This window comes from Muntiacus reevesi, chromosome 3 (genome assembly GCF_963930625.1).
Source record: "Muntiacus reevesi chromosome 3, mMunRee1.1, whole genome shotgun sequence".
Classification (NCBI taxonomy): Eukaryota; Metazoa; Chordata; class Mammalia; order Artiodactyla; family Cervidae; genus Muntiacus; species Muntiacus reevesi.
This window is the reverse complement of record NC_089251.1, coordinates 130,454,087-130,742,444: the sequence shown is the minus strand read 5'-3', so window position 1 is coordinate 130,742,444 and position 288,358 is coordinate 130,454,087. Positions and strand designations below refer to the sequence as shown.

Genomic DNA, 288,358 nt, shown 5'->3' with positions numbered 1-288,358 from the left:
TGGCAACTCTGTGCAAGTCTGCGCTCAATGACATAACTCTGAAATCTGCCGGGGTGGTAGTGCTGTCATCACAGAAATGAGCAGATCCTGCAGATCAGGGCTCTTTTTGTCCCAGGGAGCTAAACTTTCACGAGAATACAACTGGTCAGAGGCCAACTAGTTCAACCTCCTCATGAAATCAAAGCGGATGCGATTGTCTAAAGTCCCACCATTCCTAACGAGGGGCTTGTCATATCTGGGTCTGGGGTTTTAACGTGGAAAAGAGTCATTCCAGAGACCATTGGAAATCAAGGGCCAGAATCCTGGCAGATGTCCCTGTGCCGCACATGGTGCAGACTCTCTGGGATGCTCCAGGGTTTAACTGGGACTGATGGCGTCCTCCCTGAATTGTCCTGTCACCAGGCTGAAAGGGTAACCTTTGCTTATAAGTGCTGGGTCTCACTCCAGAACATGCCTCCCAGCCCGTAATTACCCTCAGAGCATGCTGTTTCCACTTAGGGAAACCTGAGCTTCCTTCCAAATGGCACCGGGCATGACCTGAAATTACACGTTTGCCTTCTGAAATGGGCACACTAGTCAAGCCCGCTGCCCTGGAGTCCCAGCAGACCAAGAGGCAGGAGGTCTGGAGGGGAGCTAGCTGGAGCTGGAGCAGCCACGGACTGGCTAAAGCCAAACTAGAAGCAGGGCCTCCTGTGGGTTCATCTGCAATGCAGAAGCCTGAGTTTGCTGTCCCTACCCAGGACTGAACCCGCCCAAAGCAAGGTTCTGCAGCCCTCTGGGGACTGATCAGTGTCACACTTTGCCTAAAGTCTTCATTCCTCAATGCAAAGCACATTTGCCAGTCGCCTATCTTGTGACAGGCATTGGAGATGCAACCCTGAATAAAATGTTTATCCTGTTCCTCCAGGGCTCACAGTCTGGTGAGCAAACCAGATGTGAAGCAAATGGTCACACTTTAAAGGAGACTGTGATGTGATCCTTGAGAGAAGGAGGAAACAGCCTGACTCTTCCTGGCCCCACAGACAAAGGTAGGGTCCAGGATGGTGGGGAAGAAGTGATATTTGACCTTGACAGTGAAGGATGGATTGATTGAACCCTTTATGATTTGAAGGTACTTGCATGAACATTCGTTAATTTGACTCTAAGAACCGTGCCATAAAATAGAATAAGAAAGCTAGTATTAGTCCACTTTGGAGAGGTAGAAATTAGGATTCAAGGTGACTTGCTCATGATCACATAACAGGGAAGGAAGAAAAGGGCTGAAAATAGAACAGCTGGGAAAGAAGGTTAGACATTAGTTCCTGTGTAATAGGAACAGAGCTGGTCTTAGAAAGTGATGTGGGAGAAGGCTGACTCTCCTTTGCCTAGATCCTGATGCAAGGGCAATCTCCATTCTCCTTCCCGAGGGGGTTACTGCTCCTGACCACTCTCCCACCCTGGCCTCTCTCTTCCCCACAAATGTCACCCAGCTTCTGTCCAGCAGCAGCCCCTGACTTCCGAGTCCCCTCAGCCCCCATTGCCCCCCGGCCCACCTCATCTCCTCAGGCCAAGGCACGCAGGTGTGTGGGTCTGGTCCCAGGGTGGAGAGTCTGGGGTCTCTCAGATAAGTCCCATCTCCATCCGGAGGTGTGCCCTATGCCTGTCAGCTACACAGAACCACCTGGAGAACTTTTGAAACAGAGAGACCTGAGGCTCACCTCTGGTGAGTCTGGTAGAGCAACTTGAGTTAGAGCTGAGGAATCTATGTGACTTTTAAAGTTGCCACGCTGACAAGGAGAAAAGTACGTTAGTGCTTTTCATTCTACCTGCACTGTTTCATCTAAGCTATACCTATAGGTGCAAAGATGTTCACTGTGGCATTTTGCATTTCATTAATGTAAAAGGGGGAAGAAAAAAATTAAAGGTCTCCAGGTAATCTGATGTTACCAGATTTGAGAATTAGTCTTCCAGGCCCCCAGGAATCATTTCATCAATTTTGTCTTCAAGTAGAACTGCCCTTAAGTCAAGCCTCAGAGATCGCGGCCCACTCCTTGTCCAGATTTCTGAGGAAGAAGTGGTGAATCCCCCTTCCCAACTGTCTCCATTGCCTTAGCTCCCTCCCTGACAGATGGCCCCTCCCAGTGGCTCCCTCCATCCCATTTGCTGTACTGGTTTCCCCATGGGGAACTGACCCTTGACACCAATGTAGAGCCATTTTCCTTTTATAGGCGGGGTGGCGGGGGGGTGGAAGCTTGCAGAGTTGAAGTCATATGTGTGATAATAAATTTTTTAGATGAAAATAATATGGAACTTGGAACAGAGCTTATTAGGGTGCTATAGGAGTAGGTGTGGGGAAGGAAAAGGGGAGCAGGGATTCCCCTGACACCTCCTTGGTGAGAAAAGGCAGAACGAAGAGTTTCACCTTGCTTGAGCTGGAAGTCTAAAGTCAAGATGTTGGCAGGTTCAAGTCCTTCTGAGGGCCTGGAGAGAAGGATCTGCTCCAGGCCTCTCCCTCGGGCTTGCAGATGGCCGGCTTAATATCATCTTCCGTCTACGTGTGTTTCTGTGTCCAGATTTCCCCCTTTTATCAGGATCCTGGTCATACTGGGTTAGGACCTCATGGCCTCACTTTCACTTCACTATCTCTGTAAAGATTCTACCTCCAAACAAGGCCATATTCTGAGATACCTGGGGGTTAGGACTTCAATATATAACACAATTCAACCCAAAATGTTGTCTTGTTATTGAGTCACTAAGTTGTGTCTGACTCTTTGCAACTCCGTGGACGGCAGCATGCCAGGCTCCTCTGTCCTCCACTATCTCCCAGAGTTTTCTCAGGTTCATGTCCATTGAGTCAGTGATGCTATCTAATCATCTCATCCTCTGCCTCCTTCTCCTTTTGCCTTCAATCTTATAATACCAAGTTAAATTTCATGTTTTCATGGCACCCGCTGGCCCCTCTGCCTGTTTCGCAGAAGGGCAAAACTGAGACCCAGGCAGCAAGCTGCCGGTCCACAGGAGCTCCAGTGAGTCATCAGTGGGAGCGAGAAGCTGACCCAGCAACCCGGACTCCCAGACCAAGTGGTCACCACAGGCTCCCGTAAAGCCAGAAGGCAGAGGCTTCCGAACTGGAATCTGAATCCATCCAACTCTGTGTGGTTTGCTCTGAGAGCCTTTTATTTACTTTAAAATATAGACGTATAGGGAGCTGTGTGCCCTCCAACATATGTGCAACACCCTCAGCTGAGATGATCTGTGAAACCCCAAATTGTCCCCATTAGATTCCCAGGAACCTCTTTGCTGAGCACAACCGGACCTCAAACCCCACTGCCTGGACAACCTCCAGTTCATCATTCCGGTCACTCTGGAGTCTGAAAATCCCTCACATGACCCCCGTCCTGGCCCCTCCTTTGCCACATCATCAGAATTCAATAAGTCCATACTTAGTTCAAATTCAAATATCTTGTTTTTTCCTTTTTTTCAATATCCTGAATTATTTTCTAGAATAGGGGTCCCCAGCCTCCAAGATCTCACGCCTGATGATCTGAGGTGGTGCTGATGTAAAAATAATAGGAATAAAGAGCACAATTGATGTAAAGTGCTTGAATCATCCGGAAACCATCCCTCCCCACATCCGTTCGCAGAAAAACTGTTTTCCATGAAACTGGTACCTGATGCCAGAGGTTGGGGACCACTGTTCTAGACCACAGAGGGCAGTCACTACCCAGGTCTTCCAAGGGTGATCTGAAAATACCGGGACAGGGACTTAGACTAAACATGAGAAAGAATTTGCTGATGCATTTGGCACAACTCAGCTCTGATCAGTCTCTGAGCTGGTATTCAGTAGAGTCTTACCATAACTGTGCTAGGACAGAGAGGCTGTAGAAATTCTGAAGGTACATCTGGTTCTCTCTGGGACTCAACCGAGTCCTAAAGAATGACCTCACTATCCTGTGGACTCCCCACATGGGTGTAAAGGCATTAAAACATATACAGGGATGATCAGTGTATTCCTCCAATGGAGCAGGACTTCTCAGGGATGGCCACGGTAATCGTTACCACCACCAGTGCCTCATGAGGAACTTTCGGGAAACAGCACAGTGCTCCTCCTGTAGATGAGAATTCTTGGCTCCCTGGGATTCACAGTCAAAAACACACACAGTGGAAAACTCTAATTCAAAAGGATACATGTACCCCAGTGTTCATAGTGGCACTATTTATAAAGGCCAAGACATTGGAGCAACCTAAATGTCCACTGATGGACAAATGGACAAAGAAAATGTGATGTGTGTGTACTGTACATATATATATACATACAAATATGAATATTAATCATTAAAAAAGCAAATAATGCCATGTGCAGCAATATGGATAGATCTAGAGATTATCATTTCATTTCTTTGAGATTATCAAAGCAATTGAGGAAAACAATAGAATGGGAAAGACTAGAGATCTGTCCAAGAAAATTAGAGATACCAAGGGAACATTTCATGCAAAGATAGGTTCAATAAAGGCCAGAAATGGTATGGACCTAACAGAAGCAGAAGATATTCAGAAGTGGTGGCAAGAATACACAGAAGAACTGTACAAAAAAGATCTTCACAACCTAGATAATCACGATGATGTGATCACTCACCTATAGCTAGACATCCTGGAATGTGAAGTCAAGTGGACCTTAGGAAGCATCACTGCGAACAAAGCTAGTGGATGTGATGGAATTCCAGTTGAACTATTTCAAATCCTAAAAGATGATGCTGTGAAAGTGCTGCACTCAATATGCCAACAAATTTGGAAAACTCAGCAGTGGCCACAGGACTGGAAAAAGGTCAGTTTTCATTCCAATCCCAAAGAAAGGCAATGCCAAAGAATGCTCAAACTACCGCACAATTGCACTCATCTCACACGCTAGTAAAGTAATGCTCAAAATTCTCCAAGCCAGGCTTCAGCAATACATAAACTGTGAACTTCCAGATGTCCAAGCTGGTTTTAGAAAAGGCAGAGGAACCAGAGATCAAATTGCCAACATCCGCTGGATCATTGAAAGAGCAAGAGAGTTCCAGAAAAACATCTATTTCTTCTTTACTGACTACGCCAAATCCTTTGACTGTGTGGATCACAACAAACTGCAGAAAATTCTAAAGAGATAGAAATACCAGACCACCTGACTCGCCTCTTGAGAAACCTGTATGCAGGTCAGGAAGCAACAGTTAGAACTGGACATGGAAAAACAGACTGGTTCCAAATAGGAAAAGGAGTAAGTCAAGTCTGTATATTGTCACTCTGCTTATTTAACTTATATGCAGAGTATGTCATGAGAAGTGCCGGACTGGATGAAGCACAAGCTGAAATCAAGATTGCTGGGAGGAATATCAATAACCTCAGATATGCAGATGATACCACCCTTATGGCAGAAAGTGAAGAAGAACTAAAGAGCTTCTTGATGGAAGTGAAAGAGGAGAGTGCAAAAGTTGGCTTATAACTCAGCATTCAGAAAACTAAGATCATGGCATCTGGTCTCTTTACTTCATGGCAAATAGATGGGGAACTAGTGAAAACAGTGGCTAACTGTTTTTTGGGGCTCCAAATTCACTGCAGTTGGTGATTGCAACCATGAAATTAAAAGACACTTGCTCCTTGGAAGGGAAGTTATGACCAATCTAGACAGCATATTAAAAAGCAGAGACATTACTTTGCCAACAAAGGTCCATCTAGTCAAGGCTATGGTTTTTCCAGTGGTCATGTATGGATGTGAGAGTTGGACTATAAAGAAAGCTGAGTGCCGAAGAATTGATGCTTTTGAACTGCGGTGTTAGAGAAGACTCTTGAGAGTCCCTTGGCCTGCAAGGAGATCCAACCAGTCCATCCTAAAGGAGATCAGTCCTGAGTGTTCATGTGAATGACAGATGTTGAAGTTGAAACTCCAATACTTTGGCCACCTGATGTGAAGAGCTGACTCATTTGAAAAGACCCTGAATCTGGGAAAGATTGAAGGCAGGAGGAGAAGGGGACAACAGAGGATGGATGGTTGGATGGCATCATCGACTCGATGGACATAAGTTTGGTAAACTCCAGGAATTGGTGATGAAGAGGGAGGCCTGGTGAGCTGCAGTCCATGGGGTTGCAAGGAGTCGGACATGACTAAGTGACTGAACTGAACTGAACTAAGAGATTATCATGCTAAGTGAAATAAGTCAGGCAGAGAGAACGACAAATATCAATAATATTGCTTATGTGAGGAACCTAAAAAATGATGCAAATGAATTTATTTGCAAAACTGAAAACAAACCAAAGGGGAAAGGGAGGAGAAGAAATAAATGAGGAATTTAGAATTAACAGATACATACTACTGTATACAAAACAGATAAACAACAAGGATGTACTGTATAGTGCAGGGAACTATATTCAATATCTTATAATAACCTATAATGGAAAAGAAATTGAAAAAGAATGCATGTATATATCTGTGTGTATTTTTGTGGTTGTTCAGTCACAGTCATGTCTGACTCTCTGCCACCCTATGTACTGCAGCATGCCAGGCTTCTCTGTCCTTCACCATCTCCCGGAATTTGCTCAAACTCACGTCCATTGAGTCAGTGATACCCTCCAACCATCTCATCCTCTGTCATCCTCTTCTCACCCTGCCCTCAATCTTTCCCAGCATCAGGATCTTTTCCAATGAGTCGGCTCTCTGCATCAGGTAGCCAAATATTGGAATTTCAGCTTCAGCATCAGTCCTTCCAACGAATATTCAGGACTGATTTCCTTTAGGATCGACTAGTTTGATCTTCTTGTTGTCCAGGGGATTCTCAAGAGTCTTCTCCGGCATCACAGTTCGAAAGCATCAATTCTTCAGCACCCAGCCTTCTTTACGGTCCAACTCTCACACCCATACATGACCACTGGAAAAACCATAGCTTTGACTAGACAGACCCCTGTCAACAAAGTGATATCTCTGCTTTGTAATATGCTGTCTAAGTTTGTCATAGCCTTTCTTTCAAGGAGTAAGTGTCTTAACTTCACGGCTGCAGTCACTGCCCACAGTAATTTTGGAACCCAAGAAAATGTGTATGTGTGTGTGTGTGTGTGTGTGTGTGTGTGTGTATAACTGAATCACTCTGCCCTACACCTGAAATTAATACAACGTTGTTAATCAGACAATGCCTCAAAAAAAAAAAAAATAAAAATGAGAGCTTCCCTAGTGGTCCAGTGGTTGAGAATCTACCTTGCAATGCAAGAGACACCAATTCGATCCCTGGTCCAGGAAAATCCCACAGGCTTTGAAGCAACTAAGTTCTTATGCCACAACCAAGTTCTAGAGCCCAAGCTCTGCAACTACTGAAGCCCATGTGCCTAGAGTCTGTGCTCGGCAACAAGAGAAACTGCTGCAATGAGAAGCTCACACAACACAACAAAGAGGACCCCCCACTCCTCACAACTAGAGAAAGCCCGCATGCAGCAATGAAGTCCCAAAAATAAAATAACACATAAAATACTCAAAAATAAAATAAATACATATTTTTAAAGAAATAAAAATGACAAGCACGCGCAGTGCTTCTTCACCCACCAGTGTGTCTGTCATTTGCCTGTCTGCTCCTCACCCTCTGTCCCCACTCTGTTCTCTCTAGGTAGTAGGAGATCACTTTCCCAGGGTCTCTTGTCCTCTGACTTGGGGACAACTTTCTGGGCTTCCCTGGTGGTTCAGACAGTAAAGAATCTGCCTGAAATGCAGGCAGGAGACCTGGGTTTGATCCCTGGGTTGGGAAGATCCCCTGGAGGAGGGCATGGCAACCCAGTCGAGTATTCTGGCATGGAGAATCCCATGGACAGAGGAGCCTGGCGGGCTACAGTCCATGGGGTCATAAAGAGTCAGACATGACCGAGAGACTTTCACTTTCACTTTTGACATGGAAGGCACGACAGAGGTTGAGGAGCAGATGGAAGGGGGGACCACACTATATCTGTCCCTTCCTCTCTGCTTTGGGTAGATTTCAAGCAGCCTCCACCCCGAGGCTCCAGCTCCCACCACACGGGCTGCCCATGGTTTCAACTTCTACCAGGAGACTCCCTGTCCTGGTTGCCAGTAATGCCACCCCCTGACCCCTCCAGCCCCAGGGGTGTGAAAACCTTCCTGGTGTCTTTAATTCCTGTTTGGTTTCTTGGTTCTCTCCTCTCTAGTGTAACCAACTCCCTATGCTCAACTCTCTATAAAATATCCAAAGTGGTTTCTGTGTTCTCTCTTTTCATTTGCTCAGTCGTGTCCAACTCTTTGCAATCCCATGGACTGCAGCACACCAGGCTTCCGTGTCCATCACCAACTCCTGGAGCATGCTCAAACTCATGTCCATGAAATTGGTGATGCCATCCAACCATCTCATCCTCTGTCACCCCCTTCTCCTCCCACCTTCAATCTTACCCAGCATTAGGGTCTTTTCCAATGAGTCAATTATTCGCATCAGGTGGCCAAAGTATTGGCGTTTCAGCTTCAGCATCCAATGAATATTTAGGGCTGATTTACTTTAGGATGGACTGATTGGATCTCCTTGCAGTCCAAAGGATTCTCAAGAGTCTTCTCCAACACCACAGATCAAAAGCATCAATTCTTCAGCGCTCAGCTTTCTTTATAGTCCAATCTCACATCCATACATGACTACTGGAAAAAAACCACAGCTTTGGCTAGGACCTTTGTGGGCAAAGGACTTTGTGTTCTCTGGCCCCTGACTAATACAGCAGATGACAGAAATTCAACCAAATTAGCCAGGAAAGTGGAGGAAGGCACAGCCTCCCAGAAGGAAGCTGCAGGCTGGTCAGGGATGCAGCGGGGTCTCAGGAGCCATGGGCTCTCACTGCCCACCCCACCAAACAGGTTTCCTCTGCATTCCCCGGGAATAGCCCCCAGCAGCGTCAGATTCACATCTTCAGATTCATTGCCAGAACACCTGTTGCTCCTTCAATCTGAATTGAAAAGACATCAGGGTAACCACTTCTATCAGCCCAACTAGGGGACACATGCCCCCTTCTGTGGCCAAGGGACCAGGAACTGGTGGACAAGGCCCACTAGAAGCCCATGAATGGAGCCACTTAAGAAAACGAAACCCAAGGCAGCCCTTATATGCTCAGGCCAGTTGGGACATGCGATCTCAATGCAATGAGAGGTCAGGAAAAGGAAGGTAAAGGAAACGGGCACAAGGAATGCATCACCAAGTGTCCAGAGCCTCACAAAGGCCACCTAGCCTCTCAGCACACAGGACCGCTTGACACACACAGGGCATCATCACCGCCTCTGAGAACAGTGATCAGATGGTGGGAGGGAGAGAAATACATCTGCTGGATCTCCCCTGTCTTGTGGGTCCACACTGTCTGTGTGGGGCATTACCTCCCCTACACGCACAGGTTGTTGCACCACTTGGCAACTTGGGAGAGCCCCTGGTGAAGCCAGATTCCATACTCTGCTATGTGACACTCCATCAGAGACCAGTATGGGGGGCGATAAGGGCCTCCGTGGATCAGGTCCACCATAATGGAAGCAACGGGGGCCACACCAGAGCCCAGACTCAACCCAGGGCAGGGGATCGCTGGCAGCACTGGCAGCTGAGGCTGCAGCAGGCAAGGATTTCCATGAGGAAGCAAATCTTAGGTGATGCAGACATTAAGGAGGAGGCATGGCAAGTAGGGACACATCCCAGCAGGAGGAATCACTGTCCCAAGAAGGAAAGGTCCTAAATGGACGAAACAATAGGTTAGGGGGTAGACGCTGCCAGGTGCAACTCCTGCAGGGTATTTCTATTCTGCTGTCATCAGGAAAAGAGCTTTTTTTATCACCCACACCTATCATCTGTGGGTGATGCAGACAGAGGTGCAGAGGCGTGCTTTCTAAGGCTATGACTGCCCTGCACTTCTCTCCAGGCTCTCAACCTCCCACAACGGTCCTCCTCTACTTGCCTTCCTTCCCAGAGCACCTGCTCTGTGCCAGATACTGTCTCCTGGACAGTCTATGCCCCACACAGGTATCCTGAGCACAAGCACTTCTCCCCTCCTCCACCCTGACCAAGTCAGCATCATCTCACCCAGGTCTCCTGCAGTCGCCTCTTCAATGGTCCCCCTCCTTCCTTTTCCCTCTTTGCTTCACCTCTGTCTCTTCTGTACACAGCAACCTGAAAGTGTTATTCTTTTTTTTTTTTTTTTTAATATTATTTTATTAGTTGGAGGCCAATCACTTCACAACATTTCAGTGGGTTTTGTCATACATTGACATGAATCAGCCATATAGTTACACGTATTCCCCATCCCGATCCCCCCTCCCACCTCCCTCTCCACCCGACTCCTCAGGGTCCTCCCAGTGCACCAGGCCCGAGCACTTGACTCATGCATCCCACCTGGGCTGGTGGTCTGTTTCACCATAGATAATATACATGCTGTTCTTTCAAAACATCCCACCCTCACGTTCTCCCCCAGAGTTCAAAAGTCTGTTCTGTACTTCTGTGTCTCTTTTTCTGTTTTGCATATAGGGTTATCGCTACCATCTATCTAAATTCCGTATATATGTGTTAGTATACTGTAATGTTCTTTATCTTTCTGGCTTATACAGAAGTAAGCCAGAAAGATGAAAGTGTTATTCATTCAGTCATGTCCAACTCTTTGCAACCCCATGGACTGTAGCCCACCAGGGTCTTCTGTCCACAGGATTTTCCAGGCAAGAACACTGGAGTGGGTAGCCATTTCCTCCCCCAGGGGATCTTCCTGACCCAAGGGAGTAAACCCAGGTCTCCTACATTGCAGGTGGATTCTTTATCATCTGAGCCACCAAGGAAGCAGCCTAGTGATCCTTTTAAAAACCAAATCATATCATATGTGTTTTGTCCTCTTCTTTAAATCCCTCGAAGGCTTCCCATCCCACTTCAAATAAAAGCCTACTCACTGGGCCTCCACGGGGCCTGACCTCTAGGCTTCTGGCCACCTGTGCAGCATCTCCCCTTCATCAGCCGGTTTCAGTCCCTCTGGCCATTTTGCTGTATCTGGAGTCCAGTCCGCATGCTCCCACCTCAGGCCTTCTGCTCTCACTGTGCCTCTCCAGGAACTACTCTCCCCAGACATCTCGGTCCATGCCTTTCCATCTTTAGGTCTCTCTGCTCAAAGTCACCTTCCAGAACATCCTCCCTGATCACCCAAGCTGAAATGGCACTTTTGCTTCGCACTCTGTCCCCTTAATCTGTTATACTAATTGTCACACACTTACCACTCACTGACATCACATTGTGTGTGTATGTTTCTTCCCCTTCCCCACCCTCCCGCATTAGAATGAAGCTCCATGCAGTGAAGGCCCTGTTTTACCCCCACTGTGGCTAAAACAATGCCCTGCACTATCAGGCTCTCAATAAATATTTATGCAATGAATTGATTAATCTAATGGGAAACATAGTGATCACTGCACCATGACAAGTAAAACAGATATAGGAACATCATGAAAGCCTTGGGTTTCGTTCTCTGACCAGAGGGGTCTGGGAAGTCCCAGAGGGAGGCCATGGGCAGCTGGGACCCATCCACCCTGCAATTTCCACAGTAGTTCAAGGATAAGAGAAGCCGCTGATGTAACAAAGACATCTGACAAGGAAAGATCTCTAGGGCAGGACAGTTCAAGGTGAGCATCACGGTGAGCACAGCGAAGTCCTCTGAGCCTGTGCTTAAAACACTGCTTCCTGTCTATTTGGAAAGTGTTTGTCAAGGTGGAGGGAAGAGTGGAGATCATCAAGTTCAGTTATCTTGAAGTATAAGTTAGGAGACTGCATCTCAGAGGAAGCAAACGTCTTTTCGCCAAGAGATACAGTGAGCTGGTGGCCAGGCCCACTGTGACAGATTTTTAGACACTCTTGAGCTCTCGATTTCTTAAAGGACTTGGTCCTAGTTCACACCTCCTCCTATCAGAAAAAAAGATAGTGAGAAATTTTCACACAAGTTATTATAAAGGTGATGCTTGGCTACTAAAAGAAGCTTCGTTGGATTTAAATGTATCAGTAAAGCAAGAGGACAACTTGAGCTTTTTTCTTACTCTTTTAAAAAGTAGGTTTTGTAAGAAAGAGACTCAGACTTAGAGAATGAACTTACAGTCACTGAGGGGAAGGATGGGGGGAAGGGATAGTTAGGGAGTTTGCGATGGACATGTACACACTGCTATATTTTAAATGGATAACCAACAAGGACCTACAGTATAGCACATGGGACTCTGCTCAGTGTTATGTGGCAGCCTGGATGGGAGGGGAGCTTGGGGGAAGGTGGATACATGTACATGTATGGCTGAGTCCCTTCGCTGTTCACCTGGAACTATCAGAACGTTGTTAATCAGCTATCAGTTCAGTTCAGTTGCTCAGTCATGTTTGACTCTCTGCGACCCCATGAACTGCAGCATGCCAGGCTTCCCTCTCCATCACCAACTCCCAGAGCTTGCTCAAATTCATGTCCATCAAATCAGTGATGCCATCCAACCATCTCATCCTCTGTCATCTCCTTCTCCTCCTGCTTTCAATCTTACCGCATCAGGGTCTTTTCCAATGAGTCAGTTCTTTGCATCAGGTAGCCATATTGGCTATACTCCAACACAAAATAAAAAGCTCTTTTTTTTAAAGTAGGTTTTGTAAACATCATGAGGGTCTGGACCACACTTGCATGAGTCTCCCTTGTGCTCCAAGAGTCAACCAGATGCCCCACACATGGTCAGTAATCATAGTTGATTTAATTGGTTAAGGACGCTGTAAAGTCATTGTTCTGGAAGAAAACAGCTAGGCACAAAGTTTGGTATTCTCTCCATTTTGCATCCATATGAGGAGAAGCTTCAGGGAGGCTGAAATTTCAGGCTGGTGTTGGGAGGGTTAGATGACAAACCAAGGGATTTCTTGATTCAAATAATTCAGTTACAGATCAAAAAGCAACAGTTTTCATCACTCAGCACTCATGATGTTTCTCTCGATTTAGGGAGTAAGAAGGGTTGGTGTGAAACTTGGGAGTCATTCATACCCTTATAGACTTTGACTGTATTGGATATGTCATGAAAATGTCCCATGAAAGCTTTAATTGTGAAATTATCAACATTTTCCAACAGCCATCAACATAAGGGAGAAAGCCACCCTAGTGTCCTAATGGGTTTGCCTTTTTCTCAACTTGCTTTGTAAGACTCCAATTTGCTCATAAATGGCTTTAGTAAAGAATTCTCTTAGCTTCCAGCACATGAAAGTCACACACAGGGCCACCACGATCACGTGCCAAGGTAGCAGTTTAGTCCTTTTAAAAGGAGAACAAATTTACAAGCTGAGTTAGCAAATCTAAATAGACACCCAGGCAGCAAGCATTCCTTGGAGGTGGGGAGCTGAGGACAGCACCACCCTCAGAGCTAGACACGAGGGGACCTTGCCCCAATACTCCCTACAGGGCAAGGATTGGGAGGCAAATTGATTATGCCAGCCCAGCACTCAGCACTTCCTTCTGAGTCACACTGTGGGTCTCTGCCAGGCCTCTGCCCAGGATTCCTCCTCCTGAGGCAGGACCAAGCCACTCCACTAGCACCCACACACCTGGGCTTGGAGGGTGGCCAAGCTTGGCTGCAGGAGCTGGAGCAACCCCACACATGCACACATAAGCTCCAGGGTGGGGCTGGAGCTGGTGGCAGGCAGAGCAAGGGCTGAGTGGGGTGGGCAGGACCAGTTCTCCCCCCTCCGGAATATTCTGGCACAGGACTCTGAAGGGTCTGAAGTCCCAAATTAGAAGCTGATCTTCTAGGTTGTTGTAAAGGGATTTTGTCAAGGAGAGAGCATACACGTTCATGGTTCTGTTTATAACTTTGGGATATTAGCCATTCGCTTGATGGACTGCCACCCTGGGCCCCACAAACAGTAGCACTAAGCCTGCCTGGGAAGGTGCTTCTCCCCATCGAGGCCCTGGGGCTCACTGCTTCGGGGTACAAAGCCCGCAAGTAGAAGGTATTGGAGGATCTAAATCCCAGAGCAGAAAACCCTTCCTCCCAGGCATTTCTGCAGGATTTGGCCTTGAATTTGAACTTCCACCTTCCTCTGACAGAAGGAAAAAGAGACTTTCCCAGATTATGCAGTGAGTTGCCGAGGTCACTGCTGTTAAGTCAGCTACTCCCAAAGCGGAATGAGGCAAAGCCAAAACCTGTGTGGGGAGAGGGGAGAGGGATTCAGGGGACTTTGGAAGGGCCTAGAAAGGTTGCTTTCTCTGGAGTGTGATTCCCTGCCAGGTTTGGAAGGCTGTCGAGAGGTGGAGATGAGGGGGAGGGAGGAGACAGAGGCCTTCCTGGTTTTCTGGATCCTTGGATCCAAGTAGCTAAAGGAATGGTGTTCACCCTTACCTCAGGTGGCAGCAGGGCCCAGGAGTGTTCTTGGAGCCCCAGAGCCGCAGACAAGGCTATCAGGTCTGCCCTGCCACTCACAGCGCTGCCCACGGGGCCAGCATCTCCATGAGCTTTGGGCCTAGGGCCTGCGGTGTTCTAACAGCCTGTCCGAACTGTTTATCTTGCTGTGCTGTGCCTTGCCACTCACTCATGTCCGACTCTTTGTGACCCCATGGACTGTGGCCCACCAGGCTCCTCTGTCCATGGGGATTCTCCAGGCAAGAGCACTGGAGTGGGTAGCCTTTCTCTCCTCCAGAGGATCTTCCCAACCCAGGGATGGAACCCAGATGTCCTGCATTGCAGGCAGATTCTTTACCAGATGAGCTACCAGGGAAACCCTTTTTTATCTTAGTTTCTTTAAAAATCATAAGGAAAAATGAGTATCATGAAAATGAACATATAACCATAAATCCAGCCTGAATTATATCTGTCTTCTTACCAAGGTAGTCATCCAGTATAATCTCTAAGATTTTTCTCTGGAGGATGGACCCACTAGAGTAGGGTGCCCCAGGTCCACAGACACCATACCGGGGCCTGACAGCACAGGCCCTGAGGGGGGTTCAGCCCCGCGGGGAGACAGGCCTGGGATCTGAGGACCCCCACAGCCAGGCACGGAGCAGCAGCTGATTGAATGTGGGGGTCTGGGTAAAGCCCTTGACAGCAGCCAGGGGCATAGCAGGAGGAGGTAGGTCCAAGAGGAAGGAAATATGTGTATGTGCGTGCGTGCTAAGTCACTTCAGTCGTGTCAGACTCTGTATGGACTGCAGCCTGCCAGGCTCCTCTGTCCATGGGATTCTCCAGGCAAGAATACTGGAGTGGGTTGCCATGCCCTCCTCCAGGGCATCTTCCCAACCCAGGGATGGAACCCAAGTCTCTTCCATCTAGCTGCACTGGCAGGTGGGTTCTTTACCACTAGCGCCCCCTGGGAAGCCCAGATATATGTATACACACAACTTATTCCCAGGTGGTGTTAGTGGTAAAGAACCTGCCTGCCAATGCAGGAAATGTTAAGAACCTGGCTCCTCTGTCCATAGGGTCACAAAGAGTCAGACAGGACTGAAGCTACAGTTCATAGGGTCACAAAGAGTGGGATGCAACTGAAGCAACTTAGCACACATAGCTTATTTACTTCATTGAACAGCAGAAACACAACCTTGTAAAGCAGCTATACCCCGATAAAAAAGTTAGCAAAGTCTCAGAATACAAGGTCACCTCACCAAAGGAAAAACAAGGTAGACAGGAATCCCAGGGACAAGTGGGACTGTGAGTGTAGAGGGAAATAGATGCGAGAAAAGTAACCACAGAGCCTCAAAAGGACTGAGTGAAGGTCTCCGAAATAATCTGAACAGATTTCCAGTCCAGGACAGCAAAGGACAGAGGAAAGAGGAAGAGATCTGAGCCCTGACCGGGGGAAAGACACAGGAGAAGGCTTGCACTCGAGTCAGCTGGGGGCTGTCTTCTGCATACTCACCAGAGAGGCTGATCCATCTCCCTGTTGCATCAGCACGCCCTCCAGAGGACATGTCATCCACCCCTCCGCCCCCAGCAGGGCTGCTAAGAAATGCCAGGGCCACCAGAGAAGGAACCTTCTTGTTTTCAAGGACTCAGGAAAGGCAGGGCTTTTCAGCCCCTTCCTCTCTCCCTGCATATTTCAGACAGTTTACTCATATGTCTCAGAGATGGTGTCAAAGTCATAGGACTTCCTGATGATCTGAAAATCCCTGTCTCTGCCTTTTCCTGCCATCCCCTCCCTGTCTGACACCTTCCAGCTCCCACCTGCAAAGGACCCTCTCGGCAGGAACTTAATTCACATAGACCATTTTACAAGTCTTTTTTTTTTTAATAGAATGGCTAATTTTTTAAACCATTTTTATGTTCAGAAATCAGCTAAAGCCAGACGAAAGACCTGTCTTTTTAAAAAATAATAATAATTTTATTGCACTAAAAATCAACTAAATATTTTGTTTTTCAATCCCAAGCCAAAAAGCATGTGGGGATCCAGGCTCTAAGTTTCATACCCTTCTCCCAACCAGCTCATCCCTGATGCAGAATGCAAGTCAAACCAAACAAACGGAGAGGAGGGGTGAGAAGAAAAGGCTAATTCCTTCCGGGCCAGCTGCCTGGTTTCCATCAGGCCCAGCCTGAGACTTCTGTGGTCGAGCCACATGGCTGATTACGATGCGGAGGCTGACAGGATTGCACAGGCGTCGGCAGAAGCTAGAACCTCCCGATAACTGCCCACACATGAAAGGAAGCAGGATTCATTTCAAAGGAAAAACATCCCATAAGGTTAAAGCATCGATCAGCCAGCATCAGGGCAGAACCTTAGAAATGATTTATTCAAAAGATTTGGCTTTAGAAATTAACAGACAGATTCAGAGAGAGAGAGCACCTTGACCAGTAAGGCAGCAAGGCGGGGCTGCAATCCAAGAGGTCCCAACCCCCCACCCTAAGATGTTTCCATGATACCATTTCCCCCAGCACCCCAGCTGAGACCCAAACAGCCAAGGGGGAAGTTCAGGGTCTCACGGGGCTTTCATCTGGAGGTATCAAAAATAAGCCAGATTGTCTCCCCCACCCACCTTCTCCCACTCAACAATAACTAAGTGAACTAAGCTGAAAGTTTCCAAAGAATTTCACTTTGGGGCCAAGCCCAGAGATGGAAACTTTTAGCCTGGGAAGGGAATTTAAGCAGGAAGCAGAGCGAGTGAAAACAGAAGGTGGAATTAGGAGGTAATGCAAGGGGCATCAGGGCTTCTGCGCATCTGGCCCACGTGGCCCAGCACCACGCGGGGTCCGGCCTGTGACTTTCACCCGAGTGGGGCATCCCGCTGCTGGTTTGCCGGTGTGCATGCAGTGCCCTGGCAGGCTGCCACGTGCTTCTACCCCAGGGCCAGAGTCAGGGGGCTGGGTGGGGAGGGGGGCCTCTGGCCTTTGTCCTCTGCACCCTTTCCATCAGTGATATGGCTGAGGGCTCCGAGCTGGGCCTCCTCTGGAGAGGCTAACCAGGCCTGACCTAACATGGAGGCCCCTGATGTCTGCAGGAGAGGGTGTCAACTGGTCTACAGGGCCTGTTCCTGGCACCAGAGGAATCACTAAAATGACTAAAATCATTCAGATAAGAAGTCCCTGTCTCAGTGGGAGGATGGAGACTGGAGGAGAATCATTACTGGGGCCTCCAAGCCTCCTTCTCACACCCCCAGAAAGACTTCGGCATTTTCTCGTTACAAAAAATGTTCCTTTACAGAAGGGTGAGCACCGAAGAATTGGTGATTTTGAACTGTGGTGTTTGGAGAAGACTCTTAAGAGTCCATTGGACTGCAAGGAGATCAAACCAGTCAATTCTAAAGGAAATCAACCCTGAATATTCACTGGAAGGACTGATGCTAAAGCTGAAGCTCCAATACTTTGGCCACCTGATGCGAAGAGCCACCTCACTGGAAAAGACCCTGATGCTGGGAAAGATTGAGGGCAGGAGGAGAAGGGGATGACAGAGGATGAGATGGTTGGATGGCATCCCCGATTCAATGGCAATAAGTATGAGCAAACTCTGGAAGATAGTGAAGGACAGGGAAGCCTGGTGTGCTGCAGTCCACGGGGTCGCAAAGAGTCGGACATGGCTGAGTGACTGAACAACAACAACAAAGAAGGATGAGAGCCCATCACTACCTGCTAAGGCTGCTGATGGCATTAAATGAAATAATGCAAAGGAAGATTTGAGCTTGGGGACTGGTGCTCAAAACTGACCACTGACCATTGGAATAAAAGCCCCTAGAAGCCAGGCACCATCTGGCCCTGTGGGTCTGTGTTCCCAGTGCCTGGCCTCTCCGTGGCACTCAGAGGTGCCAGTTAATGCAAGACGGGTGCACAGTCCCACATTAGGAGGAAGAGGAGCCCTGCAGGGACTGGGGAGGACCACACACGTCACCCGCGGCCAGGCCCCCGGTGCAGGCAGGAGGAGGAGACAGTGCATCTCCGTGACATGAGGCTGCTTCCTAGAATCTCTATGGACCCCAGAGAACACTCCAAGGGAAACTGGCCTGGGGAGAAAGTTAAAAGAGATAAGACGTACCAGTCACAACTCTCCAGCCCCATTCCAGAAGCTGAGCTGAGGTCAGGAGTTGCTCTTCCAGTCACTCTGGTTTCCATCAAGTTTCCCCAGACTTTTCCTTCGCCAGCGCCATTCCAGATACAACCCACTCAGTGGCCAAGAAATGGCTATGTAAGCACAAAGCATCATAACACAATGGGCAGGGATCATGGTCATCAGTACAACTGGCAGACAAAGGATGCTCCCCATTTCACAGGCAAAGAGACAGGCCCGGCACTCCATCACTTATCCAAGTTCTCCCAGCTACTGGGTAGCAGAGTTCAAATTCGAGCCCACTCAGCCCCTCTGGCCCAGAGTTTAGGCCCCTTATTACGACTTCTCCCTAATGAGGGCTTAACTTGATGATGAGGATGAGGGCTTAACTTGATGGGAGTTAGAGGGATTCAGTGCCATTGGTTTAGCCCAGGAGGGCATCCTGGAGGGAGAAGGCCCTGCTGAGTTCTGAGAAAGCAGAGAAGGGGTCTCTAAGGAAGCCAGGAAGGAATAGGCTTCATGAAGTAGGAGTCTCAGAGACAATGGCCAAGTGGGGAGCAGACAGCCCAAGAATACCTTTGGGGTGAGAGATAACGAAGACTTGGATATCCCCCAAACATCACCCCCAAGCTTGTCCTGGGACCTGGAATTATCCTGTGAAAAACAAAATTAACAAACAACAACAACAACAAACCTGCATTCTTTTAGGCCCAGGAGAGCAGTATCCTTGGATCTGAGGAGAGAGGAGGTTTTTGCACACCAGCCATCAGTCTGGTCCACAGAACTTCAGAGATATCAGTTGCTCTGGTGTGACCCCCAGAGGCCTCACCATCTGACCCCAGTCTCCTTTTCCAGTTTCATTTCCTCCACCTCCCCCAGCTTCCCACAGTCCAGTCACACAGATGTATTAATGTCCCTCAACCCTTTAACCGCCCACTCTCCAGACTTTTATCATCTGTCCCATCATCCTGAGCTGAAAATTCCTATTCATCCTTCAAAGCCCAGCTCCAACGTCACCATCCAGGCAGACTTTCTAACTTCCCCTGGGCTCCCACCAAAATAGTTCTCAGGACAACAATGGGTCCTGAATGCCTTGCACTATGGTTTGTTATCTATCCCTCTATCTCTGGCACCAAAGTCCCTCCAGGAAGACTATCTCACCTTCAGGCCCCCCGCAGGGATGAACTCCTTCTTATGAGTACCCCCTCACAGGGTCTTGAAAGGGAGATACCAATATTATTATTGATATGTATTTTTATTTCTGCCTTTTTTATTGTGGTAAAATCACTCAGTTCAGTTGCTTACTTGTGTCTGACTCTGCAACCCCATGGACCACAGCATACCAGGCTTCCCTGTCCATCACCAGCTCCCGGAGCTTGATCAAACTCATGTCCATGGAGTAGGTGATACCATCCAACCATCTCATCCTCTGTCATCCCCTTCTCCTCCCACCTTCAATCTTTCCCAGCATCAGGGTCTTTGCCAATGAGTCAGCTCTTCACATCAGGTGGTCAAAGTATTAGAGCTTCAGCCTCAGCATCAGTCCTTCCAAAGAATATTCAGAACCGATTTCCTTGAGAATTGACTGGTTTTATCTCCTTGCTGTCCATGAGACTCAAGAGTCTTCTCCAACATCACAGTTCAAAAGCATCAATTCTTCAGTGCTCAGCTTTTTTTATGGTTCAGCTCTCACATCCGTACATGACTACTGGAAAAACCACAGCTTTGACTAGACGGACCTTCGTCGGTAATGTCTCTGCTTGTTAATATGCTGCATCTATAGCATAAAATTTACCCTTTTAACCATTTATAAGCGTACTGTGCATGGGCATTAAGTACATTCTCACTGCTGTAAAACCATCACCACTATACCTGCCCAGAACTTTCTCATCATCCCCTATGAAACTCTACACAGTAAACCCACTGCTGCTCCCATTAGCCCCTGGGACCCTCCATTCACTTTGTGTCTCTGAATTTGACTGCCTTAGGCACCTCATATAAATGGAATCACACACCAATTTGTCTGTTTGTGTCTGGCTTTTTTAGCACAATATCTTCAAGGTTTATCCATATTGAACATGTAGTATGTGTCAGAATTTCATTCTTTTTTAAGGCTGAATAAGACTTCATTTGTATGGAATGTTAACTAAATACTACACCCTATAATACTTACAAGTATTGTAAATAAAATATCACATTTTCTGTGTCCATTCATTTGTTGACAAGAGTTGGGTTGTTTTCATTCTTGGTTATCGTGATCTGCTATGATCATGGGCATGCAAACAGAAAGGCAAGTTTCAAGGGGGTGAGAAAGAGCCCTGAGTCAGCAGGCCAAGCCAAGGAAAGAAGCCCACACTTTTCCCTTCCTGTCTCGAACTCCCATTGCCAGCTAAGAGGAATGGACTAGGAAGACAAGTAGGACGAAAAGCACTTGTCAGACACACGCCCATGGAAAGAAAAAGATATGCAACGCTTATTCCATCAGGTAACGCTTTAACCACGTGACATGTGTAACACATTAATCCTCACGGTAGCCTTGTAGACCACAGAGCACCAAGCTGACCTCCCCGTGTTACACACCAGCTTCCCACCAACTGTCTATTTTACACGTGGTACCATATGCATTAATATGTCAATGCTGCTCTCAGTTCATTCTGCCCTCTCCCTCCCCTACTGTGGACCAATACTCTTAACATGCCCCTTTATAGGGAGAACAAGCAAGGCAGAAGGGCGAGTGACCGCTCACAGCTCATCAGCCAGCAAGAGGCAGAGCCAAGATCAGAACTTAGAAATACGCTTCAAGTCCATGCTGCAGACCCTTACAGACACCTCCCCCGATCCAGATGAAGGCAAGGAAAGCATTTTCATGCCCCAATCTGCCTCAACATCACCAAACAGAGAGAAAGAGAGCCTGGGACTCAACGAATCAGGAAGAATCTGGTGGAGACCTATCTGGCCACTGGGGCTGAAGTCCTGTGGGACTTGAGAAGTTGAGGGGCCCAAGAGGGAACCAGAGAGGGTGGTTGGTGCCCAGAGGAGAAAGGGTGTAATTCTGAGGCCTAGAGGACTCCTGGATGGGGAGCCCTCTCGGCAGTCTAGGTTTCTGTGGGCCCCACCTCCCTCGGAAACCACAAAGCCAAAATGTAAAGGAATCTATTTTCTAAGGAAAACACATACTTATACATCCTGAGTAATTTCCCGTGGAACTAGGAAAAAATAAACACAACACCCCAAGTGGGTTTTTGCTTACAAATGGTTTCAAGCGAAGAGAAGTGGGAGAAGAAAATATAGGGTCGGGGGAAACACTCTGCAGATTCCAAACCTCAGAAACAGCCTGGAGGCTCAAGGGCACTGGAGGGCTGGGGGTGCCGGAGAGCCAGGTGGGGGTGGAGGAGGCACCCAGGCCCAGGGGCCTGCTGGCTCCTCTCAGGAATTCCTCACCCACCCTCCGAGGACTGGAAAGTCTCACATCACACGTGGAGGGGGTTTGCCAGCTAGAGGAGACCACATGCCATGAGCTTCAGACTGGGTTCAAGGGCCAAATGCATGGCGTCAATCAATCAACAGTGATGCAGGCAGGATTAAGGTAAAAGCAGGGGTTGTGTGCCCATAGCCTGGATGGTTAGGAAAGAAGGGGCTGTGGAGGGCCTGGGGACCATGAAAGAACAGTTAGATGGCATGGGGCAGTGGTGTGGGGGGACATTAAGATCGAGAACATCATTCCTAAGAAACCCTGAAAGAAGACATGGGTGGTAAGGGACATTGAAAGTGGAAGTGAAAGTCACTCAGTCGTGTCCGACTCTTTGCAACCTCATGGACTATGCAGTCCATGGAATTCTCCAGGCCAGAATACTGGAGTGGATAGCCTTTCCCTTCTCTAGGGGCTCTTCCCAACCCAGGGATCAAACCCAGGTCTCCCGCATTGCAGGTGTATTCTTTACCAGCTGAGCCACAAGGAAAGTCCAAGAATACTGGAGTGGGTAGCCTAGCCTTTCTCCAGCAGATCTTCCCAACCCAGGAATCAAACTGAGGAATCAAATCAAATGCAGGAATCAAATCTCCTGCATTGCAGGCGGATTCTTTACCAACTGAGCCATCAGGGAAGCCCCATAGAGGGCATTTAGTTCAGTTCAGTCACTCAGTCGTGTCCAACTCTTTGTGACCCCATAGACTGCAGCACTCCAGGCTTCTCTGTCCATCACTAACTCCTGGAGCTTACTCAAACTCATGTTCATCGAGTCGGTGATGCCATCCAACCATCTTATCCTCTGTATTCCCCTTCTCCTCCGACCTTCAATCATTCCCAGCATCATGTTCTTTTCCAATGAGCCAGTTCTCCACATCAGGTGGCCGAAGTAGAGGACATTAGTCATAGTCAAATGAAGTAGACAAATCACTTCACTTTCTTGAGCCTCAGTATCCCCTGTAAAACAGTGGGTATGCTCTGATTTCTATTAATAACATCTTTTCCATACAATTTACATGAGCCTGGCGTGCTGCAGCCCATGGGGTCGCAGAGTCAGACACAGCTTAGTGACTAAACAACAAAAACAACAATAAAGGGCAAAGATCTGTGGAACTGGAGTCATGGAGTGGGGGCTGGAGGATGAGTTCTCAAGAGTCTAAGAGAACTTAGAACAGCTAAGGGTCCATCTGCACCACAAACCCGACACAGGGGGATGCCTTGCCTAGCCAGGTCAGGTTGTGCAAAGTCTGGCAGCTCCCGCATTCTGAGACCCTGGCCTGGATCTGCTGTAACAGAGGAGTCATGTTACGTAAGGGTTTCCAGGTCTCCAGGGCCCCAAAGGCCCCATTCTGCCCAGGGAGAGTCCAAGAGCATGCGTTTCCCCAGACAGCAAGAACCTACCTGCTCCAGTCATATAGCACTGCACTGGGGACAGGTCCCGGGGCCTCTGCCACCTCATCTAACCCTCAGAGCAGCCTGGCAAGGAAGGGTGAATCCTCATTCCCATTTCACATGTGGGAACACTGAGGCTCTGACCAGCTACATGCCTAGCAGAGGCAGGAATGACGCCCACAACTCCTGCCCCCTCCCCGGAGGAAGTGCCACGTGGGTCCATGGGGGTGTCATTGCCCCCCTGGAGGGGGAGTGGGTATAATGCCAAGGGCAGGAACCCCTCTCACCCTCTGCACATCCCCCACCTCTCCCCTCCAGGGCCCATGGAAGGAGCAGGAAGCAGGGAGATTCAGAGGCAAGAACATTAGACAGGGGCCAGAGACTGACGTCCAAGGCTACCTGCCTTTGGGACAGGTCCCTCACCTGCCTGCCTGAACCTTAGTTTCATCATCTGTAAGAATAGAGATTGCACAGGTGAGCAGGTATTTTAGAGGCAGATCTCTGCTTTTCCCTGAATGGATCTTACTCTAAACTCCAATCTAAAAACAGGAAAAGCAGGGCCATTCCAAATGAATCAGACCAGAGGCCTGGCACGGCTAACAGTCCATCGAAGCTCCACCATCCCCCAAGGCTACTCCATAGACCAACACAGTGCAGAACACAAATGGAAAACCACTTTACGTTCTCCACAAGGCCACTGGGGGTCAGAACTCCTCAGAGCCCAAACTGGGCCTCTTTCTCTTCTAGTGTCTTCCTAAGTGCTCAGCCACCATCAAACTGCAGTCCACATCCACATTTTAATTTCAAATCATGATAAATGCTTACCCAATACTTACCCTTGGCTGTTGGTATCAGCTATTTATTGCTGCCTAACAAATTGCCCCAAAACTTATGGTTTAAAAACAACAAACATTATCTCACACAGTTTCTAAGAGTCAGACATTCAGGAGACGCACAACAGGGTGGTTCTGGCTCCAGGACCCTAATGAAGTGGGCTGGGGCTGCAGTCTTCTGAAGGCTTGACTGGGGCTGGAGGATCCACTTCCAAAATGACGCACACACACAGCTATTGGTTGGAGGCCTCAGCTCATTGCCACAAAGGTTTCTCATGATATGATGGTGAATTCCTCCACGGCGAGCGACCTAAGGGAAAGTACCCAGATGGAAGCCACAATACTTCTTATGCCCTAGTCTTAGAACATATACTGGCATTATCACCATATTCTGTTTATTAGAATTAAGTTACTAAACCCAGCCCGCAATAAGGAGAGGAGAATCAAGCCCTGTCGCTTGAAGAAAGGAATATCAGAGAACTCACAGACCTATTTTCAAACCACTACACTGTCCAAGATAAGACTTGTGAACTCCTCTCCCAAACCCAGCCCCATTCAGCTGGTGCCTATGAGAGCAACTGGTCCCCATGAAGCAAGCTGTGTGCATCTCTTATGCTAACTCTCCCTCGTATCTAATGGAACACTAAGTCTTCCCATGCTCACCTTCTAACATCCAAACCACTGAGTGGCAGAGAATGATGGTCAAGTTTGTGGGCTCCTGGCCTGAACCCTGTTTCCACCAGTTACCAAACTTGCATCTGCCTATTTCCCCATCTTTAAGTGGGGATATAGCACCTACCAGCTGGTGAGGATTAAACATTCCATGTAAAAGCTCTCAGAAGAGTGGCTGGCATGTAGTAAACACTAAATAAATACTTGCTATTATATTTCTTAGATTCGGATCTCCCTCCATCTGCACTGGTCTACCATCATCACCTCTCACCTGGATGATTTCCATGGCCTTCTATTTGTTCTCCTTAAATACACTCTGTTCTCAAATCTGGCCTCCATAGAGAAGCCAAAAGGAGCTTTGAAAAATGCATCTTCGATCACATTCTCTACCCCACACTCCACCACCACTGCATAAAAACCTTCAAAACTTCCCAGTGCACTCAGGACGAAGACAAAGCCTGACTCTGGCCTGCATGGTCCTGCACAGCCTGGGCCCTTTCTCAGGCAAGGTCTTCCATCTCTGCTCTTTAGATATTCCTTGAAAGCACCATTCTCCTGCCCACCGCAGGGCCTCTGCCCCTGAGCCATCCCCAGCAGGAAAACACACGCTCCCTCACATCACCATCCCTCCCCTAGGCAGAGTCCAGCATTTTTCCAATCTCAACTCAGGTGCCATTTTCCAAAGAAAGCCTCCCTTGCCTTCGAATTTTGTTAGAGCATATACCCTAGCCCACAATTACTCGATTAATCCCTCTCTCCCGCTTGACACGAAGCTCCATGGGAGCAGCAGACCACACCTGCCTTTACTCACCACTGTTTACACAACTCTTAAGCCAGTACCTGGCACAGGGCTGGTTTTCAGCAAGTGTTTATGGAATGAAAAACTGGAAATGTTCTCTCAGGTATTTGTAGCGAGGGTTCCAAGACCCAAGGATTGGCCAACAGAAAAGGATCCACCCTTATCCTTCCTCGCCCACCCTGAAGGTGCAGACTCACCAAGCGGTACCCTTAGCTGGACCACCTTTCATACCCCGCAGCCTGCACAAGCGTAAACAGACACCAGACCCCTCCTGAGAGCGCCAGGAGGGGGGCTTCCCGCCTCACACTCCAGCTGGCTGGCGTTCCCCCCACTTCTGAGAAAGTGATGGATCAGTTTCATCCATGGCTTTATTGAATTCCTGGGAAAGGCTCGGACGCGCCTTGCTTCCGCAAGGCTACATCTCCTCGCCGTCCAAATCCCTGACCTTCTCCTCAAATGCCCTCCCTGAAATCGGGCTCAGGAAACACAATCACTCTCCACTTGATGTCAGTTACAGAACTGCTTGATTTCAGCCCCACAGTAAGGACTCTCTTTCCCCAACTCTTCCAACCAGGCACTTGGAGAGGCAGCAGAGGGTGGCAGAAAAAGACTGTCACCCATGTTTCTTCCACCAACTTGCCCACGGCCTGGGAAACGTCACTTTTTAAGTCTGAAAATACACTATGACTCCTGCCTGCCCCCTCTCCATATTCAGTTGCCCCTCCTGCGAGTACTCATACCCAACATCTATAATTATCCCCCAAGGAACCTCCTGCAGGTCTTTCCCCAGCCACCCTCTGATACTGGGGACACTCTCCGCTCCTCCCTGGAAAGACTGTGCCCTCGTTCCAAGCCGAGCACCAAAATCCAAGTCTGACCCACAGAGCAATAGAATTCCCTTCTCATAATCACATAAAGACATTCAGGATTGCCCACAACCTCTGTCTGCAGTTGACCTCATTAGCCTTTCTTGTCCACATGACTCTCTTACTTATTTGGGGTCTCCACACCTGGAGTTGGTGATGGACAGGGAAGCCTGGCATGCTGCAGTCCATGGGGTCACGAAGAGTCGGACACGACCGAGCAACTGAACTGAACTGAACTGATACCTCCCCCACCCCACCTGAGGCTGATATGCCCCATGTTAGGATCCTGTCTGCTTCCTAAGCTCTGAGTCTCTCCTGTTCCCACCACTAGAGTCACATGACCCCCATCTGCAGCTCACCTTGTCCAAGTTCTAGAATGAATCCTAACAGGAAGCCAGGAGGGAGAAGGAGCTTCAGCCTTGCCCCTGGAGACACAGCTTTCTTACAGCCATCAGACCTGAGTCACGGGCCCAGGTCTGCGTGCTGCCTCCCTATTGCTTTGGACCTGTCCTGAGCCCCATCTTGGAATTCTGCTTTGAAACCGGTGCCAGTGGCCTAGAACCCGTGTCACTCTCACTCCTACTCTTGCTCCAAGGCTCTGCTGTTAGCTGGTAGACATCACTGGACCACCTGAACTTCCGAAAGTCGCCCATTGCAGCCTCAGGAGGGGAGTTGACCATCTGGTATGATATCTGACTCCCTTGCCTGGTCCTCTGCCCACTCATCCCAACCATGACCTTCTATCACTTGTCTTCCAGCCTGGGTTGCCTCCACAGCACCATGATCTTCAGTTTTCTCTCTGTTTTCTCCCTGCATAGTTCTCCCTCCATTTGCTCCCTACTGTGGGATGACCCAAAATATCCCTAAAATATCCCTTGCAAGCATTTCAAGGACCCCCATGTGAATTGGAAGAGACTTTTAGCTCAGTCCCTAAAATATAATGTTCTTATGCCCCTGTGCTCAAATTACTTATTTAGTCAACAAACTTCTTTTTCTTGAGAACCTGATCTGTGCTCATCTCTATTTTACACACTGGCATTGAAGTAATGAGCAAAAGAGACAGGAACCTCTGCCTTCAAGGGTTTGCATCCCAGTGAAAGGCTCTCAGAGCTGGAGTCCAAGTCCAAACAGGGAGTTCCCTCGGCCTGAACCTGAGGCCTCTCCACTTACCAAGTGGAGTCAACTTCTCTAGTACTGCCATCTTGAATCCCAAAGTATGGAGCCCATTATCATCTGCTTTCCGGCTCAACTCCTGTTCCAACTGTTGTTCTCCATGATTTCCCTTCCAAGATGGGACAACTGTGTCCGTGGGGCCTTTTTCAGTATCCCCACTGTTTTTCCTCCCCTCCTTCTGCCTCCTCCTTCCTTTCTTGGGTCAGACTCTATTTCTTGGGTCAGTCAGCATTTCTATCCCAGAGGAAGGCCTGTCTGTCCCCTCTTCAGGAACCCACCTCCCTCTTGTTTTGTCTCCTCAGCATGACTGCCCTGCCCTGCCCTCCATGAGGATTTTCTCCTCCCCAGAGGCTGCTGCTGGCGTCCACAATGACAGGGAAGCAGAGCATTTCCCAGTCAGCTGCCAGGCCTCAGTAGAGCTTGGCCTGGGGCCCAAGCAAGCATCTCAGGAGACAAAAATCAACTTTCCTGGACTCAACCCCTGGCTTTCCAGTGAGAACCCACAGGCTCCGCAAGCTGCTGGCACACCCGCTGGAAAGGACATATGGGATGGTACACAGGACCGTGTACATCCTGCCGCCTGCAGGCTCCGCGGGAGGAAGGCCTGGCCCTTTCCAGAGACGACTTGCACAGGTGCTCGACCTCTGGTTCCCACGCAAACTTGGTGCATTCACGACCTGGGCTGAGGCCTGGCCTTGGGACCCCTGACTCCCAGGGCCGCTGAAGGACTCCTGAGGGCACTGAGGTTCTGCCAAAGGCTGGGACCTGCAATGCCACGCACCACAATGCCACACGCATGTCATTAACTCTTCCCTCCCATACAGGGAACTGTCCTCCATGGCCTCTCAGGGTCATAAAGCCCCGGCACAGGCAATGAGAAACTGCACACATCTCCCCTCCCCCATCAAAACAAAAGGCATCTACCCTCACAGGCCAAGCAGCCAACCAGGTGCCAACGCCCAGGTGAGCCTCAGGTGGACTTTCTTAAGTCTCTGCACTATAATTGGGACCCTCCAGATCTAGTTCTGGACCATCACTAGCTTCTAGTCACCCACTTCAGGGGGCTGAGACCCTATGAGGGTGGAGAGGACAGTTAGGCTCAAAAAGATGGTTCTCCTAGCCAATCACAAGAACGCCCCACAAGGGAACAAGTTGGGTCAAGACAAAAGGGCAATGGAAATCTAAACGGACCTCCGATGTTGGGGTGATCAACTCAACCCCTGGGAAAGAAGGCCTGCAGGGGGGACTACATCGTCCCTCCCCAAGTGTCTCTTTCCCCCATTAGAAGAGTTCTGAACAAAAGAAGATGGGTTAGTTCTGGTGCAAACCAGTCCTGAGCTATAACCCAGGCTGACCCAGAAACAGATACTAAGGAAAGAACAGCGGCCTTAGAAGGCCAGCTGTACAGAGAGGAAAAAAGAGGCCAAGGAAATAGTGGTGATCCCACTGACCTTGCAAGTCTTGTACCAGCAAGACTCTGGGTCAAAGCTCCCAGAGCAGCGAGTACTGGTATTCAAAAATCACAAGCGACAGGATGGCAGCAAGAGCCCTGGAGGTGCTTCTCCTCGGGGAGACAGAGGGATGTAAGAAGGGCCAGCAAGCAGGCATCATCCTCCCTGGAGATCAAAGTCAAAGAAGTCACCATCCAGACCGAGGATCCAGATTCCAGAGCCGAAACCAAGTATCAACCAGTTCTCCCGTCAGCCAAGAAGGTTCCACCGTGGAGATGCTTGGAAGGAATGAAGACCAGCTCAGCCCCTTTGCTCTGCCTCCTGTGTGGCCCCCAACGTCCAGCAGACAGGCCCCTGGGGTACCTCCCGGGACAGGAGTCATTATACCAGGAGGACAGGCATTCGCAAAGGATCTGGACACACAGCTCTGAGTGACCGCCCTGTCCCACGGGTGGGGGGACAAGATCAGCACTTTCCAGACTTCCCCACAAATACCTCAACCAGAATGCTTGACTTTCATCTTCTTTTTGCATCTAGTGGGATTCCTTTTTAGCTTTCTTTTAAAGAAAAAAATCACATGGCTAATGAGAATCTCTGGACCCAGTGTTACCCATGGACCCTCCCATCTTCCACGTGTACCATCGCATCTCTGCTGCCCCGTCCGTTGCGTCCCCGGGTCCTAGAAGTAAGAACTGACCAGCTCAGCTCCTTCCAGGGTAAGAGCCCACTAGCCCACCCCCCAATATCCACTCTGACCAGCTGCCATCAGTCCACCTTTGAGTGTCTGTGCTGGACCCTGGCAGCAAATCATTTTTTCAAGGGGGGCACACCTCCAAGCCTGAAGGCCCTTGAAGAGCCCACGAAAGACAGTGACTGCCGAGGCCCCTGGGAGCACAGCCCATGCCCCTGGCACAGTTGTGGGGGACTGTTCCACTTGCTCCCCGTGCTGGATCAGATGCCCCCTGATCAGGAGCCCCAAGCTAGTCCCCAACCACTGGGAGAGGACACCTCCTCTTCTCTTTGGACTATAAAACTGAGGTTTTTTGATTAGCAATGTTTTTTAGGGCTTCCCTAGTGGCTCAGACAGTAAAGAATCCACCTGCAACGTGGGAGACCCAGGTTCGATCCTTATGTTGGGAAGATTGGGAATGGCAACCCACTCCAGTATTCTTGCCTGGAGAATCCCATGGATAGAACAGCCTGGCGGGCTATAGTCCATGGGGTTGCAAAGAGTCAGACATGACTGAGTGACTAAGCATGCTAGACGATCTGAGAAACTCCAATCCCATTATATGTGTCACAGAAACAGGTTTCTTTGGTCAAATAGTCCTGGAAAATGTTGCCACCATATGAAACCTTTTGGCGCCCTCTGGGTTCCCCTTAGCATATTAAAGGCGTTGAGGATGCTGCAGTGAGGCAGGGAGGCGTGGGAAAGTCTTTAACTTTGGGTGAGGTTTTATACACCCATCTGCTGTTCTAAACACTTTACGTCAAACTCTTTGGGTAAAGCAGTATTATTAACCCCACTTTACAGAGGAGGAGACAGGCACAGGATTTTCAGGGCAGTCTGGCTCCAGAGTGGGAATCCTCACCCCCTCACTGCCCTTAGACACACCAGTGCCCGAATTGCAAACGGGGAATGATCGCGGCCTCAGCACTGCCCCCTGGGCTCACAGTGTCTTTCCCCAAACTGGAGGGATTAGGGTTTCAAGGAGAAGGCTGAGTTCCTGCAGCTGTCCAAAGTCAAACTCTGATCCTAGGTTAGTGGTGGGGAAGGGATGTCAGACTCTGTGACAGGCTGCGTGGGAGGGAAGTTTGGGGACAGGTGGCCCCATTCATTACCTCTCAATTTAGGTCCAAGTGAGTGGCTGCTGCTTCCTCTTGCTTGCCACGTGGCTGTCACTGAGGCTGCACAGATATAGAGAGAAGATCCAAAATAAAAGTCCCTCCAAAGACAAATGGCCTGGACGGGAGAGGGCTGTGAATTCAAAGATGGAAAGAAAATGTCAACCTTCAGGGGCTACCAGCCATCTGCTCTTGGCTGGAGGTCTCTACAGCAGGCGACTAGGCACCAGGGGAGGGGGTCCCATAGGTGGGTGGGGGAAGGAGCACATTCACGGTCAGCCTGGGTCTCCTCCGTGAGCATGGGCTGCCTCTCCTCCCCCAGCCCCGGCCTAGTTCTACCTCTCCTGAACCTCCAAGTGCGGAAGCCTGTCCCCCCTGCCCCAGGCAAGGGGTAGAGACCTCCCAGGCTCCCCTGAAACCTCCTCCTCATCCAGGCCAAGCTGCCCCCTGAGGATCCAGAGGGCAATGATGAGCTCCTCTGTGTTCTCTAGGAGGACTCATCACTCCCTAGGCAAGGGCCGTGCCATCCTCAGCTTCTGGGCCAAAACACACATCCCAAGGGGCTTCTGGCCTCCCCCAGCCAGGCTGGAGAGCCCTCACACATGGTCTGTCTCTCTTCCTTCAAACCATGGCTTAAGTGATGAAATCTACCCGGGCTGGGTCGCCTTGGTAACGGGGGTGCTGACTCTCCGTCTCAGTGTCTCTGGGTACCTTTCTCTCCCAGTGCTGCGGGCAGGTGTATCTCTCTCCACCTCTCTGTCTCCCAACCTCTCTCTCAATCTCTCTCTCTACCTCTCCCTCATTTAATGGGCCTATCTCACAATGAGACAAGCAGCTAACTAGTCTCAGAGGCGCTCCTGCCCACAGTTGCTCAAGCTCTATCCCAGGGTGCTAAGATATGCTTCATGACAAGCATCCTAGGTTCAAACCCACTGTTCTGGGGACTCTGGGGAGGAGAGGGCAGAGTGCAAGGTGGGTCCATCTGGGGACCCTGCAGACAAATGGATGCACAGTGCTGGGCTGCCCACTTCCCTCCCCTGCACCTTTACACTCTTAACCCTGTAAAATGAAGATGGTAGTCAGAGCACTTACCTTGTAAGTTTGCTCTGCACATTAAATAAGATAAATGGGGGTGACTTAGCACATAGCACTCAAATGCTCACAGCTTTTATCATCCTTTCCACTTGAGGTTAGGGGAGGTCTCTCAGACCCCCAGAGAATGAGAGTTCTCTTGGCAGACACCACAGACTTTACGGCCTGGCCCAAAGGCAGTGGGGAATGGTGGAAGCTTTGGGAGGGTGAGAGAGAAGTGTGGCTCCATCACCATGCTGAGGGGAGACTGTCTGGGGCAGAGTCTTCACCATCCCATTTTGCAGATGAGGAGACTGAGGCCAAAGAACCAAGGCCCTCAACCTGCTAAGCTCTTCACCCCAAGCCCAGTGATCCTGCCCCTTCAACAAGTCAACTTGGAGTTTAGCAGAAATGATCAGGGGGTGCTGGGGAGCAGTGAGTGAAGAAGGAGGCAGGATTCTGAAACACCCCCTCCACCGACCCATCCCCGGGGTGGGGTGGGGTGTCCACCTGGGCAACAGGCCTCAACACTGACTAGTCTTGTAATTCCCCTGAGTTTCATGTTTTCCAAATTCTGCCTCTCCCCTCGTCCCTCCCCCTGGAAAGCCATCGTAGGCAGGCCTCTCCCAAGCCCCTGTTTACAAAATTATAAGCTTCCTTTGTCCCCAGCCTCCTCTGGTTACAATAATACTCATCAGCTCTCCGGCTCTCCAGAGTTTTCAGGGGCATGGAAAATGTGACTTCACTTCTCAAGGATTTTCCTTAACAAAGTAGTATTGGGGAAAGAAAAAGAAAAAGAATGATTTTGCCCATCCTTGAGAGAAAAGGTACCAGGGATCCCGCCTTTCAGCCCAGAGTTAGAACAAGAAGCTTCCAGCAGATCCATGAGAGACGGCCACGGGACCTCGCTTACCCCACAGGCTGAGCGGACTCTGAGGGAAGCAGGGAGGGAAAGGGTCCCTGAAGAGTTTCAAAAATGCAAGTAAACTCACCTGCCTTGATATTCACCAACTTGACTAATTTATGATTTCTGCACTTGGGTATTTGTTCAGCCCATCAGTCAACTACTTACTTGCACCAGATGCTTAGAGTGAGGGGCTCCAGAGTCGATGATCTGGGTGAGTGTCCTGCTCTGCCACCTGCTAGCTTCTTCACGTTGGTGATGGATGTCACCTCTCCAAGCCTCAGTTTTCTCATCTGTAAAGTGGAGATAATAGAGTACCGATTTCATAGGCTGTTGTGAGAACTCCTGAGATAACATATACAAAGGGCTTCTCCAAAGTATGACTGGCAGATCATAAGCACTCAATAAATGGTGGCTATTACTGTGGTCATCCACTCCAGCCAACCTTCCCCAAGAGGACCAACGTGTCCAATCCTTCTGGGGCTGCCAATCTCAAGGTGTCTGCCATCTAGAGACCCAGCCCTGAGCTGTCCCAGTCAAGCCCATCATTCAGGCCTTCCACAGCGGGGACACCTTGCCGGGTAGCCTGGCCCATAAGGAGAAGGGCTGCTGAGCCTGTGCGGTGGGCCAAGCTCGGTGCAGGAGCTACAGGAAACTCAGAAATAGCAACGCTACGTTGTCTCCACAATTTCAGGTGTGTGACAAACGTCATTTTTAAAAATGTCTTTGAATCAAGTTAAATATGTCTCTGAGCCCACGTCCCACCTGCAGGCAGGAAAGTCAGTCTCCATCGTTAATGAGATGCCCACCAACCTCTCTCTCACCAGCATGCATGGTGAAGGGAACACACGTGGTCACTGGCCACTTGTCCCCACTGGTCACTGTGGAGACACCCAGGCCAAAGCCACACAGTCCAGTCCTCGGGAGCCCAGAGGCTCTGCTGCCTCTGAGCCAAAGAAACCCAGCCCCAGACACATCACACAGTGTGCCATGGGCACGGCCAGGGGCGCAGGCCCTGGGCCTTCAGACTGTCCCTCAAAGGCACTCACGACTCAAAGAACTCAGGCTTCCAGGGGGAAAAATGCCAGGAGTTAGAATCTAAGCAATTCCTGCCCTCTACCCTGTAGCGCCAGCCTCCAAAGGCTGGGGTTAAAAACGAGTCAGCTGTCGACATGGGAGCAAGGGGTGGTGCAGAGAAAAACACGGGGAGAACAGAACATGGATCCCCCTCTCTCACAGAAGCGGATGACATGGCCCCGCCTGCAGAGAGATGACTTCCAGGGGACGTAACCGGACATTGCCACCTCCTCCCCTTACCCACAGATACAGGAGCAGTAAGCCACCGGTGGTTTCGCAGACATAGCAAAAAGCCCTGCAGGAGGCCCGTCTGTCCTCCCCTGAGTCTTCCTGATCGCCTGCCCTCTCATCGTCCCCTATGTACAGACACCCTGGAAAGGTCTCTGCCAACTGAGATCAGCTGACTTATCATGGTCAGGGGGACAGGACAAAGTTAAGTTTGGATCAGGAAGCCGTGCTGGTCCAGGAAAGAACTTGGAATTTATTTAGGACCTACTGTGTACTGGGTGGTTCTACAAATATCCTCCCTGTTCATTGCAACTGCACAAAATGATCACTGTTGCTCTCTGTTGATGAGGAGGAAACAACCGTCCTGCAGGGAGAAGGGTCAAGGTCACACACCACAGTAGGGAGAAGGGTCAAGGTCCACACCACAGTGGGAGGGAGCTGAGACAGACACTCCCCTGGTGTTCACTAACACAGTAACCATGCCATGACTTACGCTGCTGCGACTGTTCCCAAGTCCAACCTCGCTCTGCTTGCCGCACGACAGGCAGATGAATCCGAGTGAGGAGGTGTAGAGGCAAGGAATGCGACAAAGTCGGAAAGCCTGCTAACCTGACCAAGAAGATGGGAAACTAACATTTCAAAATAATCATCTTATCAGGTTCTGGATGCCAGGTTCCATTTAGAACAGAGATGGGGAGAGGTGAGGAAACATAGTTAAAAGGCCATTAATCTTGCAAATATCTCCTAGAATGGCAAGCCTCTTGGGGAGGGGATGTGTTAATTTCTTCCTTCCTGTAGCCATCTGCAGGTGGATAGGGTACAGAACAAAGGCACTTGGTTTAATGTTCAAGCAGAGGGGCTAGGTTGCCCAAGGCAGGCCATTATGTATAAAAAGTATCTATTTGGTGAACAAACGCAATGGGAGGCCAACAGGATCCTGGAGTCAGAATTGGTTCTTACCTGAAAAGACTATTCCCATTTTACAGATGCCACTGGGTCAGGCAGGCTGACCCTGATGCCTGAAGTCTTCGCCACTACATTTTTCTCCTCTGGGTGAGGGGCTCTTGGTAGGAAAGTCCCAGCAGCTCTGAGAACTAGGGCTTGGACCAGATTCCCAAAAATGACTGGAGCGCTATCCAAGGGCACTAGCGCTTTTGCAGAGGACTTAACAATGCACGTTATTTTGAAATAAAACTTTTATGAAAGTGAAAATACAGATTTTGTTTAATCGATTAAAGCATTGCTCTTGAGAGCAGAAGACAAAAGTTCTCCATTCTTCTTTCTCTCCTCCCCTCCCTGGCCCCCGACTCCAGTCAGTGGCCTGATATCCTTAACTCTTTTAATGAGCAAAGATTTTTAAAGATGTCACCTAAAGGTGCTGAGCGACAAAGGAACGCTGGCTGTCAGAGTGAAGGTCCCCCTTCCTTGAACAGATGAGAAAACGGGTCCAGTTGACAGGAGCAACGGGCCCAGGGTCAGGCACACAAGCGTGTGCACACGCACAGGTCATGCACACTCGAGCTGGGGCCTGCACAGCCAGCATGTGCCCTCCAGATCTTACACACCCACACTGCACACACCCCACACGCAGCAGCTCCCTCTCCTTGAGCCCACCCACCATCCTCTCTGGGACGCTCTGGGCTCACTCGTGGGTGACGACTGCCCCCTAGTGGACACCAGACCGCCACAACACCTGAGCTGTGATTAAGTCCACCTAACATAAACCCCAGGATGGAGGGTGCCCTGGGGACTGGACTGCTCTAGGTCAGGGATCTCGGGACCAGAGAAAAAGGCAGTGGAGACTTGGTGTTGCAGGTCACGTTCCACAGGAGGCTGACTCTGAGGAGAAGAGCAACAGGAAATGTATTGGGAGCTTTCCCAGGATCAACACCTGTGCTGGGAGGAGACACAGCTGAACCCGTGGGAGCACTAAAGTTGAGATGGCCCTTCAAGAGGGCTACCAGATTTAACAAAGGAAACTCCAGGATCCTCCGTTAAATTAGAATTTCAGATAATGTTCCATTCAAGGTGAAGAAGCATGCTAAGTCGCTTCAGTCATATCCAACTCTTTGTGACCCTATGAACTGCAGCCCACCAGGCTCCTCTGTCCATGGGATCCTCCAGGCAAGAATACTCAAGTGGATTGCCATGTCCTTCTCCAGGGAATCTTCTAGACACAGGGATCGAACCCGCTTTCCTTACATCCACCTGCGTTGGCAGGCAGGTTCGTTACCACTAGTGCTACCTGGGAAGCCTGACTTAAAGTATACAGGAGGTTATATGCAAAAATATGTGCTCAATCTCTCAGTCGTGTCAGACTCTTTACAACCCATGGACTGTAGCCCACCAGGCTCCTCTGTCCAAGGGGTTTTCCAGGCAAAAATACTGAAGTGGGTAGCCTTTCCCTTCTCCAGGGGATCTTCCTGACTCAGGGTTCAAACCCCGATCTCCTAATTGCAGATGGATTCTTTACTGTTTGAGTCACGCAGGGAAGCCTGTTATGTGCAATACTACGCCCTTATAGAGACTTGAGCATCCATAGATTTTGGTATCTGCAGGAGTCCCAGAATCTATCCCTCAAATATATGGAGGGATGACTCCTCAGGGTAATCGGAGGTGCTGAGGTCATGAGGGAGGAGCCCTTACGAATTAATGTTCCTCTAAGAGACCCCACGGAGCTCCCTTGCGCCTCTGGTGTGTGAGAACACAGCAAGAAAGCGCTGCCTATGAACTGGGAGAACAGCCCTCACTGGAACACAATCATGCTGGCACCTTGACCTTGAACTCTCAGCCTCCAGAACTGTGAGAAATAAGTTTCTGTTGTTTATCAACTACTCAGACTGTGGTACTTGGGGATAGCAGACCAAATGGACTGACGTGACTAAAACTGTCAAATGTAAAAGCAGAGGTTAGAAGAACAGGTTAAAAAAAAATGACCTAACACACCTTAAATATAAAGGTAGGGATACGTCGAAATTAATAAATAAATGAACTGAAAAGATATACCATACAGGACCATAAGAGGGCTGGAGTAGTTATACAAGTATCTCATAAAATAGACTTCAAGACAGGATATTACCAAAAGTAGAGATACTTTATAAGGACAGAAGGATCAATTTACTGGGAAGAGCAATAACCATACATGCGTATATAACTACCAGAAGGGCTTCAAAATACACAATGAAAAATTTGACAGAATTAAAAGTAAAAAGAAACAACTGCACAGTCATCACAGGAGATTTTAACATCCTTCTTTTGACAATCGATAGACTGACTAGACAAGATCATCAGTGAAGAGCTGTAAAGGTAAAGATGTTATTCAAGGATCTGAATGATAGTCTGAACCATGTTATCGTAACTGGTAGTTAGAGACACTATGCCCAACTATAGAAAGCACATTCACGGAAACTGCATGTTTTATGTCCACAAGATGGACCACAAAACAAGCATCAGTAGATTTAAAAGAATTGAAATCATACAGAATATCTCTCTAACACAACTAAATTAAATTTTAAAATCAAAAATTGTAGGATAGCCAGAAAAAAACAAAAGGCTCATGACAAGATTCTTTTTAAGTTTCTTTTTTTAATTAATTTATTTTAATTGGAGTCTAATTACTTTATAATTTTTTAGTGGTTTTTGCCAAACATCAACATGAATCAGCCACGGGCACACATGTGTTCCCCATCCAGAACCCCCCTCCCTCCTCCCTCCCCATCCCATCCCCCAGGGTCATCCCAGCGCACCAGCCCCGAGCACCCTGTCTCATGCATTGACCCTGGACTGGTGATCCACCTCACATATGATAATATACACGTTTCAACGATACCCTCTCAAATCATCCCACCCTCACCTTCTCCCACAGAGTCCAAAAGACTGTTCTTTACATCTGTGTCTCTTTTGCTATCTCTCATATAAGGTCATCATTACCATCTTTCTAAATTCCATATATATGCATTAGTATACTGTATTGGTGTTTTTCTTTCTGACTTACTTCACTCTCTATAATAGGCTCCAGTTTCATCCACCTTATTAGAACTGATTCAAATGCATTCTTTTTAACGGCTGAGTAATATTCCACGGTGTATATGTACCACAGCTTCCTTATCCATTCATCTGCTGATGGGCATCTAGGTTGCTTCCATGTCCTGGCTATTATAAACAGTGCTGCGATGAACATTGGGGTGCACGTGTCTCTTTCAGTTATGGTTTCCTCAGTGTGTATGCCCAGCAGTGGGATTTCTGGGTCGTATGGCAGTTCTATTTCCAGTTTTTTAAGGAATCTCCATACTGTTCTCCATAGCAGCTGTACTAGTTTGCATTCCCACCAACAGTGTAAGAGGGTTCCCGTTTCTCCACACCCTCTCCAGCATTTATTGTTTGTAGACTTTTTGATAGCAGCCATTCTGACTGGCATGAGATGGTACTTCATTGTGGTTTTGATTTGCATTTCTCTGATAATGAGTGATGTTGAGCATCTTTTCATGTGTTTGTCAGCCATTTGTATGTCCTCTTTGGAGAAATGTCTGTTTAGTTCTTTGGCCCATTTTTTGATTGGGTCATTTATTTTTCTGGAATTGAGCTGCAGGAGCTACTTGTATATTTTTGAGATTAATTCTTTGTCCATTGCTTCATTTGCTATTATTTTCTCCCATTCTGAAGACTGTCTTTTCACCTTGCTTATAGTTTCTTTCATTATGCAAAAGGTTTTTAAGTTTAATTAGGTCCCACTTGTTTATTTTTGCTTTTATTTCCATTACTCTGGGAGGTGGGTCATAAAGGATCCTGCTGTGATTTATGTCAGAGAGAGTTTTGCCTATGTTTTCTTCTAGGAGTTTTATAGTTTATGGCCTTATCTTTAGATCTTTAATCCATCTTGAGTTTACTTTTGTGCATGGTGTTAGAAAGTGTTCTAGTTTCGTTCTTTTACAAGTGGTTGACCAGTTTTCCCAGCACCACTTATTAAAGAGATTGTCTTTTCTCCATTGTATATTCTTGCCTCCTTTGTCAAAGATAAGGTGTCCATAGGTGTGTGGATTTATCTCTTCTTAGCACAAGAATTAGGAAGTTTAAAATGAGAAAGACTGACTCTACCAAATGTTGGTAAGGAAGTGGAGCAACTGGAACCCACATACATTACTGGAAGAAATATAAAATGATACAAATATTTCCAAAAACTGGTAGTTCATTAGAAAATTACAGATATTCTGACCATATGACCCAGCCACGCATCCCTTGGTATATACCTAAGAAAAATAAGAGCCTTAAGTCCACCGTAAGACTTGCACAGGCTCACATAGCTTTATTCTCATTTGCCAAATAAAGTGAAAACAACCTAAATAGCCATCATTTAAGTGAATGGATAAACAAAAATGGTGTATCTATATAAAAGAATACTGCTGCTGCTGCTAAGTCACTTCAATCATGTCCAACTCTGTGCGACCCCATAGACAGCAGTCCACCAGACTCCCCCGTCCCTGGGATTCTCCAGGCAAGAACACTGGAGTGGGTTGCCAGTTCCTTCTCCAATGCATGAAAGTGAAAAGTGAAACTGAAGTTGCTCAGTCGTGTCCGACTCAGCGACCCCATGGACCATAGCCTACCAGGCTCCTCCTTCCATAGGATTTTCCAGGCAAGACTACTGGAGTGGGCTGCCATTGCCTTCTCTGGCAAAAGAATACTACTTGGCAGTAAAAAGAAAAAGTAAAGGAACAGATTATTGATAAACACCAAAAAAGACTAAGTATCAAAATCAATATGCAGGGTGAAAGAAGCTAAAACTAAAAGAGTATATATGATATTCAGCTCAGTTCAATTCAATCGCTCAGTCGTGTCTGACTCTTTGTGACCCCAAAGACTGCAGCACACCAGGCCTCCCTGTCCATCACCAACTGCCGGAGTTTACTCAAACTCACATCCATTGAGTCAGGGATGCCATCCAACCATCTCATCCTCTGTCGTCCCCTTCTCCTGCCCTCAATCTTTCTCAGCATCAGGGTCTTTTCCAATGAATCAGCTCTTCATATCAGGTGGCCAAAGTATTGGTGTTTCAGCTTCAGCACCAGTGCTTCCAATGAACACCCAGGACTGACCTCCTTTAGGATGGACTGGTTGGATCTCCTTGCAGTCCAAGGGACTCTCAAGAGTCTTCTCCAATACCACAGTTCAAAAGCATCAATTCTTTGGTGCTCAGCTTTCTTTATAGCCGAACTCTCACATCCATACATGACTACTGGGAAAACCATAGCTTTGACTTGATGGACCTTTGTTGGCAAAGTTATGTCCCTGCTTTTTAATATACTGTCTATGTTGGTCATACATTTCCTTTCAAGGAGCAAGCATCTTTTAACTTCATGGCTGCAGTCACCATCTGAAGGGATTTTGGAGTCCCAAAAAATGAAGTCTGTCAAGGTTTCCACTGTTTCCCCATCTATTTGCCATGAAGTGATGGGACCAGATGCCATGATCTTAGTTTTCTGAATGTTGAGTTTTAAGCCATTTTCACTCTCCTCCTTCACTTTCATCAAGAGGCTCTTTAGTTCTTCTTCGCTTTCTGCCATAAGGGTGGTGTCATCTGCATATCTGAAGTTATTGATATTTCTCCCAGCAATCTTGATTCCAGATTGTGCTTCATCCAGCCCAGCGCTTCTCATGATGTACTCTGCATATAAGTTAAATAAGCAGAGTGACACTATACAGCCTTGATGTACTTCTTTTCCTGTTTGAAACCAGTTTGTTGTTCCATGTCCAGTTCTAACTGTTGCTTCCTGACCTGCATACAGGTTTCTCAAGAGGCAGGTCAGGTGGTCAGGTATTCCCATGTCTTTCAGAATTTCCTGTTTGTTGTGATCCATACAGTTAAAGGCTTTGGCATAGTCAATAAAGCAGAAGTAGATTTTTTCTGGAACTCTCTTGCTTTTTTGACAATCCAGCAGATATTGGCAATTTGATCTCTGGTTCCTCTGCCTTTTCTAAAACCAGCTTGAACATCTGGAAGTTCATGGTTCACATATTACTGAAGCCTGGCTTGGAGAATTTTGAGCATTACTTTACTAGCGTGTGAGATGAGTGCAATTGTGCAGTAGTTTGAGCATTCTTTGGCATTGCCTTTCTTTGGGATTGGAGTAAAAACTGACCTTTTCCAATCCTGTGGCTACTGCTGAGTTTTCCAAATTTGCTGCTATATTGAGTGCAGCACTTTCACAGCATCATCTTTTAGGATCTGAAATAGCTCAGCTGGAATTCCATCACCTCCACTAGCTTTGTTTGTAGTGATGCTTCCTAAGGCCCACTTGACTTCACATTCCAGGATGTCTGGCTCTAGGTGAGTGATCACACCACTGTGATTATCTGGGTTGTGAAGATCTTTTTTGTACAGTTCTTCTGTGTATTCTTGCCACCTCTTCTTAATATCTTCTGCTTCTGTGAGGTCCATACCATTTCTGTTTTTATTGTACCTATCTTTGCATGAAATGTTCCCATGGTATCTCTAGTTTTCTTGAAAAGGTCTCTAGTCTTTCCCATTCTATTGTTTTCCTCTATTTCTTTGCACTGATCACTGAGGAAAGCTTTCTTTTCTCTCCATGCTATTCTTTGGAACTCTGCATTCAAATGGGTATATCTTTCCTTTTCTCCTCTACCTTTTGCTTCTCTTCTTTTCACAGCTATTTGTAAGGCCTCCTCAGACAACCATTTTGCCTTTTTGCATTTCTTTTTCTTGGGGATGGTCTTGATCCCTGCCTCCTGTACAATGTCATATATGGTATTACTCCATTTATAAAAAAAATTCTAGGAAATTCAAACTAATATAGAGCAATAGAATTAATAGTTGCCAGAGACTAGGAGTAGAAGGAAGGACATACTATAAAGAAGGATGAGGACCCTTTGCAGTTACTCGAAAAGGACTTCATCTTAATTATGGTCATAGTTTCATGGCTATCTACAACTAACAAGAGTATACACTTCAAGGGGATTCAATCTATAGGATATTACTTATACCTTGAAGTTGCCTTTTGTAATTTCAGCATAAAAAATTAAAAACATGATCAACTGGGACCATTCTAGGAATACCAGGAAAACTCATTGTTAGAAAAACCATTAAAATGATCGATAATGCTGAGATGATTTAACAGATGGAATTATTTCCATAAATCCTGGAAAACATTTAACTAAACCCTGGATCTGCTCATGATACAAAAATTTAAACTAAGTAAATAGAAATATATGGATATTTCCTTTACATGTTAAAATACCTTTAACAGAGAGTCACAGAAGACATTCATGATTAAGTCAGCAATAAGGCAAGAATTACTATATTTGCTTCCTATTGCTTCTATAACGAATTACCGCAAACTTCATGGCTTAAACCAACACAAAGGTATTATCTTACAATTCTGAAATGGGTCACACTGAGCTAAAATCAAGGTGCTAGTGTGTCTCTGTTCCTTCTAAAGGCTCTATGAGAGAATGGATTCTTCCTTTTTCCAGCTTCTAAAGGCCACCTGTGCTCCTTGGCGCATATAATCACATCACTCTGATCTTGCTTTATGCTCACATCTCCTTCTCTGACCCTCATCCTCCCGCCCCTTCTTATCAGACCCCACCCAGATAATCCAGGATAGTCTAGCTCTTACCTTTAACTTAATTATATCAGCAAAGTCCCTTTTGACATGACTTTGCAAAGTCATATCACCAAAGTATTGGGGAAAAACATCAGGAAGTCATTCTGCCTACCAAAATTACCAAATGCACTCTCTGCAGACAAGACTTCTGGTGATTGAGTGAACAAGATGACCTACTCAATGGATACCAGCTGGTCTCTCTAGCCAGACGGCCCAGTGCTTATTCAATGGGTTCTTGAACAAAGCGGCCTTGATAGCAAGGGTGAGCTTCATACAAGAGCTCACATTTCCCTTCCCTGAGTTAGTCTGAGCACGCAATAGCAGAGACCAATATTGAGCACCCAGTGCAATAGTTCACCACCCAGTAAGACACCTTCCATCGTGAAAGGAGAAGTGATTTGTCCTCACTGGAGTAGACACTTCCTGGAATATGAATTTGGCTTCTCTGCCTATGGTTCCTCTGCCAGGAACATTGTTTCTCCTTCTCAACACTGCTACTGTCCAGGAAAATCATTTTAGAGCAATGGACAAAAGGCTTATTTCCACAGGGTACACTTGAATTATCATGGGTCTCATTACCCAAAGTAGCTGGAGTAACAGCACAGTGGACTAATCTGCTGAAGGTTTCAGCTTGGAGTCAACAACTTGTGAGTGTGGGAAGTCATCTGCAGATCACTGTATGTGCTCAGAACTGGGAGGTAAGATAGGGTGCTATTGTGCTTATAGCCAGAAATACACACATACAGGACTAAGGAATAGAAATAGAGATACCCCTTCTCTAATAACTCTAAAGGTCCCTTACAGACATTTTTTTTCCCATTCCTTGGGCTAAGTTGATGTGGAGGTCTAAGTACAAAAGGTAGAAAATTGTCCCCTAGGAAAACAAAAATGGATCCACTAAACACAGGAATACGAACTTGTTTCCTAGCCATGTGGTTCTTTTTTAAGCCATTAAATCAAAGGCATAAGAATCAGATAAAGGGAGAATAAAGTTGCTTCTGGTGACTCAGACAGTAAAGAATCTGCCTGCAGTGCAGGAGACACAGGAGACCTGGGTTCAATCCCTGGGTGGGGAAGATCCCCTGGAGAAGGAAATGGCAACCCATTCCAGTATTCTTGCCTGGAATTCCATGGACAGGGGATTCTGGAGGGCTGCAGTCCACGGGGTCACAAAGAGTTGGACACAACTGAGCAACACTTTCACTTTTTCACAGGAATAAAGTTCTGTGTGCGGCCTCAGGGACAATATGTTAAGAATCCAAGGGATCTTCTGAAGCGTCTCAGATGGCCATGTTCAGTGGCAAATAAATGGAACACCCTATCAACCCGATAGGTCTAACCCATCTCACATGCCAGTAAAGTAATGCTCAAAATTCTCCAAGTGAGGCTTCAACAGTACATGAACTGTGAACTTTCAGATGTTGAAGCTGGATTTAGAAAAGGCAGAATAACCAAAGAGCAAATTGCCAACATCCATTGGATTATCAAAAAAATGAGAGAGTTCCAGAAAAACATCTGCTTCTGCTTTATTGACTACTCCAAAGCCTTTGACCGTGTGGATCACAACAAACTGCAGAAAATTCTAAAGAGATGGAAATACCAGACCACCTGACCTGCCTCCTGAGAAATCTGTATGCAGGTCAAGAAGCAACAGTTAGAGCCGGACATGGAACAACAGACTGGTTCCAAATTGGGAAAGGAGTACGTCAAGGCTATATATTGTCACCCTGCTCATTTAACTTATATGCAGAGTACATCATGAGAAACGCTGGGCTGGATGAAGCACAAGCTGGAATCAAGACTGCCGGGAGAAATATCAATAACCTCAGATATGCAGGTGACACCACCCTTATGGCAGAAAGCAAAGAAGAACTAAAGAGCCTCTTGATGAAAGTGAAAGAAGAGAGTGAAAAACCTAAAAACTTTAAAAAGTTGGCTTAAAACTCAACATTCAGAAAACGAAGAACATGGCATCTGGTCCCATCACTTCATGGCAAATAGATGGGGAAACAGTGGAAACAGTGAGAGACTTTATTTTGAGGGGCTCCAAAATCACTTCAGATGGTGATTGCAGCCATGAAATTAAAAGACACTTTGCTCCTTGGAAGAAAATGTATGACCAACCTAGACAGTATACTAAAAAGCAGAGATATTACTTTGCCAACAAAGGTCCATCTAGTCAAAGCTATGGTTTTTCCAGTAGTCATGTATAGATGTGAGCGTTGAACTATAAAGAAAGCTGAGCACAAAAGAACTGATGCTTTTGAACTGTGGTGTTGGAGAAGACTCTTGAGAGTCCCTTGGACTGCAAGGAGATCCAACCAGTCCATCCTAAAGGAAACCAGTCCTGGGTGTTCATTGGAAGGACTGATGTTGAAGCTGAAACACCAATACTTTGGCCATCTGATGTGAAGAACTGACTCATTCAAAAAGACCCTGATGCTGGGAAAGATTGAGGGCAGGAGGAGCAGGGGACGACAGAGGATGAGATGGTTGCATGGCATCACTGACTCAATGGACATGAGTTTGAGCAAGCTCTGGGCATTGGTGATGGACAGGGAAGCCTGGCATGTTGCAGTCCATGAAGTCGCAAAGAGCTGGACACAACTGATAGACTGAACTGAACTGAACAACCCAATAGAGACAAGATTGTCAAAGACTCAGAGCCCTCAGGAATTGTTGTGGTTCACTTCACCAGGGAAATACCCAAACAACACTACAACCTCATGGTCAATGGCAGAAAGGAGGGCAGTGACAGCCACCTCTATTCTTGTACTTTCTTTGTTATTTAAAAATAATAATTTCTTCTTTCTCCCTTTTGCTTTTCCCTACCACTCTTTATGGAATATGTCTGGGTGGTTAATTACATCATTTAGTCCATGGGCTACAAAATATCAAGATGGCGTGGTAACTAAATAAGAGGAAGAAGGCTCATTACCCAGTGATGATTGAAATACATAATGCAACTTTAGGTGTCTCGTGGGTTTCAGAGGAGATCATGAATGTGATTTGATTTATACGAGATGATTGCACTGTATTCAGAGAGGGGATGTTGTTCCCATAGAGGTTGTTTATAGACGTGAGTATGGGTAAAAGACGGAGTTTGATGGATGGAGTGGGTTGGCGCTCTGCCTCCATCTCTCTCACCCCACCCTCTGTTGCGCTCTTCTGTTTGGCAGAGGCTGGGTGAGTGAGCACTACATTTCCCAGGCTCCCTTGCAGCTCAAGTTTTAGATGTGATTCATGCTCGTCCGTCAGAGGCACTCAAGGTGTCTGAAAGCAGTGGTGGGTTCTTTCCGCTTGTTTCCTGCTGGCACACACAGCCAGGGGGGTGCTGGTGTTTCTGTGACAGCATGAACAGAAGTCTAAGTGTCCAGCCAGCAGCTTTGAGAGTGTTGAGGCAGAGCTCAGAGTGACCATTCTGCTAGCCAAGTCGAAGCACCTCTACGTGAATCTACAGCCAGCACTGACGACTCCTTCATGAAGACAGCGTCCTGGTCACAGAACTGACAGGTGTGGCATCTCTGGAGATGGCAGCTCCCTCACTCCAGAAGAGTCACAGATCTCTTGGGGACTGTTTCCGAAGCAGTTCCTAAAATCTTAGGCTAGCATCTGTTTTGTTCAGCCCTCCTGATGGTGTTGAAACACATTGAATAAATTTCTTCCCAGTTAAGCGATCTAGAGTGGAATCTGTCCTGCACTAGAATCCTGAACACACAGTTGTTGCTCATGTAAACACAGGATGGTGATTTTCAGCTTTTAGATTCAATCTAGAAATAAACTTCCGAAGAGAAATGAAGACTATGAACTTTGACCATATACGAATAACAAAGACTGCTAGTTATTAATCAAAATGAATCATTCTACTTTCCTCTTCTTCCTGAGCACCTAAGTAGAATATCTTTCCCTTGCAATAAAGTGTGTCCATATGACAGAATTCCAGCCAATAAAATGTGCATGAAGAATCGCGTGCCACTTCCATGCCTGGTCCATAAACGTCCCCCATATACTATTGTCCACCTTCCTTATCCTTTCCAGCTGGCTGAAAAGCTGATTACTTCCATGGAAACCACATTGATTTGTCTTTGAATTTATAAGGCTTCCATCAGACTGAATCAATAAATGAACTGCCAACCTATTCATCTCCCAGTGCTGTTACATGAGCAGTAAGTAAGTTTTTATTGTCCTCGAGACATACTTGTTTCCTTCCTGTTTGTATCTAATATCACCCTAACAAGTACAGTAAGTAAAAGCACATGTGCAAAACGTTAAACGTAAATGGGGAGAAAATAGATGAAGGAAATGGGCCTGAATACCCTCAATTTACAAAATTGTGGACTCAAGATACATTTTTATAATTTATGTACCAACAGACAAACATGCATTTTATTTCTATAAAGTCTCAAAATAAACAAAAGAGGAGCTGAAAGGAGCTATTTGGTAGGAAGTGGGATTATATGAATTAGCAGTCATCTCTCATAGCAGAAGAAGACAGGATAATCTCTGAAGCTGGTCACTGAGAAACAGGGATATAGCATGGGAGAGGAAATCACAAACAAAACTCAAAAACAGAAAAGTTAAAGAACATGTTGTTGTTGTTCAGTGGTATCCGACTGCTTGTGATTGCACGGACTGCAGGGCGCCCCTGGCTTCCCTGGTGGCTCAGATGGTAAAGAACCTGCCTGCAGTGCAGGAGACCTGGGTTCAATCCCTGAGTCAGAAGGATCCCCTGGAGAAGGAAATGGCAACCCATTCCAGTGTTCTTGCCTGGAGAATCCCATGGACAGAGTAGCTTAGCCAGCTACAGTCCATGGGGTCAGAAGAATCCGACACAACTGAAATGACTTAGTACAGACGGCAGCATGCCAGTCTCCTCTGTCCTCCACTATCTCCTAGAGTTAGCTCAAATTTATGTCCATTGGCTATAGACCTAAAACTAACACAGTATCATAACTGTGTGCATGAGTGTGTGCTCCGTCATGTCTTATTCTTTTACAACCCCATGGACTGGAGCCCACCAGGCTCCTCTGTCCATGGAATTTTTCAGGCAAGAATACTGGAATGGGTTGCCATTTTCTTCTCCAAAGGATCTTCCCAACCCAGGGATCGAACCCACATCTCTTGCCTCTCCTGCACTGGCAGGCAATTCTTGGCCAGTTGAGCCACCAGGGAAGTCCAAATCAACTATACTTCGATTTAAAAAAAGAAAAAAAACAGAAAGTTAAAGCTCCATGTGGATGAAGGGCCAGGATAAGGAGGGATGGAGCAGAGCCGTGGGGTCAGCTTCAAGAGCATGTGATCCGTACATGCAAAGAGCCCTGCATTCAGAAGAGCCCCGTGCTTGTTTCAATGTTCTGCTGCCAATGTAATGCCATTCTCAATGAGTGTATCTGTGAATCTGTGTTTTGCAAGTCTAGTGAGATGCGCCCGTGGAGCATGTCCATAAGCAGAGAAGACTCGGCAACAAGACTGTCCCCAGTTCCCTACCTCCCACACACATACAGGTGTTGGCAAGGCCACCTGAGCACAGAATCCAGTGGATGCACTATGCGTGGGAATCCAGCAAGACCAAAAGTGAGGAGAGGTAAGCACCCAATGACTGGGTAAACAGGGCGCCGACAACCATGAGAGGCCACACCTTCGACTGAATGGGAACTTGCTTTGAACTCCGAACAAGGCAGTGGTATTCTAAGAAACACAAACCACCAAGGAACCAGCCACATGCTTTTCTTATTTGCGTCTCCTCTCACTATTGATGCTGAAAATAACAACACAGAAGGGAAGAAAGAGATGAGAGAGGAGTCCATCAAAGGCATTCTTCACCTTTTGAAGATTTTTTTTTTTTTACATTTTTTAAATTCAAGGATAGTTAACAATGCTGTGTTCATTTCTGGGGTGCAGCAAAGTGAAATATATACATTCTTTTTCATATTTTTCCCCTATAGGTTATCACAAGATACTGAATATATAGTTCCCTGTGCGATACAGTAGGACCTTGTCTATTTTAGGATGCATTTGTTAATCCCAAACTCTAATTTATCCCTCCTTCACCTTACCCCTTTGGTAACTAAAAGTTTGTTTTCTGCTTGTGGATTTGTTTCTGTTTTAGAAAAAAAAAATAAGTTCATCTGCCTCATAAATTATATTCCACATATAAGTGATATCATATGATATTCGTGTTTCTCCATTTGACTTAACTTCACTTAGTATAATAATCGCTATGTCCACCCATACTGCTGCAAATAGCATCATGTCGCCCTTATTACTATGATGGAATACTATTCCATTGTTTATATTTTTATCACGTTCTCTTTATCCATCCAACTGTCGATGGATATTTAGGTTGCTTCCATGTCTTGGTTATTGTGAACAGTATTGCTATGAAGTTGGGGTGCATGTATCCTTTTGAATTGGCGTTTTCTCCAGATATATGCCCAGGAGTGGAATTGCTGAATCATACGTTAACTTATTTTTAGTTTTTTAAGGAAAGTCTATACTGTTCTCCATAGTGACTGCACCAGTTTACATTCTCACCAACAGTGAAGGAGTTTCCTTTTTCTCCACACCTTCTCCAGCATTTGTTTGTGAACTTTTAAAAGATGGTCATTTTGACTGGTGAGGTGATGATACCTCTTTGTAGTTTTCATTTTCATTTCTCTGATAATTAGTGATGAAAGGCATTCTTCATTTCTGTTACTATATTTTCTATTTCTACCATTTTCATTTGATTTTTCCAAAGTTTCCACCTTGCTTATGTCAGATGAACCTCAAAAACATATTGTTAAATGAAAGATCACATAGTTTATGATCCCATTTACATAGCATTCCAGAAAAGGCACAACTATAACGACAGAAAACAGATCAGTGGTTTCTAGGGGCTGGGAGTGACAGGAGAGAACTGACCACAAAGAAAAGCAAGGGAACTTTGGGAGTGAGGAAATATTATTTATTTTCATCACAAAAGCACATGGGTTGGTGAAAATTCATAGGCCTGTACACCTAAATTAGTGAATTTGACTGTTATACAAACTATGTGTCAATAAATCTTATTTTTTTAAAAAATACATTGAAATGTCTGCCATTACACATACCCGAGAGGTGCTAGAATTTGAGAAACTGTCAACGTTAAGTGCCGATGGAGATGAAGAGCAATGGGGATCCTCTTACACTATCGGCAGGACTGCAAATTCCTACAAGAGCTTTGGAAAGTCATTTGACAATATCAGTTGAAGGTGAACATATTAGTACCCCCTTGGCCCTGCCATTCCATTTCTAGATTAATAGCCCTTGACCCAGCCATTCCATTTCTAGGTTCACATCCAGAAAGAAATTCCTAAGAGTGAACATCAACAGTGCAAAGATGTGCATAGAGCTTTATTCATGATAGTCCAAAACTGGAAACAATGCCATATACTTACTAATTCATTGAGCTCTACATTTATTATGCACTTGAGTTTGTGTTCTTTTCCGAATGTAGTCTATGTTCTTCTATATAAAAAACACACTCTATAGCCAAGTGTCCAAGGCCCTTCATGCTTGGCCCCACCCACCTCCACAGCCCAGGTTCCCTGTCCACAGCCCCTACCGCAGACACACTCATCCACAGACACCATGGCCTTTGACCCTCATGACTTTGCACACTCTTCCAGCTGCCTGGATATTCTTCCTCCAGTCCCACTGAACACTCTTCCTCTGCGTGGAAACCTTCAACTTCTACTTCAAAGCCAAATACTACCTCCTTTTCCCACTGCTTTTGTGGTCGACCTGGTAACTTTCATGGTGCCTCTGGGCGTGTCATTTAGCATGCTGGTGTGTTACAATGATCCCGTGCAGAGGTTCAAGGTCTGATGGAAGGTGACTCATCCACCATCTTGGACCTAGTAGGTTCTAATCAAGTTATGACGCGTCCCCGGACTATGTCATTGCCTTAAAGTTTGTACCCCGTCCCTTCCTGTCTCACTAGGAGCTCAGCGCACATCCTTCTGCGACTGTCCACGCTCTTGCCACTATTACAGTGCGCCTGGGACGCTCATAGCCCCAAAGTATCACCAGAGAAGACTACACTCACTGCACTGACTCTTGAAAGCCACCCTCTATTCCCCCATGCGCCCTGTTCCTGGGCATCTCTCACAAAGGGAGCCTGACCCTGGGAAGACCTCAAACATTTTTCAACTAGGATAATGTCTCTGGCTGCACTAGGCACTTCCTCTGGCCTTCTGGCCTCTGCTCGTGGTGCCACCACCATAGGCCACCAGGGGGCGACATCCCCTTTCAAAATGCCTCCACATAACCCATTCTTTTTTTTTTTTTTTTAATTGGAGGATACTTATTTTATAACATTGTGATGGCTCTGCCACACTCCAGCATGATCCAGCCACAGGCACACACATGTCCCCTTCCTCTTAAACCTCCCTCCCCACTCCACCCCTCTAGGTCATCACAGAGCACCGGCGTTGCATTCCCTGCATCATACAGAAAATTCCCACTGGTTATCTATTCTACATATGGTCAACCCTGAATATTCATTGGAAGCACTGATGCTGAAGCTGAAGCTCCAATAGTCTGGCAACCTGATGCGAAGAGCCGACTCACTGAAAAAGACCCTGATGCGGGGAAAGACTGAGGGCAGGGGGAAAAGGAGGCCACAGAGGGTGAGATAGTTGGATGGCATCACCAACTCGATGGACATGAGTTTGGGCAAACTCCGAGAGATGGTGAAGGACAGGGAAGCCTGGCATGATGCAGTCCATGGGGTCAAAAAGAGTTGGACCAAATCAAGAAACCAAACAACAATATATGTTTCAATACTATTCTCTCAAGTCATCCCACCCTCTCCCTCCCCGTCTGAAACCAAAAGTCTGTTTTTATGTCTGTGTCTCCTTTGCTGCCTGTAAATAGGATCATCAGAACCATCTTTCTTTAATCCATTTTGAATTTATGTTTGTGCGTGGTGTTCTACATCCTCCATTCTTAAAACCAACGTCTTCCCAGGACCAGGGCAGAGACTGCAGGGAGGCCAAATGTACACTTCCATCTTCTGAAAAAAAAAAAGAGAGAGAGAGAGAGGATTTCGGACAAGACAACTGGCCTCACTGCCCCCAACAGGATGCTGGGCTGATTCAGACATCAAATTGTGACATCCTTGGGCATGAGCTGCCTGCCTGTGACTTCACCTTCCCCGCTTCCCATGAGGGCAGTTCTCTCCTATCGAGTCCAGGAGCATCCCCAGCCCCTCTGGAGTCAGGAGAGGTGACCCCACCTCTCAGCGCTGTCTCGGGGCCCTCCTGGCTCGGGCTGGGTAGGAAGACCCCATACTGACCTTCTGGCACCCCCTCTTTGAGAATGACCCCACCCCCTCTGTAAGCCTGCTTCCCTGTGCCATGCCTAGTCAAGCCTGGATTCTTCCCAGATGCATCCTGGAGAGCATGTCAAGCCTTGCCGGCCTCTGTGACTGTTGCAGGGTCTCTATCACTGGCTGCTTGGACCAGCCAGGCTCAAAGAGCTCAAGTGACCTGTGGAAAGCCCCTTCCCCTCCTGAGCTTGGCCATCTTGCTTGCACAGGGCACGGTGAGATGAGACGGTCACCAGGTCACATGAGCCCTGAGTCTTCTTCTCTCCAAGGTCTATCCTTGCTCTCTCTCCTTTCCTCCTTCCCTCCCTCTGACTCTTCTCTGATTTCACAAGGGCTTCTGCCTTCTCAGGACCCTACCCTCAAAGGAATCCTGCCTCTACCCTATCTACACCTTTCTAGATATGCCCATAGTCTTTAGAAGCAGATACAGGTGAGTTTTAATTAATTCAGTTTTCACCTTCTTTAGCCTTGGTTTGCTTATCTGTGAAATGGGGGTGACAGGGACCACCTAGTTGGGGTTTTTGTACATGAGATCCTGTGCATCTCCCACAGGACTTGGCATAACATAGGCAGTCAATAAGTGCCACTTCACTCCCAATGTTCCCACATGAGCACAGTGCTAGACACTACATACAGAATCACTAATAATCATGCAACTTTGTCAGGGAGTCATTACTGTGTCTCTTTGTAGACAAGGAAACTGAGGCACAGAGAAGGTAAACTGGCCCAGGGCCCATGAGCTGAAACTCAGCTCCTAACTGCAAGGACCTAAAGGCTTGTCCTCCTCAACCCCTCACTTTGCCTCCCCGTTTCACGTGCCAGTGAAAGAAGGGTTTTCTCATCTTTGTTTCACACTTAGTTTATCAGAACTTTGACCCTGCCTGTGTAGAGGCACCTGCCACCCCTCCTTTTTAAGGAAAAGAGGTTTATTCACTTATTTATTTTTTCTTCTCCATCAGATTCAGCTTCTCTTTCATGAAGACCTGGGGCACTTTGGTGAGATCAGAGGCCTGAGAGTGCTGGAGAGAAATGTACATGTTTATTCTCACTCTCTTCATGGGGGTCACTAACTGTGAAGAAGAGGGAAGTAAACCAACCAAGTCCCAAGGGACGTCGATGCTTTGTTCCTGGTTCTCAGACCCAGACCCCCGGGGACTGGAAGCAGCTGTTTTCTGTCTTTGTAAGGGCTGGACTCTCCAGAAAAATGCTTGCACAGAAGGAGGAGGCATGAGGGTGAGCAGAAGAAAATTTCGAGAGTGTCAGATCCTTCTAAAGGGCCAAGGGAACAGAACATTGCATTGTTGGCCTGGGTGAGACACTCATCTGCTTGACAACTTGACGGAGAGGGTAAACTTCAGGCTGGCTGGAGGGGGATGAACTGATTGACCTTGCAGACCCAGGGAGTAAGAACACAGGGATGGGTCATGCAGGACTGTGTGAAGGCACCCAGAGATGTCATCTGTCCCGGGGGCCCACTTAAAGAAGAGGACATGGAGGATCTGAGAGGGGACTTCTCTTGGCTAGCCACTAGTCTAACCAAATCTCCTGGCTGCTTGTCCAGTGCCCTTTCCACTGAGCCACACTCTGGGGCCACACGTCACCAGCTCCTGCCACCACTGGCCACCTGCATGGTCTCCAGTCCCGCCACCTGGTAAGGTATGAAGAAGCTGGGGACCAGCTCCAATCTGCAGGGGTCGGAGGGTGACCGATGCTGAAAACAGAGGTCGCCAGCTATCCATCCCCACCACCTCCTGGAGCTTTCAATAAACAGCCTGCCTCTAAGTGCTAGATTACGCTCAGCTTTCAGCTCTCAACCCACCACATCCCTTAGGCCTTGGAAGTTGGCTCCCCGGACAGCCCACTGTGACCTCTTCCAGAAGGTGCTCCGAGTGCCTGCAGTGACTCTGCTGGCCACTAGAGGGAGCGCTAGGTCCGCGACCGCACTAAGAAGCCATTGCCCAGTGTGGACTATCGCAAGAATCCCAGCCCTGGCTGGACTTTCCAAACTCCTCCTTCAGCCCTCCCTGCCCCAAGCCTAAGCCACTCCTGACCCCCCACCAAGGTCCCTGGGAAGAGAGGTTCCCCTGGTCTCCACGCCCCGAGAGGGAGCACGGAAGGCGATAAGAGCCAAAGCCCTGTCTACCTCCTTGGGTGGGGGCTGGGAGGGATCGCTGGGAAACAGAGGAGGGGATGGGAAACGGGAGGAAGAGAGAACAGGCAGATAGGAAGGGATAGGTGAAGGAGCTAGACAGACAGGGCGAATCCAGATGAGGGCCCCCCAACCCCCTGTGGAGTCTGCGCCCCCTCCATCCCTGCCCGCTCACCTGGTCCAGCCAGTCTCCCCAACACCAATCCAGGACTTGGGGCTGGTAGAGGCTGGACCAGCCTCGGAGGAGGAAGCCGAGAAGAGGAAGTGGGTGAGATGGCTGTAACGCCACCCGAGCCCACACAAAGGCTAACACTGCCGCTCACCTGGTTCTCACCTCTCTTATCTCCACGTGGGATAGAGTTCACGGGCTTTAGTCACTGGAGGCCTGTCATTGAGAACAGGCTTCTCCTTCCCCCACTGACCCTGCTGATACCACTGCTTAGGTATCAGGAAGCCTCTCCTGAAAGGCTACCCCCAGGGGGCTTCAGATTTCCAGGACAAATCGCCTTCCTTCTCGTCTCTACCCGCCTCACCTCAACTTCTGATACAGGTGAAAGCCAGACCAGCTGGAAGCAGAGAGCAGCACTCAGGAAAAGAAGTTAGCAGTGGGTCAAAGTCAAGGTTTTTGCAAAGCCGTCCACACTTGCTGTTTTTCTCCTCTTCCTGGCCACCTGATGACAAGAACCGACTCATTAGAAAAGACCCTGATGCTGGGAAAGATTGAAGGCAGGAAGAGAAGAGGGCAACAGAGGATGAGATGGTTGGATGGCATCACTGACTCAATGGACATAAGTTTGAACAAACTCCAGGAGATGGTGAAAGGCAGGGAAGCCTGGCATGCTGCAGTCCATGGGGTCGCAAAGAGTCGGACACAACTGAGCGACTGAACAACATCACTAATCAAGTCACCAGTTCTACACCTGTTGTGAGCCTTTTTGAGCCAGGTGTCATGCTAAGCCTCCTCTTCAGCTCACAGCCCCAGTACCCTACTGTCAACTCTTTTCCCAAGGAAAAAAGGGACTTTCTCATCGTCAATCAATAACCTTCTCTGTGGCTCTTTCAACTTGATCCCAAGGGAGAATTGGACTGTTGACCAGCCATTTCCTCCTTCTAGAAGCTCTCACTCCTTTCACCTACTGAGACAGCAGTCCATCCACATTCACCACCTTCCTTCTGAGAACTCTTATCTTCTTCATAGCACCCTCTTCCCATAACCCTCTCCACTGAAAGGATGAGAAACTGTGAATTGTGTCCAATACCTGGGGCTTCGAGAGCACCCAGGCATTGAGACAGGTCCATCTGGACCTCAAGTCCCCAGTCCAGGGGCTCAGCCTGAGACGTCCATCATCTGGCCTGGGGGGCCTGTGAGTCAGGCTGCTCTCTCCACAGTAGTTCCTGGACCACACGTGGAGCACAGGGACCTCTATGCTGCTGTCCCAGTCCTAATCCTTCATGTCTTGTCCCTTCTGTAAGGACAATGTTGAGAAGTCCATGTAGCAAATTTCCCCTTGCCCCTAGGCTCTTTCTTTCTTTCTTTCTCCAGTCCAGGCAAGAACTTAAATGGTCCCCAGCCTGTGTCAGGCACCCACTGCAGCACAACCTGCTCCATCCTGGGAGGAAGCGGTCAAGTGTCTGAGTACACAGACGTGGCCGCTGAGGTCCAGTCCTGTAAGTCGGGCTCTTCTTGTGACAGAGGGGGTCCATTGGGCTGTGCAGACACTCCACCTGGAATCTGCTCCAACTTTGAATCTTTGCCTCCTGCCCTTCACGCCCATTGCCCAGTAAACATTCCCACCTGGAATTCTCAGAGCTGCTCTTCTCAACATGACCGACTTCCGACACTGCTGGGTGTGTCATCAAGGTGCAAGCAGCTGTTCTCAACCCTTCTCCTTCCATCACCCCTACACTTGACCACTGATTGAACTTTTCCATTTCTACCTGCTTAGCCTCCCCCAAGTGTGGTCCTAGAAAGAAACACGGAGTCACCCCTCACCTCCCGCCGCTGAAACAACAGAGGAACTCTGCTTCCCTCTGGCATCAGAAGGTGAGTCAGAAGAGCTGCTCCCCAAACCCACTCTCCTCTTCTTCCTTTAGTAATAAGTCCCTGGTTGGGCTCATGCCTGCACAGCTTAAAAGTGATATTTCCCAGCAGCTCCTTGAATCCATGTGACAGTGTTGGTCATGGCAACTGAGCAGAAACAATGTGTACAGTGGAAACAATGTATTATGTCTGTAAGAAGAAGGGCGTGCCCTTTCCTTCCTCTTTTCCTGCTTTCCACTGCTAGAATGCAGTTGCAATGGCAGGAGCCAGAGCGACCATAATGGACCATGTATTGAGGATGGCAGAGCAACAAAACTGAAGGACCTGGGATCCCTGGACAGCTCCATGGGGAGAGCTATAATACAAGCCAGAGCCTTCACTTGAGAGAGAAATAAATTTTTATCTCATGTAAGTGTTTGCTCATTTGAAATCTATTATAGAAGCTGAACCAATATGTTAAATGATACAGAACTAAAGAGATCTTAAGTCCATTTATGTAGAATTTTCCAGCTATGAGATCTTGAGCAAACCACTTAATCTTTCTAAGCTTTCATTTCCCTAGCTGTATACCTATTCCCTAGGGTCATTTTATCAACAAATAAATGAGATAACAGCTAATACAATAACTCAACCTATAGTTGGCATTCAACAGATGTTGAAACAGACAGCCCAGTCATCTTTGCAAAATGCCAACCTGATCCTACCACCCTGTTGGTTAAAAACCTTCAAGAAAACTTCCACTGCTTTTATGACAAACACCAAACACTTCACATAACCGAATAAGCCCCCCCCTCACCCATCCACCCTTCCTGGTCCAAGCTCCCCCTCACCTGCTCCAAGGGTTACTCTGACCCTGTCGTTACCTCACTCCTTCCACAAACACTGATAGAGGGCCTCCCGCATACCAGACACTGTGCTGGGCCTTTTTTTTTTTTTTTTTTTTTTTCATTTTCACTTGCTTTTATTTTTTTTTTCATTTATTTTTTATTAGTTGGAGGCTAATTACTTTACAATATTGTAGTGGGTTTTGTCATACATTGACATGAATCAGCCATGGATTTACATGTATTCCCCATCCCGATGCTGGGCCTTTAGATACAGACCTGGGTCCTTGCTCTTAGGGACTTAATAGTCTAGTGAGGGAGTGGGAAAATATTAAATACATGAATAATAAACCAGGCTAACATGGATGACCATTTGTTGGTTTCCAGCTGCTATTCCAAGCTGTTTCTACAAGTATAGACTCCTAGTTCTTACCACAACCTCCCACTATTACTATCCCACATTTACAAATTTGGGAACCGTAAGGTCAAGGAACCGGCCGAAGGTCGCAAGACTAGGAAAGCCAGAGCTAAAATTTGAACCCAGGCAGTCTGACACCACAGCCTGTGCAGAGAACTACTCTTCTCCCTGGCCTCCAAAGGAGTGGCAGGTGACACTGTCAAAGGTATTCCCCAGGGGAGGTACAAAGGTTCCGGCCCACACGCCCCTTCCCACCCCTGGACGTGCTCTGGGCACGAGCTATTCCCTCGCCTGAAACACCTTGCCCCCCTCATTGCCCAAGTTCACTCCTATTCACCCCTTGGACCTTAACATTCAGAAACTGTCACTTCCTAAGGGACACTTTCTTGGCCCTCCCAGACCATCTGCATCTGTTTACAAACTCTGACCTCATGATGTAACTTTCCTCCAGGGCATTTATCACACTGTGACGCTACATTTGCTGATGCTTTATAGGTGGCCCCTGCTCTCCCTTCCCCACTGCCCTTAGATTGGGATGCTACAATATGAAAGAAACACCCCAGGATTGCTCAGCGCCTCACATATAGATGCTCAATAAATATTTGGTGAATTAAGGAATTGGAGTAACTGACTTACCCAAGGTGGCCCTGAGGTCTCCACGGCTGTAAGGTTTTCTTCATCGCTCCTGGTGATCTCCTGCCCTCATCAAGGCCTCCCCACCACGTGTCCCTACTCCTGAAATCTCCAACCACCCGAGTCCCCGAGGGAGGGCCAGTGGCGCTGCCATCAGACTGTGCTCAGGCAGGATCTGGTGCTGGAGGAGGGTGGCGGAGCGGGGCTGGTGACCTTACGGACAGGTCACACTTTCCCAGGACCTAACCCTGGAATGTGAGGTTCCCAGGACCAAGCAGGAGTCAGGGGATGGAGCGGGGGCTGAGGGAAGGGGCCCAGAACCCGGACATCCTGTCTAGATGACCAGAGATGATCTCTAAAACCCCATAAAAGCTGGAGCCATGGAGGCGGCTGGACCACCATCCCCTAAGCACTGCGGTCTGAAGTCAGGAGCCAGTGAGATCGATATCGTTCAGGAGGCTTTCAGCTACAAGTCCTGTCTGCTGCCAAGTCTCCCCAGAGCCCTGAGAAAATGTGTGGAGGAGGCAAGAGGCAGGAGAAAAGGCGGGGGGAAAGCGCATATTCCTGAAGGGCCAGCACCCCAGTAGCAGACCCAGGAACATGCTCCACGTCACACACGGTCTCAGTCCTCACGCCTCCGAAGAAGGTCCTAGCCCATTTTACAGATGAGGAAACTGGGGCCCAGAGGAGGGGGAAAAACCTCCCTGAGATCCCAGCAAAGCTGGAACCAAACCCAGCCAAGCCTGACTCTGAGACCAGCAGGGGCTCGGCGGTTCTTCGCGGCTACAGGGCCCCGCCACATCTGCACCACCGGCCGGCTGGAAGAGAGGGCGCTCCCAGGCTAAGCCCGCAGCCAGGCCGGGGATGGAGACGGGGAGGGGGCCCCCTGCAGTCCTCACACTCGCAGGATCCCGGACCTCAGCCCCCCCAAATCATCCTTTCCCTTACCAGCAGCCCTCTCTCCCCTGACCTCCCTGCGACCCTCACCTATGACGCTGCGACGCCCAGAGAGGGCTGACCCTCTCCTCCAAGAGAGGTCATCGCACACTGGACAGCCAGCACCCCATCCTCCTCACGCTCCAAGCCGAGCTCTTCTCCTCGCCGGGTCCTTCTCCGCCTGCTGCAGCTCGCTCAGGGGCCATGTGCGGTGTGCACCCGGTCCTCCAGTGGGTCTGACCTGCAGAACTCCCACGGGGTGTTCTCTCCCCTCTCTGATTCTGCCACTCTGCTAATTAGCGCAGATAGGGGTGGGTTCACGGTGGGGGGGCCCTGGCCATCGCTGGCCTGGTACCCCTGGGCCTGAACGCTCACTAGAGAGTTGGAAAGAAGAAGGAAGGAACAGAGATGCCTTCCATGGAGACTCAGAACAGCCCAAGGGGCCAAGTCTATTAAGTGTGTGTGTGTGTGTTCCTACACTTACTGTCAGTGTTTTTAGAAGCAGTGTATCCTTTCCACAATTTGAACTACTTAGAAACTGTTGAGACTACTAGTCATTTTCACCAATTAATGAGGGAAATCTAGTTCTTGAAAAGAAGGCCAACTTTGATCTGGGCTTGCCCAGTGTCTCAGCGGCAAAGAATCCTCTTGCAATGCAGGAGCCACAAGAGATGCAGGTTTGATCCCTGGGCCAGGAAGATCCCCTGGAGGAGGGCATGACAACCCACTCCAGTATTCTTGCCTGAAGGATCTCCTGGACAGAGGAGCCTGGCGGGGTACCCGTGAGGAGGAACTCCAGAGCTCCTGGAGTTCGATTCTCCAGGCCTTCCCTCCCCATCCTTGTCTGTCCATGGGCCCTAGAGGGCACATCCCCTCCAGAGACCAGCCCAGCCTGGGTGCAGGGGAGGGACACTTGGATGGCATTCTTCCCCAAGGAGGAGGGATGTGGGGAAGGGCTGACCTTGGGAAGCCCACCTCCATCTAGGGGGGACTTCTCCCCACTCTGCTCTCCCCCCCACCCATCCCCGGTGCACACACACCTGCTGTAGAAGAGTCCACCTAAGGAGTGCTGCCTGTTGAATCCCTAGGGAGAGATGGAAGACCCCCAGCACCCCAGCTGGACCTCAGACCAATTGACTCACCCTCTGGGTGGCACCCAGGCTTTGCTCCTTTTCAGCCCAGTCTGACACTGACTCCTCACTTCCGCCCCCCAGCCCCACTCCCTGCCCCTCCTGCCCTCCCCTCAGCTGATATTTCTGCCCTTCCCAAGTCATACTCTGCTCACTCCCTACACTGTCTGCTGAAACAGGAGTTCCTGCTCTCCAGGGCCGGGCCTCACCCCTAAAAGGGCCCCGTCTCTTCAGGGACTCCAGAATCCCATCAGCAGAGCAGGCCCCAGGGTGAGGCCTAGGGTGACTCAGCCTTGTGGAGACCCAGACAGGAGCACTGCGGTCCTGACATTTCAGGAGGCGCCGAGGCAAAGCCTGGGCTCCCTGTCTCAGGCCCTGGGGTCGAGTCCCAGCTGTGTGATACCTGCCCAGACTGCTCAGACTTCAGTGGTTGTGCAGACTTCCTGGGAGTCTTGTTAGCAGGAAGATTCTGGTCTGCAGGTCTGAGGTGGGACTAAGAGCTCCCACCCTTCTAATAAGCTCCCGGATGATGCTTAGGCTGACAGAGCGTGGGCCACACTTTTTACAGGAAATGAGAAGATTTTTAGAATTCTGCTCCATGTTACGTGGCAGCCTGGATAGGAGGGGGGTGTGGGGGAGAATAGATACATGTATTTGTATGACAGAGTCCCTTGGCTGTTCACTTGAGACTATCACATGTTGTGAATCGACTATCCCCTGATACAAAATTAAAAGTTCAAAAAACATTAAAAATTAAAAAAAAAAAAAAGGTGAGAAAGTCCTTTAGGTTTTCTGTGTACTAAGGTGGGTCATAAGCAGTCACCTCCCCCGCCACCCGCAGCTGCAGCCCTTTTCCCTCCTCGGGGCCCCAGGAGCACCCTACTTCACTGTTTAGTTCCCTCCAAGCCAGGCTAGATCAGCCAGGTGCACAAGCCTGGTTCTTGTCCCCTGTACCAGGCCCAGCCTCGGGGACCCACACGGCTCCATAGCTGCGTAGCATCAGAAGGTGCCCTCCATCACACACCAGGAGCCCTGGACCACTCCCCAGGAAGCCGCCGCAACTGCCCAGCCCTTGACCTCCTCCTGCCTGAGCAATGCCATCGATTTACTCTCCTGCCTGCCTTTTGCTCATCAGTCGTGTTTTCTGTCTTTTCCTTCCGATGCGAACCCTGAGCAGAGGAAGAGGTGTGAGCTAGGAAGTCAGCTCCCCGGCTTCTTAACCTGGCTCTGCCACTTGGCAAAGTTGTGGTTTCTCTGAACCCCCATGAACCTGTTTCTTTCTCTGTAAAGTGAAGACAAGGACACAGCCCTTATCTCACTGGGTGCATGCCCGTGAGAAAATGCACACGATGCTCACACACTTCGCAGGTGTGCTAAATGCCGGCCGTCCCCAGCAGTGACAAGCATCAGCTCTGCCCAGTTAGAAGCTATGTGACCTCTCACAGCCTCAGTTTCCTTGTTTGGTGCTTGAGTGACAACCCCTGCCTCTTGGGTCCTTTGGGAAGATCAGACAGGACGAAGCCTAGCACGGGGTAGCGGTGCAGAACGTGTTAATCCCCCATCACGGGCGGGATGTCTGTGTGCCCACATGTCCTCGTCCCCGAGAGCGGCGGTTCTCGAAGTCTAGTCTGGGACCTCGGGGATCTCCTGAGACCCTTTCAGAGGTTTTGTAAAGTCAAAACTATCAAAGGTAATTTCTTAATAATACTGAGTTCTTACTTGTCTTTTTCACTGTCCTTTCCCACGAGTGTATGGTAGAGTTTTCCAGAGGTGCAACATGTGTAATATCACAACCCAGGGAGTACAGGAGTAGATAGGAGAGTCCAGCTGGCTTCTGCAAAGCCAGGCATGAAAGAGGCTTTTCAGAAATGCCAAACAGCATCTTCCTTCTCACTCAATCCATTTAGTTTTAGAGAATATCACTTTTCATAAAAATGTTGTTTATGTGAACATGTGGTGAGTTTAAAATTGCTGTGGAAGTGAATAGACATTTTTAAATGTTTTCAGTTTTAACTCATAATATGGCAACTATAGAAAGAGACAACCCATGTGAACAAAAGTTGAGGTCCTCAGTGATTTTTTTAAAAGTTGTTTATTTATTTATGGCCGCAGTGGGTCTTCACTGCTGCACACAGGCTTTCTCTAGTTGCAGCAAGCGGGAGCTACTTTCTAGCTGCAGTGCATGAGATTCTCATCGCAGTGGCTTCTCTTGTGGCAGAACACAGGCTCTAAGGCACATGGGCTCAGTAGTTGGGGCGTATGGGCTTAGTTATCCCACAGCTTGTGGAATCTTCCTGGGCCAGGGATCGAACCTGTGTCTCCTGCATTGGCAGGTGGATTCTTGACCAGTGGGCCACCAGGGAAGTCCTCCTCAGTAACTTTTTTAAATGTAAAGGAGTCCTTAGACCAAAGAGTTTGAGAAGGCTGCCGTGTGTCATGGTCCTCACCACGCTGGCCACGTGGGGGTCTCAGCACACACTCGCCCAAATCAGCTCATCCAAGCTCAAATCAACTCAACAGGCACCTGCAGCTGATGTTCTGTATGAGTCTCTGAGATCTCCCAAGGAACGCTGCACTGTGCTAGCATGCCTCACTGCAAACCTTATGAATTGCAGAGAATTTACCCAGCCCAGGATCACGAGGCTGGGTGTCCAAGTGAGATACACACCTGATGTCTAATTGGCAGCCAGAGGTGTCCCTAGCAGCCTCTGCTCCCCCATCCTCTGATAAACCTCGCCCCTTCAGGGACCAGCACTGACCCGTTCTCAGCCCCAGTGGTTCAGAAGGCTCCAAAGACAGTCACGTGACCCAGACCCAGCCGGAGAGGTTGGTTCAGAACTAGTTACGTGACCCAGTCAGGGTCTATCAGAGCCAGTGAGCATTTGTCCCCAGTTGTGGTTGAAAACACTGGGAGAAAAGAGCTCTCTTTTCACTGGCAGGATAAAAGCCTGGGGTCTCGAGGGGCTATATTCTAGAGCATCTGATGGTATCACCCCTGGGAGAGAGGTTGCCTGAAAATTAATCCAAATTTGGAAACAAATTCCTGCTTCTACCATTTGAGCCCCTGGATTCAGCTGTGCTTGGACTTCTTGGTCATGTGTGCCATTAAATACCTTATTTCCTTTAAATTAGTTTGAGTTGAGTTTCTCTTCTACCTAAGAGTCTGAAAAACTCATTGTAATCAGACCCAAGACCTGGCTGGTGGGGAAGTTCTGGGAGAGCTTGGGGTGAGTCATCCCCAGCAGCATTCCCGAAGCCCACCACAGTTCCGGAGCCTGGGTGGGACACTCTTTTGCCCACTGGAGACGCAACAGATCCCCTTTCCCAACAACAGAGCTAGTTAACGACACACGGATTTTTCTTTCACTTTATCATTTATAAAGCCATACAATGGATCGCAAAGAAATAGAGCATTGTACAGGAGTGGAACAGCTTCAGTGTACAATACATTCATATCCAGGATAAGTCGCGTACATCAGGGTTTATACAAGGTGACAGAGGTTACAGGCACAAAGATACAAAATAGAAAGTATATTTCCATCTATATAAATACACAGCCAGGGGAATGGGAGGATGCTGGGTTTTTCCTGCAGAGGGTCTGGGAGGCAGGGGCAGGAGTCGGGGTAAGGAATTCCTTACATTTGTTTTGAATGGCATGTCAGAGAGGAGAGAGGTGGGGAAACAGCATGCCCGCACACACGTGCTCTCTCTCACACAGACACGAACCACACGTGGGCACACAGAAGAGTCTCCAGCTGCTGAACACTGATTAGAAACAAAAGCGGGCTGTCTCTCTACAATTAACCTTGCCGCTGGGAAGCGGCCAGGTGTGGGAAGTAAACAGAGGCCCTCCAACATTTCGGCCATCTGAGGACAGGAGCACCGCTGTGTGGTTGACCCCCATTGCCACTGATACTGGGATTCCCCCGGTCGGGGGACCCTACAAGCCTCGCTTCCCTATTCCTTTCGCCACTGGGTGATAGTGAACTTGACATCCCATTGCCCACCACCTCCAACCCAACTCCTAAGTTCCCTAAAGAGACAAGCAAAATATGCGCACACACACACACCCACACTTGCACACGCGCGCACACACTTTCTGTGTTACCGCTGCCCAGGGCACTCCAGTCTCAGGATGCCGGGGCCTGGACCCGGGTGAGGAGTGGCCCCAGGATGCTGCCCGCCCCCCCCAGCCTCTCCCAGGACCCCAAGGGTGGGGAGATGTAGAGGCAGCAGGAAGCCCTTAGAAAAGACATTGGCCCCCTTGACTCCCCCAGATTCTGAAGCTGGAAAAGACCAAAGCAGGGGAGAAGGCCCAGGAGGCAGGACTGGTGACAACACAGGAAAAGGGAGCAGAGACACCGTTCTAGGCACAGACTTGTCCATAGACCCCTGGGTGGTGTGGGGGGTCTGCCCAACCTCTGCTCAGCCCATCTGAGTGGGCAGAAGAATGCCCAGCCCTTCTCCCTCCTGGGATCCCCTTTCAGAGAATCACATCTGTTCCACCAGCTCCCCCTTATAGTCACGCATCCACGGGGCCCCCACCCCTATCCTGTCTGACTCTGACACACCCAGGGACCCCTCCAAACCCTGCCGGGGGAGAAGGAATCCTGGCAGTCCACAAGCATCTGGAACTGCTGTGGGAGAACTTCCAATGAGGCCCTGGGTCGAAAGGCCTTTCCCAAATCTAGGACACAAAGTCTCTGTCCCTGGAACACCTGGCTGGCAGCCAGAACACCACAATCGATCAATCGCAGGGCAGGGGCATCGCTCACCCCTGGAGCTCCAGCCAGCAGCTCCCTTCCTCCCCACTTCCCCTCTGAGGTCACCTCTCCCCTGTTCCCACGCCCAGTCCTCCCCTCTGGCTCCATCTGGGAAGGGCCTCCTGAACCTGGCTGGGCCTCTGTCCCTGCTGAACGGGAGGGCTGTCACTTCCCTGCCCTCCCCCCTCCCCCGCCAGATACCATACAGGACAGCTACTGCCCCGACTGAGCCTGCCTGGGGTCTCCGTGCCTGCCTCCCAAGCTGACCGGGGCCTCCCAGCCCCTTTCCCATCCCCCGCTCCCCATCCCACTTTCAAGACCAGAAGGGGCACTCTCCTGGCTGACGAACAGATTCAACAATAAACAACAGCAAGGACGATTGAGGGGGAGGAGTGGGGAGAAAAAAGGATAAACATTTACACAACAATAACAATAATTATTAAAAGTGCTTCTTTCTTTTAAAGGAAATCTTTGGCAAGAACATACTGCAATGCTATGGTGTGGTGTGTGTGTGTGCGCGTGCGTGTCATGTGCACGGGTGCAGGGTGCACGGGCCTAACCTGCGAGACATGGAGGGTTGCGGTGTCTTCCCAGGCGCTGTCCGACCCCCAGGTGAGGCTGTGGTGGAGACTGGGGCAGCCCTTCCCCATCGTCCTTCTGGACAGGCCACAGGCTAGGAAACTGTCCCCCTCCAGAAGCATGTGGGGCAGGGGGTGGATCGGCTTTCCAGCATCTCCTGGGGCCTTCCCAGAGTCGCACACGGTCCAGGCCTGAGTGGGGTGGGGTCTGGCTGGTCGTTCCTGGTGGTGGGCTGCTGGTGGGCGGTGGAAAAGCACGTGTGAGGGGTCTGACGCTCTGCCCGGCCATCCAGACCAGGAGGAAAAGAGTCCCCGGGCAGTCCAGTGGGAGATTTACAAAGGAAGTAGGTGGGAATATCCTCTTCTGTCTGGGAAGACAGTTGGGGTTAGGTAGGGAATGAAAGAGGGGAAATCGGGGTGTCTGGCTTGAAGGCCTCAGAAGGAAGAGCCCCTGGGATGAACCTAGGTCACCAAGATCAAGGTTTCCATCTTTGGAAAGTGGGGTGGTGGGGGGGATGTTCCCCGCCACCTTCAGACGCTCTCCTTTTCAACTCCCTGAAACAGAACGTCCACACAGATACAGCTTCTTGGAAAAGAAAAACTACAAACGCACGCGTCACCCACGCCCACCAGGCGCACCCGTGTCCCTGCGGGCTCACGCACCTGCCCTTGCAGGGCCCGCAAGGAGGCGGGCAGCTCCCCGTCATCTCTGGGGTCTGACAGCCAGGCCTGGGCTTGCCAAAAATGAGAAGGGATGAAGGGGGTGAAACGCATGCACCCCCTCTCTGCTGAGCCCCCATCAGAGTCTAGGGAAGGCCAAGGCCTGCTCAAGGAGACCCCTGATAGCTCCAAGGATGAAGGCCCTGACCTTTTAGGCTTCGCTTGGAACACAGAGAGGGACAGGGATTGGATTATGCCAGGGAGGCAACAAAGCAGTATGGGAAAATAATAAATACTTCTTGTCAATTTGCCTATTCTTTTTTTTTTTAACCTTTTCTTATATTTTATTAGCTTACAGATTCTGTCAGTATGTCTCACATATATATTATATATATTTATATATCAGTACAGTGCCTCTCTCTAGGGAACCCAGAGGCTTAAGAATCTACTCAAGGATGGAGTCCTGGTGGATTCTTCCATCCGGCTTAGAGTGCTTGGGTGGTGGTCAGGGGGTTCCCAGTTGCCCAGCTGGACTCTCGGCCCTTCGACCTAAATGTGTGCCTTCTGTCCTCTGGTCCACGGCAGCTGGGCTTTGGGGGAGAAACAAGGGAGAAGGGTGGGGAGCAAGGCTTTGGTGTCAGAGCAGGCCATGTGGTGTGCAGCAAGCAGCCCCCAGAGCTCTGGCCAGCTCCCCTGGGCAGCCCAGCAAAATTAGACCCCCAAACCCTTACAGAGGGGACACAGGAACTACAGGGGTCTCCCCTGGGTCTCACCAAGCAGGGCTTCTAGAAGCAGGTCCCGGGATGAGCCCCAACACGGGGACCCTGCGGGACAGAACAGGGCGGGGCAGGAAGGCTCATTCCGCAGCACCCTAAAGGCATCCTGAACACGGGGCACATCTGAGAACAGCTGATCTGGGACACAAAAGCCAAGAAGGGGCTGAGGACTGGAAGTGAAGGGAGCCCCCTGCCTGCCCCGAGGTTGGGCCACACGCCTCGGAAAAGGCTCCCCGAGCTGGGCAGCAACCCTTCCTGAGGGGTCTCTCCCCTAAAGCCCCGGACACATCTGTCCTCATCTCCTCAAACCAATGTCCCAGCCTCCAGGTACCAGCAGGTCAGGGGGAACGCTGCAGCGTGGCCAGCCCCACTCCATGGGGGTCTCTGCTGAGGAGAAGGGGCTGGCGGCCCCGAAGGCTGTTAGAGCAGGTGCAGGGACCAGGAAAGTCCATTACCTACCATGCCGGGTGCCCCTGGGGAAGCAGACTTACGCCCCCTCCTTGCTGCCCTGTCACCCCATCCCCGACTCTTTCTTGCTTTGGACGGTGTGCACATGTGTGTGCAAACACAGGGGACAAGTATACCTGTTTATGATTCTAGCTGAGAGGCAAACAGAAATCAGTGAGTGAGGATGTGGGCGTGGCCATATATACACCCCAAAAACACACCCACAAACTGTACATCGGAGACAAAGCAAAGAGACCTTAGGTGCCGGGGGTCTGAGATACTTTCAGAAGCAAAAGTTCTGCCGCTGGACGTCCCATGCGGGCTCTTTTTGGTTTGGTGATCTACCCCAGAGGTGGCCAGAGAAAGATTCTCCATGGGATTTCTCCTTGCAAAGCAGTTGGGTTAGGGAGAAAGAGCTTTTCCATTTTCATTCAAAATGTGGGTCTCCAAGGAGATCAGTCCTGTCTCCCCCGAGGAGCTCCATCAGAGGGTGGAGGGGGACTTAGGTGGACCTGGTGAGTTTTGGAGGCTCTGGGGGTTTCGCAGTATCCATCTCCCCAGGGGAATCTGAGTTATTCTCCTCCATCTCTTTCTTTCTTCCTCTCTCTCTCCCCCTCCCCGCTCAATTCACTTTCCTCTCCCCACGTGACACTTTCTTCTCTCCTTCTCCAAAATGGCCCAAAGTCCTCCTTCTGGGTTCAAGGATGGTCAGGATTCATGGGTCCCCTCCCCACATGCCCCATCCCCACTGCCCTGGCCCTGGGCAAGGGGTGGCGGGGGCTCATCTCTTCTGGCCGGCACTCAGCATGACCTTGGAGACAAAGTTGACGATGGCGGAGGCCGGCTGGTTGGGGTCAAGCTCAGCAAAGAGGTGGCAGGCGTTGTCCGTGGTGCTGCCCTGCTTCCGGGCCACGAAACCGAAGAGCCTGCAGGGGCAGGAGACAGGTGTGAGTGGGGAGGAGGAGGAACCCCAGGCCTTGGAGAGGCACCCAGGAGAGCAGGCTCATCTTTGCTCCCTTTCCCGTCTCTCTCCACCTCCCCGAGCACTGGGCATTGAGAATGATGCCCACAAGAAACCCTCTCTTCCCTTCACCAGCAAGGAAACCCACACCTGGAGATGGCATGTCACTTGTTCAGGGTCAGCAGAAATTCCCCTTGGCGGGGGTAGGCGAGGAGGAGGAGGTGGTGGTGGAGGCGAATGAACGACAAGACCAGACAGCAAGAGGTGGGGATGACACCAAAAATAAAATGGAACATTCCTAAACGAGCTTCTCTCAGCCCGTCCCTGCCACACCCCTGGCCGAATGTCCTTACACACAACACATAAACAAAACGCCATCTGCCTGTCAAAGGGCTCGTCCTCAGACACCAGAGGGTCAGGGAGACCAAAGAACGGGGGGCCACTGTCCCCCACCGCATACACACACATGTACACACACACACACACACACACACTTCTCCTGTGCTCTAGAGAATGGGAGGGGGCAGGACCCCACACCTGTTCCCCCACCCCGACTCCCCACACTAGGACTGGAGTGACCGAGCATTCTCTTTGCAAAACAGAGTTAAAAATACGAGCGCAGAGAACAGAATGTGAGCTCAAGTCCCCTCCCAGTCGGCACGTTGCTAATTAGAGCTGGATGGGGAAATCGGGACAGCTGGGGATTCCAATGGAAACCCCTCGCCCAGGACTGGACACAGCAGCTAAAATTAGCCAGGCTGGGTCTGGCTTGCCATCCCGTGCACACATGCGTGTATACACACACACACATACACACACAGGGGGCTTCCCACAGCTTTGCTCTTCCCAAATGTGTTTCAGGGGCTGAATCGACCCAGTCAGCTCAGAGGCCTGGGGTGATCATCTGCCCAGGAGGTGGGGAAGGTTGGGGCTGTGGACCACTCCCCAAAGCCCCTTCTTCAGCCTTGCGGGGTGGAGGGTGCAGTGGAGGGAGCGGAGGGCAGAGAGGGAGGGAGCGGCTCCAAGCTGCCAGCATGACAGCGAGCCCACCCCAGCTCGCTTCTGCCAAGATGAGAGCCGGTCAACCTCTCAGGCCTGAACACTGCCCACCTGCCCTCCCCTGGTGTTTATTTCAGCTCCGTAGGTCCCAACTCAACCGTAGCCCAAGCTCTTTCTCGGCTTGGAGGAGTGGATGCAGGCAAGAAACCTCAGCCCCAAGGGCGGAGAGGAGCATGAGAAGCACCAGAGAGCAAGCACCTCCTTAAATGTGGGGCCCAGAGCATCTCGCTGGCCTCACCCTGGTCCAGCCCTGAGCTCTCCTGGGCCTCAGCAAGGGTGAGTCATAAGGAAGCTCACACAAAACCTGCTCTTAAACAAGGAATTTCCAGACCTGGGACCAACCTGCTTCAGTTCCTGACCCATTTCCCACTCGCAGGGCCCGGCGGTGAGGAAGAAGACCCTTCGAACAGAGAGTTCTTGCCTCCCGGCTGGCAGAAGGGACTCAGAGACCCTAATAACTCTGTGAGTCTCAGAGGCGGCTGAGACAGAGGGAGGCAAGCTTCGAGAGGGACCGGACACAGGGGCCTCCTTGCTGCTGTACATGACCGTGGGCCAGGAGACGTCTCCTCCATCCGTCACGGCCCCTCTGGACACCCCCAGAGGGAGACTCATCGTGCCAGTGCTGGTCAGTTCTACTCATCTGGACCATGGTGGCCTCACTGGGCCTCCTCCTCACTCTCCATCTCTCTGCCTCCATCTTTTCATTTCTTTCTTTATGCAGTAGACACAGTGCTGCCCTCAGGAGCTTGCAGTCTGGCGGCTTCCCTTTCCCATCCCCATGAAATCAGCTCTCTCTTACTCCCTGCGCCCACGTCTACCTGTCTTATAAGACCTCTTTTTAAACACAGGTTCTTTTCCCAGGTGGCGCTGGTGGTGAAAGAACCCATCTGCCAATACAGGAGGCAGGAGATGTAAAAGACATGGGTTCATCTCTGGGCTGGGAAGATCCCCTGGAGGAGGGCATGGCAACCCACTCCTATATACTTGCTGGAGAATCCCATGGACAGAGGAACCTGGCGGGGTATATAGTCCATAGGGTCTCACAGAGTCAGACATGACCAAGCTACTAACACTTTTCTCCAAATCTCTCCCTGCCTAGAAGCACTCTGCCTCATGATACCACAGATGTGAGCTGTCCCCTCCTGACATGCCTCATTCAGCAGTGGTTGTAATTTTCTTTTTTTAACAGTGAAAGTCTAAAGCCAATCTCATATGAAGTCTGGATATGTAAAGGTGACAGTATTTATGGCAATAAATGTAACAATTCAACAGCATAACATCGACCTATGATACAATCAATCAGAAAAAATGGGGCTGTCTGGATACGCCTGACGAAGTAGAAGGTGGAATTATAGACCTCAGTGAGTCTTATGTCGGCTTTATTAGCCAGCTTATTCCCATGCTTTGTTTTACTGAGAAAAACTCTGATTCATGCTGATAAATACCGTAAATCACAGCAGAGTTTTTCCTCCCCTCAAGCAGCCCAGTTACACCCAAGGAATCTAGGGCTCCTTAGAACACAATTTGAAAATCACTGCAGCACCTTAGCCCATTTATACACTTCTCTCATCTACTGCGCCAACATCAGGCACCCAAGGGCAGAGCCAGCCTCCTGGTTGGTCTGAATTTTCCAAGGGCTGAGTTCCCTGGAAGCACTTAAAAATGCTGAAATGGATGGAAAATTGACCAAAGGGCCACAAGGCAATCCCTGGAATTCTGGAAGGAATTCAGACCTCCCAGACTTGTGTGGTCCAATGAGGAGGCCTAGTCCACCAGGAAAGTGGGAAAGGGAGTCAAGGAAGCCAGGACTGTGGCAGAAAAGATCATTTAAACAACCCCTGCCCCACTGCCATCACCTCCCAATAAAACTCTGGGTTTTCTATTCCCTTCCTCAGCCTCTGATGGTCTGGTTCTGGGAGCAGGATGGGGATAAGGCAGGAGGCTAGGCCTTCAGCCCCAGGCAGGAGGTCACAGACCTGGCTGCCTGGGCCAGGTTTTCTCCAGAGCCACCTTTTGCTTGCCCCCTGGTCCTGGAGTTTAACCTGCTCCCTCACCCACCTCCCCCTGAGCCAACAACAACCAGCCAGCCGGGTGGGGGAGAAGGACACTTACTTAGCAGGGGCACCTCCCTCCGTCTTCGTCCACCTAGGGAGAGCGAGGACACAGCGTAAACCATCACTTCCCCTCAGAGCCCAGCCCCAGCGCCCAGACCCCTGGGGAAGACCCAGCCCCACTGCCAGGGCACCAGGGTCTCTAAAGACTACACGGGGCAGGGGGGGTGTCCACGGTGGACCAATGGAGCGAGCACCGCGGTCTGCTTCCCAGGGAGCTGTCCCTAGTGTGGAGAGGGAAGCAGCTGCAAGGTCAGAGGGGTGGAAGCAGGCATTTGAGTCCCCAGGAGGGGCTTCAAATCTGTGGGGGAAAACACAAAAAGATGCCAACACAGCCACGCCACTCACAGTCCCACAGACACAGGCAGATCCTCAAATTGAGCCAAGAATGCACACCCTTACTTGCAGCACACACATGAGTGCACACACACGTGCACACAATCACACATGGATGCACACACACAGACTTCCAGGGCTGGAGAGATGGCTGGGAGGGCAGGTGTCCCCAAGAGACTTACTTCCTCTCCTGTGGATCCAGGTCACAGAAGGTCACGGTGTTGAGGGGGTAGTGTCGCCTGAAGAAGAGCCTGTGGCACACCCATCAGATAAACAGTAAGCGCTGAAGCGACTACTCTTCCCCGCCCCCCACCACAGGCCAGGCCACCACCTGTGGCTGTCACAGGTCAACACAACCTCTCCCTGATGAGCACAATGGCCTGGGCTGCTCCCCTTGGGAACATCAAGCAATGCACAGGGACAGAGAGATGTGCCATAGAAACATGTCCCAAATGCTAGAGACTAGGGAAAGAAGGAAGAAATTGGCCTTGAGGAATGAGAAATGGGGGGACCCTGGAGGAGGAAGAAAAGGGCCTGGGGAGAGAACATGAGAGAAAGGGTCTCTGCTCCAGAATGCAGGGACTTCTACCAGCTGTATTTACAGCTACATAGCCAATGCAGGCATGTTTGTAGAAGGAAGGAAGAATGGATGAATGAGTGGATGAACAGATGAATGGATGGATGGATAGAGGGAGACATAAATGAATGAAGGGAAAAATGGGTGGGGAAGATGGATGGGGGATGAATAGATGCAGGAATGGATAGATCAATTAGTAAGTGGGTGAGCAAGTGGATGGATGGGTGGGTGGGTAGATGGATGGATGAATGAGTGGATGGGTGGGTGGATGGATGGGTGGTTAGATGGGCCGAAGGGATGAGTCAGCTGGTGAGTGGGTTGGGACATGTATGGACAGATGGGTCACAGGGCGGTGGGGTTGCCCAACACAGAAGCAAGTAGAAGAGTCTTACTTTCTCTGGTTGTCCGTCAGCGTAATTCCCTGGGCAGAAACTTTGAAGTGAACAATGGTGGCAGCTGGTGTGGGGTCAGCAGCCAGGGTCTCAGAAGTGGCTTTGGAGATGGCCTGCGGCCCAGTGAGTGACTCCATATCCACAGAGTTGACGAAGAGCACGTTGCAGGCTGGGGAAAAACCCACCCGAGGGGGAGTCATGGGGGCCGACGTGGGTGGGCACCATCCCCAGGTCCTCTTTTCAGGGAGAAGGCAGCAGCCTTGGACCAAGGCACCACACACAGAAATGTGGTCTCCCTGGGGACCTCTGCACCTGCAGGAGGGTCCAGGGCGGGGGGAGGAAAGGTCTGGGCAGGGACCCCGTCCGGGGTGCCCACTCACCTGCCCCGTGCTTCAGCAGGTCACTGGTTGAGTTGGCAGGGCCCGAGCTATCTCTCGATTCATCTGTGGGGTCTGAGACAAAAAGTTAATTCAGCTGGTAATTAAAACCCCAGAACTGGAAAGAAGCACAGGCTTGGCCGGGCCTCAGGCTAGCTCTGCAAATACTTCATGCAACAGATACTGCTTCTCATAACCAGCCCTGCCAGTCGGCACGTGTGGCCAGCTTGAACGTGCAGCGATTGCTCTAAGAATTCAGTATCCTGGCTGGGAGCTCTGGGGTCCCACAGAACCAGGTTCAGGCAATTATCAGCTATCTACAAAACGGAGGTGAAGATGAGAATACCCACTCCTTGGGTTTTTGAGATGCTCCATAAATGGTGTTAGTCCCTGATTAACAAAAAGCAAGCCTTCAAGTGGCCATTGGTGTGGTTGTTTTGCAACAACATGTCTTTGTGTAAACCAGTGAACACTCTAATCCATTAAACCATAAGGCAGCACAACTACAATTTCAACAGTAATAAGAATTGAGTACGGTGATGCTAGTAGTAAGGAACCTGCCTGCCAATGCAGGAGGCATAAGAGATGCAAGTTCAGTCCCTGGGTTGGGAAGATCCCCTGGAGGAGGGCATGGCAACCCACTCCAGTATTCTTGCCTGGAGAATCCCACACACAGAGGAGCCTGGTGGGCTACAGTCTATAGGGCTGCAAAGAGTCCAACACAACTGAAGCAACTTAGCATGCAATTTATGCCAGCATTTCCTAGACTTTGGTATACAGGTTTGTTAAAACATACATTTCTGAGCCCCACCCCAGAGTTTCTGATTAGCTGGGACTCGAGAATATCTACATTTTTAACTAGTTCCCAGGGGTGCTGATGCTGCTTCTCTGGGGACCATATTATGAGAACCACTGTTTTATACGATGTAAATAAATAGCAGTTATATAATTGTGAAGTTACTTTGGTAAATTCCTTAGAAATACAATTTAATTAGTGTCTAAATCATATGGTTAATGGGACTATTTAAATAGTATTTGAACTTTTAAGTTAATAGCAGTCAATTATCATTAATAATTCAATGAACTGGATTCGATACACAGAAATTGCCAAATAATATTGGAGATTTGAACTGTGGACATAACCCCAGCAGCTCCAAGAGAGACTGAAAGCAAGTCCCAGATACAATTCTGTATATTCCATTACTGGACAGAGAGCATGGGGTGAAGACACCCCAGTTCCCTGTTCCTGGAGCTCAAGTTCATGACCAGGCATATTCCTTTCCCCTCGTGGGAGCCCCATGTACCTGGGGCTGTATGAAGGAAGCCTGTGTCGTTGAAGAGTTTGGGGTGTCCATCAGCCCTCCTCTGAGGATGAGGCACCTCTCTCAGAGAAACTAAAAATCTCCTTTGCTGGTCCCAATGTCACTCAAATTCTCGCCCTGTATGTCCAGAGGCTCTTAGGGTCCACGCTTACTTCCCACAGTCAAGAGAGCTGGCTCCTCTCATCAGCCCCAGGTCCCTCCTGGCCATGCAAACCAGAAACTCCAGGGACATCTTAGGCTTCCTGTTTCCTTCCCAAACCACGCACAGTGCAGCCACCTCCTCCTCTAAGCGATCCCTTAAGTGTACTTTCCCGTCTCCATTAGACACCTGGACACCCCACGGCCTACCTCTGCCTTCCCCTCCCCCTTCCCTTGGCCCTGCCCACTGATGCCCATCTCCTCCGCCGGACACGGTCCTCCCCGCCATGGCTGTTTCCTGCTTCCAGCACCTCCCCTGGGATGAAGCTTACTTCTGAGGACACAGGGATGAATTCTTAAAACCTCCAGAGGAGTTTCCAGAACAATCTGGCAAATCAATTATGTATATTTCTGGAATTAAGCTTTTAAGTGAACTTTCTCTTCTTTTTTTATTAGAAAAAATAAAGCAGAGAGTGGTTTCGAGTTTCCCCAGATTGGCAGCATGACCCGTTTCCTCCAAGCCTGGACCACGTTCTGGAGCAGCTGGCTGGGGGCTGAGACACAGAGGAGGCCAGCTCAAGGGTGCGCTTGGAGGGCAAGGAGTCTCAGGTTCCTACCTCGGTTTGGAATGACCAGCTTGCAGGGCAGGGCCAGCGGGATGATGGAGTGCTGGTAGACCAGGGCAGACAGAGATCCTGCAGAGAGAGACAGCCCGGCAGCGGCAATGTTACTAGGAGTAGGCCACGGGCACTGAGGATCAGCCCACCCACCCCAGCCCCCATCCATAATCTTCCGCTTCTTTAACCTCTCCCTCATCCCACCCACAAAACTGAAACTTCAATCTCTCTTGGTTAGCAAGATCTAAGGGGGAAGATTCTAAAGGCTCACTCTGGGCATCAGAAGGGTACCCTACAGCTTTCCTTTATTGACAGTTACACCCAGCATCTCTCCTACATCCCTCCCGCTGCCGGGGACCCTCTCAGGAGAGTGTAGCAGAAGTGTCAGAGGATGGCGGGGTCAAATACACACTCAGGAACTTACAAGGTATGTGTCCCTGGTAAGTCTAACTCCTACGAACCTCAGTTTCCTCGTGTGTAAAATGGGACTGTGGCACCTACCACACAGGATGGTCAGGAGACCAGAAGTGATATAAAGTACCTAAGGTGGCTTTATATAATAAAGCTTTATATAATAAAGCTTCCAAGGTGGCACTAGTGGTAAAGAACCCGCCTGCCAATGCAGGAGACATAAGTGACGCAGGTTCGACCCCTGGGTCGGGAAGATCCCCTGGAGGAGGGCATGGCAGCCCACTCTAGTATTCTTGCCTGGAGAATCCCTTAGAGAGAAGAGCCTGAGAGGCTACAGTCCATGGGGTCGCAAAGAGTTGGACACAACTGAAGCGACTTAGCACACAGTGTGGCTTTCACATAGCAGCCTTTGTTAATAGTTGTTATTCCACCGATCACAGTAACAGGTCCCCGTGGGGCGGGACAAAAACAGAAAGGAATTTGGCCGAGTGAAGGTGCCACAGCACAGAGGAAGGGAGTCAGGGTGCATGTCCCTGCTGCGTCTATGACAAGGGTGACAAGACAGAAGCTGCAGCAGGGAAGCCGGGACAGGCCTGAGACTGTGGGGACGGAGGCAGGGGTAGCTCACCGAAGTTTGGCTCGTTGGGGCAGCCCTTGAGCTTGACTCCTCTGGGGCCGGTCTCTATCAGGAAATGCCTCACGAGCTCGTGGGTCATGTCCCCTGGGACGAAGAGAAAGAAATGTGGATGGGTCACTGCTCATGGCATCCCCACCACCACCTCCCAGCACCACTTCCCAACTTCTCCAATGAGTGAGGCTGTGATATAGAAAGGTTCACAGCGATAACATGGCCAGAACCCTGGGATGAATAGACCACCACTGCTAGCCACCTCTCATGGAAACTCAGTCACAGGGTTCCAGTCCTCTTGCTCCCCTGTTCTCTGACCCTGGTCATCACCAAGCTCAAGACCCATCTTTCTGAAGAGTCTGACTAGCAGGGACCAGCTCCCATGAGAACCAAGAGACCTGCACACCCCACCCTACCCTCCCACCCCCCGCATCCCTACCCCCAACCCTGGTCCTTCTAACAGATCAGGACCTAAACAGACTGCAGGGACCCCATGGTCCTGAGTCCTGCTGGACAAGCTGGTGTTACCTTTTTTATTCTGCTGCATAATGGTCGGAGGGGGCGAAGACACCTTCATAGCCAGCCCATAGGCTCCTCGGAAGGAGTGGCTGTCACGGATGATGAAAGCCCCTGGCTCCTGGTCCTTAAGGAGGGCAATAGCTGAATCAGGAGAGAAGAGGAAATGAGAAACTGATGCACTGGTTTCACCAATTCGGTGGACATGAACTTGGGCAAACTCTGGGAGATGGTGAGGGACAGGGAGGCCTGGTGTGCTGCAGTCCATGAGATTGCAAAGTGACTGAACAACAACTTCACTTAGGTCTTATCAGGCCTCAAATCTCACTCTTTCTCAGATGAGATGAGAGCCCCTAAAGTTAAAATGTAAACACTCCTAAGGGTCCTCCTACACTAGTCAGCAAAATTTTTCTGTAAAGAGCCAGACAGTCAATATTTCAGGCTTCAAAGGCCATGCAGTGTTGGCTGCAACTATTCATGGCTGCGATCACAGCACAGAAGCAGCCCAGACAGTGAGTAAACCGATAGATGGGGCTTCCCTAATGACTCAGCAGGTAAAGAATCCGCTTGCAACACAGGAGATGCAGGTTCGATCCCTGAGTCGGGAAGATCCTCTGGAGGAGGAAATGGCAACCCACTCCAGGATTCTGGCCTGGAAGATCCCATGAACAGAGGAGCCTAGTGGGCTACAGTCCATAGGGTGGCAAAGAGTCTGACATGACTGAGTGACTGAGCATAGGATGCTGCAAGAAAACTGTATTTATTTAAAACAAGCAGCAGCCGGGATCTGACCCGTGGCTGGAAGTCACCCTGCCCTACATCCACACAGACTTTTCATAGCCGATGCCTCTCATCTCCATCCCCACAGCCCCAACTATGTTTTTCTATAAAATGTGCAGAAACCTCCCACATCATGCAGATGGAGGGCTAAGGTTCCATATGATCTCAGCCAGCCTTTTCATTTTGCCCTGGAAAATCAAGACTTTGCAGCTTTTAAGGAACTGGCTACAACCACGGCTCCTGCTCCCTGCCCTCGGCTTTGGGAAGGTGCCTCCTACTGTCTAAGCTTGGGGCCAGTTCCTCTCTGTGACCACCACCACTGCAGAGAGGAGTGAGTCTGCTTACATCCCCTGCCCAGGGAAGACAAGGTGGACAGTGGCCAGTGTGACCTCGGAGGGACCCCGGGACCTTCAGTATCATCTAACACTCACCCTGTTCTCTGGAGATCTCAGGCTTGTACCAATATTTGGAAGTGTCTTGGACAAACTTCACTTTAGCCCGCGTCTCAGGACTGTTGTCTAAAGAAGGAAAGGACAGGAGGTGTTATGAGTCTCCATCTCTGTCCCCCCAAAAAGACATGTTAGAATTCTAACCCCCAGGACCTGTGAGTGGAACTTTATTTGGAAATAGTCTTTGCAGATGTAACCAAGTTAAGATGCAGTCGTGCCGGATTAGAGTGGACCCCAATCCAATATGACGTATGTCCTCATAAAAAAAGAGGAAGGGAGACAAAGGGGAGAGCATCATGGGAAGACGGAGGAAGAGACTGGGAAGACGTGTCTACAAGCCAAGGGACCCCAAGACTGCCAGCCACCACGAGGAGCAAAGAGAAAAGCCTGGAACGGAGTCTCCCTTAGGGTCTGCAGATGGAGCCAGTCCTGCCAACACCTTGACTTTAGACTTCCCAGCTCAGCTACAATGAGAGAAGCGACCTGTGCTGCCTTAAGTCACCAAGTTTGTGGTCCTCTGTCATGGCTGACCTAGGAAACTAACACAGGAAGAAGATCTGCTCAGACCTCATCAGAGCATTGCTGGAAGGGGCCTCGAGCTGCTTCCTCCCCCATCTCCCAACAACCACTGTGGGTCACACAGCTGTCCTGCTGAAGCACCTAAACAGCATCTTCCCCCAGCCAGCGAGAGTCGTACTCCAGCCCACCTCGCCCTTTTTCTAGAAGAGTCAGACTAAATCCTTCCTGAAGCTCTCTCCCACCTTCTAGTCCCTTTCTCCACGGGCTCAATTTCTCCACTTCATCATAACAACCTTGATGATGAGAGCAGAAAAACACATTTCTGTCCACTTTCCCCAAGCTCCTCCTCACTCCCCACATGGAAAATCTCATTTAGAACAAAATGATCGCTCCTGTTCTACCTGGGGTAAATAGGGGAAGGGTTGGCCTGGAACTAAGAAGCTGTCTACTGAGTGTCAAGCACTCCACTTCTCTGGTAGACACTCCCCACCCCAGACCCTTTGCAGACTACGGATGCTTCGATAGGATGTGTTCTGGAGGGAGAGCATCGTATTCAACTGCTTAACTTTACAAGTGAGGAATGTGAGGTTCCTGGAAGGGGAGCGACTTGCCCAAGTTACACAGATGGTCCACAAAAGGCTTTTGTTAGATGTTCCCAGGTAAGAAGATGCAATAGCCAGTTGAGGTCAGCTACATCGTATCTTCCTGGCTGGGAATAAGGACATGTGGGACTCACTCACCAACCTCTTCCTTCATTTTCTGACAGCAAAGGAAACAAAAGGGAGGATGGGGGAAGAGGGGAAAAAGGGAATATTCCAGATCTGTAGGCTTCCTCTGCTTTCTCTAGGGAGGGGCTGAAGCAGAGGACCCTGTGCTCACAGCACTGTAAAAAGTTCAGGGCACAGACCAGAGATGAGGGCTGGGCTGTGAGTCCAGTCAATTTCACCTTGTTATTTACATTCTGTGAGGCTTCTGGGATCTGTCTCTGGAGGACAGACAGGGGGAAGGTCAGCTCCTTTTCCTGGCAGCTGTGCACAGAACAGGGCCTCTGGGCTAGGCAGCTGGGCCCCACAACTCTGCAAGCTGCCTCTCTCTGCTCCAGAGTCCCAGGCCCCAGGGCTGCTGCTGCCTGTCTAATGAGCTGTCAGAGGCGGCTGCAGCCCCATGTGCCTTCCTGTGTTGACTCCCATGGCTATTTTAAGCAAGGAAGATGGTGGGAAACAGGAAATGTCCCAACTACTAGAAGTTTTGCATCCTCCAAGAACTGGGGCTGGGAACCAGATGTCTCTGGTGGGCAGCAGGAAGCAAGGTCGTGCAGTGTCACTTGGCAGGCGCAGGGCAGGACCCGGGAGTGACACATGGAGACTCTGGGCAGCCGGGGCCCATCCCAGGCTGCCTGCTGCATTCTACATCTTCCTCAGATGCCCCAGGACTCTGGGGTCACTCTGGACAAAGTCAGATTGCAGATCTGGCTGAAAAGATGAACATCAGCTGAAGCCTTGACCTTTTTGTTTAGATAACAAGTCCGCTAAGTGGCGGCTAAAGATGCCCAGCTCTGGTGATAAGAATTCACTGTGTAAACCCGCGCAGGCTTCTGGTAAGCCGAGCTGGTAGAAACGAGATTCCAGCAAAAATGCTTAACCCTTGGCCTTTTCCCCTATCTCATCTGGTTGCCAGATCTATTATTAGTGATGTGGGCAAAGTGGGGATCAAAAGGCGGGAACAGTGCTATCGGCTGGCAAAAAGTGGGGCGGGGGCGGGTGGTCCAGGTTTGGAAGCCGTATTTTCCAGGATACACTAAATTATAGAAACTATCAAGACAAGGCAATAAGACAGCTCCAATCAGGTTTTAAGAGCACATGTTTTAAGGTTGTAAGGGTCTGGATGCTAAACCATTTATTAACTGTGGGATCATGGACAAATGACTGAACCTCTCCAAGCCTCACTTTGCTCATGTATAATATGGAGGTAATAATAGCCACTTTGCTAGGTGGCCATGAGAACTGACAAGGTGGACCATGGCGCAGAGCCTGGCACAGAGCACGTGTTCAGCAAGGGGTGGTGGCTGTGAAGTTGCTGATGATCATCGGAACAGCAGGGCCATCGTAGGCATCTGGTCACATCCACGTCCCCATCCCGGCCCCCACAGCTGCCACGACTATAGCACATTGGCTCTGAGCACAGCTCCAACTCCTGTGACACGGCTAACGCATCTGAGGACCCGAGGTCAGTGACCCACCCAAGGCTGTCTGCCCAGGAGATGCCAGAACAGACACGGGGACAGAGTGCCTGCCTGGTGGACGGCATCCGCCAGCAAGAGAGGTGGACGGGGAAGGAGGCGCACCTGGCATGGAGTACTTGGAGAAGTCGGGCAGAGTGTGGGAGAAGGAGACGGTGCTGCCCCCGCTGGGACTGGACATGCCGCTGGCGACCGGCGAGGAGGACACCTTCCCGTTGACGGTGGCGTAGTTGGGGAGGCTGCCTGCTCGGTCGCCCATGGACATCCTCCGCTTCTCCGGCAAGGCTGGGGTGGGGCTCCCTTGTCGGAAAGCCGCCGAATCTGGCGAGGGGGAGGTGGCGGGGCTGCTCAGGCCGGGGTAGTAGGCGGGGGACACAGGGAAGGAGGGCGTGGAAGGAGCCTGGTAGCCCGAGGCGCTGCTCTGCCGCGACAGCGTGGGTCTCCGGTCCTCAGGGGTGGAGTAGCCACCGTAGGGTACGTGCCGGTCCAAGCTGGGGCTGCCGGGAACCACAGATCCAGACCCTCCCAAGTGACGGCCCAGGCTGGGGCTTCCGGGGCTGGCTATTGCGTTGCCATGGAGATTGGAGGCCAGGGTGCCTTGGTGGGCCCCAGGGTGCCGGCCCAGGCTGGGGCTCCCGGGAGTGGTGGCCACATTGCCGTGGAGGTTGGAAACCTGGTGGGCCCCAGGGTGGCGACCCAGACTGGGGCTTCCTGGAGTGGTTGCTGCGCTGCTCTGGGGGCTGGAGACGGTGTTACCATGGAAACTGGTTCCCAGCGGACCCATCACCTGGCGGTGGCTCAAACTGGGGCTGCTGGGGGCAGCCAGGCTGGGGTTCACGGCCCGGCGGCCAAAGCCAGGGCTGGGGGGCGTGTTGGTGCCCACTGTCCTGTGCCGTGCCTGGGGGCTCCCGGGCACCGTGTGGACACCAGCCACACTGAACTGAGACCGGGCCTGGCCCTCCGGGGAGCTGAACTGCTGCAGTGAGTAGTCGGGGCTGCTGTAGCTGCTGCCTGCAGTCGGGAGAGGAGAAGAGCTCTGGTAGCTTCTCTGAGCCGAAGGGCTCGGCTGGCCCAAGCTGCCGGAGCGGAAGCCAGAATCCAGCAGAGGCTGGGTCGGTGTCCGCGCACCCTGGTCGCTGCTCTCCCCGGATGGGAAACTCCCCATGGAAGTGCTAGAGAGACAGAGAGAGACACGGACAGGTCGAGATGTCAGCAGGTGGCGTTGAGTGAAGGACAGGCTTTCCGTGAAGCTTCAGCCTTCCCTCCAACCACTTTGCTGTCCAGTCATTCAGTCGTATCTGACTCTTTGCGACCGCATGGACTGCAGCATGCCAGGCTTCCCTGTCCTTAGCTCCTCTCGCATGAACAGAAAAGTCAAGGCTTTTGCACATCACCTTACGTTCAAGACGTCAGAGGATGAAACTGAGACTCAGAGAGGTTAAGCAATAGGCTCACAGCCACACAGCTCACGAAAGACCAGGATCTCAACTCAGCAGTGTCAGATTCCAAAGCCCTCGTACCCTCAAGCGTCACCCTGACAGCTCAACCACAAGTCAGAGCGAGATCTCTGCTATCGAAACTGAAGGTGGCTATCCTGTTGCCCCCTCCAGCATCACAGAAACTGAACACTGGAGATGGAGTTAAACCACTTGGGCCCTGGTCCTCCTGGAAGCATCTTCCCCTGACTCACTTTCCCCAGGTGAGTTGACATTTACAAACTGAGAGTGTAACTGGGCATCCATTCCTGGGTAGCTCAAAAAAAAAAAAAAAAAAAAAAACAAAGATGAAGAAGCCTCATAGCAGGAGATTTCAGCTCATTATAGGATCTGTTTTCTAGCCACTGGATCTGGTCACTAATGGAGCAGGCTGCATTACATGGTAATGAGACTCCCATCATTAGGAGCATTTAAGCAGAGGCTGACCAACCTCTTGATTTGAATGCTATAGAGGAAATTTCCTCCACTGGGAGGTTAGATTAGATGAGCTCAGAAGTCGCTTTCAATTCTAAGACTGATGAAACTCAGTTCAGAGGGCACTGTACCTGGGGAAATGGCCACAAAGGTTCTCCTCTGAAATTAAGTACAAATCCATGCAGGAGTACAAGAAATGGCCTGTCAATTGGGAAACCTGGATTCTGCTTTTCAAAGTTTTCTCAATTGATGTTTTCAAACTGTGGTGCTGGAGAAGACTCTTGAGAGTCCCTTGGACAGCAAGGAGATCAAACCAGTCAATCCTAAAGGAAATCAACCCTGAATATTCATTGGAAAGACTGATGATGAAGCTGAAGCTCCAATACTTTGGCCACCTGATGCGAAGCGCTAACTCATTGGAAAAGACCCTGATGCTGGGAAAGATTGAGGGCAGGAGGAGAAGTGGGTGACAAAGGATAAGATGGTTGTATGACATCACTGACTCCATGGAAATGAGTTTGAGCTAACTCCAGGGGATGGTGAAGGACAGGGAAGCCTGGCATGCTCCAGTCCATGGGGTCGCAAAGAATCAGACACGACTTAGCGACTGAACAACAGCAACACAGAAAATGAGGGAGGTGGGTTAGATGACTCTGATTCCTTCCAGACCCAAACTTCCTCAGTGACATGGCAGCAGAGACAAAGGTTGTCAGGGACCATGCACAAGCATTGGCTGCAGGGAGGCAGCAGGCAGGCTCACACAAGGAGCCCTTGGGTGAGGGCTGGCAGTGGGGCAGCGGGGGGCAGGGGGGAAGGGTCCTTACATAAGGCGATGCACCAAAGCCTGGAGCCGCAGACTAGGAGTTTGGAGACTGGCTGGCCCCACCCTGGGTTGGGTCGGTTAAGCTCAGGTCCCCAGGGTGATGTGAGGTGGGAGGGCCAGGCAAGAGCCAAGGGCAGGGAGAAGGTCAGGGCTAGGCCAGGACAAAGTCTACCACACATCCCAGAAGAGGCCAGAGTAAAACACCACTTTGGTACAGAATAACCTGGATTCTGAGAAATGGGGGGAGGGAGGAGCTGGGGACACGGAAATGGCGCGTTTCGGGTGATTAATCCTGGAGGAGGAGCTGGCTTCCTGAATCTGACTGCGGGAGGAATTTGAGTGAGAAAAAGTGAAAACTTCCTAATGTCAGGACTTCTTGGATATCAGCATGGTGGGGGGTGAGAGATGAGGAAAACCTCTCCTTTAGAAGAAGAACGCAGCTCCTGCCCAGAGGTGGACCTTTCCCCAGGTGGAGCCATTAAGAGGCTGGGGAGGGGGCCAAGTGGACTGGGGGTGTGTGCCTGGCTTGAGGTTTCGGATTCTTAAGAATCCAGAAGAAAACTGCCTGGGCTCACCTGCGCCTCCTGCCCCCACCTGGGTGGGGGAGCACACTGCTCACCCCTGCCTGTGGAAGTGGGGGGAGGCGGCTGGATAGTTTCCGGCCTCGTGGGGTCCCAGTCTGAGAAGGGGAGCGGACGTGGGAAGGGATGGTTGGGGCAGACGCCCCTCCTGCAGGGTGGAATTCTGGCCGGTGCAGGCCGCCTCCCCGCCTGGCACGCTGTGCCCTACCCGGGCTCATCTCAAAGTCCCTCTCCAATGTCATCTCCCTGTCTCCCCATCATAAAGCCTATGTCCCACCCCGCCAGTCGAGCAGCTTCTCACTGCACCCCAAGCACAGGAGCCTCCCTTTCTGGGAAGCTTCTGGCTTTCCTCTCTGTCTGACCCCCTAGAATGTCAGCCGCCCATCCACCAAGACATCCCTCCTCTAACCCCACAGTGACCTGATCCCCAGACCCCACGCCCAATACCTCCACACCCCGGTCCTGTCCTTGCTGTGCCGTGAAGGCCCTCTCCCTCCCCTTCACCTTCCAACCCCTGCTCATCCTCTGGCCTTAGTACAAATACTTCCCGTACTTCCAGCCCCCAGAGACCCTCTCTGCAAACTGAGCCAGAAATAACAGCCTCTTGCCCAGAGCTCTTTGCTTACACCTCTGCTTCGAGCACCTCTAACTGCAGCTCTGTGATGGGGGGCGGGGGTGTAGGGGGGTAGGATAGAGATGTGGACTCCAGAGCCAGACACCTTTGTTCTAAATCCTTTTTCTGCTACTGTTTAGCTGTAGGACCTTGAATAAACTACTTTAATCTCTCTCTGCCTCAGTTTCCTCTTCTGAGAAGTGGGAATAATACAACTACTTACCTTGTAGGATAGCTGTGAGGTTTAAATTGAAAGCACTTAGCAAAAGGCCTGGCACATGGGAAGCAGTCACAACATAGTAACTGTTCTTGTTCTATTTTAAACTTGAGGGATGGAGGCTTTCCCTGGCGGTCCAGTGGTCACAACTCCACACTTCCACTGCAGGGGGCACGGATTTGATCTCTGGGAAAGTATGTCTCCCCGCATGCCGCATGGTGCAGCCAATAAGTAAATAAAAACAAAACTAATACATTTGAGGGAAGAACTGTGCCTGGTTCACCTTCGTACTCTCCCTGGGGAGTTGCATGCTGTTGCCACGCACCCCACTGAGCTGGTTTCCCAAGGGCAGCACCCTGGATACGATTTCTGCACGTCGTCCATGCCCTAGTTGGATCCAAGAGGCCTCATCCGTGCTGCCCCGGGCCTGGATCCTCCCCCGCCCCCCCACTTACCTGTCAGCGCTGAGGATGGGGCTGCTGGTGGAGAGCGGGCTGGGGGAGACAAAGGAGCCTCCCAGGGTCCCGTTCCTCAGGGGTGTCTCGTGGCCATAGGCCTGCGCAGCTGGGGCGCTAAAGCTCTTGGGCTCAGGTTCCTGAGTCCGGGGCCCAGCCACGGCCGTTCGTACCACCGACTCCACGTAGCTCCGGGGCTCTGGAAGGGACGAGGGGACAGGGACTGAGTGTGGATCCAAGGGGTGCAGTGTGGACCCCACCCAACCCCAGGGAACCCGGGGAACTCCCCAGAGCCTGTGAGGGAAATCCCAAAAGGTCAGCCAAGCAGATGAGGGGCACGTCTCCAGGGCTCCTGCCTGCCCAGGTCCAACCTCTTCCCAGCATCGTGGAGAAGCTGTGAGAGTCCCAGAGAACCTTTAACTAGAGCCTCATTCTGAGAAGTTTCCCAGAAAGGGACCCCAGAACACAGCCATCACAGAGTCCTCCCTGCTGGAGCTGGGACACCGTCCTTCACTGGGGGCCCCTCTAGCTGAGCTTTTCTTCCCCAACCCTGCTACCCAGGTCCCCAGGCCCTTCTCGGCTCCCCAGGCACTGCTGGGGTCTGGGCTGTCCGTGGACCCCAAGCTCCAGCCCAGCCTTGCGTCTCAGGATGCTCACTCCACCCCACACCCAGAGTCCAGAAACAGGCTTGCTGGCCTAGCAACAGGCCTGTGCGGGTGAGTCACACCCAGCCCCGCGTGCCAAGACACACCCATCCACCTTGCCTGACACACTTAGCCTGCCTCCCGAGACTGACATCATTATCCCACTTGGTGTTCAGAACGGCCGAGAGGAAGGCTGGGTGGGGGAGAGGGGGGCAAGTGCCAGAGAGGTCACTGTGCAGGTGAACGTGCTGAGACCTGGAGAGTGAAGGGGCTGGAGACGCAACCAGACCCAGGTTTCTGTACCACCTGCCCCACTGCCGTGCTCCCCCAACTGCCCCCCGCCCCGTCTCTGGAATCCCCCCACGTCCCCCCACCCCACCCCACCACTGCAAACTAACTCGCTGTCAAACAGGAAGAAGAAGGAGGACACTCTTGGCTTCTCCAGGGACAGACGGTGTTCCTGCCACCTCCAAATCTGGCACCGTTCCTGAGGACGTCCCAGGAGGGACGTGACCTGAGCACACACCAACACCATGCCCACCGCAATTAGGGCAACCACTGAAACCAGCCTGAGAAGTGGAAGAACTGCAGTCCGTGCAGCCCTGGGGCGCAGGGAGGGGGCCAGACAGTCTCTCTCTCAGCTACTCAATGCTACTGTTGTTATCACGAGAGCAGCTATGGATAGCACATAAAGCGATGAGCATGGCTGTGTTACGAGAAAATGTTCCAAAAACAGGATTTGGTCATACTTTACTGGTTCCTGATGTAACGTGTCTCCTCAGCCCGGAGAAGTAGAGAGATTTGCCCCAGAACACAGAGCCAATCAGTGGCCATAGCTACTGTCTCCTGACTCCCAATGCTAGTTCTGGATAGCCAAGAGAGGGGCCACTGCCTTATGGGACACTCAGCGTTGGCTGCTGCTACTCAGAATTCCAGCCCATCAGCCAGAGAAGAGCCAGCTTCACAGACTATCAATAACAGTAAAAATAGCAAACAACTACATGAGGAAAGTAGAATTTGGAGGATGTAAGTATCTTGTCTGGGCCACACAGTAGCAGGTGACAGAACTGACCTAAGAACCCTGGTAGCCTGGCCCAGAGACTGCTCTTGGGCCCTGCATATACCGCCAGCTGAAAATCAGGGGGATCGAGAATGCCAGTGTGTTTTTAGCCTTGAGGGGCCGGCTCCACACCCTGGGGTAACTCGAATTGACAGAAGGGACCCTCAGAAAGGAACTCACACCCACAGAAATGGCAGTTGAGAGCCAAGGCCAGAGCCTACCTTACCGGCCCCTCCCTCACCTCCTGGGTCACTCTCTGAAAACTCCGCCTAGACCCCTCCAGGCTCTCAGCTTCACCCTAGTGCCCACAGAACCCAGTATCCTTCTCTCCCACCCAGAGATGGCAAGAGGAGACATCTGCTCCCTGGCTGCCCCAAGCCCCTTGCTGATCTGTACTCGCAGCGCCTGGCACACAATGAATCCTCAGTAAACATCTGTCTCACAAACTAGTAGATGCATGACCTTTACCCTCTGCCCCCTGTCTCCCCCCACCACAGAGGTACACAGTGACTAAGACCTACGTGGCACACATTCGTTTTCCTCCTTCCCTTGAATTCTTGAGGACCCCCAAAAGTTCAAGATAAAATGCCCGAGGGTGAGCCCTGAAGTCTGCACTCCTCTCCACCTGCCGTGTCCTCCTGATTCATTCCCCAGCCTGCTCTGTGAACCTGCAGGCCAGCTTTTACTGAGAGCATCCCCCAGATCCCTGGGCTCAGGGCTCCAGAGGGCCTGGGCCTTTGGCAGCTGGCTGGTAGGCAGTGCTAACAGAGGATGAGGGTGGGTGGGGAGAGACAGTCAAAGCTCCAGGGCCGCGTCCTCCACCCAAGATGCCAGCTCCAGGGGAGGGCCCACTCCTCCAGCTCCTCCTGGTTTCTTCAGGCCTGGAGTGCTAATGGCTCCTGCCTCCTGCTCGGGAGCACCCGGGGAGGTGCTTCTCCATCCCTCGTTGGTTTACCCAGACCATCTAAAAAGACCATTAAACCCTCTTCAGTTGCCCCATTGGAATGAGCTATGTGTTTCCTGCCAAGACCTGACCCATACGGTGGGTAAGCAGCTCACAGTATTGGATCAGCACCCCATCCTATTAAAAAAAAAAAAAAGTACACATACCACTTCTACCATCAGTAAAACCAAAGTAAGGCCACCCACACCACCCAGTCCTAGGGTCAAGACGGAGCCAGGCCTGGGACCACAGACACTGACTGCCATCTGCCCTGTTTACCATGAGTCAAGGCCAGGTCCCCACTAACTCCTTTTGACCCAAACATAGTGTCAGGAACCTGAGTGTAGTTTGCACAGAACACCGAAAGGACAGTCTGTTATAAAGTTGGAGATATCAGAAAACCTGAAACGGCTTTAGGATGGCCACATTCATAAAGCATCAGCCTCAGGAGCCCCGTCCTCATTCCCATCAGATTCTTGGCTACAGAGCAGCTTACAAAGGAGCTATCAGAGGACTCAGCCTCTGAACTTGAAGACAGGACCACTCATCCAGGGAGAAGCACCCACAGCGGTTTCCACCACGTTTGTAGTTAAGAGCCCTGTGAGTTCAGGTGGCCAACTAGCCTGGGGGCTTTGCTCAGGGGCTTCCAGCCTGTGGATTTCAGACCCAGCCTTCCTGGCCCTGCCCTCACTTTATTCTCCATCCTCTTTCTTGGTTGGCTGGTTGGCTGCCCTTTCCTGACCTTCCAGGACTAAGTCAGGGTAGAGACTCACTCAATCTCGGCTCCTCACGAGCCCAGAGCAGGAGTGACCCTTTGGGGAGATATTTGATTTTCTGAGTCCAACTTCATAACTGTTCAAAACCAACCTTGAGGGCCAAAACAGTCCATTTCCCCCCAAGTTTTCAGACTCAGATTCCGTATTGAAAATACCCCCTTTCCCTATCTCTTCCCATTTTCCTCTCCTCCCCACCTTAGTACAACATACAACGTGGGAGCTCCCTGTCTTTCACCTACTGGAAGGGTGAGCGGGGACAGGCTGCTGAACCTCTCTGGGACTCTGTTCTCTCATCTGTAAAATAGGAATGAGAACACCCACCTGCCCAGCCTGGATCAAGTGACAGGAGATGAGCAAGTCCCTTCTAACTCCTTCTTGCCAGCTCCAACGCCAGTGTCTCAGCAGCCCCACAGCTGCCTGCTGGAGTCTGCCTCCCTCTACCCCCTCTCCTGCTGTTCTGCACACTCTCTCCTGCAGTTTCCTCCTCTCCGCCAATCCTGGAGCAGCTAGACCCAGGGGCAACGGGGACTGGGAAGGGCAGGAGATGTAGGGCCAGGAGGGTGCCCCCTGCAGAACATTCCAGGAGCCCAAAGCCATTCCAAGAGGCTGTTGGAGGCTGCGAGCAGCTGGCCTGGAGGCTTGGTGACTTGGCCCCGCCAGGCTGAGGGCACTGTCAGCTCCTGACCCACACCTTCAAGTGCATTTTCTGCCTCGCAGAAAAGGCTCTTTGCCTGGAGAGAAACAGCCTGCTTGGTCCAAGTGAAATGAAGACACGCAGATGGAGAGAGGAAAGAAGTAAAACTTCTGAGGCCCAAACCAGGAACTCAAAAGTTGGAATTCCAAACTCTGAGACTGGGCCACACGGCCCTCCTCTGAGTCCCCATCATACCCTGTTCCTCCCCCAGCTCAGCATTTCGACCTTGTGCTGAAATATCATCCTGACCAGGCGATCTCACTCATCTTTATGCCCTCAGTCCCTAGCACAGGACCTGGCACAAAGTAGGTGCTCCATAAATCTGCGTTGCACAGAACTACCTTAAAATACCCAGATGGCACAGTGAAACTGTCACCGAGGATTTCAGAGCAGGAGGGATCCCCAGAGGGGCCATTTCTAATCTGCAGTCTTCCTTTGTGCCAAATCCACCCATCTAATCATGGGAAGAGATAGAACCTCAGCCGAATGTTCCCTGTTTCCATTCCTCTGGTAGAGAAGGTTCAGCCATTTCTTTCCCAGTTTCCCCACTGGAAGATCCTTGATGTTGACCTCATACCTTTACTTCTATAGGTTTTCTTCCTCTGCTTCTTTCCTGGAGAAGGGTACCCTGTACCCACACCCAGTAAAGACACTGTTCATGTTTAGAGGTCATACCCTGTGCAATCAATGGAAAGTAGCGTACACTCTTGGCCATGCCCCTCATCATCTGTCTGGGCCTGGACAAGTCATTTTAACATCCTTACACGTCACCTCCTCATCAGCAAACTGGGGCTCCTACCACCTTCCTCAGTGCTTCTGTGATTATTAAATAAGATGACTGTGACAAGGACCCACATGCTCCCATCCCTGCCTGCTGACCCTCACTCTGCACCACACTGCCTCTTGCTCCAGCCTCCAGCTCCTCCTTGCTCTCACTTCACTGCCCTTGCAATTCATGGGGGAAAAAATGTTATTCCTCCCACCCCAGGGCCTTTGCAAGTGCCCTTTACTTCTACCTGGAAAGCTCTTCTCCCATTCCAGTGTCACCAAGTTAATGCCACTCACCCTTGCATCTTACTTATTCAGCCAGGATCTCATAAAAACCGTATCTCTTCACTTTGGAGCACTTATTTCAATAGTTCTCGGTGATAATTTAATTCTGTCACCAGTCATGCATTTGTTCCATGAGATTAGGAACCATAGCACTGCTTATCATTATATCCCCAGAGGGCCTGGCACATAGTAGGCACACAAAATATTTATTGAATCAATGAAGAACAGAACGAACAGATGTAAAGCATTTAGCATGGCACCTTGAACAGAACACTTCCCGAAAGTCTTTTTCTCCCCCTTGCTGAATAAGCCTACTGGTTATTTTTCCTTACAGGCATCTCTTTCTGAATTCACACGTATCAGCAGGGCAATCAAGCAGCGCTTCAGAGGGTCAGCAAAGAATATGCTTTAGTCTGACCCGGAAGGTGATGCATGAGTCAGGAAAAATGGAACCAGCAGCCCACATCCTTGGCCCCTGTCCCCACTCCAGGTCAAGACAACAATTCCGATGCCCACGCTGGAATCCCAGGGCACGGCGCCTGGAGGCAGGAGGAGGGTTTTGAAGTGGCCACTTGATTAGGAAACAGGAGACCAGTAAGTCCAGTCTAGCCCTGCTGCCTCTTAACTGTGACCTTGGGCAGATGCCTAACCCCACCTCACAACACGGACCTCAGGTTCACATTCCTGAAAATGATGGCTGCGGTAGAGCGGATCCCTAAGGCCCTTCCCTTGCAGACTCCATGCCTCCAGAAGAGATGAAGGAGGGTCAGAGGGCTCGGGGCCTGTAGGCTGAGATTCACTTATCAGGTGCAAGGGCCAGGTGTCAGTCCCATTCTGTTGAAGTGTCATCCCCAAGTAAGGAGCACACAACCAGGGCCGGTCACCCTCAGACCTTCCCACTGGAGACTGAATAGGTCTCACCAGTCTGCAGAGGTCAGCAGCCACAAGGAGAGCTGAGAGCCTTCTAGGTGGGTGGGCTCCTGGAACACAGCACCCTCCAGGCCTCAGCTGATTCTAGACTCCTGGCGAGAACCAGCAGCCCACCTCCAGCCCAGGGAAGGTCCTCCCCCTGGGTGTGAAGCTGGCCAGGGGTGAGAGCCAACTGTAGTTCATCCCATTCTGGGATCTGTTCTGGGGGGCTGCTTTGTTCTGCACCCCCCAGGCAATCTGACATTGTTGCCAGAACTCTGGCTGGCTAGTAGTGGGCAAAGCTTTATGGAAAACTCCAGCCATCTTACACGGGTGACGGCAGATTCAGAGGGGTAAAACCCACGCCCACTTTGGGGACAGAAAATCAAGTTAGTGAGTGTAAAGGAAGTGGGAAATGGGCTTAAGAATCTGGAAGGAGGAATTCCTTCGTGGTTCAGTGGTTAGGACTCTGCGCTCTCACTGCTGAGGGCCCGGGTTCAATCCCTGGTCTGGGAACTAAGATCCCACAAGCCAAGACGCAGCCAAAAAAAAAAAAAAACTGGATGGAGTCTTTAAAGAAACCAGGCCACACGGACCCAGGGCCCAGGTAGGAAGTCAGAACATCTAACACATCCAAGCTGGAAGGTGCCCAACACCCACCTCGTCCAACCCCCTTCCCCCACTTCCCCCAGGGTAGAGGTGGGGACATGGAAGCCCAGGCCACCCAGGCCAGCATCTCCCTCATTTCACCTGCTGCTCTGAGTCATCCTTTGAATTCTGTTCCTAATAAATTAGTTAAAGGCCTTCAACCAGATTACGTCTCCTCTCTGCTTCTCCATGTGCAAGGCTGAGTTCATTTAAATCAGGGGTTAAGCCAGGACACAGATGTGCTAACCAGATACTGTCACAACTGTGCATGGATGTCCCGAGGCATCTGTGTGTGACAGGGGGCGGCGGGGTGGGGGGTGGAAATCCATAGCTTTTTCAAAATCCCCCCCAAAACATCCAAGATCCCAGAAAGACAGACATCCTACCATCTGTGCTGATAGGAAACCAGGCAAGGGCTTCCAGAAGGCAACTTGTGACTCCAAGACAGTGGCTCTGAACCAGGAGTGATTATCCCCCCCGGGGACATTTGTCATCTTGCAGACATTTTGATTGTCATGACAACTGAGTGCTACCCACATGTGTAACCGTAGGTAGAGACCAGGGATGGTGCTAAACACCCTACAGGGCTCAGCATAGTCCCCACAACTAAGAACTGCCCGGCCCAAACATCAGTAGGGCTGAGGCTGAGAAATCGTGCTCTGAGCTGTACATGTGGGGCACACCCAGAAAGTGGGATAGGAGCCCCCGACATCTGAAGGGGCTGCTGTACCCCAGGCAGTGGGCGGGAATGCCTCCCAGGAGGAGCATTTTGTCAGCAAGGTGGCACCGCACTAGTGCCTGGACCCTTGGCCACGCCAGGACCCGTGCCCTGGGGCTGTGGGCACCTCAGTCAGTATCCAGAATGACAGCTCATCACAAGAGTGACAGCTCATCACCCCCCTGATCAGCCATCAGGGGGTGGGGATCGGGGCGGTAGGGCGGCGGCCTATGCGCCCAACCACATGAGACCTGATCAGAGAAGAGAGCTGTTCCCCACGCACCCCCCTCAAGCCAGGCAGAACAAATGGAGTGAACAGCCATTCCCGGACGCGGAGAGCACGAAGCAGTCACACAGCAAAGCCACACTTACCTTCAGAAAGCTCTGTCAGCACCTTCCTCTCATCCTCCTCTGAGGGAAGATGGGAAGAGAGGTGAGGAGGAAGGAGAGGCAGGAAAGAGAGGCAGGGGATGAAGGGGAGAGGAAGAGCAAAAAGGAGAGAGAGAGATGGATTAACAGGGATTATTTCCCGAGAGAGAGAGACTCTGCCGAGAAAAGGGGTGAGGCCGAGGCAGAGGCAGGCCCTCCAGGGCACACAGGTAAGACAGGGCCTCACTCTCGGGAGCAGCAGGCCCGTGTCCCTGTCACAGCCCCCGCGTCCCAAGCAGGAGTGTTCTGGTCTGGTGACAGGCAGCCCCCCAACCCGGTGACTCCGTGTGCCTGGCCATGCAGACACATCCTGAGTGGGAGGCTGTGCCCGGCCGTGTGTCTGCGTGGCTCACGCCTGTCATGCCACCGCCCGCCTACCTGGCTGGATCAGCCTTCTGGGGACTAAAGAAAAGAAGCAAAGTTGGTCCGCAGAACCCCAGTCCAGCCCACACCAGAGCCTAGAGAGCAAGTTTCTGGGCTCAGCCTGTTGGAAATGGTCACCAAGGGCCCAGGGTCTCCACTTTCCCTTTCCCAACAAGAAGGAGAGGAGCTGGGGAATGTGAGGAGGTATGAACCTGGAGTGTGTGCGTACATGTCTGCATGTGGTATGAGTGCATGTGTATGTCTGTGTATGTGTGTGTGTGCACGCCTGCATCTGTGTGTGCGTGCATGTCTCTGTGTGTGCATGTCTGCATGTGTGTATGTTTGTGTATGTGTGTGCGTGCATGTCTGCATCTGTGTGTGCGTGCATGTCTGTGGGTGTGCATGTCTCTGTGTGTGTGCATGCCTGTATCTGTGTGCACATGCATGTCTATGTGTGTGCATGTCTGCATGCATGCATGTTTCTGTGTGTGTATATGTCTGCGTGTGTGTGTGTGTGTGCATGCCTGTGTGTGTGTGCATGTCTGCGTGCATGTCTCTGTGTGTGCATGTCTCTGTGTGTGTGTATGTCTGTGCGTGCGTGTGTGTGCGTGCATGTCTGTGTATGTGTGCATGTCTGCGTGTGTGTGTGTGCGTGCGTGCGCGCACAACCACCTGGACTCTGGGGCATGGGAGCCAGGCTTCCGGCAGAAGGTTAACTACCTCCAGGGAAACAGGGCATGCCTCCAACCCCCCGACGTCAGAGGATGCTGGGAGTGGTGCTAACCCCAGAAGGCAAGGGCAGGAAGGCTCCGTCCCCCTCAACCCCTGAACAGGGAGCCCCACCCAGGCCTGACCTCAGCATGGACACAGAGCCAGCCTGCCACCTTATTTCCAGAAGAATCCGGAGAGCCCACCAGGCCTGGGTCCTGCCCAGGACCACAGGCATCCTCCGGCTGCCCACTCCCTCCTCCGGCCTCCCCAGCCACCTCCCTTCCCGCTGGAGTTACTCACCGCCCGTGGGGTGCAGCAGGATGTCGGCTGGGTTGTGGGGCTTCAGGCCCAGAGCAGACAAGGGTGTCTTGGCCAGACCTGGAGGGGAACGCACTGCACCGGGAATAAGAGGGAGAGCTGGGAGTGAGTGCGGGTGGAGGCGTGGGGAGGGGACCCCTCCTGAGTGAGGGCATGCGGGGGAGCAGGGCTGGGGGGGCAGCAGGGGGCGGAGCAGAGGAACCAGCCCCGCCCTGAGGGTGCCGGGGCGGCCCCACTCCCCCGTCCCGTCTCCTGTGTTCCTCCACAGGATGAAGGGTGAAAGGAGTCAGGAAACAGCCTTGCCCCTCAACCTCCACAAAGTCATTTCTATCCCTAGACCCTGAGTTTCTTCCATACGGTCCCTCCACACTGTGGAGTTATAACACATACGCTAGTTTCTTGGGCACCCTCTGACTTGCTCTATATCACTGTCTCTCTAACCTGTCCTCTCACATTCCCCACCCCACCCCCAAACACACACACACACACACAGATGGACTTAAAGAAAGAGGAATATCAAGATGGCACAATCTGTAAAGGACAGAAGAAGGGACCACCAGCAGAACCGACCCTGAGTCCCCAGGCCAGTCCTCAGCCACAGGTCTTTGACCTCCAGCCAAGCAGGCCCTTTGCAAGCCCAAGGAAGAGAGAATTTCTCAGTTGAGAGCTCTCTTACTTCCCCCAAACCTCAGTGTTCTGGAAGAGGAAAAAGCCCCATCTCTAAAATACGTGGGCAAGAGTATGACCACCCTGCACAAACCCAGGTCACCTCCCAAGCCACCTGTCTGGGCTGAAAGTGTCACATAACACACAGGTCAGAAAGGGCGGTCAGGCTTTCTCCCATCAGCCAAGGACGTGGCTGGACTCCGCGCTGACCTGCAAGGTTGTTGCTCTGCCCAGTCACAAGATTTCTCAGTGGCAGCTGCCACATCTCCTAACCCACCTCCGAGGAGAAGGAAAGAAAGGAGCTCTGTGTCTCTTGTCGCAGCTCTCAGGACCCTGCAGAGCCCACAGCTGTGGAGGACAGGCAGTCACGCAGGGCCACCGAAAGCCTGAGGCTGCCTGCCCCACCCCAGTGGCCTCAATAAATGAGCCGTGGTCCTCGGGGTGCCCAGGAGCCACACAGCAGCTCCGGGACCCTCCCTGGCATCTCCTCCCTTTCCCAAAAAGACAATGAGACCTTCAGGAAACGAAACTCCCAAAATATAATCTTCCAATGAAACTAATTTAAATAGCTTATTTGTGATCCCCCGGAGGAGGGCACGGCAACCCACTCCAGTATTCTTGCTTGGAGAATCCCCATGAAGAGAGGAGCCTGGTGGGCTACACTCCATGGGGTCACAAAGAGTCGGACACAACTGAGCAACTAGGCACACACACACATATTTGTGCACATGCTGGTGCATCCACAGGTGTCCATGGGAACAGAGAGGCATCACAGGAGTCCAGATGGTTGGCCCAGCCCTACACTCTGCCCTCACTCTGTCCGAGATACCCAACAGACAGATGCAGCAGAGGGGATAAGTGTTTATAAACACACACATCCAGGCAGGGGGTAGGTCTAGGCCTGCATGTTTCTATGTGTCCCTCTTTCTCTCATTACACACACATACATCTTACAATAGACGCTTATCAGGCACTTAGTAATGTTTGTCAGACAAATGACTTTGAATGCAAATTACTTATGGAAGAATGAGCCCAGCCTCAGAGACCACTGTCCGTGGGGTGACCACGAAGACTCTGGGCCCGTGAGTCTGCCTAGTGGGTGCAGCAGAGCTGCAGGTGAACGGGGTGAGGGGGACGAGGGGACAGAGGCGGTGGGAGGCTCCTCCAGGCTTCCCTCAGCACCTCCAGCTTCCTCATCTCTCCTGCCCTCAGTCCCCAGGCATCCAGCCCTTCTGCTGAGGCAGACGCGGGGGTGGCCCTGAAGCCAGGCAAGGCTTGGCTTCCCCAGAGAAGAATTCCTTGCATTGCTCCGCCTCTGTTTTCTCTCCCATCCCTGTGCCTGGAGGAAACCTCTAACTTATTCTTTCCTCCCCAGGCACCCGGGGCTGACCCAGGGGAGGGAGAGAAGAATGGGAACAGAAACAAGTGGTACAAAAAAAAAAAAAGAAAGAAAGAAACAAGTGGTAGAACCAACTCTAGTCCAGCCCAGATGGCTTCACCCCAGGCAGGGTGATGACCAGGATCCTGGCTGTTTGGACCCACAGGAAATTGGAGCAAGCGTGAAGGTGGTGGGTGGGGCGGGGAGCTTCCCAGACGGCTCAGTGGTAAAAGAATCCACCTGCCAATGCAGGAGATGCAGGTTCGATCCCTGGGTCGGGAAAAGTCCCGGGAGGAGGAAATGGCAACCCACTCCAGTATTCCTGCCCAGAGAATCCCAGGGACAGAGGAGCCTGGTGGGCAACAGTCGGGGGGTCACAAAGAGTCAGACACGACTGAGCATGCACACACGCATGCACATGCAGGTTGGAGAGTTAAGACCAGGGGGAGAGATTCCAGGAGTCTGAAGCCTTTTATACAGCTAGAGAGCTGTCTTGAACAGACTGCCCTGGGCGTTCACGGTCCAATACGGCAGTCATGAACCACACGGGGCTATAGTGCACCTGCTGTGTGTCCAGTATGAATCGAGGTGTCATATGAGTGTGAAAACACACAGTGGATTTCAGACTTGTATGAAACAAGAATGAAAAATATGTCTTTATATTGATTACATGTTGAAATCATACTTTAGATCCTTAGGGTTAATAACAGCAAATTTATTTTTTTGGCCGCACTGTGAGGCTTGTGGGAATCTTAGTTCCCGGATCATGGATTGAACCCAGGCCCTCGGTAGTGAAATCACAGAGTCCTAAACACTGGACCACCAAGAAATTCCCTAAATAATACCTATTATTAGAATGAATTTCACCAGCTCCTTTTTAGATTTCTTAAAAAGATTGTAGGATAATATTCTCATTAATCATTTTATTTCTACTTACCTATAGAAATGATAATACTTTGTGGATATTTTGAGTTAAATGAAAAAATCGTTACAATTAATTTCTCCAGTTTCCTGCCTGTTCTTTAATGGAGCTGTTAGAAAAGTTTCTAATGCAAACAGCTCATGTTATTTTTCTGCTGGACAGTCCATCACAAATGTAGCTTCCTGTGTGTCCAAGATGGGTTTCCCACCTGGCTCTAGTGGTAAAGAACCCGCCTGCCAATGCAGGAGACGTAAGAGACACAGGTTAGATCCCTGGGTGAGGAAGATCCCCAGGAGACTGCTAAGTCGCTTCAGTCATGTCCGACTCTGTGCGACCCCATAGACAGCAGCCCACCAGGGTCCCCAATCCTTGGGAGTCTCCAGGCAAGGACACTGGAGTGGGTTGCCATTTCCTTCTCCAATGCATGAGAGTGAAAAGTGAAAGGGAAGTCGGTCAGTCGTGTCCAACTCTTAGTGACCCCATGGACTGCAGCCCACCAGGCTCCTCCACCCATGGGATTTTCCAGGCAAGAGCACTGGAGTGGGGTGCCATTGCCTTCTCCGTACCCTGGAGGAGGGCATGGCAATCCACTGCAGTTTTCTTGCCTAGAGAATCTCATGAACAGAGGAGCCTGGCGGGCTACAGGCCATGGGGTTGCAAAGAGTCGGACAAGAATGAAGTGACTGAGCGCACAGTACGTGTCCAAGATGGTGGCCAACACAATTTTGTTGGCACAGAAAGCAAGCACAGTGCCACATTCATCCCCCCGGCAGGACAGCCAGCTAGCTGCTGGAGAACACGTGGTCAGCCCCAACTCTCCTGTCCTCACCCTCCACCCGTCTCACCCGGACAAATGAATAGCTTGGGTGGACTCCCTCTAGTCTAATCCTGGAGCATCACTAGTCTCTTCACCTCTGCCAACTCAGGCCTCTTACAGGAACCCCGAGGCCTTCACAGCCTGGGACTGATCCATCACTGCTTTCCCAGGTCTCCTCCAGCTCCTCTTCATGTCTCTTCTACCATGAAATGGAATACTTCCTCTCTCCTGGGCTCATCCAGGTTTTCTCATTGTTTAGAAATGTCTCTGCCCTTTAGGGACCTGCCACTCTAGTGAGAACAAGTAAAACCCAGACTAAAGGCTCCTGTCTAGAGGCCAAGAGATGGATGCGTTGGGCATATGGTCAGCCTGAGGGTTCTGAGCCTTTCTTTCCTTGGTGAAAACTAGGAAGTGGAAGAGGTGCCTAAATGCAGACAGAAATGGGAGTCAGAAGCAAGAAGGTCCACGGGTTATTTTAGGATGTTACTTTAGGATGAGGGATGTTTTACACATAGGATACAAAGACTCTTAGCAACTAGCAAACCATAAAATGGGAGTCCAGGGACCCCAGAGTAGGTCAGCCTGGATCCCAGGATGCAGCTGCTGCATCTTAGATGTGTGAGCGTGGACAGCAGAAAAGAAGTGAAGAGAGGTGAGGAAGGGAAGCGGAAGTAAGATGAGCCGTAGGGGTGAGAAGCAGCAGATTCTGGCCCCACCCAACTCTGCCAGCACTGCCAAACCTGGGAAGCTTATACAGGCCAGAGGACACCCAGGGAAGGAAGGCTGAGTGTGGAGTTCTTACCCCCACTGGGTGGTGGGCTGCTCGGACAGGTTCCCTCCATCTCCTCAAAGGCCTCCTTGTAGCTGTGCAGATGGGGCTGCAGAAGAAGAACAAGGGAGGAAAACCATAGTTGTGAGCCTGAGGAGTTACCAGTTACCAGCCTAACCAGTCATCCTTTGCAGTAAACACAGAGGTCAAAGGCAGATCCTCATCACCTGTGGCCCCAACAACTCCTTGCAGCCGAGAGAACAGAAAGTGACTGATTGCAAGGCAATCGTCCAGCAGTACCTGCCTTGGAAATGTTTCACAACAGGGCCAAAGAGAAGGGACAAAAGGCAGGAGAGAAAAGATGTCCAAAAGCCATTTTTGTCCAGAAGGACCCATTAACCTGGGATTTTAACAAATATGGACCACTCACATCAGAATCTTCCAGAATCAGATTCCTGGGTCCCACCCCAAGTCTAATAGGCTAGAATTTCTAAAGGGGGACTTGAGAATCTACATTTTTAACAAACTCCCTGGTGATTGTTATGCTCACTAAAGTTTAAAACCTACTTCCTCAAACTGCTAACTGTCTCAAAAATACAAACACTTTGACACTGAAATTATGTATCTCTCAAGGAAACCCTACATCCAGAAAGGGTTTAAAAACAGTTAGTCTGTAGGATCTAGCTTGGAGTCTAGAGTCTGTGGTCACCTACATCACAACAGGGTCCTTTCCACCCTAATAAAGAAGGCCCTCTGGGGCTCAATAAGGGAACCTCAGTCTCAGTGTTCATGGAAGAAGTAGGGGAATAAAAGCTATTTAGAGAGGGAAATTGGCTCCAGAATCCACAAGCCATAGAGAAGCTCTAGGCTGAGGATGCAGGGAGGAAAATAATACTGTTTACTGACAGGTCACTGTTACTCAGATGACCATCAAGTCCCTCAGTAGTTCAGGTGGGCTCTGCTACCCTCTGTGGCCCCAGGACTCACCTCTTTGGGTCGCCCTCCAGGATTGAGAGCGATAGTAAGAGCCAGCTCTGGGGAGACACATTGGACAGGCGAGCGAACCCCGGGGCTACGGGGGGATGTGGGTTCTGGTGACTGGTTCTCGTACTGCCCATCGCTGGCAGCCCGCTTCCGGAGAGGTGCTGGGGGCTCTGCAGGCTGCTTCTTCCGAGCCTGCACCCCTGGGAGAAATAGCAGGGCAGAGAGGGCAATGAGCAAAACGTGGGGGAAAAGAATTAATCCAACCTAACTCCTCTAGAGGAGGCAGTGAATCTTAGCTCAGGGGGCCAAGCTGGAGCTGGGCTTGCCTCCCCTCACACCTCCTCCCTCCAGCCTCCCTCTGCCCACACCCTAGTTTCTCTGCTGGGTGGGGGAATCTGCTTAGGTTGAGCTGGCCTTCAGCAGGAATCTCTACTCTGCATAGGGCTGGGGCCCAGAGCACAAAGAACTGATACAAGAAACAGATGTCAACTTCTTCCAAGCCCCAGAGGCAGAGGGCCAGAGCTTCCAGGCAAAGGAGGGAAGGTGGAGGGAGGAGAGACAGTCTCCAAGGCGACTGCATCAACCAACAAGCAACACCAGGCCCGTGGGGAAGGACTTGGAAAGACTGAATGACGCATCAGCTTGCAAATGGTGCTCCCGAGAAGAAACCCAAGAAATGACTAAATCCTGTCATGATGTCCCAGCCCCATCTGGCCCCTGGAATACTGCTGGCCTTCTCCGGGGCTCCCCAACCCTCATCCATCCAGCACTGCTCTGAAACCTCCCACCCACTTCCTGTATGCCCACACTTCTTGCCCCAAAGATGGCCCAGGTTTCCAGGCTGCCCCAGAGCAGCAGGCAAAGAGCCTGCAGACAAGTGCCTCCTGCGCTTCTGTGTACTTCCCTCCCAATCCCCAGGCCTTAACCTCACCCTCCTCCCTTCCCACTCCCTCTTCCCACAGCTGGGCTGCCGCACGAAACCCATTGCCTCATTGAGCTGGCTCCAGAATCCTAGAAAACTTACTCCCTTGGGGCCCAGAGGCCATGACCCAGCCTGAGGGCGGGCCCCTCATCCTCACTACCCTGCAGAAGGAAATTCCAGCCCTGCCTTCGCCACCACCCGAGAGGGCAGGCGAGGTGAAGAGAGGTGCTAGGACTTATCAAAGGTTTCATGAGACCCTGTCCACACCAGCCTCAGGTCAGCGTTTGTGGGCTGACCGACCACCCCAAGGCACACACACGCGCACACACACCAGACAGCCTCAACAACAAGCCAACACAGCCAAGCAGAAATCACCCTCAATCAGACTGAATTGTCATCTACCCTTCACAGGGGGGTCTGCATGGCCCCAAGAATCCTTAGCTCCCGCCTGGCACCACCACTGAGGCCACTATGAAAAGCACAGGCTGAGAAGCCTACATACTTGTCATGAACAGCAGGCTGCCAGCTGCCAAGTCTAGGGATGGATGCACACACTCTCACACATACACAAACACACACACAGTCACTCCAAGACGTGCACTCAGACCAGCCCATAATTAGGAGCCTTGTCTGGAGAGCACTTGCAGACGCAGAAGGTCCCTGGTTGGGGTGGTATCCTGAGTTTCCACTGCCAGCTCTTCATTCATCAGAGGCAACCTGCCTACCAGCTCAACCAAGAGAAAAAAGAGCCCTGAGTGAAGACTATAAACCGGACTTACAAACCACCTTACTTAAAACAAATACGCCCCTTGCCTCAAAGGACCCTTATTTGCAGAAGAGAAAAGTAGGGGTCGCACTGTCCTAATCAGGGGCTGCTATGAGGATCAACCCGGATGGAGGACAGGGCACACCTCTGAAGGGCTGGGCAGGGCCCACTCAGGGACCCTAGGGCAACTCCAGGCTCTCAGCCCTCAGAGAATCGGGGGCGGGGGTCCCCTACCCTCACTCACACTTCCCCCACCTCCACCAAGCCCCTTTCCCCCTCAAGCCTCCCCGAGCAGCTTGGTCCAGAGCTGCCGCTGGTTTCATTCCTGGCAAAAACATTAGAGAGAAACAGACATAGCCATTGATTTTCTAATAATAATTGTGACAAAGGAGGCGCATTCGGAAAAGGCTCCCGGGGTGGGGGGCGGGTTGGAACTAAGTTCAGCCCCAAGGTTAAAAGAAACGCATTAGGGCTGCACAGAGTTCCCGCTCACTCAGCCCCGCTGCCTCCCTCGGCCAGAGCCCATGTCTTTGCAAGGGGCGGCTGATGTCCTTGTTTGGGGATCCGATGTCTGCCCTTGAAAAACGGGTCTGCTTTAACTCAGGGCCCTGACTCTCCCGGAGGGACACAGAACATTCTCTCGGATGCACTCAGAACATGAGCTCCACGTTCAGGGGCTGCAGAGGGTTGCAGTGGCCCAGAGACGAGGCGAGACCGTTGTGGGGAGGGGAAGCTTCCAGGCCATGGTGGGTGTGAGGTCTAGCCCAAGGCAGTCAGCCACTTGAGAGCAATCACACCTCTTCTTCAAGCCCCCTCTCCACCACCACCAGAGTGGGACCAGCTCTGTCCGGAGGCAGGGGGATGGACAGGCTGCCATCCAAAGCGTAGGGCTCTGCAGGGTACAGCCCCCCTCTGCAGGAGAGGGAAGCCCCACATTCCACTCCCACGGGGACAGACCCTCTCCCACGGAGCGCCCCCCGCAGCCCCAGCGGCCAGCCCCGGGCCTCTCACATTCTCTGAACACAGTGTCCCACTGTTGTCCGCCTTGGCAGGCCCAGATTTGCCCCCCGAGTGCCAGGAGAGCCATATTCCCTCTCTCTCGTCCCTCTCTACAGGAGGGGAGACGGGCCACAGCAGAGGGGAGAGAAGAGAGCCTCATTGTTCCTCAGCCAAGCTGGGACGTCTGGACACAGGCTGACAGCTTGTGTCAGAGGGAGAACACCCCTCCCTCATGTCCCAGAGACGGATGGATAATAAAAATAGCCCCACTCTCTCCCACCAACCTCCTCTCCGCCCAGCACATCCCCCCACCCCCACCCCAGGACTTTCTGTCTCCTGGCCCCGCCCCCATTCTCAGTGGTGCCCCACTCCCTGCATACACACAGGCATGTGCATGCACGCGCGCGCACACACACACACACACACACACACACACGTGGGCACACACAGCCGGAGCCTGGCAGGAACAGCGGGGGGTCACAGTCATCCTCAGAACCTCCACAGTCAGCCCCTTCTCAGCAGGAGACCAGGGACCACAGGAAGTTTATGAAGAAAGTGCGGGGAAGACAGGCAGCCCAGGGACTCTGCAAAGTCTTCCCAGCAAAGCTGGTGAGTCCAGCCTTCTAAGCCCAGCAGCACAAAGGAGCAGCCAGAAAGCGGCCTTTAGGATAGTAACACACTACACAAGAAGACGTCTGTCGTCCTCCGAGGGCTGCTTACACGCTCTGAGCCTTCCCCACCTCCTGGAGGACAGCGGTCACCTCAGCCCGGGCCTCCACCTTGGCCACCAGACCTGCAGAGCGGGGCACAGGGCACTGGAGCAGCCCCATCTCCCGGGGCCCTCACTTGCTCCTCCCGAGGATGGTGCTATGCTTAGGGGACAGCCGGCTCCAAGGCTCCCCTGAAGTGGTCTGGACCCGAGGTCAAGAATCTCCTTCATCTCACACACATACACACACACACACACACACACACACACACACACACAATTCTAGAGGCTGTCACCCTAACACACATCAATACACCTGATTCATAGATACAGCATGGCTGCCCACCACCCCAGCATCTGTGAACAAATGTCCTTGTGCCAGCTTCATCACATGCCTCCTCTACAACCCCCGGACTGGCCACTTCCACCCTCACAGACCCAGCTCTTCTCTCCAGCCTTCCATTTTCCAAAAGACTGGATTCCTCAGCTCCAGGTGGCAGGGCTGGGTGTCCGACTGCTTGCCTGGGGCTCCGGAAGCGAGGGGATCCGGGAGGCCACCTGCTGGGGCCAGGGCACCAGAAAGCCACACGGCAACCACACTAGCTAACAGCCCCAGGGCAAGCCATGCCAGCTCCCCTCAGGACAGGCCCACCCCCAGAAATGCCCCAAACCCCAGGCCCAGCTGGACACTGCACTCCCCACCACTGGGCCGAAAAGATGGAGGGACAGGAGAGGAGGTGAACAGGGAGCCATTCTGCTACAGCCATCTCCCTATAGTCCATGGACTGGGAGAAGGAGGGCCCTGAAAGCACCAGATATTGCCCCTGGGAGTCAACAGCTCCCTCCACCCGCTAAGCCTTTTCCCAGAGCTGCTGAAGGCCACTGCACGGGGTAAAGCCGTGCACACAATCTTCTCCCTGACCTGGGCTTCTGGCTTCCAAGGAGCTGGGATGGGACGAGGGGATTCCCTCCCCAGAGCTAAAAGCCTAAGGGCTTAGATGTCCAGCTGGGGCAGAGGATGCCAGTGGACCACATCACTCTAAAATAGAGCAGCATGACTCTGGATGGAAGGGCCACCATGTTGGAGAACATCAAGTCATCAAGCTAAAGGCACATGGCCAGGCTACGATCCTTCATTTGTCACGCTGCGAGAGTGAGCTCTGAGCAACTCAGAGACTTGCCCGGGAGTGTCACAGAGGTGGTCACAGGCAGAGCCAGGACCGCACCCGGGGCTTCTGACTCTTGGCCATGGGTCCTGGGATCAGAGATTCAGCATAGGTCAGAGGGGGGTGCCCTGCCCCACTGTGTGCTGTACTCCATAATGGACAGAGCAGCAGGGGCCGGGGTACCACTCTGCATCTTGTGCCCGCTGGTCCATGCTGAGCATGGCCTGGCTCATGCAGAGGCTCTGGCCAGGACAGCCCGGGTGATCTAAGAGCCAAGGCGGCTGGAGAGCTGGGCTGTCCCGAACCCTCACTGAACGCCTTTGTTGCAAAGACCTGCATGCCCACAAGGAGCCTAAAAGTTGGTCCAGTCACCCCAGATCCTGTTCCCAGCAGGAAGGCCAAGGCTGGAAGCATAAGGCCGTGTCCATGCAGAAAGTGGGAGCACTCGCTCATGCAGAGAGGAGGGAGGCAGAAGGGAGCAAGGACAGAGGCAGTGAGAAAAGAAACAGGGGCAAAGAGAAGAAAGAGATGGAAAGGAGAGAACAGAAGAGGGAAAGGAGGGAACACGAGGAGGAGATGGGAAATGAGGAGGTGGAAGAAAGTGGGCAAAGTTTGGAAGGGAGGAGAGAGAAAAGGGGAGCTAGAGTGAGTCATAAAAGGAGGGGAGGGGGAGAGGAACCAACCAGAGAGAGAGGAAGATCGGAGCCGGTGGAGAGGAGGGTGCCAGGAGCCGACTCTCCGCCCACTGCCCTGCAGCCTGGCATTGTACGCTGCCCACCCCCACCCCAGGGAGCCGGCAGGGGGGAGGCAAGCAGCGTGGGGTGAGGAGGGGGAGCGAGGGAGGCGGGAAGAGGAGGACACCAGGCAAGGAAGGAAACATGCCCAAGCACAGGGGACAGATGGACACGGGACACACGAAGAACGCCAGGGACCAGGCATTTCACAAGACGAAAACAAAACAAAAACAAAGAAAAAAATCAATATTAGTTGGTGTTCTGAGTCTAGAACCTGGCCACATACTTGAGGGAGGTGGGCAGGGTGTCAGAAGAAGAAGAGAAGGTGGATCCGGGGTCTCACTTCTCCAAAGGACAGGTGGACGTTCTGTGGTCCAGTAGGACACCACTCACCTCTCTCTTTCCTAACCCCAGCGTGGAGCAGGAAGGTGCCAGCCTGGGACCAGGAGATTTCAATCCTTTGGCTCCACATCTCATCCACCCTCATGGTTAGCATGTCCCCGTTCCAGGACCTCTCTCCTCTCATGGTCATCTCCCTCCCCCTGGATTCAGCAGTGACCCCACCAGTCTCAGTCCGAGGGTCATCTCCCCAAGCATCAGGGCATTCCTCGGCCCTTTATTCTTCCATCACACCCTCCTTAGTAATCTTCTTCCATGGGAGCCACTTAGGAGCCACTTCAACTCCTGCCCCAAACTGCTTGGCACCACTGAAAAGTCCTTAAGATGAGCCTGCCTGGATGCGCTGTAAGGAACTATGATGTCTTTTTCTTCAACCCAGCTGACTCCAATCCATCTCACACCCCAGGGGCTGCACAGTGGCCAGTATCACTTCTTTCTGGCTTCCAGAGAGCCATACCTTTTGAGTTTTCTCTACTTCAAAAGCTGCTCCATATCAGTTTTTTCTTTTTTTTTTAACTGGTTCCTCCTCATGTCTCAAGGCTCCAAAACTCAATCCCAGGACCTCCTCTCTGTCTGTGCTCACCCCCTTGGTAAGATCATGCAGTTTCTTACTTCACATGACATCATAGACTGATATCTCCCACATTCCTAAGCTCCAATCTCTCCCCACCTAAACTCTGAATCATCTTAAACACTTCTCAAATGTAACATGGCCAAAATCACACTTCTGATATCACCTCGAAGATTGCTCTTCCCACATTCTTCTACATCTGAAAGAAGAGCAACTCCATCCTTTAGTTGCTCAAGCCAGAAACCTTGACTTTTCCTTCTCTCAGGAAGCTTTGCACTTGCTATTTTCTCTGGCACATTCCCTCCCTACCCAACAAAGTTTTTTCCCTGACCATCCAACTACCCCACCACCACCCTTTACCCTTCACTGGCATTTCACTGCACTTCACTGGCATTTCACTGGCATTTCACTGCTATGGCACTTATCACCCATCTGACAAATTACACGTGTATTTGCTTATTGGTTTATTGTCCATTTCCATCTCTTAAAAAAAAAAAAAAAAAAAACTTTATCTTTTTTGTTTACCACCATTTCTCCAGAGCCTAGGCTAACATGTAGCATAGACAAGGAGCACAGGTTGAATGAATGACAGAATGGGCCTTGAGCTCGTCTCCTTTTTCCATAATGAAATATAAAAACTGAGTTCTTAATTCAAGCTCTCAAAAGTTGACACCAATATTTCACTATATCTGTATCCATTCTCTATTCTTATTTCATGAAGAGGTACCTTACCTCCTCAGCTCAGGTGTATGCTCAATTGTATCTGACTCTTTTCAATCCCATGGGCTGTAGCCTGCCAGGCTCCTCTGTCCAAGGAATTCTCTAGGCAAGAATACTGGAGTGGGTTGCCATTTCCTACTCCAGACAAACTTCCTGACCCAGAGATCAAACCCGCATCTCTTGCATCTCCTGCATTGGCAGGCAGATTCTTTACCAATTGTGCCACCTGGGAAACCCCAACCTTACCTCCTGGTTGAACCTAAATTATCTACCCAGTCATCTACTCCTAAGCCTACCCCCTCTTTACCTCCAAAGAGACCTGTTCTATCAGTTTCTTTCTCACTCTCTTGTATCTTTCTCTTCTCACTCTTCCCTCCATACTCAACCTCTCTCTCTTCCGCCTCTAAAAACTCTCCTGGCTCCTATATTCACACAAAGAAGTTCTCAGTATCTTGCTACCCTCTTTAGCTGCCACCCTCTTCTCTTTTATCACAAAACCTTTCAAAAGGATAGATGATGCACTATCTGCACTCTCTCATCTCTCACTCCTCAATCCCTCAGTCTGGCTTTTGTCACCACCACTCTACTGAAAATATGCCTTTGAAAACCCCCGAGGCCACCTAACTGGAAAGCCCAGTGAATTTTCCTGAGTCTTCCTTTTCATGATCATGCCACAGTGACATTGCTAACCTCCTGGGAACCCTTTATTATTCTGACTTCTATGATGACCCACTGTCTCGGGGTCTTCTCACTGCCCTGAATATTCGTTCTCAAGGCCCTGCATGACTTCCATTCCCACGCGGTCATTTCATTCTAAGTTCTTTTCTCTCCATGCCTTCTGATATATAGAGATTTCATCCACGCCCAAAGCTTTAACCTTCATCTTTGTGAGGATGACTCCCAAATCTATAGCTCCTTCTGCTCTTCCAGGTCCAATTCCAGATGTCCGATTGCCTTCCATACATCTCCATCTGGAGCCTCGACTGTTACTCAAATTCAACATAACCGACACTAAGATCTTCATCTTACACCAAACTGCTCCTCCTCTTAACTTCTGGCTTGTTAACAGAACGATCATTCTGTTTCTATTGATGGAGCCTCAGAATTATCTTTGATATCCCCCTCCTCTTCACTTACTACATCCAATCAACTTGTAAATGCGTTGGTTCTCATCCCACCACAGCATCCCTGCCCCCATCTCTTCTTTTTCATTTCCAAGGTCAGTACCCTAATTCAGTCCCCATCACCTAGGTCAGCCAATAAGCTCCTAGCATCTCCCAGCTCAAAGTCTCTCCCCTTTTGTATCCTTCCTCCCCAGACCCACCAGATACATCTTCCTAAACTACAGCTCTGATCATGGCATCCTTTCCTAAAACACAGTAACCGCTTCCTTCACTTCCACTAGCTAAGATTCCAGCTTCTCCAAGCCTTTCTTGACTCTCTATTACACAGCCTATTTGGCGCTCAATCCACTCCATTCTTCAAACACATCCTATGCCTTCCCAGCTTCATTATGAGCCTTCCTTTTCCAATAATCTCACCCATGTCAAAATCCTATCTTCCAAGGCTCTGTTTAAAATATATACACAACACAGCCCCCACCCCCAGTCTCTCTAGCTGATAGTGATCTTTCTTTTTTCTTCATTCCCACAGAACTTTTCTTCATATTTCTCTTATTACAAATAACTTCATTTTAAAGTTCTAGTTCTTTTCCCCCTTACCAAACTCTAGACTCCTTAAGGATAAGATCCACATTTGATTTGCAACATGCATTGAAATCTCTACCTTTAGAGACACCTGAGATCAGTCCAGGCCCAGAATCAGGATCATATGAAAACCTGATTGGACTCAACAACTCTGACTCTTATTTCTTTTTCGTGTCTTATTGCACTGGCTAGGATATCCAATACAATGTTAAATGATAGCGGTGATAACAATCATCTTTATTTTATACCTGGTGTAATGGGACTGCTTCTAATGTTGCACAAGAAAGTGTGATATGTGCTACAGGTTTCTAGTATCTACTCTTTATCAAGTTAAGAAAACCACTCTAAAATTCTCTGAGAGCTAAGTTGAAATAAGACATAAATAGTCGTTGGATCAAAGTGGCATGAACCAAGGACACAGAATTGAAGTACAGAGGACAGCCAAGGAGGAAAAAGCAGACCTGAGGGTGAAAAGCCAGAAGAAACTAGATCATATTCACGACCATATGGAGGTTCTCCTCAGATCTGAGCTTCCTAGGTTACTCATGTGGAAGCTTATACTCCAGCTCCTTGCAGAAGAATACAGAATGAGAAGAAAGAGGTAGTGCTGAAAGTCTATCCCTTGGCTCCTAGACTGTTTTACAAATTAATTCTGCTGGTGCATCTTTATCCAAACAAGCACTGCAGATATCCTGGAGGGCTACTGAAGAAGTTGTGCAAGCAAGATCTGCTGACCTAAGAAATACTGGTGATGACAGGGCATGGACCAAAGAGACCTTTTGAAGCCCTAGGGACCAAATATAACTGTCCCTTCTATACATCTTAGCCCTTTTCCTGATGGACTCACTCAGAGCTGGTGGAGGAGATGACAGCAGGGTTGGGGGACACAGATACTGTACCAACAATATCCCTCCATCCCTAGGACTTCTGCAGCCAAAACCTGAGCAGCTACAGGATATGGAGGTTGACAGGCAAGACCTCTGAAACTGGTAGGAGAGAAAAGGCTGAGTGGAGAGCCTCTGTAAGATGGACATCTTTGTGGGGCCATTAAAGTATGGCTTCCTCTTGAGCTACATGGAAGGGTTCTGGGAGGGGAAGGAAATTAATCCTACCCTCTTTAGATACTTCATACTTCTCTTCTCATATTATAAATAACTTCATTTTAAAGTTCTAGTTCTTTTTTCCCCCTTACTAAACTCTAGACTCCTTAAGGATAAGATCCACATCTGATTTCCAAAATGCATTGAATTCTGTACCTCTAGAGACACCTGAGAACAGTCCAGTCAGAGAGTCAGGGTAAATTTCTTTGGATACTGCCCATCATTAGAATCACTAGACTACTGTGTCACTATTCCTCAGGCCACCACCCCAACTCTGTAAAATATTGAGAGAGCCCATTCCTTTCCCTTCAACAAAACCAGGAAGAAAATGGTTTCTACTGACAAACCAAGTATTCCTTATCTTACTGGCCCAGATGTGGACAAAAATAAAAGATGGCAGTCCCTTGGGGACCACCCCATGGAGCAGTTTGCCCCTCAGGTTATCGAGCTACTCATCTTATCCTCTGGCCCTTGGATAAAGCTGATGATGTGTTGCTAGACCAGATGTCCAGAGAAGGTGAAGCCCTTGATTGCCAATTTCTATAGTGTGAATACTGCCATTATGGCCAATTTCAAGTTACCCATAGTTAAACTGGGGGGTGTGTTCTGCTCTGAAGTACAGAAGCAGGACATCCCTGCCCCCATATCCTGGACTCAGCCCAAAAGTCAACTGGCCTGGCCCCAGCTCCCTTCCTAAACCCACTGCCCATCCCCAAGAAGGGCGTCTCCCTCCTTGCAGCTGGCATGCTGACTCAGCTTCCCCTAAATTTAGGAAAAGGAACAGAAGGCAGACTCAGCTGCCCAGGCTCCTCTTCTGACCTCCCACCACCCTGTCATCTGAGGGGCTTGGCACAAGGTCCCCCTCACTCCAGGCTCTGATCCACCCCTGCCTGGGCTTCACCCCTACGACAAAGCCAGCTCATAGGATTTCCCACCCAGTTTAGCTATCCCCATGGAATGGTTACAGGCTTAGGCCAAAGTGAAGGTAGGGAGCCCTTCCTGTTCCTTGCAACATGGCCTGGACACTCTGCCATTTCTTGCCTCTTTATCTCCCCAGTAAACCTGTCTGGTTGCCCCACTCTCTCTCCTCTCTCCAGAAAGATAAGTCCATTCTCTGGTAGGAAAGACAGCTCTGTTTCTCAGTGCCTACTTCCCACACAGAGCTGGTCCTAAAGCAAGGACTAGAAGGATAGCTGAACAAGAAGGGGGATCTTGGCCTCCCTGAAGACATAAATATCCTGAGAGGACCCACTAGGGTTAAACACTCAGATAGAGTCCAAGGACTTTGGGGCACCCTCTCAGACATAGTTATGCCTCTGGGAGGACCCAAAAGGGAACTGGAGTCCACAGAGGCCTCCCTTCCACCTTCTCCACTACAGGTAGCTACAGTGAGCATCTCATCTCTGCCTAGAAAAATCTGTACTCCAATCCCAGAGTCACCACCTCCAGGAAGCTTTCCCTGATTGTCCTAGGTGGTAAGCCTTACTTACCCAGGCTCTGGGGCTTTGGTCCCCATCTCTGTTGTAGCACACACTGCACTCTATTAGAATAATCTGTCTGTGTACCTCTTTCCTCACTAGATTGAAAACTCCTGAGACACTGATCTTTGAACCACAAGGCCTGGCTTGGAGTCTAACAGGCACAGAATGCAGGAAGGGATGGGTGGCATGTAGGTTCCTAAAAGCTTCTTCCCCAGGCCAAAGTAGCACTCACTGATGCGTGAGAGCTGTGCCTGCATGATGGCTGTGCCTCCCCCTGGCAAAGCCAACCGAGGCCAAAGAGGGAAGGTGTGGCGGGAATAAAGAGGGGACTCCCAGCACTCACAGCCCCTGAGGTTCTTACCTGCCACCCGGTGGGCAACCAGCCCCTCCAAGTTCAATGGTTCCTCCTCTGGAGTTCGGGATGGGTCTGAAGTCACCTCCTTTGGTGGGAGCTGAGGCTGAGTGGTGAGGCCAGGGAGAGAGGCTGGGGGCTGCTGAGGCCCCAAAGAGCTCTGGGTAGTTGGAAGGAAGGCAGACGAGGAGGAGGTGGCCGGGCTCTTTGGACGGTAACTCTGGTTGGGCCCGGTCGGACACGGCTGATAATCATAAGGTGAGTAAGGCCTGCCAGTGGGAACGGACTCCAGGGAGGCCCGGGGGGCTGGCTCAGGGGTTCCCAAGGAATGCCCACTGGGGATGTAGCCAGATCTGGACTGGGTCAGTGGGTGGGACTGGCAGGAGGAGCCAGAGAAGGGCTGGGAGGAGAGTGGAGAAGCCCCCGGCCAGGCCCCAGGCACACTCTGGGACTTGTGTAGGGGGGCGCCCGCCGTGGCTGGCTCCAGATCGAGCATCAGCATGTTGAGGGCCTCGATGGACTGCTCGATCTCCTGCCGGGAGGCCGCACGCGGGAACTCGGGGAGGCCAGACACGGGGGGCTCTGCCAGTGGCTGGGGGCTGGGCCTGCTGAGCCCGAGGCTCTCCAAGTGGGCTCTTTCCTGTTGGCGAGGAGGTGGGCGAGGCTGCTGCTGCTGCTGCTGCTGCTGCCAGGAATTCAGGCCCCTCTGCACAGCCTCCCGGCTGCTCCCACCACGGGCTGGAGCTGGGGGCAGCTGGGGCTCCGTTTCGGGAAAGGACTGAGAGCGAAACATACCGTTGGGGTCATGGCCATAGTGGGAGGTGGTCGCCGACTGTGGCCAGGCTGGGTGGGGTCCCTCCCGCTGGTAGCCAGCTAAACCCTCCTGTGCTGAGTAGGAGGGTCTCATGGGGGCTGTGTGGCCAGCCTGGGCAGGCACCCCCCGGCTGGCAGACTCATAGGGGTAGCCCCCGCCGTTGACCATAGGTTCCACGGGGTAGGGCTTGTCCAGACCGTTGGTCAGTGGGGAGAGGGCCTCCGGGTAGCCACCCTCACTGGTGTTGGTGACCCCATCCAGGGAGGACAGGGTGCCCATGCTGCCCACACTGTGCCCATCCTGGTTGGGCAGCTCATCGTCCAGAATGTCCGTCTCCCGCTCGGACGCTAAGGCCCCGCCATTGACGTGAACCTGGGCCGGGACGATGTGGCGGCCAGAGGAAGGCACGGCAGGGCCTCCCACTGGGCGGGACCGGAGATGCTGAGGGTGGTACATGGCACCTTGCTTCTCCCGCTCCAAGCCGAAGCCACTGAGCAGGCGGTCCAGCTCGCGCTTCTCCTCGGGACTCAGGGCAGCAGGGGCACTGGCGGGGCCAGGGGCAGGCTCATCGGTCTTATCTGTCTTGGTGGAGGCTGTGGAGTTGCCCGAGTCGCTGCTCACGGAGAGTGTATGCTCCACGTGATTGGGGGTGGCCGACAGCACAGGCCGCGTGGCGTTGACAGCCCCGGTGCTGCCGTGCAAGGAGTCCTTCTTCTTCACCTTGGCATACAGGCTCCCATCCAGGGGTCCCTGGGTATGGCCCACAACCTCTACAAGAGAGGGACGGGAGGAGAGACGGAGAGCGGACGTCAGTGGGAGGTGGGACATCCTCCATTCTCCCCAGGAAAGCAGCTGAGAGCTTCCCTTCCCTGGATCCCCAAGGGGAATCCATGGAGAGCAGAACATACAGCTGGGGTCATGGCCACAGTGGGAGGCGGTCGCTGACTGTGGCCAGGCTGGGCGGGGTCCCTCCCGCTGGGGTCCCTCCCCCCACCGGTAGCCAGCTAAACCCTCCTGTGAGGAGTAGGAGGGTCACATGGGGGCTGTGTGGCCAGCCTGGGCAGGCACCGCCCGGCTGGCAGACTCATAGAGGTATTCCCCCACTGTGTACCACTTTCAGCATCTCCAAAGGGAATCCTCTCAACCCTCAGAGATAAGGCCAAAGTGGCAGGAAGGACAAAAGGACCTCTTCCCAGGGCTTCTGAGCAGAGCCTCCCCAGCACCCAGGGTCAGACCAGGCAGCGGAGCCCCAGATTAGTCAGGAGGCCTGGGGGCAAGACGCCCCAGTTCAAAGCCTGGCTCTGGCATTGCACTCAGTTCCCAAAGACCCGGAGGGGCTGGGCCAGGCTGGAGCTCAGTAAAGCCAGCAGGACGGGTGTTAGAGAGAGAAGTTTCCCTCTGGATGCCAGGGCCCATGGGGGTTCTGGAAAGGAGCTTCAGGGGCCAGGAGTAGAGGGAACACCTTAGGGATGGAGAACACAAAGGCAGAGGTCTTCATCAGGGAGGGGTGACCCCTGTGTCATTTCATCTGCAGATACTCTGGGGGGCCCCGTGAGCAATACTTTCTCCGAAAGGAAAAAGTGAGCGCTGGGTGGCGGGAGGCCAAAGGGCTGACTCAGGAGTGAAGAACTTCCCCGCCCAGAGGAACTCTGATTTCACACCCTGTACAGTCAGCAGCCCAGCTTCCAGCCTCCACACACACACACACACACACACACACACACACACACACACCCCTCCCCTTCCCCCACTCCAAGGCAGGCCCTCAACTGGCAAGAAAAGAAAGCCCCCTCCCAAACACGGGAGAGACTCCAGCCCAGACACCAATAGTCACACACAGAAAACCAGACACAAAGACGTCCAGAGACACATTCTCCCACCAGAAATCACCCAAATCAAACACCCAGACACAGGCTCTCGTGGAGTACACCCGACAGGCACCCCCAGTCAGAAAGAGCGAGTGTGGATACAAACACACAAATACTAATGTTGATAGCTAACATGCAGGGAACACCTTGCTACATTTACACATACATTATTTCTAATCCTGTGAGTGGGGGCTGTTATGCCTATTTTAAAGATGGAGAAACTGAGACTCTGAAAGGTGGAACCATGTGTTTGCAGACATATAGTGCCTGGTAGGGCTTCCCAGGTGGTGCTAGTGGCAAAGAGCCCACCTGCCCATGCAGGAGATGTAAGAGATGCGGGTTCGATCCCTGGGTCAGGAAGATCCCCTGGAGGAGGGCATGGCAACCCACTCCAGCACTCTTGCCTGGAGAATCCCCATGGACAGAAGAGCCTGGCGGCTACAGTCCATGGGGTCGCAAAGAGTCGTACGCAACTGAACGACTGCATGCATGCACACAGCACCCGGTAAAGCTGGGATTTTAAGTCAGAACTAATTTAAAATTTAAAATAAAAGTAAATTAAATCAGAACTTTGAAGACGACACAACTTTTTTATTATTTTACACTGTTTTATCTCTCACACACAAACACACCCTTGGGAAAAAACACACAAAAAAGCAGCAATACCCCAAAATAAGTACTTAAACTTAAAGCCACAAACATTTCAGAAAATACAAGCTCCTACCATGCCCAAGGACTAGCCCTCAGGCCAGAAGTGGCAACCTCTAAAAATAAACACTCATACAGAAGCCCACGGCCAAAAACAAGTGATCAGACAACCGCAAAACAGGAACATCCTGATCAACATACACACACACAAACCACAGGCCAGCCAAATGACGTCACCCGAGCCCTAGCGCTGAGATGCTCGATGAGCCCATCATGCACACACACCCCCTGGGGGTTGGAGGCGCTGCCCGTTCACGTAACTCTCCAGAAGCATCTCTCTGTCCTCAGTTCTCCCCGGGGCTTTGGGACCTCAGCCAGCAGCAGGCCCCAAGTGACACTGGGCCAGAGTGCTGCCACAGCCTAAGGTTCATGGGGATGGCGCTGGTCTGAACTAAAATGGGGTTTCGGCTGAGAAAGGTCTGATTCTCCGACAGCCTGCCCTTAGGGCTACTGAGACACAGCCGTGCACACGTTGCCTCTCCCGACTCGCCTGGCATCATCCCTGTTGTTTAGTCGCTCAGTTGTGTCCAACTCTTTGCAACCTCATGGACTGCAACCTGCCAGGATCCTCTGAACATGCGATTCTCCAGGCAAGAACACTAGAGCAGGTGGCCAGTTCCTCCTCCAGAGGGTCTTCCTGACCCAGGGAATGAACTCGTGTCTCCTGCATTGGCAGACAGGTTCTTTACCACTGCACCACCTGGTAAGCCCTGGATCATCCCTAATGGGGCCGAAATGCAGTTGAGAGGCTGCCCCTCATGCCCTGTCCTTCCAAAGAACCAGACTCCATGCTACACTCACAAAACAGAGGCTCCGCTGGCTGTTCCCAGAGGAGAAAAGTGTTACAGACAGAAGGTTCTCATCCACTCAGATCTTGGTGGGGAAGGGGCAGGGGCGGGGGAAGGGAAGGTTCCCACAAGGATGGACCCCTCACACCACTTACTGGGAATCTGAAGAGATGTCCTTCCTTCTCACCTGGAAAGGAAAGCTGCTGGCCCCTTCCTGGGCCCTGGCCCCACTCTGCAGCCCACATTGTGAGATGACAGAGTATTCCTCCTGGACTAGGGATCTCTTCCATCCCCCAAAACCCCTAATCTCCCAGGTCCATGCGTACCCAGTCCAGGAAGCGGGGAGAGGAGTGAAAGGTGAGGTGTCCCATGGCCTCCCATTTACACTCAGAAGGAAACGAGACCCCCTGGGTGCAAACCAGTGCAGGCCTGAGTGCCCCTTCATTCTAGGAGAAAGCACACCCACTCCAGGATCTCCCTAGGGTCCACCAAAGAAGAGTTTTTGGCAAGAGAGATAAGAAAGCATCTCCCAAGACAGAAAGGGAGAATTCACACTGATCACCAATACCCGATATCTTGGCTCATCTGGGCCAACCCCACTCTCCATCGACTTTGAAAATGCCAATATTAAACTTCTTCTGTCATGTCATTTACCCCAACGTAGGCTACTGTTTGCAGGAACAACAACAGGATAATAACTGCCAGGCCACTGGGGCTTAGTAAGAAAATCGAAGAAGTAGAAACTGTTTAATTGAATCCTATTTGCTAAGCACAAATGGAAATGTCTATTTCTGTCCTCAAAGAAGGGGCCGGCTGCTCCTGACGCCCAGGGCTGGCAGCACGCGCCAGGCTGTTCTACACTTTCAATGGGTCGTCTTCCTTTTCAAATTAAGAGAGGACACCCAGGCCGGTCCCAGGTCTGTTAGCCCCCGCCCGGGAGGGTTCGACTGAAACCCTAGCGCCCCACCAGCATGACCCATGAGGCACGAACACCTGCTGCTCCCATCGGAGATGAAGGAAAGTGCCCGCGTCCCCCATGCCACACAACACACTCACCACCCCCTTCTCCCCATCGACCACGGCCACATTAAGAGCTATTTCCCAGGACCACAAGGAGCCGGAACATGTTGGTTTCAATCTATTAAGGCAGGAAGGGCAAAAGAGACACAGCCAGAGCAAAGAGGGGGAGTGAAATAGTGGGGGAGGAGGAGAGGGAACTGGAGTGATGAGGGAAGATGCCTCAAGGCTCTCAAGCTAGGGAGCCACCAGATGCATCTTCAAGGCCCAGCAGCTGTCATGAATCGGTGTGGCCGATTCAGGTAAAACCATCTCAGAGGAGAGGGAGTTGGACCCCCAGTGGGAGGGGACAGGGGATAAGGGAGGGACCTGTCCGGATGGGCCCATGGGTGTTGAGATGGGTGACAATGGGGCAGAAGGGGGAAACACAAGGTATGGGCAGCCCAGAGTGGGGAGATCGCCTAGGTCCGCAGCCCGGTGGTCCGGTCTGGTGACTGGACTTCCTGCCCACTTCTCTAGGGAAGTGAAGTCCACAGTCTCTTCCAGGCCCTGCTTGTTTTGTCTGACCACACCTCGCTCTTCCCAGCAGCTGCTCCAAGCCCTGGGCTCCACCCTCAACACTGAGCTCGGTTGCACCAACGGGCCCCTATTCCACGGCGGCCGTAATTCAGATGTTCGTGTCATGCTTCTGGAAAGCTCTGAGGAAAATCCCCAGCTGAATTGGACGTGGACTACTCCCTACTCCCCAGGGTCCCTCCAGTGAACACCGGGAGCTCGAGCGGGGCTGGAAGCACAGAACAAGCCAGTCCCCTGGAAAGGAAAGACGTGTCCATCCGTTGTGCTTCAAAAGGAACAAAAGAAATCAACATAGGATGCTAAGGTGATAAAAGAGTTTGGACAGTTGTCTGATTCTGATATTCATAAGAATGTCCTCTAAAAAAAAAAACACGTAGATTCCAGGGCCTTATCTCCAAAGATTTTCACTCATAGATCTAGGGCAGGACCAAGAATCAGCGGTTAAACTAGCTTCCAGGGGCTCTGGGTCACCTCTTGAGTAACCTTGACCCAGGTGGTCAGCATTTGGAGCCCTGAGGTTAAGGACCTTTGCTTCTCTCACTAATGTTAAGTGGGGAGAGGTCATTTGTTTAGATGTCGGGGCAGACAGGCCAACCAGGAAAAAGAAAGGGTGCCAGCCTAGTGGACTGCAGGAAAGTGATTCAGCGAAGAGAGATCCCCTCCGTGTCCCACAACAGGCCTGCTGTGCACCATGAGTGATTTATTAAGGTCTTCAGGATGGGGCCCTTCATGATAAGAAGTTCTTTGGGTCCACATCCAGCAGAAGAACAATTCATTAAAAGACATTACCCAGAGCAGTGATGACCAACCAACGTGGAGGAAAATCAATGCGCTGCCAACAGGAAGGGGCACGGTGCCCACCCCAGACACAGGCATTTTAGAGGCAGGCGGGGACCCCAGCGAGCCAAGAGGACTCTCAGCACCTTAACCGTGGGAATGAGGCATCAAAAACCATGTGGTCAGGGAGGGAGGTGAGCTCTGACAAACACTGAGGCTTGGCTAGGAGGTAGCCAGGGGAGCAAGTTCTGGGCATGTTAACCCTTTTGCTGCAACCTCTTCCCCAGCTACAGGAGAAGGTGGGCCGGGACTAGGGCTGGGGCTGTTGAGAAGCGGCACATGAATGCCAGAAAAAGGGTACCAGGGAGGCCAGAGGGATGTGATTCCGTAGAAAAAGCAGAGGAGAAGCAGCCCCTCCCTCCTCACTCCTGTGCCAAACACACCCATCACCCAGAAGGATGGCCCCCATCTTAATAGCTAACTCAGCTAACCCAATTAAACCATGCGGAGCCTGGCCTCCCAGCCCATCAGGTGAAGATTCAGATGCTTACTGGTAGGTTTGCTGAGTGACAAGATTCAGGAACTGAGCACCTTGAGCTGCACCTGAAACCTCCAGGCACACTAACCTCTCTTGTCTCCATTTCATACCTCTCATGGCCCACAAAGTAAGGCCCAATCCCCCTCCCTCCTCATACATGCAGACCTTTTATCATCTGGCCCCTGCCTGCCTTTTGAAGCCTCATCTTCACTGTCCTCAATACTCTGACCACGCCCCATTCTACTCTTACTATTTATAAGCTCGAATATGCCTTGAATATGCTGTTCACTCTCCTAAAAGTCCCTTCCCTACTCTGCTCCCACAACTATCAACCTCCCTGGTAAACCTCTTCTTCCTCCTGGAGGCTCAGTTTGAACCTCTCTGGGAGGCCTCCCTCAGCCTTACCCCTTTCCTACAGTCCTCCAGACCCAGATAAACTTTTTAATGTTCCCATTGCCCTGTTCCCATGACTGTAACACTGGTCACACCAGACGTTCATTATTATTGCCCATGCTTGTTTTCCCCACTAAACTCCTTGAGGAAGGCTTTTGCCTCTTTCCCTCAATCCTCCAGTACCTAGTTCCCAGACAGTACAATCCATAATGTGGTGTATGTGAAGAGAGCACAGAATTCAAAGCACTGCTCACATAGTTATACAGGGTGACCCTATAGAGTGCAGGGTCTGGTACACATTAGATGTTCCATCAGTGCTTCCTGCAGAACATTCGTGCTCAGACACTCAGTCCTGTCTGTCGGTTTGCGACCCCATGGCCTATAGCCTGCCAGGCTCCGCTGCTCACGGAATTCTCCAGGCAAGAATGCTGGAGTGGGTAGCCATTCACTCCTCCAAGGGATCTTTCTGACCCAAGGATCGAACCTGGGTCTCCTGCATTGCAAGCAGATTCTTTACCATCTGAGAAACCAATGCATGACATTAAAGTTTTATATACTCCTGCAAGCCACTGAGATGCTCTTCTTTCACTGCTATCCAAAGAAGAGGAAAATTAGGGGTTCAAGGTGGACCCCAAGCTTCCCTAAATGGGAAGAGACACATTGCCACCAAAATATCATGAGAGGGGTATTCTACAGAACTGGTAGCATAGGCTGCACCCATGGAGGTCCCTGCAATTGGCTGAGTCATAGCCCACCCCACAGCATCCCTCACTAGACTCCTCAGTCACACTCCGGCCCCGTCCAGGGGACATTCACTTTCTTAAACAAGAACCCCTGGGGGTATCTGATGAATTATCTCCCAAAACACACAAACACAAACTCTGCACATCATTTCAGGAGGTGATGTGCACCCCAGAGTCCACACACGATTCTTAAATTAAGACATATGCCTATGACAGTTAGGGTGCTGCTTCTGGGAGGGTCCATCCCCGTCATCTGGACTTCTGTGGGGAACACCAGGCTCCATCCAGGAGAAACGGGAGGACACACAGAAAAGGCAAACCTTCCAGCGGGAGGAGCCAGAGAAGGAGCCCCCAGCCCAGAGCAACACGCAGAGCCATAGCCGCCACAGGGCAGGTGTGTGAGTGACGAAGGGCTGACGGCGGAGAGGGCTGCGGGAAACCTCAGCCCCATGGCTCAAGTGTGGCCTCCTGCGGCATTTCTGGGACAGCGCTGGCCTCCACCCAGGCTGACCGCTGCGCCCACCCCACCCCACCCCACCCGGACACACACACAACCCCTCAAAGCCAGCCAAGGCCTGAGGCCACCCTTTGTTCAAAACAGCTCGCAGAGAGTTCTGGAACTTTCCTACATGGGAATGGGCTTCCTCGGGGGATCTGAAGAGCTTCAGAACTGGGGCTGAAGAGAAGTCCTGAGTCTCTGAAGGGGAACCACAGAGAAGAGTCCCGGCCTCTGACAGACAGAGGGCAGGCGACAGGTGCCTGAGGGACGCAGGTTCACCCCGGGAAGAGCCCACGGTGCCACAGTGACAAGCGCTGGCGGCAGGGACAGAGGAGTCTGGGCGGGCAAACAGACACCTGTCTTTCTTCTCCTCTAGCAGCCCTCACAGGGAACCTACTGCACTTTCCGGGAGTGGAGAGCAGAGGACAAGCTTCTTTCCAGGGCTTCTGTCCCTCTTCTCACAGGCGGCTCTGGCCCCTGCACAAGGGACCTCACCAAGGTCACCCCAAACCTGCCTCTGTGGACCCAGGGAGGAGCCACAACTGGCCGCCACCCGCCAGAGCTGCTGAGGTAAGAAAGAATGAGCAAGGCGCTAAGCCCCATGTCCAAAGGCAGTCCCATCCGAATTTCAGAAGATGGAGAAAGCCAGCATTCAGGCAGAAATGGAAACCAGAGCCCCCCTCCCACCAGCGCTACTGCCCCACGGCTCTCAGCCAGCTCTCAGGGGCAGCGGAACGGAGGTCTGAGAGGGACCAAGCAAGTCAGCTGAGCCAAGAGAGCATTTTAAAAGCCAGGAGATCTGGGGAGCTGAAGGGCCTCGAAGGCTCAGTTAATCCACAGTCAACCCCTCATTTGTTCCACAGGCTCTGGGAAACCCCCAAGGTCACCCTGAGCAGAGGGCATACAGACACGCCTGCCTGCCTGCCTCCAAGTTGAATGCTCTTCCCCCTAATAGCACTTCAAGGTGAAGATGGCCGGAGGAGCCTGGAGGGGCAGGGGGTACGCTACAGCTGCGACTGTGGCCTAAGAACCTCACCATATAAGACACAGGGCTTGGTCAAGCGGTGATGACAGACATGTCCCCAGGCCCTCCTCAGGAAGGACCCACACTCTTTACACAGATACCATCTTAACTTGAATTCCTCCAGAGAGAGGGAGTAGGCACAGAAAACTTCCTGGTGGCCTTTATTTCAGACCCGAGGGACCCAGGCCTGGAAAGTGAATGACCTGCCCCGGTCACAGACCCGCCCACTCCTGCGAGGTGAATGTGAACTTGCAGGGCCAGCCTCCTGACTCCAGCCTGGCCTCTGGCTCCCACGCCAGGCACTAGGGGCAGAGCCTGGCACTCCCACTCCCCGCCCTCGGCCTGTTCAGGCAGCGGCTATCACAGGCACACTCCGGACGGTAAAAATAGCTCCCGAGCCCACAACAACCCAGGTCCCTCTCTGCCAGGCCAAGGCACCCGCCTGGACACTCACAGATCAGATCCCGGGCTAGGGGGACTGTCGAGCCGCCAAGAGTCCTGGCAAAGTTGGGAGAAAGCCATGAATGGCAGCCCACAGGAGGCCAGTGGGGGAATGGTCAGCCCTGGGGTGGGGAGGGTGCCTCAAAGTTCAGGTCACAGAACTGGGGAGTGGGGGGTGCTGTCCTGAGTAAGCAGGAATGTTTCAGGGGCTAGTCAACGCCTCCACCACATGCCCTCTGCCCACCCCATTCTCTTCCACCATGGACCATTACCCCAAACAGCGAGGCCGGCTCAGACACACTGCCCCCCCTTCCTACATACGCAGCCACCCCTCAGATCTGAGGTGGCAGCTCCTCCATGTCCCAGGGCAGCGAGTCCAGGAGGGAGGTGGCCAGGTGGGCTCCATCTGCTCCCAAAGGCAGCACACTGCTGGCCGCAGTCCCCACAGAGCCACACGCCCTTCCCGAGTCCAGGTCCACTGCAGATCCTGGACCCCGGGGCCCAGAAGCTGCCCACCACCCTCTCCCCAGGTCCAGCAGGGAGCCACACAAGGACACACACAGGAGAAACACCTGCCCAGCAGACACTTACCCTCTGGACAGAGAGGCAGCAAGGGAAGGGAAAAGACGTGCTCCGAAGTGCCCCCTCGTCCCTCAAGTTTCAAATAATTCCTCCATGGCTGCAGCTCCCAGCACGGCCGCCGGTCTGTGTCCTACTCAGGCTCCCTCGGACTGTCAGGGGTGGGAGGAGCAAGTGCCGCCTGCCTGCCCATAGACACACACACACACACACACACACACACTCCCTCCCTCCAGCTCTCACTCGCTCTCTCCCCCTCTCCACTCGGCTCGCTCTGCCTCACTCTGGCTTGTAGGAAGCCAGTGGGATAAAACTCTGTCTGTAATTTCAGCCAGCTGGGTCCCTAGGGCTTCACTTATCATCCTGTAGCTATGCAGCTCTCGAATGACATCACAGTGGCTTCCCAAGCCCTCCACACGGAGTGAGAAGTGGCCGGGCCAGCCCAGCTCCAGCCCTGGCTCCATCCTAGTCCAGCAACGGCCCCAGCCCACTCCTGGCCCAGCACAGCCCAGCTCCATCCTGGCCCAGACCCGGTCCCAAACCCACTGTGGCCCCAGGACCCAAAGAAGAAGTGGAAGCAAAAAGGCTGGGATGTGAGGTAGAGAGAAGGGTGAGAGTTCCTATGAGGGTATTGAGATTTATTTCCCCAAATTTTTCCACATTTTTTTCCCATTCTCAGCAAATGAAAGGCAGAACAGATGACAACAATTTTCCAGCTGCTGAACAATAAGGTGGAAGTCTTTTTTTCCTCTCTCCCCCTCCATCCCACCCATCCTCCCACCTCCACAGGGCAGAGTCTAGGAGCCAGGACACTTCCTTGGCTTATAAAAGGGGAAAAAACCCATGAGCTCCTGGATTTCCCAGAGGTGACCACAGGGCCTGAATGGAGGGACTGGGGTATCACTCAGGCAGGCTGCTAGGAGGGGGAAAGGAGCCCCAAAGTGAGGTTCTCAGTGCAAAGCTTTGGCTTCTGGCCCAGGAACCACGACCATTGTTGAAACCTGACTTTGGGAAGGCCAGTGGATGTCTGGTCAAGGATACTGATCTGCCAGGCCACCTGAGAGGCCTCCAGGTGACTGGTCATTCGTATTCAGTTTGTTCCCACCTGTGACCACCACGAATGGCAGAAAAGACAACTTTCTGGAATAATCAGTGACATCTCCCCTCACACCCAGGCACCCAGATCCAAAACAGCCCCCTCAGAAGCCCAAGGGGCTCTCCAAAGTCCCCCCCACCGTCCTGATGTGCCCTTAAAAGTACCAGCAGTCCCTGACAGCAGGGTGCCAAAGCCCACCTCTTACCTGCACATCAACTGAATGTACCAAACCCACGCCCACGAGCCAGGGATCTGCAGCCAGGCCAGTGGGGGCTGCAGGGCCTGGTGTCCCCTTGCCAGAGCCCTGGTGAGTTTGCCACCCTAAAGTGCCTCGACAGCCTCCCCATGCTGATGCCCAGACCCTTCACTGCCAGGTCAGGCACTGCAGGCCCAGGAGGGAGAGCCAAAATAGATGCAGGCCACTTACTTCTCCCTTTTCAGAGCAGATGGCTCATCCCTAGTCAGTCCCTCCCCATTGTCAGCATCACTGGCTGCACTGGTTGTATTACTAAAGGCATGTTTTCCAGAAACCGGGAGGTGACAGGCCTCATAGGTCAGAGAGCCCTCATGAGTTGTCTCTTGCTTCAGAGTGATAAAAACCACTGGCAGCAAGAGCTGAGCGTAAAGAAGGAAAGTAAGTGGAAGAACAAAAATGGTGCCCTTTGCCCTGTACTCTGTCCCAGCCCTATACTAACAGCATCTTCACTGAGGCGATGAGGAGGCCCCCAGCCCAGGGACGAAGACTTCACAGAAACCATCAAGAATGAGGCCGTGAGAAGAGGGGTTTCATGCCCCAGGCTCCAAACTGGGGGCAGAAGGATTTCCAGTCTCCTCAGCACAGTTGTAAGATGACAGTTTGGACAAACTACTGTAATTATCCTGCTTATCTCCACAGAACCTTCTAGAACTAACAGACAAACTAGGCTCTTGAAAGGATTACAGTCAACCAGTCCACCCTCTCATCCCTGCCCCACAACACTGTTAACCTAGATTTTATCTGCATACACGCTTCACCTTTATCTGCACACCGGAACCCCATCAATAGTATCATTTTATAAGATTTTGTAAAATTTTGAAAATAAATGTAACTTCAAGTAGTTCGAGGCATCAGTATCCATGATATCACAGATTTGGTGTGAAAGCTATATACTTCCTCCTCTAATAACGCATTAAAATAAATACACCTAAAATAATTTCATATATAATTACCAGTCTGGCCCATACTTTGGAAACATCATCATACAACAATCTCTTGTGAGTAGCAATCTGATCCTATGGTTCCCTGGTACCATCCAGGGACTAACTGCACCAGAAGCCTTCTGGGGAGTTTTGTGAAAACCTTGACTCCCTGGCTCCACCCCAGATCTCCAGAGGCCGAATTGTCAGGGCTGAAGATGAAAGTGAAAGTCGCTCAGTCATGTCCAACTCTTTGCGACCGCATGGACTGTAGCCCACCAGGCTCCTCTGTCCATGGAATTCTCCAGGCAAGAACACTGGAGTGGGTTGCCGTTCCCTTCTCCAGGGGATCTTCCCGACCCAGGGATCAAACCCAGGTCTCCGGCACTGCAGGTGGATTCTTTACCATCTGAGCCACCAGGGAAACCCATTGTCAGGGGTAGGGCCTGGGAATCGGGATTGTAAAACACTCTCCAGTTGAGAATGCAAGGCAGACAGGTTTGGACAAAAAAACAAAAAAGAAAAGGTCCTAGCTATACTAAACTGTTTTCAGTTATAAGGATCTTACTATCTACCCCCCAAAGCCCATTGCATCATGAGGTGGCTCTAACATATAGATTTTAGCTCAAATTTTCCACTAAGTTTGTGGTACCCAATGGGGTGGCTTAGACAAGCCAAATCTTTGCACACGAGAGCTTCAGACACTGAATGTGATGTGCACATCCTCCTGAGTCTCTCCTTTGACAGACAATCCTCCCCCACTCCTGCCCTCAAAGCCCCTGAGTCCGCCCTACCTCCCTCTGCTTCTCCTCACCACCTGAGCACTTGCTACCAGAGGTTTTTTATCACTCTGAAGCAAGGGACAACCCATGTGACCTATGAGAGGCACCACTATCACCTCCCAGCTTCTGAAACACATGCCTTTAGTAATACAACCCCAAATTAAACTCAGCCCTTCTGATTTGTCTCACTTCAGCATCTGTCAGGAACACAGTGACCAAGAACACAGGCTTAGGGATCAGGCAGACACTGGCTTAAATACAGACACTACTACTTAACTAGTTTAGTGCAGCCCTGGGCCAATTACTTAATTTTTTGAGTTTCAGTTTCTTTATAAAATGAGTATCTCAGAGAGTATTGTAAAGATCGATACAATGTGTGTAAAGTGCTCAGCACAGCAGAAAAGCACACAGTGGTGCTCGAAATGAGGCATCACATATATACAAGCACCACTCCGACATCCGCTTTTCAGTCCTCCTTCCCTACCCAGCCAAACCCTGAATAGCACCTCGATGACCCCAGCTCACTGGGCCCAGATGAAACACACCAGATGCTTAAGCTTCAGGACATATCATTTGGCCTGTCCTTTCTCTGCTCAAAACTCATGGCAACGAGTGTCCAGCAAAGAGAAGAGTCTCACAAAATGGCCCAGACTCTGAGGATGTGATGTTGCTCAGTCAACAAACTCTGGAACTGTCGTGGCATCTGTTACTACCAACAGGATGCCCGAAAATGCCACCCTGTCTCCCACCTCCAGAGACAGCTTCAACACCAAGGACCACGAGGAAGGAGGGATGATATCTGTCCAGACCTGGCTTTTGGCTCTTTCTCTTAAGGAACAAAATGGGGTTTCCCTGGTGGTCCAGTGGTTAAGAATCCAGCTTGCAATCCAAGGGACATCAGTTCTATCCCTGGTCCAGGAGCATCCCTCATGCCTTGGGACAACTAAGCCTGTGTGCCCCAACTACTGAGCCTGCACTCTGGAGCCCGTGAGCCACAATTATTGCGCCTCTGTGCAGCAACTATTGAAGTCTGCATGCCTAGAGCCTGGGCTCCACAAGAGAAGCCTCTGCAATGAGAAGCACGTGCGCTGCAACTAGAGAGTAGCCCCCGCTCACCGCAACTAGAGAAAAGCCCTCACACAGCAATGAAGACCCAGGATAACGAAAAAAAAAAAAAAGAATTTTTTTTTAAAGTAGCAAAATGGTTGAGTGCTCTAGTTTCCCAGCGGCCTGATCCTCGAATGGAAGCAGGAAGCAGAAAAGAACGTCTTCCGGGAAGGAATACCTCACGCCCTCCCTAGTGGGAGATGTAAGGTTTCAGAGACAGGGGCTGAAGGGACACCTAGACAGTGGTCCTCCCCTGGGGTGGTGTGCGCCCCGGGGAACATGTGAAAATGGCTGGAAATTCTTGCAGTTGTCACATCTAGAAGAAATCCTATTGCATCCAGTGGGTAGAGATGCTGCTAAACATCTTCCAACACACGGAACAGGCCCATGTCAACGGTGTCACAGCCAAGAGTGGCTGAGCCAGAGTGAGGGCAGAGGGAGTCTGGGGAGACAGAGTTCAGGACTGACTCGGGAGTCCTGGGTCCCAAACCCAGGGGGCCGCTAACTCACCACGAGACCTTGGCCAAGTCATTTCCTGAGCCTCAGTTTCCAAAGGGGTAAGATGAGAGATAAGAGCGAGATGAGCTTTGAACTCTCAGACTTCTGGTTCTAAGCAGAACACAAGGAGGAGAGAGGCCTGGACTTTCCAGGGGATGTGGTGTGAGGTCTGGGGGAGAGGGAGGAAGGACCCTGCGGAGAGGCCATTGCCTGGGCCGGGTGCGGGGTATAGTCCAGAAACAAGCTTCAGCGCCCCCACAGGACTAACTCCCTGCCTTCCAGCACAGCACGGCCCCAGCTTTGCAAGGCCTCAACACAGTCCCCCAGGAAGGCGGCAGACAGGGCCAGGTTCAGAAACATGTTCCCTGAGAGTCAGGCAGGAGCCTCAGCGCCCGAGAACCACTCAGGAAGGGAATCGCCAACTCCCAGGCAGACAGCTGAGCTGGACAAGGGTCAAGGCAGATCCACTCACCTCCCTCCTGCCTCCCCCACTTGGATCTCCTCCCGGGCCTCGACACCATCTCGGTAGCAATCCTCACTTGGGAAGGATGGTGGAAGAGTGGGGAGTGGGACGTGGGGCTTGGGGAGCCAGGAAGGATGAGAAGCACAACAGAACAGGGTGGGCGAGTTGTTCCTGTGTGCTTGCAGTTAATGGATGTTTTCCTGTTTGCTCTGACAACTGCCCTTCAAGGCAGATCCTTGATAGAGAGATCCGAGGCTTCATGGCTGTGGCTTGCTCAAGATTACATTGCCAGTCTGACTCTGACGCTCAAGCTCTTTCTGTTTCCCAGAGAGGAAGGAGGAAGGAAGAGAGAGATGGGCAAAGAGTGAGAGCTTGGAGGATCCAATGGGATGAAGGGAATAGACAGTGAAAATCAAATCACAACACTGGTTTAGAACAACCAAACCCAAACTACAACACCCAAGTGGGTGCTGTCCTCATCGAAGTGGCTCCTGGGAATTTTAGCCATTTATCCGAATGATGCTGCCAGGGTTCAAGGCATTTCTGGTAACTCGTAGGGAACTGCCCCAGCGTTGGTTCACAAGTGATACAAGGAACCCATCTCTGCACTTGGGGTCAATCCCTTGTCAGTGGTACTTAACAGGCCCATTTAAGTACTTCACATAAGTACTGGTTACCAGATTTGTCATATTTTATAAAGACAGCTCCCCTCACTCTGTGGGGGTGTGCAGTGGCAGGGAGGTCAGTGGGATTCCATGCACGAGTGATGGGTGTGTACAGGGGGCTCTCTGTGGTTCTGTTTTTGAGAGGATGTGGGAACGGGGATGGAAGGGGGCTCTGGGTGGGGTCTCTGCTTGCTTTCCCAAATGGGTCCCTCTGCACTCACGAGTATAAGGAGGCTCAGTAGGCATCTCTGTGGGGGTCTCCCAGTACTCGTGTCATAGCTCACACACATGAGCTGGTGTGGGTCAGAAGCAGGAAGGCCCTGGTGAAGAGGAACAAGCTGGGAGTGACCTTCCTGACCCACAGAAGAGACAGCACCACGGGACACAGGCCTGGACAGGAGCCAGGGCCCCACCCCAGGCCGCTTTCATCCTTGTAAAGAGCGCCTGCCTGCTTCTCCAAGGCTGTCAAGCAGTACACAGACAGAGGGGGACAGAGAGGCAGAAAGAGAGAAGGAAGGATCTGAGAAGCTTTGCACTTTCATAACAAAATCTGATCTCACCGCCCCTGGAGAAGGAGAACAAACATCAAAGAACACTTTGCTGCTAACAGTTTTTTAAGCAATCAAAGCAACACCAGGCGAAAGTCTCCAACGAGCACCAGCATTGACAAGCTGTAAGGATGTGAAGACGCAGTCCGGGAGGAGAAAGGATGAGAAAGGCCACCAGTAGCTCCTGGTCCCCATCCACCAACTGCTCTGTGCTACTTCCCAGAACCAAGGGGCCCTGCTGGCAACCTGCACAACCCGGCTGGGGCTAGACCAGGCCCTGGCCCTGAAGGGTGGGAGGGCAGTCCAGTGGGCCTGCCATCTGGGGCAGGATGCCCCATGTCCCTGTAGGAGGGTCTTGGGGGGCAAATAATGTTTGAACAGAAAAAAAGGAGGGGCAGGTGAAAGGGGAATCTGTCGAGACTCTCAGATCCCCTTTGCACGCAGAACCTGCTGGGGCTTTATCAGAATGCTCTAGAAGCTGCCTGCTCTTTCCTGTTCACGCACCATGGTCACTCACCCTATTGGGATAGGTATACAGTCAGAAGATTCTCCTTAACCTCAAGAAAATCCAGTTCTGCTCCCAATTCCCCATTCTCATGTCCCTCAAAAGCAAGACAGCTTTCCTAGAAGTCAGACCCCTACCCTGCCAGCTGTAGCTAAAACATACTCTCTCCAGCTCAGCCCCCCAAATCCAGACTGGTCACGGCATGATACACAGGCCTAGAGAAAGTGTTGTCTGGCAGTAGCAGTACTAGACTGGGAGTCAAAGGGCTAGAGTACCAAGGAGTGATTGAGGATGGGCCTCAGTGTACTCCTCCGTGCAATAGGAGAGTACAATCAGCTAAGGGTCCCTGAAATCCTGGCCAATTCTAGATGCTCAAGGATCCAACACAGAGAAGATGCTCCCCCTGGTACTGTCTGTGTCCCAGAGCCCTTGGACTCAGTAAACCTGATGCTCCTCTCCTGTGCGGTCTTGCCTGGGTGGCTCCAGGCTCCAAGCTCGTCCAAGGCTATTTCTGCAGCAGACACAGAGGCCCTGGGGGCTAGGACAGAAGCAGTGACTTACAGGAAGTCTGGAAATACATGCCAGGCTGCAGAAGTTCCGAGGACCACGCACGGCAGTAAAGAAGCTGATTTATTTTCATCAGTGAAATGCCGAAACCCAATCCCTGGAACAAGCTGACCCAGCAGACGACGGCGGGGAGCTCCTCACCCAGAGCAGAATTAGCTAGATCGCAGCCTCCCAGGTCTCACCACTGGGGCTGATGCTCGGAGGGACAGAAGGGGAGGCCACCTAAGCCAGTGTGACCACAGGTCCCCAGGGCTGGCCTCTTCCCAGCCTGTCGCTGGCCGGCAAGGGTCTCCAGGATGTAGGCGCAGGAGTGCTAGGTCCACATGCCCACGTGCACAGGGCAGGGGAGCAGAGGGACAAGAGGCAAGGTGGCTCAGACTCTCATCCTCATGAAGCCAGGGTGAGGAATGGCAGGCATCAGAACCCCAGTTCTACATCTTTCTGGCTATGTAAACACTGGGACATTACTTGAACTTTCTTGCCTGTTTGCTCATCTGTAAAAGGGGAACAAGAATAGTCAGCTCACAGGAGGGTCATGAGGAGTAAAGAAAATAACGGGCACCTAAAAGAAGCCATCCCCTGTGGCTACGTTGGTGGTTCGGTGGTAAAGAATTCGCCTGCAATGCAGGAGACATAGGAGACACGGGTTCAACCCCTGGGGTCAGGAAGATCCCCGAAGAAGGAAATGGCAATCCACTCCAGTATTCTTGCCTGGAAAATTCCATGGACAGAGGAGCCTGGTCGGCTGCAGTTCATGGGGTCACGAAGAGTCAGAGGCCACAGCACACACAAAATAGAAGCTCACATGTGGAGGAGGTATGCAGAAGGGAGAGAAATTTTCCTCCTAGTCCCTAATCAAATTGCTCACTGGGAGCGTCAACTAATACAACCCTTATGGAAGCCAAGTTGATGCTATCAAAATTATAGCATATATACATCATAGCATCTATACATATGTATATATATAACATATATACATACATACATTCATCCAGCCAATCCTACTTCTAGAAATTTGTCCTACAGTCAGATTTGCACAAAGGAAATAGTGTTATGCACAAATAAAAAGGTTACTCACTGCAGCATTTTTCAAAACAGTAAAAAACTGAAAACAACCTAACTGTCCATGTTTTTTATAGTTAAATAAAATACTAGTTAAATCAAACACAGTACCCATGCACAGTGGAATATTACACAGCTGAAAACAATGAGAGGGCTCTTTGTGTGCTATTATGAAAAGATTTCCATGATGTGTCATTAGATGAAACAGCTCAGGTACAAGCCAAATCTTTACAGTGCCTACCGGACCCTAAATGATTTGGTCCCTCTGACCTCTGACCTCAACTCCTATTACAATCTTCATTGCAGTCACACTGGCCCCTGTGCTGCTTCTCAGACACCTCAGGTGGGCTTCTGCCTCAGGACCTTTGCACTTGCTGCCTGCCTCACCCCTGCCTGGAATGCTATTCCTCAGATATTTGCTTGGGTGACTCTCTTACCTCCTTCAATTCTTTGTTCATATGTCCCCTCCTCAGTGAAGCTTAGGCTGATAAGCTTTTAAAATGTTTCAAATTTTAAAACATTTCAATGCCCAACCAACAACAGCCCCCAGTCACCCCTACTCTGCTCTATTTTTTTTGCAGAGTATTTATCACCTTCTAACATGCTGTCTTACTTACAGTTGACCCTTGCACAATGCAGGGGTTAAGAGCACTGACGCACTCAACATCCACGTCCCACAGTCAAAAATCCACATACTGCTTTTTCTGCCCTCAAAACAAAGGAATTGATAAATGACTTACCAAAGGGCAAGAAGTTGAAACGGTTTGGGTAGAATCAGGACTAGTTCTTCTGATCCCACATATTGTAATCTCTAACTGAACACAGACTTTTCGCCACAAAGATCCATAAAATGGGGGACTTCCCTGATGGTCCAAGTTTCTACTGCAGGGGACACAGGCTCAATCCCTCATCAGGTAACTAAGATTCCACATGTCACCAAGAGTGGCCAAAAAAAAAAAAAAAATCCATAAAATGAAAATACAGGTATCATATTTGTAGAGAAAAAGTTGTGTATAAGGGACCTGCACAGTTCAGACTTGTGTTATCCAAGCGTCAAATATATCTTTAAAAAAAAATTTATTCTTTGTCTTCTCCCACTAGAATACAATCACGAGAAAGGGCAAGGATCTTTATTGTGTTCACTACTGTATCCTCAGCATCTAGAATAGTGATACACAGTAGGCACTTCATAAATATTTGTTAGTTGAATAAATGAGTGTTACCACAGACAGTTCTTTGTGCCAAAGAACAAATGATTTGTTTTTTTCTTTTTTTTTTTCTTCTTCAATACAGTGGATTCAAGGTTATACCCATAATCACATCATTCTCACTCTCCTGCATCCTGATATCTTTTCTCAAATGAAAGAGAAAGAAGCATCTTCACAGCTGTTCCAGGATCAGCAAACTCAGACAAGCAGTGTGTACAATACCACCAGTGGCAACTAACATGAACTGATGACTTACTACAGAACAGGCACAGAACTGAGCAGCCACCTGTTACATCAGTTAATTCTCAGAGCCTACAAGAAAAGTATATCCTTGTCCCCATTTTACAAGGTAGAACACTGAGACTCAGAAAGGCTAGATGATTTGCCCAAGGTCAACAGAGGGCTTGGCCCCAGGCAGCTTTGAGTCCCAAGCCCACGCTGTCAACCACTATGGTGCTTCCACTGCCTCCCAAGGATGTGGGTTTTGCCCCTTCTCAGACACTCTGAGACACTCTCTTTCTTAACCTCGATGGAGGCTGCCTATTATGGAAGGTTTGTGAGCTCAGCAACTTTGCCAGGATTTTAGAAGGTCTACTTTGGCCACCTGATGCGAAGAGCTGACTCATTGGAAAAGACCCTGATGCTGGGAAAGATTGAGGGCAGGAGAAGAAGGGGATGACAGAGGATGAGATGGTTGGATGGCATCACCGACTCGATGGACATGGGTTTGGGTGGACCCCGGGAGTTGGTGATGGACAGGGAGGCCTGGCGTGTTGCAGTTCATGGGGTCGAAAAGAGTCGGACATGACTGAGCGACTGAACTGAACTGAACTGAACTTGGCAGGGGAAGGGGCGGAGAGAAGAGAGAGATGTATGGGGGATGAATCACCCACAGCAGCTGGGGAAGTAGAGGAAGGGGAATCATGAAAGAAGAAAGGACAGATCACCCTACGGATCCCAGATCCACTGAAACCTTTTCCCATAAATGGGCTCAGAACTGTCCATTGGACAGGAAGTAGGGCCTGGGAGAGTGGACCAAAAGGGATGGGCTCTGTTGCCTGCAGAGAAGCCCAGCAGCTAGCAGGCAGGAGAGGTGAGCAAAACGTAGATAAGCTCCAGGGAGGGTGCTGAATCTTACAGGCTGATGGAGAGATGGACCCAAAGACCAGCACCACTAACAAAGAAGCTGAACTTTGCCCAGGAGCAAACCAGCCTCAGATAGCACCTTCGAGCCAGCCACAGGCCAGCTGGCCTGGACGAGGAGAAAGAAGCCAGGCACAGCCTCCAAGGGCAGGGAGAAGCACCCAGGGCCTAAATAGGTCCAACAAGGAATAATCCAGAGAGACAACTGTCACCAGCTCCCTTCACCCTCCGTGCCCATCACTCAGTCACGTGCGCTGGACAGCAGATTCAGGCTCCAGGGACCCAACCACTGCAGGATTTTGTGTGCTGTCTTTCCTCTTAATCTCCTGATTTGTTCTCCCCTCCTGGACTCCATGCATACGGTTCCTCAGTGCTTCTCTCACCCTCCCTCCACCTTCTCCAACATTCCCACCTTCACCAACCCCTGCATCCCACTGACCTCCTAATACCCAGCCCACCACGGGACCAGGCAGGAGCAATTTGATGGCTTTCTTTCCCTCTAATTTCTAGCCTTTGAGCAATGTTGTTAGGCCACTTTTGATTTGAAAAACAATTCTGTTTTCAACGCTATCTATGCTCTCAGGCCCAAGACAGATGCAGTCCTTCTGCAAAGCCATCCACCTCTGATCACCACCATCCCCAGAAACTTCTCTCCTGAGAAGCCTGGCTTTTGGCCAAGATCTTCTCCATTTGACTGTGGGTCAAGGAGGATGGTGCACCTGTCTGATCTGGCCATACCCCCTCCCCTCCCTGTCTGCAGGCAACTCCGAGAGAGGACTTTCTACAGCACCCGGGCTAGCCCAGGGCTCACCATCTAAATATTTGGGAAAGAAAGGAGAGAGAGAAGGAAGAGAAGGAAAGCAGAAGGAGGGGTGGGAGCAAGGGAACGATGGGTGAAAAGCAGCCTTCGTTGGGGACCAGAAGTATTTGATCAATGGAAGCTTGAATTTCCTTTCTTGGACGTGGTTAGATCTTGGGGTCTCGCCGGGTCCAGCTAACTTGCACCTGTCTGCAGGTCTGGCAGGAGAGGAAGCAGGGAGAGTGGTTGGGGGGTGGGGGAAGAGTGCACGTTCCCCTGTTCCCCAGGGCTGGAGCTTGATATTTGAGCGCAGCAAGAGGGCAGACGTGCCGCTCAGGCCACTGGCCAAGAGCTCTGCGTCCGCTCCAAGTGTGGCTCCGGTTTTCCAACCTCCACCCGATGGCAGAGATTACGGAGGACCAAAGGCACATTCAGTCGGGAGGGTATTGGTTTACTGAATGTTCCGTGGGCAGACACCGCTCTCCAAGCCTGCCAGCTGCCTCGCAGAGCCAGGCCAGCTCAGGGTCCGAGGGCACCCGACCCACCCCGCCCCACCCGAGCAGGGCAGCGCTGAGCAGGTGGCTGGCAGGTGCTGGGGCGGTGGAGTCATCTTCTTTACCCACGAGGTCAGGCCGACCCTACACTTAAATTCTCGGCACTCTGATCGTTCCAGCAGGTCAGGAGGGAACTCTCTCTTGGGGGAGTAGAAGGGACCCAGATCCTCCTCAAGAAGTCATCCCACCCCTGCCTCTGTCACTATCTCTACGGAGACCACCCCACACTGAGGCCCATGTCCCTTGTTTCTCAACATCTCTGCCCAAACAGGCCAGGAGGACAAGGGCCTGACCTCCCTGCCACAGCTGATCGACCCACTCACAGCTGGGAAGTTCTCCCAGGTGGCTAACTCAGATCCCTCCTGCTGCAGTCTAAGCCCGGTGATAGAACAGCGACAGAAGTTGAAGCTGCCAGTGACAGCTTTGAATTTCTCCCTCCCTGCCCTTTCCCCCACCCCTGACCAGACCAGAAGGGCTGCCCCCTCCAGCAGTTAAGGTTAGGACTTCCCACCCAACAAAAGTCAGGCTCTTGGGGGAGTTCCCTGGTGGTCTAGTGGTTAGGACTCTGCACTTTCACTGCCATGGCCGGGGTTCAACTCTGGTCGGGGAACTGAGATCCTACAAGCCAGCTGCACAAGAAAAAAATAAATAAAATAAAATCAGGCTCTCGGCAACTGTGCTTAGAAAATCACCCCTTAAAATCCCCTGCTCAGAGACAAGGGGCAGACGTACCACCCTGGGACTCTTGGGTCCTCTTCCTGGAATTATTTGGGACTATCTGCAATCTTGTCTGTCCTCCCCTCTTTTACTGGTTCTTCACGTCTTACCCCAGAGTTCAGAAGGCAAGAATGTCACACCCTGTGAAAGTATGTCAAGGGTAAACATTCACCATAGTGCTTAAGTGTTCTTCTAAGAGGGCATGGAGGCTGCTGTCTCCATTAACTGCCTCACTCCAAACCCAAAGGGGCCACGTTCTGCTACCCAAATCCCCCCACCCCTCGCCTCAGCAGATGCAGGGACATGGGCCATGTAGGTGGCTGAGGCAGCCAAGAGGCAGGACTCATGGCTTTGGTGTTGCCCCGCTATCCAAGGACCTGAAACCCAGCCTCCCTCTCTGTGTGATGGGGCAGGTGTTCCAGACCAGTCCAGGCACCAGTTCCAGGGCTGGAAAGAGATTAGATGAAGCAGCCTAAAGCATTTCAGGCTACAGATGTATAATCTCTCAGATTAAGATCACGGGAAGCAGTATCCCTGATCGGCTCCAGACCTCCATCCACCCCAGAATCCTGCCTTCACCATCTACTGAGGGTATTGTCTGGACAAGGTCCCTAACCTCTGTGTGACTGCCTCAGTTTCCTCTCCTGTAAAATGGGAACACTCATAAGCAGGTGTTCATATGGAAGGAGTTGGGTCCCAGTTATGACAAAGGCCCCAGGAAAATGAATAACACATTCCAAAAGTAAGGCAGGGCTTGTAAAAAGGGATGACTGACGTCAAGACATCAAGAAAGTAAAAAGCCAGCCCACAGAATAGGAGGAAATTTTTGCAAATCATATATCTAATAAGGGACATATTCTCAGGATATTAAAAAAAACCTCTTATAATGATAACAAGAAGACAAAGAATCCAAGTTTTAAAATGTATAAAAGATGTAAACAGATGTTCCTTTAAAGAAGATGGCCAATTAACAAGGATGTTCAACATCACTAATTACTAGGAACATGCAAATCAAAACCACAATAAAACACCACTTTACACCCACCAGGATGGCTAGAGTTCCAAAGACAGAAAATTACAAGTGTTGGTGAGGATGTACAGAAATTATAGTCCTCATACATTGGCTGGTAGGAATGTAAGGTGGTGCAGCCACTTTGGAAGACAGTCTGACAGTTCCTCAAACAATTAAACATTGAGTTACCATCTAACACAATAATTCCACTCACAGATATCTACCCAAGAGAAATGAAAACATAAGGGCACGCAAAAATTACACACGAATCCCCACAGGAGCATTCTACATAATAGCCAAAAAGTGGAAACAATGCAAATATTCATCCACTGACGTGTGTATAAACAAAATGTGGTATGGCCATACAGTGGAGCATTGCAAAGCAAATCAAAATGAACCAACACATGTTACAAAACGGATGAACTCTGAAAACATCGTGTTCAGTGAGAGAAGGCCACAAAAGATCACATACAGGATAATTCCTTTTACATGAACTATGCAGAACAGATAAATATATAGAGATAGAAAGTAGACTAGGGCAGGGGTGGGGAGTGACTATTAATGAGTGAAGTCTCTTCAAGGTGGTTGATAATGTCCTGAAATCAGATTATGGTGATGGTTGTACAAGCGTAAATATACTAAAACCCACTGAACAGTATTCTTTAAATAGGGGAAGTTATGGTATTAAATTACATCAATGTAATGTCATTTCATTATATTTGATTATATTATATTGGGAATATATATTAGCTGTTTAAAAATATTTTAAAGACAGAGATGGCTGAAAACTGTGGCTCTAAACTACCCCTCTCCCCACTCCACTCCCCCAACACACACACACATATTCACATCAAGTGAATGAAAAGATAAGAAAGTAGGGGATTCTAACAGGCATCTTGGAGAGAAGAGCTGTTTTGCTGCAAATGCCACCTGCCAGGGCTTTCCCCTCATCTCAGGGAGTCTGCTCAGCTCAGTGTGAGTCATCTGGAGTGACCCAACGTGAGTCACATCTGCTCAGCTCAATGTGAGCCGGCTGGAACAGGAAAACGTGAGAAACGGGCCTGGCACAGGTCTGGAAGTCCACACAGTGAGAAGCCAGCCGGGGAACAGACAGGGGATGCACTGGCCACCTCAGTCCCTGGCTTTGCTGAGCCCAAGAGCACAGAAGGCTCCCGCAGACCCAGGGGAGAGAGTCAGCCCCAGGGCTGCCTCAGATCCTGTCCGAGAGGTCCCCCTGGAGGGCTGAACCGCCTCGGCAGAAGGAGGTGGAGGGAGCAAGGGATGCCCGGGCCGAGGAAGGGCCCCGAGCCTCTAATGGAGCTGCAGTCACCCACCCAAAGGAAAACATGAGGAGAGACTCTTCAGGATTCAAGGTCGGGGGGAGGCCTCCAAAATGCCCACAAAGTGCTGCAGGAGGAAACAGCACTCGATGCCTCCAGAATCTTCCTCCGGCAAAGAGCTCAGACATCATATACCGTTACCTGCGTCCCCACACAAAGCAACCTCGCAGTGGTGCAGGCAGGCAGGAAGGCTCCCATCCCTCCCCTCCTTCCTCTCTTCTCATCAGTCAGGAAAAGAGAGAGAAAAACCTACTGAAACACCCCCACCCCTCACATCCACACCTGGTGCCCAGTAAGGGCGGACAAGGGGGAAGAACTAACTCTGGGCGAAACATCAAGTTCACTGCACTGGGCATATTGATTACTGCCCAGAGGCTCTTGTATTACCCAAGTGTGGCTAGAAAAGGCACACGGGACTCTCCCTAATGTCATCTGGGGGCAGAGCAAGCTTTAAAACCACATCCTGCAAGTTCTGCTTTTTCTGCCTAATGGTTACAAAACAGTAGCCGCCTACAGGCGTTTGAGGACAACATGTAGGCAATGTTGCCCGGCACAGGGTTGGCACACAAGGCCAGCTGCCATCTAGTCACTGTCTTTATCATCATCACTGTCATCGCTGGGGAAGTCCCCTTAGGAATCCACCCGCCTCGATTCACTGCTAAGGAAAACCGAGAACCAGAGAGGGAAAGTAACTTTTCCGAGGTAACCCAGCAAGTTGGTATCAGAGGCAAGCCTCCTGACTTCCAAGAGTGGGGCTCCCAGAACAGAACCAGCTACAGATGGTTCCCAGAGAGTAGAGGGACCAGGGGAATGTTTTTTCTTAAGAAGAAAGCACTTGTATATAATCAAAATCACACCTCTATCTTCTTTCCCCCAGTACTTCAATAATAATAGACATGATTATTGCCAGCATAGTATACACCAGGCACTCTACTTTTCACATTTCCACACATCTTAGCTCACTGAGTCTTAACGATAACCCTAGAAGGAAAGCACTGTTATTGTGCCGATTTTACAGATAAGACATCAGAGAGGCAAAGAGACTTGACCAAACAGAGCTTGGAACCAGGTCTTCTGATTCTCACACAGTCTTAATCCCTAGAGTAGACAACAGTCTGTTCAGCGATATTTCTGTCTTCTTCCACACACAGATTCCCTACCCGCTTTGAAGTTAGGCATCCATCTGTGACATGTTTTGACCAATGTAATGTGAGCAGAAGCAAAGTGTCTTGTCCAGACCAAAGTAGCATGCAAGTCAGGGTCCTCCACCTACTGTAGCAGCTGTAGTGGACACGCCTATGACATGAAGCCACGACCAGCCTGGAGGAAGTAAGATGAACAGAGACACCTGCCAATCCACACTGGACTGGCATCATGAGCAAGTAATACACTTCTATTGATTAAGCCACTGAGAATTTGGGCCTGTTTGTTATGCAGCATAACCAAGCCTCTCCTGACTGACACAGCCACGGAGCAATGCTGCTTCTCAATACAAGTTCAAGAGAGGGAACCTCTGCACATCCATCTTAGCTCCTCACAAGTCACAAAAAGGAACAATGAGCTCAAAGAAACGGAAATAATTGCTAGCTACCCCAACATCCTCATTTTACAGGAAATAATAAGGTCTAAAGAAAAGGAGTTACCAAAGACACTCAGATCTCCTGCCTCCCAGGCCAGCATCTGTCTGGGTCTGTCTGCCTCTGTGTTTCTTACTTGCTTCCTTCTCCTTTTCACTCTCTCCCTGTTTGTATGTGTCTCTCCCTTCCTCTATCCTTTCTCTCAAAAACAAATCGGAATCCTTGGACAAGCCCAGCTGATGAGAAGTCACTACAGACCAGGGACTCCTGGCTGCCATTGGAGAGACCCTTCTCCAGCTCAGACAAAAGACTGTGCAGAGGAGATGGGGGGTCCCATGGAGTCGGAAGCTCTCCCCCAAGGAAGGGGACTCTTCTCCTCATGGAGCCTGAGGGTAAAAGACTTGAGGACCAGCCCCCTGTCACCAACCCCTGGCTCTGGTGGGGCTGCCCACAGAAACAAAAGAAGGGCCGCCGGACATCCTGCAGGAGGAAAAACCCCAAAGAGGGGCTGGTGAGCAGTCCCCGGGCCATCTTCAGCCAGGACAGCAGTCTTGTCTTTTCTCCCTTCATTCTTCCTTTTGGCTCTGAGTGACCTGCTGCCTTACCAGCCCAGTCCTCCCCCCGCCAGTCCTCTTTGAAGTCTTGAGAAACTCTAATCAGTGAAATGTCCAAGGAGGTGGGGGAAGGGAGGGAAGGACTGGGTGGGCAAGGAGGCAATGCAAGCCTCATCCACCTGTGAGTTTCTTGGCAGTGGGAGGCAGCCCACACCCCTCTGGCCTGGCACTTGCTTCCAGGAAGGCCTGCCCTGGAACACTCTGGAGGAGTCTGGAGACAGCTCTGCACACCATAGGCAAAAAACACAGCCCCGCTCCCACCCACGGCGAGCTGAGATCTGGGCACGGGGCTTTAGCACTCAGGCCAAAGAACTAATGGGGTTGCTAGAGGCTGTGAAACGTGGTGTCAGCTAGAGTGCTGAACTGGCAGGCTCCAGACCAAACAAGAGAAAGACAGGAGGAGGCTCATGGGGGACCAGACTGCTCTCCTTGCCTCCACCACCCCGGACCTTCCCTTGCTCCTCACTCGGGACCAAGATTCTAGGCATCCAACTACTGGAAACCCAGCAAACCCCTTCGTAGGTGTGATGGACTCAACTGTGTCTCCCCCAACCTCTGCTAAATTGCTGTGTTGAAGTCTTACCCCAGGACCTCAGAATATGACTGTACTTGGAGACAGAGTCCTTAGAGGGGGTGATTAAGTTAAATGAGGTCATAAGGGTGGGCCCCAATCCAACAAGAGCGATGATCTTAAGAGGAGGTGAGAACTCAGACCCGCACGGAGGGAGGACCAGGTGAAGGCACAAGAGAGGAGGCGGCCGCCGACAAGCCAAAGGGGGAGGCCTCAGGAGAAACCAGCCCCGCCCACACCTTGATCTCAGACTTCTGGCCCCAGAACTGGGAGAAAATGAATGTCTGTGGTTTAAGGTAAACAGTCGTGGTACTTTATTGCGGCCGCCAGCGCAGACTAGGACATCAGGCCCTCGGGTCCACCAGAGGGCTCTGCTCCCAAAGGAAGGAGTCCCTGAAATGACAGGCATCCCCCTCTGCCCCTGAGGGTATCAGCTTGTCTGATGAGGACCTCTGTGCCAAAGTGGACACGTTCATGTTCAAGGGTAACAACACTACAGCCAGTGACATTTCCTGGATCCTCTATACGCTGGCTTCCCACCCTGTGCATCAGCAGAGGTGCCAAGAAGAGAGCCAGAGCCTCCTGGGGGATGGTGCTTCCATCACCTGGTGAGTGTCTAGGAGATGGAAGAACACTGTCCCACCTGAGCTAGGGAGAATCCCTGGTTGTCCTATCCTGTCCACCCATAGATGCATTTCTTTTCAGGGACCACCTGGACTAGATGCCCTATACCACCATGTGCACCCATCCCAAGGCCTTGGAACCTTCTCTGCCCAGAAGGTTCTTCATTGGATTCTTCACCTTTCATCACTCCCCCACACCACCATTTCTGGCTCAAGTGCAGAGGAGCAAAGCTGGCCGCGGGCAGCACAGTGACCGCAGCCTCAGTCCACCAGACAGAGGCGCACTCTCCCTTGGTTTCTGCTGCTACTTCCTGGCCCAGGCCTGCAGGGAAATGGGCTACCCTGTGGGGAACCCTATCATCTAAGGTGAAGAGTGACAGGTGTGAGGCGGGGAAGAAGGTGAGCTCCAGAGGGAGGGAGGGATCTGGAGCCAATCCCTGGACCCAAATGCCAGCCCCATCTCTGATCTTCGGACCCTGGGCGAGATCGCTGCCCTCCCCATGTGCGGTGTGGTCATCGTGCAATGCGGTGGCCACAGGCTGGGCTGAGGTCTTAAGACAGTTCCACATGTGGGGATGCCTCTCCCTCGGACAGGTCCCTTCCCCTCCGGAGCCTGATCTGGAGTGGGACCAGCCTGCAGGGACCAGAAGTCCTCACACAATTTCTTCCTTCATTTTGCCACTGAGATTGACGGAGGACTCCCTGGGGGAAGGGACAAGCATATTGAGTGTCACACGGTCACACGTTCTGAACTGAAAAACTGCAGGAGGTTCCGGGGGGTGGCAGTGCAGGCAGCGAGGGAGGCGTTAAATACAGAACGATTGCTCACAGGCAAGGTTAAGTCGGGGTCACCTGGAGGGCTCCCTGGAGGAAGCGGGAGCTCTGACCCCAGCGCGGACCGCCTTTCACTGCAGGGAATGCCGAGGTGGGGCCCAGGCCAGAGATGACCTTTGTCACCAAGACCTGGGCTCAGGGCCCTCGCCCACCACTCTGAGTCACCCGGCGGACTCCAGAGGGACTAGCCGGCCCTTCCTACACCCAGCCCCCATGGGCCTGACATAGAAAAGGCAGACCACCTCCAGAAACGTCCTCACCCTACCCTGCATACACCACCCCCTCTGTATTTTGAGAGGCCAGTCCCTCAGCAGAGATTGTCCTGAGTGAGAAGCCTCTCCTGGAAGTGACCAAGGTCACAGAGCTGCAGAGGGAACACCTGCAGGGTGGACACACGTGCTTGCGCCCTGCGCTCCAGCACCTCAGGGTCGGCCTGCCTCTCCTGGCCCAGGGGCTCCCTGGGGAGCAGGCAGAGCCATCTCAGGTACCACATCGTGCCCCGCGAGGCCAAGCCCCAGTTCCAGCAAATGGCCAAGCCCCTCCCAGGCGCCAGCATGAGCCATCTCTTGAGTGCCCCCAGAGTCTTGGGGGTTAGGTGCCTTTATCCTATCTAGCATGTGCGGAAACCAGGCCCACAACCAGGAAAACAGACACAGGACTCCTGCTTCCCTCCCTGACCAGAGAACTAGCCAGAAGAAAATGCAAGCTGGATGGCATGACCGACACAATGGACATGAGTTTGAGCAAGCTCTGGGAGATGGTGAAGAACAGGGAAGCCTGGCGTGCTGCAGTCCATGGGGTCACAAAGTCGGACACAACTCAGCAATTGAACAACAACTAGGCCCCAGAATCTAGAGCCTCCCAGAAATGTTCCAGCCAGGAAAAGCAGGATGGGAGTAACAATCACTACTCCCAGTACAAGGCCCCCGGCGGGCTCTCCTGTCCCTGTGGGGCCCGCAGCCCAGAGACAGTGGGGAGCACACAGTGGGACTGGGATAATGTGGGGTCTGCCCAGACCACGTGAGGTGACCCCCTCAGCCACCCAGCCCCCAGCCTAGGCCAGCCAGGCCAGGGAGGAGGACGGCTGGGCCGTGAGCCACTCCCTTAGCCTTCCCTTCCCACCCTCGGGCATAAGGCCAGCATCTCAGCCTCCAGACAGGAGCCCCTCTGTCCCTACAGGACAAGCTGACCTTTAACTGGCCTGAAGGTCCCACTGGTTCCATCCCCCTGCCTGGGGGAGCAGATTGGAGGAGAAAGCAGGGTGGGTAAGGGGGTGGGAGAGGAGCCCAGGGCCTCCCTCGCCCCCTCCTCCCTCCCCCTTCCCCGCCTCTGGTACCAGCCTCTGGCTCCTTCCGCCCACTTCCTTCCCTCAGGCTGACTCTGACCCAAGTCCCATCCTTCCCGAAGCCCCTCCTTTCCCCTTAATTATTTTACCTTCTGTTTGCCTGGCACTTTATAGTTTACTAAATGTTTTTACATTTATCATCGCATTGAATCCACACCAGGGAGAGATGGAGAGACATTGAAAATTCCTTCAGACTGCCAAGTGTTCTTGTTAAAAATGCAAACATCCCCAGGATGATGAACAATTAGGCTGGCAGCCACCAGTACCTCAGAACTGATTCATTGCATCCTCTTCCTCCTCCCAGCTACTGGGTACAAGGGGACATGATTGGAGGGAGGAGTACTTTGGGGGCAGCCTCAGCATAGTGGGCAGGGCTCAGGGTCTGGGCCTCCGGGGGCAGGAGAAAGAAGAGCAAGAACTAAGTAGGTACAAAGACAAACTTGGACCATTGCAACACTGCACATGAACTTCTCTCATCAAACCCGAAATTCTAGCCTCACCATCACCCTCATCCCACTCCCTCTGAACTCCATCGCTCATTCTGGAGTGTCCAAGGTCAGAGAGAGAAACTGTACGCAGAAAAATGCCAAAAAGACTTTTCAGGGTGGAGTCAACAAATCCAAAACCTTGGAGATGGAGGCAGGGTGAGGGCCCCTGGGTTACCTAACCCAGCTTTGCACGTGGCCCAGGGCGCCCACCCCAGGACCAGCTTCAACCGGGTGCAGAAGCACAGAGGCTGGGTGCTGGTGTCCTTGAATGGACACAGGCTGGTCACGGGTATAAATCAAAGGGGGTCTCAGTTACCCCAGCTGAAAACTGATGGGGGATGGAGAAATAAGCCTGTGACTAAACCCCAGACAGGGCGTCTCAAGAGTTCCTGAGCTCCAGACAAGCTCACTTCAGAGGCCCCACATATTCAAATGAGCCACATAAATCAACAGAACTCATGCATAACTCTTAAGAGCTGATATGAGTTGTGAATGACCATTTGACATAATGCTAGGGTTTGCTGCTAGATTAAAATGTATTAATTTCAATTCTGCTGCTTTCTTTTCAAATTTTGGAGCCTACCGGTTTATTTCCAGCTTGCAAACATTTTCGTTGGCTGTTGATGAAAGCTTGTGGGCCCTGAATACTGTGTCTACATTCCTAGTGCTCTGACCCCAGAGAACTCAGGCAGCGAGCCTGGAGAAATCCAACAACAGGGTTAAAAGAAATCTAACAAAGGCAGTGTTTGCAGCACAGCAGGGTATCTCAAGCTCCATGCAAGGCTACCTCCTCCAAGGAGGCCTCCCAGACCACTCCAGATCTCACGAATCCCTCCCCTGCCAATCTCAGAGCATTTGCTGCCTATGAGACTCATTTGATACCAAGAATACACACTTCTATGGCTGGTTTGCTGCATTCTTTGGCTCTGCCTTCATAGCTTAACACATTCATGTTTAGTTTTATCTTCCCCCACTGAACTGTGAGCTCTCAGAAATGTCTTAGACTTCTCTGTCCCCCTGACCCTCTGAACCCAGTATGGTATCATAGCAAACCAAGAGACCCAAGGCCATCTGAGCAGGGCTATGCAATTCCAGAGGGACTAGAAGTCACTGGTCCCACCTACCCTCCATGCCATCATCTCGATGCCCATTGACGTTGTCGTAGGAATCCCAGCGGATGAGGGGGTCAGAGGTGTTATAGTCCACGGACACGCTCGGCCCATTCTCCAGGTGTTCCATGCCTTAGAAAATGGGAAAGGAGGAGAGGACAGTAAAGAGGGAAAAAAAAAAAAACAAAAAACAGATCAGCAGCTGGAAAAACAGAGGAAGCCAACAAGCTCCCCAAGGATGCTCCCTAAGGGACTTCTCATTTTCTTGACCATGCGGGGTGGAACCAGTGGCTTAAGTTGGATGGAGAACCCAGGAGTCTGGTTTCTTACATTCTTGAAAAGGCTCACACCAGGTCATAAGGGTAAATCAGGACAGCAGCACTGAGCAACAAAGACCCCCCAGAACAGAGCTGGGGGGGAGCTCTCTGGCTGGGTGGCTGCCTCTTTCTCATCTCTGCCCCAGGGGCCCCTGCAACAGTGCCAAGAGTTCAGAGAGGTTGGCCCTGAGTCAGAGGGGAGTGTGGGAGAGACTTGCGGTGGTCTCCACGGGGCCAGGGACAGCAGGCAAGTCAGAGCCTTGACGCTGAGAGGACACAGATCATCCCAGCCATCCCCCTGCCCCTCCAGGCAGAAATCTGAGGAGAGAGGCAGAATCTCGCCTACACTTTCAGAAAAAGTCCAGGATGTGGACAGAAAAGCTACAAGTCAGGCCTTCTGGGGCAAGTTACCTTCCTGACCCATCAGTCCTTTCTTTAATCTACCCAGAGTCCCTCTGTCTGTAACCTGACTTCATCTCTTCCTATTCAGTTCCCAAATAAGATGGCGAACAACTGGTCTCCACATATAACCAGTCTAAAGGCTTAACGGCTATTATTAAATTGCCCTTCTCATCTTCAGGTCGAATCACCTCAGTTCTCATAAATACTTATCGTCCATCCAGCACCTATGAGAGTCCCCTGGCCACTCACTCCATCCACCACGGCCCTCGGTCTCTGAATATAAGAGGATGATGACTTAATGGGGCCGAAATAGTTTATCCAACCCAGCGCCTGTCTACTTTTTTATTTTTATTATCCAGAGATTAAGTCACTGGTTCATGTTTAGCTGGGGGTCCACTGTGATACCCAGATCCTCTACTGCTGGTCTGCCTCTCAACACAGGTAACTTGATATTTTTAGAACAGACCAGTGGGGAAGTGGTGGAGATGAGCTGAGGTGGGACAGGGCTGGATGGAGGGAAGGGAGTGAATCAATGGGTTCTAACTCAGCTTTTACCTTGAATTTTCTCTGGTCCATAAGAAAATACAAATTCAACTTTGCCGTATTCTGGAAATCGATCATCTGAAAAAGGAGAAGGGAAACAAAAATGGGCAATCAATTCCCAAAAAATGACTCCACAGAAAGTTTCCTTCTAGAAAAGATTAAAGTAATATATGTATTTATTGTTGTTATTTAGTCACTGAGTCATGTCTGAGTCTTTTGCGACCCCATGGACTGTAGCCCTCCAGACTCCTCCGTCCATGAGATTTTCCAGGCGAGAATACTGGGATAGGCTGTCATTTCCTTCTCCAGAGGATCTCCCTGACTCAGGGAACAAACCTGCATCTCCTGCACTGGCAGGTGGATTCTTTACCACTGAGCCACCAGGGAAGCCCAACATATGTATACATGGTTGATAATATAATAAATAATATGTATAATGATGTTAAGTCTCCTGCCCATCTTAGTCCAGTCCTACTTGCCTAAGGTAACCACTTCTTACCATTTCTATGTTCTGTTCTACTAGCAGCTACCTCTAAGATTCTATAAAATAACCACAGTTTTTATGCCACTATTTTTAATTAGTTTTAAATAATCTTAATTGAAAAAAAATAAAAAAATAAGTAATCTTCATTGATGCAACACTATGAAGATGAATAATTTGGACCATTTATAGTATCCTCACCTCCCATCTTAAATCTTGTTATGATTATTAATCACCCTTCTGATTACCTCTGAAACTTTAAATATTACAGTTGAGCCTCTATTTCTTGATCTGTCCATTTTTGATCATGTCCTGACTCCCTCCAAACAGGAGGAGGAAATTTTTGCCCCTCCCTTCCCACCTCTCCACAACCCCTTTTATCTCGTTAGTTATTATTCCTTTACCTTCCTTGTTAGGACTGATAACATCTACATTCTCTTCTGCAAACACAGCAGCATCTTCTGTGTTTGCCCTCCTGGCTCTGGTACAGGGAAACCTCTTCATAGAAATATCGTTCTCCCTGCATGAGCCAGACCACACTGGGGGCTCAGGCCTCCCCTCCTCAGAGCTCCAGCCCCACGCTCTGATCTCTGCCTGAACCCAGTCTGGACACAGATCACACCCATTGCTTGTCAGAAGGGAAGTTACAGCAGGGGTGGCGTCCCCTCGCTGGACCACCTGTCATGCCCCTGCACGTCTCCATCACTGCAGGCATCACTTCACAGTATCACGTTTGTGCATCCCTTCCTCCCATAAGACTGTGAGCTCCCTAAGGGTAGGGCCTGACTTCTTTCTGTTTGTATCGCCAGGGTCTAGCACACGCCTGGCGCACACAGACACTCAAGTGATGCTGGTGGGTTTATAGATAGATGAATAGATGGGTGAATGAATGTAGACACGTCCCAGACCTGAATGTGATGCAGATAAAACCTAATGGATAGAGGAAAGAAGCAAAGAGAGACAGTTCCTTGATCACTCCCCTCCCCCTGGGAAAATGGTCACCCTTCACTGCTGCCACAGTCCCTTCGTTAGGTTCTTCTATCCAGTGGTATAATTATTCCTTGCTACGTCTGCCTGTCTACTCAACGAGCCTACCTTTGAAGGCATCATCAAGGTCCTCCTTCCCAAAGACCACTCCCAGGTCATGGATGGCACAGGTGTGGAACTGCACACGGAAGATGACATCTCGAGCTGGGCTCCGGAACTTCTTGTGGTAACACTTCAGCTGGTGGGAGAGACAGCAGAGCCCATCAGGGGCCCAGAGGGAGGAAGTCAGTCCCAGGGCGCCTCCTTATCAGCTCCATTTCTGGGCCCCAAACCCACTGAGGAAGAGGTCACTCATCCCCAACAGAATCTCAGAGCTCTCTGGGGAAACTTCCAGAACAGCAGAGGTTGGAGGCCAATCCTGCCCTGTGGAGACAAAACTACCCTCCCGAGAAGTTCCTGCATGTAAAACAGATAGCCAATGGAAATTCCTTGTATGACTCGGGGAACTCAAACCGGGGCTCTGGAACAACCTAGAGGTGTGGGAACAGCTGGGAGGTGGGAGAAAGTTTCGGGGGAGGGGGAAATATGTACACTTAGGGCTAGTTCATGTTGATGTACAGCAGAAACCAAACCAATATTGCAAAGCAATCATCAATCAATTAAAAATAAAACTTTTAAAAAAAGAAGTTCCTGCACAACAGTCAAAATGGAGGAGGCAGAAGTGGATTTAAATTGCAAGTAGAAGGAGTGAAGCTGGAATTGAGGCAGTCCTGGTCACCAGCAGGAAGCCCGGAGGTAACAGCTCACACAGAGCCATATTTCCCTGGAGATGCTCCGGAACAAGAGGCAAGGCCAGGAAAGGCATATCTCGCTGTGAAGAAGTGGATAGACAAGGAACTTCCAGGTTGGAAGGACTTGCAGGGCCCCTGAGAGCCAGTCAACACCCCCAAGGCTGGTGGCCCACCAGGAGTGACACGCTTATCCAGAGAGACAGGAGGGGAGCAGGATGAAAAAAGGAAGAAAAAATAAACAGGGGGGTGTGGCGGGGGGAGCTTGAGACGGAGCAGCAACTCACCAAGATGTCTCCCTTCAAGAGCAGCCCAGGCTCAATGGTGATGCAGATGCTGGTCTGGCTGTCTCCCTGGACGTTGCTAAGGGAGAGAGGCAGAGGGACAGAGGGCTGCTAACGGGGCTGAGCAGAGTACCTCCTTCCAGCTGCCCCTCAGCCAGGGGGCTGTCAGGAAAGCTCACTGATGTATCCCTCAGCCCTCCTCCTAGAAAAGGTTCTAGGCAGCCTTCTAATCCCCGTCCCCAGTCCTAAGCCTCAGTTCGCCAACATTCCTGGCCTCTCATTCCTGTGGAATACCTACTAGATGCCAGACGTGTAGACAGGTTGCATAGCCTGGTAGATTCGGAGAAATGGTCGACACCCTGTAAAGGAGGGGTGGTGTTAGCCAAGACAGCAGAAACAGTGAGAGGAGGAAGGGGGAGAGGAGAGATGCAGGGAGGAAGGACTAACCAGGAGGAAGAAGAGTGAGAAGGGGAAGGAGGAGAAGAGGAAGGAGAAACGGGAAAAGAAAGAGGGAAAAAATGCTAACTTTTCATTAAAGGCATTTTGAGGGACTTCCCTGGTGGTCCAGTGGTTAAGGATCTGCCTTCCAATGTTGGAGACATATTTCCAGTGTTTGATCCCTGGCTGGGCAACTAAGCCCACACACCACAACTAGAGAGAAACTTGCATGCTGCAACTAAAGACCCCATATCCCGCAACGAAGACCCGATGCAGCCAAAACTAAATAAATAAATCAATATTAGTAAAATATTAACAAAATAATAAACACATTTTGAGTTTACGAACGTGCCCACATTCAGCGTCACCTGCCAGCAGGCACAGCCAGTATGAAACCCACTTTGCAGATGAATCAACTGGGGTGCAAAGAAACAGGAAGTGGTACAGCTGAGACTCCAAGCCTAAGACTTGGCAGCTAGCCAGCATTTTTACCACCTAGCGCTGCCTCCTCAGAGAAAGAGACGGAAGACAGGAGGAGAATGGAAGCCAGGGGGTTCAGAGAGGTACCTCCTTTAGACTCGAAGTTGGGGATGCCATGCATGATCACGTGGTGCAGAAACAAGGGCTTGTTGTTCATTTTGATGGAGCCAGAGAGCAGGCCGCTGAAATAGTGCACGTACCTGAAGCAGGGAGAAGGGCAGCTTCAGCCAGGGAGGCCTGTGCTTGAGGACAGCCATCCTGTTCTCTTTCTCCCCAGCACACTGCCCTAGGTGGCCCTGCCGACTCCCCACCACCTCCAGCAGCCCCCAGGCCTCCGGGCACCTGGGGTCTCCATCCTTGCTGCCTGCAGCCTCAGGTAAGGAAGGCAAACAGGTACTGATACACCTAGAGTGGAGCCCAGCCAAACCTCCTACATGGGGTTCTCCAGCGCCCCCTGGTGGTCAATGTGACCGCCTCTTTCCCGCTTCACTCCCAGCCCAGGAATCTCCAGCTGGACCAAATTTCCTCCCCGACACATCCCTGACAGGCATCATTTAGCTATGCACTACAGGCAGGATGACCAACCATCAGACAACTCTGACACCCTGGCCCTCAGCCCAAATCAAGTTTACATTCGTACCCACAGGCCCCAGTTCTGTCCCCACAGACGCACCAGCCACATAACAATAGAGCAAATAGTAAGAGCTTAATAATTCTAGTCCTTCACTTTTTCTTGCCTGGAGAATCCCACGGACAGAGGAGCCCTGGCAGGCTACATCCATGGGGTCACAAAGAGTCGGACACAACCAAAGCAACTTAGCAGACACACAAAAAGGGTACAAAGTTACTCTATATCACTTCATTCTATACTGAAGGATATCTAACTTCCACTAAGTATTCCTATCTTTAGAGTCAACATTCCACAATTCCCTTAACAAGGCTCTGGCTAGAAGACTGGAAGGAAAAGCCACCCCCCCTCCTAGAAGAAAGGGAAAACTAACCCAGAAAGGGTCACTAGCCTCCCAAAGACACACAGCAGGAGGGCACAGAGGTGAGAGGGGAGCGGGTGGGAGGAGAAGGGAAGCAGTCTGACTCCGATGCATCTGCTAGAAGGAGGGGCCAGTCCATTTGGTCAGTGCTTCCTCCTCTCCTGACTGGCCAGAGGATGCCAGCTGGACCAATCAGAATGTATTCTGATTTGAGGAGAATAGGACCAGAACCGTCATGACCATGACAACGGTCTCGTCCTGACTCCCAGCTCCTTGGCCCACCTCCAGGCTTGTGGGCCTCTGTCCCTGAGCTGGGGTGGGGCCACCTTGGACTGCCCTGGCAAGATAATCTGATGGGCAGTGCCAGCTCCTATTCAAGCCCCATGCCCAGCCCCCAGCCCCGTTGCTCAAACCGGAAACCTGGAATGGCAGGTTCCTATCAGATCTTCTGATCGTGCCAACAGGATGTGTCTGTGTGCTGGGGACAATGAACCCGGGGGTGGGGCGACAATGAATGGGGGAGCTAGCAAGCAAAGCTCCTCCCTCCCTCTCTCCCTGCCCTCCGCTCCTCCAGCTGATCCAATCCCTGAAAGGAACACTGACAAGGCGGGAAAGTGGCAACGAACGCCACTTCCCCAACAGGCACACTTCCGCATTTGAGCACAGACAGAATTACCCACCCATGAGCAGATGCAGCTACAGATACGAGTGGCAAGGCAGATACAAGGCAGATAATGTAAACACAGACACACACACCCCCCAATGGCACGCTACGTAAGCACATACTGAGCACAGTGGAATCCTTGAACCATCCTAGTCCTGAGAGTAACACTAATTCCCATCCTCCAGGCTTTTAGCTGCAGAGATGTGACTGCCCTGCCCACGCTCTCCACGCCACATTGTACCATCATAAACATCGTGCTCCTCTTATCTGAATCTAATCTTTTAAGGCCAAGGGCCAGACTCGCGACCAAGGCCACCAGCCATATGTAGCAAGCCAGGATCTTGAACAGCAGTTCTTTCCTCCCTAGGAAGACTCTCACTGACCCACTGCTGCTGTGTCTGACAGCCTAGTCAGAATTTTCTGCACAAAAAGATTCCGTTTCTGATCTCTGACCCAGAAGCTGGCTACCCACTGCCCTGTGCCGGTTGTAAGGCACTATGGCCTAAGGACTCCCTCATTTCTGCTTGGGCTTCCTGCTACAATGGCAGAAATACAGTCCCCAGTGGAGCCAGCACACTTTTAGCCAGGCAAGATGGAAGTGGCGGTGTGTGAGTTGGGAATCCCCTGCCTGGAGAGGTTGGAAAGCTCCAGGACCTGTGGCTAGGGAGTCCTGCTTTGCCTGGTCAGTGTTCCAAGGGGCTGGAAAAGTCAACAAAACACCGTGGCCTTCATATCTGCTACCTGAACCCTTTACTCCAGACCTTCACTCATATGCTTCCTTCTCCCTTCTCAGACCTCACCTCGCATGGTATCGTCTGTGCCCAGAGTAGGCACATAGGCTGAGCCACTGGAATCAGCCTCTCACATCCACCCCTGTCACACACTCTAGTCCATCATGTTCTATTTCTGGCTTTTTTCCCTTCAAAGCACTTCTCACTGCCTAAAATGACCTTGATGGTCTATTTACTTGTGTAAAGTTCTCAACAGAGTTATCAGCTTACTAAGGCCTAAAGATCATCCTGTTCAATTAGATATCACCAGCACTTGGAACATACTAGAGTACAGAAAATTTGTCAGACGAATGACGAAATCCACCCTTGTCCTGCTTCCTACATGGGCTGTTGTGGATCACATCGCTGAGAGCCCTTTGTAAAATTTTAAAGCTCTCACAGCAGAAGGGGACCTTCATCCTGAGTGTCTGTGACCTTCTCAGGGCAGACGGCAATAACTTCAGCCTCCTGCAGATCCACCCAAACACAGAAGCAACCCCGCTTCCAGGACCAAGAATGGCACTGCTTTCTCATGCAAGCTGTCTTCTTGCACGCCCCCCTCCACCCCCTACTGCTGGCCCCACTGATCTCTGGCACCAACCTCAGGAGCCAACTGCTGTGCCCCCCTGTGGGCACACACAGCTGCCCACAGGTTCCTGAGTTCACACCCCTCCAGGCTGGACCTGAACACGCATGCTTGGCACACCACCACACAGGTACACTGTTCCGTCCCCATGGGTTCACAAGGCTGGTTCCCACATACAGCGAACACACACACACATGTATGTACTGGGCCAAGAGCCCTGGAGACCCACCTCTTCTGGGATGGTTGGCCAATGGGTACAATCTTATCCTCGTAGAACCGTTTCATTGCAAACCGGTCCAGGGCCTGGTCGGCACTGTGTGGAGAGACAGGTGGTCAGAGGAGCCAACTTCCACGATCCCCCTGTCCCCCCACCCCTGCTCCCCAGACCTGCAGAGCCCTCCAGTCGCTCTGTCCTGAGATGTTTTCAGGAAAGGATTGCTCCAGCATCCCTCCCTCCTGTGTGCTGCAATACTCAGCACGGGAGCCTTAGAACCAGACACCCCGGGAGCCCATCTCAAGTCCACCACTGACTTAGTGGCCCTTGGTCTTTGGGGAAGGTCACTTAACCTTCCTGAACCTGATTTTCCTTTCCTGGCAAATGAGGTGATAACTATGCCTTCTTTGAACGCTGTTACGGCAATTGAGGGAGATTAACATCTCTAAAGAGCTTGGCACATGTGGGCATACAGTAGGTGCACAGGCAATGTTCACCATTAAGCAAAGATTAAGCTGGTCAGCTTTCTTAAAGTCATAAAACTACCGTCCTATTGGCAAGCCCTTCAGAGGACACTCTACTCACCCTCGAAGAGGTCGTTTTATAAAGAGACAGATCACACAACTCTCATATAAAGAGACAGATCATTCTAGACTCTCCACCAATGTCCCTCTTAGAATAAACCCCAAAGTCCTCACCAAGGGCTGCAAGGCCCCTGGACTCTGCCCCCTCGCAGCTTCACTTCCTAGTCTTTGTCCCCTCACTCATTCAGCTCCAAACACGCCAGGCCCTGGCATTCCCATGGCTGGCATTTGTCCTACTCTCTTCTCTGCCTGGAAGGTCCTCTGCCCCCACCCCCCCAGACCGCATATGACTCAGTCCTTCCCAGCCTCCTGCCACTTAATCCCAGTCTTTGCTCACATATCACCTCCTTAAGAGACCTCCCCTCCCCACCGTCTTGCTCCGGTCTCTCTTCTCAAAGGACTTGCCTCCTGCTCTTAAGGATGTGTTTGTTCACTTAATTTAACACTCACGAGGACAGTGGCCCACCTTTGCCCACTGCTGTATTCTCAGCACCTAGAACAGCCGGCACAGTGACTGTTTCGTAACCATTGTCAAATGACAAAATGAGTGGACAAACTCCTCTGCCTCTCTGCAAAGCCAGATCAGAATGGAACCCATCCGCTGGCTGTTTCCTATTCTGTCTTGCTGCAGACATCAAAGTAGGAAGGTGCCCCTGATGGCCAGAGGCAGGGGGCATGGATGAGAAAATATCTAGATGACTCTGCTGGACCCAGATGTGTTCCAACATTTCCTTGCGACTCCCTCGCTGCCCTTTGGGGTGAATAGAAGGCAGTTTGGCAAAGGAAAGTGGCCCCAAGAAGCCAGCTGGGTGGGGTGCCCAAGCAGGGCCTGCCTCCCACAGCGGCTCGCCCCACCACTGGGGCCCCAGATAGGAGGATGGTCTCTGCTCTATGCTGTCCCCTGTCCAAGGGCCCCTACCCCAGAGCTGTGGGCAGGGACTTTCTCTTTTCTGGGGGTCCTCGTCCTGTCCTCAACATCTCTCGTCTCCTCTGTCCTCATCCTCCAATCCCAAGGAAGGGTGAGGCCCTAGGTGGGTGGGGAAGGGGGTCCTGCTGTCAATATTCAGAGAACAGGAGACTCGGGTTCTCTTACCTGGCAGAAATGTTGCTGTAGTGCATGTAAGCCGCGATCACAACGCCGATCCTGCCTCGATTTCCCTGAAAGAGCCCCAAACACAAAAGCCTTCACTGCTAAGGCTGGCCCTCCCACCCCAGAGCCCAATCAGAAGCCGGGAAGAAAAGGGGTTGGAGAGAGGGGATGTAGCTCTCAGATAGACAAGGAGTAGGGACAAAGCAAGTGGGGCTGGATCTTAAAAGAAGAAACAGTTGATTATCTACCACACCTGAGGGCCCCAGAGGCTGGTAGCCCCCACTTCTTGTGGGTGCCACCCCAGACAGAATGTATTATCCCCAAGAAGGAGAATACACACAAACTTGCACACTCACACAATCCAACGATTCGGGCAGGTACATGCACTCATCACACACACACATCCCGCCATCCCCGCTCTGACCTTGTTGTGTAGGACGACCACATTGTGGGGGTCAGCATTGAGCCAGGTGTCCATGGCCTTGCAGACACTGCAGATCTTCTCCAGGGCCGGGGTGTGCAGGTCAGGCCAGCCAAATTCCAGGACCTGTGGCCCAAGCCATGAGTGAGAAGTGGCAGAAGTGCAGAGAGCCAACAGGGGTGGGGGACGGTGAGGGGACGTTAATTCCTACCCTGCCCATCAACCCCGCTCAGAGGCAGGGGTGTGGAGGCCAAGGACACTGGTCCAAGGCTTGGTTCTGACACCGGCTCCCTGTGGGACCTCAGATTAGTCATGGCCCCGGCCCCAGTCCCAGTTTCTCATATGTGTATAAAGTAAAAGCTTAGCGCTCCCGAAGGTCCCAGGAGTCAACACAGCCTCCTTCAAACTTTAACTCACAGAACTTTAAAGTACAGGAAAACTTGTGCTCAGAAGGACCCAGAGAGCTCATCTAATCCAGCCCGTCCACTTTTAGGCGTGCAAACCGAGGCCCAGAGAACCCTGCCGCCCACCCAAGGTCACACAGTGACGGGCACCAGAATCCAGGGGCTGGAGCGGCACGCAGAGCCCCTCCACACATGGCCCACTCCACAGCAAGTGAAAGAACGCTGGCTGCCGGACGCCTGCACTGGCAATTCCCAGCTGGTGCAAATCCAGAAGACTGGTCAACAAGACCAAAAATCCCACAACCCCAGCTCCACCCCAGGGACTGTGTGTGCACACCGCCAGAGGCAGGCCTGGGTGGAAATGACTGTACTGAGCTTTGCTTTCTGTAATTCGTATCACAGAAGCGCTATGTGTGTTTCAGTCCTCCAAACAGAAGAGAGCACAGTGACTTTGAACAGGCTTTGCAAACAGTCACAGCACTTTTCTCCAAGATTCTAACATGGGATCTTTGGAGGAAGGGAGCCCAGACAAGGAGAACTCCCCCAAACAAACCCCCAAACAGCCACAGGCTCACCTTGGCGTGGAGCTTTGTGATGTCAGGTCTTCGCTCAGAGAGGTTGAAAAGCTAGAAGGAGGAAAAGGAAGAGGTTGTGAGAAGGCTGGCCCTTTCTCTCTCTCTCTCTCTCTCTCTGTCTTCCCTGCTGGAAATTCTACTACATGAGCACACATGAAGCCCCCCCCCCAGACACACACTGACCGACGGGAACCAACTACAGGTTCTCAGGATGAACAGGGAGACAGAGACAGGTATGTAGACACTCAGCCCTGCCCCTGGATGAGCAGACATCCTGAACTGAAGGTGAGAAGGGGATGGAATCTGTCTTGGGCCTGACGTGCCACCCCCAAGGTGGGCGTCTCCCCACACTGTATGAAGATCCAGTGGTGGCAACTGATAAGCATTTGGCCATCTCTGGCTTCTACTTCACATGGTGCCTTTAGAAACTTACCCCATGGAAATGCAACTGCTCTGTGGTCAGACACCCTCTACCAAAGGGTGCAAACCACACTGGGTGGACCCTCTCAGATCCTTGATCTCCCAGGAGACACCCCCTGACACTTGACCACATCCCACGGGAATCCCCCTGTCTCTGAATTCCTGTCTTCCATCTCTGGAGGAGGCAGGCAGAACTCCTGATATCCAGCGCAAGGCCTGGGAAACTCAAAGGCCCCTGTGATGTCTCCTGGGGAGAGAAGGGGACCAGAGCAGGGAAGATACGCAGAGACTCATGGAACTCTGGACTCCTGAAATTGGGCAGGATCTTAGATGGCTTCTGGTCCATTCTTCATAGGCTTCCCTGTTGGCTCAGTCAGTAAAGAGGCTGCCTGCAATGCAGGAGACCCAGGTTCGATCCCTAGGTCAGGAAGATCCCCTGGAGAAGGAAATGGCGGTATTCTTGCCTGGAGAATCCTATGGACAGAGGAACCTGGTGCGCTACAGTCCATGGGGTCGCAAGCGTCAGACATGACTTAACGACTAAACCACTACATTACATCACTCTTGAGTCCCATAAAGGAATATGCTTTATGCCATTAACAACAGCTACCACTTGGGTGTCCACAGCCAGCCAGGTCTCACTAAAGACTTGACATTTAACAAGGTGCCTTAATTCTCTCCACAACCTCGGAAGTAGATACTGTCATTAGACCCATTTTACAGATGGTATCCTAAGGCTTAGAGAGGCTAAGTGCCAAGATCAGATAGTTGGTAAGAGCAGAGCCAGCATAGAACTTTCTGATGTTTAAAACCAGATGTCTTTTTTTTTTTGGCTGCGCCATGCAGCATGTGGAATCTTAATCTCCAAACCAGGGATCAAACCCATGTCCCCTGCAGTGGAAGTATGTAGTCTTAACCACTGGCCCATCAGGGCAGTCCCTAAAGCCAGACTCTTAACAACGCCCAACAGAGCTGATGGATGGGTCTCTATAGAGGGCCGAATGGTGTCCCACAAAAATTCACATCCATCCGGAACTTCAGAATGTGACCTTATTTGGAAACAGGTCCGTTGCTGAAGTAAGCAGTCAAGGGTCTGGTGATGAGATCATCCTGGCTTCAGAGTGGGCCCCAAATCCAATGACTTGTGTCCTTATAAGAAGAGGAGAGGACACACAGACACGGGGAAGAAGGAAGGTCATGTGATGATGGAGGCAGAGACCAGAGCAAGGCGCCTACAAGCCAAGGAGCTGCCAGAAGATGGGAGAAGGCACGGAGAATTCCCTCCCGCCGGACCGAGATGGAGCACGGCCCCAGTGACACCTTGACTTGGACTCCTAGCTTCCAGAACTGTGCAAAAATTAATTTTGTTGTCTTCAGCCAGCTAATTTGTGGGAGTTAGTTACAGTAGCCCTAGACCCTGCCTCTGCTCTCTCACCGTGGCGTGGCCGGTCCGTGGGTCCAGCCCACACGGACCTTCCTATAAGGTGGGCCCGAGCCCTCCTCTGGGGCCAGGATAGCTCCAATCCCCTGGCCAGCCTTTCTGACCCCCATAGTGGGTGAGGAGTCAGGGGTAACCTCCTCCACATTGGTTGGGAGATTCTCCTGTCCCAGGTACAATTCTCTGTTCAGAACACGAGGTCTCTCAAAACACGATCTGCCACAGCTCTGCCCTCAGACTTCTCAGAGGCACCGACAGCATGATATCTCTGCCACTTCCTGATGCTGTGACCTCAGGCAAATACCCCACCTCTCTGCTCCTGCAGTAGCTGCCTCCTAGGGCTGTCGTGATGTTAAATACATGGGGGAGAGTTAGGACAGGGCCCGGATCATCACAGGCGCTCAATAACATGAGCGTCACCATTGCTCCTTCCTCCTGGTCAACACACACGTACACCCACACACATGCAGACATACCACATGGACACAAAACCCACTCATACACATATACACACAAACACACATACATGTACAGACACACCACATGCATGCACACAGCCCACTTGTACACATACACACACAAGCAAACATACCTGTACAGACACACCACATGCACACACACCCCACTTGCACACATACATGCACAAGCACGTACACATACAAACCACACATACGCATACACATGCACACGTACAAGGACAAGGACAGACACACACAACTTGGCTCAGATCCCATGTCCCAGCTGCAGAGACACTCCTCAGAGGACAGCTGGACAGTGAGCGAGGACTCAGACCATGAGAGACGCCCAAGGTCAAGGGCAGGTGAGAGGAGAGGGGAGGAAGAGCTGGTGCAGGGGCAGGTGGGATGAGACACCAGCAGGAAGAGGCGGCAGGCAGAAAGGATGGGAGCCCTGGGCCCGTGGGCGGGGGGCCCCATCCTCACCAGGTAGTTGCCTCCATGTTTGGACTTGAGCATCTGGGCCACCTCGCGGAGGTTGCTCCGGAAGTTCTCCTCATTGGCTGTGCTGGGGAAGGAGACGGCAATGATCCTCTCGGTGACGTACACCAGGTCCAGCTCACAGCTGTCCTCCGTGGTCCGGCTCGTACTCATGTTTCTGGGGAAACAGCAGGCAGCAGATCAGAATCCAGGCCCAGGACGAGGTCCAGGAACCTGCACCCCTCCACGCCATACATGGCCCCCAGATCTAACCCAGGAGGGCTTGGCTGCTCCCTGACCCCGAGCCAAGGCCAGAGGCTTCCCTGGGCAAGGCCAGTGTAGCCCTCAAGGCCAGTCTGGGAGAGCCGGGGAGAACAGAGCTGGGCAGAAGCCGGCAAGGATCTCAGGCCGTTTCAGAAACAAAGAGTGATGACACCAGTCCTAGGTGCTCATCAATCCCATTGGCACTGCCTTCAACCTGTGATCCCAGAGGTCAGAGCCAGGGCCAGAACCAGCCAGGGCCCAGGAGTCCAGCTCAGCCTCCCAACACATGGCAGCCACCTGATCTGGCAGAAGCTTCTCGAAGGATCCAGGGAGGGCTCCAGAGAAGAGGGAGAACCCGAAGCTAGGGGCTCTTGCATCCCAGAGCTGAGCCTTCTACCGCCCTCCGCTTGCTCTGAGCTGTGGTGTGGGCGGGGAGGCCCCTCAGGGGCAGGGGCAGCTCAGGTGACACGCTCACCTGGGCTCCAGGTAAGCCAGACCGCAGCGCACATTCCAGCCCTCCCTGGAGGCTGGCCTTCTCCTGCCCTTTGTTCGCTGACTCTCCCCCCACCTCTGGCAGCTCCCACCGCACCCCTCCCCCCGGGCTCTTCCTGCCAGTGAGCTCCCTGATCTCTAAGGGCCCAGGAGGCCGAGGATGCTGCCGCAGTGGCAGGGGACCCCAGACATCCCAGTGCCATCGGAGCTCCTAAGAGAGGTCTGCCTGGGCCGGGCACCGAGTGAGACGAAGTGCCCACCCACCTCACCCGGCTGCTCTTCCAGAGGAGGGTCCAGGGTGAGCTCACGGGATGGGGAAAGGGGTCTCGGCACACTGGCAATCCATTCCAAAGGCCCCCAGCGGCTTCTAGGGGCATCTCATATCCTTCTTACCCCATCACCAGCCTCCTGCTTCCGCTCACTACCCAAGATGGACCACACTCATGTTGATAACCTCTCACTACCTCCGGCTAAAGCTGGGACTGGAGGGGCAGTGGGAGGGATACCACTGGGGTGTTTCAGAGTGATGGGGCGGCAGTAGGGTGTACAGCCCCAGGACGTCAAGAACCGGGGCAGAATCCAAATCTCCGGGGTTAGCTCTGAGCCAACTGTATAGATGGGGCTTGGAGACAGGGGAGCCAAAGGTGACATATAGCTTCTCCACGGGGACGGTGACTGGGACGCGGTGACAGAGATGCCAGTGTGCTGAGAGACCACAGTAAATTTGGCCTCTGAGTCCTGATCATTCCTGGTCCGGCAGCGTGTGGGGCTGGGGCTCCTACGAGAGGCAGAACAGCGCCACCACCTGGACGACATCAGTATGACACTCTGCACCCACCGATTCTCAGCTACAAGCAAGGAGGAATCTGCTAAGGGGGCCGTCCACTCTCTGTGGACAGCTGGCAGAGGGACTACAGCCCACTGGGAGCTTCAGCTACACACCAAGCCCTCTCTGGCTGGGGCTCCAGATCCCTGGGGCCAGATTCTCACTCATCTCAGAAGCCTCGGATGAAGGAGAGGCAAAGGAAGCCAAAAAAAATCAGAGAACCTGGACCCAGGACAAAGTAGCTCTGGATGAGCCAAGCACCGAGTCCCCTGTGATCCCCTTGCCCCAGCCCCCATCAGCCCACCCAGCCAGAGGACCTTCCTTTTATAAATGACCCTCGAATATCAGAAGTCACCTCTCATGGAAAGGAACAGGATCTAGCACAGGCCTCAATGCCAGCCAGTCCTGAAGGCAAATCCAATGCTGCCTGTTTGTGGTTGCGTGACCTTTAACAAGTTGCCTCATTTCCCTGAGACCCAGTTTCTTCATCAGCCAAATGGGGATAAAATACTTACCCTGCAGGGTTGTTGCAAGGACTAGATGAGATCATGCAGGTAAATAAAGAATCCAGCTCAAGGACTGGCTTCAAACTAGAATTCAAAACATGACTGATTCCCAGTGGCATCTACCCACATCCTCTCACTGTAGCTTCCATGTCTGCCATGCTCCCGACCAGGGGCTTCATGACTTTGGCATTAGAGACTCAGGCATGACTTGCTGGGAACACCCACAGTGACCTCGCTGCCTGCCCTTCACCCCCTGCCCCCTATAGTCTAGGCATACCTGATGGGCTGGGGATGAGGCTGGACACTTGGTGTAACTCTGGTGGAACTCTGGGAAAGAGAAGAGAGGAGCAGCGTTAGGACGGGGACCAGCTGGATGGCAGGAGAGCAGCAGAGAGCTGTCCACACAAGTGGTCAGGGCCACGGACAAACACAGATTTCCTTCTCCTGCTTCTGCCAACATTCCAGCCCAGGCGCCCTAAAGCCTCAGCAACACAGCAACTCAAAGCCAAAAGCAATCGATGCCAATCCCACGTGAGTGTGCCTGTGTGCCTATAAGCCCCCGAGGGGAAGCGCTTTCCTCCCTCCAGGCAAGGAAGAAATCCCCAATGCCCAGAAATGTACCAGGCCTGGGCTGGTGCCACCTGCACTGAGTTTACACTCAATAAAACAGTTATTAAGTTGATGGACACTCATTTCACCTTGATGTGCTAGATATCGGAACAGTAATCCCAAGTGGTGAACAGAGATTCAAGCATGAAAGAAGGAAAATGAGAGCGCTAGCACCCCTCTGTCCAGCTCTGAACATCTCTCCTCTGACCACCAGCTGCCCACAAGCCTCTCCTTTAAAGCAGCAACACCAGGTCAGTCCAAAGTTTTGAGACAAGAAGCCAGCAGGCATGGTGTGTACCGACCAGAGCTAGGCAGCAAATCATGCTTCTAAGGACCCACTGCCCATCGTCTGTTACCTCCCTCATCTGCTCCCATCTCTAGGGCTGTCGACTGGTACAAAATTAGGCAAATGGACCCAAGTTGGTGTCCAAAACATCTCAGGGAAATTGTATGCTACGGCAACGAAAGTGCAGGATCAGACCCCCCACAGCATCCTGCTGGACAACCTCGCACCACTCAATGCTCTGAGCCTCTGTCATGTCACGAGTGCTGTGCTGTGCATAGCTGATCTTCAGTCATCTCCGACTCTTTGCAACACCATGGACTGTAGCCCTCCAGGCTCCTCTGTCCACAGGCAAGAATACTGGAGTGGGTTGTCATGCTCTCATCCAGGGCATCTTCCCAACACAGGGATCGAACCCAGGTCTTCTTCATTGCAGGCAGATTCTTTACCATCTGAGCCACCAGGGAAGCCCCAATGTCACAAGTAAGATGCAACAATCATGGGGTTATTTGAAGAGTAAAGGGAATTATGCATATCCGGTCCTTAGATGTTCTTACTATCATTACATCGAGTACAATTAAAAGGATAGTTAGAGACACAACAAAAGTTACCTCCATAGAAAAGCAAAACCCTGCATCACCAGCTGCCACCCATCCTTTCATTCACCTCACTAGATGCAGAATCGGAGCCCTACCTGGACACTCCCAGCCAGAGCCCTCTGAGCCCACTGGCACCTTCCAAACATGCCTGAGCCTTCCCTAAACCAGCCTTTCGTGACCACCAAGCTGCATCCTCTTGGAGGAGAGAGGAGCACAGTCCACCAAGGAGAGGAGAAACCAAGGCTATAGCAACTCACCCCCAGGTCCTGACGACCAGCAGGATTCATCCTCAGACTCCTGGCTGGACCACTGGGTCCCCAAGAAGAGGAGACCCCTTCGGCCCTCTCCACGCAGCACCAACGAGGCGGGGGTGGGTGGGCTCTGCAATCCCGCACCCAGCTGAGCCCCAAGTCAGGGCAGCCCCCCTAAGAGGAGGACTCTCCATCCAGCCTTTCGCAAGAAGGCTGCAGCCAGAGCCCGGGGCTGCAGCGCAGCCGGGAACAGCTCAGCCTGGAGGCAGCGGGAGGAGGAAACAGCCAAGTCGCGCTGTCAGGCGGGAAGTTTCTCTGTCTCCACAGCTCTCCTGGCCCCGAGGACTTGGGTTTGCATGAGTCAGGCATGGGGAGTTGGGGGGTGGGAGGTGGGGGGGGCAGTAAGGAGGGGTTGAGTTGTGTTTGGTTTTCAAGACCCAAACCAGGCTGTTCCAAGACAACCCGCTCAGAGGAACGCAGAAACCCGACACTTCATCGGTCTCCGTCTCTCCGGTCCCTGATGAGGAGACGATGAACCTCCCCAGGCCCTAGGCCCGGCTCCAGGCCCCAGGGCCACCCTGCTATAAATAGCCCCTTGGTTCCGTCGACTGCTGATTCACAGCCATCTTTGGAGGAGGCCACTACAGCTGCTTCTAACAACTGGAAGCCACAACTATAGCCAAGGCCGGAGGTGTGGCCAGGACCACGGGGCCAGGCCCCCAGGAGCCTCAGGTATATAAGCTGGGCTTGGTGGGAAGATTGGGGGGTCGAGGGGAGCCAAGAGCCTCCCCAGGAGCAAGAGTGAAAGGGAAGCACGGAGCAGGAGAGCCAGGTCCCGCTTCTCCACCCCCCTCCCCAGTTACAACACTCCACATTCTTCAGCCTCCCCACCCCGAAAAGCCGGGAAAGATAAATAAAAACTTGGCCCCAGCAGAGTCTGGCCACGCCGCCTCCAGAGGTGATAAGACAAAGTCCAAGCCGGGGCCAGCGGTGAGGGGGGCAGGGGAGAGGGGAGGCAGGGGAGGAAGCCGCCCTGGACAGTGACCCTCGCGCGGAGGATGGGGACGAACAGCTGGACGGTCATCCCCTGATGAATCACTGGGCTGCCCTCTCGCTGACGGGGCTTCCTGTTTTCTGCAAAGTTTGGAAGCATGTGACACTCACTGGCAGAATGCAGCCGTGCGCAGGTAACACGGCCGGGGGGCGGCTGGGTGGAGTCACGGGAGAACTGGAGGACCAGAGGCGGGCCGGGGGCGGGCACGGGGCCTGGGAGCATGGGAGCGACACCGCTCAGGGCTCTGAGAGACACAGTGACCTCGCAGACCCGGCTGGAGACCGAGCCGACTCACACGGGGCCTTTTTCAGGAAGGATGAGGTCTTCTCCGCACTCCATCTCATACCCCCTCCCTCATTCCGTGAACTCTGCTGAGGGCCACCAGCTGGGCATGAGGCCCCCGACCTCAGAAAGCTTCCATTCTACGAAGGAGCAGCAGCCATGAGGCCTCACTGACTGCTCTGTAAAATGGGTACAACACAGTCGGGTGTGATTTACCTGTTCCACTCAAGAGCCTCTGGGGAAAACTACCCAAGGGTTTTACAAAGAGTTCTCTAGGGACTTTCCTGGTGCAGTGGTTAAGAATTCCCCTTCCAATGCAGCGGACATGAATTCGAGCCCTGGTTGGGGAACTAAGATCCCACATGCTGCGGGGCAACGAAGCTCGCACGCCTATAACTAGAGAGAAGCCCATGCACAGCCACAAACAGCCTGCGCACCGAAGACCTGATGCAATCAAATAGATAAATATGGTTTTTTTTAAAAAGAATACTTGAAGATTTTATTTTATAAAGAAAAATAAGCTGTTGGTCTGCCTGTAATACCATTCCTTTCCTCTCTGGGGCTCTCAAAGCCATCTACCCACAGCTCTGAACTTCTTCCCTGCGCCTCCCAAGACACAGATCCATAACAGAACTTCTGATCCAACTCCTGTAGGCACCAAGATCGCTCCCCCACCGTCATCATCAAAACGCAGTCGCTCCTCTGCTTAAAGGACACTGTAAAAGGAAATTCCATAGCCTCCCCCAAACCGTGTCTTATGTCTCTTCCTATCAGCCAGTTCCTACTGGTATCTAACCCTCACCCTTCCTGTTGCAGATTCCGCCAACACCGTTGACCTCGGTCCTCAATGCCGGCGGGAGCTGCTGACCACCGCTTAGACACTCCAGGGCCACTCAAGATCTGTGACCCTCGGTTCCGTTTTTCGCCTTCATCTTACCCACCACGCAGCAAGAGCAGGATCTGGGCGGGGTTGGTTTGGAGCAAGGACTGTGTGGGAAGAGTCCTGCCTTCTTTTGAGGTCCACAGACCAAACACAACAGCCCTGGACCAAAGGGAAAGCTGTTTCCGGAGCCCAGGTCCCCAGGGGGCACAGTTGGGAGGAACAGTAGCAGCCATGTCAGGCAGCCGGAGACCGGTGACCAATCTACGTCAGGGGCCCTTCCCCACCCCGACCTCTCCTCTGGGGGCTGTGGCCACCCCCTCCCCTCTGCACCAGCCCCTCCGGCCACACCCCTTCCTCTCTCCTTCCTGCCCACCCGCCTGGATTTTTCCAAAACAAAGTGCGACACAGCACACCATCCACAAACCCTGCAACACACCAGCCTCGCTGGAGGAAAACAGCCATTCCTGCCCTGTGAGTCCTGGGCCGTGAGCCAGAGACAGGAAAATAGCTCAACAAACAGGCACATTATCACAGCAACAAGCCCCAGAGCAGCAGCCATGCTGCTTCAGAAACGGTCTCCACACCCGGGGAGAGGGCAAGAGAGCTCAGTGGTTGAGCAGGGGACCCTGGGGTCACTCAACCCGGGACAGGTTTCTGGGAACCTCAAAGACTAGGTTTTCTCTCTTCCTTCGCAGTACACAGGTCATTCTAGAATCTGCTCACTTGCTCAGCCTTTCATGAACTCCTTTAACTAGACTAGGCAGACCAAGACTCATCACTCCTCCCATATCAAGGCAAGACACCACTCTTACCCACCCCTGGCACGCAGACACACATACTTTCATCCCAGATCAACAGATTTTCCCCTAAAAAATTTCTAATCCCAGCTAGGCAGCAACCTCTTTCTTCCCCAGGACCAAAGTCCGACACGCTTTCAGGTCAAAAAGTTCTTCACGATGTCTAACTTCAATTTCTCTTGCTGCAGCTTTACCCTGTTGGATCTACCTGGCCTGGGATGGGGTTGTGGGGAGCAGCTGCCCTAGGACTCGACTTATAAGAATGTCCAGACCATGGGCTAAAAGGCTTAGTTCACACAACATCACCCTGTCCCCTGGCCAAGAGTCAGGAGTCCTGGAAACACCAGATCCAGGCAGCGGTCCCAGGACGGAATGGAGAAGATTCATTGCAATAGTGAGCTCCTCCAAGCCTCTGTTTCCTCATCTATAAAATGGGTTCACAGCATCTGCCATAGTGAGATGTCATGGGGATCAAAAAATACCCAGGCCAGCTCCTGGCCCTTAGCCAAAATACTAGTAATAAGAATGGCTAACATATATTGAGCATATAGTATTCACTTTGTGAATTCACTTCATGAATTATAGAATTCACTCTGTGTCCGTTAAGCTAGTTAATCCTAGTAGGTACACAAAACATTGCTTCCTCCCCTGCACCCCAGCCCCAGAAACATCACAAATGTGGACAAGGGTCCCTCTCAGCATGTGTACTCCGCACCCATAGGACCCGTGCATACCTTTTCCACTAATTTGAGAGGCATGTTCCTCCTCCTGGCCAGCCCCCGTGCGGCCCTGGGGACACCTCTGCCTTGCGGGGCTGGGCAATGTGGAGTGGCAGTGGGCTCACCACCGACGTGCACTGCCTCCAGGAGCCTAGCGCCTCCCTCCAGGCCCTCCCCGCCGTGGGTCAGGCAGCTGTCAGATGATACGGCCCCATGCCATCAACAGCTCCCCCTGTGCCAACCGCCAAAACCACTCCCTGTTCCTCTGCAGATCGGGGCAGGAGAGGATGGAGAGGCCCGCTGAGGGGTGAATTGTCAGAGAAGGCGGGGAAGAAAGAGAAGGTCCAACTTCACTGGGCATCTGCCCCTGGGGTGTGACAACAAGCCCAGGCACGAGTTGGGCTCAAAGCAGGGGAGGGAGCCCCTCCTTCCTTCCCTGGGTCCTTCCACTTAAGGAGTTTGCCTGTCACCCTCCACCAAAAAACCACACGGCAAGAGAAGCCCACAAGGTGAACCAGCCCGTCTTTCAGCTTCCTCCTGAATCAATAGCATTTAGCCATTTTCAAAGCCTCTTCTGTCCAAAGAAGCAGAGCCTATGATGCCCAAGAGTCCAGGAGTCCCTCTTCATCTCTGCCCTTGGTCCCTCTCGCTGCATGCAGTGTCACCCATTCCCCTGGCCCTTACTTTAGTGACTGCTCACCACCCAGCCAGCCCTTGCACACCCTCCCTCCCCACCCTGCAGTACTGAGGTCTGCTTAAGTGATGGGCAAATGAGCCCTGAGTCCAGCTGAGCTGGATGGAGGCTGAAGCCAAGACTGAGGCCCAAGACTGAGGCTAAGTCGGGCCTGCTCACTTCTTTGCCCCACCCCACTGGTGGCTCAGATGGTAGAGTCTGCCTGCAGTGCAGGAGACCAGGGTTCGATCCCTGGGTCGGGAAGCTCCCCCAGAGAAGGAAATGGCAACCCACTCCAGTATTCTTGCCTGGAAAGTTCCATCAATGGAGGAGCCTGTCAGGCTATAGTCCGTGGAGCTGCAAAGAGTCGGACATGACTGAGTGACTTCATTTTTTTACTTTCTTTCTTTCTTTCAGTCTGGAATTGAGTTGAGTAACCCTGACTGCCCTTCTAGACAGAAGATTATGAGGGATGCCCCACCAAACAGGACAGGTATGAGACGTCATCCACCTCCCCGAATCCCCCACTCACCAGGGAACCACCATGTCTTCCTCTTCCTCCCCTTCCCCATACTTACATCTTCCTCAAGGCTTTTCTGAGTGTTTCCACCCCGAAAGGTTCCTTCTCCCTGGAGACAAAGAAAAGGCAGTCAGAGAGAGGAGTCGAGGAAAGTCATCAAAAGGTCCGGGGTCTTTCACTGCTGGGTGTGGCCGTGGTGGGGTGGGGGCCTGCAGGGGGCTTGCTTGTTTGTGCAGCATCTCTTTGTCCACTAAAGGCCCCTCGGAGCCAACCACACCCACTCATGTGTGTCTCTCCTGGGGAGATGTCAGTATTCCCATTTTGCAGACGAGAAAACTGAGGCACAGACAGGCTTGAGACATGCTACAGTCTCACAGATAGAACCCTGGCCGAGTTGAGACATGAGCCCAAGTCTTCCAAGTCCATCAGCTAGCTGCTAGCCTTGGTTTCCCCACTGCACGATCCACCTACTTCCTTCCCTTCCTCCTCCAAGCAGCCTTGAGGAAACCATCTATCCTTCTGCTAAGGCAGAAAGATGTGTTTGGAAAGATCTTCCTGGCTCTCTCACATGCTACATATTTAATAAAGAAGACCACATTTTAGCACTGGCTAAAATGCTCCTCCCTGCCTGCCTCATTCCCCAGCAATCATTTCCCAACACACAGGGGGATGGTCTGATGTCCGGCTCCGCATGTCACAAGGTCCCCACCCTTCCCCAAGTTCCACAAATCTACTCCAGAAGGGTGTCCTCAAACACATCTGTTCACTGTCCCCCCATCTTCCTTCTGCTTTCCCGGCCTCCCCAAGCTGCTCCCCGCCCCCACCCCGCCTGCCATCACTCACCGTGTCCACTACATTCTTCAGAGCAGTCTCAGTGTTGACGGGCTGTGGACAGAGGGAGAATACAGTGTGAGGCCTCAAGACAAACAGGTTGGCTCTCTCCCCGGGGCTGGAGGCTCTGATGGGCAGAAGACCTCTGGAGACAGCTTGCATGGCGCCAACCCAAGACTCAGACATAATATGCTGACCCCAGGCTTGGAGGCAGAACTTGGAAAGTGAAAGACCATCCTATTTGTCCTAGAACCATCCAGCTCGACACACCTCCAGAGGGACCCTAACTCCGACCTCTCTAAAAGGAACAAGGAGCAAGTAAGTGACTCCTGTTCCTACCTGCCAGGCATGTGTACCTACCCCAGATGCTTCATCTACTCATAAGAACCCAGTGAGGCAGGGACCCTTACCATCTTTGAGCCTTACTTTACAATAAGGAGAAATCAGATGAGTGGGCCAAAGCCACTTGACTACTAAGGGGAACAAAAGGGTTGGAACCCCATCTTGGGTATCTACGCCTCAAGCTATGTGAAACTGCAGCAGTGCCAGACATGATGTTTCACACTTTAGTGGGCTTTCAAGGACCACCCCACACGGGCCCTGCCCCCCACCTTGCAGACCTCAATTTCCATGCCCCAAAGCTCTGCTCCATCCAGACTCCTTGCTATTCCCACATCCAGGACTTGGCTTGTGGAATGGCTTCTCACTTTTTCCTGCAAGCTCTCCTCTTCCATGAAGCCCTCTCTGAACACCCCAGCAAGGGGGGGCTCTCTCCCACCTCAGAACTCCAGTAAGCCTTACTGTCTGAGCTATTTATCTGGTCCTCGGTGCATGAGTAATCTCATTGTGGGAATAGGTCTCATTCCAACTATTGTTTTATTTGTGATTCTTATCCCACTTTTCTCCAAAACAGATTCAAAGCAGCTTTTTTTTTAACCAACTCAGTTGCCACACCCCTCATTCTGGAGATTAGTTTATGTGTAGTGGGCAGTCACTAAACACCTGAGGACTGATCCTGTCCCTCCCCCCGGTGCCATCCTTCCCTCGCCCAGACCAAGAGAAGTGCTTCCCACTAAAGGCATCCTGAAACATGGGCTCCTTAGACTCCCTCACCACAAGAGAAAAACTTCTCGTTCCAGGGCCACCTCCTGACCACAGTCTCCAGGGCTTCATTTCCAATTCAGTGATGTGGTCAGAGGGGTGCTTGAATCTTGCAAGTGGGCATGAGTCAAGGTCATGGAAACAAGTCTCCACTGAGATGACTATGGACCAGGTATAGACAATGGATCTCAAAATAGGAAAGACCAGCCCCAACCCTATCCCCAGGACCTGAGGATGCACTGTTCATGTCTGAAGACAGGGGAATGAACAGAATGACTTCTGAAAGGTTCTGGAATCTGGGAGAAAACTGGACCAAGACAGGCATGAAGGAGGGCTTCCCTAGTGGCTCAGACAGTAAAGAATCTGCCTGCAATGCAAGAGACCTGGGTTTGATCTCTGGGTTGGGAAGATCCCCTGGAGAAGGAAACAGCAACCAGAAAACTCCGTTTTCTTGCCTGGAATATGCCATGGACAAAGGAGCCTGGCGAACTGCAGTCCATGGGGTTGCAAAGAGTCAGATATGACTGAGCAACTAACACACTTTCAGGCTTGGAGGAAGGAAGCAGGCTGAGCTAAAGGCAGTAGTGCTCTTTCTAAAAACGCACAAACTTTACCCTACTGTACTAGGGACAGCGTATGCCACGGACAGAGGAGCCGGGCGGGCTGCAGTCCATGGGGTCGCAAAGAGTCAGACACAACTGAGTGACTAACACACACACACACTAGAGACAGGAGGCTGAGGCCAAAACTTCTTTCCAGGTGAATAAAGCCTCCTGTGCAGTTCAGGGTCAAGGCAGCTTGGGATGGTTGAGGGTCCAGGAACGGAGTTGGAGCTGGGGAGGTACATCAGCCAGCCCCTTCCAGCCTCCTCCGTTGACCCACCTGGAGCCTGAGGATGACTCTGCAGAGCAATGAAGATGCCACATTCTGTCCCCACCCAGCCCACCCCTAACCCTGCCCCAGCTGCCCCCTCCCTCCCCCAGAGCCCCTACTCCCAAGCCACAGGCCATGGGGCAGGAGGCAAATGAGCCCACAAGAAATCCCCAGGGATCCCTGCCCTAGAGGGAGCTCTAGGAGCTGCCTGACAATCAGGACCAGCGTCCCCCTCAGCCTCCCACCACCAGCCGGCCCCACCCAGTAGAGTCCTCAGAGGCAGAGCCAGGCTGCCCCCGCCCCTGGATCCCCTGCCCATCTCTTCTGGTCCACGGCTCTGTGATGCTCACGTGGAGACCACAACTGAGTCGGGACCCAGATCGCCCAGCTTCAATGCCCTCTCTCTTCTCAGTCTGTACAATCAGCCTCCCTGACAGGGAGAAAGGACAGAAACAGGGTGGGATGGAGAAGCTGGAGACAGAATGCCTGCCTCATGTCCATTACAGGCCCCGGAGAGCCCCTCGTCCTGCTCTGGGGAAAGTCTCCCAAGAGACCCCGACTGGGCAGGGCAGAGTGAGAGCTGGGGTTCTCAAATTGGACTGTGCCTGCCAATCACCCAGAGGGCTGCTGGTGGGCCTCTGGGCCCTCCCCAGAGGTGAGAACCCACAGACTAAGAAAGGACCCAAAAGCATGCATTTCTAATAGGTTTCCAGGTCAGGGAACGACACTGTGAAAACGACCAGTCTAGACGGGCAGCATTGGCAGCAGCCAGCAGGGCCACATCCTGACTCTCTGCTACTAACTGTGACCTCGGGCAGGTCACGTGTCCTTGCTGCTCCCCGGCAGGACTGCACGGCCCTATTCTGTGAGATGCAAATGAGATGAAGCAGAGAAAGCACTCAGCACAGGGCCGGGCACTTAGGAAGCTCTCTATAAATGTGAGCTGTTATTTCTCCACCCCACCCCACCCTGCCCCACCTTGACCCTCCTGTCCCACCCCTCCTGGGTCTGGCACAGGGCAGACCAGGGAGGCAATATTAGAAACCACAGGCCTCAGCAGGGCAAAAGCAACTTCTCTCCCTGCCAGCAATCATCTGAGCACCAGCCCCTCTGCCTGCACCCCTTCCCACGCCAGCTGGAGGCCAGCCACAGGGCCAGCCATTAAACGCCGGCCCTCAACATTAGTGAAGAGGCTTTCTGAGGAGCTAAAGATTTCCAAAAAAACATTTCCAATCTCAACACCCAGTGTTTTCCTGCAGTGTTTGCAAACATAGCCCAGCATGCACACTGCACTCCCCTCCCCTCTGCTCCACCCCTCGCCTCCACCCCAGGCCTCCTGGGATTGGAGTCTGGCTTCCCTGTTTCCCAGGCACTGCCAGCTCTGGGGCTAGTGGGAATGAAAAAGGCAAGGGAACTGGTAACAGGAGAGGGGTCTCCCCTCAGGCCACCCCTGTCCCAGGTCCTGCGGGGAGGCTTGGGTATTCTACAGGAGGTTCCCAGGCCATCAGGGCTTCAGTGGCTGACAGAGACCCACTAGGCCTTGGCTGTCACCCTAACTTTAGCGTGCACACACACACACCCTATTTTTGCACACCGCTCCTCAGACACCATCTCCTCCCTCCCCATTTCATGGATGGGGAAACTGAGGTACAGAAAGGTATGGGTATGATTTGCTCAGCCTCTCACAGTGAGATGCATGGCAGGACTCCGGTGGACACCCATGTTTTATAAAACCCACCACTAAGCCCACCTGCTGCCCCTCACCCCAATTCCCAGCTGGCCTGCAGGCGAGGTGAGCAGGTGCCAGCTGGCCGACTCTGCTTTTCCTTCCCCCTAAGGCTCAGCAGTCCCTTGTGGCTCAGCTGATAAAGAATGCACCTGCAGTGTGGGAGACCTGGGTTCGATCCCTGGGTTCGATCCCTGGGTTGGGAAGATCCCCTGGAGAAGGGAAAGGCTACCCACTCCAGTATTCTGGCCTGGAGAATTCCACGCACTTATAGTCCATGGGGTCACAAAGAACTCGGACACGACTGAGTAACTTTCACTTTTCACTTTTCAAGGCTCAGCAGTAGAAGGATGAAGAAGATGGAACCCAGATAAGGGTGATACCCACCCACCCCCATCTGGCCCCACCCCCTGCCCAATCCCAGGACGAACCCAGGCTTTTCAAAGCCGAATCACCTGCCCCACCAGGGATCTTCCAGAATGCCTCCTGCCCTCAGGCAGGACAACTCAAATCCAGCTCAGGAGCAAGTGGAAGGGTTTGAACCTGGTACTGCTTGGCCAAGTCTTATGGTGCACAACCCCGAGAGTAATACCTCCTCCAAGGGGCCTGCATCGAGGGGCCTCACTTGCCTGACCTCTTCCTGGTCCTGGACTGGAGGTGCCTTTTCATAATGTGACTGCAGTAACAAGAACGACTCAGTAGGTACTAAGGATGCCCTGGGCTTAACACTGGGCTCTTCACTTTCATGATTATCAGTCTTCATAACCAACGTTCACCAGGTAAGCATTATCCCATTTCACAGGTGAGGAAAACTGAGGGGCCAATAGTTTAAACCACCCGGCCAAGGTCACACAGCCAGTAGATAGACAGCTGGTTTTTGAACGCGGCTCCTCACATCCACCTCATGCTCAGTCTCCTCTTGGGCATAATCTTCATCCAGTTCCTCTTACTCTTAATCAACTGCCCTCCTGTTGGGAACAAGCTTTCTGCGGCTTAGAAACTAATTGTCTCGGGCCCTCAGGAGGAAGAGGCTTCTCCAATACACTTCCAGAGGAAGAGGAGGAAATGGGTTGCAGCAGGAGAGACTGGGATCAGACATCAGAGGGAACTTCCTGAATGCGAGGGGTTGTGAACCACAGGATGGATAAGGGAAGCTGCACATCCTTTGCTCAGTTTTTTCTTTTCTTTCCAAAAAAAGACAAGCGTGTCCTCTCAGTGGGTTTAACCACCCCCAATGGTGTGGGCCGGAGGAGGGGCCAGTCTGCTGAGGCTGCTGTGGCTATGATGACTGCCTCGAGGTTCATGCAAGAGGACACGTCGGTGGCCGGCAGGGAGGGTGGGCTGGGAAAAAATGTGTCTGTGGGCTGCTGTTCTGGAGGAAGGAAAAGGCAGAGGGCCATGGCGGGTGGGGGGAGGTGCCCAAGTCCTGGACTGGGGGGAGGAGGGGCCCGGGCAGAATGCGGACTCAGCCTCCGGAGGAACATTCCGTCCAGAAATTCCTCACACCCTCCCCCCTCCCACCCCTCCAGCTCTCCCCTCTCTTGCCCCCTGGGAGGCCTGGAATCCGGACAGTTTTTCAGGCCAAAAAGACCCCATGACATCACATCTACTGCCACGGATGGACTGTGAGGTCAGGGACAGCACTGCCTGCCCGTTGGGAGACGAATCGAGGACCCAGAGCACGTTATTCTAGGCTCATGTGTTCTCAAAATAGAGCCCTAAAGCAGATGAAGAAAAGGGGCTGAAAGCCAAAGGGAAGGGCAGGGAAGCACCATTAACGGGACATTTGGAGGGGGCGTGGCCGGGAGGGCACTTCGCAGGCCCCACAGCCAGTCCAGGACCAGTAACCTGGTAACGAGGCAGCAGCAGCAGGCAGGGGAGCGCTCTGAATCTCTCTCGGCCAATAAAGAAGCTGAGTTTCCAGGGTGGTTGGCCAGCTCCACTTGAGCGCCGGTCAGCCCTTCACCTCCAGTTATTTCCCAGCATCCCGGGAGGAGGGGGTCATCAAGACGGAGGGCAAGGGGCTGAGGGGGAGGGCGCCAGCAGCCCGGGGCCCATGAGTCTTTGAATGAAGTTGCTGCAGGGGCCACATCCTCTCCTGGGCAGGCCGAGGCCACCAGAGTAAAAGAGCAAGCTGGATGTGAACAAATGGAATGTGATGCCTGATTTTTCCCTGCACCCCCAGGGAGGGGCCTGGGCAAGCTCATACCTGTCTTCCGGGTCCCCCCAATTCACCCTGAGGGACCCAGGACCCGACTCCAGGTGGTTGAGGCTGGGCAACTGTGGACCCCGCCCCCCTACCCTGTCCTGCTCGCGTGTGCTCACCGGGCTGGCCCTGAGCCAGGCTGGAATATTTCTCACCCCCTCCTGCCACCCTCTCCTCCCTGTGGATGTTGTTCTCCTCCCTTTCAGACAAGGCATTGGGGGTGTGCACCTCCCCAGGCCCTTCCTCTACACCCCCCTGGCTGCCCTTGCACAAGTCCTCTGCCCAACGAATGCGCCAGCGTCATCTGGTCTACCAGCCCTCCTCCTGGCAGCCCCCAAGCCCCCGAGCCACACCCCACAGCTGGCGGCAGACTTCACTTACAACGCTTGCTTTGGGTCACTTCCCCACTCAAGGACCCACAATGGCCCTTAGTGCTTGGCTCATCAAGTTCAAGTTCCCCAACCTGGCTTCTGGACTCCTATCCCTTATCTGGCCCCTTTTCCCTCGTGGACTCCACTTCCTTCCTCCTCCTCTTATCTGCATCCTCTGCTCCTCACTGCCCACCACCGTGCCACCTGGGTTCCCGCCTCCTTTCCCACACCCAGGCTCTTCCCACCAGCACCCCAGCCAGGGCCAACGAAATAAGACGGCCTGACCCCTCGTCTCCCCAGCAAGGGCGCTGGATTTGCTCCGGCCCCCAAGCTTGGTCTTTTGTTTCAGCCCTCTCCGTTTCAGCCCTGCTGCCTTCTGGAAGGCCCGCCCTCCTTCCCTCTTCTTGTTCATTTGCTCAAGTCTTAACCTGGACTGGAAACAGGAGGCAGGCTTGCCCACCCAGTGCAGCACAGAGTGATGGCTGCCTCCTTGGACCCCAAGGCTACCTCTGGTCAGAACCCCTGAGTCCAGGCACTAGTTCACTTCCACAGTAGAGTTCTCTCTCTCCCACTAGACAGGGCGAGGCCCTTCACCCAACTGGGGCCTCTCCCAGTGGGAGTCAAAAGGGATGTGGTTAGCACATGCATGGATGCCTTGCCCTCTGGGGACCACGTCCCTTCACAGCCAAGTGTAAGGACAGGACCTCGGTGGGTCCTGAGGACTTCCACCCAAGCACTCCCCACATCGACAGGACCTTCTATCTGCACCATAACAGCCATCAGTGAGTGTGAGGTGTTCCAGTGACAGACAGCGACTCCCTCAGACAGCCCCGACGGTCCATTTTAGGTGTTAGAAAACTCTTCTCTACACCCAGGTCTCCTCCTCTTTATGAGACCCTCCACCTAGGAGGTGCTCAGGGAAGCCAGTTTGTCCTTCAGGAAGGTCTCCCTCCCACTCTATACCCACCTCCCCACCCCATACCCTCCCTCTCCACACCAGGCAGTCGAGGGGGCACACAGACTGATTTCCAACCCCCCTCATGGCTCTGCGAGTCCTCTGTGGAATGCAGTGCTCAGAGTTTGCCCTTTCCTTTGAAAACCAGGACTTTCTCAGGCTCATTTCTCCTGGCTTTACTTCGTTTTCCAGAATCTCCAAAAGATGGCCCCCTCATGGCCCACTCAGTGCCCTGGGATGAAATGCATCGGGTTTGGGAGTTCAGATGAACTAAAGCCACTGCTGGACACTCTCCCTAATGGAGAACAGGATGGCAGCGCTGGGCTGGGGGGGTGCTCCACGTGCTTCTCAGGGGCCTTCTTCTCTTCCATGAGACAGCCTGGTGCCTCCTCACCCTAGATCTGACACTGGGATACCTTGAGTCATCTGAAAATCTGAGGACCACCACCTCACAACCATTAGGATGCCTACTATCAAAAAGAAGAAGGAGAAGAAAGAGTTTGGGCAAAGATGTGGAGAAATTAGACCCTCTTGTGCATTACCGGTTGTAATACAAAATGGTACAGCCACCGTGGGCAACAGTATGGTGGTCCCTCCAAAAAAAGTCCAAAGCAGAATTACTATGTAATCCAGCAGTTCCACTCATGAGTATATACTCAGCAGAACTGCAAGCAGGGATTGACAGAGATGTTTATATGTCCCTGTTCATAGTAGCATCATTCACAGTAACTAAAATGTGGAAATGACCCGAGTATTTATAGACAGATACATGAGTCAGTAAAATGTGGTATACACACAGGGAAGCCTGGTGTGCTGCAGTCCACGGGGCCGCAAAGAGTCAGACGCAACATAGCAACTGAACAACAAACAGCAATGCATGCAATGGAGTATTACTCAGCCTTAAAAAGAAGGCCACTCTGACACATGCTACAGCATGGATGAACCTTGAGGAGGGGTAATAAGCCAGTCACAAAGGACAAATTTTTGTATGAATCCACTCATATGAGGTACATTAAGTCATCAGATTCATAGAGGCAGAAAGTAGAAAGGTGGCTGGCAGGGACTACGGAGCTCTTATTTAATGGGTGTAGAGCTTTTTGTTTCACAAGATGAAAAGTGTTCTGGAGGTGGATGGTGGTGATGGTTGTGCAATGAATTGAATGTACTTAATACACTGACCTGGACTCCAAAATGATTAAAATGGTAATTTTTATGTTATGTGTATTTTACCACAGGTTTCCCTGGTGGCTCAGCGGTAAAGATTCCGCCTGCAACGCAGGAGCCGCAGGAGATGTGGGTTTGATCCCTGGGTCGGGAAGATCCCCTGGAGGAAGGTATGGCAACCTACTCCAGTATTCTTGCCTAGAGAGTTCCACGAACAGAGGTGCCCGGAGGGCTACAGTCCATGGAGTTGCAAAGATTCAGACATAACCAAAGAGACTTAGTGAGTACACATATATTTTACCACAATTTAAAAAAAAGAAAAAGTGAATCAGAGTGAAAAAAAATTGTCAGGGCCTCAGTTTCTTCTCCTAAGAAAGAGCAGGATTTGACTACATGTCCTGTGGTCCGCTCATTGTTATGGCTCTGTGCATCCTCATCTGCCCTCCAGAAGCCCTGGCACTCAGCAGAAAAGAACCAGCATGCAGTGCCCGGCACAAGGGAGGTGCTCGGGAGTTGTTAGCTGGTAGGACAGATGGCAGATAGATGGATGGAGAGTGGGCTATGGGGCTTCCCTGGTGACTCAGTGATAAAGAATCTGCCTGCTAATGGAGGAGATTCAAGTTCAATCTCTGGATCGGGAAGATCTCCTGGAGAAGGGAATGGTTACCCACTCCAGGACTCTTTTGCCTGGAAAATTCCATAGCCAGAAGAGCCTGGCAGGCTACAGGAGGGATGGCAGACAGATGGATGGATAGACCGGCCCCTAAATCTAAGGCCCTCTGGCTCATGACTAGCACTGTTTAGAAGAAGAAATCCAGGAGAAGCCCACTTGGCAATAGCAGGCATTGACATCAGCAGCAATCACTGAGGGTATCAGGGAGAAAGCTGGCCTAGGAATCCACATCCCCACTGCTGATCCAGCCTACCCCCCACTGCTGTGTGACCGTGAACCAGTCACATGGCCTTTCTGAGCCCCAGTTTGCTCCTCTCCCCGAGACGGGCCCACACCCATCCAGAACTCCACACAAGTCACTGTGGGCTCGGGGAGCCCAGCATCAGGGGAAAGGCAGGGAACCGAAGCTGCTGTGTGATAAACCAGTCCCATTTGTCACGATCATGCTTACGAGTGCGGACCCTGGTGCCAGGCTACTGAGATGAAACCCCAGGGCCCCCTCCAAACAACTCTGTGGCCTTAGGTCTTATCAGGGTTCTTCATCTGAGACACTGGGGTAATCACAGCACCTCCCTCACTGCACTGTGCTGAAGAATAAATGAGTTTATTTTTGTAAAGCTCTCACAACAAAGGTCTGCAAAGAGGAAATTCCATACATGGGTTAGCTTTTCACTTGCTCTGATTACTGAAACCAACCTGGCATCCCCGTCCCCCACCACACACTCTCCACCCCACCTGCGATTCAACAGGACTTGTTCCACAGAACATTCAAGTCCTGGTTTGGGGGCTGGCCTGCGGAGGAGAAGCAGTGCCCACACAGCTCTCCCCCGACCCAGGTCTCCTGGGTGCCAGCCTTTGGGTGCAGAAGGGCTCAGATCCGGCCCACTTCAGTGGCCACTGCACTTGGCCATCACCCTCGGGAAATTCCTTTGGACTCTTATTTTTCCGAAGTTGAGAAGAGCTGCCTCAGCGCTTTCCAAGGATCAGGAGCATCCATGACAAGCACACCCTCAGCCCTCTCCAGCCCGCCCCCAGCAGTGGACCCCACAGGAGGGAGGTGACCCTAGGACCCTTCTCCTCAAGGCCTTGGGCAACATCTGTTGAGTAAGACGAAAATATGGGTTGAAGATTAAGCCGCTCTGCCCTGGTTGGCCTGGCACAGGCTGGAAAATGTTTGGCTGGCAGGGCCCTGAAGCTGGCAGAGATCCTGGGCCCAAGGATGAGTGGTCCCGATCCTGGGGCAGGGATGTGGGGGTTGAACTGAAGTGAGATGGGTGAGAAGGCCAGAGGGAGAGCTGGGGGCATGGAGAAAACTCAACAAAAAGACAAACACACAGTGTGAGGCAAGAGGGAGGGGTCGGGGAGCCCAGAGACCAGCCCTGCAGGGGCTGAAGGGCAGGCATCGAAGGGAAAAGGAAGGAAAAATACGACCCGCCCTTTCCTCCCTCCTCTGAACCTGCTCAAAGCACTTGCCTGCCTGCCTGCCGTGAGGAAACAGGTGTTGAGTGCTCTCTAGGGGAAGCCAAACTTTCTCCCGGCTTCCCTTGGGCCACTTTCCCTCCCCAGGGACAGTATCAGAGTTTCCAGCTGGAGACTGCCCCCCCCCCCAATAGACCCCCACGGCCCAAGAGCAAAGAATCAGAGGACAACAGTCCTGTTTATTGAACACCTAATCTACGCTGAGCATCTGGCTGAATGCCTTTCTTCCAGCCACTCAATAAGCATGCATTGAGTACCTACTGTGTGTCAGATAGTGGGAATACAGCAGTGAACATAGAGGATAGAAACCCCTTGTCGTCATAGAGTTTACAGGCTGATGTGGTGGGAGGTTTATTTATTTATTTATTTAATTTTAATTGAAGGATAATTGCTTTACAGTATTGTGTTGGTTTCTACCAAACATCAACATAAATCAGCCATTGGTTTACCCATGTCCCCTCCCACTTGAACATCCCTCCCACCTCCCTCCCCATCCCACTCCTCTGGGTTGTTACTGAGCCCCGTTTGAGTTCCCTGAGTCATACAACAAATTCCCATTGGCTGTCTATTTTACATATGGTAATGTATGCTTTCATGTTGGTGGGAGCCTTTTAAAGGAGATCAGCAAGTAAGATGGTAACACATGCTAAGGGGCAAAGAAAGCAGGGAAGGGAGAGAGGTTTGCTGGGGGAAGGAAAATCTGACACTTGAGTAAAGACCTCAAGGAGGCAAAGTCTGGCAGGTATCCTTGGGAAAAGATCAGCAAGTGCAAAGGCCCTGAGGCAGTATCTGGCTGATGTTCAAGGACCAGCAAGAAGGCCAGGTAGTCACAGCAGACTGAGAGAAGGAGGGAGCTTTTAGAAGATGAGGTGAGAAAGGAAATCTACCCATCATTGTAGGGCTGCGTAGACCAATGGAAGAACCTGGGCCTTTAATCTCAGGGGTGAGCAGCCATTGGAGGCTTTGAATATAGACTGATTCGGTGAGTTTTATTCTCTTCACAGCCTTATTAGGTAGGTACTGTTACTAACTCCCAACCCGCAGAGGAGGAACTGAGGTCCAGAGAGGTTAACCAATGTGTCCATGGCCACAGACCCAGGCCCTGGGGAACTCCCTCACTCTTGATCACTCCTGGGGGGAGGCGGGCAGGTCCTGACTCAAGTGGGGAAATCTTCGGTGTCACAATCACCCCCCCACCAGATGGCTCATGCAACGCCCACAAGGGTCAGAGCCCCTCTGCCCAGGGTGGGCACATTACAGACGGGAACATTCCACAGCCTGGCCCAGGCAGGAGTGCCTTCTGCTGCCGTGCTGTGCTGTCCAAGTAGCTTCGGTCATATCCAACTCTTTGTGACCCAATGGGCTGTGGCCCGCCAGGCTCCTCTGTCCATGGGATTCTCCAGGCAAGAATACTGGAGTGAGTTGCCATGCCCTCCTCCAGGGGATCTTCCAGACCGAGGGTTTGAACCCATATCTCTTTATATCTCCTGCACTGGCAGATGGGTTCTTTATCACTAGCGCCACCTGGGAAGCTCATCCCTTCTGGTATCTAACTGCAATTCCTCCAGTCAGAACGCCAACCTATTCCCTTCGGTTCCAATCCCTGACCCCTCCTCATGTAAACAAAGCTCACGAGACTCCCGGAGGTCAAGCATCTGGCTCCTGACTGGAGAGCCCTAGACCCCAGAGCCCCCCAGCTATCCTCGACCAGCCAAGAACATTCTGTTCTCAGCAGCCAAGTAGCAGTCGCGTTGAAATGCTGAGACGTGGGCTCCTTCCTCTCCACCCCTCCCTGCCTGCCCTCCACGGCATCCTTCCGCAATCCCTGAGAGAGTTCTCGCCGGCAGTTCCAAACCAGGCCTGTACTCTGGCCTCATCCCCACAGTATTCGACCCCTAAGCCTTGCTGTTGTCAGATGACCTTTGACTGAGCTCTGTGCAAAGAATATTCCACATCTAGAGACGCACAGCTGGGCAGAGGTGAGGCCCAAAAGCATTTGAGCCCAGTGAGATTAGGAAGGAGGGGCCGATGCGAGGAAAGGATATGGAATGCCTGACCCATGGGAGTCTTGTGAGCTTTGTTTATGTGAGGAGGGGTCACAGGTTGGAACAGAAGGGAACAGGCTGGCATTCCAGCTGGAGGAACGCAGTTAGATACCAGAAGGGACTCCTGCCTGAGCCAGGTTGTGGAATGTTCCAGTATCCAGGCCGAGCCAAGTCATGGCTGGGCCTAGACCAGGAGGGCAGAGGGCAGTGACTCTGCTCTGCGTCCAAGAGACGTCTAAGAGTCACAATCACTTCTGCATACCTTTTTTCTCTTTTTTTGCATGCTTTATTTCATTCCACCAATGACCCTGAATAGAGAGGGGAAGGATGGGAGGCGGATATGTATCAGAACTGAGAAGGCCTTTGGAAGATCGAGTGTGTCCCCCTTCTTTGACAAAAAGGGAAACTGAGGTCCAGAAAGAGGGCAGGACTGGCCCACTGTCACACAGCACGTGGGTGTCAGAAGAGAAAAGACCAGTAAACCGGAGTGAGATGCCAGCATCCAGGCAGAGCAAGTCATGTGCCGACACCTCCAACTGCCTGGGTCCCACTGGGCCCTTGCCTACTCCCCAAGACTCCCACCCACATCAGTGTCACCACAGGCACCTCTACACCCATCAGTGGGAGGGAGCCCACTTGGGCCTCCATCACAAACTCCAGTCACAAACAAGTGCACACCTGTGTGTGTGTGTGTGGAGAGGCAGGACCCTCCCTCTCCAGTCCCCAGGGCCCCCGCCTGCCTCCTGTGCTGGGCTGGGGAGCAGGAGGGAGCTCTGAAAGGTAATAAGACAGAGAGACGGCAGGGAGGGAAACATTCCAAATCAGCCCAGCTAGGATGGGTCTGGAGCAGGCCCCTCTCCCCAGCCCATAACTCACAGGAGTCCTGCCCTATCCACACTTTTCTGGAAGCCTGACTGGAGGAAAGAGAGAGCAGTGAGGGGGTGGGGGACATGGAGAGAGGGCAGAAAAGCAGAGTCAGCCAAAGAGCCTGGAGATGGAGCAGGCCGCCTGAATGTGACTGATTTCCCAGGTACCTGGACTCTGTGGGTCATGCCATCCATTTCCCCACCTCCAGCCAAAGGGGACCTGACCAGGGACCAGGCAGGTCAAAGGAGATGCCATCCCCCTGTTCTGTAAGCCCCAAGACAACAGGCACCTGACCAGGCCTAGAGACAGGCGAGATGCCCTTTTATGGGCTTTTCCAAGGACTTAAGTCTCAAGATTGAAATAAGAGGCCCCGAGTCTCATGAAGTCACGAAGGGACCTCATGACTCATTTCCTCCAAGTTGGGCTTCAGTTTCAGGACACGGCCCCTTCCTCCTCATTACCTAATGGCCCAGCACCCGTGGAGGCTACCAGGATGCTTGGGGGCTTCCCCAGTGGCTCAGCAGTAATGAATCTGCCTACAATGCAGAACACACGTGAGACATGAGTTGGATCCCTAGGTCTGGAAGATCCCCTGGAGAAGGGAATGGCAACCCACTCCGGTATTCTTGCCTGGGAAATCCCATGGACAGAGGAGCCTGGAGGGCTACAGTCCATGGGGTCGCAAAGACTGAGCGACTGAGCATGCACACAGGCAAAGTAAGCTGCAGCAGGAGCTGAGGAAAGAGAGGAGGGTGGGCTGGTGGGGCAGGAATGGACTGTCACTCACCACCAGTTCATGGCTGGATGGAGGAATGCAGGGGGCAGCCACCTGTGGGAGGAACAGAGAAAGGGCAAGGTTAGCATCTTTCATCCCCATAGAAACCCAGGGCCTCCTGAGATCATTTTGCTCCCCCACCAGCCCGTGCTAGACACCCCTCCCTTCAGCTCACAAACATTGACACCCCCCAGGAGGAGAGTTCATTGGAAGACTGTGTAGCAACACGTGAAAATGCCTAGGCAACAGTGCTCAGATGCAGAGGCAAAAATGAAATGGACACATTCTTAAAATTCTGTAAAAAGAAATATGCAGAAAGACCGGAGGTCAAAGCACCAGGGTTAAGGTAATAAGAATAAGGTGTTTTGTTGGTTTTTTTTTTCTTTTGCGTTATGTTCTAAATTTTCTGCAATATGGTAAGATTTGTTTTTTTGTTTGTTTGTTTGTTTTAAACCATGTTTAAGACCTCTAGGAAAGGAAAAGTCACCTCCTCCATTCTCCCAAATGCCAAGGTGTCTCACTCAAAGGTCAGAGCTGCAGAGGGCTGGCCAAGCTTCCCACACCATGTGGGGAAATGGCCTGGGGAAGGGCCTGTCGGCTCTTCCAAAAGAAACCAGCCACTCTGCTAATACATGTGAAAGGTCTTGAGGGTGAAAACACTCTCCAAGGGTGAGCTATTATTTTGTCATCATCCTCCTCTTCTCCTCTGATGAGGGAGGGGGTGGCCCCATGGCCTCCAGTCAGAGGGAGATGGGCGGAGAGAGGGGGCTGGATTGCTCCCTACCCTGAGATAACACTCCCTCCCCAGGGGCCCGGCAGCCAAACCACTACCCTGACAATTAGCAGAGGCCTTTATCAGAGACTCGGTGTGTTCCTTTTTTTCTAGCCAGGACACGTTTTTCTTGGAGCTCATACCTCAACCTTGGCTCCAATTCCTGACCTGAACACCATGCAGGGGCCCACAGAGGGGACGGAGGGGGAAGTTCTCCCCACCTCCCCCAGCCCCAGGCATGAGGATGTCTGGACATAAGCCGTGGATCACCAAAGAGCAGGTGGCTACCTTCTCCAACAGTGGGCGATCCAGTCCCCCCAGTCTAGAAGAGCAGTGACAGCCCCCAGCCCCAGTTGGAGCTGGCTGTTCATAGAGGCGTCACCCTCAGCTGAGTCCTTCTGTCCCCTGACCCTATTCTATCATCTGACCAGCTCCAGGGCCACCTGGCTTGACATGTCAGCTCAGAAGGGGTCCCTACTTATGGAACCATGGGCCCCGGGCTCTGGAAGAGGTGGAGGGGCTGGGAGTTGGCATCCCTGCGTTCTTGACCCCATCATGCTGCAGGCTCCCTGCCAACTCATTCTCCAGCAAAGTGACCTGAGTTGAGTCTCAGTACCTATCACCCTTGGAGGAGAGCATGGCAGCCCACTGCAGTATTCATGCTGGGAGGATTCCATGGACGGAGGAGCCTGGTGAGTTATCATTCGTAAGTTTCACAAAGAGTCAGACAAGACTGAAGCGACTTCGCACAGCACACACACTTACCACCCTGTACTGGACATTGCTCTAGGATTTGGGAGAATCATATATGAAGCCAAAACAAGGAACAATAACTATATTGAATGTGTACTATCAATATATAGCAGGCATTATTATCAATACCTTGAAAGTGTTAGTTACCCAGTCATGTTCAACTCTTTGCAACCCAATGGACTGTAGATCACCTGGTTCCTCTGACCATGGGGATTCTCCATGCAAGGATACTGGAGTGGATTGTCATGTCGTCCTCCAGGGGATCTTCCCAACCCAGGGATCAAACCCAGGTCTTCTGCATTGCAGGCAGATTCTTTACCATCCAGGCCACCAGGGCCATTATCACCATTATCAGTGTCTTACCCACATTAACCCATGTAATCCTTTCAACAACAGTAAGGTAGGTACTATCATATCTCCAGATGAGGTACAGGGGGCACAGAGAAATTAAACAACTTTCCCAAGGTCACACAGCTGATCAGTGACCCGGGGTGGGGTGAGGATGCCAGGAAAACAGGACAGAAGGGCAGGAAAGTCTGGAGGTGGCTGCAGCCTTCAGGATGCCCTGCTCATCAGACAAGGTCTCAGTCACTGCTGTCCCCTAGGCACCTTCAGAGCAGGAGTCCAGCATCTAGCAGTGACCTCCTCCCTGTCTCCTTCCACCCCCAGCCCCAAATCCCACTCTGGGGCTTGTAGGTTTCAACCTCCTGGGGCCAGGCCCTCCTGTCCCACTCCTCCTAACACCCTTGGGCCCTCAGGCCCAAGTGGGAGTGGGTCAACCCACAGATCAGCACCCTGCTCTGCTCCTTCTCTCGGAGCTAGAGCTGGAACAGGGCTGAGACCCTAAATGTGGAATCAGATGCAAGAGGAGAGGATGCTGCCGGCTAGTGCCACGGCCTCCCAGCCACAGGCAAGTCCCATCCACCACCGCTGTCTTCCCCTGCAGTATCCAAGAGTGGGTGTCTGGTCTCCATTCGGGACTGGGGGTTAGGGAAGTGAGGGGGGTTACGGACACATACTGAGGCAAAGGCAGGAAGGACAGGTGTCCTCTGAGACAAGAGGGAGAGCCTCTTCTCTAGGACCACCCTAAAGTACTAGTCGCTCAATCGTGTCCAACTCCCTGCAACCCCCTGGACTGTAGCCCACCAGGCTCCTATGTCCATGGGATTCTCCAGGCAAGAATACTGGAGTGGGTTGCCATTCCCTTCTCCAAGTACCACCCTGAAGCAATGGGGAACCACGGAACCTGATCCCAGGTCCCATCCTTGTCCTCTCTGAGGACTTAGATCTGCACTGTGGACCCCCAGTTTGCGGGCCTGATGCCGGGGTACCCCTTCATGGCCTGCTGCCCCCCAGGGCCTCCTCCACCCACTGCCCACAGCTGCACATTCCAGGCCAGCCCGCCAGCCAGCCCACTAACTTTGTTGTGTGTTTCAATGTTTCTTGTCTCTCTATTTTTTTTTAAAGCAGAGAAATGTTTCCTTAAAAGGCTCTCTCCTTCCCTCCGGCACCCTGGCTCCTGGCCACCCCCTCAGGAGCCTGGAATGTGCCAGGGAGGGCCAGAGCCCCTTGCCACTCTGGCCCGGGCCCTGCGGCCCCACACTCCTGGTGTCCGCAGCAACGACTCCCACTGCCCCTGGGGACCCCAGCTAGGAGCCCTCCCTCTGCAAAGAGGGCAGACACGGGGGTGCCGGTCATTTGTCTCCCCAGGGCTGGCAGGACAGGATTGCAGGGCTCAGGCCCGGGAATTCGGCCTCAGGTAAGCCTCCTCCCCGGATCTCCCTCCACAATCCTTCCTCACACAGAGGGTGTGAGACGGTGGGCCTGAGGCTCAGCCTTTCCATTCTGAAAACTATAACAATACTAAAAGTAGCAGCAGCAGCAAATACTCCCATCAAACTTGCTACCGGCCAGGCACTCTGCTTTGTACCTGGCATGAGTTAACTCACTCCATTCCCACAACCCTGAGCATCCCATTTTGTGGCTGAGAAGACCAAGGCACAGAGGTCATTCAAGTGTCCAACAGAGAAGGCGGGATGCAAGCCCAGCCGTCTGGCTGTAGACAAGGACGTGGCCTGGCCCTCTCTGCCGTGCCTACTCTTTTGTAAAGACGAGTTTCCCCAGAGCCCAACACAACGACAGCAGGAACAGAAAGTTATGGGATGTGCCTGTGTGTCTATTGCTGTCCTAAGCCCTTTCCCTGGACTCATTTGATCCTAATAAAAACGCAGACTTTGGACACAGTAGGGAAGGAGAGGGTGGGACGAATTGAGACAGTAGCGTTGACATATATACACTCTCATGTGTAAAATAGAGAGCCAGTGGGAAGCTGTTATATGGGCACAGAGCGCTCAACCTGTGCTCTGTGATGACCTAGAGGGGTGGGATGGGGTGGGAGGCTCAGGAGGGAAGGGACATATGTGTACTTGTGGCTGATTCACGTTGTTGTATGGCAGAGGCCAATACAATATTGCAAAGCAATGATCCTCCAATTTTAAAAAGTTTCTTTAAAGTTCACAGGGGAAAAGACGCATGAGTTATCATATATTACCCCCATTTCACAGATGCAGAAACTAAGGCACAGCAAGGGTAACGACTTGCCCAAGGCCACTGCAGCAGAACAGTGCAGCTCTGGAGGTAGAAAGGCAGGAATGCTGCCAGGATGTGGACGTTACCAGGCTCCATAGCCTGGCACTGGGGCCAAAGCCTGGCATTCATCAGCCCTCCACCCACTAATATTTTCTGAACTTCAGAGGTCCCCGGGAACAGTGCCAACAACAGGACACAGCCTTGGAGACTCCCCCCAGGACAAGAGAGTCCTGAGAGCAGGCAACCCAGTCAGGGGGCGCCCTGCACAACCCATCCCCTGGCCTGTTCCCCAGTGTCTCTCTGTGTCCATCCCCCTTGTCCAGGACCCAAAGCCACACCCAAGGGGTGGGCTCCTCTCAGTCCTCGGGACACACTTAGCTCTCTTCTTCCTCAGGGCCTCTGAGTATGCAGTTTCTTGCCCAGATGCTCTTCGCCCAGCTGTCTGCACAGCTGGGTCCTTCCTATTCTTCTGGCTTTGGCTTAAATGCTACCACCCTAGAGAGAAGCCCTCCCTGATTCCCTTAAGCTACACACACACACACACACACACACACAGCTATCCTCTCTCCTGAATTCCTCTCTCTCCTTCACAGTCCTAAATACAATGTGTAATTATAGACGTGTTTATTTCCTTGTCTATAATTTGTTACTCAATAGAGAAATCAAGTGCCCTAAAGGAAAGGAGTATGCCTTGTTCATCATGCTAGTCCCAGCACACAGAGGCACACACGAAAGATTTATGGAAAGATGAAAGCGGCTCAAGGCCCAAGGACAGGAGGCACCAGTCACCACTACTAGCGATAGGATCACTGCCATCTGTTAGGTTCCTACTCAAGGGAGCTAATTCTACCATATGCCTGTGTTGTCTCTGAGACCCTCCAATCCTACAGAGTCGGTATTACTGCTCCCATTTTACAAATGAAGAAATTGAGGCTTGAAGAGATCATAACAGAGTCAACCAGCCAGAAGGGGAGAGTTGTAGGTGAAAACCCAGGCACCTGCCTCTCATTGCCCCCATTACCTCACTACCTGATGAGTGGCAGGACCTCATCCCCAAATGGGTGACACTCCCATCTTCAAGTCTCGGGATTGGTTACATGACATCCCGGCCTTTCACGGGTCCCCAAACCCATGTCCACCTGGTCCCCAGGGCTGGAGGGCAGCCCAGCCAAACTAGAATCACTTGAGTCTGGGGATTGAGCATTTTATATAATCCTGAGCAGAAAAGAGATCTCCCCCATATCTTGCTAGCCTCCCCCCCACACACACTTTAATTATGGTAAAATGCACATAACATAAAATTTACCATTTTAACTAGTTTAAGTCAGTGGCATTGTATATTAACAATGCCGTATAATCATCTCCACTATCCATTTCCAGAACATTTTCATTATTCCAAACCCATCAAACAATAATTCCCCATTCCCCCCACCCCAGTAACCTCTCATCTACTTTCTGTCTCTGTGAACTTGCCTATTCTAGGTACCTCATATAAGAGGAATCATACAATATTTGTATTTTTGTCTGGATTATTTCACTAAATGTTATAAGCTGAAGTATCCCTCCAAATTCTTAGGTTGAAGTCCAAACCTCCAGTACCTCACAATACGACTGTATGTAGAGATGGGGCCTTTAAATGTGTGTATTTGTTGCTCGGTCGTGTCTGACTCTTTGCAACCCCATGGACTGTAGCCTGTCCATGGGAATCTCCAGGCAAGAACACTGGAGTTGGTAGCCATTCCTTTCTCCAGGGTATCTTCCCAATCCAGAGATCAAACCCACATTTCCTGTGTTGCAGGCAGGCTCTTTACCGTCTAAGCCACCAGGGAAGCCCCAGGGGTGATTAAGTTAAGGTGAGGCCATTAAGGTGGGCCCTAATCCAATATGACTCGTGTCCTTACAAGAAAAGATCAAGACCCACAGAGAGTCACTAGGGGTACATGCACAAACGGAGGACCACTGAAGACAAAAGGAGAAAGTGGCTGTCTACAAGCCAAGGAGGGCCTCAGCAGAAACCATACCTGCCGGCACCTTGATCTTGACCTCCAGCCTCCAGACCGTGAAAAACTAATTTCTGTTGTTTAAACCACTGAGTTCGTGGGTCTTCCCTGGTGGTCCAGTGGCTAAGACTCCACGCTCCCAATGCAGGAGGCCTGGGTAAGATTACTGGTCAGGGAATTAGATGCTACATGCCACAACTAAGAGTTTGCATGCTGCATGTTGCAACAAGATTGAAAATCTTGTGTGTCGCAACTAAGACCCGGGGAAGCCAAATAAATAAATAAACCACTGAGTGTGTGATATTTTGTTATGCCAGACCCAACAAACTAACACTCTGCATAATGCTTTCAAGACTTTCTCACGTCGCAGCATGTATCAGAGTTGCATTCCTCTTTGAGGCTGAATACTACTCCATCGTATGACTATACCACATTGTGTTTACCCGTCCGTCCATCAGTGGACACTTGGGTTGCTTCCAGAGAAGCTCTTGCTGACACCTACTGCACATGCCTCCCCCAGCAACTCCAGGCACCCACCTGGAATGACACCCACCCCTCTTCATGACCACCCTGACGTAGGTTCTTAGCATCCTCATCTTACAGCTCAGGCAGTTCAACAATTCTGTGAGATCCAAGATGGCACATCTATCAAGTGACAGTGTCAGGACTGATACCTGGTCGCCCTGCCGGCAATACCTGCCTTTCCCAGCAAGTCACACTGCCCCGCGGCCAGATGAGGCCCATGCTATGGCAGAGGAGCCGGGGCTGTGAGAACACAGAGAAAGCTGGGGGGAAATTGGGGGTTACCCAGGCATACTCCATGGAAGAGGGGGCACCTGAGCCAGGCCTCAGTAACACATTGCTTTTGTTTGTGTACTGTGTGGGTCCCCCTGTGAGCCCCAGGAGGGCAGGAAGCCCATGGGTCATTTTCCTCAAGAAGCTCTGGGGCTCTGCTCAGAACCTGGAGCTTACGAGGTCCATAGGTAGGTTTTGAAGGTGGCGATGGGGAAAGGGCATTTCAGGTAGAAATAACCACACAAACAAGGCATGGAGGTAGGAATGCTTCCCACATCAAAAGAATCCCCTTGGGCTGGGACTCAGGATGGGGGAAGGGAAGGAAGAGATGGCGCTGGAAGGCATGTAGAAGGAGATGAGGCAGACGCCTGAAAGTCTCCCTCCAGGCTGGATGATGGGAGACTCTGAAGGCCCAGGAGAGGAGTTAAGACTTTCAACTACCGGCACTGGGGAGCCACTGAAGATGCCTGAGTAGGAGAGGGACCAGGGGAGGTAAAGGATGGGGAGCTTAATGCAAGCAGGAGATGTTCAGTAACACTAAGAATAATGGGGGGAGGGGGAAAGATGGGGAGGAGCCCTGAAGTCTAGAGACAAGGGGCCATCACATTGCAGGTCTCCTGCATTGCCGGCAGATTCTTTACCAGCTGAGCCACAAGGGAAGCCCAAGAATACTGGAGTGGGTAGCCTATCCCTTTTCCAGCGGATCTTCCCGACCCAGGAATCAAACTGGGGTCTCCTGCGCTGCAGGTGGATTTTTTTACCAATTAAGCTATCGGGGAAGCCCTAAGGGGCCCTCAGGTACCTGAAACTCTACAGGCCCCCATCCTCACCTCATGTTAACATATGCCCCCTCCTGACTCTACTGCTCTCCTCCACCCAGAGCATGGAGGGCACAGCCACAGTTCTTGCATTCCAGAGACGGGGATCCCGCCCTCAGCTCTGCCTGCTGCTCATCCTCTGGGCCCCACTCAAGGAACTTGTGGTGGCCAGGAATCAGCCATCCTCCGAGACTTGGTCACTGAGGTGATACCGAGGAGTCAAGAATAATGCAGACTATGATCCTGGAGGGACCCAGCCCACGAGCCCCGCATCTGAGGACACGATCAGATGACCTCCGTGTGTGGAGAGCCCAGCACCTCCAAGTTCACATTACGAATCCCCACGGGGCTCTATAAAGCCCAGCCAGCCCCTGCCAGCCAGACCAAGGCAGGCTGGGAGCCCCCGCCAACTAGACCAGGGCTTGGCTTGAAAACCGGGCGAGGGGTGAGTGTAGACACTCACAGTCAGACAGCTACACGGGGCCCAGCCATGGGGGTAGGGGATGGGCACTGGGCAAGTACAAGGCCGAGGGTGAAAAGGGCAGCACCCCAGGGCAGCTCGAAGACACTGGCCTCCCAGCCTGAGCCTCGAGCCTGAAGCTCTGGGCTGGGGGGTTCCCGAGAAGGAGGGGGCCCCTGCCCTGGCTCCATTTCCTCCCCAGGCCTGTGCCTCCCCTCCAGGCCACCCATCCTCACCAGAGCTTGCTCTCAACCTGCTCTGCTGTTTCCTTCCCTTATATAGAGTTCTGCTCACGACCGGGAAAGGAACTGCGTCAAGTTCCTGGAGGCAAGAAGGGGCCTGTTCCCAGGGACACCTCGAGGTGAGGGGCGGGGGGGCCACGCCACTTCAGGGCCAGAGTCCCCTTCAGGGCCAGGGAGCCAGCCGGGGGCAGGGAGGGGGCCTGAGCTTTTCTCCAAGCCCAGCAGTCTCCAACTTAGAAGCCAAGCAGACAAGACACACGGGCGACCCAGAGGGCTGACTCCAGTCACTGCCCCCAGAGTTCTAGGCCCATCCCCTCCCCAAATCCTCCTGGGCCAGGCTCCTCTTGGACCACTGACCCAGTCATTCCCCCCCACCAAGCTCCAGCAGCTCCCCTGAACCCCAACCCTCCCTCTTATCCTGGGAGCCTTTTCTCAGGCCCCACTCACTGGCCACCCCAGCCCCTGCCGGCCGCCAAGTCCTGTTGCACGCTCAAGAAGGGCCCTCCAGACAGGGAAGTTTCTAGCCACACCCACACACAGCAGCCCTGACCTGCACAGCCCAACCCCATACAAGGGGAGGGCCGGGTGTGCCAGACCCTCTTGAGCCTGCTGGAATGTGACATTTCAGAGCAGACACTTCCCCAGAAGGTCGTGGCAGCAGCAAAGCAGGTAAGGTGGGTCTGGCACTGAGCGCCAGCCAGTCCCCTTCAGAGCCTGTCTGGTGGATGGCATAAGATAGCACCCAGATCTCTGGATGCCGAGCTGGTGGCAGAACATCTTTTCTGATCTGCCTCCTCTGAGACCCAAGCCGGGACCCCAAGGGCCCAGCTCAGGGGCCACACTGGCCCACACCCAAAATCAGTGACCCTGGAGGGCCGAGTTGCATACCAGACCAGACTTATGAACAAACCCTTGTGAGCAAGAAAGTTAGAGAAGCTGAGTTCAACAGACAGGTACCAAGCATCTCCTACGTGCCAGGTCCTGGGAGCACAAGAGGGGAGCCACAGGCCCAGGAGAGGCCTGGCAATGACAAGGGTGGGGCGTGCAGGGGCGAGAGGGCAGAGCTGGGCCCAGGACTCGACACGGGTCAGCCCCCTGGGCTCACAGCCCTGTCCCCCCTCTGCCTCCTCCTGCCTCCTTCACTGCCATTGACGTCCACCCCACTCCTCGACCACCTAAGGTTGTTAAACCAAAAACCTGAGGGTCAGCTGGATTCTTCCTACACCCCCCCTCCCCACCAAGCTTGGCCAATTCCTCCACCAGAGTATCCTTCCAAGCCACTCCTTCACCCCTAGCCTCTTTAAATCATGGAGATTCTTACAACAGCCTCCTGACATCAGCCTCCTTGCCCTCAGCCCAGACCTCTAAGCCTCTCTCCACTCAGCAGCCACGGAACTGTTTCTACAAGGCACAGCCGGTCATGCCACTCCTGCCTGAAGTCCTTGCACGGCTCCCAGCTCCGCGGGATAAAGTCCAGATGCCCTAATATGGTCCTCACAGCCCTTCGGGACCTGGCTGTGTCTCTCTTTCCAGTCCCATTTCTCACCTCTCCGCCTCGAAGCCCTTGCTCCAGCCAGAGAACACAACTTTCAAGTTTGTTTGTTTGTTTTCCCATATGGTACACTGTGAGGTAGGGGTTATCAGCCCTTTTTACAGAACAGGAAGCAAGACTCTGAGGGGTCACAGCCTTAGCCTGCAGTAGGTAATGGAACCAGAGTTCCAACCTGGTGGCACCCCATGACTTGGCTCTGCCCAGGACCACAGCACTTTGCCACAAATCAGGGGTCACATGTAGAGTTTCATGGGGGACATGGCTTCTAAGGCAGGTGGGCTGGGAAGATGTCAGAGTCAAGAGGAGGGTGGGGGCAGAACAGGAGACCAAAGTGAAAGGAGACTCTGAGCTGGGGTTCTGAGCAGAGTAGGGAGGTTACCAAGAACATTCCAAGGGGAGGTAAAAAGACAGAGGAGAAATGGGTCACCACTGAGGGGCCCAGTTCGGAGCACTCAGAGGACGCAGGGCCTGTTATATAAGTGGAAGCACTCAACAAGGAGTCTGACAGGCAGACTCCAAGGTCACCTTCTCCTAAGACCTAAAGAGCAGGGAAAACCCCAGCTCTTCTTTCCCACCTGGAGCAGAGCCTTTTGTCGTGGAGCAGGGGGGTGGAGGACATGGCCTCCAGCACAGAAAACATTGCTTCTAGGAAGTTCCTAGAAGAATCTGGTGAAGGAAAGGACTGTGGTTTGTGGTCAAGGTTCTAGTGGAACCGGGGACAGGGAGGAGGTGATGGGCACACAAGCAAGGCAGTGCACTTCTTCACCAACAGTAACAGGGGTCCTCGGTGCCACGTTCCCAGCTTCAGAGCCAGAGAGGAATAAGAATGGCCTGACCCAGGAGGGGAACTTGTGGCCCAGTGGAGGAGACAGGCATGTAAACAGAGAACTACAAACGAGCCCAAGAACTGCTGTAATGGAGGTATAAGAGGGCTATTATTTCACTGGGATTCAAGTCCATCTGGTTTTCCAGAAATTACACCCAGAGAGAGACTGCCCACTCTGCCCCCTCACTCTCCATGAGGGTTTCTGTCCCTGATGAAAACTTGAAGGATCAAAGTCTTTGACCCTAAGCTGTGCTAAAACAGTGAGGAAAGAAGGATGCGTGGGAGAAAAAAAAATGTATTAATAAGAGCAAGGGGGAAACCAAAGAAGCCAGAGGGGTCAGGACCTGCCAAGGAGCATGAAAGGGGCCCCAGCAGAAGAGGCTGGGGCAGGGGTGGAGGAGAGGATGGGCTGAGCCAGGCCCCAAACTGAGAATTCCAAGGCTGGGGGTCATCCTCAAACCTGCACAGACAAGAGAGGTTCCCTGTGCCTTCCTAAACTCAGCCACAGTCAGCTCTCAGGACAACAGGACAACAGCTTGCAGGCTTCAGGCCCTTCCACATCTTCAGGAGGCTTTGCAAACCACAGGTGCGCATGGCTCTTTTTCCTAATCTCAAAGATATCACTGACTGTCTGGGGTAGCATCAACTGGACAATAGCATTTGAGGAGGGAAAGCTACCCGAAAATGTACACTTTCAATCATAAGATGCATTCCAAGTTCAAAAGCATTAAACAGAATGTAGGAGGGAAAAAAAGACATCTCAGATTTGAAGAAATGGCCCAAAGCTTTTTTGGTTCTTCAGGCTTTTCACACTACCTGCATCACTGCCCAATGCTGCTGAAGGCCTACCCACTTCTTTAAAGATTTAAGGCTTGTCAAAAGAAAAGCAAACAGGAGAAAATTCTGTATTCTCCAAGCCCATCTGTAGCCTTGCCTTCCCTAAGCCACTAAAAGTCATTTAGTCTCATCACTTGACTACAAACTGCTCTTTGTGAACCTAACACAAACATGGTAACTGGAAGTAGGTGCAACTCTAAAAGATCATAACACCTTCTGCTTGTGGGTCCTCACTTCTAAATTCCTGAACACATTGAGGGGCATGAGTTTCCAACCAAAAGATAAGAGGTAAGATAGAAAAGCCCCGGACTGGGTTAGTGGAGTGGAAGTCACTCAGTCGTGTCTGACTCTTTGCAACCCCATGGACTATACAGTCCATGGAATTCTCCAGGCCAGAATACTGGAGTGGGTAGCAGTTCCCTTCTCCAGGGGATGTTCCCAACCCAGGGATCGAACCCAGGTCTCCCGCATTTCAGGCGGATTCTTTACCAGCTGAGCCACAAGGGAAGCCAAGGGGACGCATACTCACCTTGTGGTACAGAAACAGGAAACTTGAAGATTCGTCCCTACAGAGCCACTGACTTGCCACGTGCAGACCCTGCTTGAGGGTGGGTATTGTCTGAGTACCGTCAAGACAGCAGTAGAACAGGACAGTGGCTTTGTAAGATGCACACAGCCTACGAATGACAAGTGATTCTTGCACCAAACCCGCAGCTGCGTTCGAGGAGCCCGAGGGTTAGGCCTGGGCTCAAATACCCATCCGCCACAGACCCGCTACTGAGAGCTAAATTGGGGATAAGGAGGCCTACTTTGCAGAATGGTTGCGTGCACTCATGCTAAGTCTCCTCAGCGGTGTCCGACTCTGTGCAATACTATGGACTGTTGCCCACCAGGCTGCTCTGTCCACAGGATTCTCCAGGCAAGAATACTGGAGTGGATTGCCATGCCCTCCTCCAGTGGGATCTTCCCAACCTAGGGATCGAACCCATGTCTCTTACATCTCCTGCACCGGCAGCCAGGTCTTTACCACTGGTTGGGAGGACAAAATAAAGCTGACCGAGATGACACGAGTAAAAATGCCTGGAACACAGCACATGCTTGGAAAACATTAGCCCCTTTCCATTTGAGCCGGACGCAGTTCCCGCACCTCTCCATGCCTCAACGCCTTTGTTTATAGGTGAGCAAACTGTACGGGGCATACCATGTGCATCTGATGTGTAATCCTCTCTCGATTACTCACAAAATCCTCTCTCCAACCCTGTGATGTAGGTTTTGTTCATAGGCCCACTTTATAGAGGTCAAAACTGAGGAACAATAACAGAATAAGAGGAATCTACCTTAAGTCAGAGCTCGGAGCAGTATAAATACAATGCAAAAGATTATCATCAAACAATTCAACTTTTTTCTTTGGCACTTCCGACTATTACATGGCCTAAGCTTCAATTATCTGAAAATTCACTCATGTAGAAAACTCCTGGGCCACAGATGGCAGCAGCAAGAGGAGCCAGTGTGATGGTTCCGCACAATTAGTGCATGTCAAGGGCTGGTGTTCTGGAGCCCCATCTGCTCTGATGGACTGCTCCAGGGGTCTCAGGGGCACGAGGTCTCCAGGGCAGGACAGCCCGGCTCCCGCAGCTCCTTTAAATCCATCTGTGGCCCAGTCACAGGAAGGCCCTCCCGATCCCAATTAGCCAGCAGCAGAGACTTGAAGCCAGGCCAGCACTGAAGGCCAGCGGAGGCCTGGCTGTCACCAGCATTGTTCGGGCTCCATCTGACGCATATCCACTCCCCCCTCCCCTCAATGTTTCCTTGTTCCCCGGGAGGCCCTTCAAGATGCACGCATCCGCATCCAAAACCAGGTCTGGAGGGAAGAGGGGGTGGAGAGAGGGGCAGGGGCAGCGGAAGACCAGGCTCTATCTGGCTGGGAAAACACAGGCAGGTTTTCAATACACAGGAGAGGGAGTCCACATCAGATAGAGGCTCCAGGGACCAGAGACACTGCACAGAGCTCGGATGCCCCGAGGCACACGCAGCGCACCCACACGCCACAGGACCACTGCCAGGCCCAGATGCAAAGTCAATCCCTGGTGCCCCCTCCCTGCTCCACCCCAAGCAGAGCCTCACAGACGGGAGCACACCCCCTGGCAGGGGCAGTCTGCACGGCCCTGAGCTCAGCTGACTTCAGGAAGCCAAAAGGGGAAATGACCCACGTGGGCAGACAGTGGGGAGGGGTGAGCACGAACCGGCAGAGGTGGGAGGCGTGAGGTGCCCACGGGAGCCTGGCCGCCCCCTGAGGCCAGACAAGTGACACATTCCCCTTGCCCAGCCCACCTGAGCCTTGCACATACTTCCACTGGAGAGGGGGCAGTGTAGGGAACACTGATGGAAGCTGGGTACGAGATGGCAGAAACAGGATAGCACATGTACCAAGGATGGGGCAGATCCACCTGAAAGATAAGCATCCTGAAAACGATGGGATGAAGACATGGAAGCAGGAATTTTGGAGGTGGAGGTGGTAAGGAGGAGCCAAAGTTCAGGGCTTGTGGGACAACCGCTTTATCTGAATACCTACCGGGTACCGTTTACTTCAGACACAGTATCACAATTAACCCTTTCAGCAATATGCACAACAAGCAACACTCCATTCCTCCATATGCGACCACTGAAACTCAACCAGAAGACTTAAGTTGCCCAAGATCACTCACTTTTGAACAGTTGGGCTGGGGTTCAAACGCAGGACAGCCAGAATAAAAAATCTATACTCCTTCTGGCAATCAAGTCACCAGGGTGCTTTGAAGACAAAACAGGGCAGATATGGGGTCAAGGCAGGGTGGAGGTATAGGTGGTGGGAGGGGCCAGTGCAGAAAAACACAAGAGAGGCAAAGGGGCGGGGGACACAGGCCTGCAGCTGCTAAGCTCCAGGAGACGAGGGACTCTGGGTTCCCAAAGAGGGCAGGGGCTTCGGAGCTCAGGCTGCCGTGACTCAGTGGCTGGGCCTCCAGAGAGCATTTCCGGAGCCCTGGACAGCTCTGTACAGTCTAAGAGCCACCTGCCCGACAGACACACTCAGCCATTACTCACGACTGTTACTCACTCCTCTGTACGCCCTCCACTAAGCGCATCACTTACTCCCACTGTCCCCTAAGCATGACCAAGAGGGAGCTGGCAGATCTGCCTAGTTCCCTCTCTCACTCCACCAGCTCTCATCCTGCCAGCGCGTCCCCCGCCTAAAAGAATGGGACAGAGACCCAGAAGCTCTGGCCCCTCAACTCAAGACAGCTGTTGCCCTCTGCTCTGTTCCAAGAAATGGAGCTGAGGAGTGGTCACTGGGCAAAGAATTTTCCAATGCCAGGGCTGGAAGGGACCTCCCTAGCATCTCAGCAGCTTCTCAGTAGATACCTAAAGACCCTCCAGAGCCCGCACCTCCATGCCAGACAGCTCTTCCCAGGGCCCCAAGAGCAAGGACCTCACTATTCAGAAAGAGCCATGGACTTGCAGAATTTCAACACCGACTAGAAATCAAGAACTCCACCCTCTCCCCTCATAAATGAGAAAACTGAAGCCCAGAGAGCGGAAGTGATTTTCCCAGGGTCACACAGTGCCAAAGAGGGACTAGAAACAGGCCACCTGAATCCCCCCGCCATCAGTCCCTCCAGCTAACCGTTCCCCTGCCCCAACTCAGGGCAGGGCCCTGAAGTCTACCCTCACTCCCTCCTGTTGCAAAGCAGCTGCTCCTCCCACCAGACTGCTCCTCCACCCCAAAGGAACTGCAGCCAGACAGTAGTTCATGCAGAGCAACCACTTTCTAACAGGGAAGGGGCATCAGAAACAGGCTGCCCAGGAAGCAGGGAGACTGGACCACAAGGCTTCCAAAGGCCCTGGAGCTAAAAGGTCAGGACCTCTGGCAAGAGATGATGGAAAGAATTCCTTGGGTCTCAGCTGGGGACTAGGGAGAGTCCTGGCCTCCTCTCTGCTCACCTCTCCTCCCCCACCCCTCGCCCCGGCTCGCCCCTGCTCTCCCAGGACTCCAGCCGGGAATCCAGGCCTGGCTGCTGCCTCCGCTCCCACGCTCTGCTCAGCTCAGCTGGCCACAGCACAGGCAGCGCCCTATGTGGCGTCCCAAGCAGCTCACAAGGCACCGAGGATTCTTCAAAGGCTCCATCTATCTCTTGCACTCCCCTCACCTCCCTCTGGGTGGCTCCTCTCATCCCTGCCAAGAAGCCCCTGCCCCAATGCCTCCCTCTGCACCAAAAGTGGTAATAACAATAACAGTAATAATAACCACAAGTCCGGCACTCCAGTATTCTTGCCCACAGAATCTCATAGACAGAGGAGCCTACAGTCTATAGGGTCACATGGAGTCGGACACGACTGAAGCAACTTAGCATGCACATATGCAATATGTCCATGGGACACAGATCTTTCTGGTGCCCACACTTCACAGTTAAGTAAATTGAAGCCCTGGCAGGTTAGCTAAGTGGCTGGCAGTCACACAGCCTGCAGGAGGTGGTCTCAGGATTCAAACCCAGACAGTGCAGCTGCAGGGTATGTGGTCTTGACCTCCATGCCACTCCGCCCGAGGGACAGGACCTCACTTCGGGAAGTTAAAGCTCCTGAAATCCTTGCTCCCTCATCCTCACAGTCGCTGAACACCCAGCCTCTGCAACACTCAACCTTCCTCGTGGCTCTGGACAGGCAGCCCATGTCCAGACACTTACCAGCCCACTGACGGTCACCACTGCCTCCACCCTGACCAGGGGATGCCCTTGTTCATGAGTGAGCACCTACTGGGTAAATAACACCCCCTAAAGGAGTCTTTCTTGTATGACTCCTTAGAAATGGGAGCTGCCAACAGTCTACCCTCACTCCCACCTGTTGCAGTCTGTCCATCCATTCATGTAGAGCCGTGCCCATGCTCTCTTCTGGCCCAAAAGATCACCCAGGAAGGAGATCTCAGTGCCTCCCCAGCCTTCTGACCCCGGAGAGGAAGACAGCACGTGGGAAAGAAGCCCAGAGGCGTGAAGTGGTTCAGGGGAGGGTTTCCCAGACTGGGGACTCCAGGAGGCTGGCCTTGGGACCTGTCTCCGGTCTCCCTGGCCCAGTCTGGGCTTCTCAACTGCCCCAAATCACCATCTCTTTGTGTTTCTTCTCTGTCAAAGCCCTCTGCCGCTTCCCTCTTTAACCTCTCCTAGTAAACCCCCCACAGCTGAACCCCAAGCAACACCTCCAGGCTCCCCTAAAGCCAGCCTTCCCCACACAAACCACTTTCTGTGGGCTTGGCCTGTGCTGGGCACTGAGCCTCACAAGCAGGCACTTCACAAGTACGATCTCATTTCATCCCCACCACAACTCTATGAGATTGCACGTTAACCCCATTTTACAGGTGCAGATACTGTAGAGGTTCGGCCCGAGGTCAGACAGCTAGTAAGCAGCAGAATTAGGAGGGACACCGAAGCCTGATTCTGACACGCAGCTGGAGCCATTATTTCATCCATCATTACAGCATGACCCTGTGCCTTTGTGCAGGCCTCCCCTCATGCCCAAAGAAGCCTTTGTCGCTTTTCCTTCCTGCAGAACTCCTTCTCAACCTTCAAAGACCATCTCAAACGGCACCTCTTCTCCAAAGTTTTCTCCATTCTATCAAATCGTGTGCACGCCTTCCTGCGTGATACCCCCTCTGCATGCTGCAGAGACCCTCCAGCGACTCCCCTTTGCTTCCTGCTAGACCATGTCTCCCTGGCCTTTCCAGCCCCGCACATATCCCTGGCACCCTGCCTGGCAGAGGGCTGACACCCAGAAAGTTTTAAGCATGCCCAGCTGCACTCAGCTGTTGCCACACCGCCTTGACAGCAAGTCCCGGGCACTGCCAGGGCCCAAGGAGCCAACCCCTAACCCCACGCAGGCATCTAGCGCCCCCTAGTCACAGCCACCACTCCAGTCCACGTCCCCCCTGACTGGAGGCTGCTCCCCATGCTTCCCCCTTCCTGGCCTGGCGGCTCCTCTCTGCTCTACCAGCTCCACTGTTTCTGGGAGTCTCAGCTGGTGATTAGGGCCCTAATCAGCAGGACTTCCTGCCAGCCACTGCCAGAGGTGGGGGCAGGGGTGGGGGGGAGGGAAGCAAGGTCAATCCAAGGTGAAGTTCAAAGCCTGGGACCAGGGGAGGCTTCGGAAGGGACATGGACTCACAGACTCCTCCAGCACAGCATCTCTCCAGCCCTCTTTCCTACAGATGAGGACACCGGGCCCAGCAAGGGAAGGGACTGCTCCCAAGTGCAGGAAGAGGCAGGCGCCTTGCTCTCCCACCACCCTTGGCCACAAGGACCCCAAGGCAGGAACCCTCCCTTATGTGTCCCTTGAAGCCCCCTGCCTGCCCCTGGGCAGTCCCACCCCAGCATCAAGCCCCATGCTAAATCCACAGGCTGCTCCCCGTAAAGGGTTGTCGGAGCCCAAGTGACTGCTCAGGTCTGATTGAGGTCAAAGGGCAAAGGTGAGCCCCTCCTCTGGATGAGCAATGGCCTAGAAATGGGACAGAAATGAGCAGGGGCTAAGACGGGGAAGCAAGATAGGGCCAGGCTGAACTCAGGAACCTTCCCCAGCTGTCATCATCATCAGCCCAAGCCCATTCTTTCTTCAAAAAAAAATTGCTTAATGCTTTTTACAGCTGCAACTGGGCGGGCCAGGGGTCCGGAAACAGAGCTCACACCCCCCGACCTGGAACAACCTCAGCCTCCCTGGGTGGGAATCAGGACTAGGTGGAGGGTATATGTGGCAGGTCTTGAGAGTTGACCCTGACTAATGAGGAACATCAGAGGCGCCAGAAAGCAGGTGACCCCAAGAGAGGCCTGAGATGGAGAAAGAGCACGACCAGGAGACTGCAATTGCCACCACAGGGTCAGAGCTGTCAGCTTCAAGGCAGACAGGAAGGGCTGGGCATGGTTCTCCCCCACCTCCTACCAACAGGGGACTGAACTAAGGCTACAGCGAGAGGGATGCAGGTTAGACTTTGGAGAGACCTAGAGGGCATAAGATGCAGCAACTTGCAGCATTATTGGGGGAATCCTACTTTTAAAATATAGATGCTACCCCTGTGCGTGTAGCCCATGGTTAAGGGGAGCCTGCCTGGAGACCAGGCCACATCCTTGCTGAGCCTGGGAGTCTCTGATTCAGTGACTCTCATCAACGAATGGGATGAGAGCCAAGAAGGGGAAACTGGGCTGGTTTATAATAACGCATCTTGTTTACAGTGATGGCAACTTTCTCAGAGTCCTCCATAAACACAGCTCCCTGGGCAGAGAAAGCCTGGAGAGGCTCCCATATCTCCCACCTCCCCTCAGTCACACAGAGAGAGTTAGGCAGGGAAAGGAAATCTCTTCTCCAGGCTCTGAGGCTAGGACCCCTTGAGGGAAAACGATGCCACTATCTCCACTCTCTGGGCCCATAACCCTCCCTGTCTTAGGGCTGGAACAGCCACAACAGGAGAGAAAAGAGCCAACCCAGAGTTGGGCACCTAGAATACCACCACCACTACCACCACCAATAATAATAATAATTACTAATATTTATTGAGCACTTATTATGTGCCAGGCACTGTTCAAAGTGTTTTCAAGAAACTAACTCATCTGATCCTCACAAACAAACCTTGAAGCAGAAACTGTCATTAAAACTGGCAAGGGCATTATACTAAGTGAAATAAGTCAGACAGGGAAAGACAAATACTGTATGATGTCACTTATATGTGGAATCTAAAAAATGCAACGACCTCATGAATAGAACAAAAAAAGAAGCAGGCCCACAGATACAGAGAAGAAACTAGTGGTTACCAGTGTGTGTGTTTGGCGGGGGCAGGGGGCGGGCAGGAGGTGCTGGAGAATAAGTGCAGAGAAGTGGGAGTTATAAGCTATTGGGTGTAAGGTAAGCTACAAGGATGTATTGTATAACACGGAAAAGAGCCAATATTTTGTAATAACTGTACATGGAGTGTGACCTTCAAAAATTATATTAAAGAATAAACTTAAAATGTTTTAAGCTGTCTAAAACTGTCCCCTGAGCCCATTAGTCCACCGGTTCATGTTAAGCAGCATTCTACCAGGTAGAGCAAGCATCACCAGGGAGGCGAAAGGCACAGGCTTGCCCTCAAGGAGCCTGTAATCCAGCAAGAAGACAGGTGGGCACAGAGGAAGCCTGCAAGGGCTAGGAAACTGGGGGACCCCCATATTCTCTGCTGGAGAATGCCTAGGAAGTTCCCAGGGGACCTGACCTGGGACTGGGGCCCTTCCCCACAGTGGCAGACGGACAGGATTTGGCCCTCCTGTGCCTCACCAGCTGCCGGGGACTCCGCCCTCCTGGACCAGTCCCTGTCTGCCTCCAGGAACACCCAGGCCCAAGCTACAGGCTTCCAGCCCTAAAAAGGCAGGGATTAGAGCGACCAGATGGACCCTGGAGGAGGCAGCGCCAGGGGCTGGCTTGGGCAAGCTCCCACTCCATGGAGACCAACCACCCTCTCGGAGGGAAACCAAAGTGTGGAAGAGAAGGAAGATGGCCAAGGTCACCAACCTGGGTGAGAGAGCTGGCCAGGGAGCCAGCTGCACCTTCTGAAGGCCTCCACCAGCCCCCCAACCCGTCCCATGGGAAAGAGTTTCAGGCGACTGGAGATTAGGAAGGAGGTGAGGGCACGGGTGACCGTGCATAATGGAGGGACACCCAGGGGGGCGGCATGAACCACAAGGCTGGCAGCCCTGTCACCCCCACTATCCTCGTTCCAGCTCACTGGTACCCACACCTCTGCAAGCCTAATAGCTTTGAAAGCTAAGACCAGGGCCACGGGTGTGGGGGGACAGTACACGGGAAGTCCCCCCAGTCTCCCCAAACCACTCTCTCCCTCCTGCAGCACCACACTCATTCCTGATTTGCTTTTTTCTGAGTCTAGTAATTGGGAGGGCTTTCCTCTGCCCCGCTTCACCACTACCCTCAACTGGGCCTCAGTTTCGCTTTCTGGAGTGAAAGAGACTAGGGGCCCCAGAAATAAGCCAAGAAGCCAAAGCGGCTGCACCTGAAACCCTCTGCCAGCCACCCCAGTTCCCAGTCTGAAATCTCCAGCCCCTCACCTCCTGCCCCTCCCATTGGTCCTTATCAGACCAGAGGAAGATGGGTCCTAATTAAGCAGCCTCATCAGGTCCTGAGGTGCTGAAGTCATACATTAGCAAGGATTTCATCCTCAGTCAAAGCCAGGACCCTCCTCCTTCACTCTCCCACTAAGGAGGAAGGGGCTTAGGTGGCTCAGGGGTAAAGAATTCATCTGCCAATGCAAGAGACTCGAGTTCAATCCCTGGGTTGGGAAGATCCCCTGGAGAAGAAAATAGCAACCCACTCCAATATTTTTGCCTGGGAAATTCCACGGACAGAGAAGCCTGGAGGACTACAGTCCACGTGGTCACAAAAAGACGAGACTGAGCACTCATGCACGCACTAAGGAGAAAAGGGCTCATGGGCCATCCAGAGAGGAAGGGCTGCAGAGAGAGGCAGGTTGGGACATCCAGTGTGGGTCCAGAGCCCAGCCCAGAAGCCCACCTTGACACTCCATCAGGGGACGCCCATGGTTCCCGGGGTTTGGTGCTCAGAAATCTTGAGCCCCACCCCACCCCCACCTCACCTCTCTGCTTTCAAGGACCTCCCTCCCCCTGCCACCCTCAACCTTGGAAAACAGGTCCAGAGAGGCTGGTGTTGGGGGAGAATGTGACCGGCTCCTCCCACACCCCAGAGAGGCCCTAGAACAACTCTCTTGGCTTGCACCTCCAGCTGTTAGTTACACAAACCACTTCTCGCTGCCCGGACAACCCCAAACCCGTATTATTTTACAAACTCAGAAACTGAGGCTCAGAGAAGTACAACCCCTGTGTTTTTCACAAGATCTTGGTTCCACTACCCACCAGCTCCAGGCAGGCTGGGGAGGCCCCTTTTTCCAGTGGGGGACAAACTGGACAGGAGCTCAAGCTACCCACCCTAGCACACTTCTCTCCCCCTGCACTGTCCCCAGTTAGCATCTCAGGGCAGGGAGTGGGCTCTAACTGCAGACGGGCAGGGGGCCCCTCCATTCCACACCATGTCCTGAGCCCATAGGTCCGCTCTAACTCTTGTGGGATCAAACGGCGGGCAAGGCAAGGAGCAGAACAAGAGGAATAGGAAGAAACTCAGAATCTTGGCAGGAAGCAGCTGGGGCAACGTGGTAGGCTGATGAGCAACGGGTGTGAAGGCAGAGCATCAGGATCGCTGTTCCCCACACACTGGCAGGGAGAAGGAGGGCCCTGAGAGGTCCTGCCAGTGCCCACGCCCCAGGCCAGAGGCCACTGCCTTCCTGCTCCCTGACCCCAGTGTCAGAGAATTCCCCGACTCCAAGAATCCCAGGACCTCAGCATCCCCAGAGACCTTCAAGGTCATCCCTTCTAACCACATCCCAGCTCAGGAATCTGTTGTCCAGCCTCTGTCCGAACTCCTCCCTGGACGGGAAGCTCACTACCTTACAAGGCAGCCCTTTCTCCCACTGACCCGCTAGGCTTGTTAGGAAAGCCCTACGTTAAACAGACCTAAGCTTCCTTCACCAAACAAAAATCCATTCTGCCCCTTTGCTTCCTACTTTTACTTCAGTAAAACAGGGCACTGAGCGTTCCCAAACTCCAAAGCTTCAGCCGCAGTCCCTCGGCAATGAGAAGACGGTCACCAAACAGTAACCTCGTCTCTGAACTCCTCTGTTCCCCATATACCCAAGCCCCACTCCAGCCCCCTGTGTTCACAGTTCCGGACCCCACAGCCCCCCCGTGGGAGACTCTGAACTGGGGCTTTGAGGGAAGTGAAGTGTGAAGTCTGGGACGAGGGATTAGGAAGAAGGGCCAGGAGGGTTCAAGGCCAGGGGTCTGGAAGCAGAGGTTGGTTCCCAGGTTGCCTCCTCCACCACCCAAGACTTCTCAGCTCCAGATCAAAGTCCTGGCTTCAGTCCTACTGGCCTGGCTGAGACCCTCCTAGGCTCTGGCCCACTGCCTCCACTCCCGGCCCTCTGCGGGACAGCAGCGTCAAGGCCAACCCCAAGCCGCAACCCCAGCGCTGATCCCACTGACAGCTCTCCCAGCCAGCTCCGCATCCAGAGTCAGGCCCAGGGCCTCCTTCCCTCAGCCCTAGGCCAGAGAGGTCGGGGCAGAGGATGTCTTAAGATGTAGCAAGTTTTGAGGTCCTGGGGGTAAAGCCAAGGTGGGGGCGGCTGGAGTAGCCACCCGCTGGCAGGGGTGGAAGCAACTTAAGGCCAAGCCTGACCACAATGGTCCCCACCCCACCCAGGCAGCTTCAGGAAAGGGCCCAGCAGAGACTCAAGGGTGCTCCCTCCCCACCTTCTCGAACACCTGGCCTGGTTGGGCCACACAGAAGGCACTCTGGGGCTCCCAGAAGAGAAATTCTTGTCCCGCAAAGGCTCTAGAACCCTCATCTTCAGTCACCTCTTAGCCTCACGCCACGGCCATCTGTCCTGCTCTAGCCAAGCCAGCTCCTCTCCGACCCAGCACACATTCTGTCCCCTAACCCCATCCCACCCCTCTGGAGGGAGACTGGCTTGAGAACACAGCATGTCACCCCTCGGTCACCACCCTCCCAGTTCCCTCTTCTAAGAGAGTAGCCAGCCTAAAAACATCTGGGCAGGCAGTCCCGGCCCTGGTCCTGAATGAGGGGTGGGGAACAGACCCTGAAGTTAGCCCTGTTTGGCTGCTCGGGCTTGGGAAGGGGTGGCACGCAGGGTCAGGGCCCAGAGAGAGCAGTGGGGATGGAGGGGGGTGCGGTTTGAAAGGCACCTGTGTGTGTCTGTTCATTAACCACCTGGATTAGCTATTTCTGCCCAGAGGGGTGAGAAAGGATTGGGAGCTGCTGGTTGGGGGAGGGCGGTAGGGGGCATTCATGCCAGGCTGTGCCCATGGGCAAAGGAGCAGCGACCCGTGAGACGCAGGCCTGCCACCCCACCCCCACTCCCGCCCCGGGGAGATGAGATATGAGAGGAAGAAGAGCCCCAGGGGACCAGAAAGTACCCAGTGACAGCTCCAGCCAGCGGCAGGGGAAGAAATGGAGAGAAAAAGCTGCCTGCATCTGGGTCCTCTCCCTGCCGGAAAGCAGGCAGGGGAAGGGACCCTGGAGACTTGAATACCCTGACCTCCCGCCTGCCTCACTCGGGGAGTCCTCCTCGCTAGTCCCTGCTGGCCTTGGTCTCAAGCAGCCACTGACACCAGCAACTTCTCCAGGAAACAAAACTCCTTCTGACTGGCAACCGCGCCCCAGACATCCCTGCCAGAAGCAGGCACTGACGGCGGCAGAGGACTGATACCATGGCCAGGACGGGCCACTGAGCCCGGAGGCATGTGACCAGGCGGGACCGACTTCCCGCTCCCCTGATTTACACCCAGATCGGTGGTCCTGAGAGCATCAGTGCCGGCAGCCCGCCGCACACATACACACAAACACGCGCACACCCCACGCTCACCTTTCCGGCAGAGGATTCACTGGGCGGGATGGGTGTCTGGGCTCACAGGACGGGGCGGTGGGCAGTGATGGGGCTGCAGCTGTGGCTGGCAAGAAGCTGGTTGCCGAGAGGAGGGCGTGAGTGAGCCTTGTGTCCAGGCGGGGAGCGGGCAGAGCGAGCAGAGCTGGTCCCAGGGCCACTGCTGGGAGCAACTGAGCGAGGGCGCTGCTCGCCCGGCTCCCTCCCCCAGCGGAGGCGGGCGGGCTACCGGCGCACCGCCTCCTCCTTCCCCCTTCCCGGAGCCAGCCAGCAGTCCGCCCGCCGCCTCCTTTAACCCCTGAAGCACTCGGCCAGGACACTCGTGCCCAGCTCCCCGGCTCGGCCGGCTGGGAGTCAGGGCACGTATATACGTCTGGGGCAAGGGATGCCAAGAAGGGTGGCCTGCCCCCTCCTTCAGCCAGGCGCAGCAGGCTCCCTGGGGACCTGCCGGGAGGGGCAGAGGGCTTTGGGGCAGAGGTGGGGAAAGGGGGCAAGATGCCAAGAAATCCAGAAACCCCACCCTCCACTCCCCCGTGGAAGAGACATAACGGCAGAGAAATGGCCCAAGAGCTACTGGGTGGAGAAGGATGGTTGATGAGACAGTAATAATAAGAGCAACTCCCAACTTTTGTAAACCGCCCTGCTTTATACTGTTTCCAACTCATTTTGTGACTGGAGACCTAGAATCTCACTTCTGAACCTACTTTGTTTTTTTTCTCTGTCAAATGTGGGATAACAACCCTGGCTTTTTTTCCTCTGGGCTGAGTTAGGACATTTGTGACTGTATATTCAAAAGTGATTTGCATTGAACTCTAGTTAGTGAAATGCATGCTTCAACTCTCTTTGAAAAATATTGAAAAAATAAGATGGATTGATGGAGGAAGAGACAGAAATGTGATAAAGCAAATATAACAAAGTGTCCATTACAGAATCAGTCAGTTTACCATGTTATCCTTTCAACTTTTCTATATGCAAAAGATTTCTTACATTAAAAATATTAGGGGAATGGGACTTCCCCGGTGGTCCAGAGGTTAAGACTCCAGGCTTCCACTGCAGGGGGCACGGGTTTGATCCCTGATTGGGGAACTAAGATCCCACATGCCCTGTGGCACAGCCAAAAAAAAAAAAAAAAAAAACGGAGGTAAATTAATTTGAAGCTTGGAGTACCACACAAATGACAAAAGAAACAGATAGGATTATCCCGAGGGGAAGGGAAAAGTCATTTGTCGCACACCTGTTTGTATGCCCGGCACTTAATGAATATTGTCTCTCACTTAAGTCTTTGAATCTCCCTTGTTATTTTAGCTGAAAAAAGTGACCTCCAAGTGGTTAGCTGACTTGTCCAAGACCACACAGGATGGTGCAGAGTGGGAACTCTGATCCCATGGGCTGGCTCCAAAGCCAAGCGCCCCACCACTCAGCCCCTCCAGAGATTCAAAGGCCCTCCTCTCGGCCATCTGGGCCACCTTCCTGTGAGGTCCAGGGCCAGCAGGCCAGTGACCTGCACCTCGGAGCCTCCTCAGGTTCCCCAGCTATCCAGCGAGTATGGATCGGAAGGTCTTCGAGATCTTTTCCGGCTCAGGCGCTCAGTAGGTTTTTGAATCCAGCCAAACCCTTCTCCAGGCTTCAATTTTCCAAAGAGTAAAGTGATAGGGGAGGCCCGGGAGGAACAAACAACCTTAGAAAGATTTGGTGCCATCTGGGGCCAGTGTCACAGAGATGGTCACCACACCTCTAATGTCCCCTTCACTGTCACCACCTGTGACAGTGAAGTCCAGGAGAATAGAGGCACCTTCTGCTAGGAGAGGGCAGAGACAGAGGAATCCTTGCATTCACCCCCTGTCTCCAGAGCAAGATGATCTCATCCCTTCCCAGATGGGATGAGTCTGGCCTCCCAGAGTCCCAAATTTCAGCATCTCAGTACCTACAAGCCTTGACGGCAGCCTCAATCTAAGCACATGGGTACTGACCAGATGGGAAAGTCCTGGCCCCACAGAACGTGCCTCTGAGACATTCTAGACATTTTAGACGTGGCTCTGGCTTCAGGCCTCTCCGGGGCCCTGCCCAGCCCTCACTGGCCCTGACTCTGGGGCAAAGCTGTCTCCATATATCCTGGTCCTGCCTGACCCTCACACCCCCTGCAGACCAAGGGCCACTCAGGAGCTTGGGCTAGCCCTGGTCAGGGGAGGGAAGGGAGAGGGGTCCATGTCAGTCATCAAGGCTCTTCCAGAGGTGGATGGGGGAGTCTGCTTTAAAAGAGGAACCCTCCCCTGGTCAGAGAAGTGTCATCCTCCCCCATCGCCTCCTTCCAACCCACATCGCCTCCTTCCAACCCACATCCACTATCATCCTGCTTGACATCAGATAGTGCCTGGCTCCCCACCACCTACATACCCAGTCCCAGCTCTGCAGCAGGACATTAAGAACCTCTGCGATGAGGTCCTGCCCTTTGAACCTTACCATCACACCATTCAGGGCAGAGTTCAAAAGCCACATCCTCCATGGATTCTTCGCCAATCATTTGGCAGGTACTGACCACTCCTCTGAATACCTGACACTTTCTCCTATACTAACGCTGGGACAGACACTTGTTAGGTGCACTCCCATATCTCCCAATAGTTGAGCAAAGATTTATTTGTCCTTTTCCTTTTCCTTTCCAACTGTGTCCAGTGCTTAACACAATGTTGACACCTCCAAGCAAGATTACTAGCGTGGGTTGCCATTTCCTCCTCCAGGGGATCTTCCCCACCCAGGGATGGAACCTGAGTTTCTGTGTCTCTTGCATTGGCAGGCGGGTTCTTTTACCACTAGCACCACTTGGGAGGCCCTTAGTAGATTTTCAATAAATGTGGAATAAATAATGGAAAAATGGAGAGATGGATGGGTGGTGGATTAAAAATGGAATAAAAGGGCTCTTTTAAACACTTAATTCTGCACAAGGCTGTATCAAGATAAACGTATATAGTTTTTATCTTCAAAGTTATGACAGCAGACAGAAAACCTGACTATGCTAAGACAATGGGAACCATCAGACTGATACGTGGATGTGCCAGGAGCATCCCACCATCCCCAGGTCTGCAGCAGATGCAGGGAAGCTCTGAGAAGCACCCTCCTCCAGTGGTGCTCGGAGCCCCACCATCATCCTCCCAACCCACCATCATTCCCTCTATCCCAGCCTTCCTGTTCCAGCACCTGGGTACAGAATCATGAATTCAGCAAGTCTCTAAAAACCACACAGAGAGGAAGTCAAGGAACTAGAGGTTTTCAAAGGAGAGCAGTCTTGCCCTGTATTTCCAAAAGCTGTCCCACAGCCGATCTCTCCCCGCCCCCCCCCCCCCCCACACACACACACACATGAGCCAGAACTGCTTTCCGAAGAAGCCTGCTCAGCCCTTCTCTCCCCACCCAGCTCCTCCTCCTCCGGGCTGGGGAAGACTCAGCATTCCCAGGGTTTCCCATCTCCCTTTCCCCCGACCCCTCCCCCCTTCCTGAGCCAGCCCATGCCCCCTTTCCCTCCTCCCTCCTCCCATCCCATCCCCAAGCGCAGTCCCGCACATCTGGTTCCAGTTGTGGTTGGTCCATTCAGGGGCAGGCCTGGGGGGTTCTCATAAAACTGAATAATACCAGTGTTGAAGCCCAGTGCAGCTGGGGGAAGGGAGGGCAGGAGGCCGAAGGGAGTGGGAGGCAAAGAAGCAGCAGCAGGGAGGCAAGGAGACAAGAAGAACCAAGAAAGGCGCAGGGCAGTGCCTGGCATCTAACGAGCGTTCAATGGGTGCTTGTTAATGGCAGATTAGCGCTAGAGACACAGAGGGCAGAAAAGCCAGGAGGAGACAGGGGGACAAAGAGTAGGGACCCAGAGGGAGGAAGGAAAGGAGCTGGGGTGGGGGGGGGGCACCCATGGAGCCACAGAGAGGCCATTGAGAAGAGAGGGAAAATGAACGGCTCATGTTGGGGCCAGGTGCTGAGTTAGACACTACCACACAGAGCGGAGGGGACGGGACAAAAATGGGGACAGAAGCACACAGAGAGACAGAGAAGAAAGAGCCAAGAGAAGGTCAAGGCCCAAGATTCTCTCAGCCTCTCAGCCCCCTGGGAGGTGGGGGGGGGGGGGGGGGCGTGTCGATCCAGAGCTGATCTCACTTGCTCCTTCATTTCACTTTCATCACTATTTAAATGCCTACCGTGCACCAAACCTTTCCCTTGTGTTCATCCACACAGACCCCCATCAAAACCTGGGAAGTGACTGTGATTCTTATCCCACAGTTAGAGATGGGCTCAGAGAAGTTAAATGATTCACCCAACATTACAGAGCAGCTGATGAAGGAGAAGGAATCTGGATCCCGGTCTTTCGGTCCCCACATAGCACAACCAGGCATTCTGGGTCCCAGTGCTCCCCCTGGAGGGCACCATGTCACTGGAGCCCCCACTCTTGAGAGGCCAGATTCCCAGCCTCTTATGGCACTAAGGGGAAGCTGTTCTGAGCTGGGCTAAGAGTTAAGAGCAAACACCCCCCAGCAGGGAGAGACTGGCTTCTAAAATCTCCCTAGGGTGGGGACAGGGGAGTGGCCTGCAGGGGGAGTTGTTGGAGCCAACCCCTCCAGCACCCTTGGACCCCACTCTCCTCCTCCTTCTCCACCACAGAGAAGACAGGGCCACATGCCCGGACCCCAAAGGGAGAGGCCCTGGGTCTCAGAACCCTGCCGGGTCCAACACACAGCTGGCTGGAAGCCAGACCCCAGGGGACTGCCCTAGGCATGTCCGTCTGTGCATCTGGGTTGCAGCCTCCGGCTTCTGACCACACCACCCCCACTGCAGCTGGGGATGAGTTGAGGCTGTCCTCCAGAATGCTTTCATCCCAGGGCCACCCCTGGGACCCCTGGCTAGGGCACCCTCCAAAGCTGACTCCAGGAGCCACACCCTGCCTTGTTGCCCCACAGAGCCCCTTCTCCCTCGTTTCCTTCCTGAGCCCCGGCTTTGCAGCTCAGGTCACTGGTTGTTTCCTTTCCTATTTGTCATCCTTAACACTCAGGCCAGACTGAAGCCGGAGAGGGGTGCCCCCTCCTCACTGCACTCCCCTATTTGCATCTCATTTGCATGCATTCCCAGCCCTGCCTCAGGCCCTCTGCCACACAGGCCCCCTAGGGACAGAGAAATGCTATGTGTTAGTCACTCAGTTGTGTCTGACTCTCTGTGACCTCAAGGACTGCAGCCCACCAAGATCCTCTGTCCATGAAATTCTCCAGGCAAGAATACTGGAGTGGGTTGCCATGCCCTTCTCCAGGGGATCTTCCTGACCCAGGGATCAAACCCAGGTCTCCCGCATTGCAAGCAGACTCTTTACCATCTGAGCCACCAGGGGAAATGGATGAGTGAGAAGAAGCAACAGGCCTTCCACATTCTGGCTTCCTTCTCTCAGATTTGCACCACAGTCTGAGGATGGAGGATCAGGAGGGCAGGGAAAGCCTGGGAAAAACATCTGCCAACAGTGGGTGCCCAGGACACCCGCTGGCAGCCCCTCCCTCCCTGGAGCCTGCCTCAGTTTCCAGCCAGGAGAGGCACTGGGAGTCAGTTCCAGCCCTGCTCAGCCACCAATGGCTTGGGGACCAAAGGTCACTCCTAGTCCCTCTTGGCTTTCATCTCCTTATTGGATAACCTCAGGTCCCTTGGAAGTTTCCAGGCAGATGTTGATCCCTGGCTGCCGGTGTCAGTTGACTGCACACAAATCGCTATCTCCCCTGAGAAGTGCGATTTTAAAGCATGAAGAACTCTGAGATTCAGATGCCTCCAGGCAGGATTCCTCTTAGCCCTCCCCAAGTGATGATTACTGGCTCAGCCTGAATCCTTTCAGAGACCCACATCCCTCTCCAACAGAGCCACATCCACCACCAGAACTCCATTATTATAAGGTTCCTGGACTGGACGGTGGGGGAATCCCCTAACCTGAATTATCTGGATCTCAGGAAGGTGTTGGCAGGATTCATGTTGAAATACTTAGAGAAAAGATAGAAAGTCGAGTGGATTCCTAGCCAGCAAGCCAAGGAGTGTTGATTAATAGATCAATGTCAACTTCCGGACTTGCCAAAGGGCTCTGTCCTCTGCCCTGGCTTGTCCGAAATACTTATCAGTAACTAAGGTGAAGACTCAGAATGGAGGCTACCGAGCACACGAAGAAAACAAAATGCAGAAAGAAAAGCTAAGGTATCCAACTGAACTGAAGTGCAAAACTGACTATAAAAAAGGCTGAAATTAGCAAGGAAACATTTCTCTTGCAGTGAAGTCCTGAACTAAGATTCAAAGGTCATTTTTTTTCAAACACTGAATTAATCAATCATGTAGGAAAAGGTCTAAGATTTGGTGAAAACAAATTCAGTTCATATGGCAGAAGGATATGGCTGACCCTAGAACTTTTGCAACTTTTGGTTGCCTGAAGAAAGGTATGGAATCAAAATTAAATGAAGGGAAAGTTCCATTCTACTCCACACAGCTTAGACATCATCAGAAATGTCAAGTTCTCTTCTACACGCTATAAACCAAAGAGCATCCAGAGGAGGACAACAGTACACACTCAGTAAATATTTCTTTTTAAAAAAGCACAAGAAAAGTTAATGAAATTGGTCCCCATTTTTATTTCAGATGATAAAGAAAGGATACAACATTCATCATCAAATACTTGAAAACCTGTCTTAGGAAGGTGAACCAGAGCAAATTCCACTGCCCATGTACACCTCCCTTTGTCTTTCTGCCCCTCCATCTGTGAATTCCTTGAGCCTGGAACTACTTCCCACTCATCTCTGACTGTCCAAGAGGTGGAAACAGCCAGAGTTGAGCAGTTGCTAAGGACAGGATAGCATCCTGACAAGGCCAGGCCTGCGGGTGCCAATCAGCAGAGTAAGCACTGGCCCCAGCATGAGAACCGACCTCTAGCCAAGCCGGCTGCCAGGCAGGAAGAGGCAAGGAGCCGGGCTAGTGGCTGGACCTCCAGCTTGGACCTGCTATCCCAGGCCGGCTCGCTGGTCAACCAGCCTCCTACTCCCTAAAACTGCCTCGTTGCCTGCCCAGTAGCTCTGTGGGGACGGGCCCTAGCTGGCCACCTTTGCCCAAAGTCTGAAGCCCTGCAGCGGCCCACTTCCTGCCAAAGGTTGGGTTCCTCTCCGTCCTCTCTCTTATCACCAGCATGGTGTTTGCCCACGCCTCACCCTTCAGGGCATCTACTTCCCTCCCCCAAAACACCCCCCGCCTTCAAGGTGCCCCTCGTCTCATCATTCCTTCTCCATAACATCTAAACTCACGTCTGCAGGGTTCCTCTTATGATTCTCTCCTTGCCCTGGGCCCCCTGGCAATGAGCTGCTGAAAATTTCAACCCTTGTCCTACTCTCATGCTCTCCCCAGGTTTTTTTTAATTACATAAATACTTTTAGGGTTGGACAGAATTGGAGACTTCCTTCCGGAGAACTGAGGTTCCTATAGAAAATAATAATCCCTATAGATAATAATCACCATTTAAGCTCCATCTTAAAATGAACTGATGTCCTTCCCTGGGCATGAGAATCAGAGAAATCTGGCCCCCTCCTACCGAGGCTCGGGAGTGGAGAGAGTGTCCAGGCTTTGGAGTTACACAAGCCTGGCCAACCACTCACTGGCTGCATGATCTCAGGCAAGTCACTTAACCACTTAAGGCACTGTTGAGTGCAGAGTCTGGCCTGAGCAGCATTCTCCCCCCACCCCCACTCCCACCCCGGTATGGTTATGCTCTCCCCAAATCCTACTCCTTTAGAGACGCCATCACCAACCCCACCCAAAATCAAGATTCATCTCTTCTTCCCATAAAACTCTTTGGTCCCACTTAATAAATGCTCAAAATTTATTGTGCTTTCCATGTTCTTAGAGCTTTGTGGGTATTAACTCGCTTTAATCCTTTTAACAACCCGAGGGGTATTGACCATTATTAATCCCATTTTATAGATGACGAAACTAAAGTTCACAGACATCAGCTATGACTGCGATTACTCTTCTAGCTGAAGCAGCAGCATCAAGCAGGCAGGGGCCTCAAGGCCTTTTGAGTCGAGACATCCTGTCCAACACAGGGCTCCCCCTATGCCTGGCGTACCCCCAGACTCTGTCTGCACACCCCCGGCCCTCAGTTCCTCCCATACACAAGGCAGCTCCCACGGCTGAGCAGCAGCCCGCTACCGGAGACGCCTGGTTTTGCTTCAGGAAACAAACCTCAAAGCTTTAGTCCTAGGTGGCGCTAGTGGTAAAGAACCCTCCTGCCAATGCAGGAGATGTAAGAGACTGGGGTTCGATCCCTGGGTGGGGAAGATAACTTGGAGAAGGGCATGGCAGCTCACTCCAGTATTCTTGTCCAGAGAATCCCATGGACAGAGGAGCCTGGTGGGATACAGTCTATAGGGTCGCACAGAGTCGGACACAACTGAAGCAGTCGGACACGACTGAAGCGACTTAGCATCACACACACACACACACACACACACACAATCACTCACAATCTCCCAGAATAGTCACTTCCTAAGCAGGACATTCCCAACTCTTTCAGTTTCTGGATCTTTCCACTTTCTAGGTATTCAGCTATTTCTCTGGTTCTGATCCTTTTCCAGCTGCTCTTCATTCATTTGTTCATTCATTCATTCACCCATCCAGTCGACAACCGTTTTGTGAGCACTGCAGGGTAGACAGGCGCAAACCCCAGGTAGAAGGCCTGCTCTCAGCGTCTGGAGGAGGAGAGACACGGAACAAGCAAAAGCACAGACACAGGTGTGCACAGTGACAAGAGCAAAAAGAGCAGGATGCCAGTGGGAGGGACCAGATCCCTCCCAACGGCTGGTGTGCCCTCCACCCGTTCCAGGCCCGTCCATGCAGGAGCGCGTTCACTCTGCACCACAGCCCTGGGAGCGGGTGTAATCCCTGCCTGCTCTGAACAGTGCAGGAAGCTCAAGAGGTGAAGAGGTGAAGTCACTTGCCCAAAGTCAATCATGATAAGACAGCAAAGCACAGATGATGCCGTCTTATCTCCAGAGGTTCAGAGAAGGTTCCTTAAGATCCATTCCCAAACTACTAACCCCCCGGCCACACACACATCCCAGCAGCAGCTGACTATGAAGAAGACAGTGGGCCAGTCCTGGCATGTCCCAGACTCCACGTTGAACCCCGAGTGCAACACTGGCTTCACTAAGATGGCGGTCACCCTAACCCCAGGCCCTCTGCTTTTCTCCCACTTGATGCCACCTTCACACCTTTGACCTTTAGCCTGGCTGGCTTCAAGGTGGCTAGAAGGACTGTCCAAAAGGACATGAAGAGGTCCAGTCGCCAGACCCTCTTGCATGAGACATGGCCCCTGGTCTCACCGATGGCATCAAGAAGGGAGCTAGAAGGACTCCAAAGTCTGGGTAACAATCCCCCCAGGCTCTCCCCAAAGATACCCAATCAGGACTCACAAAACGTTGGTGAGAATCTAGAGCTGACCGGAAAAATTCTGGGGCTTCCCAGGTGGCGCTAGTGGTAAAGAATCTGTCTGCAATGCAGAAGACGCAAGAGACACGGGTTCGATCCCTGGGTGGAGGAGATCCCCTGGAGGAGGGCATGGCAACCCACTCCAATATTCTTGCCCAGAGAATCCCATGGACAGAAGAGCCTGGCGGGCTACAGTCCATAGGGTTGCACAGAGTCGGACACGACTGAAGTGACTCAGAACACACACACGCAGTGACCAATCCTCTCCTTGTAGTAATGTGGGAACTGAAGCCCAGAAAGGACAAGTAGGGAATCCAATGTCACCACAGGGTCAATGGACTTGAATAGAGAACCAGGCTTCCAGCTCCCAGCCCACCCCCAGGAGAGCCGGTGCCACCCCAGCCAAATGAGAACAGCAGCAGGAGCCCGTCCACTTAACCATGAGAAGGGAAAGAGCAACTCGGGCCCCTGGGGTGGTGAGGGACCCACAGGGCCTGGATAAAGGATGCTTGGGCTCCAGGTGCAGCAGGGCCCTGCTCCCCACAAGACAGACAGAGCAAAAGCAGGGGTGGGAAGGCGGAGCAGGACAAGGGGCAACAGCCGGAAGCCCTCCCCATGGGTGCTCCTCCCCAGGGACCCCACGGGTGACTGTTTTCCTAGGAACTTTGTGTTCAGGCTGTGAGTCTTGGCTCAAGCACCCTACCCTGGCAGATCTCCAGCTGCCTGTTTAATAATGTACAGCCAATGGGCCATTAACAGCAGATTCCAAAAAAAAAAAGTTCGATGGTTGTTTTTGTTGTTGTTGGGTTTTTTTTCTTCTTCTGGGTAGTTGGTGGTGGTTATGAAAAACAAGTCTTCTCTGGCTGGCGTCCAGGGCAATCGCAACCGACCAGGCTCAGGGATCCTGGCAGATCCCACCTGCCTCTGCCCTCCAGCGCCCCACCATGTTGCAGCGCCAGGGTGCCCACTGCCACTTCCACACTCCTGGCAACACTCTGGGCCTCCTACCCCAGAGGGGCAGCCGTCCTGGCACCTGGGAGTTCCAGGGAGGCCTAGGAGGGCCAAGGGAGAGGATGTGGGAGGTGCTGGCAGGGCAGAGGGGTGGGGCAGCTGGGGGGCCGAGCTTTCCACGGGCCCAGCGCTTCCTAGGAATTCCACTCCTGTCCGACCAGAGCTGGGGGTGGAAGGTGGGGCCAGGGTAGCTCAACCAGGTGCAAGGACCTCAGTCCACAGCCAAACGGCCAGCTCTTCTGCACAGGACTGGGTCAGCCAGGGAGCAAAAATCCTGGGGCCTGCCCCCACAGACTCCCGTTTCTCTCCATCCAAGAGTCAGTAATTTTTTTTTAATGAAACAAAGATGAATGTTTTTAACGATAAAATGTACAATTCACAAAGAAGATAGATATCATAAACCATTAGATACCAACAACAAAGAAACAAAGGTACATAAAGCAAAAATCAGAAGCAATGTCAGAGAAAAGAAAAAAAAAATCATAATCATAGTGACATCCAAGAGTCAGGATTTGTAGTAGGATCTGGGGAGTTCAGAAGCAAAGACTTATCGGAGGGCAGTTGGAACAGAGGGTGGGCCCCTCGTCCTGTAAGAAGCTGCGTGGTGAGCAGAAACAACCTGGGCTGCCTGCAGCAGCTGGCCTGGGCGAGAAAGTCCTCCAGACTCTCCTGACTGCTCCATCCTGGCAAGGCGCTTCCAACCCAGAAACACCAGCAAGGCAGAAAGAGCCTCGGTAGCCTTTCTTGGTAGAATGAGCTGCCAGGATCCAAGCGGTTGTGTCTTTACGGCTCTGCCGGTCTTCCTGGTGACCTTGGGCCAGTCTCGTGCTCACTCTAGGCCTCCCTCTCATGGTCTGCCATGGGTGAGATGAGCTGGGGTTCCCACATTCTGCCTGAAAGTCCTGGTCAGAGAGGAACTGTCAAGCCAGATGCTTGGCAGACAGGGAGATGCACAGTCATCATGATGATGGTGATAATGTTATCATTTATCAAGCTTTTATTGATTGATTGATTATTAATTTATTTTGTTATTTATTTATCAAGCATTTATTGATAAATGTTATCATTTATCAAGTGGGTACCACGCACTGCTTTTTTTATTCTCCCAATAACTCTACTGGGCAGGTTACTATTATCACCAACATACAGATGAGGAAACTGAGGCTTGAAGAGGTTAAGTCACTTGCCCAAGTTCACGAGGCTAGTGAATGATGGAGACAGGACTTGGACTCAGGCCAGTTGACCTCGGGGCTCTTTACCATTCTGCCGCAGAGTCTAGTCTAAGGGAGTGGCCCAGACCTCAGGTGCTGAGAGCCCCAGCAACCCCTCCTGCCTGCCCTGCACATTTGCCTGCTGTCCTGCCTCCCCCATCCAGTCTCCTGGCATCTCCCCACACCCTGGTGGGGTCCAGTCTCCCCACTGTCCTTTACTTCCCTTCTGCTTCCTAGGCCTCCTCGGGAGAGCTTCCTGCTTCCGCCAGGTAGGAGCACGCACAGACATAGACATGTAACCACACACACTCACACATTCATACACACACACACTCATGCACATATGCCTGCACACATATCCACAATGCACACAAATGTGCACTTAAACCCATGTGCACACACACAGGCATGCACACATCACTGCAGATAGCCACGCACACCCTTTACATATGCACTTCCAAACTTAAAGGCCCCCAAAGATCCACACTGACACACATACTTGCACCCACACAGGCACGTGCCTTACACTGGTACATACAGATCCACACACACACACACACACACGGGCACACACGAGCTCCAGCACGGGAGGTTTGGTGCAGACACCAGAGGGCTGTCTGGGCAGGCAGAGCCGGACAGGTGTCTGCCATGCCACCAGGGTGATTATTCCAAAGGCGAGAAGGCTGCCGGCTAATAATACCGCAGCACATTCCTGGCCAGAGATAAGCAGCCCCAAGCATCCCCGGCACGTTCCAGCCTCGGTGTCTCACCCCTCTGGATTCCACCCACCCGCAGCGCCGTGCTGGAGGAGCCCAAGAAGCCGGCGCCACCAGTACAGACAGACGCCTTGGCCAGGGGCCTGGCACTCTCCCTTCTCCAGGGACCCCTCGGAGACACCCATCCCACACAGGCAAGAGAGGAGGGCTGCATGCATCCTGAGAAGTGGGCTGGATTACAGGTCATCCTCCCCACATTCCAGTCCCTCCAAGCTGAACAAACGCACCCCACACAACCCCAGGACTGAGAGCACCCAACCAGGGCCCCCCCACTGCCAAGGGGTGTCAGGGCACCTCGTCTCACCCCATCCTATCCACCACTTAATGACATCAGTGATATTGCTGATATTTTGCAGATGAAGTGACCCAGGTTCACTGAGCTCCCATAGCTAGGAAGGAAGAGACCCAGAATTTGAACCCAGGTCTTCTAACTCCTAAGCCAGGGCTCTTCATAGGACCTCAAACAACCATCCGTCCTGGCTGAGTCTTAAGTCACATATTTTCAGGGATCGTTTTTCTCAGAGAAAAGACTCATTTATTACAGGCTCAGGAAGAGGCACCCTCAGTAACACACACAGGAGGCAACACCCCCACAAAGGTGTCCAGTGTCGGGGGCTATTCTGGGCATCTGTAGCTGCCTTGGAACAGGAGACAGACGGGTGTCCATCAGTCGGACAGATGACAGGAGGACAGGAGTCCTACAAACCCCCAAGTCACAGAGAGTTTTGGAAGAAACTTGGGAGATAAATGGACCCCCTGAGTATGGAGTCAAAAGGGAGGGGTCATTGGTTTTTTAGGGCTGGGGTTCTGTACAAAAGGTTGCAAGGCATCAGGACGCAGGCTGGGGACGAAGGCAGGACCCTGAGGATGACATGTACCTACAGAGTCCTGAGGGGCACAGCAGAAAGAAGAGGGTGACATGGACACAGAGAGAAAAGTCAGACAGGAAAGAGACAGAAGAAAGATAGAAATACATGGAGGTGGAAGCTGAGATCCCCAGAGGAAAAGATGCAGCAGAAGGAGAATATGAGACGTGACCATACACAGGGGTGAGAAGCTGGAAAGTTCTGTCGGGCCTTGGAGATGTTGGGCAGCCCTCTCTTCAGTCTCCCTCTGCCCTGGATGCTCGAGGGATGCAGTTCTAAAGCCTGGGTGCACACACGTGCACACACTCACAAGCACGTGTGTGCACACAAGCACATGCCTAAACCCCAAATGTCCCTCTTGCCCACTCGGTCAGGAGGTAAAGTGTTGCTCTGAGCATTTGTCACAGGAGAGCACTGAGATCCAGGGAAGGGTTGCAGTATCCCTCAAGGTGCCCAGAATCAGGAGAAGTAATCTGGAAAGAGGACCCAAGTACCCCCATCCCCCCAAGATTCCCAGGAGGCAAAGGGCTGAGGCATGAGACCTCGGAAGCAAAGGCGGGAGAGGAAAGACACAGTCCCCGGGGATGCTGGGGCATGACTTTCCCAGCCCCAGGGAGATGGGATCAGAGGAGCAGAGCAGCACCAAGCTTGAGACCAGGCTCCGAGAGGGCAGGACCTTGGCTGGCAATGAAAGCAAGAGGGCAGGGGTCCAGGGGGTGGGACCACGATGGGGAGCACGGCCGAAAGCAGAGGCGTGTTCCCACAAGGCTTTGGCCAGCCCCAGGCCAGCCGCCCAGTAAGGCTTCCCAGAGCTGCCTGACCCTCACGGCCAGCCCCTTCAGCACGGCCCACTGGCCCCCACTCCAAGCAAGCCAGGCTGCCATGGACATCTCAGGAACACAGTATTCATCAGGTGGGGCGTCAATGGAGATGGGCACGTGGGCTCCTCCCTGTCCCCCAAGCCCTCCCCCCATCAACTTCACCCAAGAAGCACTCACTGCCTCTCCTCCTGAGCCCCCTCCTTCCTGGGCACGGGGAGCAGGTCGGCCAGGCCAACTGGGACCAGGAGAAATAAATACTAGACTCCTGATTTCACAGCCAGCTGGACAGAGATCCCACTTAAGAGTCTGCAGGGACACCTATACTGGAGAAAAAGAGGAATGAGAGAGGAGATGGATATGAACTACAGAATAGGGACCCATCAGAAAAAGGGATCCTGTATCAGCAGTTGATTAGTGAAGAGACACAGGCAACGATACATGTAGACACACGATTATTACAGAAATAGAAAGAGAGACTAGAGCACAGTTTTCAAACCAACCAACCGAAACGAGACATTTTTGAGATAATCAGGGAAAACTGAATGCAGATGAGGTATTAGCTGCTTTTAGGAAAATATTATTAATTATGTTGATGGTGATAATGGTATTATGGTTACGTTAAAATTAAAAGTCCTTATCTGTTAATGATATGGACTGAAATATTTACAGTGAAATGATATAATGTCTGGGATTTGCTTTAAAAAAAAACCCACTCCAGCAAAAAAAAGAAAAAGAAAAGAAAGTGAAGAGGGACAAATGAATCAAAAATAGCAAGAAACTGACAATTTTTGAAGCAGGAGTATGGGTACTATTATATAGTAGTATTCTCCCTACTTCTATAGATGTTTCAAAGCTCCCATAATAAAGAACTGACCAAAATATATATTTTGGTCGCTCAGTTGGTAAAAAATCTGCCTGCAATACAGGAGACTGCCTGCAGGAGACCTGGGTTCAATCCCTGGGTCAGGAAGATCCCCTGGAGGAGGAAACGGCAACCCACTCCAGTATTCTTGCCTAGGAAATCCCATGGACAGAGAAACCTAGCAGGCAATAATCTATCGGGTCACAAGAGTCATACATGATTTATCGAGTAAACCACCACATATAAGGGTGAGAGAAGTTTACCTGATCCAGAATTACTAAGATGTAGTATTCTAGATGATTTTCCTTGGAAACATGGTTCAACAATGTTATTTTAATTTTTTAGTTTAATTTACCAAGAAACTAAAACAGATAATTATAGATTAAGCCCAGTCTTAGAATGAGTAAAAGGTTAAAAAAACAAGTCAGTTTTTAAAAATGATGTTATAGTGTAGGAGTGTAGGATGGTGATGACTGATATGGTAAAAGAGGAAATGAGAGAGAGCACCGAATCCTAACCACTAGACCACCAGGGAGCATCTAAAGATGAAAGGAGACCAAGCCTGACAGCGGTTGGGAAACCAAGGCGCTCACCCGCTGCATGGGAAGCTGATAACTGTCCCACTGCGGGCGTCATTTGCTGTCTGCTCAAGCTCTTGTCTGCACCCTATCTGCAGGGATGCAGCTACACCAGAGACATCAACCACAGAGGACGGAGTGGGCTGCTGCTGGGGATCCCTGTTGATACAGCTGGTGATAGACAGTGAATGGCTGCTTGTTTATCAAGGGCAGCTCAGGCCTGGCTCTAAATTTCTAGAATCTCCAACCTCTAGACCATCCTTGGATGTTGACAATATCTTGCCTGTTTACAGATGGGAAAACTGTAACTCAGAAAAAACAGGCCCCAAGGTCACTGGTGGTAAAGCCTGGATTTGAACCCACATCCCTCTGACACTCAAGGCTGCTAGATGAACCTCAAAGGCAAGCAGATAACCAACCCAGCAGGAGTCTAAAGCCCCGCCAAGAGCTGGAGCGATGAAAGAGTTGGAAAGGAAGACAAGAACTGTATGACCATAGGAGGAAAAGGAAGGAGAGGAAGGCAGGGAGGGCCTGCACCATTGGTGCAGGTAGCTGGACAGTTATTACACAGAAGTGGCAGAAAGGGAAGGACTACAGCAAGTTGAATGGTGGTTAGACCACTAGGGGAACTGGATGGTAAAAATGGAAGATGGTGAGCTTTGGTCAACATTTCAGAACACCACTCTTCTGAGCTTTGGAATTATTGCAACTCAGTAAGGGGAGGTTGGTTACTCCACACCTCATGGAACTTTTAGTCAGTAGCTGAAAATGGGTTTGACTAACAGACCTGGGGAAACAAGTATATATTTCTGAGATGGTGAAGTTCACAGGGGAAATACTAATAAAAGAATCCTTTCATTGTCCACCAGAGCCTGAAAACAAAAGCATTACAGTAGTACTTTGGAGAGGGTTGCCTACTTGCCCAGATCTCTAACTTCACATCTCTAAGAACTGGAGCAGGAATGAGGAGGGACACTAACCTTCCTTTGCAAAGTTCTCAGCACCCAGGCGGTCCCCATCCATCTTCCCTGACAGGTGAGATGCCCGAGGGAGTTCCGGTCCCCTGAGCAAGTCTTGCCACCCATGGCTGCATCTTCTCTCAGGACTATGTCCTGTGTCCAGGGACCAGACCGGGTGACTGGAGCCTAACACTGCGGTGGGGGAAGGGGGTAAAGGGGAGAGGATGGGGAGGCAGGGGACTGCTGTGACATCTGCAGCATGGGGGGGTAGGGGGTTCTGGCTCCACCCATTCACTAGTTGTGTGGGGTGGGGCAAGCAGCTTGACCTCTCTGAGCCTCCGGTCCCCCCTTCCAACCCACCTTCCCCTCCCTGTCAGTGCTAAAACTGGAAGAATAATAATAGCAGCCTCATGGGGCTGTCTTGAGAATCCAGTGACATGATCCATGTAATGTGCTTAGCATGCAACCTAATTGCTTAATAAATAATAACCACTATTATCATTAATAATAATATTATTGTTGTTGTTGTTGTTAACTATCCTATTCAAGGCCCCCAGCTGGGCCCTTTGGTATTCGAGGCTCTGCTGAGACCGGCTGGAAGGAAGCGGCTGGTGGGCAGCAGCCGGCAGGACAAAGGAGGGGTGAGCACCACCGCTCAACCTCATCCTCTCCAGGAATGCAGGGCCGGCGGCTGGGAGGGTGGGGGGCGAAGGGAGATGCCTCGCCGCTGAGGTCAGGCCCTATTCGGAGCTGGCAGTCTGTTTATCATCCTCCCGGGTGAGGGGGGTGGGGGAGGAGGGGGAGCAGGGAGCAGGGAGGAGGAGGAGGAGAGGCAGCTGCAGAGAGCAGGGGGAGGACTCCCTGTAGGGGAAGGACCACTCCTGCAAAGCAGTCCCGGGAGATCCCTGCCTCTCCTAAGTGGTCCAGTGAGTGGGGGGCAGGAGGAGTGCCAGTTTCTATGAGTGGGGGTGCGCCCCCACTCATAGCCCCAGCCAAGAACAGGACACTGACCCCCAAGGTGCAGCATCTTCAAAGCTCTCCCCACAGCACCCAGCAAGCTAGAGGTAATTTCCTGATCTCCATCTTTCTCCAAAGGAAGAAACGAACGGAGGCTCAGGCTGGTCCAGCTCAAGGTCCAAGGATGCTCACTGACACCAGTCTCATCTCCTGGCTTTTGTCACTGCCCCAGAGGCTGGGCTCACAGTGGGGTGCAGGGCTGGCACAAGAACAGGGCACAGCTGGCCTGTGCAGTACTCCCCAGGTCAGGGCAAAGCAGGCTGGGACTCCAGGATTCTCCTGGGTTCATCATTCTGCCCTTACAAACACCCCAGTGCTTAGAAGGCCAGCCCTTCCCAGCCAAACACAACCACCTCTATCCTTGAGATTCAAGTCAAGAGGTCCCAGCTGCCCCTTCAGTTCCCTGGATCTCCTTCCTGGGCTCCCACCAGCAGCCCCTAGAACTTACCCCTTCCAGCTGCAGTATCAACCTGTTTCCTCCTAGGTAGTCTTCCATGAAAATCAGAGGAACAATCTGGTTTCCCCACAGGTGTGCCTGGTACCTGCCCCGGGTCTGGGCTTCCCCTTATGGAAAGAAAGAGGGCAACTGACCTCCAGGGAGGTGGGAGGAACACCACGACCCTCTCAGTAGGGCAGGTCTTTGGGGATATAGCTAGGGTTTTCCTCTTGCATGAAGGCTCCTTTCCCACTAGTTTCCACCTCAGCTTCTCCAGTTCTGGAGAAGCCAGGCCCCCTCACCCCTACCTCCCCACCCCTACCTCTAAGAGCTTCAGGGAATCCTGTCCAGTTAGAGAGTTCAGCACCTGTGGGCCCCTCTCGGGCTCAAGTCCCACAGGGGTCTCCCTGTACTTCCCTATCTGACTTCAGGATACTAAACACACACACATACACACACACGTGTGTGCCCAGAGCCACAACTCCTGCCTGGGCTCTGTGCTTAACCCACTTTGAACTCTATGAGGACCCTCTTCCAAAGTGATCAGATTAAGGAGAGGAACAGCTGCTGCTAACAGCTCCTCAGCCTCTCCCGGGATGGAGGGATACCCCAGGTGTGTTCCCAGAAGATTGGCAGCAAGTCCTGGAAGGTACCGGAAGCCGTGTGTGTGTGTGTGTGTGTGTGTGTGTGTGTATGTCTGTGTGTTGGGATGTTCTCACTCAGACTTCCAAGACAGGCATTTAAAAATCCTTCTTATGAGAATTCCCCAGTGGTTAGGACTCTTCATTCCCACTTGCTGGGGGCACAGGTTCGATCCCTGGTCAGGGAACTAACATCCCACAAGCTGCACAAAAATTCTTCTTTTGAATCCACCCATGCCCAGTAACAGCGATTCTCCCATTTACAGAATAAAGGAGGCATTTGCCCCAGCTGTCACAAAGAACAGGAATCAAAAGTCAAATCTGGAAACTAAAGGGACCTGGATTGGGATTGCAAACTTCCAACCCAAACCAGCCTGACAGGGCCCTGTGATGTCTATCCACCCACCCATGCTGACATATGAAAAGCCAAGTAACTCTCATGCTTCCTATAGGATGAGTGGGTATGACAGTCAGTTTCCTATATCAACTTGGCTAGATAAGAGTACCTGGCGATTTCATCAAACACCAATCTAGGTATGTGTGAAAGTGTTTGTAGATAGGCTAATAGGCCTTAAATAAAGATTACTCTGGATCCAGTATGGGCCTCATCCAATCAGTTTAAAAGCAAAAACTGGTTTCTTGGACAAGAAATTCTGCCTTAAGGCTGCAATATCAACTCCAGCCTGAGCTGCCAGTCTGAGAGACTGCCGTACAGATGTCAGACTTGCCAGTCCTCACAATCTCATGAGCCAATTCCTTAAAATAATTCTCTTCATCTAAACATCCCATTGGTTCTGTTACTCTGGAGAACCCTCACTGCTACAGGCAGAAAATAACAGCTCACACACCGTGGGTCCTACCAACTTAAAGGAACTCCCAGTGCCCAGAGCTGAGACAATCTGACCCAAGAAAAACAACGAAAGCATTGGATTATAACTTATAAAATAAAATTAATATCTACATCCCATACAGACACGAATTCAGTTCAGTTCAGTTCAGTCGCTCAGTCGTGTCCGACTCTTTGCAACCCCATGAACCGCAGCACGCCAGGCCTCCCTGTCCATCACCAACTGCCAGAGTCTACCCAAATCCATGTCCATCAAGTCGGTGATGCCATCCAGCCATCTCATCCTCTGTCATCGCCTTCTCCTCCTGCCCTCAATCTTTCCCAGCATCAGGGTCTTTTTCAAATGAGTCAGCTCTTCACATCAGGTGGCCGCATATTAAAAAGCAGAGACATTCCTTTGCCAACAAAGGTCCATCTAGTCAAGGCTATGGTTTTTCCAGTAGTCATGTATGGATGTAAGAGTTGGAGTATAAAGAAAGCTGAGCGCTAAAGAACACAGCTTTTCAACTATGGTGTTGGAGAAGACTCTTGAGAGCCCCTTGGACTGCAAGTAGACCCAACCAGTCCATCCTAAAGGAGATCAGTCCTGGGTGTTCGTTGGAACTGAACACCCAGTTGAAGCTGAAACTCCAATACTTGAGAAGAGCTGACCCACTTGAAAAGACCCATAAATTAAACATTGAATAAGTACACAAATAGGGTGGGGGTGGGGTAAAGGACAGTTCTTTATAGTAGAATTCCAATTAATAAACAAAGAAGCAATAGTAGTGTTAGTTGTTCAGTCATGTCCAACTCTTTGCAACCCCATTAGTGTAGCCTGCCAGGCTCCTCTGTCCATAGAGTTCTCTAGGAAAGAATACTGGAGTGGGTTGCCATTTCTTTCTGCAGGGGATCTTTCTGACCCAGGGATCAAACCCGGGTCTTCTGCATTACAGGCATATCCTTTACTGTCTGAGCCATCAAGGAATGATGGAAATAGAAAATCAAATAAACCAAAATTGAGGGACATTCTGTAAAATAACTAAGCAGTTCTCTTCAGAAGTGCCAGAGTCAAAGGAGACAGAGCAAGAGAGGAATTGTCCCAGCTTGAAGGAGGCTAAAGACATGGATGAATAAATGCAAAGTGGGATCTGAAACTGGATCCTGGATCTGAAAAGAGGTAATGGAAACACTGGCCAAATTCTACTAAGATCTGTAGATTAGTTAATAGCATCAGATCAGTGTTCATTTCCTGGTTTTGATAATTGTGTAACAGTTCCATAAAAATTGAGAAAAGAGTATACTGGTACTCTTTGTACCATTTCTGCAAATCTTCTGCAAGTTTAAAATTGTTTCAAAAAAATTTTTTTAATTTAATTGGGTCCTGAAAAAGACACAGATTAGGGGTCAGAATGAGAGCCGGAAAAACATATAATAGAATTAAGTCCTTAGAAGGGAAAGTGAATTCAACCTGAGAAGGTCCCCAGACACCTTGGAATCAGACAAAGACGCTCAGAAAAGAGGGCAGAGGAGGAAGAAGGCAGACTGCTCAGGGAGCAGAGCAAACAGGATAAGATGACACAGGTGGAACACACAGGTTTTCCAGCTCTGGGATCGTCACCTGAAGAGGGCCAGACGCGACATCTAGTGATAATCACCATGATGCTACCCCTCCAGCTGCAGCTGTCACAAATCACTGACTACTGGGCACCAACAACTGAAGAGCACTCTCCATATCTAGCTAATTTAATCCTCACTATGACCCTGGAGGAAGGTTTTTGTGACCCTGGTGTGTAGATGAGAAACCGAGAACCAGCGCAGTTCAGAAAATGGTCCAAGGTCATCCAGTTGTAAGTAAGGAAAGCAGGAAACCAAGCCAGCTCTGTCTCCAAAGATCCCAAGTCTTAGCACAAAAGAGCTCTTCACTGCTTCCAGTCCAACCTCCTCCTCATAATGCAAGATGGCTGCTGAGGGCTCACCATCTCACAAGACAGCCCTCTCGAGTATGGACCACTCCAACTGCCTACCCTGGAGGTCCAGGCAAACTTAGTAAAGCAGAACTTTGTCCACCCAACCTGTCTCTCTCCTAGGACCCCATGCACAGGGGGGCCATGATAATAATAATGACAATAATTGCTGGTATTTATCTATTGCTCTGCACACTTTAGATGCATTCACTCTTATTCTCACAATAATCTTCAAGCAGGAACTATTTTTATGACTTTTATAGATAAAGAACCCAAGCCATAAACAAACAACTTGCCCAATTAGTCATGAGCATTAAAGAAGGAAAGTCAGACAGGAGGTCACTGTCACCTCCAGGCAGACTCTCCCTTGGAGGCTCTCCCTGAGTCTGGGTTCAACTCCTGGGTCCTGGTTCCACTACCTTCCTGGCTGTGTGAGCACACGCTCCACCGTCTCAACCTGTTTCCTCCTCTGTGTCCTAAGGGATTACACTAATGCCTATCTTTTAGTGCCGGTGTGAGGATTAGATTAAATGAGCCTGTCTGTACAGGCATAGGGATCTTCATAAGCCAGAGACTGATGGGGGAATTCAAGCCAGTGTGATTTTCAGAGTGCAGGAGAGGGCGCTGGAGCCTTTCCACGGCTCCTCCGATCACACATGACCCACAAGTGACCTTCCTTCCCTGCTTCCTTGAACAGAACCCGGTTTGAACCCAGACACCTCTGGACACTCTCGCTTGGGTGCCCAGGCCCAGCAGGTGGAAACAGGCCAGGAGGTTAATCTGTGACTGGCTCTGTGCTTCACTGTGCCCCAGGGCACACATACCCCTCTCCTCCTAATGGCCCCCCGCCAACATCCCACCCTGCCTGCCTGCTGCCTGCCGGCTTGGCCAATGACAATTGGTCAAGTCATTCACCAGCCACGGGCCAAAACCTCAGCGTGAGGGAGCAGGGGCCTCGTAGGTCCTAGGAGGACATGGGGCCAGCAGGTGACCGCAGGGGGCCAGCAGGTGACCACAGGCAGAGGAATCAGTGTGGGAGGAGGATAAAGGAATGTGGGCCATGGCCATTCCAGTGGAGCGAGCCAGGCCTGCTGGCTAGGGGGTGTCGGGGCGCTTAGCTGTTTGTTATCCTTGTGTCTCAGAATAATAGAATAAGAGTTATCATCTATTGAGAAAGACTATATCACATGCCAAAATTTCACCTACATTTTCTCTAATCCTCAGACCAGCCTTGCAAGGTGGCTGATCCATATCAGTGTTACCGTTTCTATACCAATGAGGAGACCAGGTTCAGACGTTGAATGGTTTGTCGGCTCTCATGCAACTCACGTAAATAGCAAAGTCAAGATTGACCAGAGGACTTCCCCCAGCGGTCCAGTGGTTAAGAATTCACCTGCCAATGCAGGGGGCGTGGGTTCGATCCCTGGTCCAGGAAGATCCCACATGCCTCAGGGCAACTAAGCCCATGTGTCACAACTACTGAGCCTGAGCACTCTAGAGCCTGTGCTCTGCAACAAGGGAAGCCACTGCAAGGAGAAGTCTGTGCACCATAAGTAGAGAGTAGCCCCGGCTCTCCGCAACTAGAAAAAGCCCAGGCACAGCAACGAAGATAGAGCATAGCAAAAAAATAATAAATTAAAAAAAGATCCACCAGAGCCCAAGGCCAGAGGGGCTCCAACTCCACCAGCACATCCAGGCTCCGGCACTGGCTTTGGGTCAGTGGCTCAGAAGGTTAAGACTCTCCCCAGGGAGAGCCAAGCAGGATGGGATGCCTGCCGGGTCCTCAGGAAGCATCGTAGGGCCCTCTCTCAGGACCAGCAGCTTTTCTCGGGCAAAAGGTAGGTGCCCCAGGAGGGGAAACCCCACCTCTCCTTCACTCTCCCTGCTCAGCCAGCTCCAGGTGAATTGCAAACCCCCTAAGTTGAAAGCCAGAAGCAGCCAGGGAAGCTGGCATGGGCCAGGGGTTCAAGAGTCACCTCCCGTCTCATTAGACCCTCTAACCTGCCGTGGCCCCCCTGCCCGCTCCCTGCACCGCAGACCCCAGCCCTCACCAGATCCCTCTTTAGTAGGAACCCCTGGTCTTTGTTCCCTCCTGCATATTTCACCACGTGTCCTGTTTCTACGGGACCCCAGGACCTCCCACCCCTGACTCCCTTTCTGGCTCCAACTCCCCAGCTCCCATCTGCCCTCCTCTCCCTACCCTGGGTTCCCACCCTCCCCCTTCCTAACTCCTGCAGTCTCTCAGATGCAGCAAACCCCCGTGTGATGTTTACACAGTCCCAGAGTCAGAAACGCTGAAAAATATGAGACCTTTTGGGAACCACATTCCAGGAAAATGAGAAGCCAGTCACAGCTCAGTGTCACTTTCTCCCCCAGCCTTGGGGGTGTGTGTGTGTGTGTGTGTGTGTGTGTGTGTGTGTGTATACGCGCACGCTAACTGACTGCCTATGACACACTCCAGGCCTACTTATTAACCCCTGAAGGCCCTATACTCTCAGATGTGTGTGTGTGTGTGTGTGTGTGCACGCGCACGCTAACTGACTGCCTATGACACACTCCAGGCCTACTTATTAACCCCTGAAGGCCCTATACTCTCAGATGTGTGTGTGTGTGTGTGTGTGTGTGTGTGTGTGCACGCGCACGCTAACTGACTGTCTATGACACACTCCAGGCCTACCTATTAACCCCTGAAGGCCCTATACTCTCAGAGAAAACTCTGGGAAGATTGTTAGGGAGGGGTGAGAGGGGCTGTTACAGCTTCTTGAAAATTTTTAGAAAGTGGAGATAAAATGGCTTCTCACCCAAGACCTACCTCATCCTTGACGCCCACTGTGGGGGAAGCAAAAGCCAGGAGTACAGAAGCCAGAGAAACCAGTGGCTCCCTAGGGGCCTGTGCCCAGAGGAGTTGAAGAGGAGTTTCCAGAGGCAAAGACATGTTAGTCAGGTGCTACCAAGGGACTCCAACCTCAGAATCATTGGGGGGCGAGGGGGGAGTCTTAGAAATAACGCATATCCCTGGGCCCAAGCCAAGGCCCACTGAACCAAAGTTGAGGGTGGCAAGAATATGCTTAATGGGCTCATCAGGAGAGGCTGAGGCCCACTGATGGGTGATGTGAGGGAATGGTGACCCATGGCTCTTCTCCTTAGAAACCAGAAAAAGAAAAAAAGAGCCTCAGCAGCAGAGAAAAGAGGCTGAAGGTGGGAAAGGAAGTAGTGGAAAGCCATCAAGCGCTGGAGCTAGACACTCAGCCCTGAGCGGCCTGCTAGCTACAGGACTGGGGCAGAAAGCTTCATTTCGGCTCTCCCTTTCCAGAGTGCGACCAATTATAGCCACTTCGTGTGTGGTTTTTCAAGGATTCAATGAGATGAGTGTCAAGCAGCCACCATGCAGAGAATACTCAATAAACAGTGGCTATACACAAAGCGACTATGATAAAAAACCCTTCAAGTTAGAGAGAAAATAGGTTCTTTGAAAAGGCCAACAAAGTTGATGAGCTGTTAGTAAACTGACCAGGAAAAAAAAAAGAGAGAAGACAAAATTACTTGAATCAGAAATGAAAGAGGGGATATTACTACTGACCTTACAGAAATAAAAAGAATTATGAAGGAATACTATGCACAACTATAGGCCAATAAATTAGGTATGTAAGATGAAACAGACAAACTCCTTGAAAAACATACACTATCTAAACCGACTCAAGACGAACTGGAAAATCTGAATATATAAAAAAGTTATCTGTTAAACTGAATTAGCAACACTGATACAGAGAAAAGCTCGGGCCCAGATGACTTCACATGTGAATTCTATCAAACATTTAAAGAATAATCGATATCAACTCTTCACAAATACTTCCAAAAAGTGGAAGAGGAGCAAACACCTGTTAACTCATTGTATGAGATCAGTATTACCTTGATGTCAAAACTAGACAAAGACATTACAAGAAAAAGAAAACTAAAGATCAATATTTCTTATGAATAAAGATGCACAAACTCTCAACAAAATACTAGAAACCACATCCAGCAACACATATTAGCAAGAATTACACAACCTGACCAAATGGGATATATCCTGGGAATGCAAGGTTGTTTTAACATCTGAAAATCAATTACTGTAATACACCATATCAACAGAATTAAAAAAAAAAAAAAAAAGCGAACAATCATCTCAACAGATGTAAAAAAAATTGACAAAATCCTGATTTAAAAAACACTCAACAACAAACTATAAATAGAAGGAAATGTCCTCAATGTGATAAAGGGCATCTATGAAAACCCCACAGCTAACATCCTGCTTAATGGTTAAAGGCTGCATGCTTTCCCCTAAGATCAGGAACAAGATAAGGATTTCTCCTCTTGCCACTTCTAGTTCTAGCCAGGACAATTAAGCAAAAAAAAAAAAAATGGAAAAAAGGAAAGAAAATTTGGAAAGAAAGAAGTAAAACTATCTCTATTCACAGATGACATGATCCTGTATACAGAAAATCCTAAAGAATTCAATTTTAAAACTACTGGAATTAATAAATGAGTTCATGAAGGTTAGGTCAAATCTTTAACACACAAAAATCAATCGTATTTCTATACACTGACAATGAACAATCTGAAAATAAAGTTAAGAAAACAATTTCATTTATAATAATATCAAAAAGAATAAAATATTTAGAAGTAAATTTAGCTCCCCAAATGTGTAAAACTTCTACTCTGAAAACTACAAAACAGTATGGAAAGAATTTAAAGAAGATATAAACAAATGGAAAGATATCCCATGCTCACAAATCAGAAGACTCAACACTGTTAAGATGGTTGCTGCTGCTAAGTCGCTTCAGTCGTGTCCGACTCTGTGCGACCACATAGATGGCAGCCCACCAGGCTTCCCCGTCCCTGGGATTCTCCAGGCAAGAATACTGGAGTGGGTTGCCATTTCCTTCTCTGATGCATGAAAGTGAAAAGTGAAAGTGAAGTCGCTCAGTCATGTCCGACTCCCAGCGACCCCATGGACTACAGCCTACCAGGCCCCTCCGTCCATGGGATTTTCCAGGCAAGAGTACTAGAGTGAGTTGCCATTGCCTTCTCCAGTTAAGATGGCAATACTCCCTAAACTGACCTACAGATTTAATTTAGTCCCTATTAGAATACCAGTTGGCTGCTTTGTAGAAAATATAGGTTGATCCTAACATTCAAATGGAAGCTCAAGGGACCCAAAACAGCCAAAACAATCTTGAAAGAGAAGAACAAAACTGGAAGACTCACACTTTCTAATTTCAAAACTTACTACACAACAGTAGTAATCAAAACAGCACGGTACTGGTGTTAAGGACAGACATACCCTTATTCCATACTAAATGGAATACAATTAAGACTCCAGAAATAAAACCTCAACATCTATGGTCAACTGATTTTTGACAATGTTGCCAAGATCATTCAGTGAGGAAAGAGTAGTCTTTTCAACAAATGGTTCTGGAATAACAGGGTTTGTTGTTGTTGTTGTTGAGTCACTAAGTCGTATCCAACTGTTTTTGTGACCCCATGGACTGTAGCCCACCAGGCTCTTCTGTCTATGGTATTTCACTGGATAGGCACATGCAAAAGAATGAAACTGTACCCTTACTTCACACCATATATAAATACTAACTCAAAATGGATGAAAGATGTGATGGTAACAGCCAAAACTATAAAACTCAGAAGAAAACATAGGGCTAAATATCACTTTGGATTTGACATGATACCAAAGTCACAGACAAATAAACAACAACAAAAAAAAAGATAAACTGGACTAAATCAAAGTTTAACACATCTGTGCTACAAAGTAAAAAGACAATCCACAGGATGGGGAAAAAATATCTCAAATCATATATCTGATAAGGAACTTGTATCCTGAACATACAAAGAACTCTTATAACTCAACAATAAAGAGGCAAATGATTTAATTTTTTAAATGGGCAAAGAATCTGAAAAGACATTTCTCAAAAAAAGATATATACATGACCAATAAGGACGTGAAAGAATACTCAACATCATTCATCATCAGGGGAATCAAATCAAAACCACAATGAGATATCACTTCATATCTACTAGGATGGTTATAATCAAAAAGTCAAATAAGTATTCATGAGGACATAGAGAAATCAGAATCCTCATACGTTGTTGGTGCAAATACAAAATGGTGCAGCTATTGTAAGTTGAGTTGTGTCGCACCCCCGCTCCAAAACAGGTATGTTGAAGTTCTAATTCCTCATCCCTCAGATGTGACCTAATTTGGAAGTAGGGTCTTTAATGAGGTCATCAGGTTAAAATGTCATCATTATGGTGGGCCTTAATCCCATATGACTGGTGTCCTTGAAAAACTTGGACACAGAGACAGATATACACAGAGAAAAGATGATAAGAAGACACACTGAGAAAATACCATGTGAAGATAAAGATCAAAGTGAAGTATCTATAACTCAAGCAACATCAAAGATTGAAAGCAACCCACTCAAAGACACAAGGAAGGATTCTCCCTACAGTTTTCAGAGGCATATGGTCCAATTTTGGACTTTTAAGCCTCCAGAACTGTGAAACAAGAAATTTCTGTTGTTTCAAGTCAGTTTGTGATACTTTCCTACAGCAGACCTAGAAAACTAACATTAGCTACTTTGGAAAACAGCCTGACAGTTCCTCAAAAAGTTAAATGTAGAGTTAAAACAGAACGCCATAATTTCACTCATAGGTAGAGATAACTAGATAGACAGAGCCAAGAGAAGTGAAAACATATGTCCAGTGACAACCTGGAGGGATGAGATGGGGAGGGTGGTGGAAGGGGGCTTCAGGATGGGGGGACACATGTATACCTAGGGCCGATTCATGTTGATGTATGGCAAAAGCCATCGTAATACTGTAATTATCTTCCAATTAAAATAAATAATTTATTTAAAAAAGAAAACATATATCCACATGAAAACTTGTTCATGAATATTCATGTCAGCATTATTCACAATAACCAAAAGGTGGAAACAATCCAAAAGTCCATCAACTGATAAATGGATAAACAAAATGTGGTATACTCATACAATGCAATATTATTAGGCCATGAAAAGGATGTACCTTGAAAACATTATGCTAAGTGAAAGAACCCAGCCCTAAAGAACATACGTTCTACTATTCCATTTATATGACATCTCCAGAATAGAGAAATACGTGGAGATAGAAAGCAGACTAGTGTTTGCTTAGGGCTGGGGCCAGGGTGTGCGAAGAAGAGGGATTGCAGGACAGTTAAAATGTATGGGGTCTCTCAAACGCTGGAGAGGGTATGGAGGAAAAGGAACTCTCCTACACTACGGGTGGGACTGTAGGTTGGTACAGCCACTATGGAGAACAGAATGGGGGTGCCTCAAAAAGCTAAAAAGAGTTGCCATATATGATTCAGCAATCCCACTACATACTCAAACTCTAATTCAAAAAGATACACGCACCCCTATGTTAACAGCGGCACTTATCACAGTAGTCAAGACATGGAAACAACCTAAATGTCCTTCAACAGATGAATGGGTAAAGAAGACGTAGTGTATGTGTACACACACACACACACACACACATGCACACATAATGGAAAACTACTCAAACATAAAAAGAATGAAGGGATGCTATTTGCAACAACAAGGATGGGCCTAGAAACTACCATACTACATGAAATGTCACACAGAAAGACAAATATACAACATCACAAATGTAGAATCTAAAATGTGACGCAAATGAACTTCTCTATGAAACAGAAACAGACTCATAGACACAGAGGACAGACTTGTGGGTGTCAGGTGGGAGAGGGAGCTCGGGACGGGTGGGCTGGGAGCTTGGGGTTAGCAGGTGTAAACTGTTATATATATAGAACAGGCTTCCCTGGAAGCTCAGCTGGTAAAGAATCCACCTGTAATGCACGAGACCCTAGTTCGATTCCTGGGTCTGGAAGATCCCCTGGAGAAGGGATACACTACACACTCCAGTATTCACAGACTTCCCTGATGGCTCAGATGGTAAAGAATTCACCTGCAATGCAGGAGACCTGGGTTCAATCCCTCGGTTAGAAAGATCCCCAGAGGAGGCCATAGCAACCCACTCCAGTATTCTTGCCTAGAGAATCCTATGGACAGAGGAGCCTGGTGGGCTGCAGTCCATGGGGTCACAAAGAGGTGGACAGGACTGAGAGAGTAAGCTCACACAATCGCATATACAGACTAGATAAACAACAAGGTCTCACTGTATGGCATAGGGAACAATACTCAATATCCTGTGATAAACCATAATGGAAAAGAAAATGAAAAAGGATGGATATAAATGTATAACTGAATCACTTTGCTATACAGCAGAAATCAACACAACATTGTAAATCAACTATACTTCAGTAAAATAAAAAAAATTTAATATATGAAGTTTCTTTTCAAGATGATATATTGACTGTGGTGATGGCTGCACAACATTGAATATATAAAATACCACTGAATTATACATTCTAAAAGGATGAATTGTACTGTATGTGAATTACACCTCAATAAAGTTGCTATAAAAAAAAAAAAAAAGACGACGACTAGGAGAGGTCCTTGACTGCTGAAAGCGCTATTATACACTTGGCACTGTGCTGGGTGCTGACCAAGACTGCAAGGGCAGAGATGGGTCTTCAGAAGCTGCAGACCAGCGATTCTCAAGACTGGCTGCAAAGTGGACTCAGCTGAGAAACTTTTATTCAAATCAACTTTATTGACATAATTTATACACAGTAAAGGCATCCCTTTTAAGAATATAGTTCAGTGAATTTGACAAATATATACTCTGGGTAACCACGACCACCACAATCAAGATAAAGGACACCTATATACCGTCCAAAAAAAAAGTTCCCTCACACCCTTTTGGAAACAATCTTCCCACCACCCTCCAGATCCAGAAAAGTACTACTCTGCTTTTTGTCATGAGAGTTTTGCCTTGTCAAGAATTTCATAAAAATGGAACCATTTGTTCCATTTGTGTCTCGCTTCTTTCACTAAGCCCAGTGTTTTTGAGGTTCATCAGCAATGCTGTGCATAACAAGAGTTCATTCGTTTTTATTACCGAGTAGTATTCCATGGGAACTTTATGTCACAATTTGTCCATTCGGCTGTTGTTGACTAATTGAGTTTTTCCAGTTTGGGACTACTATAAATAAAGCTACTAAGAATTTATGTGCAAGGGACGTGTTTTCATTTCTCTTGGGTAAATATCTTGGAGTGGAATTGCTGGGTTATAAGGCAAATGCAAGTTTAACTTTTTAAGGAATGGCCAACGGCTTTCCAGAATGGTTGCACCATTTTACACTCCCAATCCTGGTGGCTACTTTCAAAAATCCCAATGCCCAGATCATGCCCCAAACCAATTAAATCAGATTCCCTGGGGAGGAGGACCCAGGTAGCACTATCTTTAAAGCACCCCAGTGATTATAAAGTACAGACAAGATCTGGAACCATGACTACAGGTCTCAGTGCCCTGAGGCAAACAAGCAAGCAAAAGACAAATTATATTCACTGACATCTGTTTCCTCATTCTTCCTTGACAGTGGAGAGGGAAAAGAGAAGCCAAACACATGTCAGCATCTAGTTTTGCCTGACACCAGGGCCTTCAGCAACCTTGGCTGGTCCCTCAAATTCTCCCCACCTTTTTTTTCTGCCCCTGCAGTGGAAGGCCAGAGTTCTAATCACTGGGCCACCAGGGAATTCACTCTCTGCTTCCCAGGTGGCACAATGGTAAAGAATCCACCTGCCAATGCAGGAGATGGGCTTTGATCCCAGGGCCAGGAAGATCCCCTGGAGAAGGAAATGGCAACCCGCTCCAGTATTCTTGCCTGGGAAATCTCATGGACAGAGGAGCCTGGGAAGGGAGGCTGCCTACAGTCTATGGGGTCGCAAAGAGTCAGACACGATTTAGCAACAAAACAACAACAGAGTTAGAAGACAACAGGAAGAATACAAAATAAATATTAGCAACATTTCGACCACTTATTTTGAGCTTGGCATTTTAGTTGGGATATCACAGAGCCCTACAAGACAGGTCCTATTATAATCCATGTTACACATGAGGAAAGTGGAGCTCAGAGAGGTTAATACCCTTGACAGGGTCACACAGCCAGTTGTTAATGTAGAAGACATTTAAACTCAACAGTCTGTCTCCAAGTCCAAAGAACTTAAACACTCACTGCACTCAGAACAATCGATGGGTCTTAGAGCCATGAACCTCCTCCTGCTACCCTGCTATCCCGGTAGCAGGAAAATACAGAAAGTCTCCAACAACTGTGCAGGGAGGCTGCAGGTGTGTTTATGAGAGCAGGAAAGGTGCTATGTAATGTGACTGAATAATGTGACTGAAAGATGGGGGTTAATTATGGGATTTCCTTTCCTTTCAAGCTTAAAGGATGGGATTTAAACCCCTCTGGTACAGGGGAGGGGACCCAGTCATTGCTGCAGCCTCCTCCCTTCATGCCCCTGGTGCAGAGCGGAACGAAGAGCTGGGGCTGGGAAGAGCGTGTTATCGTGGTTGTTGTTTAGTTGCTCAGTTGTGTCCAGGTCTTTGCGACCCCATGGGCTGCCGTCCGCCAGACTCCTGTTTGTGGGATTTCCCAGGCAAGAATACTAGAGTGGGTTGCCATTTCCTTCTCCAGGGAATCTTCCCAACCCAGGGATCAAACCAGGGTCTCCTGCACTGGGAGGCGGATTCTTTACCACTGAGCCATCCAAGGAAGCCCAAGGGTAGGAGAAGGTAAGGGAAGCAAGGTGAGAAGGGACTGCCCGGAGGCTGAGGTGTGGGTCCCGGCAATTTGCCTGCTCGGCAGCTACCTGGCTCTTTGAACTCTTATCAGACCCAGAATGGACAACCAGCATTTTGCTGGAAGGAGCCACCCTTGTCTGCTAGAACTGCTATTTCAAAGCGAGGGGGCAAATCAGGAGTGAAAAAAGGCTTTCTCAAACACTGTATCCAGATTAGGGGAACCTGGGTGTGGGCTGCACAGAAACTCTGTGCTCTTTGCAACTTTTCTGTAAATCTCCAACCAGCCTGGCGGGAAGGGGAGGGCGGGACGAAATGGGAGAACATGTATGTCAATACAGACACTACTACATGTAAAACAGATAGCTCGTGGGAAGCTGCTGTATGCACGAGGAGCTCAGCTGGGTGCTCTGCGATGACCTAGAAGAGTGGGGAGGATGGGAGAGAGGCTCAGAGGGAGGGGATATACAGATACACACAGCTGTTACACCACAGAAACTAACACAACATTGTATATTGTACACTGATATTTTAAAAATAAATTTTTAAAAGACAAACTATGTTAAAAATGACAAATAAAGACAAAACCAGCGGAAAATGTAAAATCTCCTTTAAAGTAGTAAATAAATACATACATGAACAAATGTATCTGGAGACTGTGGAACCCTATAGCAGGCGAGTGAAGAGAAAAGCAAAACAGAAGAAAATCTACTGTGTATATACACACTGTGCACGTGCTCAAATAAAAGTGGAAGACAAATCCTGGGCCATTCATTTTAAATCCTCAACTGAGAGAAACAATGGGGAAAGATGAGGACCCCTATGAGACTTAAGGGTGGGGACTAAGGGAAACTCACAATTTGCTCCCGTTGGAGAAATTTATGCGGGGGGGAAGGGGGCGGTGCAGGGGGACGCAGGGAGTCTGGGGGGTCTAGGCAGGATCAGGGAATTTGTTCGATCCCTGGTCTAGAAACTAAGATTCCACATGCCACAGAGCAACTAACCCCAGGCTGAAACTAAGACCCTCAACTAAGACACTGCAAAACCAAAAATAAATATTCTTTTTTAATGGAACTAGCTTTTTTAAAAGGAGATTTGGAGGGGCAGCTAGATAGTGGAGCTTCCAGGAACCACGATGAAATGCCAGTGCCTAAATCAGCCCCTTCTCTCTATTTGTCTCCCTTTCTCTGGCTCACTCTCAACTCACTTCTCTTCTCACCTGCTTCCCACCCATTTTTACCAGGGCAGTACCAGAAAGCTACTGGCATCAAGGTGCCCTTAGCCAAGACCCTCCCTGAGTCTCAACAACAGATCTATAAAACGGGGCTCCCATGAGCCCTGCCCACCTCTTAGGACTGAGAAGGTGAGGGAAAATGTTTTGTGTATTACAAAGTTCAGTGTACATACAGGTGATTAAATGTTCATAGCAGGTCTGTTCACTACAGTTCCAAATTGGAAATAACCCAAAAGGCAATACACAGTGGAATGGATAAATAAATTGTGGTTTATTCACCTACTGGAATACAACATAGCAATAAAAAAAGAATGAACCACCGCAACTCACTAGAACACAAATAAGCCTCCCGGACATAATGCTGAATGAAATAAGCCAGACACAAAAGTAAACATACTGGATAATTCAATTTATATGAAGTTCATATACAGGCAAAACTAATCTCTGAGGTTATAAGTAAGACTAGCAATTACCTTTGGGGGATATTGATTGGAGGGGGGCACAAGGACTGCTTCTGGGGTGCCAGAAATGTTCTAGCTCTTGATCTGGTTCATAAATATGTACAAGTTTATCAGTTGATGATATGTGAGTTGTATCCCAACTAGAAAATGTAAATGACTAGATTTATTATTTGGAGCATCTTTTTTTCCTCTCTCTCTTCTATTGGCTGCACCATGCAGCTTGCAGGATCTTAGTTCCCAATCAGATATCAAACCCAGGCCCATCCCCGTGAAATCACCAAGTCCTAACCACTGGACCACTAAGGAATTATTTATTTGGAGCATCTTTGTGTCAAGCTGTAGGAGAGCATTTTGAAGGGGTTTTAAAATGTTTTTTCTGCTCCTTCTTTTATGCTCTCATCCACCCCCTCAGCCTCTCCCTGCATAGGAACTTCTTGTTTCTCAACATTCCTTTATTCCACTCCTTTATTTCTTCATGGAACCTCTACTATCAGACAGGCACTATTCTAGAAGTTAAGGGCGCAACATATCTCTCAACAGTTCTAAGTGCAATAAACAGCTCAATCTACTCTGAGCTGAGCACTAAGACCCCTCTACCAGCATTTCCTCTCAAGCAGCTCCAAGTGGCAAAGAATGGGGCACAGAATATCCGAGCTCTTTTCTATCTTTGCCTATGGTTCCAAGAAAGGAGAAGATGCCTACTATGTGCCGATGGGAACTTAATCCTCTATAACCCAACTGACACAGCTGGAAGGCAGCAGAAGTAGAGTTCAAATCCAGGTAAGTCTAATTCCTATGTCCTGCCCTTCCCACCACTCTTGAGACCTTCCAAAAGCCAGATCAGTTTTGCTCTCTTCCTGGAAATCTGTGGAAGTCAGGCTCCAAATGGTCTCAATGGTTCTTGTCTCCAAGGCCCTTCCAACACTCAATGAGGCTAAAGTGGTAGTTGTTCAGTTGTATCCGACTCTTTGTTATTCCAAGAACTATAGCCCACCAGGCTCCTCTGTCCATGGCATTCTCCAGGCAAGAATACTGGAGCGGTTAGCCATTCCCTTTTCTACGGGATTGTCTCAACCCAGGGATCAAACCCCGGTCTCCTGCATTGCAGTTGGATTCTTTATCTTCTGAGCCACCAGGGAAGTTCCTCTCAATACGATTGACTTGCATTAACGAACAGCATATTGCAGAAACAGTGTTCGTCTTCCAAGGCAAAGATATAAAAGATTCAGGGCTTCCGCCTTGTGTTCTTGATTCACCCACTCTGAGGCAGCTACCGCCATGTTGTAAGCATACTCAAGCAGTCCTAGGGAGATGTCTGTGTGGCAAAAAACTGAGACCTCCTGCCAAAAGCCAGCCCCAACTTGTTAGCCACAAGAGTAAACCATCCTGGAACAGATCCTCCAGTCCATCAGGCCTTCAGACGACATCCCCAGCTGACATCTTGACTGCCACCCCAGGAGAGACCCCAGGCTAGAACCAAACCCCACCAAGCCACCCCCAAATTTCTGACTCATAGAAACTGTGTGTTGGCTGCTTTTAAGCTACTAAATTTGAGGGTAACTTGTTACATTGTATTGTGACCATAAATAACAGGCACCTCTCAGAGTCCTGGGTTCATGCTGCAGGAACAGACTGGGCGAAAGAATGTTTAGGCATCCAGAGCCAGCCACTTACTAGAGGGGTGGCCAGACTGAGCTGAATTTGAGAGGACAGAGGAGGATCGACGTCAGCAAGAATTCCCCAGTGCGTGGGAAAGGAACTGTGAAACAAGAGACCAAACAAAGCAGACATCCCGGCACCCTCTTCACTGGAAGTTTCTCATACACTTCATCTATCTCAGTAAATGGAACCACGTGTAGCCAGTGACTCCGGCCAAAAACCTGGGCGTCATCCCATTCTGCCTCTCACACCCAACATCTCCTCTACAGGCCACCATGCATCCCAAGGCTGGTCCCTTCTCACCATCTTTCCTGCAAGCACCAGGGACTTCACTGCCAGTCACTCTCACTTGGGCAACGTCAGCCGCCTCTTGGCCCATCTCCCTGCTCCTGCCCTTTTGCCTGCTCAAGATGAGAATGGCCTTCTCCAAGTGAAGCGTGGCTTGTGTCTTTCCTGCTCAAAACCCTCCGGCGCACTCTCCTCTTCAGCGTTCTCTACTCTACACAGCCCTCTTTGAAGTGTGACAAGCTCAGCTCACCTCTGGAACTTTGTACTGGCTCTTTCCATCTCTCAAATCATCATGTAGCATCATTTGGGTCTCATCTCACACAACAGTCCCTTGGAGGAGCTTCCCTGGGCCACTCAGCCTAATCATCCTCTAACCTCCGCTTTAGCTCATTTCCTTCATAACTTGGTTGCCTATTTATCATCTGTCTCCCATGTTTGAATGTCAGTCCCATGAAAGCAAAGGCTTTCTTGGTCTTGTTCACCTACAACAGTGTCTGGCACATGGAAAGAGCTCAAAAAACACTGATTTAATGAATCCTGTCTAGAGGCAGGGGGATGGATGAGATGACCTCCAAGTTGATCTGGTTATAAAAGCTGGAGTACAGAGCTCTGCTGTGTGTTCTGGGGCTCACATCACCCTTTCCCAGCAAAAGGAAACAGCAGGGCAGTAGTAAGAACTGTGGTTTTAGGGGAGAGGCTTGCCAGCTGGGTGGAGCTCACAGCACCAGTGGGTCCCATTTCCTACAGAGGAAAATCCTACAAAAAGGCCCATCTGTCCGTCTGGCCGGCTGCTGCCCTGGCAGTCCACCTCTCCCCTCTGCGTTGGCCTCTTTGGCTGGGCAGAGCAGGGCTGCTGCAGCCTGATATATTCTGACTCCCAGCATATATGAGAAGTGCCAAGCAGGCTGTGCACCACCCCCAGAAGTCATCTTTGTCATCCCTCTGCCTCCACACAGGAGGCAGCTGTACAACAAGGACCCATCTTCTATCACACTTCTCAGCCTCTCCAGAATACTGCCCCACCACCCCCCAGCCACCACCATTAGCCTACTCAGACCCTTCACTGTGCCTTCATCCCCTTCTCCTCTCTGACTGCATCCACGGTGCAAGAGATGGACGGGAAAGGGGGAGGGGCAGCTAAGGACCAAGGAATGTCTGCCCATAGGCAAGGAGGCGACGTTTAGAAGGAAGTACAAGGGCCCAGGGACAGAGGTGGGTGAGGGATTATACTAGGAGACCTTGGGAAAGCCATCCAACCTTTGGGTGCCTCAGTTTCCTTATTTGTAAAACCAAAGGATCTTTCAGCCTGTTTATCCTCCGATAGAATCAAAAGAATAGAACCGATAATGCATTGAAGTGCTTTCTAAGGCCTACAGCACTGTAAATGTCCACTGTCATTGAGAGAAACAAGTGCAGGAAGGAGGGGGCATACTGGGGAGGAGCTAGAACACCAGAAAGTTCTGGGATCAAGAGTGGAAAAACTCTGCTCTGAATGAAGAGAACAAGAAAGGAGATGGAAGGAGAAGCAGAAACTCACTCCCCACCTGGAGAAGAAAAGGCTGAGGGGGTCAGAAAAGCAGAAGACAACAAAAGAGGGAGAAACCATCCAGATGGCAAGAACAAGCCAGGCCTTTGAGACTTGTGCTGGGAGAGCCGCCCAGCCTGGAGTTTCCAGATGAGGAGGACACAGCCCTCAGCAAGGCCTGAGCAAAGACACTCAGGAGGAAGTGGGACCCCTCTAAGAGAGACCTGCTGGGTCCACAAGGTCTACAAGTGCCACCTTTCTACAAGGTAACCCTCAGCCCTCAGAGCTACCGACTGATAATCATCAATTACCTGCTATGCTTTGAGCAGCTGTTGTGTCTCAGGAACTGTGCTGGGCATCACACATATTATCCCATCTCATCCTCGTAATAGCCTTTTCTTATTCCCACATCCTTAAGAATGAAACAGAGGCTCAAAGAAGTTTACCCAGCTAATAAGAAGCAGAGCAGAAGATGCTCTGCTGGGTTTCCACTGCTCAAAGTTCCTTTTTGAAGCATCCTTCCTCCTCCTTCCATTCCCTGAACTCCTTCCTGAAAGACTGAGGGTGAATGGCAAAGGGGGCGGTTAGAGGGCAGGGAAGATGTTAACAATAATGGAGGAAGGCAGGCAGACTGAGCTGCCTATGAAAGTTAGGGCAGGGCATTTCCAGCTCCAGGAAGCCGAACGCATCTGACAGAACAATTTCCTTCTCAAGTAATCCATCATAATCCATCCTGGTGTTACCCCCACCCCCATGACTCCAAAAGGTTGCCACTGGTGATCCATCACTCTTCTGCCAGGGCCTGAGAGGATACAGCCAACCCAGGGATCAGCCAGCTCGGCCAATCAGGACCCAGCAAACCCTCTAGTCTTCCTGCCTCTGGTTTTCCTCTCCCTCAAAATCAGCCAGGAAACACTGATGAGGAAACCGAGGATGAGACCGAGGATGAGGGACCCGGCCAATAAAGAGCAGGATGGTCGCCCAAGAGGTTCCAGGCCCAGAGGTCGCGACACTGAGTTCTGACCTTTTTCCACCTCACCCCTCCACCTATCCCATGCTCCCGCCCTATCCCGTCCTGTGGCTGTGACCCCCATCCCGCCAAATCCGGCCGGCTACAGCTCCGCGCGCGGCCCACGGGGTAATTGTAAAGCATCGCTCTGCCCCTCCATACCCCCGCCCCCTGGAGAACTAAGGGGAAATACCTTCAACGGCCCTGCCCCCAGAACTCGGTCTCCGCCAGCCACCCCCAGCAGCCGCCGAGCCTGCGCACCGCGCCCCCATCCCCCGCTCGCAGCCCCGCGGCCCCAGTCCTCGCCTTCACCTTGACCTGAGTCCGCTCCGGGGCCCAGGAGCTTTGCATAAACAAAGAGAGAAGGAGGGGACGATCGGGGCACCGCCCCCCGGCCCGCCGGAGCCCCCGCTCCAGTCCCGGGACCCCAAGCCCGTCCGGCCCTCGAGTCCCCCGCGGGACCGGGCGGCCCGCAGCCCCCTTACCTTGGCCTGGCATTTCCGATGACAGGAGAAGCTGCAGACTGCAAGAAGGCGAGACACAGAAAGAAAGTTTAGCCGCGAGGTATGAAATGGAAACTCCGGCTAAATCTCCTCCCACCCCCGCCCGCAACCCGCGCTCAGGAGGGAAGGAGGGACGGAGGGAAGGAGGGACGGAGAGGGGAGGGGCGGGGGGCTGCCGCGGCTCCCCGGGGCCTGCGGGGCGGGAACGCCCGGGAGGCGCCGAGGCCCCAGTCGCCCGGAGCCCCTCGGGCGGCGCGGGAAGCTGGGAGGAGCAGCGGGAGAGGAGGGGACCCACTCCGTGGCTAGGTCCTGGCCGACCCAGTCTGGACCCAGGCCCCTAGCCAGCCGGGCCAGGAGTAAGAGGACCGTCTCCCCTTACACACGAGGCAGCAGGCGGCACCCCAGAACCACATCACTCTCATTCCGGCAAAGAGAGACACACGGACCCAATTCGCGGGCCAGGAGAGGGCCTGTGCACGCACACATACACATTGACACCCACACACACCAATAACCACTTACACACACAGCACACACAGCCAGCCTCACACACCCACTGGCAAGCCACACACAGTTTCACGGGAGACCTTCAGAGTACAGGCTGACACAGACTGTAGACACAAACTCACAAACTTCATGAGAAAACACACGTGAGTTGAAACACACACAGACACACACACACACACACACGCTCACACATGCATGCACACACACACACACACACGCACACACACATACACAGGACTTGCTCTGCCTTCCCACTACCAGAAGTTGGAATCAAATTTCCTGTGGGGTTCCCTCCGCCTGGAATGTCCCAGCCCTGCCCGCCCTACCCCCTGGGCCCTCCACCCAGGATTTGGTAGTCCCCTCCCACCGGGTCCCAGAGATGGGGTGAGGGGTCTCCTGAGCTGAGCTGCTGCATGCACTTAGGTCTGCAAAGGCAGGTGGGCCATGGACCCTGACCCCAGAGCCTCACAGCCCTGGCCTCGGGCAGCTGCCTTTCCTCCTGGATCTACAGTTTTGTTGTTGTTGTTGTTTAGTCACTAAGTTGCATCTGACTCTGCAACCTCACGGACTGCAGCCCGCCAGGCTCCTCTGTCCATGAGATTTCCTAGGCAAGAATACTGGAATGGGTTGCCATTTCCTTCTCCAGGGGATCTTCCCGATCCAGGGATCAAACCCAGGTCTCCTGTATTGGCAGGCAGATTCTTCACCGCTGAGCCACCAAAGAAGCCCGAATCTATAGTTACCCACCCCTTTCCAACCTCAAGCCAAACAGATCCCCAGCCAAGTGCAGAGGGGAGACCGAGGCACACAGGAAGGCCCAGAGCTGTCGATAAAGCCTCCATGGCTCCCTACATGAAAGCTTCTGGTTTGTCTGCGGTGGTAGGGGTTGGGGGCAGAAGCTGGAGGACACGGGGCGGAGTCTGTGATGTGACCTTGGCTGGACCTTGTTCTCCCAGAACCCAGTTCTGGCCACAGCTCAGGCCTGTGACTCAGCCACTGCTGAGTAAAGCTTTCCTGACCCCACCAGTCACACAGTCCAGCTCGGGGACTTCTCCACCCCCGGCCACCCAAGTCAAGTCATGCCCATCCTTCTAGCCTTTCGGCTTCTCTCTCAGTGTCCCACCCTTACCACCCCCAGGTGGCAACTCCCTCCAGAGGGTGTGTCCACTCTGACAACAGCGGTCTTCCCATTCCCATCCCCGTGCCTCCTTTTCTGGCCTTGGAATGTGGAATTGAGAAAGCCTCAGGCCATGTGGCCTGAGCTTTGAAGGCCCTTCCAGCCAGGCAGGCGCCCACTGGGCCAGTGCCTCCTGACCCAAGGAGCTCTTCTCTTCCTCTGCTAGTCAAATGCCAGGTCTTCAAGAATAATAATTCAACGGACATGAATTTGAGCAAACTCCAGGAGATAGTGAAGGACAGGGAAGCCTGGCATGCTACAGTCCATGGGATCCCGAAGTCAGATATGACTTAGCATCTGAACAACTACAACAAGAATAAGTCCTGGGCCCTCCTCTGGAGGCCTCTGCAGGCACTATTCCCTCCTCCTTGAAGGCATCACCACAGAGTGTACAACTCCTGACCATCTTGCTTCCTACACTTGTTGGCTCCTTCAAGAAAGGGACCTCCTCGCTCTCTCTGTCTTCCTCTCTGTCTCTCTGCCTCTCTGTCTCCCTCTCTCAAACACACACACATACACACACACACATATATATGTGACAAGTGGTGCCTAGTGCAGAGTAGAGGCTTAATAAATGTTTGCTGCATTGACCTGACTGCAGATCTCCCCAGGAATTTATGTGCACCCCCATTTCATCAGGCTTCCCTGGTGGCTCACGTGGTAAAACGTCTACCTGCAATGCTGGAGACCTGGGTTCGATTCCTGGGTCGGGGAGATCTCCTGGAGAAGGAAATGGCAATCCACTCTAGTATTCATGACTGGGAAATTCCACACAGAGGAGCCTGGCGGGCTACAGTCCATGGGGTCCAGGGTCTACAGTCCAAGAGTCAGATATGACTGAGCAACTAACACACACACCTCTTTAATCATCCCCACCCAGCACTTAGTCTTTTCCTGAGCCATAACCCTCCCTACAGCATCTTATAGTCAATCAAAAAGGCATTCCGTAGGGCTTCCCTCCCCAGGCTTCCCAGGTGGCTCACTGATAAAGAAGCTGCCTGCCTCTGCAGGAGACACAAGAGATGCGGGTTCAATCCCTGGGTTGAGAGGGTTCCCCTGGAAAAGGAAATGACAACACACTCCCGTATTCTTGCCTGGAGAATCCCATGGACAGAAGAGCCTGGAGGACTGTAGTCCCTCTTGTCACAAAGGGTCAGACAAGACCGAGCGACTGAGCATGAACTCAAGGGCTACCCTGATGGCTCAGTGGTGAAGAATTCGCCTGCCAATGCAGGAGACACAGGTTCAATCCATGATCCAGAAAGATCACACATGCCTCAGGCAACTAAGCCCAAATGCCCTAGAGCCTGTGCTCCACAACAAGAGAAGCCACTGCAATGAGAAGCCTGTGCACTGCAAGGAAGAATAGCCTCTGCTCGCCACAATTAGAGAAAAGCCTGTGCAGCCGTGAAGACCCAGAACAGCCAAAAATAATTAATTAAATTTAAAAAATTTAAAGGTATCCCTAAGGGTCCACTCCAGGCCTCCCAAGCCCAGCCTACACACTGGGAGCACAGTAAGAGCCAGGACTCCATCTTCTTCCAGCATCGGACTTCATACTCCTGACATTCACAGCGTGCATCGAGCTCTTTCCTACCTCAGGGCCTTTGCACTTGCTGTTCTCACTGCCTGGAAGGCTCTCCCTCACCCCAGCTCTCCACTGTTCACCTATCCACATCCGTCTTCTACTTCTAGAATCCACTGAAAGCTATCTCTTCCAAAGAGTCTTTCCATGACCACTCAAATTACAGGAGGCTCCCCGTGATTCTTTCTTAGCAGCACCCTGATAAAAATCCTCTTAACACAGCTCACAATCTGATGTCATCTTGGGAAATTCCTGCTTACCTTTATATAGTACGTCTCCCCACACTAGACTGATGAGGGCAGGGAACATGTCTGTCTTGTTCACACTGTATCCCCAGCAGCTAGATCAGTGTGTGTTACAAGCACATGGTGCCAAACAACATCTTTTAGAAAAAGTCCCACCCTCTGGGCAGACCAGCCCCCAGGACACTGACTACATGGTCTTTGTGGGAATGGCACAAAGATGTCCTTCATCCAGGTGGACCCAGCCCTGTACCTGGATGCTTGGCTTGGTGAACGAAGCACAGACTAATTCCAAGACTCGGGCAGGCGCCGTTGGCACTGAGTGGCCTGCATGACTATACAGGGCAGCCCTGCCTGTCACACAGCGGGCAGACACTCAGCAAATGCCCTTGAATGGAGGGCAGATGGGGAAATCGTTGGGCAATTGCAGCACAATGTGCTGAGTGCTCCCTACGTGCTGGAATGCAAAGAGCTTGTCCTTGAAAGCTCTACAGTGGGGAGCAAAGAAATACCTCCCCAGCCCCCAGCTCATAAGACAAAAGCTTGGCAAACGGAATTCAAGTGGCAGGTTCCAGGCAGCCCCAGCGTGGTCAAGCCCCCACAGGTGAATTTTTATGCCTTAAGAAGCACCTGCTCCCAACCACAAGGAAATCCTCTTGCCCTGAGCCCCCTCCAGGGAAGACTCCTTTACAATCTTGGTCACCTGTCTCCGGTATTCACCCATGGGGCAGTATTCCTACTCTCTAACTTGCATCCCTCCTGCTGTAATTTGAAATATGCTGATAATCTGGCTTCTCACTTCTCAGATCAATGAGGCGTCCAAATGGGTCATAGAAAGGGAAACTGTGGCAGGCAGCCTCCAAGGTGGCCCCAGTGTGAATCACCTCCCAGTAAGCACATCCTTCTGCAGTCCCATCACACGATGAACTGGTTTATAGACCAATCGTATATTATAGAAAAGATAGTGTGTAACTTCTGAGGCTAAGTTATCAGCTTTTGTCTCCTGGATTGCTCACTCGCGGGGAAGCCAGTTACTGTGTCATGAGGACACTCAGGCAGCTCAATGGGGGTGCCATGTGGGGAACAACTGGGCCTCCTGCTGCCAGCCAGCACCAAGTTGACTGGCATACAGCTGAACCACCTTGGAAGTGGATCTTTACTCCGTCAGGCCCTCTGATGACTACAGCCCTGGCTATCTCGACAGTAACTTGATGAGACACCCCAAGTCCAAACCACCAAGGTATGTGGGTGAGGCCCCACTCATGAATCCCTGACCCACAGAATCTATGTGAGAGAACAATTTTGTATTTGATGTAAACTGCTAAGATTTGGGGTAATTTGTTACGCAGCTACAGCTAACTAATACAGATACCAGAGCACACGATCCTTCAGAAAGCAAGAGGCCAAAGGCTGATGCTGAGAACTAATACTAGAGGTCATCCTTTGGGTCTTTCCTTGCTCCCTGAGTATCTACATATTCCTCTCTGTAATTCCTTCTTCCCTTTGATTACCTTACCAAGCAGTTAGTCATCCAAAGAGGCTGCTGAGTCTCAACCTTTCTCTTTTACCACCGTACCAGTTCAGACCAATTATCCTTCCCTGGGCCACATCTCCCCACCAGCCTTGTCTACCTTCAATCCACAGTCACAGGCCATTCCAAGGAATAAACTGATCATATCACACCCCTGCTTAGAACCCTCTGTCCAGCTCAACACACTTATTAGGCCTACGTCTTGCCTCCACCTCCTGCCACTGACCATAAAGAGATCTGTCCCTGCCACAGCAAACTCCAGACTCTGAGTCTACAAGGCTTATGTCTGGAATGGTGAACTCTTATATAGCCTTCAAGGCCCAGTTCAAAATGCTCACCCTGGATAATAAGGCATTCAAAGATGGTCTCTCTCTCCTCTGTGCTCCAAGAATCCTCAACCCACAACAAAGCTTTTATCACCTTGGGGTTCTAAGCGTTCCTTTATTATTTGTTCTCCCCCACATTCAACTGTTTTAAGACAGAAAGGCAGGTCCTGTTCAACTCTGTAGCTCTGTGTCCTGCCCCTTCCCCTAGTACTGGGTCTGGCACAGATGAGACTCAGTAAATGTGGAGTAAATTTCAAACTGGAAGGATTCTCTGCAGCCTAAACCCTTGGGACCAGGGTGGACATTCTGAAGCAACGGAAAACACACAAGTGAGGTAGGAAACTTCATGCTTCAGCTCCACCTCCTGCTGGGAGAAGGCAGGTGGGGACCATAGCCAGTCTTCCTAAGTGCTTCAGGGCAAACACCACCTACGATCAAGCCTGGCAAAGGGTGGGAGCACTGAAGGAGTTGATTTATCCTCACCTACTCCCCCATGGGTCCTGCTTTCTATCTACCCACTTTCCTACCTGGCTGCATGTAGACTGACTCTCAGTTCAGATGCAGGTCATGCACCAGCTCTGTGATCTGGGACAAATTACTTAACCACTCTGAGCCTTCACCTCCTCATTTCTAAAATGGGGGTAATAATAGCATCGACCTCACAGAGTTGTTGTGAGAATTAAATAAGTTAATATACCTGGCCAGCCCAGAGGATGTTCTGTATAAGGGTTAGTTGTACCAGCAGCATCTCCATCACCGTTGTGATACTATACAGAAAAACCCTGAGTCAGGAGAACTGGGTTCTAGTCCTGACTGCTATTACAGCTACGTGACCCAAAGCAAGTCACTCCCATCTCTGAGTCTCAGACTCCTGCTCAGAAAATAAGGCAGCCACCTAGCAGCCTCCAGGGCAGATTGGGCCTGGGCCCTGGTCTTCATTAACTGGCTCAGTGTTTAAAGTACAAAGGCTTCTTCTCTCAGCTGGAGTGCCGTGCAACAGAGCAGCTCTCTCTATCCTTGGGGCCTCCATCATGGCCTTCTGTCCACACTCACTTGCCTGATTTACCACCAAAGTCCCCTGCATCTCTGACCCCTGTTCCAGGGAAACGAAGGCAGGAGAACTCCAACCTCCCCCTCCTAGCATCCCTCGGATACCCAAGACCTCCCTAGACAACACACATCTCAGGATCAACCCCACCTGAGCACACCCACAGAAGGCCAGGGAGCATGCAAGATAAGGACCCCTGGGGAGGGACCCTGTCAAACCAAAGCTCCATGGAGCCCAGGAGCCCCACCTCGGCCAGTGGGTGTCAACACTGCCCCTTCACAAGAGAGCCAGGCCGGTGGGCTGAGATGGAGCCAGAAGCCTCGGAGCAGGGAGGGGTCTGTAGGTCACCTGTGGGGTGGAGCACCCCAACCCCAGCCCTTGGCTGACTCCTGCCTCACTGGGCTGCCTGGATTCTGTCCTGGGGTGGCTTCCTGCCTCTTGGGAACACAGGAAGTCAACATTGTTGGGATCTAAATGGCCTTTTCCTCCTGGCCTCGGGTCGGAAAATGAGCACATAGCCTCGGTGTGCACCTGACCCCGGTGATAAAACGCCTGCATGCCCGGCAGGCCTCTGCTCCTTCCCCAGCTGGCAGAAGCCTGCCCAGCTGCCCACCGGGCTTCACAGCTCTTCCCTGCCTTGCTTATTTCTGTGGCCTGGCCTGGAGGTGTGTGATGGTTTATGTTAATCGTCAACTTTCAGTAGATTGTGAGTAAAGAACATTACCGGCCATAATGTGGGTGGGCCTCATCCAATCAGTTGAAGGTTTGAAAGGCAGAGACTGATCTTCCCAAGAAAGAAGGAATTCTGCCAGCTTTTAGACTTGAACAGTCACTCTCCCCTGGGTCTCCAACCTGACTATCTGCCCTGAAGATTTTGGACTTGCCAAGTCTCTACAATCATATGAGCCAATCCTTGACAATAAATATCTGTCTATCTACCTACCTATCCATCCTATTAGTTGTGCTTCTCTGGAGAACCCTAATGCAAGATGACTTGGGATGGTAGGGGGAGTGGGTATGGTGTGGCTCTGAAGTCAAAGCAAGAAGAAACCTTCTAGGTCATCCCATCCAATGGTTTTTGTTTTTGTAGCCAAACTCTTGATGCAGCTAGACTCTTACATGGAATCTCAACAATGTTGTTTAACTGCTAAATTGTGTCTGTCTCTTTTGAGACCTCAAGAACTGTAACACATCAGGTTCCTCTGTCCATGGAAATTTCCCAGGTAAGAATACTGGAGTGGGTTGCCATTTCCTTCTCCAGGGGATCTTCTCCGCCCAGGGCTTGAACCCATGTCTCCTGCATTGGCAGGTGGAATCTTTACCACTGAGCCACCAGGAAAGCCCCTCAATGATCTTGTTGTCCAGTCACTAAGTCGTATCCGACTCTTTGCAACTGCATGAACTGCAGCACACCAGGCCTCCCTGTCCTTCATTATCTCCCAGAGTTTGCTCATACTCATGTCCACTGAGTTGGTGATGCCATCCAACCATCTTATCCTCTGCCACCCCCTTCTCCTGCCTTCAATCTTTCCCAGCATCAGGGTCTTTTCCAATGAGCAGCTCTCCACATCAGGTGACCAAAGTATTGGAGCTTCAACTTCATCATCAGTCTTTCCGATGAATATTCAGGGTTCCTTTAGGATTGACTGGTTTGATCTCCTTGCGGTCCAAGGGACTCTCGAAAGTCTTCTCTAGCACCACAGTTTGAAAGCTTCATTTCTTTGGCATTCAGCCTTCTTCATGGTCTAACTCTCACATCCATCCATGACTACTGGAAAAACCATAGCTTTGACTAGACAGACCTTTGTCAGCAGAGTGATGTCTGTGCTTTTGAATATGCTGTCTAGGTTTGCCATAGCTTTTCTTCCAAGGAACAAGCGTCTTTTAATTTAGTGACTGCAGTCAATGATATTGGTTGGCATTTATTGAATGCTTGTTATGTGCCAGGATCTGTTCTGAGCACTTTACATACATTGTCCCAGGTAATTCCCACAGTAACTCAAGGAGGAAGGTTCGCTGTGTGTCTTATTTTAAAGGTTAGGTAACAGAGGCACAGAAAGATGAAGCAAGCTGTCCTCACTAGTAAAAGTTGGGATTTGAATCTAGGATGTCTGAGCCAAATGCAGGATCACCACACCATTCTGCTCACTGATATATTTAACTCTTTAAACCAGAGCTGCTTCAAGTAAAGTGGGCAGAGGTTCCAGGGCCCCAGGTCCTTAAGCCTACCCTTGATTTCCCCCTTTTTCCTACCTTCTCAGGCCCCTGAGGAACGTTACAGCTCCTCTGGAACACAGTTTAGAACCTCAGATCGAGTGCAACCCCTCGTTTGGAGAACCAGGAAAACTAGGCCCAGAGAGGTTAAGCGTCTCACTCAAGGTCACACAGCCAGGCAAGAGGAAGCCAGGACTAGAACCCAGTGTCTTCACACTTGACCAGGCTGCTTCCAGTGACTCCAAGAAGGGAGTGACTGGGACACAGGCTGGAAGCTGGGATTCCCAGTAAAGAGGAGAAATCTCCCTGAAACAAGGTTTCCCCAAATCCAGCTAGTGAGGGCATCTAGGTGGACTTGTCCCATTGAGGGCTGAAGCATCTTCCCCAGGTACATCCCACTCTCAGGGACACTGCAGGTGACAGCCCCCAGCTTGCAAGCTGACCAGATGAAGAAGGGGAGGGCTCTTAAGTCTGGGCCCCACTCAAGGCTGGATGGCAGTCTCGGGCTCTTGAGGTGCCATTCTGGTCTCTTCCCTTGGATGTCAACCTGGCAGGAGCCTGGGGCCCTTGGTGCAGACCCTAGACTCCCTAGAGCACTGCCTCCCAGGGGCCTGTGGGAAGCCCTCAGTTTGGACTGAGGAACTCCTACACATCCTTCAAGATCCAGACAACATGTGGATTCCCTACTAAAGACTGATAGGAAAATCTGCTGAGTCAGAGGCAGCCTTTCACACACACTGGGCTCCGGAATTGTCCAATAGCAAGTCTGCCTTCCCAGGGTAGGAGCTGGGTTTTGGCTCCAGCAGGGCATTCAGCCCAGAGGGGCCCAGTTCATGACTGTCAGATGGGTGCACGCCTGCAGGCAGGTGGTGGGGGGGCAGCCTGCATTTGGAGAGTTTTCTAGACTTTGCAGATGCCAACAAGGGAATTCTCTAGGGCTTCCCACGGTCTGGGCCTCCGTGGATATTCTTGGTCCAACCCTTTTTCTACAGATGAGGAAACTGATGCCCGACAGGGCAAGAGATTTATCTGAGCTCACCTGGCCTGTGCATGGCCAGCCCCAGAAGTCAAGGCTAGGCCACTGACAAAGGCCCCAGAGGGCTCTTCTCCCACTGTCTCATCCACCTCCGTCTCCCCATGGGGAGCCTTAGTCCTGACACCAAGGCTCACTTTGAGTCACACAAAGAATCTCAGTGCTCCTCACAATCACCACTCAGAGAGAGGGCTGGGTTTATTTTTAACCCTTTGATACCTGGGAGGAAACACTCAGTGCATCAGAAGACCGGCCACGGACTCACGGCAACCTCTTTGCCCATATATCTGCCACGTTGGCACTCACCTGTCCACCCACCTCCGTTCTCTGTCTGCCTCGTTAACCTTGGAGCCTCTCAGAACCAGAACTAGAGCCCGGGTTCCCTGACTGTCTTTCCGACCCTGTCTCCCACCCTGCCCCCTTCAGCCATAGTCTGTTCAACAGTGCAAGGCAGGGAGCTATGGGGCAGGACGGCCAGTGGGAGGCAGGACTCAGTGCCCCCATCTCTCTAGGTCCGGGCTGGTGTTCTCACTGCCCCTGCCTGCAGCAAAAGCTCCCTCAACACTGCAAGCCCCATGGAGACTCTGCATCCAGGGCCTTGACACTCAACCCTGAACCCCCAGCCACTAATCCAGAGAGTCACCATGTTGCAGTCCGAGATTGAAGACTGGAAGAGGAGCTAGTTCAGTTCAGTTCATTCGCTCAGGCATGTCCAACTCTTTGCAACCCTATGAACCGCAGCACGCCAGGCCTCCCTGTCTATCACCAACTCCCAGAGTTCACTCAAACTCATGTCCATTAAGTCAGTGAAGCCATCCAACCATCTCCTCCTCTGTTGTCCCCTTCTCCTCCTGCCTTCAATCTTTCCCAGCATCAGGGCCTTTTCAAATGAGTCAGCTCTTCACATCAGGTGGCCAAAGTATTGGAGTTTCAGCTTCAACATCAGTCCTTCCAGTGAACATCCAGGACTGATCTCCTTTAGGATGGACTGCTTAGATCTCCTTGCAGTCCCAGGGACTCTCAAGAGTCTTCTCCAACACCACAGTTCAAAAGCATCAATTCTTCGGGGCTCAACTTTCTTTATAGTCCAACTCTCACATCCATACATGACTACTGGAAAAACCATAGCCTAGACTAGACGGACCTTTGTTGGCAAAGTAACGTCTCTTCTTTTTAATATGCTGTCTAGGTTGGTCATAACTTTTCTTCCAAGGAGTAAGCATCTTTTTATTTCTATTTATTTATTTTCATGGCTGGAGTCACCATCTACAATAATTTTGGAGCCCCCCAAAATAAAGTCTGCCCCTGTTTCCACTGTTTCTCCATCTATTTGCCATGAGCTAGAGAGCACAACAAATCCTTTGGTTTGGCCCTGGCAAATTGACCCCTCAGCCAGCAAACTATCTGTGCAACCATTTCTGGTGACCCTGAATGGACGGGTGGGTGGATGGATGAATGGGACCGAGGGGGTGGGGTGGGTGGAGGGAGGGAGAGAGGGAAGGATAAGTGGGTCTCGTGCCACCATGACCTCCTGGTTCCAAACCACAGAGAGTCGATCCACTTCTGCATCTCCCCCCATTAAGCCCAGTGGCCCCAACCCTGCCCCCAGACCTAGTGACCTCACCTGTCTCCCTGGGGTGCACACATGACCTGAAGAGCGAGGAGTCTTCTGTCTTCCCTTGCAGGGCTGGAGGCCCCTGGGCCTTCCGTGGCCCAGTTCTGACACCTGCTGGTGCCTCTGGAGAGTGGCCCCGGCTTCTTCCTTCTCGCCACTCATTCACCCAGAGCTGCCAGACCAGCCTGGCAGCCCTCTTGGCCACCTGCCCTCCAGTCTGGTTCACACTGGCAGGGCCAGGCTCCAAACCAGAGGAGACCCGGGACATCTTTGCACACCGTGGGAGCCTTCCATTCACGTGGGGTCACAGCCCCTCCTCCACCCAGGCCCTCTAGCCAGGTCATCCTGGGAACCTAAGACCACAGACCATCACAGAATGTGCGGCCAGAGTGCCCAAGGTCCCCCGGTGAGTGTGTCGGGACTTCCTTCTACTCCCAGCCCTGTGTCGCCTCCTATCAGAGCAGTATTGGGCATCACTGGGGTGAAGGGAAGAAGCACTGGGAAAGGAAGGAAGGAACTGGGGATTGGCCAGCAGTTAACAGGAGCAGGTTCAACAAACAGGATGAGGTGGGGGCTATGATGCAAGCAACATGCAAGACCCCACCTTAGGCAATACCTCCTTGGCTTCTCCCAGTTCAATTCAGTTCATGTCCAACTCTGCGACCCCATGGACTGCAGCACCCAGGCTTCCCTGTCCATCACCAACTCCCGGAGCTTACTCAAACTCATGTCCATTGAGTTGGTGATGCCAGCCAACCATCGCATCCTCCCCTTCTCCTCCCGCCTTCAATCTTTCCCAGCATCGAAGATGGGAGAAGAAGATGACAGAGGGTGAGACGGTTGGATGGCATCACCGACTCGATGGACATGAGTTTGAGTAAGCTCCGGGAGTTGGTGGTGGACTTCTCCCAGCTCTGCCCCTTAAGCACCATCCATCCTCAGAAGGTAAAGAATCCAACTGCAACGCAGGAGACCTGGCTTCAGTCCCTGGATTGGGAAGATCCCCTGGAGGAGGGCATGGCAATCCACTCCAGTATTCTTGCCTGGAGAATCACATGGACAGAGGAGCGTGGTGGGCTGTAGTCCATGGGGTTGCAAAGAGTCAGACACCACTGAGCAACTAACTGAACACATCTCAGTCAGACCACTTGGGAGGAGGGTGCCACCATGTGGCTAATATTGGTATTACACACATTCCTGCCGGTCCCCTAAACTCAATCTAGGTGTCCCAATCCTGCAGTCAAGGATCATAAAACTCTGCCCTTGGCCTGTAACAGGCTTGCCTGGAATGACCCCCAAATGCATGCACACACACACACACTTCCATCCACCCACTCCGACTTCAACACCAGCAGCAACTCCTCATCTAAGAAGCCCTCCTTGCCCAGAGAGCACACACGCTGGAAATACCACTCCGACCCAGCCAGCTGCATGTCTGGGCAAGAGACTTGACTCCTTGGAGCCTCAGTTTCTTCGGCTGTAGAACAGAGAGGACACCAGCACCTCCCAGATGCCATGAGCCCTGCATGAGATCACCTGTCTGTGTGCCTCACTATTGTTTTCATCACTGTTCACTAGGGTCTGACACCCATCTTCCCAGCCCCTCTGGGACACGGGCATGGAGGGGAGGGAGGGGGAGAGCCCAGGTAGAAAGAAGCGCGTGAGTAAAGGCTCCAGGAAAGAAAGAGCCTGGCGCTTTGGCATGTTTGACATACTTGGTATACTCGGGAAGTGCGAGGGGTGCAGCTGGTTTCACTGTGGACTTGGGAGGCAGGGGAGACGTGGGTCAGAGAGCTGGCAAGGGGCGAGTCCGCCAGACTGCACGGCTGCAGGAAGGAGCGCGCTTTGTCTTGAGGGCATGGGGGCTCCAGAGGCAAGACCCAGGGAACTGACACCAAGTCCCAGGGAAGCTGGCACGGAGGTGGGCTGAGAGGGTGGGTCGGGATGCGAGAGGCAGAGGGGCTTCCAGTCGCCCAGGTGAGAGAAGTCACCTGAGATGAGCAGCTCAGGGACTCAAGCTGTATGGCGGGCGGGGGGTGTGATGGCGACTGATGGGAGACGACAGAGGGAGGCAGCCGGTGGCAAGGATGTGGGTGGTGGTGTCAGTCGCCGAGACTGGGCACGGGGCCCCCTGCTGATTTCACCGTGTGATCTGAGGCAAGACACGGACTCCTCTGGCGGCGGTGACAGCCGAGCCCGGGCCGTTCCAGGAACACGTGAAAGCACCGACTGCAAAAGCCTGCCAGCCAGCAGGCCCTCTGCCGAGGCCAACCGGGGGCCTCTTAGACTCTCCCCTCAGTTGCCACAAGGGAAGGACCGTGGCTTGGCATCTTTGCAGTACTCCCAGTGCCAGGCACACGCCCCCAAACACCTTCCACACGCCCTGCACACACCAGCCACACACCAACCACATGACATCCATAAGCCAACCACACCCCTTCACACACCCCCCACATGCCAGCCACACACCAACCACACACCATCCACCTGCCACCACATACTATCCAAACGCTTTCCCCATGCCATTCACATGCCATCTGTAGGCCACCCACACACTTCATGTCATCCACACACAAACTACATGCTATTTCCATGCCATCCATCACCTAAGTGCCATTCACACACACTTACACGCTCGCCATCCGTGTGCTCAGCCTCTCCTCCCAGATGAGAACCAGGCACCCACTTGGAACCCCAAGGACATCCCAGCCCCGCCAGGACCCCAAGCCTCTCATTTCCGCGAAGACACGCTCCCTCTTCCCCACGGCCCCACCAGTCACCCACCTTTGCAGGTGCAGCCCTCCCGGGTGATGACCTGTCGGCAGATTCCACAGGGCTTCACCTTCTTGAAGGTCTTCACCTTGAAGTGGTGAGTCTTGGGGGCCTCCAGGTCCTCTGGCTGTGGGAGGAGAGGCACAGAAGTCAAGCTGGGCTCCTGGGGAAAGAGCCAGGAGACCGAGGGAGAAGCAGGCCAGCACTGGGGGAAGGAGAAGTGAGAGCCCTTCAGCGGTGAAGGGCCTGAGCCCATTTCTGGAAGGAGACGCCCATGGAAAGAGAAAGCTATGGGTGTGACCCAGACTCCCAGACGGCAGTGGGGCTCAGACAACCCAAAACCCCAGCATCCAGGCAGCACAGGCTCCTCTATGGTTTCTTACTCACTTTTTCTGTATTAGCCAAGTGCACGGATTTTAACTGTATTGCTCAGTACAATTTGACACGTGTGCCCCCTGGATTCACACCCCTGGAGGCTCCCTCGTGACCATCTCAGTCACTATCACCCCAAGGTAAAGACTATTGATTTCTGTCACCAAAATCCATTCTGCCAGGTTTTTAAACTTCGTATGAATGGAATGACACAGTATACACTCCTCTGTCTGCTTCCTTGGCTCAGCAAGAATCTGTGAGATTCATCCCTGCGGTCACGTAGAACGGCAGCTCCCTCCTTTTCACCGCTGCATGGTACTCCACGAGTGCATGCAGCTAACTTGTTCATCCATCCCACTGCTGATGGCCCTCAACGTTCCACCCCGTGAGTGCCATGCCCCTCCGCTCTCTCTCGAATCCTCATTATTACTCCCTGCCTCAGCCCAGAAGGTGTCTTCCACCTTTATTTCTTTTTCTTTTTTCATTTATTTTTATTCGTTGGAGGCTAATTACTTTTCAATATTGTAGTGGGTTTTGTCATACATTGACATGAATCAGCCATGGAGTTACATGTATTCCCCATCCCAATCCCCCCTCCCATCTTTATTTCTATTTCCTCTTCTTTATTATGAAAATATCAATAGGTTAAATATCTTTTTTTTAATTTTTTTTTTAGCTGCAAGCAGCATGTAGGATCTTAGTTCCCTGACTAGGGACTGAACCTCCACCCCCTGCACTGGACGCGTGGAGTCTTAACCCCTGGACCACCAGAGAAGTCCCTAAATATCCTTTTTTAAATGACAACACCACACATGTGGGATGGGAGACGGGCTGGCAAGTCCAAGCCTTCTCTGTGTCTGGTTTTCGGTGAGCTCTGGGCCAGCCGCCAGCCTACCACTAACCGGGGCCTCAGTTGCCTCCTCCAGACAGTGAGGTTGGGCTCCACACCCCCTTGTGACCACAGATGTCAACACACTCTAAGTCACAAAGTCATGCATGCTGCTTAAGAACCCCTCCCTCCTCCCACCCGCAGCCCCCAGCCCAGGCACAGGCTGTTCCGAGGACACCCCCGGGAAGTCACGCCCTGAGTACAGACGCCCATTCCTCTCCCAGGCACCTCCCCCGGTGACTGACTGGATTCAGTCCCCAGCTCCGGCAGCAGGGGCCAGCAGAGCACACACTCTGATGCTGCCCCACTGGCTCCCCAGGCCCAGAGCTTTCCAAAGCCCCCAGCACACACATGGGCACACACAGATGCGACTGTACACGCCACAGTTCCAGAGAGAAGGTTCTTTTTCTCCAAGCCCCTTTCCTAGCACCCCATTCTGAGCCTCCCAGCTCTAGGTGTTCAGGGGACAGCTGGCAGTGTCCCAGAAAGTTTTGATAGCAAATAGACATACATAAATGCGTGCAATGCCTATAGGTTGGAATACAAACCATCATGCTCAGGGCTCGCAGCTGAAAGCCCTGTAGTGCTGAGTCCTGGGTAAAGGAGATGGAGCCACGAGAGACACAGAGAAAAACAGACGAAAGGAGAGACAGAAAGCCAGCAGGGAAAGAGGCAGAAAGACAGAGGCAGAGGGAGAGAGAGACACACAAAAGAGAAAATTACAAACAGAGGCAGAGAGAGAGAAAAGCAACAGTCAGACAGAGAAGGGAAAAAAGAGGATCAAGATAAAGGCAGAAACAAAGACAGAGACAAGCAAGCACATAGACAGTGAGAGAGATGAGATGGAAACACAGACAGACTATAAAGGGAACCAGAGACTCCAGGGGGAACAGACAGACAAAAAGGACACAGGAGCCAGCTTCAAGGGGCTCCTCAGATCTGGGAAGACGTGAGCATCAGAATACATCATGATAGTAATGATACATCAAAATACATGCTGACAGCAATGACAGTCCATACTGATACGTGCAATAAGTGAAAACACTGAAAGTCTGGTGAGGAACAGAGCATTTACGAGGCTCAGAGCACCTCCCCACATCATGCTTATAAATTACAAAGGGGGAAAAAGGGTAACTCTGCCTGGCAGGCTCCACTTTAATCAAGTGATCAAAGCTAACGTCACCGGTAACGGGATGAGTGGAGATCGTGCACTAGGGAGGGGATGGAGTGAGAACAGAACATCATTTCTGCGATACTCCTGCCAAAGACACACAAGCTGAATCTAATCAGGAGGAAGCATCGGACCAACCCCAACGGAGGGACAGGCTACCAATGAAGTGGCTTAGAATCTCCCAAAGTGACAAGGTCATGAAAGTCAAGCAAAGGCTGAGGAGACTTCCAGACTGAAGCAGACTAAAGAGACCTGACAAGCAAATGCCACCACTGACTCTGAACTGGATTCTTTCCACGCCCCTAAAGGACATCATGAGGACAACGGGCCGACTTCAGTGGAGCCTGAGGATGCGAAGGTAGTCACTCAGCAGTGTCAATTTTCTGACTTGGATGGCTGTGCTGGGTTAGGTAGGAGAAGTCCTTGTAGGAAAATAGGGCCATATTCAGAGAGGGTATGGCAATGGGTCAGCTACTCTCAAATAGTTCAGGAGCGGGAGGAAAGGTTCTCTGCACTGTATTTGACACTTTTCTGAAGTTTTAGATTGTCTCAAAATTCAAAAAGACGGACAGACTATACGTTAAGATGGTGGGGAGGCAGAAGGGAGCCGAGATAAAGCCCAAAGCCGAGACAGAGCGAGCAGAGGGTAGTGGAGCCAGCAGGTGCAGGAGCCCAGCCGCGCCCCCTATTGGCTGGACCAGGCAGCAGGACCCAGGTTCTGATACTCCAGACATTTTGTTCTGGGAGCTTCAGCTGAGGTAGGGTGTGAGGGGGTAGACTGAGAGTGGGGGCAGGCCACTGCCCGGCTCTGCACTTGACCCAGTACCCACTATCCCACACCAGGAAGGGCAGATGAGTCCTCTCCTATCCTGAGGTCTCATCTCCCGTGTTCCCATCTCAGCCCCTGCTGGCAGCCTTCCAAATGATCTCTGTCACTGACCTTCCAGGGAGGGGCCCTGTCCGTTGTCAACTGCAGCAGCCAAGGCTTAGATGGGGGAAGAAGCAGGGAAGGGATTTGGGGTTCAATTTAAGGCATGTCTGAAGGGGCCTGCAGGAAGCCCTAAAGCCCAATCATCTCAAGCTTACTCTGCCCCCAGAAGCCTGCCTCTCCCACCCCACCAAGTCAGCAAAGCTCCCCATACCAGCTTATCCCCCAGCCTTATCTGCCTATGACCCCAAATCTAGCCCTTCCCCTAAAGCCCAGGGAAAGAAGCCTCCTCACTAAAGCAAAGTCAGGGCAGTGGAATCTGCCCAGTAAACAGATGAGGAGCAGGCTGGCCTTCCAGGCTGACCAGCAAACACCCAGGCTTCTCCGCCTGGGTCCTGGGCTTGCTTGTTCTGCTTGGACAACTCCATGAAGTCTGGTTTACAAAATCTCCTCCCCCGTGGGCTTGGAGAACAGAAATGGGGTTCAGAGAACATGCTCTCTGGCCTCACTCACGGCCTCTTTGAGCTGCCCTGGGTGATGGTCCATCACACTCCTGTCCCCTATACCCAGCGCATCCTGGTTCTCTGACTGAAGGATCTCTGGGATGGGAGTCTAGAGACCGGCTTTCCAAACTGGCAGTCTTGGGACCATCAGTGGCCTTCTCCGGGCCTCACAGTCCCCAGATGGAAGTGAGGGGTTCGCACAAGACAGCCTGCCTGTACACAGTGTAAGGGAAACAATGGGCCAGTTTGAGAGGAAGGGACTGTGGGATCTAGGGGGTGGGCCTTGCTGATGGTTACAGAGAGAGCTCACCCCTCCGTGAGGGGCTGGGCAATCCCAGTTGGAGTGAGGAGACCAGCTGGGTCATGCCCAGGAAAGTGACCCCAGGTCATGACCTTGACTCTGCCAGCATCCCTGGCTATATACACTGGGATGTCTGGTAATCTTGTTGAGTCATCCACAGAGGTCTGAAAGTTTCCCGGGATGATGGAGGAGGAAGTGTAGGGTGGAATATCTTCAAATATCTGAAGGAGCTGTCATGGCTGTGAAGTTTCTAAAGGCAAAACAAAACCCCAGTGGGTAGAAGGTGCCAGAACTCATGATTAGACAGGAGAAAAAGGACTTCCAAACAATCATACATCAAAATCCAGAGGAAGAAGATAAATGAGGGTCTAGCACCTCCCCTGCCCCGCCCACGGTTACTCTGCAGGTACAGGCAGAGGATGAGCACGGAGCCCATAAAGCACCAAGCTCAAGGGTAGTGGCTTGTTATGACAATGAGCATCATTTTCCCTGACAAGTGGCAGACAGCCTCACAAAGCACGCCGGCCCCTCCCTTGACGGATTAGCTCCTAGCGGACCTAGGGAAAATTCAGGGCAGAAGAGGCCCAGCCACTGCAGGAGCTGCCTGGTCCCCAGCCCACCTCCCTCGAGAGCCAGAACTCAGAAAAGGGAAAGGGTCCTAGCTGAAGTCATTCTTCCCCACACTCCAAGCCCAGAGCCCTAGCCCTGCGACAAGCCCAGCCAGTATTAGAGGGCTTTCCTGGCCCTCTGGGGGATCTCTCCCTGCCTCACTCCCCCCACTCTGTTCAGCCAAGCTGCCTGCCAGAGGGGTGTGGCACATCTGGCTTGGGCAGCCTTGGCGGGAGTTCTTGGCCTTGGGGTGGGAATGGCTGTTTACTGGCTCCTCCCTGCCCCGTGGGGCAGAGTGCAATGGAGTGGGGGTGGTGATGAAAGGGGACTGATAACCCTAGAGGTCCTCAGCTCATGAGCTCCTGCCCCCTCCCCAAGAAAACATCCCCAGCCCTGCCCCACTGGGTTCCCTGGGTCCCACACTAGGAACCATGGACGAAGAGGCCAGAGGACAGAAGTCAGCAAGCCAGTGAGCCTTGGGAAAGAAAATCACTATAAAGCAGGCCCCGGACAGACCTGGAGGGTCACACGGTCCTCTCCCAGCCATCCACCCCTCCATGTCTCATCACCATGGGTTGGGACACCAGGACCTGATTGGCATCAGCGCTTATTTCTATGAGGAAGACTGGGACTCCCAGTGGAGCTGCAGGCTGGAGTCTGGGACACTCCCCCGCCCCAGCACCGCACATGCAAGCACCCCACCAAAGTTCCTCTTCACCATCACCATCACCCCCCAGTCCCTAGCCAGCTAATGGGCTGATCGTGTTCTTGGTCACCCCGGGTGGAAAACTCTGAGTCACTCTCACTGCCTCCCAGCCCTCCACCCTCCAATCCAACCAGTTGCCAGACTCTGTAAATATTGCTTCCTAAATATTCTCTTGGCCCTCCTGTGCTTTTTCATTCCATTGCCTTTGCCCTATTAGAGGCCCTGTCACTTTTGCCTGGGACTGTGGCAACAGCCTCCTGGTCTCCCTCCTCCCTGCACAGCCTCTAAGGTACACAGCTCTCTGGGGTCATCCCCACTTGCTCCGAAAGGTTCCCATGCCTTCCTGAGCATCCACGGTAAAATGTGCACTCCCTCCAAGCAGCAGGGAGCAGCCTTGGTCCATACCCTGCCCACCCAACCATCTCAATCCCCAGGCCCCATTCCCCAACTCCCTGTCCTGGGCCCAAATCTGAGCCCTGGTTCTGCTGTTCCCTCTTCCCAGAATGTCCTACCTGCCTCTCAATATGTCAGGCTTCTAGGCATCCTTGAAGGCCTCATTCAAATCTCATCCCCGAAGGGAAATCTTCCCAAATAACGTCCCCACCATCCCCTTCAAAACTCCATCTCTCCATCGTACTTTTCTTTTTTCATTGTAGAAAGTTTAAAAGCTCTGGAAAAGTTGGATATGCATATGCCCTTGGCCCCGATTCACCGCTTGTGAGCATTCTGCCACTTCTGTCCACACTCTATCTCTGTCCCCTACCTCAACCCAATATAATCACCACCCTCAGGAAATTCAACCTCACAACAATAGCATTATCTAACATTCAGTAGTATATTCTGATTTCCCCTTTGGCCACAATAGCACCCATTTGAGCTGGGTCTTTGCCTTTGTTTTTATTTTGAACTCAGGATCCAAGCAGGATCTTGTATTACGTTTAGTTGCTGGGTTTCCTTCCTCTTCCTTCATGTGGACACATGACTCCACCTTATGATTTCTCTTTGATGACGCGGACTTTTTTGAAGAGCCCCGGCTGTTTTGCAGAATGGCCTTCGGTATCTGGATGTGTCTGGTCATTTCCTCATGATTCGATTTGGGCTAAGCGCCACCCAGCACCCCTTCCTTTCCTCAGTCACACGTGCTTGGCGCCCCGACACAGCGCCCTGTGCAATCCGACTTGTTAGCAAGGTGACCCCTGGCAAGTTAATTAACCCCTGTCTGCCTCACTTTACTAATCCGTTGAGTGGGCTAATCGTAGCAACCATCGGTAGATTGTGACAATGCCTGAAGAGCCACTGGAACAGCGCCTGACACATAGTAAGCACTCACCAGACGTGGACCCTTGACTTGTGTTGTCACGCCCGGGTGTGCACTGGACTTGCCCGCCAGGCACACGCACCTGCTTGTGCTTCTTCTCTGTGTCCACCGAGTCCCGGACAATGTGAGCCCAAAACAAGTCGGAAGGAGCAGATCGAATGGAGTTGCTGCCTGACCTCGGTTCCCTGCAGTGATTGCGCCCACTGCCGCTGTCCTGCCCTTGGGGGACAGAACACAGGCTCAGGGGGTCCTCACCCGGCTGAGGAGAGAGCTCTCCTATGCCACGCAGCCCTGGGTCTCCAAGGGAGGAAAGACACAGAGAATGGCTATCACTGAGCTCCTCGTGTGACAGAGGAGCACGCCGACGCTTGGGGAGCCCGGATTCTGCCTGGTGGCCTTCGGCCCCTGACAGGGCTTCCTGAGGTGGCCCATCTCTCACTATTGGACTGCCTCTCTCTCTCTCTCTCTCTCTCTCTCCACATGGTTCCTTCATAAACCACATCCCAACATTTTTGAGCATTAAGCCCCAGGTCCCTTTTTGTGCTCTAACATGAAAAAATCACCTCATGGAGTGGGAAGGCACAGCGAAGGTAAAAGTGTTAGTTGCTCAGTCGTGTCTGACTCTTTGCGACCCCATGGTCTGTAGCCCTCCAGGCTCCTCTGTCCATGGAATTCTCTAGGCAAGAATACCAGGGTGGGTTGCCATTCCTTTTTTCCAGGGGATCTTCCCAGTCCTGGGATCAAACCTGGATCTCCTGCATTGCAGACAGATTCTTTACCATCTGAGACACCAGGCACAGAGATGTGGGTGGTCCGAAACCCCATTAATGGGCTGGCCTCATGGCAAGAGCCTGGTACGGCTTCGCTCACTGATTCCTCACCACGACATCCTACAGTGAGGCTGAGGAGCATGCTCTGGGGCACCAGGGAAGCCGGGATGGAACAAAGATTCAGATTCTGTCTGTCTGAGACAGGGTCCCCAGTCCCTAACCACGGCAGTACCACCACTTCCAAGGGTGTGTCAACAGCTGTCACCTGTATTATCTGGAGAAGCTCTGGCAGTTACATTGTCAGGACTCCTCTGCCCAAAGGCCGTCTTCTGGCCAGTTTACCCCATCTTATCCTTCCTCAGTTATGCTTACTTCCTGCACTTGGATTTCTGCGGTTTCAACTTCATCTTTGGATGTAGTTTAAAGTTCACCTCCCAAGAGGAGAACATCTCTTTCCTGATATGTCCCTCCTTCTCCCTCAATCTAGGCGAGGTCTGTCCTTAAATGTCCTTACAGATTCCCTCTTGGATAATATCCATCTTACTGCAATCATTTGTCCAGTATCTGCCAGCTTCTTGAAGAAAGTCGGCACTCCAAGATCAGTGGTGAGATAGGTGGAAGGAATATGGGTGGGTGGTGCTTAGAAGGCATCACAGGGCTTCCCTAACATCATTTCCCATCTCTGGGCTGCTGGCCACCGACCCCTCAACCAGAGGTGCAAAACCTCCAGCCCATACCCTTCCACTTTTCAGAAGCACTGAACCCACCACGGCCCCTTGGGCAGGCCACTTGCCCTCTGCGGGTCCCCTCTGCCTTGGCCAGAAACTGGAACTAGCCATCCTTGCCCTTCCTACCTCACAGAATTACAATAAGGTTCAAATGAAATAAGTTAAGTCAAAGACATGGAGACAAGGAAGGCACAGAGAGGCTACATGGCAGCCTGGACCACACAGCTAGTAAGTGGCTGAGCCAGGATTTATACCCAGAATCTGTGCTCCGACTATGCATGCTGCCTGCAGGAGAAAGCCTGTGTGTTCTGGGCCTTCACATTGTCCTCACACCCCACCTGCCCTTCCCGGGAGATTCCCAGAATGGAAAGCCCTGGATGGGCAGGTGGGAGAACCAGGTCCTAGTTGTGCCTCTAACCTTGCATGGCCTTGAACTGCACCATCGTAAAAAGAGAGCTAACATTTCTTGAGCCCTTACTGGGGGAGAAACACTATTCTAAAATGTATCGGCTGCTTTAAAACCTAACAACCCTATAGGTAGGTGGGGAAACCAATGGAGAAACAGAGATTTGAAGCCACTTGCCTAAGGTCACAGAGCTCCCGAGTGACAAGGCAGGATGAAACCCAGGCACCGCACTCTTGGCTGGCCCGCCATCCTTCCTCTGAGCACCACAGAAAAACAGTACCGTATTTGCTCCCTGACTTTGGGCCTCAAATGTCATGTTGAAAAATTTTACAAAGGGGCCTGGTTTCTTTCAGACCCTGTGAGTGTCACACCACCCAGCCTAGCTCCCAAACCCACAGTCAGGAGGCCCCACGGTGGGCACAGCCCTACAGGCCAATGAAGCTCCAAAGAGAGCAAGTTCAGGACAGAGGGATCAGAGTCGGGTTCACAGGGCAGAACTGCACGCTAGGCAACCGGGAGCTCACGAGGACCCTCTGACAAAAATGCGTGCTTAGCGCTGGGAGGGACACGGGCTCCAGAAGAGAGAACACTTCTTTGTCTGCAGCTGCGAGCAGCCTCAGAGGACAGCATCCAAGTTCCTATGAGAAACTCAGGATGAACAGTCAAATGCTGAGCCAGAGGCCACACGGCTCGCTCAGCACAGGGCCAGCGCTGTACTTGGCCCCCGCTCCTGCCTTGTAGCTCTCTCAGCCCCACCTAATAAGCCCTCTCCCAGGGCCTGCAGCCCTAACACCAAAAAGCCTCAATTAATAGGCATGTAATTATTTTCTAAATAAACCATACTTGAATATGTAATAGCAAACGATGGGAGCATTTGATGAGAAAATCAAGTTACGCATGATACACAGCTACGTGCCTCAGCTAATAAAGTGGTTTTTATTCCTACAGCTTGTTAAAACTATGTGCCATGGACAGAGGACTTATTGGATGAAATGTCTGCAGCTATTCCTGGGGAGATCCCCCCACTTTAGACCTGGGGTGCAGGGCATCCTGTGAGCCAAGCAGAGGCTTGTGGGGTGGGGGGAGGGACCCGCATATACTGAGCAGCTACTATATGCTGGGTACCTGGTTTTCTGACACACGTCATCTCCCTCCTCACCCCAGCCGAACAAGGTGTATATTCTTCTCCCCACTTTACAGATCAGGAAACTGAGGCTCAAGGAGGGAACTGTGACAGCCAAGGCTGCCCATCTGATAAATGACGAAAGACACGGCCTTATCTTTCCCCTTTCTTGGTCTGAGGCTAGACCTGCCTGGTGACAAATGCCACCCACTTCCCACCAGCAGGTGCCTCTCAATTTGCACCATCTACTCCTCCCCTCCCTGCTACAAACTTATACCCCAGCCCCACAGAGGTCCACGCAAAAAGGAAGAAAGTTGCTGGGACAACTGCAAGGGAGGACTGGGGACAAGAAGTTTGATGGGACCAGGACAGTGCGCCGGGGCCAGTCCTCGCTGCCCCCCCGGACTTGGGCCCACCCTGGCAATGGGCATCCAGGCCAGGGCAGGATGGAGAGAAGACATCCTCCTTCCCAGTCCACCCCACCAGCCTCTTCCACCACCACAGAAAGGCGCCCACTGGGTTGTCCCATGAAGCCAGAGAGGCACAGAGGACGGTGGGGACTCACAGGAGAGAGGACAGGAAAAGGAGGGGGGAGGACCTTACAGAAATCACCGCATTCACACCAGCCCTTGGTTCCCAGTCCCCTCTCCCAGCTCTCAGGCAGAGGAGTGACCTGGACAAGGCACTCGTGCTCACCTCTTGGCACCTCCCCTCCATCCCCCTCATGTCACCCCCTGGGGAAACTGAGGCTCACAGCCACGAGGCGCTTTTCCCACAGCCTCTCCGCTGACGTGGCCTTGTCTCCATCCACAATAGCATCACCCCGGAAGTTTAACCACCAACCTTCCCGCCACAGGCCTCCCTCCCTCCCCGCCTCCCTGAGGCTCCATCCTCAGCACCGTCCACAGGCCTTCCAGAGCTGGGCCCGGGGAGCTGGAAGGGCCTGGAGAGAGGAACTTGGCCATGGCTTCCATTGTACAGATGTGGACAGCAGCCCGGTGAGCCCCCTCTGTGCAGGACGCTCCAGACACCTTCAGTCTGTTACTGAGAGCCCCACACGCCACCCAGACGCCCTCATCCCAGGGCCTCCTCACTTCCCCTCTCTGCCCAGTTCTGATGTCCCGCCACTCTCTTTCAGCCTGGGCTTGCCTAAGGCCAGGAGAGCCCTCCCCAGAGCCAGCTGGAACAGGGAAAGAGCAGGAAAGACCACATCTGGACCCAGGGCTGAAGCGCCCTCCCCTAAACCAGCCGGCACTCTCTGAGAGACCAACATTAACCTCGGCCAGGGAAGCCTTCCTCACCCTCCTGACCCTTGCATGCCTTCCCCCAGCCTGACAGCCCAGCCAAGCCCCTCTGAGTAAGGGATCTCCCGCCCCCGCCCCCTCCCCTCCTGCAGCCGTCAGCCCCCTCTCTCCCTCTGACAGGCCTCAAGACTTTTAACCCTCACCGCGTGGCCCCAGACCCTGCCTGCCCACCCTTCAGGCACTCATCCCGACACACACCTTCCTGAATCTGGGGCCAAGGAAGGGGAAGACAAGGCCGTGTCTTCCTCCTTGGGACTAGGGAGTGAGTGGGGGTGGTTCTTGGTAAGGGTGGGAGGGCTATGGAGGAAGAGGTGGCAATGGTTAGACGTTGAAATTGCGATAAAAGTGATGGAATCCAAGCAGAACTTCCCTCTAGCCGGGCTCCTCCAGATTCCATTTTCTAGGTTAATACCCCTTGTTCCCCAGGCCCCCTACCACGGCACCTTCCTCAAACTCTGAGGCTGAGCAACTTGAGGGGTGACGAATTTTCCCCCCAGTGCAGAGGAGGGATAGGGTGGGGGTGGGAATGGAGACAGGAGAAGCTCCAAAAAGAAACCAACTTTGTGATGGCTTCCTCTCCTACAGCTCCTAGACTCAGCGGGGCGGGGGGGGGCGCAGTAGGGTGGGGGGATGGACGGGACGAGGGGTCCCCATTGATGGGGAAGGACTAAGGCTGAGAGTCTACTCAATTCGGTTCTTCCTTCTGTCCCTCAGAGGCAGAAAGGCCCCCTCCTTCACAGCCAGCACTCCCCCCACCCCAGACTCTCAGCGTCAGACTAAGGTTGAAGGGGCCGGGGTGGGGGCTTCGACCTCCTAGCTAACACAACCACACCTACCCAGAGCATGCAGGACAGACAGATCCATGTCATCTTCGCTGAGTGCTGTCCCTGGGGCCACACTGGGGCCGGTGGATGGTCCCCCCAGCTCACAGCCCCCACAGAGCAGGCAGAAGGGAGCTCTGACTCCGCAGCAGCCGCGGCTCTGGCTCAGCCAGCATCGCTCGCCCTGCCTGCCTCCAACTCACCCTCCCTCCTCCTCCCCCCACTCCACCCCTTGTCCCAGCCTCCGGTCTCCTCCCTCCTCCCAGCTCCTCTGGTGGCTTGCAGGGTCTGAAGCCTTTGCTTTGCAAGGGGTAAGCAGGAGGCGGAGCAGAGGGACAGCTACTGGAGACAGCCCCTCCCCCCCAGAACCGTCCCCTGTACCCCCAGTCCCAGACACCCAAGACCTATGAGCTACCCAAGCTGCTCCTGCCTTCTGGTTTGACCCAGCACTACCGCTTGACTCCCCGCAGATCCCTGCCCCCAGAACCCCGATGGAGGGACAGACAGACTGACAAGGGATGGCACAGCCTGAACTGTGGTTCTTCTGTCCCATCCCATCTCCAAGGACACACACATGCCCTCCTGCCCTGGGAACACAAACTCCCTTGCACACACTTAGCTAGCTCTGGGGCCCTTCAGTGAGTTCTGAGCCTGTACCTCACTTGACTCAAGAGAAACCAGGCCTGAGATGGTTGGAGAATGGCCCTGCCCTCGGGGCTGTGAATTTTATTCCAACTTTTTCCTACTTTTTTTTTCCCCCTTCTTTCTTTCTTTCCTCCAAACATCTGTCCCAGCCCTTCCTGCCCTTCCTAAAGGAGCCCCGCTCCAGGTTCCCGCGAGAGTCTGTTTTTCTTGACTGTGCCCTGGGCCAACATTTGGTTTGCATTTCCCCACTTCCTCCTCCGCCTCCCCGGCTCCCCCTCCCAGGGCCGTTTTCACCTCCCACCATTCCACATGCCTACTTCTCCCGCACACTGTCCCCCCTACTCACTCCTGCCAGCCCTTCCCTCCGTCCCCCACCACCTTACCCCGGGGACTAGAGTTTGGGGTCCGGGGTGGGGGGGGAAGACGAGGGGTACAGATTCCAAATGCATTCCCAGGGCTCGCTGCAGGGGAATCCAGCAAAATCTGCCCCGCGCCTTCATTGTCTCAACTCCCCTCTCCACTGTCCCCCCCGCAGAAACTTTCCTCTTTGAGCTCTGGCCACAGCTGGACCAAGTGAGGGTGGGTGGGGCTGGTGAATCACCCGCACTATTTTTTTGGAGACTTCCAGGGGAGGGAAGGAGGGCTCAGCCCCACCCCCTTCTGTAGACACACACACACACACACACACACACACACACACATACACACACACCAGGACCACAGTCCAACTCACACAAACACATAGAATGCCGAGGACAGGGCCCCACCCAGAGCAGGCACTCTGAGACCATTTTCTTGGATTGAGTAACTTGGCAAGAAAGTCCTCTTGCTTGAGGACTTATGTACACACATCAGCGTGTGGTACATGCCCTGGGCCACATGTAAAAAGGGTTATGTATCCCCTGCCTCTCTCCCCGACTCACCCAAGAACACGTCCTCACCACTCTCTTCCGCACCACACACGGTGCCATCCCAGGGTAGCATCTACACAACCAGCCTCTCCCCTCAGGTGGACCTCTCCAGCCCCGTGTACTGGCTTCCAGCCCACAGTCCAGTCAGGACATCTACCTAGGAAACCCAGAATGAGAGGGAAACATTCACACTTTACCCGGGAAAGGGCTGCCATGTGCGGATGTGCAGGTTGTGCACTGCACAGAGGACTCTATTACTTGGCGATTCCAAGATGTCAGGGGAGGACACTACAGCAAGATGTCTCATTCTGTCCCTCCTGCGGCGGGTGCCTGAGTTAAGAGTCTTTGTTCTGATGAAGACATGATAAGGTAAAAGATCAGGGCCCTTCTCACATCTCTCCAAGCCCTTCTGCAGAGCCGTGGAACAATGAAGGATTCTGCCCCTACCCTACACCCCTTTCCAGAACCACAGTGCCCCTGGATATCCCCTCCCAAGCCTGCCAGGGCTCAAATGACAGTTTAACCAACACTGTAATGAAGCAGAGTCCCACATGGAGTCGGCCTTGCAGCCACCGAGGGGATGTCCACAGGCACACGCTCCTGCCAACCCTCCCTCTCTCGACTGGCTGGAGCTCAGGGTAGTATAGGAAGGGGGCCTCTCTCAGAGCCCCTGAGCCCACCCCTAGCCACCATCACCAGCGCTGCCAGCCCTCCCAAGGGTTCAGCCAGCTCAGCCCTGCCATCTCCGCACTCATGCCCACCCCATCTCCCCCTGTCCTGCTCCCACAGCCCTGCCCTTTATGGCTGGCATCACTAGATGTGCCTGCCAGCAGCTATCTCAAGAGTTCTGAGAAATCACCGTACAGCTTCCCAGAAACGCTGAACAAGACAGAAAACCAAGTCACAGTGAACCAATTTGTCTGGCCTCCCACGCAGCCCAAGGGGGCCCTGCAGCCCCCAGGCCAGCTCCCTCTGCAGTCCCTTCAGCTGGAACTGAAAGACTGGAGTAGAGAACCCTAGTACTGAGGGTCTTCTTGGAAGAATCTGGCCCCCAGAATTCCCCCATCCCTCTTTTCTGAGACTCTGGGGGCCTCCCCTGTATCTTAATCTCCTGCAGTTGGGAAGTCCTTCCTCCTGCCCAACCACCATCTTCCCTGTTGAAGGTTCAACTCTGCCACCAGAAGTGTCTCTAACTGTATGTGATGACCCTGTTTCAGGACCCTGTTACCCGTTATTCATCCTTCCCAGCTGGTTCCTCTGCTCTACCCACACAAGGAGAGTTCCTTGGGCAAGGACCTGTCTTTTGCTTTGAATCCTGAGAGCCTGGCCTATAGCAGGTATCAGACGTGATTGTAGAAGCAATGGATCAATCTACTAATCAATAGGTCCTGACACATTTTCCTACTTTTATCACTTACTATCCCCTTCCCAGAGCTTCCCCGGTGGCTCAGCAGTAAAGAATCTGCCTGCAATCCAAGAGTCACAGAAGACACAGTTTCGATCCCTGGGTCGGGAAAATCCCCTGGAGGAGGGCATAACAACCCACTCCAGTACTCTCGCCTGGAGAATCCCATGGACAGAGGAGCCTGACGGGCTACTGTCCATAGGGTCACACAGAGTCAGACACAACTGAAGTGACTTAGCACACACACAGCAAGCATGCATTCCCTTCCCAGGAGCTTCCCACGTGGCACTAGTGGTAAAGAACCTGCCTGCTAATGCAGATATAAGAGAAGCAGGCTCGATCCCCGACTCAGGAAGATCCCCCTAGAGGAGGAAATGGCAACCCATTCCAGGATTCTTGCCTGGACAAGGCCATGAACAGAGGAGCATGGCGGGCTACAGTCGATAGGGTCCCACAGAGTCAGACACAACTGAAGTGACTTAGCACGCACACATGCACATTCCCTTCCCAAACCCTCCTCCTGGTCCACTCCAGCCCCCCAAAAAGATGTTGGCATACCTTGCCTACACACCCAACTTTCCTCAGCACCATATCTTCCTGCCACATGCTGATCTCCGAGCTCTCCCAGAAGGGGGAGTCTCCAGAGGCTGGACCAGTATGGCCCTTCCTAGGGTCCTGACCCCATGCCTGGACCAGAGACTCACAGGCAGAAGCTGTTGGGGTTGGTGGGTTTTCCCGGCTGAGATCCCAGAAGCCTCAGCACCTGCCTCCGCCCTGTGCCGTGACACCCACTGCCCCGGCCATTTCTGCAGTGGCTGGTGTTTAACCAGCTCTGCAGGCCGAGCCTTCCTGCTCGCTGCCCACAGCCTCCAGCCTCTAGCTCAACAGTCAGGAAAGAGCCAGGACTGCAGGCTCTGGGGCTGGCGCTGAACTGAGGCAGAAGGAAGGGTGAGTGAGGGCAGGAATAGAGCGAACAGGCCTCGTAAGCCTGAGCCTGACACTCCTGTATCCCAGCGTCAGTTTCCTCACCTGCAAGATGGCAGAGCTGATGGTCTCAAAAGTCCCTGCCAGCCCCACCTCCTGTGAGAGCACTGATTTCCCAGGCCAAGATCCCAGCTCCCTCCAACCCATTCTTCCTCTCCTTCCACACTTGTCCATCAGAAAGTTCTTCCTGTTGTCAGCCCATCTCCTAATGGAACATCACATCTTTTTTTTTTTTTAATGCTATATTTATACTAGATTATCATTTCAACATGTAATTAGTTATTAATGAGATTTTACATTATTTTTTACATTTGTAGCACATCTCAAGTCTTTTCTCGGTCACCATGGTCACAAAATTCAAAGGTCACAGAACATCAGAGCCGGAAAGACCTAGGGTCTTTCCAGGGGTCACTGTCAGAACCTTAAGGGGCTCGATATAAGTTAAATGAAAGGAGCGGGCAAGGAGTCCCTCAGAGACCCAGAGAGCTGGCAGGCTCAGCTAAAGGGGACCCCACTCCTCAACAGCTGCTATGAATCAGTGACATGGCCCACACTCTCAGATCTTTTGATCTGTCAAGAGAAGCCCCAGATCTATATTATCTTACAAAATTTTCTCTACAAAATATGAAAAATGCACTTTTTAAGTGCTGGCCTTTTCTTTTAAAGCTGTTCTGCCAGATTAAATTAAACAAGTCTGCCAGGAGGGTTTGGCTTTCGGGGCCCCGCTCACCTAACCCAGCCCCCTCATCTGAGAGATGACCCTGCAGCAGAGGGAGGGGTGGGATCGCCCTGGTGTCCCGGAGCTGTGGCTCCTAGCACCTGCCGTCCAGTCACCGTAGGACCAGAGTCATGCTCTTGCCTTTCTCCTGCCAACCCTGCAGCCCGCTGTCTCCACACGGAGCCGTACACACCACAACCTTCCTCCCAGTCGGTCCCAGGGGCCTCCCGTTCAATAGGCAGGAGCAGAGCTGGTGCTGGGATTCCCCACCAATATCCAACTACAGATTCCAACAGCACAGAACACAGGAATCAGACCCCAAAGCCCTCAGTAACTGTGTCTCTATCCTTTGGCCCCCTTGGGCTATATCCTTTCTCTCCGTGCCCCTGGAAACAGCAATATTAACTAACCAGACACGTAACTGTGGTATCATATTTAAACCTCCTACCAGCTCTTGTTTTACAGATGCGGAAACTGAGGCCAAAGAGGCCCAGCAACTTGCTCAGCATCACACAGCTACTATGTGTGAGAGTGGGGGCCAGGGTGTCTGATAACCATCTTGTGGGCATCAAGAATTTGCCTGCTGTTCCTCCAGGAATACTGTCGCCCAGAGACTAGGGCTTACCAGAAGCCATAGGGTTTCTGTTCAGATAAGCCGCATTCCCTCTCCCTGCCCCCCAGCCCCCCAAAAATTGGCCTTTGAGTCCTGGGGAGCTCAGGGCCCTAGCAGAGCCTCCGTGTGCCACTGGACAGGATGTTCTTTGAATTAGGTTGCAACCAAAGGGTGCATGGGGTCTGAAGTCCCAACCATGCTCTACTCACCAAGCCTGACCTGAGACACATCAGCCTGGAGAATGGGGCATTCATCTGAATGCCTGCCAAAGTATCCTATGGGCCAGGGACATCCAGCCATTTCCCCCATGTCCACCACCCCTCTAGTATAAGACGGAGTTGCCTCCTTGCACTCCAGAAATCAGAATGCTCCTTAAGAAGGAAAGTGAGTTTCCAACCAGGCCCTGCCTGGGCCCAGCCGACCCAGAAAAGAACATTACTCACACTCCCTTCCACCAGCACCCTTCCCCTACCTCCCCTCCACCAACAACCTGGGTGGGGACAGTGTCTGGGCCAAATCTTAACAATTTTTAATAAAACCCTCTCAGAGCCTGACTTGGTGATCTTGATCTCTTCCCCAGCTCTAATTTCCTGCCTGACTCGGACTCTCAGAGGCTGGAGGGAGGCAGCTGCAGCTGACCACCAACTCCCGCACCCCCGACCCCCAACTCTTATCCTAACCCAGGAGCACTGAGGTCATCCCCAACCTCTGCAAATGATGAGAGGAAGTTGCCAAGTGGCCTGGGGTCCGACTGACCTGGTCTCGGCTGGCCATTCCCACTGCAGGCTGCCGTTTCCCCAGTCTGCAAAGCCGGACTCCGCAGCATCTGAACTCAGAGCCCGCAGGACCGTAGATGTGGCTCTGGCCCCGAGGTCTGCAGCGCGTGTCTCCCAGCCAATCCCTGGACACAATGCATTTTGCTAGAAGATTTCAAAGCACACCTTGGGTGACTGGAGGAACTGGAGCCTGCTGGCACCTCTTCCTCACTGCGGAGTAGCAGTGGGGGAAACTGAGTCCCAGAGGCAGCACCTGGGAGGAGGAGCTGGACATTCAAGCTTCTTATGGAGTGGAAAAATCCTTCCTATGCGTGTGATGGGAAGAATGGATACCGGGATAAACCCCTCCATCCTCACATGTCTGGCCTGCCTGAAGGTCTACAATGAGGGAGAACCCTGCTGGAAAGGAACAACAAGAATAAATCCCAAATATTTCCTGAGTACCTACTATGGAATAAGCACTCGGTAACCATTCCAAATGTCCTACATCATTTAATCCTCACAACAAGCCAGTGATATAGGTACTTTTATAATCCTTATTCCACATGTTTGAAAGCTAAGGTACAGGCAGAGTAAGTCACTTGCCCAAGGTCCACAGCCCAAGAATTCAAAGCCAGGCAGACCAGCTCTACTGACTCTTAACCTGAGTAACACTGAGCCCCTTCGCTCATATGACAGGGCCCTTTCTAGTTTCCCTAAGGAAAGGGGAGTGGATCAAAAGCCAGACCCCCAGCCCCTCAAATCCCTCCCCTCACTGGAGTCTTCTGGGGGTTCAAGGTCACGTTCTCAGAATTCTCTCTGTGCCTCCAGGGGAGAATTTAAGGTTACAGGCAGTTTCACCAGTTCCCTACTCTGCTGGCCAGCTAGGCCCCCACCTCCTCCCTCTTCCCAGCCTCCCCCACGCCACTCCACCGCACACACAAGCACACACACCCTGAGGACAGTCAAGGATCTCCGGAAGAAAGATGCTCAGCCATGGCATGCCCACCCACAGCACCGCGGGTCCCACCACACCCCTCCTCCCTCACTAACCCAGCTACTGCCCCAGCCCCCAGCCCTTCCACGCTTGGTTCAGGTCCCTCCATCCTCCTGAATAGATAGGAAGTCCCTTCTGACATCCACCAGGCTCATTTCTCACCCTGTTAAGTCTTAACAGCCTCACTCTGTTAAGGGCCCAGCCTTAACTCTGAAACCTCTGAATCCAGTGCGGGGGTGGGAGGAATGAGTTTCCAGGGACTTGCCCTCCTTTTCCACAGAAATTTCAGAGAGATGCGGAAAGCCCCCCACCCCACCCCCGAGGTGCTCCTGTGTCCAGGGCCCCAGCGTCCTTGCACAGACTCCAGTGTTATCCTTTAGACTTCTGACCTGAACCCCAGATGCTGTGCCCTGGCAGAGGGGCGTCCGCTCCCCGACGTAGATCCATGCGTGGGAGGGGGCTCCCCAGGAGTTCCCAAAGCCTCACGAAAGCCACACTGACCCACTCAAGGTAGGTGTCCCTGAGGGCACGAGGATGATAAACCCGAGGAGACTGCCGGTAGGAAAGAGTGGAGCAGGTGTCAGGTGAGTTTACCTGTCTTCGGAGGCAGAGGCGCAGGGGCAGGAAGCAGGAGAAGAGGTACTTGCTCCATCGAATCACGCAAGAGAAGCACCAGCTCAGTCGAGTCATGTTGACCCCCGAGGTGAGTGCCCCCCCACCCCGGGCGCGACGGTCGGGGTGCGGGGGGAGGAGGACCGGCTGCTCTGGGGAGGCGGTGAGGACCAAGGCGAGAGCCCCGCCCCGGCTCTCCGGGACGCTCAGCCCCGCAGGAGCAGCCCGGGTGTCCCGGCCCCTCTAGCAGGAGGAGCTCGATGGGGCCCCCGCGGCACGGCCCCGACGTGGCTCCATCTGCCCGGAAGCCCTGATGGGAGGCGCGGGCGCTGCAGGGCGCTTCCACCCTGGGGGACTTCCTCCAGCTGCTGCCTCTCTCCTCCCCTCGGCCTGACAGCCTCCGCCTGCTGGCCTCCCAGGCGGGCTGGGGGGCGGGCACCACAACTTCGAAGGAGGCTCGGGGAGAGGACCGCAGGCGAGGCTGAGCGGGCAGAGCAGAGGCGGTACCAGGCGCCCGGCGTCCACCTGCGGGGAAGGCGCAGCGGCGGCGGCGCGAGCCTGGGCGGCGGTGGCGGCAGCATTGTGCTCCAAGCTGCAGTGAGTGTGTGAGTGTGCGTGTGTGTGCCTGTGTGTGCGGATTTCCCTCCAGACCTCACTCCAATTTCCATATTGCTCCCCAGAGCATAATGTGATTAACTTAAACGGAGGCCTCCAGCTGCCCTGATTGAAGCAGAAACATCCGTGGGCCTGGCATGCACGTGAGAACACCTCCCAGACAGGGCTGGGAGAAGCACCAGCAACCTCTGACCCTGGCCACACCCCAACTACGCTGCCTGGATCCCTCTCCAGACAGCTACAGGAGGGAAGGAGCTCTGAGCATCCAAAGGCGCCCGCGCGAGTTGGAAAGGCCCCTGCCTCCCAGGCTGAACCAGCTCTGATGGATGAGAGCTGGCGGGCCACCCACAGCTATGGCTGAACCACCCCTCAGGGTTCAGGGTGTGCCCCGTCCCATCACCACGTGTCACGTGGCTGCCATCAGATGCCAGGGACCCTTCTCTGCCTCTGCTGTGCTCAGAGGATGTGAACAGAGGTTGGGGCCTCTCAGGAATATTGCTTGGGGGAGGGGGGAGTCACCCTACTATAACCCTGGCTCTAGGCAGCAGGAGGAAGGAGCCGGTGAGAAGGAGGTGCTGGACTCTGGAGAGAGGGAGAGAGATACAGAGAGAAAAAGGCAGAGGGAGACCCAAGACAGACTTCGGGGAGGGGGAGAGGCAGCGGTGAGCTTTGCCCCTGGTTTTTGTCGCTGCAGAGAAACTGGGAGGAGAGCCAGGCAGCCAAGCCCAGAAAGAAAAGGGGCGGGAGAGCTGGAGAGCTGCGGCTGAGAGCAGACCCCGCCAGGGCCTCCCCACGGTAACAGGCCGCTGGAGCGCCAGCCAAGGGCCGCCCCCGCCCCTCCTGCTGCCTGCACTCCCAGTCTGGGCTTCCCTGGGCACCATCTCAGGCCCGTTTTTTTTTTTTTTTTTCCCCCATGGCAATGCCGTCTCCCTGGCCCCCTCCTCCTCAAGGGAGGATGGCGACACAGAGACAGCATCACACGGTCTCCTTCTTCCCAGCATGCGGCCTGAGGACCGACTTTCTCAGCGAGCTCACTCCCGCCTCCAAGCTTTCCCCACTCAGCAAATTTGTCAGCCCCCCCCCCCCATCCCCAGCTCAGCTCCCCACCGTGAGGCAAGAGCTTTGGGGAAGGTTGGCAGGAGCACAGTGAACACGGTGGAGGAGAGGGAAGGGAGCCCTGCCATCGCCTGGCTAGAGAGAGAGAAGAAAGACAAACCTCAGCCCCCAACAATCTCCAAGCAAGGGGGACCTCCACTGCTTCCCGCCCCCACAGCATACAGCACCAAGGAGGCTCTGGATGGAAGCTGGAGCGGGGGTACCAGGGAAGTTAGGTGGAAACAGAGCATATGAGCCCATCCCCAGCAGACCCTGCCTTTGCTTTTGCCAACGACCTCCAGCCAAGTGCCTGGCACTGTCGAGATCTCTGCCAGGCTGCAGAGCAGGCCTTCCTTCTCTCTGGTTGGGGGTGGGGGGTCCTATAATCTCCACAGCCGCCCTCCCCAACCCTGGCGCCAGAGGAATTGGATAGGTTGTGAGATGTGAGGAAACTGGGCAAGCGGAGCAAAGTTTAATCGAGAGGGATCACTGGTTGAATTTGTTAAACAGAAGGAAGTTCTTCAGATAGGCTGAAACCTGGCCCTTGCCTAGGCTGAGAGAGGAGGACAAGGTGATTTTCCATATGAGGATTCTTACCACTTCTCAACACTAAGAACATGACAGGTACTCATCAAACAGAAGGAAGGAAGAGAGGATGGGAAGAAAGAAAAGGAAGGGATTTCTAAGCTTCAGCCCTTCCGGACGAGGAGATCTTGAATAGGGCTCAGAAGGTAGAGAGTCCTTAATTTCATCCACTGGCCAGCAGGAGGTGTCCTTAAGCCGATGACCCTCCAGAGAGGAAGGGAACAGACCGTGGTTGACAGGGGTAAGAAGGCAGGCCCCGCCCTGCCTGGAGCATCTCCCCAGCTCTCCCCTCCCAGCCCCTGGCTCCAGCACACTTCACTGAGCTTCATGCCTGGTTTTTCAGCTCCTGAAGGTCAGTGAAATCCTGCCCGCTTGTGCATGGCCTCGACGGGACACAGAAATGTGTCCTTTGGGGTTTGTTGCCTCATGGGAAATCACACATCCTCTGTTCTGTTTTCATCACCTAAGGAGATCAGAACCCCAGGGACAGCAGCTAGAGGATCCCCAGAACCTTCCAGGAAGCTTTAGCAGGGATTCCCTACGCTTCCCATTTCAAATTTTGTGGATGCATGGAGGGGTCCAATCCCAGCAATTTGTCTCTCGATATCCATCCATTTCTCCTCAAAGCACCAGAAACTGCATCTGGTAGGTTCTAATGTGTATCCCACCCCCCGTCTCTCCTTCCAGGCTCCCAAGTGTCAGGGACAGAGATGCAGGATTCCACAGAATGGATCAGAGGCAGGGGACGTAGGGGACCACGGTTAAAGAAGAGCCTGGGCAGAGCCTGGTCTGTCAAAAGGACCTGACATCAGATTCCAGCCTCTCTGCAGCCCCCATGTGGGTACCTGACAACAGCTGCCCAGTTCCTTGCCTTGGCCTCCCCAGTGAAGCTTTTGAACAGCTGGCCGCCATCCTCAGGGGGTTAACCAACTCTCTGGGGGCTTTTAGTCTGTCCTGCCCAGTGCAGGCTCCCCCAGAGCCCCAGGCCTGTCTCCCAGTCCTGCCAGCCCCTGGGACCACCCTTCTTCCTTCCGCCTCCTCCCCTCAGCTAGAGTCCAGACAGCCAGGTGGGTCTGGCCATGGCTTGAAGGAGGAGGAATTTCTTCTCCACACCCCACTCTTATCTACACAGCCCAGAGACCCAAATTCTGAGGCCAGGCCAGGGAGGAGATTCCAGAGTCTAGAGCCAGGCGGGATGGAAGCCACATTCACGGAAAGGGGGCTGCTTTCCCCTCACCCCACCAGTCTCCACACCCCCACTCCCTGCGAATCGGGAGAAGACCGGGAAACTTCCCAGCCGCATCCAGAGAAGGTGTCAGGGAAACAAGAGAGCAGGTCACAGCCGCCAGCTCCCTGGGGACAGGGTAAGCACAGATTCTCCTCTGTCCCGGGTCCCCAGGGCCACAGTACCCCCGGCTGGTTTTGTCTGTGAGGAGACAAAGGCCGCTCCTGTGAGGGGAGAATGGCTTGGGCATCTGATCAGAGGCTCTGGGTCTTGCTTTCACACCGAGAGAGATGCATAGAGGCTGCTCCCTGGAGGCCCCCGACCTTTCTCCTCCGTCAGATGGGGACGGCGGCGGCAGACCCCGCTGTCTGTGTGCTTGCTCACAATCCTCCCAGGCAGAGCAGTTCCTCCCTGGGGCTCCCACTTGGGTCTTGCCTCCAAGACCAGGTTCCCCAGAGCCTCAGCACTTCCACCAAGGGTGGGTTTCCTTCCCCAGCCCCACTCAATGGTTAAACTACTCAACCATATTCAAGGTCCAGGACTTCCACATAGCCACAGAACTGGGGTCCCTGAAGAGCTGAGGTCCCATCTCATATGGGCTCCAACGTTTCCTCCTCTGATGCCCCCACCAAAGTTCTTCCATCCCTCTAGTCCCGAGTCTCTGTGTGACCCCCCCACCCCGAGCCAGTTCATGTCTGCAGAGCACTTAGCACTACCTTTATTGACAGATCCACTCACTCCCTCACCCCCTTCCCCACCAGATTGCCAGCTTTCAGAGGACCTTGTCAGTCATTCAGAGCTGTACTCCCAACACTCAGAACCAGGCACCCAGCCCTCAGCATGGTCCAGGGCACATGGTCGATGAACATGAGTTACTTGGTAGATTGGTTGGTTGGTTGCATGAATACAGGAGAGGAGGAAGGCAGGCCATCCCTTCTTGTAAATCCAGAGTCACTGCCCCAGCCCTGGATTACGGCCAGTGGGCAGTCTCATTTTCCACGCTCTAACTGCTACTGTGCCAGGAGGTGGAATCTTTGTCCTCTCCACTCCACCCACCCCTGACACAGGGCACTCCTTATCCTGCTCTGCCACAGCCAGTACTGATTCCAGTTAAACTTAAGAGTGATCCAACACCTTCCCCTGCTCCCTCCCCCAACCCCAACAACCTGTGATTTATGAATAGGATTCGAGATCCAGAGAGGGAGAGTGACTTGCCAGGAGTCACACAGTGAAGAAGTAGCAGAGCCAAAATGAATCAAGGCTCCCCCCCTCACCCCCCGCATTTCTGGCTCTTTGCTTTTCCATAGCACAACACTGAGGATGGAGGAGAGGAGGCAGAAAAGAGGAAAGGTCCCCCCTCTTGTAGATAGCCCAAGGAGGTGAGTCCATAAATTCTCTTTCTCCCCTTCACACTCCTAACCCAGATCTGTGACCCCCAACAGGCAGGAAGTTCCTCCTGATACCTAACCTTCATCCCCACTCTCAAATTCCAGACCATTTCCTCTTAGACTGCTTTGCCTGGGGAAGGACAACTTGGTCACTCTCTCTGCACAATAAATGCCTTCAGACACTGGCGACTCATTATTCACGCCCCCATCCCCACCCCACCCCCAGCCCTCTCTATTCTGCAGGCTGAGAATCCTGGGTCCTCTGGGCCCCTTTCCAAGTGACTTCCATCACCACCCAGCAGCTGACATGATAAATGGGTGGGGGAGGGATGGGGACAGATCTGGAGTGATGGTGCATATTGATCCATTAGGGAGCCCGGGGGCCTGGGCTGCCTTTCCAGGCAAGCCATAGCATCTAGGGGTAGAAAAGTGAGAATAGGGGCTCTGAGGTCATCCTGGTCATCCTTCTGCCCCCCAGAGTGTTCACTGCAGGGCCTGTCATGGAGACTGCAGACCTAGGAACTGGGCTGCTGGGTCTGAGCCCAGGTTCCTGCAATGAGATTAAAGCAGGGACTGTCTAATTGATGCTGATGGAACTAGGAGCGGGGGTGAGATGAATGGAGACGGCAGGAGGAGAGGGTGGAAGGAGGGGGCAGGCAGGCCGGGAGAGTCCAGTCTGGGAGACCCAATTGCATCAGAACCAGCTAATACAATTACTGTCCACCCCACTCCCTCCTCCCAAACACAACCCCCTCCTCTTCCTGGGAAACCAGCCCACTGACTGTCTGCCCCTGAACTGGGCAGAGAAGGCAGATGGGCATGGGAGGCACAGACGGAAAGGAGCTGGGTTGAAGCCCACAGTCCAAGGAACCAAGATGACCCACAAAGGCAAAGATAGTGACAGTGACAGCAGACGGCAAGGGACATCAGAGACAGAGACGAATGGAGATGGACTCAGACAGATAAGCGAATCCCTCTGACTCCCCCACTCCATTTTCACCTGGCAACCTTCCTCCAGCCCATTCCCTGGCACCCCACCCCTCTCCAGCCAGGACATCACACTGGGCTCCTCTCCTGGGCCCACCTCCCATGTTATTCCTGCAGAGTGGAAAAATGGGAAGAGAGGCCAGGAAATGGGACTATCAGGTCTCTCTGGTCCCCACACATCCCAGGGCCCTCAGCCTGGGCCCTGCAGGCATCCAGGGTGGTATGACAAGGGCGGAGGGCCGGGAGGAGCCAGGCCACTGAGATAGATGCCAGGTGGACCCCAGGATGGAGATGAGGGCGGGAGGGAGAAAACAGAGCCTCCAAAAGGGACATCCAGGACGAGAAAAGCAGTGGGGCCCAGGCTGCCAAAGACCAGACAAGTGAGAGAAAGCCGGCCTGAGTGAAGAGGAAGCCAGCAAACAGTGGGAGGAGGAAGTGGGGGCAAGGAGACAGGAGGAAGGTGGAGAGCTCTAACCATCTCACAAAGAGCGGCGGGGGAGGGCCAGCATCAGGCAAGGGGTTGGCGACAGGCAAGAGTAAAGAAGGGGGAGAGAAAGCATGGCATGCCACCAGTCAGGCTGCTGGGGAAACTGAGGCACAAAGCAGGGTGACATGGCCTCATCTCCAAGCTCCAGAAGCAAGCAGGGCCCGGGACTTCCGGGGGCTCCCAACCCCAGTTTCAGAAAACCCAAACAGCAGACCCAGAGCAGAGTCTGAGCTGACCTGCAAGTTTATGGCTGCAGCCCCTGTGGTCAGGAGCCAGGTCTGGACCCAGGCTCTCAGGGTACTTGCTTCCAGACTAGGAGAAAGGCACACCTGGCCCGTGGGGCCGGCCGAGCTGGGAAAAAGCTCCTGGGAGGGCCTCAAGCACCCCCAGACATGAATCCTTCACTCCTCCACAGAAGCCAGGAGAGCTGGCAACTCGTGTGCCCTGGTTGGACCCTGTGTCAGATGTGGGTAAAACCCCTGCATGAGTGCTAACTCACTTCAGTCATGTCCAACTCTTTGCGATCCCATGGACTGTAGCCCACCAGGGTCCTCTGTCATTGGGATTCTCCAGGCAAGAATACTGGAGTAGGTTGCCATGCCCTCCTCCAGGGGATCTTCCCAACCCAGGGATTAAACTCGAGTCTCACATCTCCCGCATTGGCAGGAAGGTTCTTTACCACTGATGTCACCTGGGATGCCCAAGTAAAATCTCTGTATCCCCTCAAATCAAGGCTGCAGCATTCCTGGAGCATTCCGTTTGCTCCCCTGCCCTGAATGGTACCATACGGCTTCCTCTTCCCCCTGCCCCAAAAGGGTCCCAGGCCCCCTCTGAGATCCCCTGGATCCTGGTTCTGGTATGTTCTATTCTCACTCCCTCTGGGAGCTTCAGGGTAGAGCAGGGCAGGCCTGGCCCCAGACAGACCAGCAAGAAGGAGCTTACAATGATGCCATCTCCCCAGCCCCAGCCCAGCCCTGGATGAATGAACAGAGGCCATGAGAGGTGGGGACTGGGACCCGAAGGCCAGAGGGAGCACCGCAGACTAGGGTTGAAGCACAGTCCCTCTGGGAACCCCTGTGTCCTCGTCCTGGGGAGCAGGCACTGCTGCATTTGCCTTTCTGACTTCCCAGTGCAGTTGAGAGCATGCCAGGAGACACGTATGGGAAGTGTCACCTCCAGTGTTCCCACACCCACCTGCCAAAGAAGAGGGTTGAGGTACAAAGCCAGCAGAGACCAGGGTCCAAATCCTGGCCCTGACACTCACCAGCTCTGTGACCTTGAAGAGGTCTGAACCTCTTTCCTCTTCTGTAAAGTGGAGACAAGGATTCTAACCTCCTGGGTAGCTGTGAGGATTAAATTAGATGTGAAAACACCTGGCACCAGACCTGACTCATCAAGGCACCCTTGGGAGCTACCGCGGACAACCATCTCAGAACCTGAGACCAGGAAGGACACCCTAAGGTGACTGTAAAAGCAAGTTCATCCACCCTAAAACCCTTCCTGGGTCTGCTAGCTCCACACTGCACACCCCACCCCCACCAGACAGACGTTCCCCGCCAGAGCCCTGGGCAAGAGCACCCTGTCTGGAACATGGAGTTCACACTGCCATCTGGGGCGTGGACGCCAAGAGGAGGAGGAGCCAGGAGTCCGAGCGGGATAAAGCCCAAACAGCACTGTTAGGAAGACGCTGGAAGCAGGCCAGAGGAGAGGCGGAATGGGGGCACATGAGCCCAGAAGAGGCTGCAACTTGGGAAGAGGGATGCCTCTCAAGTAGAGAAGACAGAAAGGAAAGCATCGCAGGGAGTTCCTGAGCTTCCCATCCCCACTGAAGATGTGTGTGTGTGCTCAGTCGTGTCCGACTCTTCGAGATCCCAACCCCACGGACTGACTGTAGTCCGCCAGGCTCCTCTGTCCATGGAATTCTCCAGGCAAGAATACTGGAGTGGGTTGCCATTTCCTACTCCAGGGGATCTTCCTGACCCAGGGATGGAACCCACATATCTTGAGTCTCCTGCACTGGCAGGAGGGTTCTTGACTACTAGTGCCACCTGGGGAGCCCCCCACTGAAGATAATCAGGAAGAAGAGGTCAGGAAGTACTCGGGTTAGACAACAGGCAGAACTTCCAATGAGGCACCACGCTGCCAGAGAGGCCTCTGCTCTTATGTACTATTCTCCCACTCTCCTCTTCTAAAATGAGGTTCGAGTCTTCAATTTCGTATGACTTAGTGTGACACCTCAGTGTTAGAAGTTCCTGTTCACTTTAGCAGAAAAGCAGGCCCACCCTGCTCCCCTGGTCCCCAAATCTCCAGCCTTATTCAGCCCAGCACCTTCTGTAAGGATTCTCTTGCTGAAACCAAAAACCGGTCCCACCATTCCTGGCCATCTTAGATCCCTGGGGCAGGGGACCACTTCCCATCCAGACATCTGCTTCTCATCCATCAGAAACATCCTCCTCAACCAGGCCTTG

General features: G+C 51.9%; 1 protein-coding gene across 7 annotated transcripts; it reads right to left on the bottom strand.

Moving 5' to 3' along the window:
• Positions 1–63,692: 63,692 nt before the first annotated feature.
• TNS1 (tensin 1) lies at positions 63,693–272,031 on the bottom strand. Of its 7 annotated transcripts, none has more exons than XM_065930605.1 (35): positions 271,884–272,031; positions 259,932–260,046; positions 245,852–245,889; positions 182,836–182,877; positions 168,601–168,642; positions 167,816–167,866; positions 161,365–161,414; positions 159,006–159,177; positions 156,207–156,257; positions 155,231–155,353; positions 154,810–154,874; positions 153,148–153,231; positions 149,997–150,109; positions 149,290–149,350; positions 148,995–149,070; positions 148,028–148,157; positions 146,464–146,529; positions 145,205–145,321; positions 112,031–113,605; positions 105,642–105,728; positions 100,400–100,596; positions 99,446–99,521; positions 94,843–94,935; positions 93,847–93,870; positions 85,595–85,793; positions 81,101–82,167; positions 78,220–78,306; positions 77,021–77,152; positions 76,493–76,585; positions 75,454–75,531; positions 73,380–73,451; positions 73,000–73,168; positions 72,213–72,281; positions 71,696–71,728; positions 63,693–68,489 (listed from the first exon to the last, which is right to left on the bottom strand). In XM_065930605.1, exons 1-35 carry the CDS (start codon positions 271,914–271,916, stop codon positions 68,345–68,347), a joined length of 5,625 nt encoding a protein of 1,874 aa, XP_065786677.1. In that variant the 5' UTR covers positions 271,917–272,031; the 3' UTR covers positions 63,693–68,344. The 7 variants fall into 7 exon arrangements, with proteins under 7 accessions (XP_065786677.1, XP_065786676.1, XP_065786678.1 ...); XM_065930604.1 differs by lacking the exon at positions 93,847–93,870 and adding an exon at positions 93,412–93,450; XM_065930606.1 differs by lacking the exon at positions 93,847–93,870.
• Positions 272,032–288,358: the final 16,327 nt, after the last annotated feature.

Coding starts and splice junctions, on each gene's coding strand:
- TNS1 (XM_065930604.1), bottom strand. CDS start 271,916: ATGACATGGATCTGTCTGTCCTGCATGCTCTGG. Junction 105,729..112,030: donor GGTTGCCCACCGGGTGGCAG/GTAAGAACCTCA, acceptor GGGGGTGGGCAG/CGTACAATGCCAGGCTGCAG. Junction 93,451..94,842: donor CCTGCTGCACCCCACGGGCG/GTGAGTAACTCC, acceptor ATCTTCCCTCAG/AGGAGGATGAGAGGAAGGTG.